The sequence below is a fragment of the Paramormyrops kingsleyae genome, chromosome 8 (genome assembly GCF_048594095.1).
Source record: "Paramormyrops kingsleyae isolate MSU_618 chromosome 8, PKINGS_0.4, whole genome shotgun sequence".
NCBI lineage: Eukaryota > Metazoa > Chordata > Actinopteri > Osteoglossiformes > Mormyridae > Paramormyrops > Paramormyrops kingsleyae.
The window spans coordinates 442,443-730,800 of NC_132804.1; the positions used below are offsets into that span (position 1 = coordinate 442,443).

Here is a 288,358-nt window from a genome sequence, read left to right on the forward strand (position 1 = left end):
TTGTGATTGGTGAGAACGACTGTCACAAAGGAAGAACGGTATGAGTTTGGAAAACTATTCTTAGAACAGTTTTAAACCCTGGGTCTGATGTGCTGTATAATGTATGTCCTAAATTGCAGTCTTTGCGATTTGCTAATCGCGTTGTCTCAAATCGCGATTTTGATTTGAAATCGATAAATCGTTCAGCCCTAGCATGCAGCCTGAGATGAGGAGCGAAGGAGGCTCCCGGGAATGCCCACTAGGCCAGCGGTGGCCAATCTTATCCAGAAAGAGCCAGTGTGTATGCATGTTTTTGGAATAACCTTTAGGTCAGTCGTTCAAACCCAGGTTTGAGGACTCTTCAGTCAATCAATCCTCTAAATAGTAATCTAATTAGGGAGTTGCAGTGAAAATCTGCATACACAGCGGCCCTTTCTGGATAAAACTGACCACTCCTGCACTAGGCAATAAGTGGAGTCCAGTCATTCTGTCGTAACGAAAAGTCCAAGGACCCAAGGGAAGGTACTGGGGGAATGAAAAGGCGTTTATATAAACAAAATGGGAGCAGGGAAACAAGCAAGCCTGCGAGGGGCCAAATGAGAAGGCTAGTATAGGAAAAGATATGGGCAGACAAGAGAAATGATGTCAATGACCAGACTGGGGAACACAGGACTGGGAAGCACATACATATGGGACTAACGAGGAGCTGAAACGATGTAGGTGAGGACAGTTAGCACAATATGGCTGGAGATCACAAGAAAGACACACCTCGGAAGTATCAGAAGGAATCCAGAGGACCAGTGCGACCCCTGCTGGTCATACTGGGGAATGGACCAGACAGGTTGTGATAGTTTGTCAGAAATTCCTTCTGAAAATGTACTAAAACAAATAAAATATGAATGACTAATTGAATTGCACCAACTTTTGTGCACCAAGGGCTATTTGCTGAGGGTCCACACAGGACCCCAATAGCTGTTACCTCCCAGTGATTCCAAGGACACAAATAGTTTCATTGTTTTTTTATTCTTTTCTGAGAATGTACGGCAAAGTCATTATCTTATCACATGACAAAACATGATGCACCAAATTTACCATAACTAATTACAGATATACACGGAAGCATACACAAAGTTTCACAATGAATACATGGAAGTTATGCCATTGCACTTACAACAGTGAATGTAACTTTTTAAACTGATTACATTTTTGTATTGATTTTTGTTTTTTCTCAGTATGCTATGGAAACTGGATGAACTCTTAAGAAGTTTTCATTATACAAACAGCAGTTATAGAAATTCTACAAATATCAATATTTTATTGACCACAAGCTCTTTTTTTTGTCAATGGTCAGTATGAACTGACCACTTACACAATACTTCTCTATAATTAGTTTCCTGTAGACACAAAAGCAGGAACTTGGCGGACAGACCTGATATACATTCATATATGTCCAATGATTCATGTGTTCATACTGCCTGGTACACAGAATCAGTATGTATACAAACCATCAAGGATACACTTGGTTTGTCTGACAGGCCATTAGATATGAATACCGCGCAGGTGGATGGCTATTTACAGTGGGGCGGGGGGGTGTCACCATGGTGGCCCAAATGGAACAGGGATCCTATTTGGTAGAAATGTTATACTAAATCGTTGGGCACAGAACACAATGCTTTTGGACAACATTGAGCCATCCTCTGACAATAAGCACCATATTGAGCACATCGGATGGAAACCTTCAGAGTTACATTCACACACCCTTACCAATGTCATTGTTGACATATACTGTTTAGGGCTTTGGAAACTGATCTCTTGAAATGAATAATGGAATTTATTTTTTTTCTTAAGAAATTCTTGTCCAGAGCAATGGTTACCATGTATTCAGATAATATATATTACACATCACTCTCTCTCTCTGTATACATATATATAGGGTGAATTTAGATAATATTGCACATATCCTCTTTATTCCTAAGCACAACCGCAAGCCTGCAGCAGTTTGCAGGAGGTGGGGGGGCACCTGGCTAGGTGAGTCTTCCACCGACAAGTTCATCTCCTGACCACATGTGCGCAAGAGGCAGGTTAAAGATGTTAGCACTGAGCCAGGGCGAGGGGCTAGACCAGCGAACCATGCACAGAACTATGAGCTGAAGAAGAATTGTACAAACTATATACTGATCCCTTTGGCAATGAGTCCCACAGGACTGCACTGGAGCATGCTACTAAAACTTAAAAAAAAATCGTAAATGCAAATCCATACATACAAGTAGTTCATATCAAATGTTCATATCCATTATTTTAATTCTTTAATAACATAAGTTGTATTTCCAAACATAATATTGACAATGGTATTAAACATTAACAGTTCTTTTTTTCCTTTTCTGTTTCAAAATGAATAATTGCATAGAACATTGGAAATTAAAACAGCTTTCTGCCAACCCTTCTCCATGTTGTGTTCAGTTGAGGGAGGAAGCACACGGAGGAGAGCGAGCCGGGCCACTACTGGATTCTGAAAGGGCATGCTGGGATAGCATTCTGGACTCACAGAGGACAAAACTCATACCTGTGTATGTTTTATGTATGCGTCTGTACATCTGTCTGTGCATGCATGTGTGTGCATGCCTGCGTCCATGCATGCATACATGCAAGTGCATGCGTGGGGCTGGGCTTCAGCAACAAAATAACTAATGCAGATGGACCTCAGTTTCCATGACAGGCAACAATACTGCAGCCTGGTTTGGAGATACGTTATTGTGAGTAAGGCAATGGGAAGGGCCAATGACTCGGAAACCTTGCTGTGCTAAAATAAGAGCAGGACTTTAACATCTAGGTGTGTGCCGTGTGAGTTATCCACATATGCAGTGCATGATGGCCGCTTTTCACTGGGCCAAATGGGTCATGGTTTCACTGAAACCCCTGACAGCTCCCAGCTGGTCGCCATTACAGCCTGGAATGCTGTGTGTCCATATGTCCCCAGTACGTTTGTAACCCAGTCTGACATACGTTCTTTACCTGTAAATGAGACTGGTCCCTAATGTGTTTTGGTCCAGTTAGCCTACCTTCGTGGGATACGAAGAGCAATGTCCGTATTCATGGTCCAGATGAAAACCATCATGCTCTTAATCTGCTTCCAGCAGACTATTGCTTTCAGACAATACCAAACAAAAGTAGCGTGATAATCACGACGCATGAAAAATACCAAACGATCAACCGACAAAGCAAAACAAAATTCCCAAAAATATAAATAAATCTTACAACTATAGGGAATTATATACAGCAATATACAGTTGTGCAAAGTAAATAATTGGAGTTTTAAAAAAAACTGCAGTATACACCCAGACACATACATACATATGAAATGGTTAAGGCTGCTTCTTTCCTTTACGGAAAATAAAATCAGGCAAACAATAAGTAACAAATGAAAAAGAGAGTGGTGAGCGTGGACAGCCCACAGATAGGTGGATTAATGACTTGGCAATGGACAAGGCCACACTATTCCTCCTGCCCCGCCCCCAGACTCAGGGGGAGTGAGACAGTCCTCAGCCATGTGACCAGATTTTCTTCTCCCCTGTCTTTCATCCAGCTGTATCTGTCAGAGTCTTATGGCCTCCAGGTCGGACATGTTGAACAGTGACTGGTCCAGGTCAGTACGTGCACTCCATGCAGGTGGGGTCCAACGTACGACTTCAGAAAGGACCATCAAACATTCAAAATGAAGCTAATTACCCTACTGGAATGTAAAGACTGTAAGACTTAGCAAACACCATACATTTTTTTCTTGCTGTTGTAATAAAAAAATCCCTTCGTATGCCATCTTGTGTTCTGATGAAAGAGGTCTTCAGCCCTAGAAAAACCTATGACTCACTGCCCTGCAGGACAGAGAGAGGAAGGAGGCAGGGGCAGAGCATTCAGGTGACAAACCTAGTCCAATGTTTGCTCGTGAGAACAGGACAATGACAGAGTTGTATTTTAATGTATATCACACTAGGGGGCACTGCAAAGCACTTCCAGAAGTGGGAGGCATTAATACACAAGTTCCACAGAGAGGCACTGAAGAGCGCTTTCGGCGGCTAACATTCTCCGACTCCCTGTCTTTCCAATTATGCAGAGAGTATACAGTCCAAGTACCAGAGCACAGAGGCAGTTTGCAGAGTGTGTATCCAGCTGTATGAACAGCTGGCAGCCCACTGGAAGTCCATGTCCTTGACTCTGTGGTCCTGAGCTCCTGAAAAGAAAATTAATCATCAGGTTAAGATTGAGGCATCATAAACAAGCTAACATCAGGCTTTGCAAATGAATAAAGACAGTCCTTGGCTCTCCCTTACTCTAATTCTTGCTACATGTATCCAACTTCATTCTTTTAGTCTGTATCTGTCTCTTTTCTCTATTTCCTCTCTTTTTATTGTATACTTATAGCATATTATTATCTCATATGAAGAATATGGAAGGCAAGGATACAGAAAAGTGGCAGCACCTCAGTCTTATGGTATTAATTTATCTAGCCTTTATCCAGCTGAAGCACCTGCCTGCCCAGACATCAGATAGACCTTCTGCATTTATAGCTGGACTATACACAATCTCAGTGAATTGAAACTGTGCTTGCATGAAAACATTATGTTGGTGTTAATGAAGAAGTATTTGTTTGTCATTGTTCTTTTGATTCTCTCATTCTCCTTTTGTGCAAAGATTTAAGAGATTTATTTGTCACATACAGTACAACATGTAGTGAAATGTATCTCTGAATCACCCTTATTTGGCTGTGCAAAAATAGAAGAGAAAAAAAAGAAAAAAGGTAAGAAGTAAAGTAGGAGTAAAAAAAGAGAAATTACAATATATAAATACCATCTATGGAACCAAGTATATAATCTAAAATATACAATGCAAATATACAATCTAAAATAGATTCACAAAATTAAAATACACTCACAAAGAGGGATATATTTACCCACACACCACAAAGAAGGACAGTATAGGCCTGATTATTGTCTGCTGACCATAAAAACAGGCCTCTAACTACTAGAGAACATTAACAGTGAACCACAAATCTTTCACTCTCACCTATAAAAAGGCTCATGGTTCGTTAGGTAACACTGAAGATTTTAGAACAGGCAGACCCAGCATGTTAAAAGTTCATTGGTTACTACTCATCAAGGGATGACTGATTAAAATTAGCATTCTGTTACATCCATACAAATACCATATTAAATAAAAAAAATAGAAGTATCAAGGGTTAGCCTGCTGTATCATGGGAATTCACTCATTCAGAATATAAAGCTTTTTTCCCAGTTTAGAAATATAACAGGATAAAATTTAGACAAAATATATGCCTCAAAATGAGATTTAGCCGACGCCCATTGGCTGTGGGTGTTAGCTAAATCCTCCCATGGAAAGAGTACTTTCTTCTAACAGAACTGGATCCTTCCACGAGGCTCTGCAGAGGATACCCCCCAGAGCTCCTTCTTCCCCATTTTTTACTCCCTCCTTAGCCCCCCGCCCCCAATAAAACAGCCCCTTTACTCCCCTAACTTGCCTCCCCCTCTTTGCCCATGAAAAGAAAATAATAATAATAATAATTAAATATATATATATATGTATATATATATATATGCATAAATGTTTTTTATTCACAGACACTAGGGGGCACAACGGGATTAAAAATCACAGTGGAAGTTATCTGTAGATTTACGAACATACGGGAGCACATGTCTCTTATTTTTAACATAAGACCTTTGTGAAGTTACCAAACTATACTAAAAATAGAGTCTTCTCATAACACTCCTCTGTTAACATCTTAAGGACAATTTGCAATTGTTATATAGTTGTGAATGTATGTGTGTTTACTGGACTATAAATCTAGCTACTATGAAGAGCAACAGGAAGTTCTCATTGACCTCTATCTTTCTGTTCCTCATTCTTCCGCTCTCTTCTTCCATTGTAATTTCTATGCTCACTAGCTGATAAGGGTGGGTGATATGACTCTCTTTGGGACACAGTCTGTTTGCTGCAGTACATCTTAAAGATTTGTTCTGATTCATTCACCAACTCATTCAGAGGCAAGTTATGTTTTGCATAAAATAGATCTGGAACACCTGTGTTCCGATATTTCACAAATAGCCTATTATTTAGGTTAGATAGTGCTAAAAAGTAAACTAAATTCCATTAATTAGTCATGTGAGAAAAATATTTGCTGTTGAATTATAGTCTAAGTCTTGCCATAATTATCTTAGCTACTCATGTTTGCTCATCACAGTCAGCTAATGAGACCAAACACTAACGAACCTTGGTTAAAATGGTTTTAAATTGTGAAAATGTCGCATCTCAAAAATTAATTGAAGCATACGGGAAGAACACAACCTCATGTCAATAACATCTGCCGTCGCATAATTACATAGCCTAGTGTAAGTGCACTCAAATTCTCTTAGGACAGCGGTAGTCTTTTGCTAGTTCCTTATGACTTTTCCTTCACACTTTTCCTTCCCTAGGACATACTAGTGTGCTGCAGCCCAAGTCTGGAGTATGTACTAAAAAAAGTGTTCCATAACTGCTTCCAAGTTCCAGCAGAGTGAACACAACAAAAGTTCCTGGTTCTGGAAAAAAGTTCCTGCGGTGTTAAACAATAATCATGAACTCAGATTCCTTTCCTCATGGCTACAGCCAACACTGAACTAGGGATGTATGCGTGAGCATCAAAACACAAGAAACAGCCTGAAGTATAAATAAAGAGTTAAAAAATGTTAAATATCATGTTAAAGGGGTCTGCTAAGCTAATCAAAAATGTGGTAAGTAATAGCCATTTTGAGGACATACAGTATTTATAAAATATTGCTGACATTGTTTCATTTCATGTGTGTCTTAAATAAAGTAAGTAACTTGACTTGGTCTTAAAAATGCAACAACCTTTGACCTGCTATATGTAATAAGCTGTTATATGTGATAAGGCACTTGGGTTCCAGCATCCAGCTTGAGTTCAGAAGAATTGCCAGTACCACCTCATTCACTGACAGGCCTATAGGGTACCTTAGTGACTTACCCGTATATGCGCAATCCATTTCATTATTTTCATACAGGAAATGACAGTACTGAATGTGTTAAACCAGAGCTCATCTGAGCACCTGGCCAGCCTCCATTAATCCCTTTAAAATAATCCATTTTCGACATATAGGTATTAAATTGGGGTCAGCCACTGCTGAATAGTGTGGTACAAGTATAGAAATCCAGCATTTCTCAGAGACTGATCTTCAAAGAAGACTGTCAGAAAAAGTTTTTAAAAATGAATATAATACCCTGTTACTAAAAATGTTAGACCCTGTTCTGGTGTTGTGCCTCACTTAGACACAATCTAACTTACACATAAAGATTTCTAAAATCACTAACCTAGAATTATCCATCCCCTGTATTTAATTAATGTTGATCCACTGAGGCGTGGCCTGAATCCAGGCTACACGCTGATTAATACACCAGATTCACATAACTTCAACACAGCAATGCTATCTGCTGAATGACTTTTGTCCGAGCCACCTAATAGTATTTTCTTAAATTAGTTACAGGTTCCCTCTTATAGTGCCATTTTCATCCTTGGACACTAGGTGGACCAAAGCCATTATAAATGCAAAGTCACATTGTTTTGGTGAAATTGCAAATACTTTGGCACAATCATGAAAATGATTATGTACAATCATCTGCTAATTCCTATATTTTCAATTGTTTATGACATGTTTGTCAAAATATATTCTACTGATACTCTGTTGAATAGTCTTACTCCCTCCATCTAGGCCAGGGTTATTCAACTCATGGTCCTCGAGGTCCAAGCACTGCTGGTTTTCCAGCCCTCCTTTACCTGTCAGTCAGGTGTGAAGCCTCTGACCAATCAGAATCAGTTATTATTAAACAACTACCTGGGAGAACTGAAAACACGGCCTGGATTTGGAATCGAGGTCCAGAGTTGAAGAACCCTGATCTAGGCATTAGTTCATTGTATAAGTCATTACATGCAAAATGGTTGGACCAGCTGTCATAATCGGTCAAGCATATTTTCTATACTAACTTGTACAGGAGCACAATAGAGAGCATTCTCTGCTATGGTGCTACAGTGTGGTACTCCAGCTGCACTGCAGAGAACCGGAGAGACTTGGGCCGGATAGTTAAGATTGCGGAGAGAATCGTGGGTACCAAGCTTTCAGATCTGAACAATGCTTATGCTAGCTGACTATGTAGGAAAGCTAGCAACATCATGAAGGACCCCACCCACCGGGTTACAAACTGTTTGTCCCCCTCCCATTGGGCAAAAGATTCAGGACCATCAAGTCACGAGACTGAGGAATAGCTTTTTCCCGAGAGCAGTGGCCTCCGTCACTCCGTCTGCACTAGGGAATATATATATATATATATATATATATATATATATATATATATATATATATAAAATATTGTATTTTACTAATAGCTATCTTAGGTTAATTTATATTTATACCACGTCTACGAGACTGTATTTTATATTAATGTGGTACATTAATATATACCTCTTTGCTGCTGAGCCGTGAGCTACCAAACAAATTTCGTTGTATTTCTGATACAATGACAATAAAGTCTCTTATCTAATCATTACAGTTTTTCTTTATACAGTGATCCCCCGCTATATCGCGGTTCAGCTATCGCTCCTCCAGTATTTCGCGGATTATTTCCCGACGCGTCACAGTTCTCGAAAGTCAGAAAGCGTTACGCGTATGTCGCTCGCCATTATTAAAATGTTATTTTTACATATTCCATTATGTATACAGAGAGAGAGATGTGCATATATATATACACACACATTACATATTATTATTATTATTTTTATGTTACTTATATCCTTAGCCCAACATCCACATATTATATGTGTTGTTTTAAGAAGTTTACATGTGTTTAAAGCGTGTGGGACTTTAAGGCTTAAACTATATAAAACAGTTTATTTATATGGTCTTTCTATATCGCTGATTTTCACCAGTCGCTGATGGGTCTGGAATGCATCTTCCGTGATAGGCGGGGGTTCACTGTATATATAAAAATTTGTCCTGATTTGATGAATTGCTTTCAGTTGAATCTTGACTTTCACTGATAGGGGAATGTTTAAAGTGTTAGATCGACCAATGATCAACCAGTTCTCTAAAATAGTTCAGAGGTGCATCTATTGGCAAACATATATTGATGTTACAGTTTGGCAATGGAAAACAACAAGGAAATGAACAGGGTCAAAAACCAATAAGAAGAAGAGGAGTAAGGCTGCGTGGTGGAGGGCAGGGAGGCAAAACAGAGGAAGAGGTAGAAAAGGCCAAGAACAGAGGCAACCTCCTGATGAAATAAAGGCCACAATTGTAGACCATGTCCTCAGTCATAGCTTAACAATGTCGGAGGCTGGTCGAAGGGTGCGGTTGAATGTTAGGGGAACAACTGTGTCCTCAATCATTCAAATGTTTCATGGACACAACAGGTATGTAATATGCATGGTACTGTAATACTATATACTTACTGCAATGCTTCATGTTACAGTATTATGCTTGCATTTTACAGTATACAGAAAAAGTACTTTATACAGTTACATACTGTGTGTATACTTACAGTGTGAACATATGTATACATATGTGTGTTTTGTTACAGAATATGTATAGTATGTGTAACTTTGTACTGTTGAAATTGATATGTCATACCTTAGCCACAGTTTATATCAGAAAATACTTACGAGTGCACTGTTCTATTGACAACGTGGCTACGAATTTTGACCATCTTGTTCGAATATTTACTTTTAAGGGATAAACTAAGGATTTTGAGGAAGTTATAGGCTTTTGCAGGTAATCAGTCCACCATGTGGTTCTGTTTGTACAAACTGTTTTGAGAAATGCACTTACTGTTTTGCAAATGTTAAGGATGATTCAAGAAATAAGAACATAAGAACATAAGAACTATACAAATGAGAGGAGGCCATTTGGCCCATCGAGCTCGCTTGGGGAGAACTTAACTAATAGCTCAGAGTTGTTAAAATCTTATCTAGCTCTGATTTAAAGGAACCCAAGGATTCAGCTTGCATTACTTTATCAGGAAGACTATTCCATACTCTGACTACACGCTGTGTAAAGAAGTGCTTCCTTAAATCCAGTTTGAAATGTTCTCCCGCTAATTTCCACCTATGGCCACGAGTTCTTGTATTTGAACTAATGCTGAAGTAACTATTCGGTTGAACAGCATCCAAACCTGTTAGAATCTTATAGACCTGGATCATGTCCCTCCTCAGACTCCTTTGCTTGAGGCTGAACAGATTAAGACAAATAACCTTTCCTCGTATAACATTCCTCTAAGACCAGGAATCATTCTTGTGGCCCTACGCTGCACCTTTTCTAAGGCCGCTATGTCCTTTTTAAGATATGGTGACCAAACCTGTACACAATATTCTAGGTGAGGTCTCACCAAGGAATTGTATAATCTTAGCATTACCTCCCTTGACTTAAACTCCACACACCTGGAGATATACCCCAACATCCTATTGGCCTTTTTTATTGCTTCCCCGCACTGGCGAGAATGAGACATGGAAGCATCAACATACACACCAAGGTCTTTCTCATAATCAGCTACCTTTATTTCAGTAGGTCCCATAAAATACCTGTACTTTATATTTCTGCTCCCTACATGGAGTACCTTACATTTGTCTATGTTAAATTTCATCTGCCAGGTGTCAGCCCAGTCACTAATTAAATTAAGATCCCACCAGCTGCTGAGCTTCTAGTTCAGTATCTGCTACACCACCCACCTTGGTGTCATCTGCAAATTTCACCAGTTTACTGTATATATTGGTGTCTATATTATTTATGTAAATTAGGAACAAAAGTGGTCCTAAAATTGAACCCTGCGGTACCCCACTATGAACGCAGGCCCACTGTGACATTGAGCCTCTTATAACTACTCGCTGCTTCCTATCCGTTAACCAGTTATCAATCCAGGTCGCTACTCGCAAATGTACAATAGTGACTGAGAAAAACTGTACAGTACACATTTATGGTGAAGAGAGATTGTAGTATATATTTTCAAAATGTTATTGTTGGTATGCAATTTAAACAGAATTTCTATTAGTTAACAGCACTGATTTAAATAATGTATCATCCATGCAAGACTCACACACCTTCTGGTCTGTATGCTGTTCATGTTGAACACTGTGATCCTCTCCCTAACTATGGTCTTCTTTTATACTGTTTTAAATATACAGCTTACAAGAGCCCAAGCTCATTTCCTTCACTCAATTACACAGGATTAGGGCCCGACTGGGGAATTGTGAAAGTGCTCATATCATACAGTATAGGGTGCATAATGGTAAGCTGGGACAATTTTTGAAATTTTACTTTCTCTTTCACTTTACAAATATGATGCTTATGATAAAAATCCATCCATCCATCTTTTTCTACTCATCTATGCCCAGGGGGGCTGGGCAGCCAGTTGAGAGTTTTTTTTTTCTTTACTTGGGAGTTTTTGGTTCCTCTCCTTCACTGTATTTTGGCTTTATTTATTTACTTTCTTTCTTTCCTTTTTCCATTCTGTATTTCTTTCTAATGATGTTTTATGTATCACAACACATCCATGTAAAGCGTTTTGGGATCGGAGCATGTGAGCGGAGTGGAGCGGAGCGTGAGAGAGGAGCGGAGCGGGAGGAATTTGGTCAGAGCTTTTTAATTAAGGCTGGAGTGGTCGGTGTATCTCGGTCCAATTTCGCTCAGATACCACTCACGCTACACTCTGAGGCGTGCCAAAATCTACCCAGAAGTCATCTGTACAATTTTCAAGAATGTTACACAAATTGACTGAGATGGAAAGTATTTCACAAAGGAAACTGATAGATCATACAAGTGTACTATTCTTATCAAATGTATAGATGACAATAATGAAGAGCAAGAACAACAATGTGGTGAAACTATTTCAATGAGTAAAGATTCACTTTGGAATCTAAAAAGATACTTTTCTCAGAAACATGAGAGTGTGCTACGCGAACAGGCGGAGGCCAGAGCAAAATTTGAGCAAGTTTTATATGGTTGTAGCATATCAAGTCTATAAAGTAAATAAAAGTATAAAAGCCTATAAAGTAAATATTGGTAATCAAATAAATTAGTTTTGTCATTCAAAGTAGGTCTAATAGGATTTTTTAATTTCACGTAACGCTGTCAGTGAAATTTTATTTTATAGAGAGACGCAGCAGCAGCATCAACAGAAAAAAATTGAGGAATTTAAAACGTGGATGCTTAGCCTATATATTCTTTAGGCTATTAAGTCCACAAGATTCCTTTATTTTAAGGCTATTTTTGTGTTGAATTCCATTGCCAAACCTGTCCATTGTTGCCTATATGTTGTTTAAAAATAAATATTTTCTGTTCTAAGTGGCAATGTTGCCGATCCTCATATTTCTTTATGATATAAGGCTTCGGTTTAAGGTGACATTTGTTAGGCATGCAGATTATTTGTCCCTCTTTTAAAATGGAGCGAGCGTGGAGCGATTTGACTGGAGCGGGAGGAAATTTTAGTGGAGCGAGGTGCGGTGTTGAAGGGAGCAGCTTAGTGCGAATTAGAGCGGAGGAGCAGGCGGAGCCAACAGCCTCGTGAGCGAGGAGCGGAAATTCTCATTGCTGCACTCCGCTCACATGCACTGTTTGGGACGACTCTGTTGTGAAAGGCGCTATATAAAAAAATAATTGAATTGAACTGAGCTGAATTGAATCAAATCATATCTAGGCCTGGGCTGTGGAGGATGCAGCTTGAACAGGGATACCCAGGCCTCCATCTCTCCAGCCACTTCCTCCAGCTCCTCGGGGGGAGGCCAGCTCTCTCTCAATCATGACAGACATTACTGCTGGCACTACCCCGATTTGCCTGTTGATCTCCCACTCCATTTTTCCCTCACTGGTGAACCAGACCCCGAGATAATTAAACTCATCTGCTTGAGGCAGTAACTCATCCCCAACCCAGAGGAGGCATTGTTGAGCTAGAAGCTAGAGTCTTTGATGAGGTAAGGGCTACAGGTTCCTCTGAAGTTAGGGCTAGCAGCCCAGGTGAGGTAGGGGGTAGAGTCCCCAGTGAGGGAGGGGCTAGAGTCCCCTGTGAACTACGGGATAGAATTCTCAGTGATATAGGGGCTAGAGCAGAGGTCACTAACAGGCGGACCGCGGTCCAGTTCCGGACCAGAAGCAGTCCCATACGGACCCGAACAGATAGCCAAAACAGAAAGTTGTGATTTAAAACCTGATGGGGCGCTTCTATTTTATCCGGCGCAGCTTTTGTAGTCTTTTCGGTAGTGGTTTAGCACTACAACCGCCGTTTCCCTCACCAATGAACGTCAAACGCCTTTGACCACCAAGCAAGACGTAGTTCGCCTCATGCAGCCCTTTGTTTGCGCTAATGTGCCATTAGTGTTAATAACAGCAGCTAAGCAAACACTCCCAACCAAAAAGCCGTAATATTCATGACAGAGTGGCTGCTCTTTGAATTTGGCAACCCAGCATTTTATTTGAAATGAAAAGTAAAATGCACTGTTGTTCCCTGAAACAGCTTGTCATTCCCAGGTGAGGTAGGTGCAGGAGCCCCCAGTGAGGTAGGAGCTAGAGGCCCTGGTGAGGTAGGGGTTAGAGGCCCAGGTGAGGTAGGGGCTAAAGACCCAGGTGAGGTAAGAGCTAGAGGCCCAGGTAAGGTAGGGGCTAGAGTCCCTGGTGAAGAAGGTACTCACTTCCCCATGCCAATGCTGTAATGTGATTGGAAGCCTGCCCCTCCCCCACACACCAAAGCTGCAGTATGATTGGACGCATGACCCTCCCCCACACCTATGCTGCAGTGTTATTGGAAGCCTGCCCCTCCCCCATACACCTATTCTGCAGTGAGATTGGAAGCCTGCCCCTCCTCCTCACACCAATGCTGCAGTGAGATTGGACGCATGACCCTCCCCCACAACTATGCTGCAGTGTTATTGGAAGCCTGCCCCTCCCCCATACACCTATTCTGCAGTGAGATTGGAAGCCTGCCCCTCCTCCTCACACCAATGCTGCAGTGAGATTGGACGCATGACCCTCCCCCATACACCTATTCTGCAGTGAGATTGGAAGCCTGCCCCTCCCCTACAAACCTCTACTGCATTGTGACTGAAAGCCTACCCATCCCCACACACCTATGCTGCATTATGACTGGAAACCTGCCCCCATTGCCGACTCACACAAAAACACCTAACTGGGGGTCGTGGTCATATTTAAACCTGAAAGGCTGGACTCTTTACTAATAAATATTTTTCAGTTATGAAATAAAGTATACAAGAAAATATCTAACTTTACTTATGATTATGTGTGATCATATGAGTCAGTATGTTACAATTTCTAGTACAAAAGTAAGATACATAAGGTACCAATATTTATTTATTGACTTTACCAAAAGTGGACTGGAGTTTGTTAAAGATGTCCTTCCTATTTTGGTTGCCCAGAAGAGATAATCACGATGACTCACATAAACCAAGAGCTTGTGAAATGAAAGGCTGAAGTGGCTTTTGTTGAATGGCAGAGCACCCATGTGAGCTGAGCTTGGTTCTGTGACATTATTCCAGAGGGAGAAGCTGCAGCTGAATGTGTGGCAGTGCAGCCTCTCACTGCTGGCTTGGCCTGGTAACACAGCCGATAAGGAAAATCAGTAAAATATAAGATGAGGCTGAATGATGGATCAGTGACTCGTATCCCACCTATAAGTGATCGTCTGTGATGCTTACATATTTGGGATGAATTTGGCTGATGGGAGAAGGCGCTGCCTCAAATTATAGGTACTGTAAGCAGCTAAACTGCAATGGAAGACTGAACTATCTTGTCTGTTTGACGACCACAACTTGAACAGGTGAATACTATATCTAACCCAAGTGAACAGTGATGATTCTGCTTTACTTCATTTCCTGCATTCTGAAATGCCACTTTAAAACCCACAACCTCATAAGAATACTCAACTTATCCAAAAAACATGAGAATTCTACCTCTGTGAGCCAACCAACTGGCACACAATCTCCAATCACCTCCACACTTGGCTGACTGGCCAGGTTTTCTGAGAGAATTTGTGAGACTGTGACTGAGAAAAATGACAGTGACTGTTATAAAGTCACAGTAAAGACACAAGCTAAAGAATTATGGCTAAGGGCTACTGCTGGTGGGATGCAGTACAGATTCCTGCATGTAGCTTACAAAGTGCAACAGCGGTGAGCAGTTCCTGAGAAAGTAAATTAACGACATGCTAGAAGGTTAGTGAAGTTTGATCCTGTTTACAGCCATCTGAGTGTAGGATAAATAATTATACACATACAGGATCATGTTAATTAAAAATATAAACCACAGCATAGCTACAGCTAGCAAAAGTCGGTTAAATGTTTCCTATATAATTACTCTTGTTAAAGACAGTACAAATTTTCCCAGTCCCAGAAAAAAAGAGAAATGGCTTCAGGGATTTCTTCCCTTATTATCGGAAAATAAACTTTTATATCAATTTGTGGAAAAGCAGAGAGTGAAGCTTTCGGCACTCACACTGCTTGGGAGTTGCTGCCCCCGCCTGCCTTTCTTGGATGGGGGGGCGGTGAAGGTGGGATCATAGGTTTTTCTAGTACGAAGCCTCGCGTCGCTCTCTCTCACCAGATCTGCAGGACACAAGGTGAAATCTCCGCTTAGCCACCTGTCAATTATAAACATATCACAAGTAAATAATACATTTGTTCAACTGATTTTTAAGAGACATGGTGACAGGTACAAATAGTAGTACAAAGAAAAGTGCATAAAACATAAAATTGTGCATAAAGGTGCATAAAAAGGTCACCCAAAGGTGAGATGAATTAGTAAGCTTACAAAGGTAAAGTGTAAACAAATATATAAAAAGCAAGCCAGGTGTGCTGCTGGGACTGTGTGTCTATATGTGTGTGTTCATTACATTATGGGATGTCAGCATACATGAAGCATACATGAAGCATGTGTCTGCGATTCCTCCAGCAGCATACCCACACAGTCACATATCCACACCCCCACTACCACATTAAGAATCTCACTTACTGCCTGTCCAGCCACCCAGGAACACATATCCAGACACACACAGACAAAAAAGCACAAGCCCCTAGCCAAGCCTGGCTTGTGTGATACACATTGATACTCACCCTTTCGAAGCTCACCAGAAAGAAGTGAATTTCTTGCCAATAGCTGACATGGCTGGCAAGGATGGACAGACAAAGATTATTTACAAAGAGGACCTCAGTCTGTCTACTTCAGACCAAAGTTCTTCTGTAATAATTATACTTATGTAACATGTAGTAATTTATTAGGCACCCATAAAACATAAAAAGGTTTTTACTGGATCTATCAGCCCGATAAAACGTAGTAATGAATATAGGTGTGCTTCTGGTTATAAGTACATGAAAGCATTTTATCAATAAGCAATTTTATTTATGTGTACTTTAATTTACCATTCACTGGTTTTACTATATGAACTATGCATGTGTACTGAAGCAGCTCAAATGGGCTGATTTGTAAATGGTCTGATTTCTGTGCTTTTATAATAATAATAATAATGACACTTTATTGATTTCTATGGGGAAATTCTGTTCTCGCCAACCTTATCTTGCTCTCTATGTGACACATATGTAGGTCAGAGCAAGCTTGGTAGCAAAGGCAGCCACCTGCAGTGACACCTCTAGAGCTAGGAGTTACGGGCCTCACTCGAGGGCCCACAAACTTGTGGCTATTCTGCCGAGGCCGGGCTCACACCAACAACCTTCCGATCACAGACACAGAGGCTTGTGTTGGTCTGCTGTGTCATACCATCACCCAGTTTGCCGGCTTGTTCAGCTGCACCTCCTGGCAGGATTTTGGAAAAGACGTTGTCGCCTTCAGCGGCTGGTTGTCCGGCAGCTGCAGCACTGGCTGGCCCCACAGCATTCGGTGCAGCTCTGGAACCTGGGGGGGGGAGCAGGGTGCTACTCAGCTCTCACAAATCACTGTGCTCACAACATGCGGTGGGCAAAACACAGAAAGAAGGCGGCTTCCCAGTGAGTGACTTGTGGCTCTTTATGGAAGGAGCGGTGGATGACTGATGGACGGACAGACAGACGGATAAACAGACAGAAAATTAAATAAATAATAAAAAAAAGAAATTAAATAAATTTCCTGTAGGAAGTTTTTCTTACACTGTGCTAGCAGGGATCACCAGAACACCTGCTTACCTATGCCCATGGACTGCATTGGCTGAGACACCTGCTTACCTATGCCCATGGACTGCATTGGCTGAGACACCTGCTTACCTATGCCAATGGACTGCATTGGCTGAGACACCTGCTTACCTATGCCCATGGACTGCATTGGCTGAGACACCTGCTTACCTATGCCAATGGACTGCATTGGCTGAGACACCTGCTTACCTATGCCAATGGACTGCATTGGCTGAGACACCTGCTTACCTATGCCCATGGACTGCATTGGCTGAGACACCTGCTTACCTATGCCAATGGACTGCATTGGCTGAGACACCTGCTTACCTATGCCAATAGACTGCATTGGCTGAGACACCTGCTTACCTATGCCCATGGACGGAACTGGCTGGAGCACCTGCTTACCTATGCCAATGGACTGCATTGGCTGAGACACCTGCTTACCTATGCCAATGGACTGCATTGGGTGAGACACCTGCTTACCTATGCCCATGGACAGCACTGGCTGGAGCACCTGCTTGCCTGTGCCCATGGACAGCACTGGCTGGAGCACCTGCTTGCCTGTGCCCATGGACTGCATTGGCTGAGACACCTGCTTACCTATGCCTGTGTACGGCACTGGCTAGAGCACCTGCTTACCTATGCCCGTGGACGGCACTGGCTGGAGCACCTGCTTACCTATGCCCGTGGACGGCACTGGCGGGAGCACCTGCTTACCTATGCCCGTGTACAGCACTGGCTAGAGCACCTGCTTACCTATGCCCGTGGACGGCACTGGCTGGAGCACCTGCTTACCTATGCCCGTGGACGGCACTGGCTGGAGCACCTGCTTACCTATGCCCGTGGACGGCACTGGCTGGAGCACCTGCTTACCTATGCCCGTGGACGGCACTGGCTGGAGCACCTGCTTACCTATGCCTGTGGACGGCACTGGCTGGGATTTGGCAGGCTGAGACCCTGTTGGCTTTATCCCCGGGTTAGAAGCATCAGGTGTAGGGTCTGTCTTTGCCTGGCAATAAAAGAACTCCCAGTTGATACTGACCCGGTGTGCTTACAGTAAAACAATCACTTAGAAATGTAAACTCATCTAACAAGAATGATATACTTTCTCAAATAATCATTACATAAAATTTAGTACTTCAGTACATAAAATTATTTACAAAACATGCAGAAAAATGAGTTTGTTAGACTGTTGTACATTATTCTTCAGCTTATAAAAGTGGCTTATAAGAGTTCTAACGTAACATATATCTATTTGTGTATTCTTTCGTACTAATACAGATGTGGCTATGAGAAAAAAAGTGTAGCAATAAACAAGAAACAGTTAAATCAAAAGACTGGTGGCATTGTACTAACCACTGGAGTACGTCTGGGGCTAGATTGTGGCTGCTGTGCTTGGCTTGGTGCTTGGGCCGAAGCTGGGGCTTGGGCCGGGGCTGGGGCGGGAGCCGAGACTGGGGCCAAGTCTGGGGTAGGGTCTGACTCTGGAGTCTGTGCTTGGGCTTGGGCTTGGGCCTGGGCTCCAGCTTCAGCCGGGGCCGGGTCTGAGGCAAGATCTGGGGCCTGAGCTGAAGCTGGGGCCTGGACCGGGGCCTGGATCGGGGCAGGGGCCTCGGTCTGGGCTTGGGCTGGGGCTGGAGCTTGGGCTGGGACCTGGGCCAGGGCCTGGGCTGGAGGCTGGCTAGGTGTGGACTGCTGGTGCTGTGCTGTCCCAGCACCAGCCCCAGCCTCGGCCTGAGCCTCGGCCCCAGCCTCAACTCCTGCCCCTGACCCTCTCCTGGACTGTGGCTTTTGCTGCCCATGCCCTTGTTGTCCTTCTTGCTGTTGAGAAGAGGGCTGTTGCCCACTGGAGGCCCGGTGCTTTGGACTGGAAGACTGTGACTTGGACTCTGTGGATGCCATGCGCTGCATTTCATGTCTTCTTGATGATGGCGAAGATGTCTGCTTTTGCCTCCTAGGTCCAGGCGAACCTTGGTGGTGGCTGGATGGATCCTGGGACTGATCAGAAGGGTGGTCCTGTGTGGACCTAGAGTCCGAAGTCCTACGCTTTGCTGTGGAAGGTGACCCCCGAGATTCTGGATGTACAGAGGGGTCATTAGTGTGTTCTCTGGAAGACCTGGAGGACCGCAGGTCATCACATGAGTGCCTGGAAGAGGTGGAATGCCTTCTTGAGCTACTTCCCTGTTGCCCGTGGTCCTGTGATGCAGATGAAGAAGAACGCGGCTGAGCATAGTCATCCTGCGGCAAGGGTTCCTTCTCAAGGGGTTCATCGTACTCATGCTGTGAGTGTCTCCTCCTGTGAGTTGAGGAACTGCCGCTATGATGTCTCGAGCGTTCAGAGCGGCTCTCCCGCGGCTTCTCAAACCAATCTGTCTCCTCCTGTCCCAAATGATACGCTTTGGAAACCGAACACAAATCACAGTCAATGTCTGCTGTTTTGTCCAAGAGAGGCGTGTGCGGTCTACTCAATCCATGCAATGACAGCAAAGCATGCACAGAAAAACATGCAAAAGAAAGTACTTTGGAAACATGCATAATTAAAACAAACAGATGAACAAATAAGTGCTAATAAAAAAAATCAACAGAACAGAATGAATACTTTACAGAGCATTTTTACACATCACAGAACACAATTAAAAACAATACAAATAATTCACAGATGATGCAACTCAAAACACACCAGAACATTTCTTGGCACGTTAATTGAACCCTGGGCATAGCATTCAACAGTCATTTCAAACTGACCAGCATGCTTCTGTCATGTGCATTACAGGAAAGTTTAGAGCTTGCTGAAACCCAAGCAGGATTTGTAATTTAGCACCAATTACCTTCACTATCAGATACAGCACAATTCATGTCATCTACCAGGTTAGGATCATCTTGTTTGTAAATGTGGCTTCTCGGCAAGTCCGTTGTGCGGTCCTGCACATCAGGCAAAGAGTGACTGGAGCCATATTGACTGTACCTATCACGTGACTCTGACCCAGTTGGGTCTTGTGCCTCATTCATTGGGCTCTCATCAAGATTCTGGGAACGCCTGTGACTTCCCCTGTGGGAACGTTCCTCAATGTTCATCTCATATGATTTGCTCCTATAGCTGCCATATTCTCGGGATGCAATCTTATCCATCCCATAGCCCGTTGACCTTGACCTTCCAGAACTATACATGCGATTGTCTTCTTCCAGGCCATCATGACTGGACTTGCCATAATATTTCTGCTGTTCATAAACATTCTTCTTTAGTCCATATGTAATATCATCCTGAAGCCTCCTGGCCCTAGATGCAATGTTGCTGCTGCCTCTTGATGTGGCCATGTTATACGAGGCCAGGTCAGATTCCACGTCCCTCGCTTCTTCAATCGGTGAGAACTTTGAGATCTGATCCATGCCCGGCTTCCTGTGCTTGTTACGTTTAGAAGACATGACAGCCGGAGTCATGTTCTTAGAATGCGTGTATGAAGATGACCTGTAGTCATCATAGTAATAGGAAGATCCATCCACATGTGAATTGTAGTCCCCCCTAACTCTACCCTGATGATCATACAGATCTTCAGGATTTTCACCAGCCCTTCCATAGTGGCTCATATTCCCATAACCACCATTTCTATCAGTTCTATACATATCTCTGCTCTCTTTGGTGAGCTCATTGATGTCATCTATCATTACATAATTTCGGGGGATGTTTTGCTCTAGGTTTGTATAGTGGCCTTCTGAGGAATAGGCAGGTGTAGGGTTAACAGGAGAATGGATTTCGGCAGAGAGACTCTGCTCTGGTGGCCTATATTGCCCATAAGTGTTAGATATAGTTGTGGATGAGTAAGCGGAATTGTAGATATCTTCTAGAGCTGTGGCAGCCACTGCCACAGTGGGAGTGCTAATGACTTCATAGTTAGTGGGCATCTTCTGTTCAAGGTCAGCTAATGAGGTCTGTCTAGGCTTCTGATGCTGGGTCTTTGGCTGTGGCTGCAGAGAAATACCCTGGCCTGTCTCCTCAGAATATGGATGTGTCTGTGATACATAAGATGCAGAACTAGGAGGTGGCTGGAACCCAGTATGGCTCTGCTGTAGTAATAGACTTGTTTGATAGGAAGCCTGGTTCTGGGAGAAGATGTGTGACTGGTGGAGTACAGCAGCAGAGGACTGGGGCTGAAATGTGCCAGGCTGAGGCTGACCTAGCGAGACAGTCTGGTACTGAGGGGGCTGGAAGCCTCTCTGCTGGTAGGCAGGGCAGTCTTGTGGAGGAGGTCCAGGTTGGCTCTGCTGGTAGTCATAGCTGAGGAAGGAGGAGCCAGGGGTCAGTTGATTAGCTGTAAACTGATTTAAAGAAGCTGTACTAAGTCTTGTGAGTGAGCCACTGTTGTCAAAGGGTGTCCCCCTCAAGTGCTGGGTAGTGAGCTCACTGTCTGGTGTGTAGTCCCTGGATTCACCCATGCAGCGGACATAGGCTAACTCTCGCCGCTCCCGCTCCTTTATCAGAGTTTCCTTGCGCTGGGTGATGCCGAGTTCCAAGCAACGCAGCTTGGCATCGATCTCCTTCTCTTCCTCTTCTAGTTCAGCCTGCTGTTTGCGAAGCTTGCTGGACTCCTGCTCCACTACCCTCAGATCAATCAGCAGCCCAGGCTTGGGGGCACTGAGTGCTGCTTGGGCCATATTCGTAGACGCAAACATAGAATTGTGGGTAGGGGTCACGATGGGAAGGGAGCTCTCCTCCGGAGGTGGACTAGGCAGGGTCCTTTTCACCTTCCTTGTCGGCAAGTTCTGCTGGAAGATGGAGGCTATGTCAGAGTGCAAACCAGCACTACAAATGCATCTACATCTCAGGAATTTGAATGACAAATGCAAAATGCTATTTCGTTAGTTTAATTGTAAACGTCAAATACATGCTATTTAATATCTGACTTTGCACAGCATGATCAAATGTACAGTTGTGACTGGAAAATATTCCAATTTTAAAAGTGTAACATATATTTACGTCCCCAACATTGCAAAGAAAATCGTATGTAATGAAGATTTACATAAACATCTACAGTGCATTTAGAAAGATACAATTAAAAAACAAAATACTATTTAACCACCAAAAAGCAGAGACAAAGAAAATGAAATTTCCTTTATTTACCTTTCTTTATGCATTGAAATACAATCCACCAAATGAAAAAGAAATATGCAGTGTTTTAAAGGGATTTTTTAAAAAATGAGTGGCTTCAGTAAGTGATTGAAAACTTGGTAGATGCAAGTTTTTCTTTAATTACTGCCACTCAGTATCATCGCGCAGTGTTTGAAAGGCTTGTGCACACATCTACTTTAAAAGTCAAGCGATATGCATGCCTCTACATGTCACGCCGCTCACAAGTAATGTCAACTTCCAGAAACCATTGGCGCTTTGACACTTTATTTTTGTTTTCGTATGAACAGTGAATCACATCATTTGCTTTAAGTTTAACAAACATTAGCTAAGCGTTTTGTAAACTTTTGTTTAAAAAAACGTGTATACATGTATCTTGTGTCCAGAGTGTACAATGAGAGTTAACTGTGCGGGTACCATACATACAAGTTTCCCCGGACATGAATTTTCGTTTAACAGGGTGGTTATGGATAACTCATTAATATTCATGAAAAGTGCTTCCTGATTGGCCGGTGAATGTGAAACTCATTAATATTCTGACCTATGGGCACATCCTCTTTTTTGTCTCACCAAATATGGTAACCCTAATAACACTCAAATATTGGAATCCTTTGCCCCTGAATAATGGTAACTCTTTGTTTCCTCTGTGATAAGGTTTTCTCATCCAGTTTGGTAATGACCCCAATTAGAAGCATCTTGGATGATGCAATATGCCTTCCAATTCATAATAGTGACATTGACTATATTCCAAGGGCTTTTTTGTACACACACCTTGTAAAAGAAGCATACAGGAGCAGCTTCCTTTATTCTGGAAATTATCAATTACAAGCATCGATATATGCTAATTAGCCTCTTGCCATATCAAAACTGACTAATAGTATGCATCATTGAGGGGTGTACCCTTATCCAAGCAAAGTTTCTTATGGTTATGTGCTGTAGGTAATGACCCAAAGGTCATAAAAGGGCTGCTGCTGATATGATTTTGCATGGGGGGGATACATTTCGCCAAGTTCCCCACAATTAATTTTGCCAATAGGCTAATGGACAGGTACTGATAAGGACTTTTACATTTATATTGGTGAGGAAAGTGTCCAAGGTTACCCTTCACTTTGATAATACTATATGGTGCTGCTTCAATTTTAATGCAAGGCGTCTCAAAATTTGATCAGTTCTAGATCCATCAAATATTTTTAGAGTTACTGCGTTCACAAGATCAAGTGTCTTCTCCAGCTACCACTTAGCTGCTGTCTAGCCCTTTTACTTAAATTTTGGGGCATTTTGTCTTACAATGAATTCAGATATATATTTTCATCCAAATAATGTTTTTGTGAAGTAGTAGTAAAATCCATCAAATACTTTTTGACTTACCACATTCACAAGGTTTGTAGTAGTGTTGTTTTCGTCAACAAAATTTTTGACGAAATATCTTCGTCAACGAACCTTTTTGACGTGATGGAGACGAGACACAACGTAAATGCTGGTCATGTGACGATAACTATAACGAAATATATCGTGTAATATTGTTGACGAATAAAAACGAGACTAAATTTGGTTTACAAAATAAAAACTATACTAAAATGTCTCTTCATTTTTGTTGACGAAAACGAGACGAGACGTTATTTCCTGTCGTTTAATCGCGTTATTATTATTATGCAGTATTTCTGTTTCCTGTGTCTCCCATTGGGGCGCACAGATGGTGGAGAAATGCGGGCACAAAATATCGGGAAAAAACACCACAAACTTTAAAACCTTAAAAGACATCTCAAGGCATTCCACAATGACATTGAGGTAAGTAAAGACATTAACGTAATGTTACTTTCTATTTTAGAAAGCTCATGCCAACTGTGGTTAACATGTTATCATTAGCAATAGATGTTATCCTGCTAGCTTCAGACGTTTTGGAGAAAATTATATTTCATAAGCATGGACACTTGGCGATCTGTACAAAACATCTTTCTGATAAGATGTTTGATAAGAACACGTGGGTAAAAGGAACACGTTGAAGCTATGTAGGCATTTTAGCAAGCTAAAGCTAAGTAGCAAACTGAGAACAACAGCTCAGCTGTCTTGAATCCTGGAGATCTAAACTTTCAAGCTTTCATTACTGCGTGACTAGATATATGTCGAAAGGGGTAGTGTTTGAAACATTGAATGAGCGTTTTTTGGAACATCGTGCATGGGTCTGGCTTGCCAGGCTAGTTACCATCCACGTAGAGGTAGGCTCTGGCTACAGCTCATGTAAATACCTGCTAATTGTGAAATAATGTTCTTGTGAAAAGGATGTTCGTGAATGATTCAGAGTATGATGCATTTAGATTGGCATCCCTTATGGTTTTGTGACGCCTATTTTTTCTGTTAAACAATTGTAGCAGAAAATAAACAGCCAAATTGCAACCAATAGTTTCAGTCATTGAGGGCAAAAGAGGCCTAATAGCAAGGATTTATGCTACTTAATATTTACAACAGTTAGATTTTCCAGAGGCTGCATCTGTCCTTACATTGTATCTATTCCTGTGCTAGATTCCAGAAACAGCTTCAGTGAAGCAAGTCCCGCGCAAGAAGATGGACCTTTTATTTATTTATTTTATTAAAATTTGTGTGTACTTCTAAGTTCAAACATGTTTGGTTGGCAAAATAAATGTTATAAATTCAAATCAGAGCATCTTCCGTGTCTGGAATGGATGTAGAGTATTCTTGAGTCTATAAGGTAACAATAATATAATAATAAGAACCTTGTTTTAATTGTGAAATGCATTTGACTAAAAGAAAATTTTGTTTTTGTATATTCTACTACGTACTTGTACTATATTGACTAGGTAAAATAGAATTGCATCACTAAAATAAAGAGACTAAAATACATTTTTCGTTGACTAAAACTAGACTAAAATGTCATCAGTTTTCGTTGACTAAAACTAGATTAAAATAGTCATGGATAATTCTGAATAAAATATGACTAAAATGCTCAGACTTTTAGTCGACTGAAACTTGACTAGACTAAAATGAGTATGGACGTGACTAAGACTAATAATAACTAAAATGACAGCTTGACGCAAAGACTAGACTACAACTAAAATTAAGACAGGCAGCCAAAAACAACTGCAGTCTGTAGTCCCCCTGCTGCTACTAAGCAGCATTGCTTCAGTTTTAGGGCAACCCATCTAACGCATTCCAATGTGTCTGGTTTGAAATGTTCGAAAAAGACCCTTCAAATATTTTTTTGTTATTGTGCTAATGAGATCAAATATCAAAACTGCCCTTTTCTTTGTTACCATTTTGTGGTGCTCTAAGACAATTTCATCAGTTCCAGATCTCATGTGTCTGCTGAGTTCATCCAGGGAATACAATAAAAAGCACATTAGGTGCTTAATAATGAAACTGTGGATAAAACTGATTATTTAAATTAACTACTACAATTCCCATATGTTTATTTCCCAGTTCCCTACCTGCTTGTTCAGGAGAGCTTGATGCTGGTAAATGGAGAACTTGGCCTGGGCAGGATCTTCTGATGTAGGGCTGATGGGTTTAGGATCTGACAAAGAACGCTGCATGCTCTTTATAGGATGGGGCAGAGGCTGGTGGTGTTCTGGAGAATCAACTGAAAAGTGCTTCTGTGGAGGAACGTGAGCTTTGTTGAGACGCTCACTGGAGGAGAAGGAATTCTCTAGTAGTCGATGTGGGGACAGAGGGGAAACAGGGGAGTATAAGACCTGGGGTGACTTAGGAGGCTGTCGAACCAGGCTGGAGACAGGTTCGTTCTGGAAACCTATTTCTAGGGGATCTGGCTTTCTGCGTTCAAATTTACTTGTTCCTGTTATTCGTAAGGAGAGGGGATCCACAGTGGAGGACACATTTACCTGGGGTACAACCACCCCTTGTGACTGGGACTCAGGCTCTGTCTGACAAGCAAGGCTTTCTCCCCGCCGGTTCCTCTCTGGGGCAGAAATGTAGTGCAAAAATTCAACCCTAGGCTCTGATGTTATATGAATTGAAGGAGAGATTCCTCTCAAAAGCTCTAGTTCAGTTTGACATGAAGAGTCATTTATAGTCTGAATGGCAACATTCAGGGAAGACACTTTAGATGTGTCAAGTTTGTTCTCTAAGCTTGACTCTAAGCTTGAGTGCTTGGAAAAGCGTGATCTTCTGCGCCGCACTGGTTGCTCCCATTCATCTTGGTCCTCCTCATCTGTCTGGACACTACTATCAACAATATGTCTAGTTCTTCTCCGTCGAGATATGATCGATCTCTCTTCCCCTTCCTCATCATCAGTCTGCACACAGCTGTCAGTAATCCTCTTCACAAGGAGCTGATTGTCTTCCCCTTCTGCGCTATCCCTCAAACGAGGCATTGAGTTTTGTTTCTTTATAGATTCCAAAAGCTCCTCATTATTCTTTAGAGACATTTCAGAAGTGGAACTAGGCAATGGTCTGGAAGCGATCAGTCCTTGCCCATCTGCATAAGGTTGCGTGAGATCTTTCTGAATTATATTGCCAGTTATGGGACAGATAACAGAGAATCCTTGAGCACTTGTAGCTGCAGCTGGAGTAATTGTATCAGCTGTCTTCTGTCTCTTCTGCTCTTCAAGATGTTGTTGGAGCTGTTGCTGCAGTGATTGGATCTGGTCCAGTTGCACTTTCTGTTGGGCTAACTGTTCCCTTTGCAAGACCAACTGAGTTTCTCTTTCAGCATGTTGCTGCTTTAGGACCTGTTGCTTGATACTCTGCAGCTCTTGAATCTCACGCTGAACTAACAATTGCTCTTTTTCTCTGTGTCGTTGTAACTCCATACGATCTCTTTCAAGTTCTTCTTGTAATCGCAAATGACGTAATTTCTCCAGCTCCACATGTTCTCGCTCTAACTGCAACAGCTGTTCCTGCTTTTGACGCAACTGCTCTTCCTCTTTCTCTTTTTCTGGGTTGCTAGTTTTGGTTGTTGTAACTTGTGCAGCCCGGGGGATGTTCTGGTGTGTTTGAGGCTGCATCTGAATTTGTGATTGTGTTTGAGTTTGGGGTTGCACTGGAATCTTTGGGGCAATTTGCATCGTAAAGTGAGATTGGGATTGCTGTTGTGTGGACACTATGATAGATGCGGGATGTGTCACCTGTTGGCTAGATTGAGCTGGTGGTAAGGATTCAGCTGTCTGCATAGTACTGGGCACTGTAGGTTTTATAGAAGGCTTTCCAAGATAAATTGGAATCTGGGGTGTTGCATTGGCAGCTGCACAGGGGCCTGAAGGGAAACGGCTGGGTGGAGGATAACGATAAGGTCCCTGTGCAGAAAGAGGCATTCTTGGAGTTACTTGAGGTAACCTGGTGAGGCTAGCTAAAGGTACTGAAGTCAGACTGCTAGGTGTGCAGGGTCTGTAAATTCCCTGTAGCGTGGGACATAGAACTGAGGCAGGCTGGGTTGTGATTGGCAATGTGGAAGCGATTGGGGTGTTTATAGTAGAATAAATCATGCCATCTGCAGATCTAACAGCTGAGGGATATCGTAGACTAGCTTGATTTGAATTGATTAAATTCGCATATACTTGACCTTGTGCCGGGTGCCCCCCATTATGACCATAAATTAGGCTAGCTCTCACTGATGTTAAACCTTGTTGTAAGCTGGGTCTGCCTAGAGGACCGCCTCCTGCTACAGAACCATACTGGAAAACTTCAGGATTATTTCCATATCTTCCACCAACCTGGTCCATTGATTTCAAAGCAGCACACATTCGACTGATTTCCCGGGCAGTGGTCGCACTATACTGAGCTAAACTGGATTCTGGGATAGTGGAATAACCATAGTCTGTGTTAATGCTGGACATGGATCCATACCTTCGCATAGGGAATGATTGACCTATGTTATTTTGTTGCCGTAGATCTGTGTAGGATCCATACTGTGCACCTACTCCAAGGTAACCTCCTACGTAATCTTTCTGTATGGTATTTAAATCTGTTCCAGGGTTAGTTTTAGAATGATCACCTTGGAGTCCAGCCTCAACAAAATCAGTATTTGATAAAGATGGTTGTGCGCATATAGATCCAGGTTGTGCAGATACAGATACAGGTGGTTCAGAACCAGGTTGTCCAGATACAGATACCGGTGGTCCAGATACCAGTTCAGGTTGTTCACATACAGATACAGGTGGTCCAGATACAGATTGTCCAGATATAGATGCAGGTTGGGATTTGTTGTCTTCATTTACATTTTGGTTGACTGAAGCATGTTCTTGATATTGGTGACTTTCTTGACGAGGCTCTGCCTGGAGGTTCCCACTGACCTCAAGAGCATGGGCTGAATAACTGGTTTGTGAGGCATCTGTAGCAGACATCTTCTCTTCTAGCATTACTTTCTGACTGAAGGGTCCCTTGCAACTTCCTCCAAAAGGCAAGTTGTAGACTACATCACAACATGCCAACTGGGTCTCTGCCTTTATCTGCCCAGTCAAGTCCAGGACATCCTGGTTAGGCAGTTCTGATGTTTTAACTAGCTGTGTAACTGTTTTCCCTTGAGAAGTGCTGTCCACCAGCTGCACCATCATAGCATGAGATTTGCCCATAGTCAGATTCACAGCAGTGGGTTTAGACTTCAGCTCCAGAGGGATGCCACAATAGATGTCATGTGATGTTGAAGAAACAGTTTGTGATGGAAGAGAAGATGTCCTGGATATTGCACACCTGCTAACAGGTGCCTGGGGATTGGTAGTCTGGCACACCAGAAGGTCTTTCTTCAAGAGCATGGGCTGGGCTTGATTAGCCAAGTTATACCTAGCAAAAGAAGCTGCCTGGAGTTGTTGTTCAAGCTTCTCCTTCTGTTTTTGTAATTTCTCTTGCTGCAACTGCAGCTGTTGTTGTTGTATACCTAAGTCTTCCAGACATGCATCTATCTTTGGAATGGAAGCGTAGTTTGGTGACACTTTGCTTTGAGTCAGGCACACTGCAGATCCTAACCCTTGACCAAGGTCCACTTTGTTCTGCAGAGGGTCACCATAAATCACAGGTTTTTTTGGCTGGGATATAAACTTAGAGGCTGCTACAGTGACATTGACTGTTGTTGGTGTTGAGGCAGCCACACGTGGATGTTCATGAGTGTTCAGATTCATGATAAGAGGCTGAACAGCTGTAGAATGTCGGCTATAACTCCCCTCACTGCCAATGGAGTACCTACGTATTTCTGTAGCTACAGACGTTAAATCCATGCCCTGCTCTGTCATAATGAGTGGGGCTGGCTTTATTGGTGCTCTGAGATCAACAATACTACTGCTTTGTTGAATCTTGCCTTGCTCAGCAACCCTGGATGTTCCAGGAACAGTTGAAAGTCTGCAGAGGGATATATTTTCCATTTCCTCTTCCATTCTTCCTGTGCTGTTAGGAAGTCTGTCTTTAGAAAAGCTGTGTTGAGGAGATTGATATAGAGATTGGCGCTGTGTGGAGGTTGGAGAACTAGATTCAGGTGTATAACTATGAATTGTTGACTGACGACTTAGTCTTGTTGGTGAGGAAAGTGGAGATGTGGAGGAGTTGATGGTCATCAGCTTACTAGGGCTGCCAGATTCTTGCAAGGACTGTTGTCTGGAAATGCTTCTGTTTGCTATTTGGGAAGGAGCATGAACATCAGGAAGAGAGATTGGGGCTGAAATTTGCGTAGGACTAGTCCCAGGGGTCAGAGGAGCTCTATTTTGCTCCAGTAATTTAGCAGCTGTTAACCTAGCATCTAATAGCTGTTTTTCAATTTCCTTAGAATTATTTAGCAGTTGCTCTCCTTGACTCTTCTGCAACGTCTCAGCCTTCCTTATCATTTCCTCATAGGCCACTTCTGCACTTTTTGGTGTTTTATCAGCAGAACAAGGTGATGTGCTAGTTAGTTTTTCAGTAGGGGAGTACAGTGACATAAAAGTTGGAAGATTATGTTCATTTGCAGTCTTGCGTGACTTTGACGTCATCATTTCAAACCCCTCAGCCTCGGAGTCAATAGATGGAGAATATTCTGAGCAAGATGACCGGTGAAGTTCCTCCATTTCCGCTGCCTGCCGGAGCTCCTCCGTAGGAGATGCATCCTCAATTGGGGACAGGTTACTGGGTGGTGTTTTTGACCTCTCCCTTCGTCTCTGAGCTCTCAACTCCTCTTTGTCCCTTTTTGTTTTTCTGGCAGTGCTTCGAATACCTTGCTGTTCCACTTCTCTCATCATTTCCTGTTCTCTGAGAAGTTCCTCCTCTTCTCTCAACTCATCTTCTTCAGAAGAGTCCTCAATAGTGGGCAAGAGTGGTCCGTGGGAGCGATGCCGAGCTTTACGCTGTTGTTTGGCATCCTCAAGCCTCTGTTTGCGACTGGGACTGCTGTCACTGTCTTCCTCCATAGATGAGACAGAAGTTGGAGAAATTGCAGAAGTGTAGCTGGATGTGGTTGCAGAGAGGGTTGATGAATATTCTCCCCTTGAACGTTCATCAGGAGAACCAGTCAGAGTCTCCATTTCAAGCTCTGGTTCTCTGTTGTTCCTGAGCTCTATATCACTATTGTAGGTATTTGTATTGTTCAGTTCAATAGTCTTGAATCGGCGCAGGCCTCCTTGTGAAGTCATCTGGTTGTCTTCCCTGTCCACACTCATTTCTGCAGTCTTGCTTCTCATAAACTCTTCATCTGTTGTGTCTTTCTGTGGTTTCTTATAATCCTCCTCCCTGACTCCATCTAGTTGCTCTTCATGTCCCTCGTTGCTGATAGATAAGGAACATGGGCGCTGCTTCTTATCATCATCTTCTTTAGCTTCACAATGGTGCGCGCTGGTCTCTGGCTTAGTGATCTCAGAAGCATTGGGGGGTTTATTCGCATCTTCTTGTATTAGCCCTGTGATCTCACTCTGTGAGCTGGACACACCGTCAGAGGAATATCCCGTATCACTTAGGCTCTGAGTGCTGGACTTTGTCTCCTAGATAAAAGAGAAAAAACATTTTATTCCATATGTCCCTAACATACGACCTATGTGACTTAGAACCACTTGTATACACAATTGTAATTTAATAAAATATATTAAGTAAATGTATGTAAAAAGAAAAAAAAACAGCTCAACATGGTTGAAATCCAGTCATTTTAATCTTTTCCTTTCATTGGTCCATCTCAGATATGGCTTTTTCTTTGAAACTCTGCCTAATACTGTAGTTCACTATCCCGGAATCACCTCTTCACTGTTAAAGATGTGACTGGTGTTTTGCAGATATCATTTAATAAAATTGCCAGCTTAGGACCTGTAAGGTGTCTGTTTCTCAAACTAGAGTTTTTATGCTTCCACACAGTTGTGTCTCACGGCTTCCCACTTTTCTTTCTGTCCCCCTCAGAGCCAGTTTGCACTGCTCTGTGAAGGGAGTAGTGCACACCTTTGCAAGATATCTTAAATTTCTTAGCAATTTCTCACATGGAATAGCATTAATTTCTCAAAACAACAATAGATTAATTAATTTTTGAAGTAAGTTTTCTTTTGAGACCACAACTGAGCCTACAAATGTTGATGCTCCAGATACCAGAGAAGGTGAGTTCTGTTGCTTCCTTAAACAGCACAATGATTCTCAGGTGTGCTAACATAATCATACAAGGGTTTTTCAATGATGAATTAACCTTTAAAAATGATAACTTAAGAACAGCTAACACAATGTGTCATTGGAGCACAGGAGTGATGGTTACTTAAAATTGGTCTTTGTACACCAATGTAGAAAATCAGCCATTTCTATCTATAATAGTCATTTACAAAATTAACAATATGTAGACTATATTTCTGACCAATTGAATCTTATTTTATGGAAACAGTGAATTTTGTTCACAAACTAGGAAAATTCTCAATGATTCCAAACTTTTTTCCAATCTAATCGGTTGTTTGTTACATATAAATAACAATAACTTTTTGAAGCCTGAGAACTATTTTTTCATGTCAGAAGGTGGTACACTATACTGTATACACCAATTCCAACATACATCCTTTTCAGGATATGACTTGCCTGTTGGGATGGAACCCAGTTGTAAGTCAGGGATAATCTGTAATGGTGTCTTCTGCATGCATGTTTTTTTTGTTCATGTCTTTAGCATATTCTGAAGTAGCATCTTACTTTAGTAACAGTAGTTCACAGGTATACTATGGAATATCAATCTTTGACAGGAGGACTAATGAGATTGATTAACCAAAGTAAGACATTGTATAACAATAAAATTGGGGATGAAGGACACAAAGAGAAAAACAGCCAGCAGAGTGTAAAAGTAATAGCAAAAATATATCCCAATAAAGGCAACAAAATTTGATAAACACTAATGAAATATTTGACCATAAAAGCAGTTGAAAGACAACAATGAAATATACAATACAAAATATTAAGAAATACAATCAGGAATTTGGTGTGGATAATAAATTAAAAAAGAAAACATTAAATAATATGTAAAATGGAACATGATAACGAGGATAAAAGTAAGCATTAATTTAACTGTGTTATAGATATAATACTCAGTCACATAATACGAAAAGGACTGTTCTGATCATGAAGGCAACTGGCGCTTTTCCACTGGCATAAAGGAACCAAGCCGTACCCAAGTCATACCATGAAATTAGTTACAGCACAGTTCCAGCTGACATCGGTTTTCCACTACATAAAGGTTGGCTTGGTAAGGGCAGTGAATTTGGTGAGCGACAGTGACGTAAAACAGAAGAGATACTTATTCACTGTTCACACGATCTACATCATGATTTACTATTTGCAATTAGTATTATTATTATTTTACCGTGTGCAAATTTCCTCAAGGGTGTCTGTGAGAATCGCTGTGTTATGCAAGTGTCAATTGCTAGCGGTCCTAGCAATCGCTTGTGTACATTTGTATTACAAGTCCATTTCATTTAGCTGTTGTGTAGTACTTTTTTAAGCAGGAGGTTGGAAATTTTCAAGTTCAGAGTTATTGGGAATGCATTAATATATGCGCGATGCTGCTAATAATACTGCTAATAATGAATAATATACAGAATATAGCATTTATTCCTTCATGTAATCCAGATCACTGCATGGTATCTCTGTGCATTTCAACTGTTCAGATGGTGGTGATGCAACCAGCTGGCTTTATGCTAGCAAGCAAAGCCATGTCGGTACGGGTGTGGGCTGGGTAAGACTCACATACTTTGCAATGGTTAACTGTCAGTTCACAGTACAGCTTGGGTATGGCTCAGTTACTGGTGGCAGGGGAAAACCGCCAAATGATGAAAGGGATAATGAGGTGGATTAAGACTAACCACTCACATTATCATTTTTCAGACTTTGAGCTTCTTCCTCTTTCTTGCCATCTGTTGTTCCAGTGGAGGTATCAGGCTTGGCTGGAGATGGTTGGATTTCAGGTTCCTTCTTAAGTTTGTCCGGCTGTCCGCTTGTTTCAGTCCCAGAAGGTTTCTGTTCTGACTTCTGGCTTGTAGGCTTTGGTTCAGACTGTTGACATGTCTCCTTCTGCTGCGATGCTTGCTGCTGATTGGCCGGTGGCTGGGGTTGCTGTGGAGACGGTTGAGGGACGGGAAGTGGTGCGTCTCCCAAGCCTCCAGACATCAACCTCTGAGTCTGACAATTTAAGCAGAGCCATTCTTTTTTCTGTGAAACATAAGCAAAAACATCAATCAGCAAACAATCATGATTTGTCAAGAATTCAGTCTAGCATCACAGGAATAAAAACAGTATATACATACTTTGTCAGTCTCAATACCAACACCTGTGTTCTGTTAATATATCACATTTCTTAAGCTATGATTTAACTTTAAAGGTGATAAAACCTACACTTTCTTCATTTCCCCTTCAAACCATTGCAAAATATCTAATATATACTTCCATAGGGGTTATAAAAAACTATGCATCTTCCAACAATTCCTCCAGCAGAGGCTAACAGAGATAGCCTGGACCCTGTCCCAGAAAGAAAAGAGCACAAAGCAGGGGAATACCTCTGACGGAATGTAAGCGTACTGCGACAAACACTTGCCAAACAGTAGCAATAGCCAAAATGACACTTCTGGGACTATTTTCTGACCTCAATAGATGGAGCTCTTTCAAAAAAGGGCTCAAAACATGCCCAAAAGGAAACCAAAAGCGCCATGTGGGCTCGAAAAATGGTTCATGATGCGTTGTTTTGGCCATCTCTACTAAACAGCATTTCACATTTCACAAGTCTGAGACAGAAGGTCAACAGGCTATTTTAGTCAGCGCCCAAAAAAAACGCTTCAGCTGGCATTCTTTCTATTGTTTCTTATTACACAGCTCTCTGGAATGCTTGATTCTGATTGGTCAGTTGAAACATTTGCAGGTTCGTTCTTTTCAAATAATAACCGCTCCAAAGTAATAACGCATAGCCGGTACTACTTGTATGTTTAAAATCCCTCCGCGCCAACAAAGATTACCGTTTAAAAATGTTAATTTAAAACAAATATGCCAATAAAATGTTTCAAATTCATATTCATGTCCAGTTTTTTTCCTTATGTGGCAAGTAGCCGTGTAATAAGCGGGATAATGTACAGGCAGCCGGTAGTTATCGCAGAAATAAGCCCCTTCAGTGTGATACAAGACCCTCCGCTTCGCGTCAGGTCCTGATCACACTGTCGGGGCTTATTTCTGTGATAACTTCCGGCTGCCTGTACATTATCCCTTACTTCATTCTCTGTGGATTATTATGATCGGGATTTCTCATGGACTGAATATTTACTGTGGACTTTCTTTCTGGATTTCGCTGGATTACCGGTATTGAACAGGTTGCTTTGGACTTATCTGCTCTCCCTGTAAGTTGCCCTGTTGTTTTGATGGTTTTGTCGGTTGTCTGCCTACCTGCCCTATTGCATTCTGTTATTTGTTCAATAAATCACAGTTGTGCGACAAGTAGTCACAGAGAAAGTGACATCATTTTGTGATGCAAAGCATGTTGCTGAAATTTAGGCATCCAGCACAAAAACACAATGATAGATACAATATTACACATATTAATAGAATAAAATACAAGGATTGTAGATGCAGAGAGTGTGTCTGTGAATGCAGTGCAATGGTCAATACCTTGAAGAAGCTGCTCAGGTAAAAGTGATTATGAGTGCACGGATAATAATTGCTACTATACATAATCTATATCAGTTGCCCCCAACCCCCGGGCTGCGGACCGGTACCAGGCCGTGGGTCATGTGGTACCGGTCCGCGGGCTGCACAGAAAAAATAAAAAACTTCGGTCACGTGATAGTTACCGCTAAAAATAGTCCCACAAGCTAGTAAGATGTATAAAAAGCAAATGTGTCTTGATCGTTTCTTTGGAAAGGGGAAAAGACCCAGTGAGGAGACAGAAGAGGAGCCTACTACGTCTAAGAGGAAAGCTAATTTTAACAGACAGTACCAGGAGTCCTATTTAAAATTTGGATTTATTGCAACCGGCGATTCCCATGCACCAAGCCCGCTCTGCGTAATATGTGGCAATCGGCTTTCAAATGAGGCGATGAAGCCCTCAAAACTACTTCGCCACGTGGAGACCAACCACCCAACATTAAAAGACAAGCCCTTGGATTATTTTGAAAGAAAAAACTGTGAGCTAGGACGACAAAAGGTATCACTGAGGGCCACCACATCAACAAATGTTAGTGCATTGAGAGCATCATACTTGGTGGTTTACCGTATTGCCAAGGGTAAAAAGCCATTCAGTATTGGTGAAGAATTAATCCTTCTCCTCAACGTGTGACTCAGGTTTTGGAACCAAAGTCCTGAACCGGGGCTAGACTCTATTCCACTCTGAAGTTTCCCTTGATCAGCGGCAGCGGGCAATTGTTGGTCTACTGATAGTTTCTTGGTTTGATACCTGTATGTTGAATGATGGTCGCCTCTCTTCAACTATGAGTTGTGGGATGGGCTCTGACTGTTGTCTGTGATATTGAGGTTGAATGGGCGATGTTCAGGGACTTAATTGCTGAGGCGCCTGTGGTGGGCTGTGGCCGTAAGGTGGTTAGTGCCTGTCACAGTGGCAATCCCCAAACCTGGCGGTGGACACCAGCAGTACAGGGAGCTGTCAGGCTAAACGTAGCCATCTCTCCAGTTTGACTTTCCTTGACGGCCCCAGGAGAATGGACTCCCCCTTTGAGTCTGGTCCCTCCCAAAGTTTCTTCCTTCTAGGGAGTTTTTCCTTGCCACTGTCGCCTCTGGCTTACTCACTGGGGGCTCTAGGCAGGGATGCTGCAAAGTGCTTTGAGACAATGTAATGTTGTGAAAAGCATTATACAAAAATAAATTTGTTTGTTTGCTTGTTAAAAAAGGAGGTTTTCTGAGCTTGGTTGCCTGGTGGGACTCCTGAAGCAGCTGACAGGTACGAGAGGCTAATCAGAATGTGGCTTTGGTAGTTGATTAAGCAAAAACTGGCATGCAGGAGGAGTTTAGTGAGGGCATGGAAAATTATTTTTGGTTGGTCTCGAAAAGATTCTGGCAATCCATCAGGCAACTCAGGACAGGGAAGCAGGGCTTTACCCATACTGTTTACAGCAGGGATGGAGAACTGTTAACTTCAAGTGGGAATTTTAGGAATTGTAGCAGCTTGGATCGAAAACTAGTTAACAGACAGGAAGCAGCGAGCAGTTTTTAGAGGCACAATGTTGCAGTGGGCCTGCGTTCATAGTCGGGTACCGCAGGGTTCAACTGTAGGACCATTATTGTTCCTAATTTACATTAATGATATTGACACCAATACATACAGTAAACTGGTTAAATTTGCAGACGACACCAAGGTGGGTTGTGTAGCAGATACTGATCTAGCAGCAGAGAGGCTACAATGGGATCTTGATTTAATTAGCGGCTGTGCTGATACCTGGCAGATTAAATTTAACGTAGATAAATGTAAGGTAATCTATGCAGGGAGCAGAAATATAAAGTACAGATATTTTATGGGTTCCACTGAAATAAAGGTAGCTGATTATGAGAAAGACCTCGGTGTGTATGTTGATGCTTCCATGTCCCCCTCTCGCCAGTGTGGGGAAGCAATAAAAAAGGCCAATAGGATGTATATATATAGGCCAATAGTTACATCTCTAGGTGTGTGGAGTTTAAGTCAAGGGAGGTGATGCACCGATTATACAATTCCTTGGTAAGACCCCACATAGAATATTGTGTGCAGGTTTGGTCACCATACCTTAAAAAGGACATTGCTGCCTTGGAAAAGGTTCAACGTTGGGCTACAAGAATGATTCCTGGTCTTAGAGGAATGTCTTATGAGGAGAGGTTAGCTGAGCTGAATCTGTTCAGCCTTGCGCAAAGGAGACTAAGGGGGGGGGGGGACATGATCCAGATATATAAGATTCTAACAGGTCTTGATGCTGTTCAGCCAAATGGCTACTTTAATATTAGTTTAAATACTAGAATTCGTAGCCATAGGTGGAAATTAGTGGGAGAACATTTTAAAATGAATTTGAGAAAACACTTCTTTACACAGCATGTAGTTAGAGTATGGAATAGTCTTCCTGCTAGTGTAGTGCAAGCTAAAACCTTGGGTTCCTTTAAATCAGACCTAGATAAGATTTTAACAACTCTGAGCTATTAGTTTCCCCAAGTTGTCCCCAAACAAGCTTGGTGGGCCAAATGGCCTCCTCTCCTTTGTAAATGTTCTTATGTAAGACAGACTCATTCCAAATGGGGTGTTGGACTTGCCAGGGCTCTCCTTTGTTACAAAATCTGTTCATAAGTTTTATGATCAGAATTTCTAGGCATAGCCAAGGAACGGAGGGGGTCCAGTTCAGTGGCCTCAGGATCACGTCATTGCGTTTTGCACTTGATGTGGTCCTCTTGGCATCGTCGAGCTATGACCTGAACCATGCATCCAGGCCACAGCTGAATGTGGCCTGGATGAGGATCAACACCTCCAAGTCTCTGGCCACATGTCTCAAAGGCACATGTCAAGTGACTCTCATACCAACATAATTATTGTAGGAGCCTGTAAGAGTTAACGAGAAAATAGTGGATTGCCATCTCCTGGTGGGAGAGGAGTTGCCTCAAGCAGAGTTTAAGTATCTCATGGTCTTGTTCACAAGTGAGGGAAGAAGGGAGTGGGAGATCGACAGGCAGATCATTGCAGCTTCGGCAGTAATGTGGATGCTGTATTGTTCTGTCTTTGTCAAGAGAGAGCTGAGCCGGAAAGCAAAGCTTTTGATTTACCAGTTGATCTACGTTCCTACCCTCATCAATGGTCACTAGCTTTAGGTACTGACTGAAAGAATGAGATTGTGGATACAAGTGGCAGAAATTATTTCCTTTGCAGGGTATCTAGGCTCAGCCTTAGAGATAGGGCAGGCCTGGGAAAGCCTTCGTATTCGTCAGAGGAGCTGGAAGAGGTGGCCATAGAGAGGAAGGTCTGGGCATCCCTGCTTAGACTGATGCCCCTGTGACCCGAACCCCGGTAAGTGGCAGACAATAGCTGGATCGACAGATGGATGGATATACTACTCTTTGTGAAAAGTCCAATAAACCTATCTGTTTTAACGCTTTATTTAGCCTAAAGACAGTTGACACAAACCCACTACCAGTACAGTATGCTGGAAATATCAGTAAGGGCCGGATCCTCACTTATCGACCAATTCACTTAACAATCTCCTGGAGCCGACACCTTATCGTGGTGGAGGGGTTTGCGTGTTCCAGTGATCCCAGGAGCTAAGTTGCCCGGGGCTTTATGCCCCTGGTAGGGTCACCCAAGGCAAACAGGTCCAGGGTGAGGAACCAGACGAAGTTCGGCTCAAAAGACCCCATATGATGAAGAAAATATTGGAAACACGTTTTCCCTTGCCCGGACGCGGGTCACCGGGGCCCCCCCCTGGAGCCAGGCCTGGGGGTGGGGCTCGATGGCGAGCGCCTGGTGGCCAGGCCTATACCCATGGGGCCTGGTCGAGCACAGCCCGAACAAGGCACGTGGGTCCCCCTTCCAATGGGCTCACCACCCGTAGGAGGGGCCATAGGGGTCGGGTGCATTGTGAGCTGGGCAGTGGTCGAAGGCGGGGACCTTGGCGGTCCGATCCTCGGCTGCAGAAGCTAGCTCTTGGGACATGGAATGTCACCTCTCTGATGGGGAAGGAGCCTGAGCTGGTGCGCGAGGTTGAGAAATTCCGGCTAGACATAGTCGGGCTCACCTCCACGCACGGCTTGGGCTCTGGAACCAGTCTCCTTGATGGTGGTTGGACCCTATTCCACTCTGGAGTTGCCTGCGGGGAGAGGCGCCGAGCGGGGGTGGCCATACTTATTGCCCCCTGGCTGGGCGCCTGTACATTGGGGTTTACCGCGGTGGACAAGAGGGTAGCCTCCCTTCGCCTTCGGGTGGGGGGACGGGTTCTGACTGTTGTTTGCGCATATGCGCCGAGCGGCAGTTCAGAGTACCCACCCTTTTTAGAGTATCTGGAAGGGGTGTTGGAGAGCATTCCTTCCGGGGACTCTCTTGTTCTACTGGGGGACTTCAATGCTCACGTGGGCAATGACAGTGAGACCTGGAGTGGCGTGATTGGGAGGAACGGCCCCCCCGATCTGAACCCGAGTGGTGTTCTGTTGTTGGACTTCTGTGCTCGCCACGGATTGTCTATAATGAACACCATGTTCAGGCATAAGGGTGTTCATATGTGCACTTGGCACCAGGACACCCTAGGTCGCAGTTCGATGATCGACTTTGTAGTCGTGTCGTCGGACTTGCGGCCGCATGTCTTGGCCACTCGGGTGAAGAGAGGGGCGGAGCTGTCAACTGATCACTACCTGGTGGTGGGTTGGCTCCGCTGGTGGGGGAGGAAGCCGGCCAGGCCTGGCAGGCCCAAACGTATAGTGAGGGTCTACTGGGAACGTCTGGCTGAATCCCCTGTCAGGAGGAGTTTCAACTCCTACCTCCGGCAGAACTTTTCCCATGTCCCGGGGGAGGCGGGGGACATTGAGTCCGAATGGGCCATGTTCCGCGCCTCCATTGTGGGGGCGGCTGACCGGAGCTGTGGCCGTAAGGTAGTCGGTGCCTGTCGTGGCGGCAATCCGCGAACCCGCTGGTGGACACCAGTGGTGAGGGATGCCGTCAAGCTGAAGAAGGAGTCCTATCGGGCCTATTTAGCCTGTGGGACTCCAGAGGCAGCTGACGGGTACCGGCAGGCCAAGCGGGATGCGGCTTCGGCGGTCACTGAGGCAAAAACTCGGGTTTGGGAGGAGTTTGGTGAGGCCATGGAAAACGACTTCCGGACGGCTTCGAGGCGTTTCTGGTCTACCATCCGGCGGCTCCGGGTGGGAAAGCGGTGCAACATCAACACTGTTTATGGTGGGGATGGGGTGCTGCTGACCTCAACCCGGGACGTTTTGGGTCGGTGGAGGGAGTACTTCGAAGACCTCCTCAATCCCACCAACACGCCTTCCGATGTGGAAGCAGAGTATGGGGACTTGGGTGTGGACTCCCCAATCTCGGGGGCGGAGGTCGCTGAGGTGGTTAAAAAGCTCCTCGGTGGTCGAGCCCCAGGGGTGGATGAGATCCACCCAGAGTTCCTGAAGGCTCTGGATGCTGTGGGGCTGTCTTGGTTAACACGCATCTGCAGCATCGCGTGGACATCGGGGGCAGTGCCTCTGGACTGGCAGACCGGGGTGGTGGTCCCCCTCTTCAAGAAAGGGGACCAGAGGGTGTGCTCCAACTATAGGGGGATCACACTCCTCAGCCTCCCTGGTAAGGTCTATTCGGGGGTTCTGGAGAGGAGGGTCCGCCGGATTGTCGAACCGCGGATTCAGGAGGAGCAGTGTGGTTTTCGCCCCGGCCGTGGAACAGTGGACCAGCTCTATACTCTCCGCAGGGTTCTGGAGGGTTCATGGGAGTTTGCCCAACCAGTCTACATGTGTTTTGTGGACTTGGAAAAGGCATTCGACCGTGTCCCTCGGGGAGTCCTGTGGGGGGTGCTCCGGGAGTATGGGGTACCGGGCTTCCTTTTAAGGGCTGTTCGGTCCCTGTATGACCGGTGCCAGAGTCTGGTCCGCATGAGCGGCAATAAGTCGGACTTGTTTCCGGTGAGGGTTGGACTCCGTCAGGCCTGTCCTTTGTCACCGATTCTGTTCATAACTTTTATGGACAGAATTTCTAGGTGCAGCCAGGGCGTTGAGGGTGTCCGGTTTGGTGACCTCAGGATTAGGTCTCTGCTTTTTGCAGATGATGTGGTCCTGTTGGCTTCATCAGACCGTGACCTTCGACTCTCGCTGGGACAGTTTGCAGCCGAGTGTGAAGCAGCTGGGATGAGAATCAGCACCTCCAAATCCGAGACCATGGTCCTCAGCCGGAAAAGGGTAGAATGCTCTCTCCGGGTCGGGGATGGGATCCTTCCGCAAGTGGAGGAGTTTAAGTATCTTGGGGTCTTGTTCACGAGTGGGGGGACGATGGAGCGGGAGGTCGACAGGCGGATCGGTGCGGCGTTCGCAGTGATGCAGGCGCTGCATCGGTCTGTCATGGTGAAGAAGGAGCTGAGCCAAAAGGCGAAGCTCTCGATTTACCAGTCGATCTACGTTCCTACCCTCACCTATGGTCACGAGCTATGGGTAGTGACCGAAAGAACGAGATCGCGAGTGCAAGCGGACGAAATGAGTTTCCTCCGCAGGGTGGCTGGGCTCTCCCTTAGAGATAGGGTGAGGAGCTCGGTCATTCGGGAGGGACTCAGAGTAGAGCCGCTGCTCCTCCGCATTGAGAGGAGTCAGATGAGGTGGCTCGGGCATCTGATTAGGATGCCTCCTGGACGCCTCCCTGGTGAGGTATTCCGGGCATGTCCCACTGGGAGGAGGCCCCGGGGAAGACCCAGGACACGCTGGAGGGACTGTGTCTCTCAGCTGGCCTGGGAACGCCTCGGGATTCCCCCAGAGGAGCTGGATGAAGTGGCCGGGGAGAGGGAAATCTGGGATTCCCTGCTGAGACTGCTGCCCCCGCGACCCGACCTCGGATAAGCGGGAGAAAATGGATGGATGGATGGATGGAATCTAGTCACGGGAATGGAACTTGGTTGTTAAGTGAGGAGTGTCTGTACTTGTTCGCTACAGCACTCCCCCCATATCCGCAAGTGATTCCTTTCAAGACCTACCCGAGAAAGCCAAAACTGCGGACCCCATATATAACATGACTTTTGAGTACTTACATTTGGTTACTGATAAATTACGCCCAGCGACACATTATAAACATTAAATATACCAATTATGAAGTACATTATACATTCGTATACAGTATTGTACTGTACTATACTGTACTCTCTTGAATGAAAAGGATTATGATGTTTTAGCATAATTCTGTGAAGTAAAGCCAAACACAGAGTATGCATATGATCAGCCTCTCCTTTCTGAAACAGTAACATATCCAATAATATGAAACAAGTAAGGGCATTATACTATAGAACATACTTTTAACTGGCAACCTGATAAATTCTGCTTTTTTAATTATCCCACATAATTTCTAACCATCTAAATATAAATGTGTGGAAGGTTTCGTGAGAAAACCATCTGTGCTGTTTTTCCATAGATAAAGATAAATGAATGCGATGTGCACTGCCTTCTGTTATTCCTTGTGATACAGGCCTGATTTAGGGGAAGATGCAATTTCCATAGTGAATGTCGGCTTCTCCTTCCTGTGTTGCTCTGACAGCCCAGCCCATGGCCCCAGGTGGACTTTTACTGGGAGCAAAAAAATGATGATTGCTGACACAATGAATTGGTTTTCCATTATTTCTTATGGGGAAAATTCGATCACAACTCGAACTTTTTAGGATTCGATCCGGAGTTCTGAACGGATTAAATTCGAGTTCTGAGGTACCACTGTATATTATAAGTGACAATGCTGCCAACATGCCGTTTACTTTATGCTTTCCTACTGAACAAATAGATGAAGTATATGATGAAGACCACTTTGATGACCCAGAACTCTGGAATGACCTAACCCAGGAAGATCGGGTAACAGTAGATGCTGCTATGGCAAAAAAATGGCGCTTGCAGTGTTTTGCGCACACTCTCCAGCTTGTGGTTGGAGACAGTTTGAAAGAAACAAAAGTGACAACTGTTTCTCTTTCTAAATTATCAAAACTCAGCTTACTTTTGCACACAAGCACAACATTTAAAGATGTATTTGATGCTGAATTTGGAGAACAAAGAGGCATTCCTGCTGTTGTCAATAAAAGATGTAACTCAACGCTAAGGCAAGTGAAGGCAGGTCTCCAGTATGACTATTTAAATCTCTGTCATGTTCTAGAAAAGGCTGGACACAAGGAGTTTCTGTTTACAGTACGGGAGTGGAATTTGTTGAAAGAGTTATTGGACATCCTTAAACCATTTGAAGAAGCAACAGATTTGACACAAGGTGAGAAGATGGTTACTATCAGTTTGGTGGTTCCCTCTGTCCTGTCCCTGAATCACCACCTTGAGAAGCTAAAGCCTCAAGTCCGATTCCTAAGCGGCCTGAACTGAAATCTCCAGGCATCCCTAAACAAAAGATTTCATGGAATATTCATCAATGTGAAGATGGCGAGGACACAAGATGGAATCACTGCCCCCTTTTCAGATCCAGTCTACCTGAAAGCAGCTGCCTTGGATCCTGCCTTTTCTCTGATGTGGGTGGGGCACCGAAGAAGAGTGTTGGTACCACTCCAGCACTACAGCTAAGTCACTACCTTGACATATCCAAGGTCAAAATGCCCTTTTATTCTGGGCAATGAACAAAAAGGCTCTTCCTTCACTGTTCCGAGTGGCCATAAGGGTCTTGGCAGTGCCTGCCTCCAGTGCTCCAGTGGAGCCAGTTTTCAGCTACAGTGGCATCATACTACGGCCCCATTGTGCACATTTGACTGACTTTTTTTCCAATTTGGTCTTTTGCAAATGCAATCCTTGAAAGGGCTCTAGGATAACAAAAAAAGCACAATCCTATAGATGATTAAAACTGTTCATGCATTTTTTTCTGTTTATGCAACTGTTGTGTTTTTACCTCTCGCTCTCTCTCTCACACACACACGCATACACATTTACATACAGCACACAGATTATTCCTCCATAAAGTAGGTAACTTTAGAACTATATTCTAGAAAGCATCTATTGTTTTTTACATTTTTATTTTTATTTAATTTACACATAACACATGCAGCTACATATAGTGTCACTTTAAATTAACAGTAGTCTTACAGAAAATGTATTTTATTTAATAAGCATTGGTTCCGTATGAGATGAGGTTGGCTATAGTAAAAAAGGACAGTAATAAAAATAATGCTGTTGTACTGGGTTAATATTTACTGTGAAATGCAACTCCGTTTTTTCTCTGATTAAGTTCAGTTGCACTTGCTGCTGTCAAATAAATACACCTTTTAAGAAGCATTTATCATTTCTGAAAATTATTATTACCTAGTAATAAAATAACATATTTGGTCAAATGACTTGTTTAGGACTCGAAATTCAAAGTTTAGGACTTTGGACTCGACTCGGGACTTGCATGTCTTGACTTGGGACTTAACTCGAGACTTGAGACTTACTTGTGACTTGCAAAACAATGACTTGGTCCCAACTCTGGAAAATACTACCAAGTTCGGATTTTTTCCCCATGTTCTACACAGAGAAATTTACATTCTGATAAAAAACCCTACTCCACAGGAATTGTTCAATATTTTGTTTTTTCTGTTGTAAATGTACCTATCACATGTAGTTGTTCAGGCAGAGAGGCATACAGTTAAACTGGCTGAAAGGAGGGATCTGATATTACTCACATGACTGAGTATAAACAATATGAGAAGAAGTCAAAACAGAAAGTTTTCTGACAGAAAGAATCAACTTAAAAACAAATCTGAGAGTTATGTAACATGTCATTGCAAGTGTGGAGGGATATTTATATTAAAAAAACTAATGCAGCTCCAGATCCCTTATGCAAAAGACAACAAACCAAGTCGCTCCAAAATATATCCATAAAATGCTCAAAAAAACAAGCTGATTAAAAATTCAATAAATAAATTAGGTGTGAAAACAGTGTTTAACGTTCAGCATATGCCTCATAGAAGTATTCACCAACTTAATCAATTCCAGAGAATACATGCAATCCTAGCAGACTGAGTATGCAGGGTGTGAATATTTGCAGGGATTATGAGAGAGGGATTTAGTCAACCACCTTTCTGACCCTGGAAGATGGTGGTAGGAGGATGCTGTGAGAGCAAATCTCAGCATCACACCATGAATTAATTCCTGCTGTCTGACACTTCAAATAACTAACATATGTTGTACCTGTCAAGAAGCTACTTTTGCTAAAACAGGAAAGCCCACCCATGACTTGACTGATATTTTAAGAAAACTGTATCAAGGGATAGAAGTACAGTGGTACCCTGTTTCTCGAACTCACTATAACTCGAATTTCTTGAAAGTTGAACAAAACAGTTTCACCTAGAACTCGATCTGAATATCAGAAGTCGAACCATGAACGCTGACCTAATATAAATTGTACGCGCCAGGAAATGAGTCATACTACAATGCAATTCTTACTTGAATGCCTTCTTCACAAACTGGACGATTAACCAAATAAAGCAGCACAACATTACAATAACTAACAATAAATAAACCACTAACTTACGTGTACTATTAGAGCATTTATGTAATTTATTTAAACTTTATTTTACCAGGTAAATTAACTAAAAACCAGTTCTCACTGCTTTTCTTGATATTTGGGAGAAACAACAGATTATGCATCGGAATTGCCTGGGATACAAACATCACTAAACTCTTCAGCCAATAAGGGCAAAGGCGCTGCCACATCCCAGAATGCAAAGCACACCTGGCTACAGGAGCCGTTTAGCTCAAACTTGCAGAGTACACCTGGAAGTTGGGTTGAATTGAGGTAGAATCACTTTCATTCTCCAAATGAACCGCTCAAGAGTTCCTTTGGGACTGGACCGAGACTACCTCTTCTCAAGGGTCTTGGTATGGTACAGTGTGATTACTGTGTTCACAGCTGCCCAAACGAATCGCACTAAGGGGGAAATCGAACCAGAGTCCTAAACTTTTAATAATAAATAATAATATATTTTCCAATCCAATCCCTTTAGGGGTTCCATAATATCACTCTCGTCTACTCGTAAATATTTTTAGCATGGTCTGAATTTCCTACAAAAGAGCTTTAACTGCCATGGGGAGACTAACTTTCCGGGGCTGTTTCTGGCCATATAAACAATTGATTATGTAATTTCAAATGAGTGAGCAGGTTTGATATATTTCAAGCAATATACCTGAGTTTGGTGTAACACAGCCTACAGACTGTCTTAGTTTTATCAGCTACTCCCTCTCCAGTATTGGTGTAATTTAGTGGTAAACCAAAATGTTCCCAAACTATTGAGTGTGATGGACAGTAGCCAGCATTAGCCGTAACCAACTCACAATGAAAATTAGTATCATGTTTTCCATGTTGAATGTCTGCTTGTGAATTTAGGTTCTGCTTCTGACAAGTAATGTATCCATTCTTTTCATTGTATGTACTGAACGGAAAATTATGTAACCAAATGGAACATGACGAATACGTGTACTGTTAAAGCCCTAACATATATACATGTACATAAGGAAGACAACACAGAAAATTTATAATTCTAGCGATTCATATGCACACACTGCCAGAGGATTTTTTTTCTGTTATATTGGAGTTTAAGCACAATCAGCTAATTGATTAGACTAAAGGATAATGTCTAAACTAACATCTAACCATAAATTAATGTGTCACAGACTCGAGCGGAGAAGGTACGGGGGCAAAGCATGGAGCAGGCAGGAACAGAATGTGGACGACCCACTGGCAACTCACAGGAACACGGGGGTTTATTAAACAAAATTGAACACACTACAAAATAAAAATGGACCATGAGGGGTCAAAACTAAAAGGGATAAACAAAGACTAATAACAAAATGGTCAGGGCAAGAGGTAGGCGGATAGGCAGAGTACAAATAACAGAACATTCAACATCAATGACTCCACCAGGAACAAAACAGGATCAGGAACTTAAATACAAAAGGTTAACAAGGATAATATAGGACAGGTGAAAACAATTAAGTAATCGGGGAGGGTGCAGGACAACGAGCAATCAGGCTAGAATACACAAGGGCAGGCACAAGAACAGGCAACAGTTGAAACTAATAATTAACTCATAGAACTCAGATATGAAACAGGGAAACTAAGAACTAACAAAGAAACAAGGAAACAGAAACTAAACACTGGGAAAATAATGGAGGCAGGTAAAACAGAACCAAGGCAGGGAAACCAGGCTGAAAAACAATCCACAGAATCACAGGTACAAATGAAACACAAGGGAACAAAATCTACAAAGATATAAAAACAGAGTTGGGATTTGAACACAAGACTGAGGGGTATATAAGTCACCACACGCTCAGCTGATTGAGCCATGCGGCCATCTAGGGAGCAGGGGGAAACACACTAAAGACTGATGGGGAAGACAGGATCGCCAGTGACACCTGTTGGCCAAACGGGGAGAAGACAAAAGACTCAGAAAAACAGAATGTTACATTTATATCACTTTTCAAGACACCCAAAGCATTTTACAGAACCAACAGGCTGCCACTTCAACCACTACTGTGCAGCATCCACCTGGATGATCCAACAGCAGCTATTCTGTGCCTGTATGCTCAACACGCAGTAGGTGGTGAAGGGGCAGGACAGAATTCACCAATTAGATAAATGGGATTATAAAGAGGCCATATTTAAAGGGGCTACAGAGGGCAACTTAGCCAAGGCATCAGGGTACCACCCCTGCTTTTTCGAAAGATGCTAAGGGATCTTTTATGACCTGTTTTACATCTCATCTGAAGGATCGCAACATATATACAGCACAGGGTCCCTGTCACTGCACTGGGGTACAGGGATCCATACTGACCACAGGACGTGCTAAGTTATACTTTTTATTTATATAGCACTTTAATTTATATAGAACTTTTCAAGATCTCAAAGACTAACCACTAAATAAAAACTAAAAAGTATTATGTTATTTCTATGAGAGTTCACTCCAATGCTGCTGAACAACTGCCCACGAATGACCCTCACCAGTCAGCTGTGTAGCCTTGACCTTTCTCTCCATTTCATTGTAATCCAGCTCAATAGACTGAAGCTCAGGTGACTGTGCAGGCCAGACCATCACTTTCAACTTTCTTTCATCTTCCTCCTTCTGCAAAGGGTTCTGACGGGTATTTTTGACAAGTGCACTGCTGGAAATTCGACCAAAACTGCTAAAATATACGGGGTCCTCCAAAACTTTCAACTGGCAGTGTATGTGCTTAGTATATTCCATAGACTCAATTAATAAGCGCAGTTTAATGAAGCAAGAAAACAGACAAGCATACTGGCGCCAAGTTTTATTTAGTTCAGGCTGCGGCCTGAACAACTTAGCAGAATAATGGCTTGTCGTGTGAATCAAGATACCATGTGTTGGTATTCGTCCTGTCTCAAGTAACTGGGATGTCATTTTCTGAATGGCTGCTCGCTGGTTCTGTCTCCTCCTGTTGGGATCATCTTAAAATACGTCAGTGCAAAGGAAATAGAAAAGCCCCTTTTCCTGCTTAGCTGCAAATGCTATCTCTGATGCGGAAAAAAAATAATGACTCATCCGTCTTTGGGATCCATTGTACAATGTTTTACGCCTGCAGATTTTAAAGCTAGATCTGGTCTTGGGATTATTCATATCAATGTTCGCAGTTTACTCTCTAAACTGGATATGACAAAGATTTGGATAGACTCATCAAATGCTGATATTGTAGTCTTATCTGAAACTTGGCTTAAACAAACTGTGTATGATAAAGATGTTTACATTAATGGTTATAATGTCTTTTGCACTGATTGACAAAGGAAGGGTGGTATATATATATATATATATTAAGCATAACTTTATTATATTAAGCATAAGGCCATATATATTAAGCATAACTTTAATGTTAAATTAGTGCTTTCTGAATCAGTAAGTAAAGAACTTGAAATGCTAGCGCTTGAAATTGAATTGCCTAGAAATCATCACATTATATTAGTGGGGTGTTATAGGCCTCCATCTGCCCCAAGTAAATAGCTCTATACGCTTGTGAAACTTATGTCACAATTGAAATATAATGAAATAGTGCTGGTTGGTGATTTGACCTGGGACTGGCTCACATCTGTGTCTGACTTATTGAAAGCACAATGTGAATCTTTAAATTTGACACAGTTAATTAACTCACCAACAAGACCTAATCTCAATTGTCCTCAAAAATCTACACTTATTGATTTAATTTTAACGAATATGCCTTTTAAATTTGTTGCATCAGGTGTCTTCCCTAATGATATCTGCTAGACCAGTGATCACTGTGTGATTGCAGTAGTGAGAGACACAAAAATCCCTAAAAGTAAGAATCGATGTGTTGAAAAACGTAATATGAAATTACTTAAGACTCAAACTTTTTTACATGATTTGTATTATTTTAATTGGGACAGAATTGCTCTTCTTGATAATGTTGAGTTGGTCTGGAAATATTTTCACAAAAACTTCCTGAGTATAGTAGACAAACATGCCCCTTTCCGTAAAGGTAGAATTAAAGGACGTGATAATCCATGGTTTACAACGGAACTATCTGATGTAATGCATGAAAGTAATACTGCATGGGCTAGGACACGTAAGTCAGGACTAGAGACAGATTGGTTGAATTTAGACAGTTAAGAAATAAATGTACCTCTTTCCTCTGTAAAGCAAAATCTAAATTTTATTTTTCAACAACAACAGAAAATCTCAAAAACCCAAAGAAGTTTTGGATGACCATCAAATCATTATCTGCTACATGTAATACAGCTAATTTCCCACCTAGTTTACTTGTTGATGGTCTTAGAGTGAGTGATAGAAAAGAAGTTCTAAATGGTGTTAATCATTATTTTATTTCTTCTGGCTTTATATATAATCCTGAAAATTCTACTAAAGTACCACTAAGTATTGAAAGAACCACTGAAAATACGCAGGTTTTTAACTTTACTCCTTTTACCACAATAGAGGTCATGAGGGCTCTAAAACAACTTAATTCTAAAAAACCAGCTGGCCCAGACAGTCTCGAAACGCTTTTCTTAAAGACGGCAGCTGAGATTATAGTTGTACCACTGTGTCATATTTTTAACCTTACCTTGACTTCAAATGAGCACTTATGTAAGTCGCTCTGGCTAAGGGCGTCTGCCAAATGCTGTAAATGTAAATGTAAATTAAATCCACTTGGATTGGAAATCTGCCCTCGTTACTCCTCTCCTAAAAAGAAGTGACCCTAGTATTCTAAACAATTACAGACCGATCTCTAAACTTTCAGTTCTGGCAATGGTGCTTGAATCTCTGGTCTGTGAACAGGTCAAAGAATTTTTGGCCACCAACTCTATTTTGTCTCCATTTCAGTCAGGTTTTCGCAAAAATCACAGTACTGTAACTGCTGCTATGAAGGTTATAAATGATATAACTGAAATACTTGATAAGAAGCAATGTAGTCTCTCCATCTTCATTGACTTCTCAAAGGCATTTGATACTGTTGATCATATTAATTTAACCAAATGTCTTTCAGCTATTGGTTTTTCTCAACAAGCAGTTGGGTGGGTTGCAAATTATCTCACAAGCAGTACACAGGCTGTTAAGATAGAGGGTTTCTTCCTCTGAGGTATTGCAAGTGAAAAAAGGTGTTCCTCAAGGTTCTGTACTGGGTCCATTATTATTCATTATTTATATAAATAATATTGGACATAATATTCCAAATTCAACTTTTCATTTTTATGCAGATGACATTATTATATACTGTGCAGCACCCACTTGGGCTGAGGCCTTTCAGTCTTTTCAATTGGCATTTGATAGAGTGGAAGATCACCTTTGTCATCTGCATCTTGTTTTAAAAGTAAAGAAAACAAAATGTATGTTGTTTGCTGCTTCAAAAATGGTGACATTTGCACTGAACGAGAAAATCTTAACTAGGAATAGACGACAAATAGAGTTGGTATCTACTTTTAAATATCTAGCATTTTTAATAGATGATCATTTGAATTTTAAGGAGCATATTCAGTATGTTGTAAAAAAGCTGAGACTTTTAGGATTTTACTATAAAAATATCCTTACCTGTGAAACAGAAATTGGTGGAAACAGCTTTTTTGCCTATTATGGACCATGGAGATGTATATGAACGCTTCGCCTCATTGTCTTCATATGCTGGATAGTGTACACCATAGGGCGCTTAGATTTATTACCAACTGTAGTCCCCTGACGCATCATTGTGTCCTCTATTCTACAATTAACTGGTCATCTTTATACACTCACCTAAAGGATTATTAGGAACACCTGTTCAATTTCTCATTAATGCAATTATCTAATCAACCAATCACATGGCAGTTGCTTCAATGCATTTAGGGGTATGGTCCTGGTCAAGACAATCTCCTGAACTCCAAACTGAATGTCAGAATGGGAAAGAAAGGTGATTTAAGCAATTTTGAGCATGGCATGGTTGTTGGTGCCAGACGGGCCGGTCTGAGTATTTCACAATCTGCTCAGTTACTGGGATTTTCACGCACAACCATTTCTAGGGTTTACCTGTACAAAGAATGGTGTGCAAAGGGAAAAACATCCAGTATGCGGCAGTCCTGTGGGCGAAAATGCCTTGTTGATGCTAGAGGTCAGAGGAGAATGGGCCGACTGATTCAAGCTGATAGAAGAGCAACTTTGACTGAAATAACCACTCGTTACAACCGAGGTATGCAGCAAAGCATTTGTGAAGCCACAACACGCACAACCTTGAGGCGGATGGGCTACAACAGCAAAAGACCCCACCGGGTACCACTCATCTCCACTACAAATAGGAAAAAGAGGCTACAATTTGCACGAGCTCACCAAAATTGGACAGTTGAAGACTGGAAAAATGTTGCCTGGTCTGATGAGTCTCGATTTCTGTTGAGACATTCAAATGGTAGAGTCAGAATTTGGCGTAAACAGAATGAGAACATGGATCCATCATGCCTTGTTACCACTGTGCAGGCTGGTGGTGGTGGTGTAATGGTGTGGGGGATGTTTTCTTGGCACACTTTAGGCCCCTTAGTGCCAATTGGGCATCGTTTAAATGCCACGGCCTACCTGAGCATTGTTTCTGACCATGTCCATCCCTTTCTGACCACCATGTACCCATCCTCTGATGGCTACTTCCAGCAGGATAATGCACCATGTCACAAAGCTCGAATCATTTCAAATTGGTTTCTTGAACATGACAATGAGTTCACTGTACTAAAATGGCCCCCACAGTCACCAGATCTCAACCCAATAGAGCATCTTTGGGATGTGGTGGAACGGGAGCTTCGTGCCCTGGATATGCATCCCACAAATCTCCATCAACTGCAAGATGCTATCCTATCAATATGGGCCAACATTTCTAAAGAATGCTTTCAGCACCTTGTTGAATCAATGCCACGTAGAATTAAGGCAGTTCTGAAGGCGAAAGGGGGTCAAACACCGTATTAGTATGGTGTTCCTAATAATCCTTTAGGTGAGTGTATATCAGACAGCTTAGTCACTGGTATGTGTTTATTTATAAAACTATTCTGGGCTACTCCTTATTATCTATCCTGTTTCTTAACAAGGAAACATGGAAGTTACAATCTTAAATCTATGGATGTTCTGCAGTTTGTTGTCCCTAAAGTACGAACGGAACTGGGCAAGAAAGCTTTTAGGTTTTCGGCACCTCATACCTGGAATGACTTGCAATTTAAGCTTCAACTTCAAGCCCTTGTTCCACTGAAGGATTTTAAAGGCATGGTGATGTTATTGCAATTTCCTTTATCTGCATGCAAGTGTTTTATGTGAGCAAATTTTAATGTGTTCATTAATGCGTTGTTTTGTTGTGGTTGTGTTGCTGCCTTCTTGGCCAGGTCTCCCTTGTAAAAGAGATCTATGATCTCAATGGGATTAACCTGGTTAAATAAAGGTTAAAAAAAAGCCTGCTCCTTCTCCTTCAAAAGCACGTCAGCAGTCCGCCTGCCGGGATAGGTCAGCACTGTGGGCGGGGCGTTAGTTAAGTCAGCAGCCCACCTGCCGGGATAGGTCAGCACTGTGGGCGGGGCGTTAGCTAAGTCAGCAGACCGCCTGCCGGGATAGGTCAGCACTGTGGGTGGGGCGTTAGCTAAGTCAGCAGTCCGTCTGCCGGGATAGGTCAGCACTGTGGGCAGGGCGTTAGCTAAGTCAGCAGTCTGTCTGCCGGGATAGGTCAGCACTGTGGGCGGGGCGTTAGCTAAGTCAGCAGCCCGCCTGCCGGGATAGGTCAGCACTGTGGGCGGGGCGTTAGCTAAGTCAGCAGACCGCCTGCTAGGATAGGTCAGCACTGTGGGAGGGGCGTTAGCTAAGTCAGCAGTCCGTCTGCCGGGATAGGTCAGCACTGTGGGCGGGGCGTTAGCTAAGTCAGCAGTCCGTCTGCCGGGATAGGTCAGCACTGTGGGCGGGGCGTTAGCTAAGTCAGCAGCCCGCCTGCCGGGATAGGTCAGCACTGTGGGCGGGACGTTAGCTAAGTCAGCAGACCGCCTGCCGGGATAGGTCAGCACTGTGGGCGGGACGTTAGCTAAGTCAGCAGCCCGCCTGCCGGGATAGGTCAGCACTGTGGGCGGGACGTTAGCTCAGTTAGCAGCCCGCCTGCTGAGAGAGGTCAGCACTGTGGGTGGGGCGTTAGCTCAGTTAGCAGCCCGCCTGCTGAAAGAGGTCAGCACTGTGGGCGGGGCGTTAGCTAAGTCAGCAGCCCGCTTGCTGAAAGAGGTCAGCACTGTGGGCGGGGCGTTAGCTAAGTCAGCAGTCCGCCTGCCGGGATAGGTCAGCACTGTGGGCGGGACGTTAGCTAAGTCAGCAGACCGCCTGCCGGGATAGGTCAGCACTGTGGGCGGGGCATTAGCTAAGTCAGCAGCCCGCCTGTCGAGAGAGGTCAGCACTGTGGGTAGGGCGTTAGCTAAGTCAGCAGACCGCCTGCCGGGATAGGTCAGCACTGTGGGCGGGGCATTAGCTAAGTCAACAGACCGCCTGCCGGGATAGGTCAGCACTGTGGGCGGGGCGTTAGCTCAGTTAGCAGCCCGCCTACTGAGAGAGGTCAGCACTGTGGGCGGGGCGTTAGCTCAGTTAGCAGCCCGCTTGCTGAGAGAGGTCAGCACTGTGGGCGGGGCGTTAGCTCAGTTAGCAGCCCGCTTGCTGAAAGAGGTCAGCACTGTGGGCGGGGCGTTAGCTAAGTCAGCAGACCGCCTGCCGGGATAGGTCAGCACTGTGGGCGGGGCGTTAGCTAAGTCAGCAGTCCGTCTGCCGGGATAGGTCAGCACTGTGGGCGGGGCGTTAGCTAAGTCAGCAGCCCGCCTGCCGGGATAGGTCAGCACTGTGGGCGGGACGTTAGCTAAGTCAGCAGACCGCCTGCCGGGAGAGGTCAGCACTGTGGGCGGGGCGTTAGCTAAGTCAGCAGCCCGCCTGTCGAGAGAGATCAGCACTGTGGGCGGGGCGTTAGCTCAGTTAGCAGCCCGCCTGCTGAGAGAGGTCAGCACTGTGGGCGGGACGTTAGCTCAGTTAGCAGCCCGCTTGCTGAGAGAGGTCAGCACTGTGGGCGGGGCGTTAGCTCAGTTAGCAGCCCGCCTGCCGAGAGAGGACAGCACTGTGGGCGGGGCGTTAGCTAAGTCAGCAGCCCGCCTGCTGAGAGAGGTCAGCACTGTGGGCGGGGAGTTAGCTCAGTTAGCAGCCCGCCTGCTGAGAGAGGTCAGCACTGTGGGCGGGGCGTTAGCTCAGTTAGCAGCCCGCTTGCTGAGAGAGGTCAGCACTGTGGGCGGGGCGTTAGCTCAGTAAACAGCCCGCTTGCTGAGAGAGGTCAGCACTGTGGGCGGGGCGTTAGCTCAGTCAGCAGCCCGCCTGTCGAGAGAGGTCAGCACTGTGGGCGGGGCGTTAGCTCAGTTAGCAGCGCGACTGCTGAGAGAGGTCAGCACTGTGGGCGGGGCGTTAGCTCAGTTAGCAGCCCGCTTGCTGAGAGAGGTCAGCACTGTGGGCGGGGCGTTAGCTCAGTTAGCAGCCCGACTGCTGAGAGAGGTCAGCACTGTGGGCGGGGCGTTAGCTCAGTTAGCAGCCCGCTTGCTGAGAGAGGTCAGCACTGTGGGCGGGGCGTTAGCTCAGTTAGCAGCCCGCTTGCTGAGAGAGGTCAGCACTGTGGGTGGGGCGTTAGCTCAGTTAGCAGCCCGCCTGCCGAGAGAGGTCAGCACTGTGGGCTTATATCTCTAGGTGTGTGTAGTTTAAGTCAAGGGAGGTGATGTTACACTTATATAATTCCTTGGTAAGACCCCACCTAGAATATTGTGTGCAGGTTTGGTCACCATACTTTAAGAAGGACATTGCTGCCTTAGAAAAGGTGCAACGGAGGGCTACAAGAATGATTCTTGGTCTTAGAGGAATGTCTTATGACGAGAGGTTAGCTGAGCTGAATCTGTTCAGCCTCGAGCAAAGGAGACTAAGGGGGGACATGATCCAGGTCTATAAGATTCTAACGGGTCTGGATTCTGTTCAGCCAAATGGCTATTTCAGTATTAGTTTAAATACTAGAACTCGTGGCCATAAGTGGAAATTAGCGGGAGAACATTTTAAAACAAATTTGAGGAAGCACTTCTTTACACAGCGTGTAATTAGAGTATGGAATAGTCTTCCTGCTAGTGTAGCGGAAGCTAAAACCCTGGGTTCCTTTAAATCAGAGCTAGATAAGATTTTAACAACTCTGAGCTATTAGTTAAGTTCTCCCCATACGAGCTTGATGGGCCGAATGGCCCCCTCTCGTTTGTAAATTTCTTATGTTCTTACGGTTTGGATTAACTGAATTGACTTTAATAACTGCTTAAAACTTCAATCACTTAGCAAATTAATGATTAAATGAGGAATGCTCTTAATGTTTCTCTAAATACAGTTTCTCTAATTACAGTTTCAAGGGCCTATAACTCATGGCACAGTTGATGACTGGGTCTAATTCCTGTCTGAGACAGTTGCAGGGCTGCATGTATGAGGGATGTTTGATAACAGCAGAGATTCTCTTGGTGATCATTAGCAAGAGCACATGGAGATGCCTGAACAAAAGCCAACCATGAAAAGTAGTTTATGCCCCCAACAGCTCAGGAAAACACATTTTTCCTGAGATAACAGGCCTAATACAGAGCCACATTTATCTCATCCAGTGACTCTGCTAGGGTTCCCTGCCATCACAGGGCACAGACTGACAGAAATGCTAGCTATCTGTGGATCATTTACAGACACCAATTCAACCAGCTCCATGTATTTCAACTGTAGGAGTAAACTGGGCTACCCACTGACCCATCAGGATTTATAACCACCTGCAAATTTAAATAACAATTAACTATAAAGAAACATAAATCACTAGGTGCAAGACTGCTGGGACAGAAATCAGATCTATATGACACAAGGACTAAAGGATGAATGGGAAGCTTATGGGCTGCCTTGAGACAGAACAGACTGGAGACTGAGCAAACATCCAAGGCATCTGTTCTAACAATGTCAAGTAAGCAATGAGAAACCATCAAGAATACTGAGAGCTGGAACATACTTTTCAACCTCTTTTCTCTTCTCACAAGGATGACTTTAATTTCTCACAAACATGCCACACGGTCTATGAGTGAGTCCAAGAGCAGGGACAGAAATGATTATGATTGTCTCAGAGTGCCTGCAGAGCTCACGGTCTATGAGTGAGTCCAAGAGCAGGGACAGAAATGATTATGATTGTCTCAGAGTGCCTGCAGAGCTCATGCAAAAGCAGTTGCGTGAACTTTTTTTTTTTTTTTTATACTTATGCTAGATAATTTCGAAAAGAAATCATCATTAAAATTGCAAAGCTTGCTAAGTTTTGTTTCCAGTGACTGAGTAAAAAAGTTTTTGTGCAACTTATTGATGTTTGAACCCAACAAACTATCACAGTCCTTGTAATGTGACAGTTGTATGTGCACAAAATGCCATATTGATATGAACTTTGCACATTGTGCAGGCCTGTCAGGGTGGCAGAATGGCAGGATGGTGTCGCCACACACTACCGCCTTGTGTGTGTGGAGTTTGCACAAGGGCTGCACTGTGAACCAAAACGGAAAAAACCTGCTACTGGAGCTTTTAAAGTGGTACAAGACCAGCATTTTGAAAAAAACTTCATCATCCAAATTGCTAATTGATCTGTCTAAAAGGAATCTGTCTCTTCAAGCTCAGTTTTGACATTGTTTACTTTGCACTGGTGATGTGTGTGACGTTGCATTAGTGGTGTGTGTGACATTGCTTTAGCGGTGTGTGTGATGTTTCTTTAGTGGTGTGTGTGACGTTGCTTTAGTGGTGTGTGTGACGTTTCTTTAGTGGTGTGTGTGACGTTGCTTTAGTGGTGTGTGTGACGTTTCTTTAGTGGTGTGTGTGACGTTGCATTAGTGTCGTGTGTGATGTTACTGTAGTGGTGTGTGTGAGACGTTGCATTCAAGATACAATTCATTCAAGATTCAAGAGATTTATTTGTCAGATACAGTACAACATGCAGTGAAATGTATCTCTGAATCACCCTTATTTGGCTGTGCAAAAATAGAAGAAAAAAGGTAGGAAGTAAAGTCGGAGTAAAAAAGAGAATTACAATATATAAATACCATCAGAACCAAGTATATAATCTAAAATATACAATGCAAATATACAAAATCTAAAAATATAGTGCAAAATCTGAAATATAGTGCAAATGTGCGGTATTTGTGCATTTCAGTGCAAACGTACATAGTGTACAGAAGGACGAGAGTTAGTCTGAATTGAGAAGCCTTATGGCCTGGGGGAAATAACTCTTCCTGAGTCTCTCTGTCCTGGACATCAGGCAACAGAACCATCTGCCTAAGTTCAGCCTGCAGAACAGGCAGTTTGCAGGGTGTAAGGAGTCCTTAATTATCTTGGTACCTCTGGACCTGCAGCGTTTATTGCAGTTGCCCAGCAGGGAGGGCAGAGTGTCATGTGTAACGTTGCTTTAGTGGTGTGTGTAACGTTGCTTTAGTGGTGTGTGTAACGTTGCTTTAGTGGTGTGTGTGACATTGCTTTAGTGGTGTGTGTGACATTGCTTTAGTGGTGTGTGTGACATTGCTTTAGTGGTGTGTGTGACGTTGCTTTAGTGGTGTGTGTAACGTTGCTTTAGTGGTGTGTGTGACATTGCTTTAGTGGTGTGTATGACGTTGCTTAGTGGTGTGTGTGACATTGCTTTAGTGGTGTGTATGACGTTGCTTAGTGGTGTGTGTGACATTGCTTTAGTGGTGTATATGACGTTGCTTAGTGGTGTGTGTGACATTGCTTTAGTGGTGTGTGTGACGTTGCTTTAGTGGTGTGTGTGACGTTGCTTTAGTGGTGTGTATGACATTGCTTTAGTGGTGTGTGTGATGTTGCTTTAGTGGTGTGTGTGACGTTGCTTAGTGGTGTGTGTGACGTTGCTTTAGTGGTGTGTGTGACGTTGCTTTAGTGGTGTGTGTGACATTGCTTTAGTGGTGTGTGTGACATTGCTTTAGTGGTGTGTGTGACGTTGCTTTAGTGGTGTGTGTGACATTGCTTTAGTGGTGTGTGTGACGTTGCTTAGTGGTGTGTGTGACATTGCTTTAGTGGTGTGTGTGACATTGCTTTAGTGGTGTGTGTGACGTTGCTTTAGTGGTGTGTGTGACGTTGCTTTAGTGGTGTGTGTGACGTTGCTTTAGTGGTGTGTGTGACGTTGCTTTAGTGGTGTGTGTGACGTTGCTTTAGTGGTGTGTGTGACGTTGCTTAGTGGTGTGTGTGACGTTGCTTTAGTGGTGTGTGTGACGTTGCTTTAGTGGTGTGTGTGACGTTGCTTTAGTGGTGTGTGTGACGTTGCTTTAGTGGTGTGTGTGACGTTGCTTTAGTGGTGTGTGTGACATTGCTTTAGTGGTGTGTGTGACATTGCTTTAGTGGTGTGTGTGACATTGCTTTAGTGGTGTGTATCATGTTACCTGTCAGGCAAAGAAAGCGATGCTCTTTCTCTCTTGGGTCAGACACTGATTGCAGCACCTTTAACAACACCTGAACACACTGACAAAGAGGGAGCCTGAAAGGAAATATGAAGGGATTTCGGCTATAAAGTGGATGAAAATTGCACGCTATTTTAAAGCGTATCTTGCAAAGAGAGGCAACACGTCAAACCTGGCCAGACATCTGTCAGACAAACATCTCCACCTTTTCATGGAACTCAAAGACCGACGGGTGACAGCTGACTAGTTCACTCCCCTGTTATGTCCCTTAAAAAATGAGAGCGATCAAAAAGCCTCTGTGCAGCAGTAATATACATATCCATACACGGCCTACAGTGAGGTGTAGGTCCATTTCACAAGTGATCCAAACTCGTCCATTAATTTAACTTGACTGTGACTCAAAGCACTAATATTAATATAGTCTATGTGCCTGACTTGCTTTTTTGACTAATATGCTTACATTTTATTTTAACTGACCTCCCCACATATGACTTGAATATCATTTAAAATATTTTTGTTTGAAATAAAACACAATAATGACATTTGAGAGTAAAAAAATAAAATACAGCCAGCAGCAATGCTCGAAAAAACATTACAGCCCAGTCACACCTTGGTGATCAAACTCCGTCCCTCTGAATGACGGTTACAAGCACAGACATAAAAATGTATTTATACCAACAATTGTGTCACATATCCAAACTACTTTTGTAGCTGCTGTATATTATAAAGGGGTCAGATCTAGGGGGCTCTTTGGGGAGAGGAAGACTAAACATAAATACAAAAATAACTGCAAAGATGTTTACAGATCTTATAAACCAACATACAGCAGAGGGTAGCCTGGTGTAATCAACTTATTACTCTGCAGTTGTAGGATTAAAACCTTTCAAGAAAAATGTCGTTTTGGCAAAACCACCTCCTAAGCATTGTAACAATGATGATAAACCATGCTGCTGGGCAAACTCCCAAAGCTGTCCTCTTGGACCTGATTAGAATTAATTAAGTCTTAGATGAATACGTTATAAACTGTAATCTTATTGCTCTGTGTACATCACACACAGCAGTATACTCTTATTAAGATGCTGCTGTTTCTCTGAGAACGCACTGCATGATTCCTTGCCCTTCTGGCTGCAGTTGGTGGTCATTTCAGCTAGAAGTGATATAGTAATGTTCATACTTTCTCTCATTTATTTTTATTTTCTGAATATCCCATGGGCATTCCATGAAAGAGAGAAGGGGTGGGACTGGACATCTACTGTGACAGTTAAATAGAGTGTGACTGATTGACTGCTTTGTTGATGGCTGGATGTTGTTGTTGAATATGACCTTGGGTCACTTAGGGATGGATGTTCAATGACAAAGGCCAAAGTATTCATAGGCAACATGGGGTCCAACTCCCCAACCCCATTATGTTTGTCAAGCTTCTGAGGATGCACAGAACAAGAAGATTCACCCTCGCCCCCACCCAACAACAGTCAACAGATTCCCACCTTCAGCTTCTTAATGATCTATTAAATAAAGCTCTCTCAAGAATATTTTTAGCATGTGACAATTTTAAATGTAACCTGCTTCCACAGGGAGTTCAGCAATTATCCAGTCTTTGTCAAATGCCACTGCCAATCAGCACAAGGCTAGGAAGAATAGTTGTTGTTGTAGTTGTAGTTATGGTGAGCAGCTGTATGAGGAGGGCCGGAGGTACCCGCATATCTAATTTTTAAACTGTCCAGACATTATACTGAGGTGTACAGTATTTTAAAAGCAGCACATTTTGAAATCTTGGTGATATATTTCACAGAGCGGGAATGGGCTGGGGAGGTCCAGGCTACTTTTGTCATACGGATTTCAAAAAACGGTGGCATGCCTTATTACCGTAATATCGCCAAAGCCTTGACTAATAACTTTAAAACTGTTCATAAAAGTTTACCCATTTGACTACACTGCTTGTATAGTCAAATGGGTATAGTCTAGTTCATCCACCTGAAGCAATGCAGGTTTGGGCCTGTGGTCTGTGTGGATCCCAATGCCCCAATGCAGTGATGGGAACACTGGGTACACTGTGCTGTAAAGATGATGCCATTCTTTGGATAAGATGTAAAACTGAGGTCATGACTCTATGAGGTCATAAATTATTTGATGAGAGAATCGTTTGAAAGAGTAGGGGTGGTACCCCAATATCCTGGCTAAAACTGCCCGCTGTGGCCCTTCCATTGGTAACGGGTGTAACGAAATATTTTGCCACAAAATTTTGCAATTCAATTACGTTTCATTACGCAAGGCAGTGTTTAAGCCATCTGGCACGAAGTCACCAATTGAGCCTTTTATTGTTTGTGTTTTAATTACCAATGACAGCTGTCATGCCAAATGTCTTCCCCCATCCGAATTCCTCCCCCTATGACCTATCGCTAAGCTGTTAGGCCAGAATCACAGAATCGCAATGATGCAGTTTCAAGGTACCTTGCCGTGGCTCCATGTGTGTGGAGTTTGCACATTCTCCCTGTGTCATCATGGGGTTTCCTCCAGGAGCTCCAGTCTTCTCCCATCCCCCCCCCCCCCCCAGTCCAAAAGCATACTAAGGGTAACTGGAGTTACAAAATTATCCATAGGCATGCAGGAGGTCCAGAGCCTATGGGTACAAGGCAGGGAACAACCCAGGATAGGGCACAAATCCACTGCAGGGCACAAGGCAGGGAACAACCCAGGATAGGGCACAAATCCACTGCAGGGCACAAGGCAGGGAACAACCCAGGATAGGGCACAAATCCACTGCAGGGCACAAGGCAGGGAACAACCCAGGATAGGGCACAAATCCACTGCAGGGCACAAGGCAGGGAACAACCCAGGATAGGGCACAAATCCACTGCAGGGCACAAGGCAGGGAACAACCCAGGACAGGGCACAAATCCACTGCAGGGCACAAGGCAGGGAACAACCCAAGATAGGGCACAAATCCACTGCAGGGCACAAGGCAGGGAACAACCCAGGATAGGGCACAAATCCACTGCAGGGCAAAAGGCAGGGAACAACCCAGGATAGGGCACAAATCCACTGCAGGGCAGAAGGCAGGGAACAACCCAGGATAGGGCACAAATCCACTGCAGGGCACATGGCAGGGAACAACCCAGGATAAGGCACAAATACACTGCAGGGCACAAGGCAGGGAACAACCCAGGATAGGGCACAAATCCACTGCAGGGCACAAGGCAGGGAACAACCCAGGATAGGGCACAAATCCACTGCAGGGCACAAGGCAGGGAACAACCCAGGATAGGGCACAAATAAACTACAGGGCACAGTCATACTCTGCACCATTCACTAAAGAGGAACCAAGGCCTCAACCTGTCACTGGAATGTGATGTAAGCATGTAATTACACGTCATCTGATTGTGCCTTTTGTACATTAGTCCTACTTTTCTTGCTTGATTTGCTGCACCCTATTAAATTTTCCCTGCATTTTTTACAGAGGGATCCTCAATGTAAACTAAAGCACCAAAGTTCTTTTAACTTTTCTTAATGTTCTTCCATTTTTACATTTTTTCCTTAGTTTTTTTTTCAATTTTTAGTGTTGTTTTGTGTATTAGCAGGCCGATGTGTATTATTAATGTAACTGATTTATAATAAATTATTTAATACTTTGCAGACTGACACTATTTGTGGCTACTTTCAAGCCATTAACTCAGTGAATTTATTACACTTGCTCTTTCAAGTTTGTAACACATCTAATGTATTATAAAACAATGTTTTTGTTATATATCCTTAAACTGATAATCTATTGGGTGTTGCCACAAGTAGAAAGTGTGTTATTTTTTCTTTCACACATCAGGACATTTTGGAAATTTTTCTTGAGTTGTAACTGACAAACACTTGGAATGAACATATTGGTGACACATCTTGAGTGGTTTCTAGGCTGAAGATAGTGTTTGTGTTATTAGACTAAAATTAGGTTTTATCATGGTTTCATTCATTAAATTAGTTTCTGAACAAATGTTTATTCTACTAAACATTATTAAACTAAAAAAATGTGAATCAGCCAGGATCAGTAAAAACTGGCAATTGGGATCAGCCAAGGAAAATGCAATGGGTGTATCCATAAGTACTACCTCTGTACACGTAACTCCGTACGTGATGAAACTGCTAGAGCGCTTGGACTCAGCTGCTCTTCCAGGAACAATTCCTAAACACATGATAGTGTGACCTGAACTCCCAGGTCTTCACTTGATTGACTTCTCAAACACAAACCACTGCAGACAAGAACATCTATTTTATTTCCATGTTTGACTGGAACAGCTAACGCGAAAGTTTTAAAATGTTTTATTCCAAAAGCAAAAATGAAAGAACCAACAAAGACCAATATAAAAGCACAAAACTACAAATCATTTGTTGAAGTGCAATCTTGAAAAAAAATTGTGTGCAACACTCCTCAACTTGGCTTCCAAAACTGCAAATTAAGATTTTCAAATGCTCAAAAAAATGTACCTAATGTTTGAAGGGAGAGGTGCACAGTACACTAACTGCTTCCAAACAAGCACAATTGCTGAGAGAAAAGAAGTGCGTGCCAAGTGAAAGAAGTGCGTGAGAGAAGGGTGTCCACATGGAGCATGTCTGACATGGAGCTAAAGACCATTAGAAAGCTGCAGACTGGAAGGCTGAAGACCTTTAGGAATGAATGACATTGGCAGGTACTCAGCTCTCTGTAAAACGGGGTATAAATTGAAAGCTCTGCCTTTTGCTGCATTTAATTAATTGTGCTGAGCATCACTTGTGGACAGCATCATTGGTTCTGGGCATTAACTCTTAACAGAATGAGCTACAGGATTCCACCAGTGTCATCGACATCTTACTGAGCTTCTCTATCCAAAGTGATTAAGCATGTCACACAGTTGGATATTTTACTGTACATCTTAGGAACCAACCTCAGGAGGTCCTTCTAGGATTTCTGATGACAAACTTCGAATCAGAAGCCCGTAGGCACAACCCATGAGCTGTTCTTCCCATTTAGTTAGGGTCTCTGCCTTGGACTAAGACAGCATGGGAGCAGAGGTTGAATGAAACATAAAGGATGAGTATAATCTTATGCTATAACAAAGTAGCGTACTGCGATTCTGAGCAACCACATATCTGGTCTTGGCTTGCATAGCCGAGCAGGCATAGAGATTAGGCAGGGCACCCTATAGGCAGTCCAACACACATGAATTACTCCACCCTGCAGGAAACTTTGAAGCAGCAGCTCACCTAAACAGACCCATGTGAGAGCCAGGAAGGTGTGTGCAGAGCCGGGGCTCACTGGATGTTTGCCAGTGGCACCTGCCGAGTGTAATGACAGTACGTCACCTACCACCCACCCGACTGCTAAACATTTCCCGTGTGACATGTATCCTTGCTACAGGCTGCAGTCTGATTTCAGCAGGGCTCAGGATTCATCGTCAGCTGGCTCTTAACCTCGACTTCGGGGAAGTTCACACGACAGGTCACTCGATTTGAAAATGGAGGAAACAAAGCTTTTGCTGTCATAAGAAAGGAATGTGACAAGCCTTAGGTGTGAGGAAGACAGAGGAATGCTGCAGAAAAACAGCCAGAGAAAGAATACAGCTGGTCTTGTCGTGTTCCCTGTGGTCCAGAAAGGGCAATAATGTTCTAGCTCACTGACCATATGGCAGTGGCCTTCAGATCCTGAGACACCAGGCTTTTTTTCACAAGCCTGGCCAAAATGACACATTAAGTCAACACTTGTGATCTCACCAGAGACATTCAAGGAACGCGGTATGCAAAGTAGTCTCTCGAATGACACTGGAAGGGGCAGACGGGCTGGTAGTGTGCGGGTGGGTGCAGCGTTCTGAGTGGGTATTGAAACACAAGCCAAGTGCATGAAAACAGCATGATGCAGCTTGCAGAGAGAGGGGAGAGGATGCTCAGTCATCGCGACAGTCCTGGAGCCAATACCACCACAGCAGATGGCAATTCCTGCAGGTCGTCCCTTCTCCCTTCCCACAATTCTCAGCCCCTTTCCCATAATTCTCAAGTTTCTTCTCACCACGTACAATCGGCTGCCATTTTCCCACAATATCATGCCAGGTTTTCTGCCCTCAATGAGTTTCTGCCCATTTGAACAGGGAGGACACACAAAAATAGACAGGATTAGTGCCTTGTCCAGTGAACGTAAGCCCAATGAGCAGCCTTTGCCGATCTTACGAAATGATCAGAGGGTTCGGAGTGCATTTGGAGAATTAGAGGAGGAAATAAAACACTCACACCTTCAGGAGCAAGCCAAAAAGCTGTTAGCTTACAGAATGCCCATCAGATACATCTAGGTTCAGTCATGGCGTGGGGTCAGCCAGGTCAGAATCGCTTACTTCATCCACACCTGAGCAGAACACTTTTCTAGATACTGCTGCAGCACTGGTGTGGTGCCATAATAATTTACTTTTACTGTTCCAAAAGGTAGATTACTTACATTATTTGACTTCTAGGACATTTTTATACAAAAGCAATTACAATAAACATTACTGACCATGTACACTGGTACACAATTTACTAGAAATCCTAATTAATTAAATAGGTTTAAGTGGTCTAAGAGCAACAAAGGTAGCAACCCTTCATTCAGTTCTCCAACATCTTCCTGTTATTTTTCTACAGATTCTTAAGCATGTTCCCTCCACCGTCCCAACACAAAATAGTCAGGAGGAAAAGGGACTTGACAAATCCATGACTCATATTTACTGAGAACACCAAAAACTCTGTCTTCCTGTCTGTATGAAGATATGTTTCTTTGGTATCTTGCTGTTATAGAAATGTCGACGCTGCATAGTTCATGCCGTTGTCCCATGAAACAAAAGCAGAAGCTAATTTAATATAGATACCCCGTTCTACTAAAACCAAGGCAAAACATAATCTGCCCTTTCAGAGTGGAATGCATTTTTTATCCACCAGTGTGGTTTACTGCTTGCATGAACTGCACAGACGTGTAGGAGAGGTTGTGGTTACCCACTTAAATTCATTAAAAACTATGAAAAAAGCACACGGATGCACTGCTTAGGAAGTCATGTCATTATCTTCACACACACACACATGCATGCGCACACACACACAACGAAGATGCCTGTTACCTTTACGATCCCTACAATGAAGGCAATGAAGTAGTTCGCAGTTGACCGGGTGACTGACGTGCTCACCGAATGGCTACCTAAGTCGCCTCCTAGCTCTTTTAGGAAAGAGCACCACCCTTCACTTGTCATTGGCTGGCAGCTAAATACGGCCAATAGTATCACATTAGACCATTGGCCAGAGATGCCAGACACCTACAGGATTCGTTCTACAGCTACACTCCAACAAATGTATTACATGCATATATTCACACCAAGAGAGATGCGCGCCATCCTATAGCTAGCCACCAACCCACCCACACATGCACATGCTCATACGTATCACAAACTTTTGATTCCTTCTTGAAAATTTGCTGCATATTGCCTAGTGACAGGTAGCCTGTTGTCAAATCAAATTTGACATTATCATTGACAGTCACCCATAAACTAATGCACTACTGCACAAATACAGATTCTTTGTGACTGAAGAGTTCATGTCACCTGATACTACCCACAATGCATTACTTCACAGTATAGTGAACCTCTCAGGTTCCCACATCCCTCCTATAAACGGCACCAAATGCTTTTTGCGCCACTTGGTTACCAAAACAATTTGTGTCACTGACCTTGGATAATGGTTTATTGTGTTCCAGCCTCCCACACCAGAGCAACCCTGTTGCAGTCAACACATCCGTTTATGTGGGCCATTAAAGCCATTAAAACCTCATGTTCACCATCCTTTACGAATGAGACGAAGACAGTACTGACTCTACATGATAGCATCATGCGTAGAGACACAAATGAGAAGGATAAAATCCTTCTGAATTTCGCCATTCCTACCGGTGCATCAAATCCAGGGAAATTCAGGAGACCATAGACATTGTTTAAGACATGAAATTGGCTACCCAAGGGTCTAAGATATTCCCTTCCTACTCTGTTCTTTCTGATCATTTCCCCAACATTCATATTTGTTTTTTAGAGGCAGGCATCTACAGCTAACTTCAGACATTAATCATGACTTTGCTCCACCCACCCCTTGGTAACGGGCGTGTCCTCTTACCTCAACCAAGTGAGGTGTGGGGTTGAAGCCACACATGTTACAAACTCGGGTGTGGCACTGTGTGCAGGTACTGTAGTTGGGCGGCTCCGAAAACTTGCTGACATTCAGCTCCGCTTTGCACAGAGGACAGTTTGGTTCGAGCTTCCCCAGCTCCTTTGGACGCTGGGCTGGCTGCTGCTGAGGGGGTGCATGAAGGCCCGGGGCAGGGGCAGGCCCAGAAGCAGGTCCAGAAACAGGCCCCTGGCGTGTCTTGGTGGGGGCTGGCGGAGGTTGCGAGGGCAGCAGAGGATCAACAGACATCAGAGTGCTGGCCTGGCTAAGGATGGATGCTCCAAAGCCAAACAGCTTGTCTAATGGCTGCTCCTGAGACTGCCTGGAGGGGGAGCTACCGGCACTCCGCGTATGATCCTGTTGGCCAGACTGGTTGGTGGATGAACGGGACAGGTCAGGTTGGGATGGAGCCTTAGCCAGACCCCCCAGCTGCTTGGATTGGGGGGTTGTCATATCCATTCCCAGGGCCCTCTGCATCTGACAGTTCAGGCATAGCCACTCCTGGACCTGCCGGGAAAATCAGATGGAGATATAGTGTCACCAAATTGCAACATCCATTTATCTTACATACAACCACTTATATTTCCAAGAAGAGTGCAGCAGTATCATTCTCGCTTGGTGTTTCTGCAGCTTGCCTTCTAGAAATGCTGCATCCTGGCTCTGCTCCACAAACTCAAAGCATCCATTTTGGCTAAATAACCTGGATAGCAAGGATAAAATAACCTGTTTGCTGCAATTCGATGGGCAGCCCTTAGCTCTCCATATTCCACATTATTGCCCCATGTATCAAAATATATGTTTAGACTACCTCCTACAAGGTTGCCTTCTTTGTTTGGTCCTGCCATGCCTCAGTTGTGCATTTCACGCTTCTTCATGGAGCGAAAGCTTCACTGAAAGGCAGATTTTTTCAGACAGTGCCAAATGTATAGACATATTCTTGAGCTGCCATGACATCATTGAATAACCCTAAGAGTTCCATCATTCAACTATGAAGGCCCTGGATATACACTACTGCTTTTAAGATGGAGGTGGTTTTTGCTGACAGTTTAGCCAACAATATATCAAGGGTTTGTCTGGAAAAAGCCAGCCCAATCACTTACATTTCTATGCACTCAATCATCAAATCCTTCATTCGACATGAACGGACAAGTGCACACAGTAAAACAGAGCTTAATAGTGATACTAGTTATCAGCCATTCATACAAGCATAAGTAGAAGTACAAAGGAGCTCTTTGGTTGCTGCACATCCCTTCTAGATCTCCATGAGACATACACATATAACAGTGATAGTAAAGCTTGGGGTCTGAGAACAGGGCTGGCCATTTGTCCAGCACCTCTGGAGTTTTCAGGGTTAATGGTTTTGGTCAGGGGCCTAGCTGCAATTTGATTACTCTGCCAGCCAAAGGATTCAAACCAGTGACCAGACATGGGCAAATTTTTCTACCCCCTTGAGGTCCACATTAGTCCAAGCACTGAAGCACAAACATTTAGCATGCAAGAATTTAGGCCAGGTGCTACACATGATCAAGAGAAATTTACCAAAACAACAAGAATTTCAAGGTTATTTTCTCAAATTACGGCATTCTACAAGGGACCTTAGTCACCTAATGAGTTGACTTGGTGCCTTGATTCTGCAAAGCATGCTCTGCACGGGTTCCTTTGGTGATTTCACACTGGGCCCTCCCTTAAATGAGTAATCCTGCTGAGCTTCTTGCTCACTAGCAATGTACAGGGGTGATGCACAGGACAGTGAAGACACATCCAAAAAAGGATTAATTCACCTAACAAATCATGATAATAATGAACAGAAGCACTGGCAAGCAGATGTGTCAGTCAGGAAAGCCCATGTATCAGTAACTCAGTAAGTCAACGAGTCAGTGTATCACTGTGTCAATGAGCGAGTTTGTCTGCATGTGTGCAAATCCACGCGTCAGTGAGTCAGTACGGCAGTCAGTTGGCCAAAGAGTATGTCTGACTTTTATTTCATCTGTGAGTCAGAGTGAGAGCTGCTCGGCATGCTTCCAAGTCACCATGTAAGCACCTGGATCGCAGGATGGATGTTCAGTGCTCTGAAACGCTGGAATAATTGATGGAAAGCACTTGCACTCCAGACCACAAAGATAACCAGCAGTTCAGCCAGTAAAAGAAAGACTTTATTAAGTGCTTCATTATTTTGTCCCTTTTCATGGAAACCACCAATAGGCTAGTAATTACCACCCCTCTTTCCCTTCAAATTTGAATCCCCATTCATTCGCCTGTTTGTTGGACAAATGTGAGATGCATATGCTGATGTACACACACCAAACAGCCCAAACATTACAACTACCTGCCTGATGAGCCGCCTTGACCGCTTCATCATGTTCTGCACACTGTTTCTGAACAGTTTGTCCAGTGTGGCATTGCACATTATCCCCTTGACTGTGATCTGGGTATACCACCATGAACAGGTGTACATGGTATACAATGATGTTGTGATAGGTGTCATGCATCAACACCCTCCACATGAATGGTCAGACCCAGTGTTTCCTAGCATCACACTCTCCCCACCAGCAAACAGGCAAACCAAAAAAGTCCTATAGCACTTTGAAAGACACCCAAATTGCTTTACAGAACCAATGGCAAGCCACTTCAACCACCACCACTGTGTAGCACTCATCTGGATGATGCAATGGCAGCCATTCTGCACCAGTACACTCACCACAAAGTAACTATGGTGGTGAAGGGGCATGAGAGAATTCACCAGTTAGATATAGGCCATGATTAGGAGGCCAGATTTGAAAGGGCTACAGTGGGCAATTTATCCAGGGCATCGGGGTACCACCCCTATTCTTTCGAACCTCAGTTTTACATCTCATCTGAAGGACGGCACCATTTTTACAGCACAGTGTTTCAGGTACCAGCAACCTTCCGGCATACATATTACAGGCATACAGGTGTAGCCCACTGAGCCACACGCTGCCACAGAGCACAAGATGGTCAAACCTGTTGGCCACACCAACACCTCATGACCAGGGGACCTTCTTCCACTCATCCAAGGTCGAGTCCTGCTGATTGTGTGTCCACTGCATGCACTTTTGCTACTGCAGAGGGCTAAGCATGGGCACTCTGTCCAGTCTGCAGATACCCAGGCCCATACGCAGCAGGGTGCAATGCAATGTGTGTTGTTACACAGTCATTTTGTGTGCAGCATTAAATTTTTTTCAGTTACCTTCCTGTTGCTCCATATGAGACAGGACCCCTTACCGGGAACACCCCACAAGCCTTACCATTTCAGTGATGCTCTGGCCCAGTCGTCTGACCATGTCAATTTTTCCATGGTCAAAGTCACTCAGATCTTTACACATTTCTACTGCATCAAGCACGTCACTTACGAAACCCAGGCGTTCACTTGCCATTCAATATATCCTAGATCCCAATCAGCACAGGTAATCAGCTTTATCCACATTGTCAATGAGTGGTCATAAAGTTTAAGCTCTTCTGTGGGCACACATTTAAAGCCTATGTACTAAGAATGGGTTATCATTAAAGTTCATGTGTGTGTAAAGGCAGGTGTCCCAATACTTTTGGCCATATAAAACTAAAGAAAAGACAGCTGCAAAACGACTTTGAACCAGAAAGAGAACCACAATTACAGATTAATTATCATATTCAATCAGGGAGTTCTTTTTCCCAATTGAAATTAAATAAGAACAATAGTACATAATGAGATTAGGCTTACTAGTGGAAACTATATTACATCAAACAACAACTCTATCTCCTTCATGACTCCTCCATGTGCTTATCCAATATGGACGAAAATGAATCTATTTATGCTATAAACAGAAATGGTACAGGGATACAAAATAATACAAAACTGTCACAATTTTTTGTAAAATCTCCAAAAATGAATTATTCTGTTGGTGTTGTTACTGTCGCAGTACTGCAGGTTTTCCTCAACTGCAGAATAATCTTTCATCCTCTTTCATGGGTTGTACTGGGGCAACTTCCTCTGAAACTTTTCAGTTGAGGCCATTATAAATCTCTCACCCACATATTACGCTTTAATGCATCCTAACAAGGAATGACTAACTTTTATCTCTGATGAACGTTAGATGTAAAACTTCACACAGTTTACTGTGCATGCATGCTTCCACAGTTAAGCACATTATATTTCCTGATCCTTGCTGGTGAAGGTCTATATGTTATGATGCCTTACAGGAAAGGGGGCATGTATGTTCTTCCGACCAAGGCTGATGGACTGTGAGAAGGGGTTCAGTGTTATGTCATGTTGGAGCCAGTGCAGTGTGAGATTGTAAGAATTTGAATGCTTCCCACTGTTAACAAGTGGGTTAATAAGGGCTGGTGACACCACATCATGCATAAGGAGGAGTGTCATTACCTCTTCTCACATTTGGGGCGAGATGAGGAATCATCCTTCTAAATAACCCTTCCTTCCATCATCCCATCTCAAACTTCCTCAGGAGAAGCTCAGAAGAGTATAAGGTTGTGGTTTCAATGGATATTTATTTATCTTTCAGGACATTACGATTAGACATGGCATCGATCCGCTATTTTCCATCAGAGATAGGTCTAGCCTAAATTTTTTTTTTAATTCTTGTGGCCTTAGTATGATATATCATAAACAGAAGTGAGGGTCACATGATGGCTAATTATTCAGTAACGCATGTGGGTCCATGCTGTAATACCGGATGAATGAAAATATGATTCATGCATTTGACATTCGTGCTTTTGGTTATCCACAAATTGGCTGTGGACAATTAAACGGGAATATTTTTGGAGCTTGCTAAAAGACCTCATAAACTCTCAGACAATGCGTAAGACAAAAACAGTACTGAAAATCATTTGCACCACATAAAATCATATAATATATAAATATTAGTAATAGTTCATATTTGTTAGTGTAAGGACTATATCTTTAATGTAAGAAGTCTTGGTTTGGGTACGCCACGCATCTTCGTCTCAGCAATCAGTTTCACCCATGTTTTATCTGTCTTTGTGACCGTGGAATCTTACATTGCAGTAACTTGTAAACTTGTCAGTGCCATTAGTTTTGCATTTTTAATAATGAGTCCAAAACGTTTTGCTCCCAGTGCATGCAGTAGTAACTTTGTATATACAAAGGCATAATTTAAATGGTGAGTATATAAGGTCTTAATAGGAAATGACAAAATAATTTGACATGCAAGTATACAGTACAGAACTGTTTGTTTAGATATTGGCAATAAACAGACATTTTATGTTATTGTTCAGGCAAGCAGACTATTATGGGGTGCCTATTATTTGCAAATTTTCACAGCTGCAGGGACCTTCTGCCCCTAACCCTCGCAAATGTGAAGAGGTAACTGTACGTTACACCGAAGGAAGAAAAAAGTAAAACTGCAGAGTCCAGTGTTTGTAAGACTACTGTCTGAACACAGTAACATTTACACAAACTAGATGTCGTCAGAATTGTATTCTTTCTAAAATGTGGTTAACTACTACTTAAAAGTTTTATATGTGCTCCATTGTCTATTTTGTATCAGCGACTTATGTGTACTATTTTATATTTGTTTTTTGTGAAAATTGTTACTGAATAAAACAAAGACGCAGACTTGTGTTGGCTGTGAATTTCCTCCTGTAGCATTGTGTACTTCTGTGATATGTTCCGTTATGATGTTGCATGATATACATATTATCAATCCTTGATGTTTTGTATATTATGACAGTAATGTGGTGTGATACCACTCAATTGGGGTGTGGTCTAGCGATGCCCAGATGATGTTTATAACATCTGGTGTAACTTCAATGGTCGTCCAGCAGGGATGTGCACACTGAGGAAGGCATTATGCTGAAACATGTCTGTGCGGTAATGTTCAATTTAATGAAATAATATTAAGCGAAGAGTGACCTGTTTTTGTTTTCCTGTAGCATAGTGACAGAGCTTTTGTGTGAGCAACTTGACCATTATATTTTACTATTCTTAGCAAACTCAAATAGTGTAGCTTGATACAAATATCTAATTTAATGCTTAGTAGTTGATAAACATCAGATTGGTATTGGTATCAATAGATGCTCAAAATCATTTTGGGTTCATACCCAAAAAATTCATCTCTAATTACAATTTGTGTCTTAATTTCTACTGGCCCAGGCTTACAGGAACATGACATCTAGCTGTCAGTACCTACTATACCTGAACATAATACCTTCTCAGAGTATTCCTAGGGTGACCAATAAATTACCTCGAAAGCTCACTGGCCAGGAAACGAGTCCCTGGGTTTTATTTATGGGTCCCTCTTAGATAAGTTGACAAATCGTGCTTGCTGACAGTGCAGGAGAAAATGTGGGGCGGGCAGAAACTGTTCTGCTCAAGTGAAAGCATCAAATTCAGCATCAGGCAACAGAAGGACTGTCTCCAAAAAGGCCAGCGCTCCTATCGCCTTTGTCTGTACTACATTTTTCATGTCTTCTATATTAAGCTGCTGTAAATGGCATGTCATTTACTTCTGCTTTCAGCATTTCAGCACTGAAAGTCAATATGTCTGTAACCGAAACAGATATATCACATACACACGGCCTCTACACCACAGTAAGCATCATGGTTAGTACTACAGAGTCATCTGATCGGTTCAGTATCACACTATACTACACAGACCCCAGATTCAGCTAATTTTTATACTTCCTAAAATGGGACTTAAAACAGCAGTAGTAACAGCAGTACAGGTATAAATGAATACAGATTAACCTTGTACTACTTTGCTGGGATTTAATGCAAAAATTCTTACATCTGTCACCCAATTATGCAGCTGGATATTTTACAGAGAAAATCCAGGTTAAATTTCTAACCCGGGGGCTTTACTGCAGATGGTTAAGCCCCTCCTGCGGCTTGAATCAGCAGCCCTCAGGTATCTAGCTCATGGCTTTAACCACCTACAGTACCTGCTGTCCCAAACTGCATTTAAATAGCAATAATCTGCATTAAGAAGAAACATATTTAGCAATATACCAACCAATGTATGAAACATGTTCTACTTTACAAAAATGACAAAGCTACAGAGAGGCACAAATGAATAGTTAAAACCTTGCACTGCTCTGATATGCACAGATAAAGGTTACAAAGGTCGCGGGTTCAAATCCCAGGGAGTACACATAACATGTAACGCTTTCCCACTTTAGAGAAAAGCATCAGATAAATGAATACATGTAAATTTAAATGAATCCTTCATTACAGAGTGCAGGGATCTAATGCTCACTGGGAAGATTTAATGGAAAAAAGACATTAGTGTTTGGGCTCTGTAGGATGTGGTCCGAAGGAGTCTCAGGAGACACAACGGACAAAAAAAAAAAAAAAGGATGTAAAATAATCCGACGTGCTTGCAGAGCAGAGTGGATGACCCAGTCTCTGGTCTGCTGCCCAGTGCCAAACCCCCATCATGGGATCAGCATCTGGGGCAGTGGCTCTGCTTCAGGGTGAAGATGCATCTCACTGGGGGACAGAGAACATGCATCTCACTCAGGGACGCAGAAGGTGCATCTCACTCAGGGACAGTCAGGTATTTTTATAGTGCAGTTTTTGGGGTTACGAGCCTTGGTCAAAGGTCCAGTAGTGACATAATCACTGTGCTGGACCCGGGATTCAATCTGGTAACCTTCTGGATATAAGAAGAGTCCTAACCCACATGGCCACACTTTGCCCCATTTAAAATGGTTCCTGGCTGTTATTGACACCTAAAAATCAGGGAATCATTACCGTCCTGTGGCAGGTGGGACTGGTGAAATTGTCTCAGGAAAAAGAGCACAAAGCGAAACTGGAGAAGAGAACAGTGAGATGACATTTATAAGCCTGACGGAGTACAAAGTCTCACTCTCGCATCTCCTTAGACTCACATAGCACATAATGTGACATTTTAACAGAGAATTAAAGACACAAAGAGATATACAGTAAACAGATAATTCAACACAAAACCAAGTTCTTAACAAACAGGAAAAAAGTCCAAACAACAAACTACATCTGGTGAGACCTCAGTGGTAATGAAATCTATGGCAGATGTGTTTGTGGTTTCTTATTTTGCTGCACATATTTAGTTTTCACTTGGTTTAACATAACTATAATATTAATAATAAAAAAAGCAATTTCCATCCATCCATATCCAGGACAAAGTCAAGGGGGAATCTGTTAGAAGGATCCAGGGGATTGATTTTATCAGTCGCCATCAACCTGTCTCTCAGCTGATCTTCGCAAGCTAACGTTTAGCTATTCGGAGGACACTACCACAGGTGATAACATCACCGACACCCAAAGTCTGCTTAAATCTGCATGTCAAAAATATGCTGTTTTTGTGCTTAGACCCCAAACTGACAAACTTAAAGTCTTCATCTCCATACATCAGAGTATACTGTATGTATACACAGAGCAGACCACAGAGAAAACACACAGAGTTTATGTGAAGACACTTGGGTTTTGATGTAAGACTGACAGCATATCCCAAATAGTTCAGCAAGAACACCCAGTTTGCTGGCAAAAGGCAAGACAGTTAAGAGTTGAGCAAGTATTAGTGCTTCTCTGTTATGAAGCAGACATAAACCTGGCCCCAGGAACCATCTCTGTGCTTCAGGACTGTTTTGAGCACACTGACTGGGACATGCTTAGGGAAGGTTTAGGGAAGCTGCGACCCATGGCCACTATAAAAGCCTGAAGGAGTACAAGGCGCTGGTGACTGGCTACATCAGCAAGTACATCAATGATGTTACTGTCCAAGACCATTATCACAAACCACAACCAGAAACCATGGATTACTGCATAGGTGAGAGCGCTGCTGAGAACTCAAGACACTGCCTTCTGGTCCAACAATAAGGCTGCCCTAAGAACAGCAAGGGCAACCTGTCCCAGGCCATCAGAGCGACAAAGTGTACACATGCTCAGAGAATCCACTGCCACTTCCAAGACACTGGGGACGTATGATGCATGAGGCAGGGCATCCGGGCCATCACCAGCTACAGAACATCTCCACCTGCTTGTGATGGTAACGATTACCACCCCATCTCACTCACACCCATCATCATGAAGTGCTTTAAAAGACTCGTCATGATGTACATGAAGTCACAGCTGCCCCCTTCACTTGAACTCTTGCACTGTGCGTATCATTCCAACTAGGGCCGTCACTTTTGAATTGATATTCAAACATTCGTTCATTCTTTATGGATACCCTGTATTTAAACACAAGGAGCATTAGAAACAAAATTCATAATTTATCTATTTAATTTAGGCTTTTATTTAATCAGACTCATGATATTATAGGAATAAAACAAATGTGGTTGAGTGACAATGATGGAGAATATATTACGAATAGTTACACATTCCGTAGGGACCGGATAGGCAAGAAGGGAGGTGGTGTTGCAGCATACATAAAAGAAAACATGCAGGCAAGAGAGCTCACTGATAAAAATAAAGCTAGATGCTAAAAAAGGCTCTTCCAATATTTTAAAACCAGATGCTACAACTGAAATGGCCTAACTGTTTGTGTTTGTTATAGAGGCACCTAATGTAGCTGCAGAGGAAAGCAGTACAACAATATCAGGATTAGGAGTAATAAAAAGTGTGTGGTAGTTATGGGTGATTTTAATTCACCTGTAATACAGTGGGACAAATGCTGAAAATGAACTTGAGATGGTGGAACTGGGACAGGATTGCTTTTTTTACTCAGTTTGATAAATCCCCTACCAGAGGAGAAGCCATTCTCAATCTTGTGTTCTCTAATAACCATGATAGGAATGGGAAATTTGGGGTTTTAGATCCACTTGGTGGTAGTGATCATAACATGGTTAAATTTGAGGTCAATCTTAGTGTCTGAGGGGAGCAAAAATATTAAATGGTAGGACTGCTAACTTTAATGATATGAGAATTAAACTAGAATCTGTAAACTGGATGGAATAACAAAATAACAAAACTGAGACATGGGAATTTTTTTTAAAACACATTATTCCAAGCAAAAGTGGATTTCATACATGTTCCCAAAAAAAAGGAACATCTAGGAAATTGCAACCAAGGTGGTTTACTACTGAAATTAAGAATAAAGTCAGGAGGAAAAGGGCTCTCTTTCACAAATGGGAAATAACTAATGATGTCGGAACAAAGCAAGGGGAATAATCTAAGTCAGGCTGGGTTAAAAAATAGTATTAGACTCGCTATGAGGAATGTTGAAAGGAAGATTGCATTGGAGGCTAAGGATGACATTAAAAGTTTCTTCCAATATTCTAACTCCAAAAGAGCTCTAAAAAATTAAATTACTAATCTGCAGGATAGTAAGGGTCTTATAATTGAAATTGAATCAATATAGTTAATGAATTTAATTATTGTTTTGCACGAGTATTCACTGTTCTTAGGCATAAACCAGACTGCTCCAGTCACTGAAAGACACAAGTAACATACCGACTCTTATTCCTAATCCAGCTTCATCTTTCACAAGTATATGTATGACTGAAGCTGATGTGCTACAAAGACTAGCTAAGATCAAAATAAATAAATCACAGGGCCTTGATGGCATCTTACCCATAGTTTTAAAAGAGACAAGGGATAGTATGTGCCGACCTTTAACTTTGCTATTTCATAAATCCTTATCTGCTGGTGTGGTACCTTCTGAGTGTAACCATGCTAATATAATACCCATATTCAAAAAAGGGGACAGAAGTAATCTGTCAGATTACAGGCCAATCAGTTTAACTTGCATAACTGGAAAGGTAATGGAAGTTATAATCCAAGTGAAAATGGTATATTGCCTGGGTTCAAATAACATTCTGAGGGATACCCAACATTTAGGAGAGGTAGATCCTGTTTAACTAATCTACTTGAGTTTTTTGAGAAAGCTACAAGAGAAATCGATCACAAAAAGGCTTAGGATATGATCTACTTTCCAGAAGGCCTTTGATGTTCCCCACAAACGGCTCTTGCTTAAGCCATAGGTGGAAATTAGCGGGAGAACATTTTAAACTGGATTTGAGAAAGCACTTCTTTACACAGCGTGTAGTTAGAGTATGGAAGAGTCTTCCTGTTAGTGTAGCGCAAGCAAAAACTTTGGGTTCCTTTAAATCTGAGCTAGATAAGATTATAATATTTATTACTTTAATTTATGCTGCTAAACAGTTTTTCACAGTTTTTGCAATAGTGACAATAAAGTCCAATCTTGTCTTGTCTTGTCTTGTCTTTCTTGTCTTGTCATAAATAGCTTTAAGCTATCAGTTGAATTTTCCCCAAACGAGCTTAATGGGCCGAATGGCCTCCACACGTTTCTACATTTTTTCTTATGTTCCTCTTTTGTTCTTGTTACAGCTTATTATAGCTAACTTTATTGCAGTTTTGGAGTTAATGTTTAAAACCTGCTTTCTGGAGTATTTCAGTATAGATCTGCATATCCCAACATACATCGTCAAGCGAGAATACCAGGGAAGGATATCCGAAAGTGCTTTCGGGTTTAATCCATAATTAACATACAGTTTTCGAGCTGTAATATCTTTCAACAAAACCAAGCAACACCCCTTACTTTTCCAGATTTCTTTAGGGGTGAATTTTAATTAATCTTTCCTAGTTTGTGTGCACACTTCACGTTCAACAGCCCGGCTGTCTTGTTTACAGTCACTGGTGGTGAATGGACACATTGCAATTATTAATAAATATGTATAAAAACACATATATGAAAGTTATGTGGTGTGCATTGTCCCCCATAGTTTAATGCTTAAAGCACACTTAACTGGACATGTCTGTATCGCTTGGGTTTATACTTATTAGTCCATTAATTCTATGTTTTGTACTTTAAATGGACACAGTACAGTCATTATTAGTAACGCAAAACTATCACGAGGGCACACAAAAGTATTGCATGTGAACGCAAAAGTTTTGTGAGGGGAAAAAATATATATATAGATAGAAAAAAATTCCCACCTGGACCTCTTAGGCGCTTTGTAGACATGTTACATTGTACAGACTTAATAAAATACTGAAAATAATGACTTCTGTATTACTTTTGTATTTTTTTTTTGGGGTGGGGAGTATTTTTTGGGGGTATTTTATGGGTGACTTCAATGCGACCACTGGCACTGACAGGCCTGGCTATGAGGATTGTGTCGGTCCCCATGGGTCTGGAGACTGGGCAAGAAAGTGGCTCCATGTTCCTTGACTTGGGAAAGATCAGGGGCTGTGGGTCGCTGGATCCTGGTTCCAACGCCCTGAGACACTTGGTACTCCAATACTGGTGGTGCAGCGAAGGAAAACGATCACATCCTCGTGGGCAGACGCTGGAGGCTCCTGCAGAACTCCACAGACCTGTTGTTGCTACTTTGAAGATTCAGCTTACATCCAGTAGGCTACCACCTACTAGGAGAATGAAGCTGGACTTAGCCAGACTCCAAGATCAAGCTGTTTCTGATGAGTTTGCACACAGTTTGTGTGAGGAACTTGCAGACTTGGTTGCAACTGCTGACTCTAATGTGATGTGGGAGACTTTCCGTGATAAGACCCTGAAGGTTGCCGAGGGCTGTGTTGGTGTTGCCAGTGTTCCCAGAAGGAGGTGTTTCATCTTGCAGGGCACCCTGGATATTATCGAGGAGAGGCAGCGCATGACTTGGTGTACCAGGGACCGAGAAGGACAGCTGTGAGGGCTCTGAGGGCAGATTAGGAGGCGTTTGTTAGATGAATTTGTGAGCAGATGACACATCATCTGTGGTCTAGTGACCCATGTCCTGCTTACAGAGGAATCGAAGCATTACACACATCTAAATCTGTTCCTCAGAGACTTGCAGTCAGGGCAGGTGATGGGACGGTCCTTACGGATCACAGTTGTGACTTGATGGGCCAGCTACTTTGAGCGGTTGTTTAAAGCTGACCCTCCAGCTAGGATGTTGGACACTACTGGGTCGATGGTTCTCGAAGCTGATCCTCCAATCAGCTGTGAACCATCCAATCTCACTGAGATTGAATGGGTGGTGAATCAGCTGGGGGCAGGTAAGGCCGCAGGGATCTGTGGTAAGCTGTCCTCCTGGCATTGCAGGCAATCTTTGGAAAATGGGATTGTAGTTCCTATCTGGAAAGGGAAGGGTGATTGCCTGGATTGCGGCAACTACAGGGGGATAACACTGCTTTCAGTGCCGGGTAAGGTCCTTGCTAGGGTCATCTTTAACAGGATCCGTGATCACTTGCTTGACTGTCAGCAACCGGAGCAGTCTGGTTTTACGCCTAAGAAGTCTACCATCTACTGTATCCTTTTACTGAGGGTTCTCATTAAGCGCAAGCATGAATACAGGCAGAGGCTATTCACAGCCTTTGTCGATTTTCATAAAGCGTTTGACTCAGTTGTTCGATTTGCCCTGTGGGACATTCTGAGATTTCGCGGGATCCCCCTGAAGTTACTGGACGTCATAGCCGGCCTGTACACTGGTACCTTGAGTGCTGTGCAAAGTGGAGGGAGAACCTCTGGATTCTTCCCAGTTGATTCTGGGGTTCGCCAGGGGCATGTTCTTGCTCCTACTTTGTTCAATGCTTGTATGGACTGGGTGTTGGGCAGGGTTGTGGGGCCCATGATCTTAGCGGAGTCAATGGAGGCTCTGATTGGGGCTCTCGAGAGACTGAGCGAGGAGTCTGAGTGTCTGGGATTGCGGGTGTCCTGGATAAAGACAAAGATCCAGGTATTTAATGACTTCTTAGGCACAGTCATCAGTAGTGTTGACCTTGTTGAGAGACATTCATGTCTCTGTTGACTTTTCCTATGAAGTCAGCAGATTGGAAGAGCATGGGGGGTCATGAGGTCGCTGGAAAGGGGTGTGTGGCACTCCCGAAGGTCCACGTCTTTAGAGTCCTGGTGCTCCCTGTCTTGCTCCCTTGTGAGACATGGACACTATCCAGTGAGCTGAGATGAAGACTGGACTCCTTTGGTACTGTGTCTCTTCAGAGAATCCTTGGGTACCGCTGGTTTGACTTTGTGTTGAATGAGCGGTTGCTAGAGGAGCCCCGAATGAGGCACATTACCTGCATTGTGAGGGAGCGTCAGTTATGGCACTATGGCCATGTGGCACGTTTCCCTGAGAATAATCCGGTTCACAGGATCTTCATTGCTGAGGACCCAAGTGGCTGGACCAGGCCAAGGGGAGGCCCATGTAACACCTAGATGCGGCAGATGGATGGCCATTTCCGGAGGGTGGGACTGGACCATGTATCTGCCTGAGAGATCGCTGTGTGGTGGGTGTAGCTATGTGCTGCATCAACGCATGCTCCCCAACCTGACCTAACCTGACCTAACCTGACCTGACCTGACCTGGGGGGGCAGGGAGGGGTAGGGTCACAGGTATCTGAATATATTTGAATGAATTTACATGTCACGTTGCATCCGCAAAGCCAGCATTTGACCCCACACCCCATCCCCATACTCTGTTTTCCCTCCTTCCGTCTAGCAGGTTCTGTTGTATCACTGCCAGGATGGGAAACAGTTTCTTGCCTCAGACCATCAGACTTCTGAATCAGAACTGAATCATAAACTGTAGCTGCCCCCCCCACACACACACACACACACACTGTATATACCCTTTATGTATTATATCCTGCACATTCTCTGTCATGCTGCTGCTATTGCACAATTATTTATTTATTGTAATCTACCTCAATCTTGCATTTTTCACACACTTCTACTGCCAGAATACAGTACCTGTCATAATACTGTACTCATTCACACTAGTACTGTTATTGTTTTTGTCGACTGCACTGCATGTTACCTTGTCCTGTAATACTGTATTGTTGCTTTTGTGTTTCTCTTGCATTCTCTCTTTGCTATCCTTGCACTCTGTATAGTTCTGTCCTTCCTGCACTTGTGTAGTCTGGTGCTGTTTCGGTTTTTGTTCTTTGTGTTGCATCTTGGTCCTGGAGTAACAATGATTTGTTTGACTGTGGCTGGAATGGCTAAATCTACTTGACTTGACTTATGATAGCATCACTGTATTCAGGTTAAAGTTGTGATAGGGTACACTAATTGTGCTTTGGTTAAAGTAATGTTGAAATACGGTTACTGTGTTCAGGTCATGATAGGGTGGGGTTGATGTCAAAGTGTTCAAAGTATTAAGTGTAGTGATGCAGCATGGTAACATCACACTGTTGAGATTAGAATTAGTGTTGAAGCAGGAATCCATTGCTAAAGGTTGGGTCAGTGTTGAAGCAAGAATCCTGTGTTCAGTAAGAGGTATCTTTACTTTGCCTCAAAATTCATGCACCACCCAAACTTTGCAACAAATACATAAGCAAAGCCACATTTCTGGCTGGTGACCAACCAAAGAAGCCACAGCCAAAGCACTTATGTTAATTATCTTTCAGACTGAAACCTCTGAAACCTCTGATGCCTTTGAAAGACCAGGAGCCGAGGCTTGGCTGGCGATGGATGTGGTGCGACTTTCGGACACTGCTAATGGTCTCTAGCCCATAATTAAACCAAGAATTGGCATTTGCTTAAAAACTTAACAACACCGTCTGCCCCTTTCCGGCACAATGGAGCCAAATGGCACCTGTTCCGCAGCCATGAAGACGCATGCCAGCAGACATGAAATGTGGGCCATGATGGGGCCTATGACGGGGCCCTAGAGTAAAGTGGCTCTCTGACAGACAGCTCTCCGTGGTCTCTCTGACAGACAGCTCTCCGTGGTCTCTCTGACAGACAGCTCTCCGTGGTCTCTCTGACAGACAGCTCTCCGTGGTCTCTCTGACAGACAGCTCTCCGTGGTCTCTCTGACAGACGGCTCGGTGAAGTCAGTAAAATTCAATAGCACTCCTGTTCTCAGGTTCCCAGGAGTCTCTTCTTCACCTTCCTCCAAAGAAGATGACAATGTGATGTCTCCATGACATAATGCCGCCGTGGAGCAGAGTTATGGGCTAAAATATTTAGGAAATTCCATGAAGCGAGCCTCGGCTTCATGCATTATTCCCAGCAGACACAGAGGAGAACATCGCACTGCGAAGACACACAATCCTCTTTCTGAGAGCTATTTAGTCAAGAGTGAAACCACACGGTCAAAAGGTCACTGCAAAAGGACCAATGAAATGCTGTCTATGTGGCCAGTTTCTCATTGTCCTCTAGCGCCCCCTGGGTCTGACTAGCTAGAGGCTGTAGTATATGACTTCAGATAGATCGCAAGGAAATAGCCACAATACACCACCAACTGGCTGTAAACTGAATCTGCAGCTGGATTTGATGTAGCCATAAGGATAGAAACACATACCAAATGGGAACCCAGACACCAGTTTTGGGGTCATGAAAGTCATTACCTCACACCCATGATGACCCATGACGTACAAGTTTCTGATATGTGGGTTGACACAGTTCCTTAAAACTGGACCATTTTTCAGAGAACCCACGATGACCCATGACGTACATGTTTCTGCTACATGGGCTGATAAAGTCTCTCAACACCGGACCACTTCTCAAAGAAACCACAGGCAGCCAACTGCAGAAGAAATTAACTACCATACCGGATTACAAAACATGTACTCTCCCAATCACACCATCAGTCCCCATTCACCCACTCTGCAGTCCTCTACAGAACAGTCCCTGTTTGCCCCTTCTGCAGGCCCCCACAGGACAGTCCCCATTTGCACCCTCTGCAATCCCCCTCAGGGCAGTCCCCATTTGCACCCTCTGCAATCCCCCACAGGACAGTCCCCATTTGCACCCTCTGCAATCCCCCTCAGGGCAGTCCCCGTTTGCCTCCTCTGCAGTCTCCCACAGTGCAGGTCTCATTTGCCCCCTCTGCAGTCCCCCACAGGACATTCCCTGTTTGCCTCCTCTGCAGTCCCCCACAGGACATTCCCGTTTGCCTCCTCTGCAGTCCTCCACAGGACAGTCCCCGTTTGCCTCCTCTGCAGTCCTCCACAGGACAGTCCCCGTTTGCCTCCTTTGCAGTCCTCCACAGGACAGTCCCCGTTTGCCACCTTTGCAGTCTCCCACAGTGCAGGTCTCATTTGCCCCCTCTGCAGTCCCCCACAGGACATTCCCTGTTTGCCACCTCTGCAGTCCTCCACAGGACATTCCCTGTTTGCCACCTCTGCAGTCCTCCACAGGACAGTCCCGTTTGCCTCCTCTGCAGTCTCCACAGGACATTCCCTGTTTGCCACCTCTGCAGTCCTCCACAGGACATTCCCGTTTGCCTCCTCTGCAGTCCCCCACAGGACATTCCCTGTTTGCCACCTCTGCAGTCTCCACAGGACAGTCCCGTTTGCCTCCTCTGCAGTCTCCACAGGACATTCCCTGTTTGCCACCTCTGCAGTCCTCCACAGGACATTCCCGTTTGCCTCCTCTGCAGTCCTCCACAGGACATTCCCGTTTGCCTCCTCTGCAGTCCCCCACAGGACAGTCCCCGTTTGCCTCCTTTGCAGTCTCCCACAGTGCAGGTCTCATTTGCACCCTCTGCAGTCCTCCACAGGACATTCCCGTTTGCCTCCTCTGCAGTCCCCCACAGGACAGTCCCCGTTTGCCTCCTCTGCAGTCCCCCACAGGACAGTCCCCGTTTGCCTCCTCTGCAGTCTCCCACAGTGCAGGTCTCATTTGCACCCTCTGCAGTCCTCTACAGGAAAGTCCACGTATGTCCCCTCTGTAGTCCCCCACAGGACAGTCTCTGTTTGCACCCTCTGCAGTCCTCTACAAGACAGTCCCCGTTCGCCCCCTCTACAGTCCCCCACAGGACAGTCCTCGTTTGCCTCCTCCACAGTCCTCCACAGGACAGTCCCCGTTTGCCAACTCTGCAAACCCCCAAAGGACAGTCCCGGTTTGCCCCCTCTGCAGTCCCCCATGGAATAATCCCTATCTGCCCCCTCTGCAGTCCTCCATGAGACAGCTGAAGGCACAGCTGGTTTACCGCATGCCTGCAGTCCCTGACACGCAGCCAAGCGAGGAGCTCACTAGGGGTACAGATAGCGAAGTGACCTTTGCTCATGATGACTTACTGCCAGTGGAGCTTCATATCACGCTTTCTCTCAAAATGGTGAACTAAATCTCCATCTATCTTGCATATTTATCAGTAAAATTTACTTTTAGACTAATATCCAGGGGAGATCTCTAGAGTGAAGACTCTGAAACACCTGGCAAAGTTAAGAAAGAACTTAATCTGACGTGGCAAGTGATGAACAGTAGCTAAAGGGACCGTAGGGTTTTCTGAATCAAATAGCACATAGTTTAAGACAACAGCAGACATCCACTGGCAGACAGTCAATTTCATTTAGTTTATGGCTGAACTAGTCCTTTACAAACCATCCAGATATTAAGGAGATTGTATTTTTATTTCAAGAAATCTCCAGACTTTACATTTCATCTTAGTCACAAAGGAATTATGCTCAGCTAATTAAGGATGAGGTGGTAACAGCTAACTTGCTAGCAGCAGACTGATGATCAAATTTCTTGATGTCAAGGTTACCAGTTGTCTTGTTTTTCTGTTTGTTTACATTAATGAATATAACATAACTTGCACATAGCAATAAAGGCTTATTTTAAAAAGTCAGAAGTCAGAGAGCCCACCATTTCAGTGACTGTCTTAGAAAACAGGGATGCACCGATTCGATGCTGATATCAGATATCCACCGATACTGACTCAAATAGCTGGATCGTGTATTATGACAACGGGGCCGATCTATGGGACTGATCTATTCAACTTAGTTCTCTGTTATTGTGTGTTTACATCCACGTCCAAGTACTACCTCATGCGTCAGCAGTGAGCTGGTAGACCCGTCCATTTTGCTAGAAGTACAGCTAGCATAGCATGGAGGGAGTTAAAAAATCAGCAGTTTGCCAGTATTTCATGCTTTATGTTGCTACACCAACAAGTTCTACAGCTATTTGCAGTATGTACAGTGTTTCAAGGGGTGGTGGTACCTCCCTAAACAATAACAGAACTAACTTAATCAGACACCTCTAGATGAAGAACACAATGAGTTCATCCGAACAAAGAAAAGGGGATGATTTGAAGAAACAGTGAACTTTCCCAGATGGATTGTAAAGATGCAAGAAATTTCTTGGTAACAGTGTGAAAGCACCAAAAATAACAGAAAAGGTTCTCAAATTCATTATTCTGGATGAGCGACCCCAGACAATGATGAAAATGAAAGCTTAAGAACATAAGGACATAAGAAATTTACAAACGAGAGGAGGCCATTCGGCCCATCAAGCTCGTTTGGGGAGAACTTAACTAATAGTTCAGAGTTGTTGCAATCTTATCTAGCTCTGACTTAAAGGAATCCAGGGTTTTAGCTTGCGCTAAACTAGCAGGAAGAATATTCCATATTCTAACTACACGTTGTGTAAAGAAGTGTTTTCTCAAATTCATTTTAAAATGTTCTCCCGCTAATTTCCACTTATGGCCATAGGTTCTAGTATTTAAACTAATATTGAAATAACCATTTGGATGAACAGCATCCTGACCTGTTAGAATCTTATATACCTGGATCATGTCCTCCCTTAGTCTCCTTTACTCGTGGCTAAACAGATTCAGCTCAGTTAACCTCTCCTCATAAGACATTCCTCTAAGATCAGGAATCATTCTTGTAGCCCAACGTTGAACCATTTCCAAGGCAGCAATGTCCTATTTAAGGTTTGGTGACCAAACCTAAACACAATTTTCTAGGTGGGGTCTTACCAAGGAATTGTATAATCGGTGCATCACCTCCCTTGACTTAAACTCCACACACCTAGAGATGTAACCTAACATCCTATTGGTGTTTTTTATTGCTTCCCCACACTGGGGAGCATGGGACATGGACGCATCAACATACACACTGAGGTCTTTCTCATAATCAACTACCTTTATTTCAGTGGAACCCATAAAATATCTGTACTTTATATTTCTACTCCCTGCATGGATTACCTTACATTTATCTATGTTAAATTTCATCTGCCAGGTATAAGCCCAGTCGCTAATTAAATCAAGATCCTATTGTAGCCTCTGCGCTGCTAGATCAGTATCTGCTACACCACCCACCTTGGTGTCATCTGTATGTATGTATGGTGTCAATATCATTAATGTAAATTAGGAACAATAATGGTCCTAAAATTGAACCCTGCGGTACCCCACTATGAATGCAGACCTACTGTGACACTGTGCCTCTAATAACTACCCACTGCTTCCTGTCTGTTAACCAGTTTTCGATCCAAGCTGCTACAGTTCCTAAAGTCACTGCAGTTTTGATCTTAAGCAAGAGCCGTTTGTGGGGGACAACATCAAAGGCCTTCTGGAAATCTAAGTAGATCATATCCTAGGCTTTTTTGTGATCAATTTCTCTTGTAGCTTCCTCAAAGAACTGAAGTAATTAGTTAAACAGGATCTACCTTTCCTAAATCCACATTGGCTATCTCTCAGAATGTTATGTGAATCCAGGTAATCTACCATTTTCAATTGGATTATAACTTCCATTACTTTTCCAGTTATGCAAGTTAAATTGATTAGCCTATAATTTTCTGGATTACTTCTATCCCCTTCCACCACCTGATAAAACAAATGGAGCTAAGGTACAGTTTACCATCACAGATATATTTTTCTGAGACCACTGTACCTGAAGAAAGTGTGCTAACACATCAGAATAGTTAAAAGATGTACCAACGATGAGCTTCACCAGAAATATCTGGAACTCCGACGTGTGCCCATTGTCACTTTTAAGCTTAACACTGGTTACCAAGTTAGTTGTTTATACTACTTGTTTGAATTGTGACTTAATTGATAAAGTTTGTTTCCACTAGTTTGTGACTTAATTGTGATTTAATATTAAATTTTTTCTCATTTGACGCAGTTGTATTGTTTTGCATTGGAATTTTAATTCCTGGCCAATTTATTTTTTAATTAAAAGGCTTACACTTGAATTGCAATTCCTGTTAATCTTGAAGATTTTTACCAAGCTGCTGGCATGATTATTTATTTTAATAATAAATAACAATTCAGTAAACTTAAATGTGTGTGTGTATGCATATATGTATGTGTGTGTTTATTTGTCACATTTGTTTTAGTTATGAATGCAGATCAAGCCTGATGTTGCCTTACACACCAAAGAATGATCCTAGTCTCTGCATGGAAGACACATGGAGCCATCCAATGTATTAATTACACAGCAGTATTGAATCAGTACTTGATATTGGCTTGTCCCCAAAGCCCAAGTACCATTATTGGTATCTGTACTGAAAAGTCAGATCGGTGCATCCATGTTAGAGAACTGTACTGAGGACTATTGTCCTATTTGTTCTTATCCCTTATATTTCTAATTCAACATTTTTTTCATATTTCCACCCCCAGACCATTTATAAAAGGAGTAATTAATGCCATAGTCAACAAGGGAAGCACGCAGTATTCATTATCTTCTCTTTTTTTGGAAATTTAGAGATTTATTTTTTACATTTAGTAATATAGCATATGTTTAGTAAAATAGTGAAGTCCTACAGGGCAAAGAGTTGCAACAGCAAACCTTACAACCTTACAAAAAGCTTACAAAAGCGGTGAAGGATTGCGGTCAGTGAGCAGTGGCCTGTACTAGGAAGCGAGGTTACTGGCTTATGGGGGTAACTTGTCGGATTTAAGGTACTAGAGTTTAAATGGACTTCATATTCGTTCACTTACATTTTGCCCAGGCTACCTTAAATCCGACAAGTTACCCCGATAAGTCAGTAACCCCGCTTCGTAGTACAGGCCCCAGGTCAGCCAGTATTCAGTGGCATGAAGGGCCTTGTTCAAGAGCCCGGCAGCAATACAATAACGATGCCAGCAAAGGACTGGAACCAACATATAGTCACAGATCCCCATCCCACCGCCCTTTGCCTACAAGCCTGCAAAGATATAGTAAGATTTAGGCACTCTTTGCTCCTGTGACACAGGACCGAAATCGGCTTAGGGTTAGCAGCTAGAGTTGTTACTTTGATATGTAATATAAGATTCTGGCCCTCTTTGCCAGGCCTACCTCAGTGAGGTGCGGGTTGGGATTGAAGCCGCACTGGCCGCACACCACCTGGCGACACTGGGTACAGGTGTTGCTGCTGTCTGCCTTCAGGTCCGCCGTCTTGCACACAGGGCACAGGTTGCTGCTGGGCATGGGAGCAATCTGCGGCACAGTGTACGGCGAGGCTGGCGCACTCCCGCCTCCATCGGGTGCTGAGGGAGTCTTCCCACCCTTATCAGCTTGGGTCGGGGGTGCACCCTGTTTCGCCGCAGGGGGCTGTTTGTCCAAGGCCTGCCTTCCTGCCCCCGCTCCTCCATCCCCTCCGCTGGGCTGGGGTTTCTTCGCAGGTACGCTGCAGTGGTGAGACACTTGGGTCAGACTATGCTGACAGCCTCCACACTTCCACTACCCATGCTGATCTACTGCACCTCCACTATCCAAGCTAAACCTCCATACCCACCACCCATGCTGAGCCTCCGCACCCCCTCTCTCCAAGCTAAGCCTCCATACCCACCACCCATGCTGAGCCTCCGCACCCCCTCTCTCCAAGCTAAGCCTCCATACCCACCACCCATGCTGAGCCTCTGCACCCCCTCTCTCCAAACTAAGCCTCCATACCCACCACCCATGCTGAGCCTCCGCACCCCCTCTCTCCAAGCTAAGCCTCCATACCCACCACCCATGCTGAGCCTCCGCACCCCCTCTCTCCAAGCTAAGCCTCCATACCCACCACCCATGCTGAGCCTCCGCACCCCCTCTCTCCAAGCTAAGCCTCCATACCCACCACCCATGCTGAGCCTCCGCACCCCCTCTCTCCAAGCTAAGCCTCCATACCCACCACCCATGCTGAGCCTCCGCACCCCCTCTCTCCAAGCTAAGCCTCCATACCCACCACCCATGCTGAGCCTCCGCACCCCCTCTCTCCAAGCTAAGCCTCCATACCCACCACCCATGCTGAGCCTCTGCACCCCCTCTCTCCAAGCTAAGCCTCCATACCCACCACCCATGCTGAGCCTCTGCACCCCCTCTCTCCAAGCTAAGCCTCCATACCCACCACCCATGCTGAGCCTCTGCACCCCCTCTCTCCAAGCTAAGCCTCCATACCCACCACCCATGCTGAGCCTCTGCACCCCCTCTCTCCAAGCTAAGCCTCCATACCCACCACCCATGCTGAGCCTCTGCACCCCCTCTCTCCAAGCTAAGCCTCCATACCCACCACCCATGCTGAGCTTCTGCACCTCCACCACCCATGCTAAACCTCCATACCCACCACCCATGCTGAGCCTCTGCACTCCCACTATCAATGCTGAGCCTCTGCACCCCGACTATGTCAAAACTCTGCTTCACCCATTACAGACAAAATAACAATAATGCTTTTCAGTTCGAAACATTCGATTAGCACCAATGTGCATGAGTCAGCATTTCATTATGTGTAAAATGAGGATAACTTTCTAGGAGAAATTACTCAAAATTGTTCAGCAAGTATAATTAGATTGGTACATTTTTAAAGCATTGTTACAAGTTACTCATAGTAATACACACTTCTAAAAATCAGATGAACTAAAATTAATTTAACAATTGAATCATTATAGTCTTTAAGGCTTTAACACTTTTGTGTTTTGCCTTACTCTGCATTCAAAGTAACAATATGAACAAATTATTCCCATTACTGTTTTATACACTGCCCGGCCAAAAAAAAGTCGCCATTTGAATTTATATAAGCAAATACTTATGAGGCAATGACTGGATTATTATTACAGCTCAGCAACGTTATGCAGCAATAAAGTAAAGTCAGCTGAGTACCTGAATCTACTGAATGGCCAGGTTACACCTCCATCCATCATCAATGTATTTTTTCTTCCCTGTTTTATTGCCATATTCCAGGACAAGAATGCCAAGATTCTTTGGGTTCAAATTGTCAAAGAGTGGTTCAGGAAGCATGAGAAATCATTTTCACGCATGACTTGGTCACCACAGTTGTGATCTTAACCTCATTGAAGGGCTTTGGGATGTGCTGAAGGAGGCTTTATGGAGTGGATCAACTCACTTGTCAATACAGGATCTCGGTGAGAAATGAATGCAAATCTGGATGAAAATAAAGGGTGAGATGTTGCATAAGCTTGTGGAATCAATGCCATGACAAATGTGCACCATAATCAAAGCTGAAGGCGGTCCAATGAAAAATTCAAATGGTGACTTTTTTTTGATCAAACTAGGTATTAAAAACACCACAAAGCACCAAAGTTGGCAGAGTTAATTCAGTCCAACAGGACTCAGACACTCTCAGCATTGCTGTTCTGGCTGACACGGGTCAGCAGGTGTACTAGTAAATTTCACACTGTATTTCCCAGCCTATTTCGCAGGCCTCTTTCTGTATAGTTCCTGATAATCATGCCCTGCCTCTCTGATAACCCAGTCAGATCAGCCGAAGAGCCCTATGCTGCATACACATATGCGGGGCTGCTGCTTTATCTGTCACGTCAGTTACCATGCATCCACCAAATCAAGCGCATGTGTGTGAGACAGGGGAGGCGGGGCTTCGGGGATAGAGAGTCATGTGACTGGGGTTTTTCCTGTCAATTCCTATCACATGTTCCTTGCTTATGTCTGATTTACTTGATGGGTTCTTTCCTTTTCAGAATACCTGTCCCAATCCTGATGCTCTGTTCCAATTTCTCCGCGGGATGTTTCAGGTTAACCTTATCTTAAATTCCTGATGCCTTAATTTAAGCCTAGTACTTGTGTGCTTTTTCATTTTATATTTTAACAAGTTGGAATTTTCTTTTTGGGTAAATTACTAGTATATTTTATTTAATTATTAGTAGTTCAGTCTATTTTTGTAAAAAATGTTTATTTAGTAATTAGCAATGACTATTTTTATGACATTACACATACATTCATTGAATTAATAGACACTTGTGTCCAAAGCAACAGACAAACTGTGGAAAGCAACAGCAATATGATAACTCTGCTACTCATGAGAATCAAACCCATGACCTTCCGGACTCTGGCACAGATACCTAAGCCGCTGAGCTACACACCGCCAGTATCTATGAAAAACAATCCTGTGCACGTATGTGCATGTATTACGGGATCTCCATTGTGACTCAACAGCTAGTCAGGCATAAGGGACTCTCCTGCTTGGACAATCCACACGTTTACTGCTACACTGTAACTGTAGAAAGGCTCAAGCAAACTGATAAATTTCTCCATTACAGGTTGAGATAAATAGCTATTGCTATCCTTTACTGGCTGCACAGCATATTTTGACAATGGCTCAGAAGCACCGTAGTTATAGTGATTATAATAAATGATCTACCCTCAGGAAAAATGCTGGAGCAGCCAGGAGAAACTGCACACAAATCTTTAACAATATTAAAGATAGTTAGTTCAAATCAAATAAATGCATTTTAATCACTGACTCTGTGTTCGAAAACTTATGCTTGACACAAACAGGTCAAACTTTGCACTTTCAATCAATGCTTGATTAAACCTTGTAGTAACCAATAAGGTAACCAATACAAACCGCACTAGCTATGATTAATGTAGCGTGATAAGTTTACCAATTGTTTTTTGAAGATTTATTTCTCTAACTACTATTAAAACATCTTCCTAAATGTTTAAACCTGGAATTAATGCATGAATGCTGCTAATCTCAAACGTCCAGCACGCTAACTCCACCAGGCCACAAAGATGCAAATCCCAGTGATCTAACCAGTAAACCACTCAGTTCTGGAGTCCAAAGCCTAAACAAAACGACTCATAATCAATGTAACATAGAACAATGTCAGGTTTTTAAGTTCATTTAAAAGTAAAATTATTCTGCGTTGCACATAGTGGTTTATACACTAGAAAATGTATTAAAACAATAGGGATCCAGCACTGCTGGAGCCTGGATCCCTAAAAAAGATTCAATGTAACAGATCAGCTTCCAGTATAAGCCATTTCTTTAGAAAATCTCAAACTCCTGACCACACCGACATGGCCTTTCATCAACATCTATACCACGAAAACCTTTCCTCCGTCTGATTTAGCATCTCTTCACTTGGTTTCCGTTCCATTCCGTTTAGAGCAGGCATATGAGACAGTTAAACATGCTTAGAGAAATTCCAGCGTAAATGGGGTAACTGGTAAGGAAATGGAGCACCCAGTGGTGCAGCTGGAGCCACAGAAGAGAACCTTCAGGACCACAAGACACTGCAATACTCCTAGAAAGCAATGCTGAGCACCGGGTTGGTTTTTGTGTTCTGATTCAGTTGATGCTAAATACCTTAATATGCATTACAGCAACAGGAGCTAAAATTAAAACAATGAAAATCACATAACTAGGGCTATTACTATCAATATTAAAAATCGTGTAATCTACCCATTAAGCTGACAATTCATCAATTGTTTATATATAATATAATATAATATAATATAATATAATATAATATAATATAATATAATATAATAATATAATATAATATAATATAATATATTGCAATTTGGGCAGGGCAGGAACCAACCACACACTGCAGGGTGCACACGCAGTCACACATGCAACAGATCCGCCACACACACACACAGGGTGAACATGCACACACACACACAGGGTGAACATGCACACACACAAAGCGGTGGTGTGCGGGACAGCGGTAGCAGGTGCGCCACTGTACTGCTAGGCTTGCACAATATGCAATGTTAAAATCAACATGGCATTTCATGCACATGCAGTTGTCACATTGTGATAGCCTGCGATAATCTGCTGGGTTCAAACAATAAACAAGTTGCGCTAAAACATTTTTACTGAGTCAAAGGAAACTAAACTTGCGCTTGGCAATTTTAACAATGGTTTTGTTTCAGCATTATCTAGTATAGGTTTAAAAATTGAGTATAAAGTTTACTTTTGCTGCTTTTACAAGAGCATTGCATGCGATCTCTGAGACATGTCATTTTCATCCTTGATGCTGGACTGACTCGTAGACTATGTGGCGTGTTTGTGAGAAATTAAACAAAAAATCAGTGAAGAGGAGTAAAGCAAACAAGAACTGGTCATAATCGTATTCCATTCTACAGAAATATTTTGTATTCCATAGTGACAGTATTGAGCAACAGCAAGTGATTTGTCGACACTGCTTTGTATCTGTTGGCACAACTCAGGACAACACCAATAACTTCTTTGACATACTATTAGTAGAGAAGTTCTACATTTGGCTATGTATAATTTCAACTTCTAAATATCACAATGTGATTTTTTTTCAAGTATCGTTCAGCCCTACTCAAAAAACACTATATGTTACCAAAAAATTATACATATTAATAGGTTATTATGTACCGTATTATGCAAAATGTGACCGGGCTAACCTTCATTTTAACTTCGTTTTTGTATGCATACCTTAACATCCTAACATCCCTTAACAGCTGTAATATACATTAATAACAAGCATTGTATAATAATAACAAACATTATAATTGTATAATCATGTAATGCTTGCTATTAATGTATAATGTATAGCTGTTAAAGGATTTTAGGATGTTAAGATGTAATTGCATGCTGCTTATGAATGTTCTATGAATGCATAATGAACGCATTATGAAGGTGCACTTAATGTAAAGTGTTACCAAATAGTTTGATTGATGATTTTAATAATCGAGTAATCAAGTTTAATCGAATAATCGTGACAGCTCTACACATAACATTTAGAGAATCACTAAAGGTGTGAGTGTCTGTTTTTAGAAGTCACAACCAGGTCAGAGGTGTGTAGGCCACTGAAAGTCTGTCTGCATTTCTCACCAGTGGTGATAAACAAGGATCAGCTCCATTTTACTTTGCTTGATACTGTAGCTTTGCTTCATAATAACTGTGCTGAAGTATTATTTCACTGCTTTGCTACGTCTCCATCCATCTGTGTTTCGAAGGGAGCTGATCATCACATGTGAGTGACAAAAAAGAACCACAGTGGCTTCTCTCTCCCATTCACGTTAAATTATGAGCAAATAATTAGCAGAAGCAATTAAATCCAACTGGGAACCTCTCCTGTCATAAAAGCAACGTCTGCTGTGTTATTCTCCAAGCAATCCCAGAGAGCGCTTCCCTGTAAAATGTGCGGCGCTTCAGGATACATTAAAACAGTGTGACTGTGAGTCACAGAACAGCATCTGTGCCGTTTTCTTCTTCAGTACAGAAAGAAATGCTTGAAAAAAGGACATATATACACAAGTTATTTCCGTACTTCCTTAAATACACTTTCAGTGGCATCTGTATAGCCACTTATTTCCGTACTTCCTTAAATACACTTTCAGTGGCATCTATATAGGCACTTATTTCCGTACTTCCTTAAATACACTTTCAGTGGCATCTATATAGGCACTTATTGCCGTACTTCCTTAAATACACTTTCAGTGGCATCTGTATGACCGTTTATTTCCGTACTTCCTTAAATACACTTTCAGTGGTATCTGTATAGCCACTTACACAGTGCCAAACCCAAATGGTTAAAAAAAAATACATGAATTGTTATCACATTTCTCAGAGAGATATACTAACACATAGATTTGTACTTGTTTAGTATAAACCTTTAAAATGAATATGGTACCTGCTGACATGGTTGTTCACATAAGGTAGTATCCAAACTGCTCTATATGAAACAGCTAGTAGCATTAGGTATTGCTTATACACCCTTTTCAAGAGTACTTGCGAGAAGAAAGCAGCAAATCCATAATGTTCTGGCTATTGGTCTGTAGTTCCAGCATGTGCTTGGCATCACTACCTGATCTTCTCAATACACCCCCTGAAAACAGCATCCAGAGTCTGCTTACCTGTTATGGCTGTTCACACTGTAAAGCTGCCTGGCACACATAAGCTATAGAGCGGCCTGGTTACAGGGCAGCTTCCAAAAGAAGCTCCACTAAAACCACAGCTTCACAGGGAGGCTGACATTTGCAGGGACATGGGTTCACATGCTGCCACACACATGCGTACACACACACACACACACACAGATACTGGGACTCAATGAGACAGTACCTCTCACACACACACACACACAGATACTGGGACTCAATGAGACAGTACCTCTCTCTCTCTCTCTCACACACACACACACACACACACAGATACTGGGACTCAATGAGACAGTACCTCTCACACACACACACACACACACACCGATACTGGGACTCAATGAGACAGTACCTCTCTCTCACACACACACACACACACACACACAAAGATACCGGGGCATCCTTGTACTCACTAAGTCAGAGCCATACACATACTCGCTCAAAGAGAACCATTTACCACCATATCTTGAAGACAAAAAAAAATTACTGAGGCATGTACATACATTCACCAAATAAACATACATATAAGAAACTCAAGTATATCATTTTATTAGCCTTTCATCTACTTTTCTAGAGAGGCTTAGCAGGTAGCCCTGTTGCCTTGCCCCTCTTGGATTTGGAGTTATGTTTTTTCACATTTCATTACATTGTATCAAATCACATTCATTCAGTCATTAATTTACTAAAGCTACATACAGTTGAGAAAGCAGGATTAGACAATCCCTAGAGCAGGGTTATTCAACTCACGGTCCTCGAAGTCCAAACATTGCTGGTTTTCCAGCCTTCCTTTACCTGTCAGTCAGGTGTGAAGCCTCTGACCAATCAGAATCAGTAATTATTAAACAACTACCTGGGGGAACTGAAAACACGGCCTGGATTTGGAATCGAGGTCCAGAGTTGAAGAACCCTGCCCTAGAGCAACCATGAATGAATGAATGAAAGTTACATTTCGTTATAGTGCTTTTACAAACACCCAAAGAATTTTACAGAACCAATGGGGAGCCACTTCAACGACTACCACTGTGTAGCACCCACTTGGAAATTGCAACACAGCCATTCTGCACCAGTACGCTCACCAGTTAGATACAGGGAAAGATTAGGAGACCAGATTTGATAAGGCCACAGTGGGAAAATTTAGCCAGGACATCTGTTAGCCCCAGTGTCCATGTCACTGCACTGTGGTATTGGGACCCACACAGACCACAGGATTGGCTAACCTGTTGGCCACAGTGTCCACGTCACTGCACTGGGGCATTGGGACCCACACAGACCACAGGATTGGCTAACCTGTTGGCCACAGTGTCCACGTCACTGCACTGTGGTATTGGGACCCACACAGACCACAGGATTGGCTAACCTGTTGGCCACAGTGTCCACATCACTCCACTGGGGCATTGGGATCCACGCAGACCACAGGATTGGCTAACCTGTTGGCCACAGTGTCCATGTCACTCCACTGGGGCATTGGGACCCACACAGACCACAGGATTGGCTAACCTGTTGGCCACAGTGTCCACATCACTCCACTGGGGCATTGGGATCCACGCAGACCGCTGGATGGGCTTCCCTGTTAGCCCCAGAGTCCATGTCACTGCACTGTGGTATCGGGACCCACACAGACCACAGGACTGGCTAACCTGTTGGCCACAGTGTACACATCACTGCACTGGGGCATTGGGATCCACACAGACCGCTGGATGGGCTTCCCTGTTAGCCCCAGAGTCCATATCACTGCATTGGGGTATTGGGACCCACACAGACCATAGGATGGGCTCCCCTGTTAGCCACAATGTCCACATCACTGCACTGTGGTATCGGGATCCACACAGACCACAGGACTGGCTAACCTGTTGGCCACAGTGTACACATCACTGCACTGGGGCATTGGGATCCACACAGACCGCTGGATGGGCTTCCCTGTTAGCCCCAGAGTCCATATCACTGCATTGGGGTATTGGGACCCACACAGACCATAGGATGGGCTCCCCTGTTAGCCACAATGTCCACATCACTGCACTGGGGCATTGGGATCCACACAGACCGCTGGATGGGCTTCCCTGTTAGCCCCAGAGTCCATGTCACTACATTGGGGCATTGGGACCCACACTGACCACAGGATTGGTTTCCCTGTTGGCCACACCAACACCTCTTCCAGCAGCAAACCAGTTTTCCTAGTTGGTCTCCCATCAAAGTACTGGCCAGGCCCAAACCTGCTTAGCTACAGGTAGATTATCTAGTCTGATCTGCAGGTGGTATGGCTGCTGGCAAACTATGGGTTAAGAGCATTGCTCAACACATGGTACATGAAAAGGAATAACGAATATACAGATGCAAGTTCTCAGCAAAAGAAGACACCTAATGGAAAAACACTATTTGCAGCTTACCGTAAACTGGTGGATATGTTATGTAAGCTATTCAAGTTTAATATTATGCACAATATAGCAGCAGGTCTCTCCCCTCAAACTTTCAGCTTTTAGCTCACTTTAAGTGCTGCACCCCCCTACTGCCTTATAAATTCAGCTGACCCTCCCTGACACCTGCCACGTCACTGCATTTCAGCTTGTGCACTCTCATGCATGTCTACAGAAACATTCCTTAGCTTCCTCACCGTCACACACACCGGCACTTATGCAGCGATCTACCCAACTGGTTGGCCTCATTCAGGGAGGATGGAGGGGCCATTGTGACATTTCGCTTTCTCAGCGGTGCCTGTGGATTCATTAATCATGGCGCGGATACAGATGCCAAGGCTTCTCCTCAGCGGATGCTGTGATCTTTTTTCAGAGAAGGCAACCGGGTGTGTGTGCTCCGGAACAGTTTACATATTGTCACTGGATTTTGATGACAGCCTAAAGGAATCTTCAAATGCCATCATTGTTTTCCCTAAGAAATACTGAATACCCCAAAGACCAAATGTAATATGTACTTCAGTGTTTAACTTAACATTGGCATAATTTTTGGGACCAAAAATTTTACTCTCAGGTAATTATTATGGATGAGTTTGCACTATCAAATATTCAAATATTCCACAACTAGTATAGAACCAAAAAAATTTTGACAGTATTGTAAGCAGTAGTGATTTATAAGTTCTAATAAGCAGTGGTTTATTTCTTCAGAAGCTCAGTGTGGCAAAAATAAATAAATGGCTGCCCAAAGCATAATAAACATTTTTGTGTGCTATATTGGACACTAGAGCTATCATTTCAGTTTAATTTCAGTTTTAAGACTATTTTTAATGTTGTAAATCATCCTTTTACAGCAAAGTGTGATGTCTCATTTTGTAACAGATGTGCAGTGTGAATATGAACACTGCATGTTATACACATGCAATTGTCACAGCAAGGACTGCAGCAGCTGGCTGGGTTGAGACCGTCAATAAGTTAAAAAGCTAAAACTGCAATTTTTCACTCTGCAATTTTAATCATTGTTCCTATTTATGATTATCTAGTACTGTAAATCTAGTATATGTTAGTCGGTCTAATGTTTGTGTGACCTCTGCATGAGCTATCTAAGCCAATCATAATCATTATTGACCTTTGTATTTGAGCGGTGCGTTGGTGAGAATTATAACAAAAATGAGTGAGAAGAAGTCTAGGAACACGAAACAAGAGCTCCTCACCCAAGACATCCCTCTCCCACTGTATGGAAATGTGCTGGATTCCACAGAAATGATATTCAGCAAAAACAAGCAATGTGTTGCCATTGCTGTGCGTCTGCTGGCTAAACTGGCAGCGACACCACCAACTTATGTGATCATTTATGTCTTACAATTCAGTTGTCAGAGTTAACCCAGAATGTGAGTGAACTACTTTTTTGCCTTTCCCGCTAAAGACAGACTCCAGCAGTAGATGATAACAAGTTCTATTTGGCTATAGCTTATTTTGGGTAAACAACTCCTTTATTTGTTTTAGAAATATTGCAATATTTATCACAAAAAAATCAAATATTGCAATTTTATTTTTTTCCCCAGTATCATTCAGTCCTATTTTCTATGGAATTAAATGAATGGAATCGCCTATAAGCAATGTTGAATTGTGACTGCCCGAGGCACAGGCTACTGGACATGACCGTATGCTACTGCACTTCAGCTGCCTCTTCAGTTTAATTTAATTTCAGTTTGTATTTAATTTATTCAAGCTACTCTTTAATATCTACATTATTATTTTGTAGTAATGAGTAATATCAAATTATGCAGAGAAAGAAAGAGACATTTTGATCCATGAATTAATTTCTCCGTGTTTAGTGGGGTGGGGACTTAATTAAATATTATTCAAAGAATTACTGGGATTTTGAAACAATTAATACATATTTTCCTCTACTGCCACAACTACTGTCTTCTAAACTCTTCTCACTGTAGACCAAATCTCTTCCTGGTGAGTTTCTTGTTAAGCCTAGTCTACAGTATTTTCAGTCTTTTGCTTGTAACTCACTTGCCACATGCAGCCTGTAAATTAGTCTAATAACTTTAAAACCGTGTCATTTCCAAGGGTGAATATCCCATTGACAAAAGCATGGGGATATTAATAGCACAAGCATCCATGCTTCAAAGAAATCCTTCCGGAATGCATTCTCACAGCCGTGAATCTTGAGGTAGTAGCTTTTACAAGCCGCTGGGTCATTTCTGCAGCTGCTTAGAGTAGCTCTCAGGAATGAGTCCAAATCCAGGGTCATCCTGACTGAGTGAAAAATAACAAGTATACTGTGATGATGACAATTTATTAGAATCAGGATTCTTTCTCAGTATATATTCTGTTAACATAAACTGCTTACCTGTGCTGATGATAGCAAACAGACTTACATTTACTCTATATATATTCTCAACAGCCTAGGACACTGTGCCTGTGACTGGAAGATTGCCAGTTCAAATTCTATAGTTGGCATAGTGATGTCACCACTGGACCCCTGAGTGTGGCCCTTAACCCCAGTCACTCCAGGAACTGGCTGACCCTGCTTTCTCAACTGTATATCATTTTAATAAAGGCGACTACTAAATAAATAAAAGTAATACCAATGCATTTGATTTATACAGTGCTTTTCAAAAACCTAAAGAAGCTTGAAATACATGAGGGAGAGACAAAGCACACAGAGCACAGTCAGGATGCAATAAACACTTGAAATGACGACAATAAAATGAGGTCAATGCAAAGCAAACAGATCAGCTGCTAGGAACACGCACTGTGGACAGTAGTGAACAGAGGGACTCAGAGAAACTGGAGGTGTTTAATTACCCCCCTTCTTTGTTAGAGACACCCCAACAAGAAGAAAAAGTGATGCCAGTGCTGTACTCTATACTGGGGAGTACTGCATACTGTCTTACATCTCAAGTGCTTCACTGCTTCAAAGACTGACAACTATGAGTTTTAAAGGGCAGGCAAACTAAGATAAGCTAGCCGATGTCATTTTTACTGGTCTCAAGCAAAGTTGATGTGATCCAGGCAAAAAGGACCAGAGGTCAAACTTGGAGATCATTTTAATCATGATAGTGTAATGATTAAAGAACACCAAGCCACATATGGAAACATCAGAGATGCAGGATATACTGGTTTATAAATCAAGATACTGGCATCAGTCTGATGTATTGAAATTGGTCGATACTGCTAGCTGATAGTATAAAAAATCAGAAATTTTATTTTTCGATTTTTAGAGAGTTTTATATGACCTACAACATGTTTTAATTCATGATTAAATCTGGCCCGTAGATCGATCTTTTTGGGATCTTTTATTTCCCACAAAATAAAAACAATGTTACATCATTCCGCTAGTCGGCGGCAGCAAGCTTGGTGTCGGAAACCCCCCCACCTGCTCGGCAAGTGACTCAGAGTTTAGACAGTTATCAATATTGGTGCTGGCAATATTACCCAGATATCGATCGATATTAGTGCTGGCAATATGAGCCAGATATCGATTATCAATATTAGTGCTGGCAATATTACCCAGATATCGATCGATATTGGTGCTGGCAATATGAGCCAGATATCGATTATCAATATTGGTGCTGGCAATATGAGCCAGATATCGATTATCAATATTAGTGCTGGCAATATGAGCCAGATATCGATTATCAATATTAGTGCTGGCAATATTACCCAGATATCGATCGATATTGGTGCTGGCAATATGAGCCAGATATCGATTATCAATATTGGTGCTGGCAATATTACCCAGATATCGATCGATATTAGTGCTGGCAATATGAGCCAGATATCGATTATCAATATTAGTGCTGGCAATATGAGCCAGATATCGATTATCAATATTAGTGCTGGCAATATGAGCCAGATATCGATTATCAATATTAGTGCTGGCAATATGAGCCAGATATCGATTATCAATATTAGTGCTGGCAATATTACCCAGATATCGATCGATATTGGTGCTGGCAATATGAGCCAGATATCGATTATCAATATTGGTGCTGGCAATATTAGCCAGATATCGGTTATCGATATTGGCCAAAATGTCCATAACGTGCACCTTTAGGAAACATATGAAATAGCTACAGACAATTACCAAAAGAAAGAACTTTGGTACACACCAAACGTTGAATAAGCTTGCTCATGGGTGAACAAAAGATGGATCCGAAATAAGCAAGTTCTGCAGAATGTACTTAATCCACAGCAGTACAGAAATGCACTGATGAGATGACATGTAAACAAGGGGAAGTTCCCCATCAGCAGCTCAGGCAGGGAATCCTGCTTTCAATGTTCAGGTGCAGGAAGACCAACCCGAGTGGAGCCTCCATGCAGCTTGTCATGAGATTCAGTAACACACTAAATACTGTATGTTTACCTAGAGATGCAGCTGTGCTGAGAGGGGACAGAGGATAAGCTACCTGTGCTGCAAGTTCAGTTTAGCCATTTCCCCTCCTGCACAGCTGGGTCAAGAACAGAGCGCAATCTGCTAGGGATGGCCAATCCACATTTTTTCAGTTTCAATCCGATTCTGGTACACAACTGGAAATAACAATACAGCTCTTTTTACTTCAATATTTCAATATAGTAAATATGTATATAAAATATATAAATATTTATACTTCATATATTATTAATATTATTAAGCAAGTAAATACAAATGAAAGAAATCTTTAATTAGGCTATTAGAAACATACTGTTCCACCTCATTTGTACGTCTTGATTTAAGTGTTTTTTCAGGCATTTGCAGTTCAGTTGGAATAACTGAGTTAATGCAAGTGGCAAATACTTGAAATGGCGCACAATTTTTCTCCCCCTGGCAATCGATTAACTTAGTTGCGATAGAAGCCCCTCCTGTACAACAAGCTGTTGCAAGTGCACATAACAGCCCCAGCTAGTGACTCCCAAATCATCCATGCTTTTTTCATATTACTCGTGTTGTCTTGCACAATTGCATGTGCTTTGTTTTGTGTTACGAGTTGTTGTTAATAGCATAAAATACTTCCAGATCATCACCATCTTATCTGATGTTCTTACGCTCCTCCTTCCGCCACAGCAGGCGGAAGTCACTGCGCTCACACCCACTGAATGGCAAAAACACTGTTCAGCAGGAATGCCACAAAAAGCCTTATCTAAAATGGGAAAGAGCTGTTGTGTGATTGTTCAAATCGATTGAACAAGATATAGGAGTTATCTTTTTGCAGACTGCTCGAAAGCTAAATAAGCAAGTATCGGACATGGATCGGTCACATATGGCCAATACCCAATAAATCTAATAGGTATGGATCAGTGTCAATATCAATCGGCAATTTCCACAATCTGCATGTTCAGTGAAGTGCTATAAGCACCACTCCTCCCTAATCCAGATCTGCAAAGACTCTCATACCATCCTACCATGATTTAAAAACCGTTATCCCACCTTTGCCTCTCAATTCTGCTACTTCACAAACCACACTGAGAAGCCTTAGGAAAGATTCCGGCATTATTGCATTGTGCTTCAGAGTAACTAATCTATCACACATATGAAGACAGCACAAAGCAAGGCTTATTTCTGGCTCCTCACTGAAAACCACCACACAGGGCTTCATCGCAGCAGTCACGTCCTTATCAGCAAGGGCTGCAAAGCTGCTGAAGGGAATGATTCAGGTTAGCAGGCAACAAAATCCTCAAGACAGAAATGGCATTAAGTCCAACTCTGAATGTAGGGAAATCTCACCTTGTCCAGCACATTTCAAAATGCCTTTTTCTGTATCTTTGAAAAATACCATGCTCTGGAAACAGCCGAGAACAATGTAATATACTTTGTTAAAAGATTTATAATATGCAAATGATAAAGTATTTTATTTCTAAAAACACTGCCAAGGCTATAAGTTTTTAAATGACGGGATCTTGGTTCTAGGCCTTATACTTTGTGGATTCTGTTTGATCAAAAACCTCCACAGCTTTTTACTTCTGAGCAGTATGTTAAGAACATAAGAACATAAGAAATTTACAAACGAGAGGAGGCCATTCGGCCCATCAAGCTCGTTTGGGGAGAACTTAGCTAATAGCTCAGAGTTGTTAAAATCTTATCTAGCTCTGATTTAAAGGAACCCATGGTTTTAGCTTCCACTACAATAGCAGGAAGACTATTCCATACTCTGACTACACGCTGTGTAAAGAAGTGCTTCCTCAAATTTGTTTTAAAATGTTCTCCCGCTAATTTCCACTTATGGCCACGAGTTCTAGTATTTAGACTAATATTGAAATAGTCATTTGGCTGAACAGCATCCAGACCCGTTAGAATCTTATAGACCTGAATCATATCCCCCCTTAGTCTCCTTTGCTCAAGGCTGAACAGATTCAGTTCCGCTAACCTCTCCTCGTAAGACATTCCTCTAAGACCAGGATGTGTTATCTCCACATTTCCCTACTGCACATCCCTACTGCAGCTGTGAACACCAGCTATCAGGGTTTGGAGGGTCACTAGACTCAACTGCAGCAGCACTGTGCACTCTACACCGTATCAGTAATTTTTATAGCTGTGGAGGGGTTTCAGGAAATCACATAAAAGGTAAAAAATGAAAGTATATTAATGGCACAGCATGTGCAGTTGAATCTGGGCCACTACTGACACCTGTAGAGCTCAGTTAGGCTGCTCTACTAACACTGGAAGTTATGGCTAAGCCATTGTACAAGACACCCTCCTGCCTTGGAAAAACCACCAAGCCACATTTGTTTAAGCATTAGTGTACTACCTGAATAACCATCCATCCATCTGCCGCCGCCTATCCAGGGTTGGGTCACAAGGGCAGCAGTCTAAGCAGGGATGCCCAGACCTCCCTCTCCCCAGCCACCTCCTCCAGCTCCACTGAGAGAATACCAAGGCATTCCCAGGCCAGCTTAGAGAAAGAATCTTTCCAGAGTCTCCTGGGTCTGTCCTGGGGTCACTTCCCAGTTGGACATACCCGAAAGATTCAATAACAACCGTAATAACACGTAAAACATGGATACTGGTAGTAGTTGCATTGCAATGCCAGTCATGGCGAATACCAGATGGCATAAAAATGTTGCATAAAACTGTGAAGCAAGCACATTATAACTTGGGAAAAGGTCGACCCGTATGTCCCGTGCATAAAATATAGGACCTGTTAGCTAAAAATGGAGCTGCTGCACTATCCGCACAGCCTTGTCAAACTAGGGTGTGCGTTTTCACTACAACACCACCAGCAGACATCGGCCGGCCTTATCCTTACGTCCCACCTGCGACAGTGCAAGCGTGCAGGCGAGCACATCCCTCAGAGTCTCAGCCATTTAGCATCCATCCAGAAATCCACACTCAAAACACCGCTAGGGGAAAGACTGTGCTCCAGTCACTCTTGGAGAAATAGATATTTTTATTGCTCTGCGACGTTGCTATTAATAGGTCATATACAACTACCATACATAAAGGTCTAGTTATCTGTGCTGGCAGCGGTAACGTGTCAAATATTTACTGTGACATCATACTCCTTTTTAAATTTTAATTAGTGTAGCCCAGCATTTGGAGCGCTTGTGCCATTCTCACAAAATACTGATATGCATTACATAACTAAAATATCCGCTACAATATTTTTCAGATAACAACTGATTCTTTTTGCATTAATTTACTGCATACATTATCCATCAGTCTAATACTAAAAATGAACTTTTTCCACGAAAACTGACATGATTAAGCCGGGTTGTTCTAATGTTTTTTATTATTATTGTTATCTTGCATTCGACTTTCTTTGTGAAGGATATGTTACATCCAGCAAAAAATGACCCCCGCCAATCCTATAACTCTACAAACGTCTGCAGATGGTGATACACACAGACTGGGAACAGTGGCGGTTTTACTGTGTGTCGGGCAGCGATCCAGGTACAAATCAGTTTTTTCACACCCCACCAGGCCAAGCAGAACAGCGACCATTTCAACTTCTTCAGTGAACCCCCTCGAGAAGCCATATCACAATTACAACTGCAAACCGCTCCAAAATGCAGACAGACAGCGTGCATGTCATCCTATACTGACAGGTTGTTTAGCAAACATCCAATGCAAATATGTAAGATCGCAATAAACTGTCACCGACCAATACCATAAATCAAATATTCTTCATCTTAAATAGTAGTTTTTAGAGATTATGCTATCAATATAACTAACTGAAAATAAACTGTACAAGCATCTTTTGCCACTGAAACTCAATCCATTGGGATCAAACAGTCTTATGCAATTGTCGAGGGGGGTTTACGATTATTGTAAGAGAAATGTAGAGAAATGTTTACATTGTTTATTTTGGTTTTTACCTTTTAACTCCCGGGCCGCCTCCTGCCGCTCTCACCCCGGTCGGCGCACCGTTACTCGGCTTCACTTGCTGTCCAGAGCCCGGTGGTGCTGAACCAGAAGCAGGAGCGCCCGTCCTGGTGGGTGTGGGAGCCGGCTGCCCGGGTTGACCGCCCCCCTCCTGGCTGGCTTCATTCCCCATGCTCACCGAAGAGCAAAGGGGCGAGTTAAACGATGCGTGTCAGCGATTTATCACCGTTAAATAAAAGCAGAGATAGTTCAGCGTCGCTCCTCTTCCGCCATCATCACCGACAATCCTGCTACCTGCACGGAGCACGCGCGGAGACGCCGAAGCAGGCCGAGCGCGCGCGTTGACGTGGCGCCGCGGAAGCGCGCACGTCGCCTGCCGGGCTCCGTTTCCCTCGGGCAGAGGGTATGGTCTCGAAACTTTCCCCAAAATTGTATTTATATGCACTTACCTTGTTGTGTTCTTTTTTAGGCCACGGGATGTATTGGGTGTCAGGTACACTTTAGGTAAACATTTAAGGTAAAGTTTTGAGAAAATAGGGCCTAGGTCGAAAAAGCTGGTGAAAAATAATAATTTTAGCTAAAGGATTATTAGGAACACCTGTTCAATTTCTCATTAATGCAATTATCTAATCAACCAATCACATGACAGTTGCTTCAATGCATTTAGGGGTGTGGTCCTGGTCAAGACAATCTCCTGAACTCCAAACTGAATGTCAGAATGGGAAAGAAAGGTGATTTAAGCAATTTTGAGCGTGGAATGGTTGTTGGTGCCAGACGGGCCGGTCTGAGTATTTCACAATCTGCTCAGTTACTGGGATTTTCACGCACAACCATTTCTAGGGTTTACAAAGAATGATGTGCAAAGGGAAAAACATCCAGTATGCGGCAGTCCTGTGGGCGAAAATGCCTTGTTGATGCTAGAGGTCAGAGGAGAATGGGCCGACTGATTCAAGCTGATAGAAGAGCAACTTTGACTGAAATAACCACTCGTTACAACCGAGGTATGCAGCAAAGCATTTGTGAAGCCACAACACGCACAACCTTGAGGCGGATGGGCTACAACAGCAGAAGACCCCACCGGGTACCACTCATCTCCACTACAAATAGGAAAAAGAGGCTACAATTTGCACAAGCTCACCAAAATTGGACAGTTGAAGACTGGAAAAATGTTGCCTGGCCTGATGAGTCTCAATTTCTCTTGAGACATTCAAATGGTAGAGTCAGAATTTGGCGTAAACAGAATGAGAACATGGATCCATCATGCCTTGTTACCACTGTGCAGGCTGGTGGTGGTGGTGTAATGGTATGGGGGATGTTTTCTTGGCACACTTTAGGCCCCTTAGTGCCAATTGGGCATCGTTTAAATGCCACGGCCTACCTGAGCATTGTTTCTGACCATGTCCATCCCTTTATGACCACCATGTACCCATCCTCTGATGGCTACTTCCAGCAGGATAATGCACCATGTCACAAAGCTCGAATCATTTCAAATTGGTTTCTTGAACATAACAATGAGTTCACTGTACTACAATGGCCCCAACAGTCACCAGATCTCAACCCAATAGAGCATCTTTGGGATGTGGTGGAACGGGAGCTTCGTGCCCTGGATGTACATCCCACAAATCTCCATCAACTGCAAGATGCTATCCTATCAATATGGGCCAACATTTCTAAAGAATGCTTTCAGCACCTTGTTGAATCAATGCCACGTAGAATTAAGGCAGTTCTGAAGGCGAAAGGGGGTCAAACACCGTATTAGTATGGTGTTCCTAATAATCCTTGAGGTGAGTGTATATACAAATCAGGTGAGAAATAAGGAGTTAAACAAGTACCAAAGCATCATGTATTATAAAGACAATTATAGGGTGATCCGGTTGCTGGAGGATCACCCTACTATGTGAGGGGTGGAATTTTTATAATTATAAAAAATGTATAATATTATATTAGATATCGTTTACAAAATTCCACTGATAGTCTGTGTATATATGCTGGTTTTCTTGCTATACATTTAATGAGGTCCTTAGAAAATTATAGGGTTGCCAACTCAAACACCTGGCGTGACACTTCCAGACTCACCCTCACGCAATAAATCTTAGTGCAAATGTATGTTATTACATTATAAACCTAAAATTAGCTACATCAAATCAGTGGGGTAGTTTGCAAACCCTACAGACTATTTGCTACAACTCTTACATACATGTAAATGTGCTTGCAGACAAATTGAAAATCTAACGGCAGTTGACCAAAGTTGTCATCCCTGAGATTACATTATTCTAGCATTTTATTAAAAGCTTGCACAGAATATGCTTTGTGGGAAAACTGATGTAAGAGATGAAGCTTAACATGAATGTGAAAAGTCATTTTTATGATCCCAGATTAGCCGATTCAACAAAGCACCAGTGCTGGGTTGGCCCCTTTCCACAGATGATACTCTGCCGTTATAGGGAAGCCCACAGCTGGGAGCATTTCAGAGATATCCAACAGCTACATGATAGCTGCACTTGTGGCAGTAGGGCATCGCTTTCAGTATTGAAAACTTGTTTGCACACAAATTCTACATGAAAGACTCCATCTTTCACATTCTCACTGTACCTGAATATGAAGATAAGCAGTATAGTTGTCATTTGATCCAGTATTTAACTACTTCCCACTAATACTATAAGGCTGATCCATCCAAACATCCATCTTCTAACAGCTTATCCTGGTCAGAATTGAGGGGCAGCAGAGGGCACAAGGTTTGGGTACCCCCTGGTCATGTGTGGCTTAATTCTTTCCCTGTTCCACCAAAAATCATTCAGCTCAAGAGCTGTGAGGTAATTAGCACAAGGAGTTGAATCTGTTGTGTTAAATGAAGGGAAACCCAAAAACATGCAGGGCTCCGGCCCCCCAGGACTGGAGTTTGAAACCCTGCTGTAAAAGGATCAGAATGATATAAGAAGGTGTGATGAGCCTAACCGGATGCTGCCCTACCTGTCGCGTGTATGGCTGAATGTGCACAAGGCAAGAAACTTTCTAATGGTGTATAATGTAATAAGCTGCAATATACTGTAATTTACACTCAAATTCTGTCAAGCCCCAGGTAAATTTCTTTGTTCCTGATGTTTTCGATAGCTAGAAACTGCCCTGGGTTTGTCTGCATTTTGCAATCTGGCAGTTCAGCCATTGATTATGTCAAATTACAGGAATTTCTGTAGATGGATGTGCAGTCGACCATTCTGCACCACAACTTTCTCCATTGTGGTTGGTATATTGTGTGGTTGGCATACAAAATTAAATGGGACTTTTGCAAAAACTGCAGATGACACATAAATATAAGTGCAGTGCTGGCTTGGAGGACGCCACGTGTGTTTAAGGCAGTCTTTCACGTGATATCTCGCATTTCTCATGTCTTTTCGCTCTGCTCGCCAAGGGGACCCAAAAAATATTTGTGTGGTTTTTCTAGATCGCAGCGGACTTACGTCCCTAACCTCCAGGATGTAGAAGGATCGACTGTATTTTTGCAGGACCAGAACTGAATGTGTGACAGGATTTGCCAAAGCGAAATATCAGGATATAAAAGTATTTCATGATAAAAAAAACAACCTTAACTTGGTGCTGTGACAGACAGAGAGAAGCCTTATTCATGAGCAGAGGTATATTGTTCAGGTCCACAAAGTAAAAACCCAGGCCATGATTTTATTTCACCCAATCAGCTGAGTACTCGGTGACTCTGACTCTTTATACTCAACTGATTGGTTGAAACAATAACTTGGATTTTTACTTTGGGGACCTGAACTATCCACCTCTGCTCATGAATCAGATCAGATGCTGACAGAAATCAGGGCCAGCTGTGGCCCAAGCAAAGGTAATAAAACCCTGTACTAGCAAAGCTTTGTACATTCCCAGAAAACAGTGAACAAGTCATCCTGAAAACATGACATGGCAGTATATTGAACTTCAAATCACTTGTCTCCCTCTAGTGGGAAAATCCAGCAAAATCAACTGGACCATAGCCACACCCAGCATAAATTCAGTTTGAAAAATTCAAGAACACTTCATTGCCAAATAAAAAATAGACTAATGATGAATTAAATAAAATATATTTGCCCTCAAAACTAGTTCTAGAGTCACTCAACTAAATATGAGATTACACTGCCTCAATCACTAGGTAAATTCTGAATTCTAACCTTTGTCTATTAACAGACTATAGAAATCAACATTCAGCTTGTTGAGATGCGTGTAAAATTCTCCAAAATGTACAATATCGTGGCTATAAAACAAATTTTTCTGATCTATAAAGACTTCACTTTAACAATTTAAGATGAGTAGAATCAGGAAAATGACTGGCTGAAAATCTTTTTGTACCAATTTATGAAACATGCTATAAATTGCAGGACAGTAAGGCCCTGACTGTTACATGTTAATAAGCAATGGTTTGCCACTGGACAGCCGCTAAATTATTTATATATAACATGAACTTTACCTGCAGTGGGACTATTGTATTACAACATGGATGCAGGCTAGCTGGACTAAAATGAATAGCATACACCTATAATAGTTGGTTGTAATTAAGGTTTCATCTAAGCAATATATTTAGAAACAATTTCTTGGTTAATGTTACAGGCCTTAGGTGACCGATGAAGTTTGGCCAGTTGAGATTAGGTACAAAGGTCTCAAGGGCAGTAGGGATAACTCGCTAAAACCCTCCCTAACCCCATAATGTCCAGGGCGTGAGAGTACGCACATATGCATTTGGTTTTAAAATCTGATCAGCTTCTTCTGTCCACTATACCCCTGATCTTCATTCAGAGAGCCATGTCTTCAATTAAGGTCATTTCAGGTAAGATTCTCATAATCATTGATTTTACCATCACAACGAGTTTTCTAGTCATCAATTAGAGAAACAGCTATACTGTTCTCTTATTAATGATGTTCAAGCGTCTTCCTTAAAAGTACAACAGCAAAGATTCTCCAATAGCGACAGTGACCAGTCTTCTAATTATGAACGTCTGTGAGCTTTGTGCTGGCTTTCAGATTGAGGAACACTGCTTATCATCTGTTATTTGCAAGGACCAAATCTCCAAGATAAGATTCCTTTAAAGACTTCAATTCTCTCAGATGGAGCATAAATATCTAAATCACAAAAAGAGGGAACTTGTCTCAACCATCTGAATGCAGTCTTTTCTACTACAAATACTTACTGAGTACACAGGCCAGAGGACAGGCCCAGGCAGAGCCTAGAGGGTGACACTACCTCAGACATACATAAAAGTCAATCTTTTCTGCTGCTGTTTGTTTGATTTCCATTTTTATTTTGACAAAAAAAACTCCTGCATTCCGCTACTGCATTAAATTACAGTGTCTTGTAAAAAAACTGAAATAACAGCTACAAGCTGGTACAGAAAAACAAACGTACAGAAAGAAATACAGCTCCATGCACACATCCCCGCCCCTTACAGACTGCAGCAAAAGAAAAGAGGCCACTTGCACACGGCCAAGGTGCAAGACACATCCCATAGGCCTTTAACCTCAACCTGGGTGATTTAATCTTTTATGCAATTTAAACTGCCCAGACTCCTAGTCTACACAATCACCTAGTAGACTGCGGTTATTTGTCTACCGGGAGCTTAACGGGAAGGCAGTCCTGAAGTGGCTGACAGGATCTACCCCATGACAAGGGCTAAGTCACCATTCGCCAGGCTCCGAACCCATTTAAAATCATACTGACCGTAAGATATTAAACAGTAATATTCAAAAATTGTAAAAGGTATTAAAAACACTTTCAGTCCAAACACAAATGAATAGTCTATCAGACTTTTTAATTACATTTGTTCACTAAATGTATCAGTGCATTGGCACCATTGGAAAGACATGATCATATCACATAAACCCACACAGACAAGAGGTCAAAATGAATCACCGAATACACTTATACATCTCAATGCATGATCCTTCTTGGTAACGTTTGGTTAGAAAAACAAAGGGAAAATTGAATTTCCTAGTTTCTCATGTTTGCGGCAGTGCTCACTTCCAGCTCATGTAATAAGGGGTGGGGGGGTTGGGGTCCATCCTGATTGGCTGGGCAAGGCGGGAAGAGGTGTGACGTAACTGCCAGTCAGTGCTGGGCGGTGGTGAGAAGAGCAGTGTCATGGCTGGATAGCCTTATGTGAGGCTGCCTAGCAGGCCCTGTGTGTATGTGTGTGTGTATGTGGGGGGGGGGGGGTCACTGGCGCTTGGCCTTGTATGGGCGTGAACGTTTCCGCCTATCCGGCTTCCTTTGTTTGTGCAGTCGTCCGATGCTCACGCCCTGGCGACGCCTCACTGAGATGTTCTGCTCCACCAGGCTGGCCAGCATGCCTGTCAGACAAAAGGCATGTCAAGGTGTGAGAGGCGGGCAGCTGGGACAGACGGCAGGAAAGCAGCATGGTGCTGGGACAGGCAGCGGGAGAGCGGGAGGGAACCGGGGGGCAACCAGGACAGGTGACAGGGGGCAGCCAGGGCAGGGAACGAGAGAGCGAGAGGATGCTGGGACAGGCGACAGGATGCGGAAGGGTGTTAAAGGGTAGCTGGGACAGGAAGTGGGAGAGCGAGAGGATGCTGGGACAGGGCGGCAGGAGAGCGGCAGGGCGCTGGGACAGGCAGCAGGAGAGCGGCAGGGCGCTGGGACAGGCGGCTAAGCGGGAGGACACCGGGACAGGTGGCGGGAGAGCAGGAGAACACTGGAACAGGCGGCGGGAGAGCGGCAGGGCCCTGGGACAGGCGGCAGGAGAGCGGCAGGGTGCAGGGACAGGAACCTAAGCGGGAAGACACCGGGACAGGCGGCGGGAGAGCGGCAGGGCGCTGGGACAGGCGGCAGGAGAGCGGCAGGGTGCAGGGACAGGAACCTAAGTGGGAAGACACCGGGACAGGCGGCGGGAGAGCAGGAGGACGCTGGAACAGGTGGCGGGAGAGCGGCAGGGTGCAGGGACAGGAACCTAAGTGGGAAGACACCGGGACAGACGGCGGGAGAGCAGGAGGACGCTGGAACAGGCGGCAGGAAAGTGGCAGGGTGCAGGGACAGGAACCTGAGCGGGAGGACACCGAGACAGGTGGCGGGAGAGCGGAAGGGTGTTGGGGGGTAGCCGGGAAAGGCAGCAGGAGAGCAGGAGGACGCCGGGACAGGCGGTGGGAGAGCAGGAGGACGCTGGGACAGGTGGCAGGAAAGTGGCAGGGTGCAGGGACAGGAACCTGAGCGGGAGGACACCGGGACAGGTGGCGGGAGAGCGGGAAGACGTAGGGGCAGGCGGCAGGAGAACTGGAGGGTGTTGGGGGGTAGCCGGGACAGGCAGCAGGAGAGCAGGAGGACGCCGGGACAGGCGGTGCGAGAGCGGCAGGATGCTGGGACAGGCGGCTGAGCGGAAGGACACCGGGACAGGTGGCAGGAGAGCGGAAGGGTGTTGGGGGGTAGCCCGGGAAAGGCAGCGGGAGAGCGGGAGGATGCTGGGACAGGCGTCGGGAGAGCGGTAGGGTGCTGGGACAGGTGACTAAGTGGGAGGACACCAGGACACGTGGAAGGAGAGCAGGAGGACGCTGGGACAGGTGGTGGGAGAGCGGCATGGTGCTGGGACAGGCAGCTAAGCAGGAGGACACCGGGATAGGTGGCGGGAGAGTGGGAAGATGCAGGGGCAGGTGGCAGGAGAGTGGGAGGGTGTTGGGGGGTACCCGGGAGAGGCAGCGGGAGAGCGGGAGGATGCTGTGACAGGCGGTGGGAGAGCAGGAGAACGCCAGGACAGGTGGTGGGAGAGCGGCAAGGTGCTGGGACAGGCGGCTGAGCGGGAGGATACCAGGACAGGTGGCGGGAGAGTGGGAAGACACAGGGGCAGGCGGCAGGAGAGCTGGAGGGTGTTGGGGGGTAGCTGGGACAGGCAGTGGGAGAGCGGGAGGATGCTGGGACAGGCAGCCAAGCAGGACGACACCGGAATAAGTGGCGGGAGAGTGGGAAGATGCAGGGGCAGGCAGCAGGAGAGTGGGAGGGTGTTGGGGTGTAGCTGGGACAGGCAGTGGGAGAGCGGGAGGATGCTGGGACAGGCAGCTAAGCAGGACGACACCGGGATAGGTGGCGGGAGAGTGGGAAGCCGCAGAGGCAGGCGGCAGGAGAGCTGGAGGATGTTGGGGGGTAGCCGGGACAGGCGGTGGGAGAGCAGGAGGATGCCGTGACAGGCAGTGGGAGAGCGGCAGGGTGCTGGGACAGGCGGCTGAGCGGGAGGACACCGTGACAGGCGGCGGGAGAGAGGGAAGACACAGGGGCAGGTGGCAGGAGAGCGGAAGGGTGTTGGGGGGTAGCCAGGACAGGCAGCGGGACAGCAGGAGGATGCTGGGACAGGCGCTGGGAGAGCGGCAGGGCGCTGGGACAGGCGGCTAAGCGGGAGGACACCGGGACAGGTGGCGGGAGAGCAAGAGACAGGCGGTGGGAGAGCAGGAGGATGACGGGACAGGCTGTGGGATAGCAGGAGGACGACGGGACAGGCCGTGGGAGAGCAGGAAGACAACGGGACAGGCGGTGGCAGAGCGGGAGGACGCAGGGATGGGCAGCAGGAGGATGCAGGGACAGGCGGCGGGAGAGCGGCAGAGCGCTGGGACAGGAGGCGGGAGATCGGGAACGCATGGCGGAGCAGCAGGGAGAGGTGGTGGGAGACCGTAAGGGCACTGGGGTGCAGCCAGGACAGGCAGGACAGGTAGTGGTAGGGTGAGGCGGGAGCTGTTACCTTCCTGAGCCAGCATGGAGATGAACGTGCAGATGAACTCGTCATAGTTATGGGTCCGCCTCTGGTCATCGATCTGGCGGGAAGGAGAAAGAGATCAATCAGAAAGGAGAAAAAGCAGAGGATGGAAAAATGAAATGGCAGCTACATTTAAAAATATATATATTTAAATACCAACAGAGGCCATTCATTTGAATAACAATTAAGGCGAGTGATGTTTCTTAAGCTTTTTAGAGTTTGGGCAGAACATCCAGGCAGGCACATTGTGAACTTCGCGTTAATCACTGATAATTATAATGAGAAATTAATTCTTCCCTATAATAAATAAAAGCCAGTTAATGATTTATTGAGGCTGGCAGCAGACCGACAGAAAGCCTGTTTTTTGTCAAGGACGTGCTACAGCAATCTGAACCAAAATACAAATGACAAGTGTAATATTCTTTTAACCAAATGCTTAATTTACCTTCATAGGTCACATTAGCACCCAGGTGCACTAATGTCAACCTACAAGGACTGGGAGCAAAGCACCTCTTAAGGTACTAAACGTGACCAATAAGGCTTAGAGAGCACACCTTGTACTTCTTCCGCTTCTCAACCTCCTCCTTGAGACACACTTCATAATTGGCAATGTCAGACTCCACGCATTTCAGCAGAGCCAGCAGCTCCTGGAAGACACGCAGCATTACATCCAATGGAAAAAAGCACCTCTACCCAGCTGATATTTCCAAATGCTACTGGGGGATGAGAGAGGTAGATGGACGATGGACACTGGGAACCTTGCGTGTCGGGTGTCTGATTACACTGGCCTTCACCCAGCACCATTTACTGACACGCAGTGAACATTAGTCTGGCCTGTGACAGCACACTGTAGGTAGCGGATGACAAGGCCAGACTCGCATTACCTTAGGGGAGTACTTCTCCCCAGCCGGCCTATAGGGGGTGCTGTTTTCAGGAGGCTCAATCCTTTCCTTATTGGGTTTCACTTCAGCACCGTCGTCTGTGTCTTCTGTCTTGATGCCCTCTACTGGTCTTGGAGCAGGGTTCTGCTTGATGCCGTCCACAGGAGTATCTCCTAAACAAAGGAGACGGACTTGACGTTTTGCAGTCCAATGGAGTCTATGGCTCAAGATTACATTTATGTGTATATGCCAAGACAGTAGGGGTGTAAATCATTTTCCCCAAGGTGATTCAATTAGATTACTTATTCAAACTTTTTTCACAGAAAAAAAAATCACAAATATGACCATTAATTAATTGTAACTACCATGTTGACCCGAATACAATGCGGGGATTTTTTCCCTCAAAATATGTCTGAAAAAGTGGTGTCATCTTATATTTGTGTTCTAGACAAAAAAGGGAATAGATAATGCCAAAAACGTTATTTTGTAATGAGTGTTTTAACTTACCGTAATACAGATTTGCCATAAAATTCCTTGCGTGAGTGAGAGAGTCTGTTGAGTATGAGGGTCACACCAAGATCTTTGAGAGTTGGCAACCCTGGTAATGCATGTGTTTAGGGTGTATCCCTGAGTGTTGTGTAAATTGCTGGCTTCCTTGGCTGTGTCGCTGATAGTATTAAACTGATAGTAGCTCTTAATAAATATAGTAACATTCATTTTAAAAGAGCTGTCATATCATTTATTAATATGGCTCAACCTTTCTCTGCAGTGCTTTTTTTTTGCCCCCTTCGTGTGGGTCTACTGCATTGAAAACATTCCGTGTCTTCAAGGGTTGTGGAGTTTGCAATATACATTATCTAACACCCCCCCAATAACACATTTCTTTTTTGTTTGTTGTCTAATACACTTATTGTACTGTGATTGTCTGTGGTTGCTTTATAAGCTGTGGTTGCTGGTTAACTTGTTATATGGTCTTGTCAAATAAAATAATTGTTCTATCTTTAGGTTTTGGTAATCCAAAAACTTTTTTGCTAACCAATATATCTTTGTCTGAGCTGCATTTGAAAATGAGAAGGTGGTGGTCCCCTAAGTGATGAATGAGCAGACTCAATCTCTCATCCTCCGCTACGGAAAACGGCTGATTGTCCAATGCCATCATCTCCATTATTTTAGTAGATGTGTCTTTAGCTCTGGCGCTGCTAACTTTGAATATTGATAAAGTTTAATATGTTTAATATTGGCCAGCAATATCGAACAAGATTCACGCATCGGACTGATGCACGTATCTTGATTTTTTATGAATATTGGCCAAAACCGATACGTTAACCAATATATTGTGCATCTCGAAGGCTAACATTACTTTTCACTTGGCTAGTTAGTTAGCTACCTCAGAGTATTGATTATAGGTACTGCAGCTAACAAAAAGAATGACTTTTTTGTGCTACAAAAAAGGAGCATTTCCCAAAAGCGTCGTAGTGCAAAGATCATGAGGTAGCAATTCCTTTATGAATATTGATGAGACTTTCCCTGCCATCGTACTCTTGGAAATTTGGGTGCTGGAGTTGCTACTTTGCAGCATGTGAGTGTGAGACCATGCAACCTAGAAGTAGGAGTATCTGTAAGTAGGATTTTGCCCCGAAAACTCACTTATAACTGACTGTGACATTGTTGATTTATGTAACTGAACCACCATCTTAATAATCGATTCATCATTATGCACTGATGCGTACAAGACAGCGATTCAAGCTCTAACACTCAGTGGAAAGTTTTTACACTTTACACGTGTTAGGTCTGTTACATGCAGTTTCAGAATGCAGACATACATCTATCATGTGGCAATACCTACTAAGAGCATCCAATGTGTAAGTCAGATCTAGTCAACAACAAAATCTTATCCTGCATTTCTAAACTTCATTCAAACCAACTGGCTGCTTAAGCGATGAAATCTGACCTGTAAGCCTCCCTTGGACACCTTACTGATAAGGTAGCCTGTTCAGCAGGATGTGAAACCATCATTCAAGGCACATCTGCCTAAGGCACAGCGGCTATAAATACGGGCTTTGGCATAGGAGAAGAAACAAACATTATAAACACAACTACTAGCAACTAACAGCAGGCGGCAGAACATCTGACAGTGAAACACTAAGGTCCAAAACAATGACAGGATCCCCATAAATAATACAGGGAGTAGCAGCTGGCTGGGTATCTGACTGAAAATGCCCATTTTACCTGTGGCGGCAAGGGTGCAGAGCACGCCGTCCTCCTGTAGGTGGAGTAGCGTCGAGCCGACAGCGCCCCCCAGCTCACGCACAGCACGGTTGTAGCGTAGGCAGTCAAGGCGGAGCAGACCGTCCTCCTCCCCAAATATCACCTTGGACAGGTGGGAAGTGACTGGGCTGGAGGGTCTGGTGGCAGCGGCAGAGCGCAGCGGTGAGCGGAGTGGCGAGTTGAAGGCACTGCCAATCTCCGACGCTGTGTCCGTGCTCTCGTTGCTGGGCGTGGGTGAGGGCTGCGAGGGCGCAGTGATGCAGATCCCCCCAGTGCGGCCCTCCGTCCGCACCGACAGTGGTGTTGACACGTCCTTCCTTTGGCATTCCTTCTTCAGCTTCTCTGCCAGCACGTTCAGAGCCAGCTGGCCCTCCAGGCCCCGGCCTCCTGGTCTCAGGCCCGTCTTCCTCCTGAACCTGTAGGGGGTGCCCAATAGCCACCGCTCACAACCGCTTACACCCAGCAGATCAGCCATCAGTTAGCCTCATTATTCATCATGATGATGTGTGAATGGGAAAGCAAGCAGGAAATTGGACATCTCATATATGTAACAAGCAAACTGAGAACTGGAAAGATGAGCTATCTAGGAAATATTGCTAGATAATAATAAGGTCACTGCTGCCCCTGCCTGACCTGCTGTGTGCATCGGTGTTGCTACAGTCTTCGTCTTCTTCATCCTCATAGTCATCTTCATCATCAGAGTAGGAGGGATTCGGCGGGCCAGGAGGCCGGGAGCGACTCACTCCTGCGGCCATGTCTTCCTCCTCCTGACAGTCACAGTCGAAAAACCAATCAGCGCCAATTTCTTTAAATTTACTGTGCATATAAGGTAAATTATGTATGTATATGTACAGTCTATTGTGTGTACCCAGCCGTGAATGTTTTTTTCCATCCAATTGTTTTTTTATTCCTTTGTAACGTAAATGGTTTCCACCGTCATCAGTCCCGGAAGATAGTGGGTGTGTCCGAAATCGCGCACTTGCGTCAGTGCACTGAGATGTAGTGCGTAGTGCACACTGCGCATTTCCTTCTGTAGTGCACACTACCATGGGTAAGTGCTGTCCTAAATGGAACACTAACGTTTTGCACTTACCGGAAGTGACGGACTAGCATTTGATCGCGATTCTCCAGCACGGCAAAATATCTGCCGTGTTTTGTTTACAATGAATTTCCTTGTGGTTTTATTTGCATGTATATAACCTATCTTTACCCCTTTTAGTTACAATTAAACAATTATTGGAGAACATGATGAACTCCACCCACTACCCTTAAGCCCACCCACTCCCTAGAACACCACCTGCTCCCCAGAACTCCACCCACTACCCTTAAGCCCACCCACTCCCTAGAACACCACCTGCTCCCCAGAACTCCACCCACTACCCTTAAGCCCACCCACTCCCTAGAACACCACCTGCTCCCCAGAACTCCACCCACTACCCTTAAGCCCACCCACTCCCTAGAACACCACCTGCTCCCCAGAACTCCACCCACTACCCTTAAGCCCACCTACTCCCTAGAACACCATCCACTCCCCTTAGGCTCGCCCACTCCCCAGGACCAAACCTACACCCCAGAATACCACCTACTCCCCAGAACCAAACCAACTCCCCAGAACATTACCCACTCCCCTTAAGCCCACCCACTTCCCAGAACCCCACCAAATGCCCAGAACCCCACTCAATCCATTTAAGCCCATCCAATCAACTTCAGCCCACCCAATCCACTTCAGCCCATCCACTCACCAGAACACCACCCATTCCCCTTAAGCCTCCCCAACCCCCAATACCCATAACCCCACACTGTGAAGCGCTGCATGACTGCCGTTTCTCAGCACAGATAACACTCAGCCCCCACTGGCCTGCATGGGAGACTTGGCGTAGTTATGGTTGTCCAGGAAAGCAGGCAGGCGCTGAACAATGGGATTGGGACTGTTGACGGGTGGCGCATTTCCAGTGGGCCCTGGCTGCTTGAGAGGGGCTTTGCCCCGACTCAGCGAGGCGTGGGCAGTCTGGGGCTGGCCACGGAGGCTCTGCTGATCTGCAGGATCTGAAAGTGGATATTAAATATGCAGTGCAAGGCAGGTTAGCACAGTATTGGAATACAATCAGCCACTGTCTAGCTGTTAGAAACACAGGTACAATAGGAACTCTAAAAATAAGAACTAGGGCAGATACATGTTTTAACGATGCTTCATATGGGAGTTCAGCCTCTGCTTTTGTGGGAGGGACCTGCTCTGTACTGAATAACTAGCAATTGTAGGAGGGGCCTGTTCTGTTCGGTATAACTAGCCATTGTGGGAGGAGCCTGCTCTGTACTGTATAGCCAGCCTTTGTGGGAGGGGCCTGCTCTGTACTGTATAACCAGCCATTGTGGGAGGGGCCGACCCTGTACTGTATAACCAGCCATATTCGGAGTAGCCTGACCTGTATTGTATAACCAGCCATTGTGGGAGGAGCCTGCTCTGTACTGTATAACCAGCCTTTGTCCGAGGAGCCTGCTCTGTACTGTATAACCAGCCATTGTGGGAGGAGCCTGCTCTGTACTGTATAACCAGCCATTGTGGGAGGGGCCTGCTCTGTACTGTATAACCAGCCATTGTGGCAGGGACCTGCTCTGTGCTATACACACTGCTTTATGGGGAAGGGGCCAGCTCAGTACTGGAGAAGTCTTATGTACAACAGACTGTGTCTTTGTGGGAGAGGCCTGTTATGTATTACAGACTGTGTCTTTGTGGGAGGGGCCTGTTATGTATTACAGACTGTGTCTTTGTGGGAGAGGCCTGTTATGTATTACAGACTGTGTCTTTGTGGGAGGGGCCTGTTATGTATTACAGACTGTGTCTTTGTGGGAGGGGCCTGTTATGTATTACAGACGGTGTCTTTGTGGGAGAGGCCTGTTATGTATTACAGACTGTGTCTTTGTGGGAGGGGCCTGTTATGTATTACAGACTGGGTCTTTGTAGGAGGGGCCTGTTATGTATTACAGACTGTCTTTGTGGGAGGGGCCTGTTATGTATTACAGACTGTTTCTTTGTGGGAGGGGCCTGTTATGTATTACAGACTGTTTCTTTGTGGGAGGGGCCTGTTATGTATTACAGACTGTCTTTGTGGGAGGGGCCTGTTATGTATTACAGACTGTGTCTTTGTGGGAGGGGCCTGCTGTATACCACCACACTGCTATAGCACAGAAAGCTGTTTTCATTTCATGCTGCTCCATTGGAGAAGCCTTGTCCAACATGCAGAGGCTAACCTGTGGGAGCAGCCATCTCAGCCGTGGCTGTGCTCTCAGTGTTGGCATCCAGCTCATGCTTCATAGCAGGGGGTGTGTCCTCAGGAAATGAAGCTTCCTGCTGCTTACGGTCCTGGACCAACTCAGGCTGAGTCATTCGGATGAGCTGCAAACACCAGAAAAATGTATAACTCCCCTGGAATCTGTGCCAGTGCCTGGAGCAACATGGGTCTGAATCCCATGCCCGGTGGGACACGGGTCCGAATCCCGTGCCCGGTGGGATGCGGGTCCGAATCCTGTACCTGGTGGGACGCGGGTCTGAATCCCGTACCCGGCAGGGTAATAACTGCATTGATGAGCCCTTCAGCAGGACCCTTCACCCCACTGCTCTAGCCAGATACTAGCTGATTCTGTCCTCTGACCACAAAACTGCTGCCACCTGTACATGTACATTGTATGTCTTTCATGGAGAGCAAAATTGTATATGTGAAAACAACTCAATTTCCCCAAGGGTACGAATAGAATGTCACTACTCTAATCAGCTTTTCTCTCTCAATGTTTAACTTAAACTTGATTTACAGAATAGAAAACAGCTAACCTTTGAGAAAAAAAGGCATGTTGATGTATTTTAAAAGCAGTAAAAGGCTAGACACTGAGAAAAGGTCAAAAAAAGGCACTGATGTAGGAGTGCATGTAGCAGGACAGCAGAGCACTTCATTTACTTATAGCACAGCACAAATTAATGTTGGGAGGGGAGTAGGTACAGTAAAGAGAGGGAACAGAGAGCACTGCTCTCATTCATACGAGTGTGTGTGTGGAATCTTTCTCTGATCCTTGTCTTTAGCATGTGTGTTAAGGTGGTCAGGTGCCTGAGCTACCTGCTATAGGCCCACAACAAGGTCAGAGCCATGGCGACCCCCGACCCATGAGTGCACGCTTTAGCATGTGTGTTAAGGCTGTCAGGTGCCTGAGCTACCTGCTATAGGCCCACAACAAGGTCAGAGCCATGGTGACCCCCGACCCATGAGTGCACGCTTTAGCATGTGTGTTAAGGCGGTCAGATGCCTGAGCTACCTGCTATAGGCCCACAACAAGGTCAGAGCCATGGTGACCCCCGACCCATGAGTGCACGCTTTAGCATGTGTGTTAAGGCTGTCAGGTGCCTGAGCTACCTGCTATAGGCCCACAACAAGGTCAGAGCCATGGTGACCCCCGACCCATGAGTGCACGCTTTAGCATGTGTGTTAATTCGGCCGGAAGCACGAGCTACCTGCTGTAGGCCCACAACAAGGTCAGAGCCATGGTGACCCCTGACCCATGAGTGCACGCTTTAGCATGTGTGTTAATTCGGCCGGAAGCACGAGCTACCTGCTGTAGGCCCTCCAGCACCGTCTGCCTGTTCTTCTTCAGGATCTCCAGTCTGGACTCATATTTCATCCTCCGGTCAGGAACCACAGCCATCAGGTTGAAGCGGATATCATGGTATGGCTCACTAAGATTGCAATGACAACAGAACAGTTTTATCATGGATGTTTCTATTACAAAGCACCAAAAGCTAAGTGCACATTATTCTGCGATGAATATCAGCCAGCAGGGGGCAGTGAAAGCAGCAGGGCTCACCCAGCTGTAGCCAGTCCTATCCGCTCCATGATGACACGGCGGGCTTTGTCTGTCCACTCCTCGTCTTCTGCCCACGGACCTAGAAAAGGGGAGGAGACCAAAACCAGATGGAACACAGTAAAACACAGCAATGCTGGCAAATGATGTGTTTAGCATCCATGAGAGAGGGAACCAGACAAAGCAAACAAGCAGCCTGGCAATCAGTCTACAACCAGCACGGACAGACCAGTAAGTTCAAAGCAATAATAATTTACAACTTAATAAATACAATTTCAGTGACATAAAACAAATACGAGCTCAAATCTGAATAACACCAATGCTGTATATGACATGGGCATATAGAATCACACAACATTAACAGCTCCAGAATTGTTATGAATATCTATAAACATTAAGCCTGTTTAAATTATAGGGTGGTGTTCAGTATAAACAGGTTATTCACTAAATAAATATGATATTAAAACAACTACAACAAGTAACCCAATAAATGAGCAGACAGCTTCAGTGAAGGAAGCGGGCACCGTACCGTGGTCAATGGGGTAGGCCTTGAGGCCGTCTAATTCAAACAGACGGTCCTTGACGGGAACGTAGCTGACGAAGTGGAAGGCCTCCATGGTCCGGACCGCGCTGATGCCATTCTGCTTCTCTGGCAGGTGCCTGGGCTCGGGCCTGCAACGCACACGTACATGACTGAGCCCAGGGTCTGGGAGGCAGCAAGCAGACGAGATGAAAAGCTGTGATCGTTAATTACGATAATAAATTATCCCACTTGGGAAGAGAAGACAAATGCTTATTTCTGGTATACAAGCCTGTTTCCTTCAGCATAAAATAAGCATACAGAGGATTGCTGTTTTCACAGTTGTAAATGGTCACCATATAAAAATCAGTTAGCGGAACTAATTATCAGTCCAGGGAAGACAAAGCCCCGAGGGGCACAAAGCAGAAGGTACAGCTTCCATGTAACGACACAGTCCAGAATTTAACTGCAAAAGGTCCTGCTCAGAATTTTGCATATAAAACAAAGAGGAAGCAATGAAGCCAAATGGCCTTCAGCTACACAATGAGCGTCGACAGAGGCGAAAGTGCTCACCTGGCATGACTGTTGTGTGCTTTGGCAAGTTCAGGAGCATTTCCGATTGCATATCCTTTACTCTTAAAGGAGCAGAACAGCAACAGCACAATATGATGACTTTATCATATCAGAAAACCTATGCTTTGCAGTGACTAGACACCAGTGAAAGTTAGCTTTGCATCCCAGACATTATAACGACTGTCCAGGGTCCACTCCCAATTACCTTTCCTAAGATCTTAAATTTAAATATTGTAAAATTTCTACCTTACGAGAGAAAATTCTAATCACAGAATCTCACAGTATGGCAGTTTTGTAATTCTTCTGTCGAGAAAGTGTTAAATAATAATAGGACTACTAGGACCAGCACAGACGCCTGTTAAGAGACCATACAGCATACTGAACATTCAGGCCCAAAATACCAGCCGAATGAACTGCTTTTGTTCATATGAGCAGGTGTTTTTCAACACTTATTTCTCATTTGGGCCTACCTCCATGCCATCCAGGAAATTACAACTAAGCAAAAACTGTTATACAAAGCACTAGACTTTCATTGGCAGCCTCTGAAGCTGTTTTTCTTCACCAAACTAGGTTTTCCCTGTTTTGCTCTCAGAGCTCATTTCGGAAAGGGCCCACTGAAATTTCACAACGAATAAATTATTTTGCCTTTAAACCCTTGAAAGGCGTAAATATATGTTTACAGCTAGGAAATGGTTGGTCCCTTGGTAAGAAGCTAAGAAATGCCACGGTCAACTTCTAAGAATTGATATGTAAAATAACAAAGACACATTAATCTCATTAAGAAGCAATGTGGGCTTCTTTCAATGCATCAGTGGAATACTCCTGCTGTAGACCCATCCCAGGCTGGGGTTTACCTCTGGACTGAAGCCTTTGGTGAATGCCTTCATCCGGCTGAGGGTGGGTCCCAGCTCCACGCCATTGCAGTTGAGGAGCACACTGAGCAGGGCGTGGGTGGCGCAGGAGTTGGGGATGAGCTGAACATGGCAGAGATAGAGCTCAGCACAGCCCCCTGAATGTCAGAACACTTCAGAAACTGGTCTGGAAATCATGAACTGCTTAGCTCAGTAATACATTTCATAGACTTGGATTTTCTGCTGCACATGAGAAGTACACTTGTAGTAGTTAGTCTTCAAATTTAACACTTGCTTACAATGAAAATATTTTGAATTATTTATTTATTTATTTTTATTTAGTGATCACTGGTCATTGTTGACACACCACAGCACACAGTGCACAAAAACGAAATGTGTCCTCTGCATTTAACCCATATGTGGCATCATGCCATAGCAGGGGGCAGCTAATTAAGCGCCCAGAAAGCAGTGCTTGGGGGCGCTACCCTGCTCAGGGTACCTCAGTGGTGCCTTGCTGGTCGGGGATTCGAACCTGCAATCTTTCAATTACAAGTGCGCTTCCCTAACCATTAAGCCAACACTGCCCAGTTTTAAACAAAAAAACAAACAAGAAAACAAAATATATGCAACATTCTTCAATGCTTTCTAACCACTCACAGCCAGATCAAGTTCACCAAGAGACAAACATGAACACAGGCAGGTCCCAGGTTACAAACAAAATCTGTTCCCTCAGTCTGTCTTTAAGTCGAATTTGTAGGTAAATCCAAAAAGAATGAATCAGCACATAACAATAATAATAACAATAATAATAATATACAAATGGTACTGAACTTCGGCTGTACACAACAAACTTCTGAAGCCACACCTTTTCAAGAGCATGTGCATTCATCATCAAAAACCATTGTATTTAACCAAAATTTTGAATATAGTAATATGTATGGCAGTCTGTTTATAAGTCAGAAGTTCTTAACCCAGGGTCTGGCTGTACCAGAATCATGGAGGATGATATTATGTACCATGTACTGAAACACATACCTGGTGAGCAAAGAACATGTCATTGACAATTTCTTCATCAATAACTGAGGTCTCATCTACCAGTGTGGACACCTTCCTTCTGGATCGGCGTTCCTCTATCCATTTGAAGAGGAAGATGAAGCCATACACCGGGCTGAAGAAAGTCAGAAGTCAGCATATAGCGTTTGCTGGCAAAACCATCTAACTGCATACAATAAGAAAACAAGTGATGCAAATACCTTTGGCATTTGCTCTGCAAATCATATATCTCCTCAACCTGAACACCTTTCACACCTAAAGAGACAATTTAGTTTTAATATTGCTGAACACGAGACAACGGCCACACATTATTTATAGGAACATGTGGGTTAACTCACCAAAATCCTCCACCAGGAGCGTGAAGAGTCCTGAGTCAAGACAAATAAATAATAATAATAATAATAATAATAACACATTACACATAATTGTCACATAAGTGACAGAGGGAATTACTCAAATACATTAACAACAATCGATTTAATGCAACAACCTGGTAGCCTGTTTATCCTAATAACTGCAGCGATACAAAATAATACATAATACATAATAATACATAAGCAATGTCTCCGGAAGAATACACAATAACACTACAATTAGCTCCTGGTAAATTCCTGATACGTAACGTAACGAATACACGCTCAGATGTTACAGAATCAAGCATTTACCCAAAAATGTAAAATGTTCAATTTATTAAGCGTCCTTACAACTCACTGTAAAGATTAGCTTGCAGTCTCGCTAGCCTGTGATTTCAATTGGAGCTAAGGTAATGACCCAACACTTTAAATGCTAAACTAGTTCCCTATATGACATTATTAAATCTCTCTGTAGTTGGACATTATTTAACGATTACAGTCTAGAATGTTCCATAACATTTTGAATATAGTCTATGTATGATTATTGAATATTAGCCAGCTAGCTAACTGACTACCCACCTGGGTCACTTTCGAGTTCCAGCCACCCTTTATTCATTTTTATGTATGCGGAGTCACGGGACCCCTAATTACCACGCCAGTCCACATGAACAAACAAACAAACAACAAATTATGTTAAATATATGGTACAAAAACAAAAGAACGACACCGCAGTAAACTTGTCGCTGTGTAATAAAACTGCGACAAAGAATACCACGTTGTCGAGGGAAATCTGCGTCACGATTTTTCGACGCAGTTGGCAGACATATTTGTACGGTCAAAGTAAAAAAGCCTTGTAGATATGTAAGAACCTCATAGTCAGTTTGAGTCAAGGGAATTCTTAACTAATGTTCGATCATTTCAAATATTTATAAATAATATTATAAATATTTATTTATTAATTATAAATAGCCATTCTAGTTCCGGTATTTGAAGGAATATTTATTTTCCCAACAGCAGTATAATATTTATGCAAGCGTGCAATCTGGAGCAATGTAAATCGTCGAAATGTAATGACGCCAATTACATTAATGTGAAATGAATTTATTATTGTGATGTAGACCTGCTGTAAATCAATAATATTTAAAATACGTTAAGAATTGACTAAAATAAGATCCAACCATAAACTCTCGGTGGCTGTAATTTAAGCGAACTGTCGAGCCTCTAAATAAAAGTGGTGGCGAAGGGAATTGCAAGAAAATAATTTTAAAATAGTCAAAAAGTGAGGGAACATGATTACAATAAAAATTAAAAATACTTTTGTTTTATTTCAAGCAAATAGCGTTCAGCTAATGATTTAATTTTATATTTTAATGCAATTACAATATTTTAATTTTCATTGCATTTATCAAGCACAAATATTTTTATTGATATATTAAATCATTTTATATTTAAAATTATTGTTTTTATTTAATATTTATTAATTTCACCTGTCATACACACCCGAGCTTTTGCTTCTGCAACTGCCACTGCCGCCCTCTGCATAGCAGGGCTAGTACCGGTCAGCTGCCTTCGGGGTCCCAAGCTGACCTAGACAGAGGTGGACATTTCAGGTCCAGAAAGTAAAAATCCAGACCAGGTTTTCATTTCAACCAACCGGATGAGAATAAAGATTCACAGCCATATAGTACTCAACTGGTTGGTTGAAACAAAATCCTGGTTTGGATTTTTACTTTCTGGACCTGAAATGTCCACCTCTGCTGACCTATCTAAGAAAGCCTCATTCTTCAGCCTAACATGGTTCCTTCCAGCTTAGCCCTCCATCTGCTTCAGTACAGTATACATAATCTGCATGCTAAAACACTGCTGCTCTTGTGTTATTGAAGGCAAATTTATACTTAAAGAAGTTAAAGAATTGTTGGTACATCTAAGTACATGGAAAATCAAAGATGTCTGACTACGAATATAAGGCGTCAGCTTTTGCCTGTTCAGTTGCACATAACACTTCATGCAAAGCTGATGACAATGCAAGTCTGACCATTCTGAAGGCATGGAAACCCAATCATTCCTGAGAAAAGCTAATAAAATGATTTATGCTGCAAGACCAGTGAGTGGTTGATTGTATTTTACAGAGAACATAAATTGTTTCAAGGCCAGAGTCATCCATTCAGGCTCATTCATTTTTATCTCAGCACATGGGTCACCAAGCATAAGAGAATAACTCAAGAGATTTTTATGCAGACAGTGTACAATGCACTAGCAATTTATTGTACTCAAAGGATTTCACACAAAACCTTTAACATAAAGAAATTTGTCATGTAATTATCAAAAAAGACATAATGAGTGCGACAGCATCAGTTTTACTGTAACTATATGTAACTCAGCAGGAAAATGCAAGGAAGGGGAGACTCACTTTTAAGAGAAGCACTGAAGAAGCATTACAATAATAAGAAATGGTTTACAATTCCTCATTCTCTTTTAGTTAGCTCCCTTTTGGCTCTTTAGTGTTTGCTTCATGGAGCAGCACCTACCTACAGTGCATCACACATCAAGATCTATGTTTCATCTTCATCCAGCATCACCTGGTGATTCCTTTACAGTTTACCATGTGGAAAGAAGTGTCACTCTAGAAGAAGCTACCCATCCAGTCAGCCGATCAGGTCAGCCGATTCCCTCATGAACTCAAGAGCTATTTAATCTACTTGACCCTCACATGCTGTCTGTCCATTGCTGCATTACTTTGGTCTCAATTTCCAATACCAGATGCTCTTTTATTTTGCAGTTGTGTAATAGGAACTGAGTCCTCACGGCATTTTGATTTGATTTTGACTAGCTTTTCTGATATAAGGTCTCCATTGCTAACTTGTGGTTAATTGTTACTGGTCACTCATTGGAAGCACAGCCAAGCAGCAGTTGTACCTAAATTGGCTCCTAGACAGCTGTATGCTTGTAATCTGTCTAACTTGTATGTCGCTTTAGACGAAAGCGCCTGCTAAATTAATACAATTAATTTAAATTATGAATAGGTTGCTACTAAAATGTGGAAGCAAATGCACAATTGTTGCAAAAGAATTAGCCTGCTTTTTATGAGTGGAATGTTTTACTAGATAGCAGCAGTCACTGTTTATTTTTTGCCTTTGAAAATTGTTCTATTTTCAGATCAAGCTTGGTAACCCATGTAGAGAGTCACAGTAGCTCAGTGGGTATCACAGTAGCTCAGTTTGTATCACAGTAGCCTCAAACCTTCAGGGATGTGATTGGGTTTGTACCCCAGCTCTGTGTGTTCTCACTGTGTTAGCATGGAACTGAAGTGTTTCCACCATTGTACTGACTCAACAGCCAGTAACTGATCATAATCAATAAGTATAAAGAGCACAGTGTATTGTTTCGAAATATCTGTTGAACATGTGTTGGTGAGGAGGAGTTCTGCTGAATTTACTGAATACTAGCTTGTTGTTTCCCTACATTTGGTCAGTGCCGTGTTGTACATTTCATTACAGAGTTCAACATTTCAGACACTAATTAATTGATTGTCCAAAATTCAGGATGGATGACTGCAGCTTAGGGCCCATGGCTTCCTCACTGCAGTGTACAAAAAAGTAACAAATAACCAAGACATGACTTTCTTATTCCACACTCTCAGTTTATTACACGTCAAACATCACAACATTTCATTGCTTGCTGGGAGGTCAATGCACAGTTGCCTTGGACAGAAGTGGTTATTTTAAAGGAGCTAAAGTTGGCGTAAACTCTGAGATTTGTTAGATTGGAAGTGTGAGCACTTTTTTTATACATCAAATGGCCAAGATCATAGGTGAAGGGAGTAACTGACCACAGAGAACATAAATGAACATAAATCAAGCCATGAAATGTGAAACTCAAGTTTGAATGAACTCAAGGTGCTGGCAATGAGCTTCCTGTAGCCAGTGAACATACATCCACCATGACTGTTTAATTTCAAAACTCAACGTCTTGCTTTTCACCTCACATTTATATATAAGGAAGTTGATACAGGTCAGGTATATCAGATCTACAGTATTGATAGAAATTCTTCCAGTAGCTGTGGATGTGTAACAGGTTTCATTCATATTTTTCCACTTTTTTATGGCCTAAATGCAAAGTCATACATATCACGTCACCTCCTTCGTTTCAACAACCTAAATGCCATTTGGTTCCCTCTGATGACAGTGTATGGGTTTGATTTCGGTTACAGTATGAAACAACAAAAATGTCTAAAGATCAAGTATGATCAAACATACACAGTATCGTTTAAAAAAGCAATTATTCACGTCTGTTAAAAAATGATGATGTGCACCAAAGGCACTTTAAAAATACCCCTTAGGAAAAAAATCTAAAAGGCAATAAATTATCAAAATACTACTGTAACATTAAATGTCAACACAGTATCTTTGATATCTGTCAATAAGCCATTTGCTTAGAATTTATTAACTCTGTGCTTTTTATTATATGTATGATCTTCAAATAAGCATTATAAGAATTTTGAAACATAAGAAAATGGGCTTAAATTTTCTATACTGTAGCTTGTAGAAAAAGTGCTTAGTATCTGAAATGACAGGCTGTTGATCAAAGCAAATGGACTGTTCATTGTGCATATCCTTCAAGAGAAAATGCGACAGATCTGTCTAATTAATGGCTTTACAAGGAATGGTAACCTACAGAATAAAAAAACTTCTCATTATGAGAGGAGCAATGCTAAAGTTGGCCACCAGAGGGTGGGCAATTGCATACCAAATTCTAATATTGCCTGCTCAGGCTTCTCATCCTTAGCTAGGGGTCAGCATACCAGATGATAGAATGGCAAGATTCCTGTGCCGTGTGTTCACTAAAATTAAAACCAGAACTGCATTGACCAATCACTGACTGACTACTGGCACTTCTCAACTATTGTATTGTCAAGTCAGAATGACTGGCAAAGTTTACTTACTTACTGGGAGTAATGGGAGGCAGTTATGTAGCGTATGCCTTCAGTGGCCATATTGTTGATGTCATATTCCATACTATCGTCTCAGCTACAATGGAAAGGAAAAGCTCAAACATATTATTTCTTTACACAGATAGAGGAATATGTCCTAAAATTCCTTGACTTTCTATGAGTCACAATACTGTTTCCTACCATCCAGATGAACTGCTGCAGGACCATTTCATCGGCCTTGTTCTAGTAAAAACACGGCACTGAAGTCTGCCCTTAGAAAACCCTTCAAAAGCTAATCCAAGAAAGAGTGTTACAAAGGAGAAACCCCTTCAAAAGCTAATCTGTGATATAGTGCTACAAAAGAGAAACCCTTCAAACACTAATCAGAGATATAGTTTTACAAAGGAAAAACCCCTTCAAATGCTAATCTGAGGTACAGTGTTATATAGGAAAACCCCACTCCAAATGCTAATCTGAGATATTGTCTTACAAAGGAGAAACCCCTTCAAATGTTAATCTGAGATACAGTGTTACAAAGGAGAAACTCTTTCAAATGCTAATATGAGATATAGTGTTACAAAGGAGAAACCCCTTCAAATGTTAATCTGAGATACAGTGTTACAAAGGAGAAACCCTTTCAAATGCTAATATGAGATATAGTGTTACAAAGGAGAAACCCATTCAAATGTTAATCTGAGATACAGTGTTACATAGGGGAAACCCTTAAACACTAATCCGAGATATAGTGTTACAAAGGAGAGACCACATGAAACACTAATCTGAGATGCAGTGTTACAAAGGAGGGCTGAAGGCTTCAAACACTCTGAATTTAATTTTTGGATCTCAGATCTATCTACATAACAGCATATGCACTATAACCAAATATTGTCAGGATTACAAGTATTGCTTCCTGAGGCTCTTGATGGTATATATTCTCTGTACCTTTCACTTACCCTCTTCTCAGCCGAAATAATCCAGAAGTTACACCTACAATGTTCACACCAGGTCTCTATAGGCATTCTCTGTTTCCCTTACCCCACAAAACTGAAGGCAAAGGCGTACATTGTGCATGTTAACAAGAAGGCACGACAAACAGTCTCTGTCAAACTGTCACATCAAGTGGGTTTTGAAAGAAGGTACAGAATAAACACTCAATGCTGCCACGTCTGACCTCCCCACCACACACAAGGGCAGAGACATGCAGACTCATGCTACCTCAAAAGATGCCAGCCCGCCACAATGCCACAGGGTCCCGCAACAGCACCAAACAAGGCAACTGCTGTGCTATTCACTCTTTTGACACCTGCTGATTGGAGGTTTGTTCACAAATCATCTCGCAAAATGGACAAAAGTGAGATGCATTCTGAGACAGAGAGGGGAAGGGTTTGAGAGACATAACTTCGGCAACATGGACAGAGCACGTTGGATGAAGGACTGAGGAGAAGGAATGATGGACTGCCAGATATTCCTTACACTGAGACATTTAACCACTTAAAGTGACATCAAGAATCTGTCAGATTCTGGGACATCATCACATTTGAATTAAAAACACAAATCTTGACAGTATTTTCCAGTAAATTTTTGCAGCAATGCAAGCAATTTATAGATCAGACTGGAACAGGCAAGAGGTTGTCCAGATATGACATTAAATCTGACTGAAGTAAACTCATTTAAGGTATTATGTTTTTCTGCTTTCACTGTGGGGCCAAAATGGCTGTATGTTACAAATCCACCTTAAGCCAAAACATACAAATTAGACATTGAGCTATAGAAGACTTCAACAAGTTCAAAGTTCAACCATTCAAAGGAAATACTGTTGGATGTTTCTCTTTTTGATGATGGTTTGTTTCAGTGTATGTGGTTAACATCTACACCAAAGAGAGTGCATTTTCGTTTCCTGTCTTAATCACCAAGCCTGTGCTTCACAGCTTGTCATTCCAAGTTTCATGTCATTTCCAGCAAGCATCTCAGCATCATCCAGTCATATTTTTCATACGACAGAATACACAAGAAACTAACAATTATAACCAGGAAAGTGTTGTGTGATTTTGTGTATTGTGTGTGTTTTAATGAAATAAATGAGAATATGAAACTATATGTTTAGTTTTAAACAGACTAATGTATTTCTGGGGGAGAGGGGTTAGAGTGATGATGTTATCATCATAAAAGTACTGATGTCCAGAAAATATTAAATTTTGCTGTCTACAAACTTTCAAAACAAAATGTAGCAGATATGTTACTTGACAACTGATGTTTTTCACAAAACCAAGGGAAAGTTTTCTGTTCAGCCATTTAATTTTCTTTTGGATACACAGGCAACCCCCAGTGGTTAAACAAGTTAATGCAACGTAGCTTTAAAAAGCAGGATGAACACTTTCAGCTGGGTACAGATTTCAGACTGACCAGTAGATAAAAAGAACATTTGAAAAACCAGCTAAATACATGAAAGTATCAGAAAGGCTCGAGTAACTGATCATACCAGACAGGAACTTATCTGCTTTGAAGGTATCAGAAGTCATGGAACATAATTAAGATTAATGTTATGTCTAAGATGTGACACATCTTTGAATATTTTATGCTTTGAATATTTTTTGTTTCTGTGCTGAATGGTTCATTTGCAGTATGACTTTAAAAATAATCAACCACACCACAGTAAGACTGGATAGACCAGGAACACCATGACACACCCAAAGAAACATCCACCCACCTGGAGGCTGTAACAATATACAGATCTGAACACAAACATGTTAAATGTTAAGGAACTACATTAAGGGGAGCATCAGATGCGTCTTTAGAGCCCGACCTGAATGCTGTGTGACTCCAAATGACGCTGTATCCAGCACCCTGTAGTAACAGAGTTTAAAAAGAACCAGCAGCCTCCTGGGGGTCACTGAGATTTGGGTGGGATTCTCAGGAATGGGCATCTAGCTTTGTTGTGGCAGGGTTGTAAGACCCATCTGCTTAGACAGGAAGAAGTGTGGACTGGACACAACTGCATTTGAAAGATAATCTGTGGAAACATACTGGTACCCCAGCCTTAAGTTCCATGCTGCCTGTGTCAGGCTCCAAGTCCCCTGCAACCCTGACATTTGGAAGTTGAATGGATGGATGCATCTCTGGAAAATATGTGCTGAAAAAGTTATAGAATTCAATAATTGTCTGGCTTGTGAAAGATCCTTTGAATGTGCAGTGGTGCCTCCTCAGTAGATCCTTACCCCAGGTTCCCAAGACCTGTACAGTCACTGTCAAAGTACTGTCATTACTGGATCCCTAAAGCCATTTTCAAACAGAGAAGATTAAGTCCTGTGATAATTCACAAAATATGAACAGATATGGAATGCAATAAAGAATGGAATGTGCATGAATGTAAAACAATGTAAACATCATATTTGTAAACTCCTATAAATGAAATGTGGCATTAGCACTATGTTGAATCATAAATATGTTAATGATTTGGAGTGGGAATTCACTGCAAATACACACCTTTTCAAAATATCACTGTCATCAACATCTCAGTGAAATTTTGTTTGCAACAAACAAGAAAAAAAAACAAAATTGAATGTGCACTCTTTTTGCACACAGATTTTAGTTTCCTTTGTGTGTGCTTTGTTTAGAAATAAACACCATTCTCTTCTGCCATCGTCTTGCCTGTTCCGTCTCAAACTGTACAATGTCACACATACAAAAAAATGTCTACTCAAGTTAATATACAGATTAAACTACATGTCATACACAGGTATGTTACGATTAGGTAGAATATTGGTTTTAGGTTTCTGCATCTCATATACTTGTACAAGTTCTCTATGTTGTTATTTTGATGAATATCCCTTGAACTACAAACAAAAGGAATACCACTTCAAGTAAGTACTTATATACAACCCACAGGCTGTTGGTCGAGGAGATCACAACCTTTGAGAGAAATTCTGATGAAGACGTTAGATCCAGTCTGGGAGACACAGGATATACCAGGTAATCTCTCAAAATCTGACCAGCCCTTTGAAGGCAAGAACTGTCAAATGTCAGGATGACCAGTGCAGGACAGAAATGCCAGGCCCCTCTCATACCTGCATCTTCTGCAGTCTCTGAAAGAGAAGCTGGGCAAGCAGGAAGAGATGTTCAACTTAAATTTAACTCTAAAGTCTTTCAATGTTCATTTTTTCTGAGGTAAAAATTAGAAATAAAAGTTCAAATACATTTCTGTGGCTACGGCATGTTTCTTGTTTTCCCTTAAGCTCATGATGCAGTGCAGTGATAAAAATGTTTACACTCCCTCTGAATTTTTCCACATGGCCCATCACCAAGGCTGCAAAGTAAACAGTCTAGAAGATTCTAGAAAGAAAAAGATTCAAACAAAAGTCTAAAGCGCACAAATGTCTAACATCTCCTTCGAACCGCAGGGAAGTCTGCTGTCAGGGCTACATGGTGCCGGACTTGTCGGATGACGAGGAGTTGTTAGGGAAGATCTTCTCGGTGGGGGTGACGGCAGGGCTGCCCACTCCAGAGGAGCTGGAGCTGCTGGAGCGGTGCTGGGCTGGGGCGGGTCTGGAGGGCCGCATGGGCGGCGGCCGCAGCTGGGCCCCAGCCAGCCGAGCTGACAGCGCCGGCTTGAAGGTGCTCAGCATCTCAGTGTTGGAGCTGCTGCTGCGCCGCAGGGCAGCGTCCGGGTCGCGGATCATGATAGTGTGCAGCGGGCTGCCCGGCTCTGAGCCTGCTGGATTCTTCATGGGCTCCAGCGTGTCCAGCACCACATCTGGGGCCTGCTTGGCTGTGTTCTGGCGCTCCAGCTCGCGTAGCTCGTGCAGGGCCGTGCTCATCGTCTTCTCTATGTCCTACATGAGACACAAATAAAGCACTGACTATGTAACACCATGTATTGCCCAATTGTCCCATCCGTTCTTCTGAGAATTCAAACTATTTGGACATTTTCCCTCAAGCAATTTGACTGTTTGAATGATAAAGACAAAACGATGACAAGTTCCTTAAATGGCAGAGGAAGTAAGAGCAGTTAATCACTAGCAAAGAACATTGGTAGGCTGAATCACACAGACCAAGACCACGACCTATTACCCAGCACTCCAGTCCAGAAGATCTAGAGGATGAGCGAAAGTGGACAGATAGTCAGCTCAGTCCAACGAGTGTTTGGTGCATCCTTAATCAGTATCTTCAGAATATCAGAGGGCAAGATATTACAGCAAAGCTGCTCTGCTTAAAGCATTAACACTCTGCAATGTCAGCACTAAACAATGGTGTAGCATCCAGAACAGGGCTTATATCATTGATTGAAGGATTGGATTTGAGGAGACTGGCGCAACAAAACAAAAGTGATATGTCACCATCCTGAGAAGTTCTTTAACTCCCAGGATGCACTTGGTGATTTAATCCTATGTTAATATCCATGAATGTATGAATTTTATCTACAAACTGTCTAATGGCATCAGGTATATTACTGAAACAGTGAAAAAAGATACTTAGACATTATCATACTACTAAACTTGATCAGTGTCTTTTCCAAAACCCTCACAAGAGCTCTGTTATTATAATTCCATTACCTCAAGTTCTGCTGACAATCAGGTGAAGCTTGCCTATAAAATAAATAAAAAATTTGTATCTTCTTATCTTCCGCATAATCAACTATACTATTCAACATGACACAGAGATTAACACAGTGCAAGTCTCTCCTCAATTCAGATGTATTTACTAATGCATCTTCTGTCCTTGCTTTGATTAGCCCTTTGAACCCTATCCATTTTTGAGCGTTCTTCTATCCCTTTGATTTTAAGCTCATAACATTGTATTTACATGAGCTACCCACATGTCTGACCCTATTGGCTCTCCAACGGTTTCCACTCGTCCGAGGCCCCCGAAGGCTTCCCCCCATCCCCTGCAAGGTGTGTGCAGCCTTCCTGTAGGTAGCTGCAGCAGAGCTACTCCCGCGGAGAGCAGAAGGGTGTAGTGCCTGTTTAATCGAGCAGTTTTGATTTGTTTTACGGTGGCTCAAGTGCCAAACCCGCCATCAACCCCCAAAGAAACTGTTTCCCTGAAAGTTCGAGAACCGCTTGCAGGGCCAGATGCATTTTAAAGTCATACCCAGGACACAGCAAATGCATGCTTTTATATATATATATATATATATATATATATATATATATATATATATATATATATATTTTTTTTTTTTTTATTATTTTTATTTATTACTTTATGACATCTGAAACAAATTGAAATAGAAAACCATTGTTTAGTTTATGATCCACTGAAGTGAAGAAATATTGAAACAAACACACAAAAGCAGAGCATACCAAATCCTAATATAAGTTCAAAACAAATATTTTAGGAGTAACATACATTCGTTTGGTTTATATTTACTGTTCTGCTGATAGTTGGTAGTGCGTGGATCATTGCGGAAATTAAAACGCGCTTTGTTATCTGGGGTGCTTTTTGGTGGAAAATGTTTAAAATATGTGCCTCATTGTGCACAGGATTACTCTGGAATAGTTTAGTGCAGAATTTGTGCAACTTGATCAAGTTCTCTCTATTCCAAAGATATGCGATTCTTGTCTGTTCGTTACACATATCGAGGCTGAGACTAATTACGAGCCTGAGATTAGTGGGTGTGAAAATCAACGCATTTTGCGTTTGTTGGGTTCTAAGGATTAAGGGGAGAGGAACATGCAAAGTGGGGCAGAGTATTAGGATTGTCTTTGATTTAATGCTGGAATCCGGGATGTGTTGGCTTGGACACTTATAATGACTGGGTGGCTTCTGGAACTGGTGTTCATCACGTAACCTGGAACTTCAAGCTAGTATCTCATGACTAAAACACCAGCTATGGGCATATACAGGCCCAGGCAGAGCGCCGGAAGGCCACAGGAGAGTCCCATCCCCTCGCACTCACTGATTCAAAACATATCATTGGCTAATGATAAGGTGGGCTCTCTGAATGAAACTGTATGATCCCTCTTACGCCCCCCACCTTAAAAAAATCCCAGAATCTCCTCTGTCATCAGTTATACCATTACCAAATGTGAAGCCATAGAGGGTAGTCTTGGCTACCTGGCAGTAAGTTCTTCCACTGCTGAAGAAACAGACTGCAAAGGCACTGGATAACTGAAGAAGCCGATTGGTACCTCGGCGAGGGCCTCCGCCTCCAAGGATTTGTGATCCCCCAGGCTGCTGTGGCGCGTGGCCCCTGGCACCGGCCTCAGCGGGTGGCCCTCTGGGTAGACCTTCCTGTCGGGGTAGTTGATGCTGCCCACGCTGCCGAACGTGCCCAGCCGTCGCTTCTCGGGGCTCTCTATACGCCCCCTGTTGATGGCTATCTTGTGGGGGCTGCTGGGGCAGGCGGCAGCCCGCGGGGGGGTGTCCACACCCCGAGGAGGGCTGTGGCCGTCGGCGCCACTGCGGCGACGGGGAATGGCAGCTCCGTCGGAACGTAAGCGCACTCTGGAGGCAGGTAGACAGGTACTGTGCTTAGCAGGTGAAACACAGAGTCCATTTGGGAAGGGACAGCATGCTGTTTATTTATTTTTATAATTTTTTTTTCTCCAATATTTGCCACATATGAATATTGCATATGCTGTATTGCTGGCTGGAGACCTGCTAAATGAGATTTCACTGCCCTGCGTCCTGCGTGATATAAATGTACAAAGTGTCTAGTGGACTTCTCCATGTACTCTGGGTTTCATCCAAAGACACGCTGTTCTTGTAAGCTGATCATGCTATCCATGTGAGGCTTCTGGCTCAGAACACAGTGTCATTAACTGGTTAAGTGTTATTGCGAAAAGCATTTAAAAATGTATTTTATTACTTTGGCGATTAGCAACCACAACACCCCGGAAACCACAGCATATTACAATTTATTTACCATCTCAAGTCGCAAAACAGGTGTGAGAAGGGGAAGTTTTCTGCTAATACAGGAAGAAATTCAAGCGAGAAGTTCCCCTTTGGAAACAATTTCCAAACTGAATCTCACCCAAAGGTTAATTACAGCCCAGAGTGGCTTAGAGAGGCATTAGAGAGCTAGCCTGGTATTTCACAGGGATCACAGTAAGCCTTAAGCAGCTTGTGTAAACGTGTAGACGTGTAAATGTGTGCGTGTGTATGTGCGACACACACAGAATCTTCCAGATATTATATCAGACCCATCTTCACTGCTCTTAATCATAAAATAAATACTCCCCATCTTCTGCATGGTGTGAATATTTTTATGGAGCTGAAAATCAGGAGGTGAAGATCTGGGTTTAAGCTGCTTGAGAGTCTCGGCGTGGCCGCACTTACCTTCCCATGACCCCCCCAAAGCCGTAGTCAGGCGAGGCCTCGCAGGGGGACGGCATGTCGTTTTTGGAGGAGGCCTTGTCGTCCAGGAGCGGCCCGCTGCTGGCCTCGCTATCAGCCTTCTGGCTCAGGCTGTCGGAAAAGGCGTCGTCCCTGAAGAGCCGTGAACAGAGAGAGCGCTTCAGGGACAGGGGCTAGTGCAGTCGGGGACACCCACTGCGGTCTGCTGCTATGGTGATCTCATTTCTTGCCCCATAAAAAATAATAAAATACAGGCATCCTGAAACATGATACCACTACCGCTGCTCCCCATGCACTTCTACTCTGTTACTCCTCAAGCGTAATGGTATCTGAGCTGGTGCCATTATGCAATAAGTGCAGAATGGAATAAAGAAAAGTACAGAACAAACACTGAGTGTTTCAAGCATCACTGCAAATACTCAGGAACAAGGTGAGTAACAGAGAGGTGACACAACAGAGAGAGTAACATGTCCAACAACAGGTATCACTGAGGACCATCCTTCCATCAAACAGTAAACCAGTTTACTGTTACGTTGTAAAAGTTGAATTTGGCTACAGAAATGCTCTCAATATTTACTTTATTGGTGCAGATGTTATTTAAAATCCTCCCAAGCCAAGAGCAGTATAGACCAAGCATAATATTTTTCTGTCTTTTGTAGTGTCATAAAAAATTAACTGGAAACACCATAGTCATTTATCATTATAATCAATATATGCCACCTAAAGTAATGAGAAAGTATCAAATCAGGCGTGCTTTCTGATTTCAAAATTATAAGTGAAATACATACTGTATGATGTGTAACAGGATGGAATTGTCTAACATTTTAAAGTTATTTAAAATCAGGTGTATTTTCTGATTTCAAAATCATAACAAATACTTTTGATGTGTAACAGGATGGAATTGTCTAACATTTTAATGTTATTTAAAATCAGGTGTACTTTCTGATTTCAAAATCATAACAAATATTTTTGATGTGTAACAGGATAGAATTGTCTAACATTTTAATGTTATTTAAAATCAAGTGTACTTTCTGATTTCAAAATCATAACAAATATTTTTGATGTGTAACAGGATGGAATTGTCTAACATTTTAATATTATTTAAAATCAGGTGTACTTTCTGATTTCAAAATCATAACAAATACTTTTGATGTGTAACAGGACGGAATTGTCTAACATTTTAATATTATTTAAATCAGCTGTACTTTCTGATTTCAAAATCATAACAAATATTTTTGATGTGTAACAGGACGGAATTGTCTAACATTTTAATACTATTTAAAATCAGCTGTACTTTCTGATTTCAAAATCATAACAAATACTTTTGATGTGTAACAGGACGGAATTGTCTAACATTTTAATATTATTTAAAATCAGGTGTACTTTCTGATTTCAAAATCATAACAAATACTTTTGATGTGTAACAGGACGGAATTGTCTAACATTTTAATACTATTTAAAATCAGCTGTACTTTCTGATTTCAAAATCATAACAAATACTTTTGATGTGTAACAGGACGGAATTGTCTAACATTTTAATATTATTTAAAATTAGCTGTACTTTCTGATTTCAAAATCATAACAAATACTTTTGATGCGTAACAGGATGGAAATGTCTAACATTTTAATATTATTTAAAATCAGCTGTACTTTCTGATTTCAAAATCATAACAAATACTTTTGATGCGTAACAGGATGGAAATGTCTGACATTTTAATATTATTTAAAATCAGCTGTACTTTCTGATTTCAATATCATAAGTGAAATACATATGATGTGTAACAGGATGGAACTGTCAAACACGTAAAAGTTATTTAAAAGCACGTTCCTTCTGAGTGAGGCGGTGCGTGGCTCTGTGGGTTTGGGCTCTCTGCCTGTGATCCGAAGGCTGTCACTTCAAAGCCCATGGTCAGCACAGTGATGTCACCATGGGCCCTTGTGAAAGACCCTTAACCCCAAACACTCCAGGGACCGGCTGACTCTGCCTTACTCAAAGGTACATCACTTTGAATAAAAGCATCTGCTATATAAATAAATGCAGTGACTGTGGTAATGCTTGCAGGTATTAATTTGTGCATGGACTGTAAAACTGCTGGGTGCAGTGATGCAGTCGGTGGCCTCACATGTCCTGCACCACGATGTACTGATGTGGAATGAGCCCATCGACACCGTTGTGCCGGCCCTCCCACCAGTCCTCAGAGGCACGGTGGTACAGCAGCAGGGACGCGCCCTTCTTGAAGGAGAGCTCCCGTGGGGAGCGGCCGGTATAGTCAAACTTGGCGATGGCTTCGATCTGCTCCACTTCTATAGAGAGCAACAGAAATATGCATTTGGTTACACTTCTGCCCCATGCGTGGCCTTCAGTTCAGGCACCGGGGTCTGTGCAGTCCTGTTGAGTAGAGCACTCTCTGTGTAACAAGAGCATGCAGCCAAAAACCACCTGCAGAAATAACCATCTCCCACCATCAGGCAGTATGTACTTCACAATACTTTAGTTCTTGCATATCCCATCTTGCTATACTTTGAGATATAGAAAAAATTCCAGGTGAGGACTGTGTGCCTGTGATCAGATGGTCGCTAATTAAAATCCCTCGACTGGCAGAGTGATTTCAATGTTGGGCCCTTGAGCAAGGCCCTCACCCCCCAATCATTCCAGGGACTAGCTGACCATATTTTCTCAATGATGCATCATTCTGGATGAAGGCATCAGATAAACAAACAGATGTAATATTTATGGTAATACCTTAAGCAGTCATCTGTGCATTGATTTTAAAGGTGCTGAATACAGATAAAACTCTGCCGACGTGTCCAATCTTGCTCTCCATTGTGACGTACACACACATTAACAAGTGAGAGTGAGGCTTGGGGTCCGAGTGCTTTTTTATGGCACCCCTGGAGCATTTTGGGGTGATAAGGGCTGGATGGATGGTTGGATGGATGGAAGAACAAAAACATTTAGTACTACTCCAGTCGAGGATGTAATTAAAAGCTGGAGGGAAAGACCCCGATGGAAGGGGATATGACAGAAAGGCCTGTGACCCCTGGTAGTGGGGGGGGGGTGGGGGTGGGGACTATCTGAGAACAAGTAGAAGACATGATTGCACATGAACTAGGGGGCATATTGGACATTTTCCAGCAGAGGTAGATCTAAGACCTAGTTAACTGAGAAGCTTTGAGTGGGCTTTCAATGCTAATGTGACCACCGGTTAAAATTCAGAGTTATCATGTATGGAAATATATTTAGGAAATTCTGAAATGAAGCTTTATTTGCCATTTATACACCAGAATGATTTAGTTTTTTTAGTTTTTTCTCATTTTGCTCTTGTTTAAGATACAAAAGCATACATATGAGAATAAAGCTTGTGCTCGGAGCATAAGGGCACACTGGAAAACTCTCCTGTGGAGGATTGGAACCAGTGACCATCTGAACCCAGGCACAGAGGCATAAGCAGCTGAGACAGCCCCCCCCCCCCCATTTTAGGTTTGGCACATTGTCAGTTAACTGCAAAAAAGAAAAAAAGGGTGGGGGCAGTGAGTAGCTCATCCTCATCTAATGCTTAGACTGGAAATGCTTTATGACTGTGGGAGCTTCCTGAGAGAAACAGCAAGCCTCAGCAGCCTCGAGTTAATCAGATGCCAGGGTCAGAGGTTAAGTAGATGCATTAAATAAACTGGCTATCAGCGGGAAATGTGCGACCTGGCCTGAAAGCAGGGTTTATTAATGCTTCCAAGAATTTCATACAAATCGCAGCCTCTGCGCCTCCCCTAGCCTAGCGAGGATGGACCCGTCCGAGGATTTCACACAAATCGCAGCCTCTGCGCCTCCCCTAGCCTAGCGAGGATGGACCCGTCCGAGGATTTCACACAAATCGCAGCCTCTGCGCCTCCCCTAGCCTAGCGAGGATGGACCCGTCCGAGGATTTCATACAAATCGCAGCGTCTGAGCCTCCCCTAGCCTAGCGAGGATGGACCCGTCCGAGGATTTCATACAAATCGCAGCCTCTGCGCCTCCCCTAGCCTAGCGAGGATGGACCCGTCCGAGGATTTCATACAAATCGCAGCCTCTGCGCCTCCCCAAGCCTAGCGAGGATGGACCAGTCCGAGGATTTCATACAAATCGCAGCCTCTGCGCCTCCCCAAGCCTAGCGAGGATGGACCAGTCCGAGGATTTCATACAAATCGCAGCGTCTGAGCCTCCCCTAGCCTAGCGAGGATGGACCCGCCCGAGGATTTCATACAAATCGCAGCCTCTGAGTCTCCCCTAGCCTAGCGAAGATGGACCCGTCCGAGGATTTCACACAAATCGCAGCCTCTGCGCCTCCCCAAGCCTAGCGAGGATGGACCAGTCCGAGGATTTCATACAAATCGCAGCGTCTGAGCCTCCCCAAGCCTAGCGAGGATGGACCCGTCCGAGGATTTCATACAAATCGCAGCGTCTGAGCCTCCCCTAGCCTAGCGAGGATGGACCCGTCCGAGGATTTCATACAAATCGCAGCGTCTGAGCCTCCCCTAGCCTAGCGAGGATGGACCCGTCCGAGGATTTCATACAAATCGCAGCGTCTGAGCCTCCCCAAGCCTAGCGAGGATGGACCCGTCCGAGGATTTCATACAAATCGCAGCGTCTGAGCCTCCCCAAGCCTAGCGAGGATGGACCCGTCCGAGGATTTCATACAAATCGCAGCGTCTGAGCCTCCCCTAGCCTAGCGAGGATGGACCCGTCCGAGGATTTCATACAAATCGCAGCGTCTGAGCCTCCCCTAGCCTAGCGAGGATGGACCCGTCCGAGGATTTCATACAGATCGCAGCCTCTGCGCCTCCCCAAGCCTAGCGAGGATGGACCAGTCCGAGGATTTCATACAGATCGCAGCCTCTGCGCCTCCCCAAGCCTAGCGAGGATGGACCCGTCCGAGGATTTCATACAAATCGCAGCCTCTGAGCCTCCCCAAGCCTAGCGAGGATGGACCATTCCGAGGATTTCATACAAATCGCAGCCTCTGCGCCTCCCCAAGCCTAGCGAGGATGGACCCGTCCGAGGATTTCAATGCAGACAGACTCTACAAAGTGATGTTTAAGAAAAAATAGGCTTAACCATTTCCTGGCCACAGATGGCAGACATTTTTATACATTCTTAACCCAACTGTCTACAATCTGATGCTGTCACCAAGACTATCCATACCCTGGGTTTCTGAGTCCGTTTACTGGCGTTTATCTGCAAAGGCAGGAGCCGGAAAACACAAAACAAAGGAAAAGCCTGTGGGATTTGTTTGCTGACCGTGAACAAAGTAAAAAAGGGTAATGGGTTGGGGCAAGGCAGCGAGCCAGGAGCGTCTGTTTGTGTGTCTGCCCGTGTGTGCGTGTATGAGGGGGCGGGGCAGCACTCACAAGCTGTCTCCATCCATGTTTGGGATTCCTATCATTTGCCCAAGAACCATCCAAAACATGAAAAAAAAAATAGTGTTTTTAACAGCTGCAGCACTCAAAGGAGGCTCCTTTCTCAGGAAGTGGATGTACATCCTGAAATATTCCAGGTCAATCCCATTATCTATGGGATGTTAACAAGCGAGCTCTAATGGGGACTCCTTTTAGTAATGAATAACACATAAGAAGAGGGCAGAGGACATTTCAAAAGAGAGCTTCACTGAGGGAAATATTACTCTGTCTGGAAACAAATGCCTGCTCCCACATCTGACTTTTATTATGAAGGTTCAGACTCTACAAAGCTTAAAAACACTACCACAGGGATTTACCAGAACCGAGAATGGGGACTCCAACCTAAAAGTACATGCAGTCTGGACTATTACTATCTGATTAAGTCCACTCACAGCTGGGCCACACATATCAGAATGAGAGAATCAGAATCAGAAATCACTTCATTGACCAGGTACAAGTGCATGTACTAGGAATGTGTTTTGGCAGTATTTGTGCTTATATTTACAGATAACATAGAAGAAGAACATAAATGAAGAAAAATACATAGAAAAATACATAGAAGTAGAAATAATACAATAATGGAATAAAATAGTGCAAGATGTGCAATATAAGTATAAGGACATTAAGGGGAAATGAGTTATTTGAATACTGGAATATAAAGGCAATATGATGTCTAACAGATGAAAAAAGATGCACAAAGATGCATGTACTGTAGATTGAGTGGGGGGGGGGGGGGTGACAGAGGTAGAGGGGGATGTCTGTGGGGTCAGATTTAAGGTGTGAAAACAATAACATTTTTGATTCAACTGATTGAGGAAACACCTCAGTAGATTTCATGGACCTTTTGTGTAATGTGTGAAAACACTGAAAACTGGAGCTGAAGCAGAGATGAAAATGATCAAAATGCTGCAATTGACAGAGCCAAGGCAGAGACTTGAACCCTGATCCCAGACCTGTGAGGTGACGGCGCTAACTACTGCACCACCATGCTGCCCCCCATCATAACTCAGAGCCAAAACTATTATGTCACATAGAACTTGATTATAAGACTCCTCCTTTTTAGCAACTGCAACTTTAGTTGTGACCTTAAAGCTTATTGTTACCCGAATGAGAGATTAAACATGGAGGGGATTAAGTGCAAAGATAAAATGTGCAAAGATCACTGTTATCTCTCAAAAACTGTCAAACCAGAACTCAAGTCTCTTTTGGAAGCAAGACATGAAAACGTCACCAATACGTTTTTGCTAATTTATGAATTGCTATAAAATGCATTGCACATAACATCAGTAAAAGTAACTCCATTTTTAATCAGGAATTCGTACTTGATCAACAAAGCCATTTCAATGTGAAATACATCTTTAGTACAGTATTTGTTATTTGAGTATGATTCATGTGTAGACATATTCCCTGTAAATACGATAGTTCTGTTTCTTTGCCACCATTTCCCATTTGGATTTTTTTAACTCTAATTGTTGTTATATCTGTACATGCTGTTCAGTTTGGTAAACCTTCATAAAGTGCTTTGTGATACATAAGCTTTTAAGTTTAAAGTCTCACCATCATCGCTAGTGTGTGGCTCTGTGCCATTGTCCACCTCATCAATGGTGCCCTGTTCACTGTGAGGGCTGTCACTGAGGAGAAATAAAGATGGCATCACAGAGAATGACATAACACTGTAATATCACTTCTGCTTCTGTAAGAGTTCCACATGAAAACCGCGTCCCATCCATTTTCTGCAACCGCTTATCCTAGTCAGGGTTACGGGGTACACAAAAGCACATTATTTAAAACAATAGCATATATTTTAGAAAGATATTGACAGAGGAGGACTGTGAGTTTCAGTGCAACAGTCATAGCCAAGGTATGAGTGTCCTACACTGAAATTTGCTGCTCAATGGGCATTTACCATACACGCAGCTATATTCCTATTCCATAAGTATAAAAGAGAAACCATGAAGCTCTACCCTGAGCAGTAGCCATGGATACACAGGACAAAGGTAACCCCCCCCCATTACGGTCCACAGACTCACTGACCAGTATTCCTCGCCTCCCGCCATGCACTTCTCATAGACAGGCCCGTCCAGCTCACGGTTGCTGGGGAAGATGATCTCGTTGTGGATTATGATGGTCTTGATGACCTCATTGACATGGGCCTGGCAGGCCACAGGGTCTTGCCCGTCAGGGATGGGCATCAGTGTGGGCCCGAAGCAGATGGCCAGGTTGTAGGGGTCCATCATGTTCTCGTCGCTGTACTGCGATAAGCTGGAGTGGCAGCCATTGAAATCATTCTGTCATTTCATGGTAACAACTGATTACGGGTTAAGTTTAAACATTAGCCTCTCACATGTTGTCCAGTGTTCTTGTCATCAGGCACAGCCATGATGATATTAATCACCTGTAAATGACACTGTAAGATCTGTAAGTGGCGTGACCATCTTGGGACAGGCTGGGGTTTGGTGGTCAACATGGCCATTCACTAAACCTGAGCCTTACCACCAGCCATGCAACTATGGATTCTGCTGACCTTCCCCCAGGGTCTCTAGACCTTTCTGTGACCCACCTCCCCTGTGGTCCCTCACCTGCTAAAATCAGGTCAGCTCTGTTTCATTTGTAGTCCTCCCACATTCATTCCCATCCCCAGATAAATTTCCTATTGCATCTAACTAAGATCTACCTATTGAGTCAGACCCCTCAGTGAGAATTGCTCTTACTGCCCCAGGTCTGTGGAAAGCCTTCACTAGAATGCCCCTTTGAGGGGACTTCCTGATCAGATTAGGCCTGTCTACACAATGAAGAAGGTTCATAAAAAAACAGCTGTTGGAAATGTTTCAAAGCTGGAAGTGAAAAAAAGAATACAACCCCAGATGTAAAATGAAAAATTTCACTCTGCTAAGGGCCAAGGTTTCATCAAGAACAGTGCACTGAAAAAGGACAGGAATATTACTTCTGTAAAGATTACGTTCCTGTTTTACAAATAACATAAAAGGAGAAGTGCGAAACCAATGGAAATGTGCCACTTGAAGTAACCTGTGAACAGATATGAAACACTTTTTCTTGACATTTCACAATTTGGCTGGCCTATTCCATGATTGCTCTTCACAAAAAATGAAAAAGCCATTTTCTGCAGCTTGTGAATGCAGTCAGCCACAAGCTTTACACTCACTGGTTAAGGAAGGCAAACAGGTATCTCATGACGATGATGACAGAGCGAGGAAGGGTGACGATGATCTGCTGGATATGGTGGGCCCTCTCAACAGACGATTCAAGTTCTAAAAGAACAAGATCACGAGTAGGCTTTTCATTTACATGCCAAGAAGAAACACAGTACTAAACAGCCAAAACTACTAAGCGAATCATCACTGAGAAACAATCAGAACTGGAATGTAATTCAGATACCAGAGAGAAGACAAATTTATATTACTAATTAAAAGACAATATAAAGTGAATGAACACATAGACGTTCTTCAAGTCAGCAAAATGTTAACTTCTGATAATGGGGTTCCAGAAAAGTTTTCACAAATCCGTATTTAACAGCAAATCCGAGGCGCCCCAGCCCTGCCTCCATCGCCCAATCGATTAAATTCCAGTCCAGCCACAGCCACAGAGCCAAAGCATTTCAATTGCTTCCATATGCTTGACTTGGTATCTCTGTGGAAAGTGGGCTCCGGTATCCCAGCAAGGAGACTGCGGGGGCGTTATATAATGGAGATTGGGCCAAGTCGGCGATCCCAGCACAGGCGATGGTCTTAGGGTGACAATTTCATGATGAAACAAGCAGAACAAGAACACAATGCGTGGCTATGCGGTCCATGGAAATCAGAACTGGGATTTTATTTCAATGGCCCAAGCTCTGAGCTCTGGCCAGAGGGAAGAACATACTGATAGTGGAGATCAGGTCCAAGAAGCGCTCCTTGGGGAAGAGGGGGTTCTCCAGGCCGCGGAAGTAGAGCTTCAGCACCCCTGCCACAGAGTTGATGTCATGGTCGTTCTGGTCATCAATCAGAGGATCTTCTCCTGGAGGAAAAGCACTCACCTGAGGACTTTAGCATCCTAGACACTACCGTCTCTCACAAAGGAATGTGTACGGCTGACCAACCACACAGTGAATATAAAGCAAAAATAAAACAACAGTGAACTTGTATGAAGTTTCTGGAAGTTTGTTTTTTTGCTTCAATGTTAGTCTTTAAGATTAATATTGCTGTCAAGATATTAATTAAAATATTGTAATGGCTATAGTAATTGCTTGGAGTTTTCTGAAATGGCATATATACACATCTAAATAGACACGCTATACTGTATACGTGTGTGATGTTAATTCACATGCTTACTGCTGCTGATTGATAACTCAACAAGGAAGCTGAATTGGAATTCAATGCCATCAGCAATAAAAGTTGTGCATTTCACATCTCACCTCTCTCGAATGAATTTTTAATATCGTTGACTTCGACCTGAGAGCCAGGAACTCTGAATATTCCCTGCTGCTGCAGACCTAAAGAAAGAGACATGCACAGCCAAGTCAAATGGCTGTTATCTTCAAACTGGAGAAGTCGCCACATGAAAGTAATCTGGGGACGTAATAGAGAACAGGAAATGTAATCTGGTCACAAACTGCCGTTTTTTCCAGGACTAGCCCCCACTAGCCTTCACCCAGGCTCAGAAAGCACATGGTTTTAGTTACAAACCTGCTTTCTGTGATTTCACTCTAACCCCAGGAAGGGGACCAGCTCTAACACACACCGCAAACAGAGTCACAAATGAAGACAGACAAGCAGTTCAAAGGATAAATGGGCCTCATATAAACCTCACTATGCATCACCCATGACTTAATTTCTTAATCAATTTACTTGACCCTCATCTCTGTGTGTGGTGGAGTTAAATCTTTAGGAAACTGCTTTGCCCACAAGAAGCATGCTTGCCTAACTTCATTCAAACTCCAAATCTAATTTTCAGACAAAAAATTTAAATGATTAAAATTATGAAGAAGCCGTTCTATCCAGCCCTAACACACTGAAGGCCAGGTCTCTCACAGACACACACTGACGGTTAGGTCTCACACAGATACGCATGGAAGGGCAGGTCTCTCATAAATACAATCAGAAGGCAAGGTCTCTCACAGATACACAAGGAAGGGTAGGTCTCTCGCAGATACACACTGAAGGCCAACTCTCTCACAAACACACACTGAAGGCTAGGTCTCTCACAGATACACATGGAAGGGCAGGTCTCATATATACACACAGAAGGCCAGGTCTCTCACAGATACACAATGAAGGCCAGGTCTCTCACAGATACACACAGAAGGCCAGTTCTCTCACAGATACATACTGAAGGCCATGTCTCTCACAGATATACACAGAAGGCCAGGTCTCTCACAGATACATACTGAAGGCCATGTCTCTCACAGATATACACAGAAGGCCAGGTCTCTCACAGATACACAATGAAGGCCAGGTCTCTCACAGATACACATGGAAGGCCAGTTCTCTCACAGAAACACACTGAAAGCCAGGTCTCTCACAGAAACACACATTTGATGCTGTCTATCTGAAACTATAAGTAACTTTAAGAGCCAAGTTGCCACATTAACCACAGTCTACTTACCATACAGATTGATGTAGCGAATACAGCTCTCCACCACGAGAGGAATAGCCTGACCTGAATCCTGAAATACAGGGCAAGCCTTGCTTAGCACCAGCTACTGACATCATCAATGATCAATCACTCCATTATATTTGTAATTCAGCTCTGTTAGGGCAAGTCTAATACCCTTTTTGGTCTCCTGTATAACGTATGATAACTTATAAAACTCAATGCAAAAAGTCAACACAAACACATTTTCACAATTCATCCAAATGACAAAAAAGCACGACACAACCTAGCATTCAGGCAAAAAACACTCTAAATACTTTAACACCCCTCCCTCCCTGACACTCACACACCTTATTTATCAAAAGGCGCTTTTCCACTGTCACCCAGGACCAATGTGTGCCTCGAAATGATGGTTATCTATTGCAAATTATGTAAACCACACCAGAGCCGTCACCGCACTGACATAGCCCTATTTAGCATGCCCAAGCCGAGCATCACCACCATCTGATTGGTTGAAATGCATGGAGGTACTGGTGTTCTGTACATGGACTATCTGAAGGAAAAAGTGTATATTCTGTATATTATTCATTATTAGTAGTATGGCACATCATGATGCATTGCCAAAAACTGGGAACTTGAAAATTTACAACCTCCTACTTAACAAAGTACTATTGAACGGATGAATGGAATGGATTCGTAATACAAATATACGCAAGCAAAGGCTAATTCCGCTAGTATTTGATGCTAACATAAGACGACAATTTTCACAGACGTGCTATCAGAAATGAGCAGATTAGTAAATCATGATGTAGATTGTGTGAATAATAAATAAGCTCTTGGGTTTTACGTCACTGTCACTCTCTGAACCCGACAACGTCTTTGCCGAGCCGACCCTTCTGCAGTGGAAAACCGAAGCGAGTTGGAACTGTGCTGTAACTAGTCCCTCTTCATGGTGCGGCTTGGGTGTGGCTCAGTTCTTGTATGGCTGTGGAAAAGCGCCAGATTACACCCAGTGTCAAAGCCAGGGGCCATATTACCCTCCCTCACAGTCCTGCAATGCACTTTGTGTCATTAGTATAACAGCAAACAAGAAGAGAAACAGGGCAGAATGCGATTAGTGGGCAAGCTGAGTGCAGTCCCCGTGCGGAACATCCCAGTAGAGTGTACCTGGTTGCGTGCCCGGGTATTCCTTCTTCCCCTTGGACAGAAAACAGCAGAGCAGCAAGCAGGAGAAGGGAAGCAAGAAGCACAACGGTTAGAGAAGCAGAGAGGGGTACGCTGAGGATGGCTGGAGAGGCAGGGGCACAGTGGGCTACAAGGGACGGGGCGCTCTGGGGGGGTGTGGCAGAGTGCAAATGTGGGGGGACACTCCAGCATACAGCAGGAGCAGGGAGCAGATACCACCAGGCCAGTCGTCCCGTACAGGAGTGTGTTCCTGCACCCTCGCTCTGCCAGCATCCCTCCTATCACCGTTTGCCAGCTGGGACTAAGGCTAACACTCCCACTTTACCTGCCTTTCAATGCCTTCGGCGGTGCTACTGTAAGCTGCATTATGAGAGCCATGGAAAGGAATTCAGCGGAGTCAAAGTGAGATTAATCAGCAATTATAGGATGAGGGAGAGCAATAGAAGAGGCCCCAAGCTGCCAGTCCATCCAGCCCACCAGGGGGCGCTCATACACACACCACAACCGGAGGGTACCTTGATGAAGGTCTCCATATTGCCATTAAACAGCTTATGGTTATACACGGAGCGGGGTCTAGGCTTCCGCATTTTCTGTGGCTTAGGGGGAAGTGTGGGGGGCCTGGGGAAATGATGAAGGGGAAAACACTAAATAGAGTGAAACCTGAGAACACAGGATATGCTTACAGTCAGGCTCACATGGCCTCTGATGCGCTAATCGCCTGTACTCCAGATTCCATAACGCATAGTGCAAGGTTCTTCAAATCTGGACCTCGATTCCAAGTCCAGGCTTTGTTTTCAGTTCTCCCAGGTAGTTAGTTTAATAATTACTGATTATGATTGGTCAGAGGCTTCACACCTGACTGACAGGTAAAGGAAGGCTGGAAAACCAGCAGTGCTCGGACCTCGAGGACCGTGATTTGAATAACTCTGGCATAGTGTCTCATTACAAATGTGTCCCCTAATTAAACCTTAATATCCTCTGCAGGAATGAAGTCTGCTCTTTCAACTGCTAACATTTCAACAAGCTATTAAAATCTGCTAATGTGCTAATGGGTTACCAAGGAGACCAACAAATTAAAGATATATATGTGATGTGTGTGTGTGTGTATACACACACACACACACATATATATAAACTGTTGTGGCAGGCAGATTATATATTTTTCTTTTAAAAAATTATTTTAGTGCCTTTAGAATTCCCACATTGTTTTTTTCTACTCTCGTTAAATGTTTTTGTGAAATACAAATATCGCAAGGTTGTGCTGCGAGGTGCCTGAGCAAGACCAGGACAAAAGCTTATTCTCCATTGACACTTAGAAACCACTTTGGGTCATGCTGTTTGCTTAAGATCCTGCCAAGTTCCGCCATGAAAAACACGAGCCACCTCCTTCATGTCTACCACCGTGACTCAGAGTCGCTTTTGGCTTCCAGCGAGAAACGACAGGCCTGTCCCACTCACAGATGGTCAGCTAACATGGCCCAGAAATAGGTGGAGGGCCCATTGTTTTGTCTTCAGCTCCTCCGATGGCCCAGCTTTATTCTGGGATTAATTTCTCATGGCCGGGGATCTGCACGCCCTGCGGCACCCTGGAGCCATTCCCGCTCCTGCTCAGTGACACGGTACCCCACAAGAGTCTGGCCAAGCTTTTACAAATGGTGGCTGGCTTCTCAAGCACATCAGAGAGTCAGCTGGGTCATTATATTAAAATCCACTGCTGCCACTCAATGTTTGGAGGCAATGTAGGTCAACACTGATACTTCTAACATATCTTATCAAAAGGCTTAAATACTGCAGCACTTGAATTTTTTAAGTGTAGCATTTGGGAGAGACAATTTTAAAAGATTTTTCTCAGCATCTACCAAGCTGTAAAAATGGGATTTGCTGTCCATCACTAGCCAAAATATTCACCTTCAAAAATGAACTGGTGTCTCTGTACTGGGATTTCCATCATGGGTTAATGCGCTGCAGTGGTTTTTGATTGCATGCTGTGCCCAGAAGCTAGTATAAAGTTCCATCTGCCCCGTAGATGGGGAGCAGACAGTGGCCTCCTGGGAACACTGGGAGGTCAGCCCACTAGTCTGTTTCTTGCCATATCCAGGGAACTGTGCACTGGCTCTGTTCAATATACAACCTCATGGCAGAGCTGAACCTTGCAGCAAGCCTCAGGGCAGTGCTGACCCTTTCAGCAGGCCTCAGGGCAGTGCTGACCCTTTCAGCAGGCCTCAGGGCAGTGCTGACCCTTTCAGCAGGACTCAGGGCAGTGCTGACCCTTTCAGCAGGCCTCAGGGCAGTGCTGACCCTTTCAGCAGGACTCAGGGCAGTGCTGACCTTTTCAGCAGGCCTCAGGGCAGTGCTGATACTTTCAGCAGGCTTCAGGGCAATGCTGAGCCTTTCCGCAGGCTTCAGGGCAATGCTCAGCCTTTCAGCAGGCCGCAGGGCAGTGCTGACCCTTTCAGCAGGCCTCAGGGCAGTGCTGACCCTTTCAGCAGGCCTCAGGGCAGTGCTGACCCTTTCAGCAGGACTCAGGGCAGTGCTGACCTTTTCAGCAGGCCTCAGGGCAGTGCTGATACTTTCAGCAGGCTTCAGGGCAATGCTGAGCCTTTCCGCAGGCTTCAGGGCAATGCTCAGCCTTTCAGCAGGCCGCAGGGCAGTGCTGACCCTTTCAGCAGGCCTCAGGGCAGTGCTGACCCTTTCAGCAGGCCTCAGGGCAGTGCTGACCCTTTCAACAGGACTCAGGGCAGTGCTGACCCTTTCAGCAGGCCTCAGGGCAGTGCTGATACTTTCAGCAGGCTTCAGGGCAGTGCTGATACTTTCAGCAGGCTTCAGGGCAATGCTGAGCCTTTCAGCACGCTTCAGGGCAATGCTGAGCCTTTCAGCAGGCCGCAGGGCAGTGCTGACCCTTTCAGCAGGCCTCAGGGCAGTGCTGATCCTTTCAGCAGGCCTCAGGGCAGTGCTGATCCTTCCAGCAGGCCACAGGGCAGTGCTGAGCCTTTCAGCAGGCAGGTCAGCATGCAGGAGCTGCCCCTCATTGTCTGTTTTTGTTTTGGGAGTTAATGATGATAGTTGACATTAAATATTCTTACCTGGTTGTTCCACATTCGGCCCTTTCCCCTGCAATCACAAAGAGAGAGAATTAAGGAATGAAAGCGGCAAGGGGGATAGGAGCACATGCACCATGGGATTGTTAAGCTTCCAGAGCGCCGAGTGGGAGGGTGTGAGCCAGAGGAAAAAGGGGGGCTTTTCAAGCCCAACTGAATGGCTCTCTGCAAACATAATTCCTGAGACAAAGACCCTGCACGGTTGCCGTAGAGACCTCAGAAGGGCCCATATAATAACAGGAAGAGGATCTCTGCCATTCAGCTGGCCTTACGGAGCACTTATCAAACTGGACTTCATACACATCTAGGCAGTGATGCTTCAGGGAGCTCCAGCTGCCCAGCACACAGTCGGGGAGTAGGGGGGGGGGGCTGGATTCTGAGAAAGATGCTTATCTAGGATGTTATTATCAAACCTCTCCAAGGCGCATGAATAGTCAAAAATCTGGTGTTTCGGGTAGACAACTTAGAAGATACAGCTGGCAGAAGCTATCCGTTATCATTCTTTTAAAAACTGTTCTTGTCTACTCAGCAGAAAATCACTCAAATCAACGTGCATTAAAATGAAGCATCACTATCACTACTTGTCAAACTGCAACCTCCTATAATAGAGGTAACAGAAATGTCCAGTTGTCGTTTTAATTCATGGCTGTAATCGTGCGGTTTCATCAAATATTCAAGAGACAGAGGTTTCATTGAGAAGGACCGATCAAGCACCTCAGTTACACTATGGAGGTCAGAAAGACCAGCCAGGCCTTTTTTACACGTAATAATAAATGAAGACCAAGAAGGTGCCATCGACCGTGACCCTGACAGGCTCCTAATAGACTCACGTGTGAGAGATGATGTGAGCAAAGAGCGATGGGCGATGGGATTAAGCTGTAATTGACCATATGGGGGGGGGGTGTCCTTTTGGGCGGGGGGTTTGCATTTGGGCAGCTGGACTCAGCTGGGCTGGGATGTCAGCTGCTCCCATTACATTAATACCTGGAATAGAGGCACCTGCCAAACAGTCTGTATGATGACATGCTGATTGATTGACTGTAACAGCCTATTTCATGGTGACGGACTCCCAGGGGAAGCCGATTCTCTCTATCAGAGCTTGGGAAGGGTGTATTAAACAAAAGCCCATTATCAGGATGAAGATGGGCTACTGACTGAATTTCCCCAAGATGGCCACATGGATTCGCCTACTACTGTGTGACCCATTGCTACACTTTGTGCTCCATAACTGCAGCACTTCCATTCAGAGCGAATGCCTTAACGTGGCTGCCACATGAGAGAAGCTGCACCCTAACCCTAACCCTAACCCCAACCCTAACCCTAACACTCTCACCTTCTCCCAGTGTCTGCTTCAGGAGGTCATGTTTCGCCTGCAGTTTAATGATGAGGTTGCTGCCGTTCAGGTATTCCTTGAATTTCTGTGAAAACACACAATGTACTGATCTAAGGGAACAGATCACACCACAGAAAAGGAGGCAACATTTTGTGACTGCGAACAACACAAGCCTAATACACTTCACTGATGTTAAGAATGGGACCTGGTGGCTCTTCCCTGCCCAAACAGCCAAAAGAAATCAATAAAATAATATGCCGTGCCCCAGCCCAGCACACTCCAGCTCACCGTGAAGTAGAAGATTTCAGTCTCCTGCTGATTGGCTCGGCGCTTTGCGACATTCATCTTGCTCATGTAGGTCTCAGAGGCAGCAGACTTTATGGACTCGGTGGAGCGGCTGTGCTGGAATGCGTCAGACACATCGAAGTCTTCCACCGTCAGCATGTCCTGCAGCGTTTGCATGGTGGCATCCAGCGTCTTCCTCACCTATGAAGGAAAACCCATAAAATACAGTCAGTAAAAAATAACGAGAGATAAATAGAGAGATAGACAGACAGACAGACAGACAAACATGCTACATTGACCCCAAAATAAATATTCTAGACCTCCCTCACAGTTTGCAGAACAGCCCCCTTCCTCACTGTAATACCAAGAATGATGACAGATTACTGAAAGCCAGTAACAAAATCATTATTGCTCCATCTACATGATAAATAGGGTCAAGCAATGACCAAAAACAAAAACTTTTGACTTCTGCTGTTGTTGAGCTGATTTTATATGCATAAGGAGACCCTAGTACTGCTCTATCCACTCCATAGGTAGCATTAAACTGAGAGAAATATGTGCATGAAAAATTCAGCATCCTGACTCTGTGCCCTAAAGGCCCTGCAGTGATGGCTCCTGGGCTGCAAACAGGCCTACCCTGAGGGGCCTGCAGTGATGGCTCCTGGGCTGCAAACAGGCTTACCCTGAGGGGCCTGCAGTGATGGCTCCTGGGCTGCAAACAGGCCTACCCTTGGAAGACACATTCCTCAGCCTAGCAGCTACAAATGGAGACCCCGAAGATTCGGGGTTACGATGGCTCTGGGCTCCTCATTGTTTCACAGAGATATTAATATATCACTTTTCTAAGATGCCACGGGTCATCCAATAGCAGCCAGATATAAGACAGAAAATTATCCCAACATCAATGTGGGCTGCAGAGGTATTACTTTTGTTACCAGCATCTGAATACATTTACCGTTAGGAAGGATATCAATGTGTGAAATGAAACCAAATCCCAACGGTCAGTAACAAACACACTCGAGGGGCAAAGGAGACCTCCTGCGCTACACACACTGGCTGCCTGGCCAGCTCAGGAATAGGCGTCACCTCCTCATTCTCAATCTTCAGCGTGGTGAGACGGGACTGCAGCTGGTGGTACCGCATCAGCAGCTCAGTCTGCACGGGCTGCTGGGCGCTGACCTGGCACACCTGCGGGCAAGGCACCAGAACCTGCATGAGGGTGCTGCCACTTTCTCACCATGTTTCGCATGCAGATACAAGGCACCAGAACCTGCATGAGGGTGCTGCCACCTTCTCACCATGTTTCGCATGCAGATACAAGGCACCAGAACCTGCATGAGGGTGCTGCCACCTTCTCACCATGTTTCGCATGCAGATACAAGGCACCAGAACCTGCATGAAGGTGCTGCCACCTTCTCACCATGTTTCGCATGCAGATACAAGGCACCAGAACCTGCATGAAGGTGCTGCCACCTTCTCACCATGTTTCGCATGCAGATACAAGGCACCAGAACCTGCATGAGGGTGCTGCCACCTTCTCACCATGTTTCGCATGCAGATACAAGGCACCAGAACCTGCATGAGGGTGCTGCCACCTTCTCACCATGTTTCGCATGCAGATACAAGGCACCAGAACCTGCATGAGGGTGCTGCCACCTTCTCACCATGTTTCGCATGCAGATACAAGGCACCAGAACCTGCATGAAGGTGCTGCCACCTTCTCACCATGTTTCGCATGCAGATACAAGGCCTCAGAACCTGCATGAAGGTGCTGCCACCTTCTCACCATGTTTCGCATGCAGATACAAGGCACCAGAACCTGCATGAAGGTGCTGCCACCTTCTCACCATGTTTCGCATGCAGATACAAGGCACCAGAACCTGCATGAAGGTGCTGCCACCTTCTCACCATGTTTCGCATGCAGATACAAGGCCTCAGAACCTGCATGAGGGTGCTGCCACCTTCTCACCATGTTTCGCATGCAGATACAAGGCCTCAGAACCTGCATGAGGGTGCTGCCACCTTCTCACCATGTTTCTCATGCAGATACAAGGCACCAGAACCTGCATGAGGGTGCTGCCACCTTCTCACCATGTTTCGCATGCAGATACAAGGCACCAGAACCTGCATGAAGGTGCTGCCACCTTCTCACCATGTTTCGCATGCAGATACAAGGCACCAGAACCTGCATGAAGGTGCTGCCACCTTCTCACCATGTTTCGCATGCAGATACAAGGCCTCAGAACCTGCATGAGGGTGCTGCCACCTTCTCACCATGTTTCGCATGCAGATACAAGGCCTCAGAACCTGCATGAGGGTGCTGCCACCTTCTCACCATGTTTCTCATGCAGATACAAGGCACCAGAACCTGCATGAGGGTGCTGCCACCTTCTCACCATGTTTCGCATGCAGATACAAGGCACCAGAACCTGCATGAAGGTGCTGCCACCTTCTCACCATGTTTCGCATGCAGATACAAGGCACCAGAACCTGCATGAGGGTGCTGCCACCTTCTCACCATGTTTCGCATGCAGATACAAGGCACCAGAACCTGCATGAAGGTGCTGCCACCTTCTCACCATGTTTCGCATGCAGATACAAGGCACCAGAACCTGCATGAAGGTGCTGCCACCTTCTCACCATGTTTCGCATGCAGATACAAGGCACCAGAACCTGCATGAGGGTGCTGCCACCTTCTCACCATGTTTCGCATGCAGATACAAGGCACCAGAACCTGCATGAGGGTGCTGCCACCTTCTCACCATGTTTCGCATGCAGATACAAGGCACCAGAACCTGCATGAGGGTGCTGCCACCTTCTCACCATGTTTCGCATGCAGATACAAGGCACCAGAACCTGCATGAAGGTGCTGCCACCTTCTCACCATGTTTCGCATGCAGATACAAGGCCTCAGAACCTGCATGAAGGTGCTGCCACCTTCTCACCATGTTTCGCATGCAGATACAAGGCACCAGAACCTGCATGAAGGTGCTGCCACCTTCTCACCATGTTTCGCATGCAGATACAAGGCACCAGAACCTGCATGAAGGTGCTGCCACCTTCTCACCATGTTTCGCATGCAGATACAAGGCCTCAGAACCTGCATGAGGGTGCTGCCACCTTCTCACCATGTTTCGCATGCAGATACAAGGCACCAGAACCTGCATGAAGGTGCTGCCACCTTCTCACCATGTTTCGCATGCAGATACAAGGCCTCAGAACCTGCATGAGGGTGCTGCCACCTTCTCACCATGTTTCGCATGCAGATACAAGGCCTCAGAACCTGCATGAGGGTGCTGCCACCTTCTCACCATGTTTCTCATGCAGATACAAGGCACCAGAACCTGCATGAGGGTGCTGCCACCTTCTCACCATGTTTCGCATGCAGATACAAGGCACCAGAACCTGCATGAAGGTGCTGCCACCTTCTCACCATGTTTCGCATGCAGATACAGAACAATAACATGTGCCCAGTGCCATTCAGAGTGTTTGTGCCAACTCATTATGCTTATGAAGTCAGGTACAGATGGTTTTCCGCCATTTAGATTTCTCCAAGACACTATTCATACAGTAAGAGTTCTACTCCAGCACTGCTATGACGATTCAGGCTACTGTACCTGGGGACGCTGACCCACTGGCCATGTTATATATGACTTGAAAGAGCTTAGGCTCACCTCATCACCCATGTGGGGCAGGTACTCAAAGCGCATGGGCGGGCAGAAGACCTGGTTGTAGATGTCCATGAGCTTGTGCTTGTCACTGCGAGCATCCAGGTTGTCCACAGCATTCTCAATGATATCCAGGCCCTCATGTCGTGAGGTTTCCAGGTTATACTCTGCTGACAGGAATGTCCTGAAGGCGCGGGCCAGACTGGCTTGGTACCCTAGGTCACAGCACTGCAAGGAGGAAGTAAAACTAAGGTTAAGATTGAGATTAACATTAAGATAATTTTTTTGATCCCAGGGGGAAATTCAGGCGCACCCAGCAGCAAGAACATAGTTTACAGACAACCATGTCTGTGTGTCACATCCTACACTTCCAGTGGAACTGTGTGTAATACAGACAGCAGTGGGATACATTTTAGGCCATATGTGCAACAGCTATAGTTTGTTATTTAAATCTATTAGATCTAAGGGAGAAAAAAGCAGCTTTACAAATGCGACATTCCCAGTTCAAAGGTATGATACTTCAGAACCTACAGAAGGGTAGTAAGTCTGAAGAGGACAGATTAATGCCTTATAATCAAACTGTCATATTATTTTATTAAAACCTTTTTGAGTGCCAAGGATATAGAATTCTTGTTAAGCGTCCTTAGTAATGTGGTCCTCCAGATTGCTAAACAGATTCAGTGAATTTATAGAGAACCATGTGCTTCTACGTTACAAACCCCATATACTGTGGGGATTAAACGGCGAGATGCTGACAAGCTATATCAACAGTTATCAGCACTTACATCTATCATGTCAGACACGTCATGGATGTAATATTTTGCCACAACGGCGTTTGTCGCTGCCAGGTTGAGCAGATAGTCATTCCGCGCCTTGGTGCATTTCAGCTTGTTTTCAAAGTACTTGGCTTGTCTCTGGTGGGGGGGGGGGGGGGAGTTGAGGAAGAGTTGCACATCAAAAGGAAAGTCGTCAGTAAACAAACACCACTCTCCCATTTCGTGACACATTATTTATCTGACAACGTCTCTGCACATGGAAGCACACCAACAACATCAGCACAGATGACAAATCATTGGTGGTAAAATCAACGGTAAAATCGTCGTAAGGGATGCCATCTACGCGTCTCCTGCCAATCTGTAGCGGCTTCAGACGATGTGGCTGGGCTAAATGCAAAGATGTTCACAGTAAAACTGCTGCTGTGGCTAATTCTCTTCAAGGAACACACCAGAACACAAGTCTACAGCAGCGTGCACCAACATTTTCAAGGAAGACAGAACATCATGGACAGAAAATGGGGCTGAAACATGCTGAAATTATGGGATCTCCTTTGAAAATTCATAAGTAGTTTTTAAGAAACAAAACTGTTCCTGGAATAGACAGTATCCTTCATAAACTACCCTGCATTAAAGCAAGGACATGCAGAAATCAGTTGGTACCCAAACATTCTAAATTATTTATCAATAGTTGATCAGATGTATGGTGCTTGTCAAACAAATGTGATTATTATGAACATGCTTCATTTGCCTGAATGTCAGAATGACAGCTATTCTTATTGGCTGTGTATCCTGTACAGTGGAGAGACTATAGTATGCCATCATTTTGCTACATTTCCTTCACTGTAACTCCTCATCACCATAGCCTGCCAGGTCACTCGGCAGATTTATAATGGATCAATCTGCTGAGGTTACAATCATTGTTCAGTCATTGACCTAGAAGCCCAAATCTTATTCTCCCATTAAAGATTTGGTTGAGCTGCACCTATTTAACATCTCTTAGCGAAGTGGGGTCCGCCATTCAAACTCCTGCCAGGGCATTTTTTGGACATGATTACGGTAAAAATGCATGTATCAATCAGCTACAGCAGTGCAAATATCATCAGCTAGTCACCTCAGAACGTGAGACCGATGCTCCAAGGGCATAAGAGCTCAAGAAAATCCAGACACCTACACATACTGTAGCAGCCAGTCAGGCACCACCACTCCACCTGCTGGCCTAACAGGGACTCTACATGCTAACCCTCATGCAAGCAGCAGCCACAGCCCAGCACTGCCCTAGAGGCCTCACCTTCTCCTTCATCTTCTCCATCTTCCGCACAGAGCTGCGCCTCTGGGGCCTGTCTTCATGGCGCAGCAGGTTGATATTGATGTCTCCTGACTTGCTGAATTGCTTCTCCTCCTGCTTCTCGGCCTCCTTCAGCTTGCTCTCTGCACTGAGGCTCTCTGTGTGGTACATGTGGTAGGTCTTCATCACCTGGAGAAGGAGGGTGGGATGGAGAGACAATGAAATCACAGGCAAGTCGTCACACTAGGGCGTATTCGGCATCGTTACTTATTTTGCACTCTAATGCTTTGCCCCATACTGGGGCATCATTCTGAAAGTGTACGGCACACTGATGACTGCTGGGCAGGTGAGGATCTTTCAGAAAGACCTTCTGTGTGTCAATATGCCAGACAAAGCTGCATGTTGCTTATACCAGCCTGGCAGAATACTGACATGGGGCCTGTGATCGGAAGGTTCCTGGTTCAAGCCCTATGGTTGCCAGAGTGATTTCAACATTGGGCCTATGAGCAAGGCCCTTATCCCCCACTTGCTCCAGGAACTTACTGACCCTGTTTTCTTAACGGTACATACCTTTGGAGAAAAGTTAAATAAATTTAAGCCAGGCAGAGTTATTATTGGCTCTCCTTGAGATTCCCGGTGACGTTACTTGATTTAGCTCAATGTGTGTCATAAAATGCAATATTTTCAACAGGGATGCCAGATGTAATAAGAGCCCGAAGCCTTGTTCTAGCCCCTTGGCTCTCCCCCAGGCCCTGCCCCCATCTCCAGCCCCCATCTCCAGCCCCCGATGAGCACTCAGGGAAGTTTCTGCTCTACTGCTCAGCCGTATCACGTCTCTCCACATGCTCAGCAAATGCTAGCTGGACGATGGCTGGAGAAAACGGGCCTGATACTGGGCCTCACAGAGCAGGGCTCCCCCACCCCCCCATTGTGTGCTGGGCCGAGAACACAAAGCCATTCTTCCTCTAATCCATTTCACACCATTAATCAGTCTTACTTTAAGGTGGGGTCCGTATTCACCCCCCATCAACTCATCCCCCGAATCACTACAGAAACACTGAGATCTCAGCACACAGGCTCCCACGCCTAAAATGTAGATGAAGGCCTTTTCTATGCACACCCCTCCCCCACTGTTATTAAGAGACTCTAAACCGCCCCCATCTCCCCCAGACTCCAATACCAGATGTCCCAGTGCAGAAACTGCAGCTTCCTGCTCCAATTAACATGTAGGTGTCCAGGGTGCATCCACCCACTAGACAGCCCAACCTACACCCATTCCTCCTACAGCAACCCTCTAATGCATACAGAGTCTGGGCTCATAACTCATAACCTGTACAGAGTCTGGGCTCATAACTCACCTACACAGGATCTGGACTCATAACTCATAAACTACACAGGGTCTGGGCTCATAACTCATAACCTGTACAGAGTCTGGGCTCATAACTCACCTACACAGGGTCTGTACCCTTAACTCATAACCTGTACTCATAACTCAAACCTGTACAGATTCTGGGCTCATAACTCATAACCTGTACAGAGTCTGGGCTCATAATTCATAACCTGTGCAATGTCTGGTCTCATAATTCATAACCTGTACAAAGTCTAGGCTCATAACTCACATACACAGGGGCTGGACTCATAACTCATAGCCTATACAGGGTCTGGGCTCATAACTCATAACCTGTACAGGGTCTGACTTCATAACTCATGAACTATGACCAATGAGGATGGTATTTCACCTCACTGTATGACTCCATGCATCATGTATCTGAAATTTTGGTTAATTTGACTATTTTGCCACTAAAAAAATCTATTAATCTGAACATGGGCCTTGTACTGTCTGTCTGTGCATGTTTCTGTATTTTGTGCTGCCAGCAGCCTTTAATGTACACATCATTCTCTGGGAAATACCTTGAGTCCTAGAGCTAACCCTAACATACCACCTGTAGTAAATACCATAGAGAAAGTCTGTATCATGATAACAACCACATTCCTAAATAAGCCAGTCATTGTTTAGACCAAGAGTCCAATGAAAATTGTAATTATGGTAATGCACCTGTTTTGTGTACTTGTATGGGAAAATTCAGAAGGGTAATGTCTATTAAGTATTTACAAATGATGATATATTACATTAAAGCAATAATACAATACAAATCTGAACTATATTTACTTAGGGCAAAAAAAATTTTTTAATTCCACCTAATTCCACTCTGCTCCAGTCTTACAGAGTAGAAATTGTGTTAAAAAAACTAGGTCAACGCAGCCATTTCATGAGCCGTCGTTCCCTTCCTCAGAAGGAACATAAAGGTCTCCTAGCAACTCTGATTCACTGTGCCAGCATTCTGGCATTTCTTGGGAAAACAGCATCAGGGTGTTCAATAGGTGGAAAGAAAATCAACCAAAAAGTAGACTATCCAAATACTTTTGAAAATGTTAAACTGTGATACCCATGTCACACAATCTACACTTGAAATTAAAATCTTCAGCATTTAGCCTCCATATTATCTGCAATTTGAGTTTGCAGACTGCAGCAGTGCCCTCTCCAAAGTCCTCTCATTGTAAATGTGTAGGTTTCTGGTGGGACAACTTGTCTCCCTTTCCTTCTATTGGACCACAGGTGTCTCCACCAGCAGTGACACCCTCATGGAGCCGTTACACCTGCTGTCAGATTTGGGGTCAAACACAAAATGGAGCAGAGATCTACATCACAAAAGACAGGGTGTCACACAAAACAGAAAGCAGCGAACCCAGAAGCACCTGTGTGAGATCTGGACCTTAAGCACCTCATTTCCATAACTTATCTGTGCTGAAAACACAAAGCGTGTTTGCAGAGAGAGGAGAGCACAGAGCCTAAATTCGGAGAGAGGAATGTGCTGTGAACTCCAATAAAAAGAGCAATAAAACCAAGAAGGCTGACATTTTTCTCTCGGAACTCCGACATTCCGAGGTAAGTGACATCACGTCCGACAAGCTCCCGTTCGAGCTACCACATCTCGGAACAAACATGGCTGCCTCCATGAACACGTTGCTGTGTATTGTTGCTTTATATTTTTAGCACATTTGGAGTGAGATTATTTTTTCCGAGAGACAAACAAACAAGAAACACAAACTAGTCAAACCACATTAAAAGCTTTATAAAATAATTTAGTACAGTCATAGCGATGTTCTTTTTTCGAGAGGCAAACAAACCAAAGACACTAACAAGTCTGTTAAAAATCTGATATTGCATGTTAGGATACTGTGTACGGTCATGATATGGTATTTCTTATATTGAACACGTGCAATTACATTTATAACTATAAGTACATTTAACAAAATAAACACTTTAAAAGATTTATAAAATAGAATTTCTGTTGAGTGTGTAAGCCGCCATGTTGAAATTACGTCACAGGGGAAACTCGGACAAGAAATGCTGCATTCCATGTGCCTCGGGATCCAATTTTTGGATTCTCTTGGAACTTGGAAATTCCGAGGTGAGTGACATCACGTCCGACAATCTCCCGTTTGAGCTCAGACAACAAAATTCTTCCTGCATTCGATTATTTCTCTCTGAGTCGGAACTCGGATGAAAATGTCATGAAACAGAGAGAAATAATCGAACGCAGAATCCGACTCGGAGAGAATAATCGAATGCAGGACAACGTGGAAAAGGAGGTGTGTTTCCAACGGGAAGTGACATTTTTCAGAGAGATAATCGAACGCAGGATTTGTTCTTTCAGTTGCTGATAATATTTCAGGTCTTCCCTGTCATGCTCTCTCATTCTTGCTATTTCCCAGCACATTCGCACTTTAGGTCTTTACAGTTACCATTATGAGGCCACAAGGGACAACAGAGGTGGGTGCTTTTTACTCTCTGAGTCACACCGCTGCTGCCCTTTCATATTTCTGCTATTCCCAACTCAAGTTTTCTAATTCTTACATCATCTACCTTGCGTTGCATTTTTTTCCTGTAACAATCCACGCTTTTGAAAATTACATATAAAACAAGCCACATCGTAGTAATTTATCAGAATTTCTGCTGCTGGCATTACAACAAAGAATTAAATTATAAATGTACTATCACTGTATTCAAATATCACATTTTATTTCTCAGATGGATGGCTTTATACCCTGATATTGCAATTATAATGTAACCCTGTATAATGCAAGCAATTCTAGCTAAACTGATGGAACAGACATGTAAGTGAGTTACAATGATATCAGAGCTAATTCCACAATGTTCAGTTAGTGAGGTATTGCTGGTGGCTTACAAGGAGGTGTGTGTGTGGAAGCAGTGTCAGTAACTAGGAGCCTAAGCATGGGAGACGCACTGGGTGATGCGTCACTCCTCCAGGCCTGGGGGTCTGAATCCAGCTCACATCGCCTGCGGTTTGCATGTTCTCCTTGTGCTTTGTGCATTTCCTCCTAGGATATGCCATTATACTAATCTTGTCCGTAATGAGTGTACGTACTTTGTGATTAGTGTACCAACAGCATTGTTGTATATCTGTTCTATTATGCATGATACTACTACTACTACTACTACTACTACTAATAATAATATAAAGTAACATCTATTTTTTAATATTGTTTATTTACCGCTTATGAAAATCTCTGAAAGGGATTACAGCATGAATACAATGGCTGCTACTGTACTTAATATTATTATGCTTTGACTGACAATAAAATGTGTAGGTTTTTTTTTTTTTTAGTTTTTGCAAAACATTATTGAGTTACATTATATACTGTGTTAAGTATAGGAAAAGGAATGGAATTTCAATACTTTCTTGGTATGATATGTAAGTTTGAAATGTTGGTACAGTGATAACACTCCCTGTGATGGGCACCCCACCCTTGTACTTGATGCTGCTGGAATAACCTGCAGGTCCCCCCACCTGCCAGACCAGGACAGGCGGTTAGACCATCAATTGCAAAACAGACATATGACATATGCCAACATCCATATGACACCACCTTAATTTGGTTGGTTGTGGTATTTGTGTTTTCAGTAATAATCCAGTTCTCTAAGCCTAACCCAAGGTCTGACTAGAAATGGCTACTCCCCTGAGTTCTGCTTTTGCATGACTTTGTAACACAAGTATTAATGTTGTACCTGTTTATTTGAAAAAAGTAAACTGTGATGTATAAATAGTTTAATAAAGCCATCATATTAAACAACAGGGAAATAACTAATATAACTAATTAATCAAAGTACAGCAGAGGATTTCAAACACTGTAGTGCTTGTCCTCCATCCATGACAGCATAGCGATTCAGTTTGAAGCATAAAGCATTCTCCCCCCTTTAGCGTAGGGTTTTACTGAAAAAGTAGACACAGGCAGCTTACTTTTTTTAAGCCAAAGTCTGTCCTTTGATTACTTGCATCCAATGAATAAGTAATCTCTCTTTTCTGCGACAGTGGGCTCTCTGAGAGGCAAAAGAACTGCTGATAGTGCTGGGAAGACATCCAGTAATGGGTACAGAGTCTCCTTCAATTAAGGATATTCAGAAAAAAGCCAGCATAATGTGCCCTTTCGTTTCTGCTGGGCAGACAGAGACCAGCCTTAGGCCTGTAATGCTGATTGGGCAGGTCCTGCTGCATGCTTAGCCTACTGCTGTAGCTGCACTGCTCTGAGTCTGTGAGAGATGGGTAGGGCTGCAGCCACACGTCCTTCGCGCAACGAGCGGCTGTTAGTTAACTGCAAGCTTGATCATGAGCCTTGTTGTTCATTTTGGCTTTCAGGGCTGTTTATTGGAGAGTAGGCCTTTAAACCACTGTGACAGGGAGGATAGGCTTTTAAACCACTGTGACAGGGAGGGTAGGCCTTCAAACCACTGTGACAGGGAGGGTAGGCCTTTAAACCACTGTGACAGGGAGGGTAGGTCTTTAAACCACTGTGACAGGCAGAGGAAAAGGAGCCCCTGTAAGCTCAAGAGAATAAAGGAGTGCCAGTACAGGAGCCAGGCATGCTACAACTGCGGCTCCAGGAGCTGCTGGGGCAGCAGAGGGGGCTGATTGGACCTGCACTGGGCCCACCAGGAAGCCATAGCTCAGTCTGCCATCACTGATGTGGTACCACAGCACTCCTCCATGCTTTCATACATCAAGGCACAAAAAGAAGGACAGATCTGTGACTAAGCGGAAAGACGGAGGGACAGATTCAGTCAGGAGTCAGGACTGGGAGGAGGAGGGACACATTTACTCACAGTGTAGAGCTCATTGGTCACTTTCACAAGCTCCTCATGCATTTGGATTCCGATGTCCTTGCTCTGGAAACCAAGGAGGAGAAGACAGTTCAGAGATGCATTAAGCCACAGTCAGATCTGACTACAGACAAACATATGGCATTTCCTCATGAATATCTGCATTTACATTTAACACATTTCGCAGACACATTTGTCCAAATCAACATGAAACTGAAGGAAATAGCACATTACAAACATACATGCTGTCGAGGAGTCAACCAGGCATAAAAGCAGCTAGGCTGAGCTTCTAATGAATACTGAGGTCCATGTGTAAACAGCATCGGAGCATGAGCTACACAACTACACAACAACCTCTAACCTAACAGGGAAAAAGAAAACATCAACATGATTTAGTCAAGTTAGAGAAAATACGATGAATGAAAAAAATTGGGGTAACTGTATGTCTTAACCAAAAAAGAGAATTTTTACAAAGTGAGTTTAGCATGACGCTTTAATTAGAAACATTTAGCCACATTGTTTTTAGAAGAAGAAAAATACGGTTATAAATATATATATATAGTGTAGAGGACTGTGGTTCGTAAACTAAGCAGCAAAGGTAAATATGATATTTTTGACTTCTCACTAAAAAAGAACTCAACCAGAATGGACTGAAAGCTGTGAGTCATACCTAAATGTCACACATCCACACATACAGCCCAATGCACATTTCACAGCAACTCAAATGTCAGAGCAACAAGAACCATACAAGAAAACAGGGAATGAGCCTAAAAAGAGAATGCACCGAGGGTGATTCAGCTGTTACCCAGGGGGCATTCTTTGGCAGGGAACCCTCGTCATGTGTTGTCCGTCACCAGGAAGAGTCAAGTGACTTATGTAGATATAAATGGATTTCCTTTGCCAGTGAGTTAAGTGTGGTTCCTTGACTTAAAAGTAGGATGGCACTGATCCAATACCTACTATCAGTATCCATACCAGTATACAGACTTCTACTTACAAACTTTCAATTTACGAACTTTCAGACATACAAACGAAAGGGACTGTAAGTTCAAATCGTGTTCCTCTTGTTTCCTGTCCGCAACATAAATGTTTTTTTCTGCGCAATAATTCTGGGTAGTACGACTTCTGACCGCTACTCCCACCGTGCAGCAGCATAGCGTGCGCATCCTAGTTCTTTGTACTTGCATATACCCTTAAAATAATGTTGAATAACGAACATTTCAAGTTATGAACGGCTGTTTGGAACGTAGCTCATTCATAAGTAGAGGAGCGTCTGTATTGGAAAAAAAATCCTGGATCACATATGAGGTGGCAGTGTAGTAAGAAACCGATATAATGTTCCATCGGAGTTAGGTCTAGCCCGAAAAATCATGGACATTCTTGCAGCCTTAGCGTGAAATACTGTGAACAGAAGAGGCTAGTTGTTCAGCGACGCAAGTATGTTGGAGCTGTGTTGTCGGCTGTTATTCGTGAGTTGGTTGTGAACAATCGAATGGGAATATTTTTGGAGCTTGCTGAAAGATTGTGGAATCTTGCATTTCTCGCAGTTATCTTTTAAACTTTTTGTTGATGTTAATTTTACCTTATTAGTAATGAGTCCAAAACATTTTGCTCCCAGTGCGTACAGTGGAAAACTTTGTATATACAAGGGCATAATTTAAATGGTGAGATTATAGTATAACAAGGACCTAATAGGAAATGACAAAGTAATTTGACATGCAAGTGTTTGTTTAGACATTGGCAATAAACAGACATTTTATGTTATTGTTCAGGCTAGCAGACTATTATGGGGTGCCTATTATTTGCAAATTTTCACAGCTGCAGGGACCTTCTGCCCCTAACCCTCGCAAATGTGAAGGGGTAACTGTATGTTACACCGAAGGAAGAAAAAAGTAAAACTGCAGAGTCCAGTGTTTGTAAGACTACTGTCTGAACACAGTAACATTTACACAAACTAGATGTCGTCAGAATTGTATTCTTTCTAAAATGTGGTTAACTACTACTTAAAAGTTTTATCTGTGCTCCACTGTCTATTTTGTATCAGAGACTTATGTGTGCTATTTTATGATTGATTTCTTTATGAAGATATTGTATTTCTGTTTTTTTCTGTGATAGTTGTTACTGAATAAAACAAAGAGGCAGACTTGTGTAGATCTTGTTGGCCGTGGATTTCTTCCTGAAGCATAGTGAGAAAGCTTTTGTTTGAGCAACATGATCATTATATTTTCCTATTCTTGCCGTACTCAAACCATGCAGCTACAACAAATGTCTAATTTAATGCTTACTAGTTGATAAAGGGGAAAAATATCAGCTTGATATTGGTATCAGCAGATACTCAAAATTTAAATATTGGGATCAAACCAGAAAAATGACCATTGTGCCAGCTCCAGCTAAAAGGCACCTTTGTTTCAAATGGCCACTAAAAATTACATCCTTATTTAATTATCTCCCCCAAGGTCCCTTCTCTTATTACAATTATTGAGTAATTTTAGAAGACAGTGCCTTTAAAGGTCAAAAAGCTATTGCCATGCAGTTCCCTCTATGTGGTCAAAAGCAACCAGCAAAAAGTCGCTGGATTAGATGATGACCAACAAACCCTAATTTTCCCTTGACACACTTTGTATAAGTACCTGAACAATCAATATTTATTTATATGGAAGGAAGTACATATAAATAACCTTTTTGAGTAAGAAAAACCTTGTAATTGTATTACAGTGAATGCTTGAGTTAACATTTTTCAGATATTAATAATAATAATAATACATTTATTTTATATAGTGCTTTTCTAAAATGCATACAATACAGAACATAGATGTAGCAAATATGGAATATGTGACATAAGGTCTAGATTGCTACATATCCTTGTGTTTTTTTAAAAAACAGGAAGTAAGCAACAAAAACAAGCCATGGCTTGTTTTCAGTGTATGATTTGCTTAGTATTTAAAAAAAAAAATGTCACTCTTGGTCATCATTTAAGGGGCATAATGATCCAGCCGTGGATCACAGCAGAGAGCTGGCGTTCGAGTGAGATGCCACCTTAGGGTGAAATGTTCAGCATTCTGCTGCCTCTTCGTTTCCCTGTTCGTTTCCTTTCAGTTCCTTTTGCCACCAACTAAAAAAAAACAATGTTAAAAAATCTCTCCTGCTAGTGTAAAAGAACCACTGCCAAATGTTAACACTTAAATCCTTATTGCGCATTAAGAGGCTTCAGTCGATCACAAAGAGCAATACATCAGTGCTTAGCAGATGCCGTGCACCAGGATACTTTGCTGTACCGCTCCTTTTGGCTCATAAATCATCTCTGACTGTAAAGCAAATCAATATATCATCAAGCTCAGCAGTCAAGGTGCTTTGTTTTATAACCAGCTATATTCTCAGGAGATACTAGACTGTCAAAGGCTGTCAAAGCCTTTCTGCTCCACTATGAGGACCTTCCCTCTCCTTTATCACACCACAATCCAGCTATTGAGTTGAGATTCTGAGCTTTTAAGGATAGGAACTAAGCCCTTCTGAGGGATTTAAGAAACCCTTCAAAATGACTCAGCAATTTGTGACATTTACATCCAGAGTATATTTGAAATGTCAGATATTTTAATATATGAAAAAGGCTATTTTGTCCATGAACCATAAAAACCAACTGTTTACCCTCCTGAGTTTACCCTCAATATAACTGTGCTGGTTGCTACACAGAATCCTCACAAAAGACAGGGACAAGATTGTCAGTAAGGAGAGGCAAGTTTTGTGGATGTTGTAGAAGGAGGAAACGTAATATGAGAGCCAGTCAGTTAGCAGCCCTTTGTAGTGGGGGCTCTTTGAAAGGAATAAACACATTAAAGAAGCTGAAAACTCATCGCAAAAACCCTCCTCCTTCATGATGTTCTCTCCTATTCTCCACCAGCCACTGTCTGGGCTATAGTCACTGACCAGGGAGGCACAAACACGCCTCTTCAAAGTAAGGAGGGTGAAAGTTCCACCCCTCATTATGCTCTCTTTTTACAGAGGCACTATTGAGAGTATCATCACTGGCTGTATCGCTGTGTGGTTCGGAAGCTGCTCTGCCTCCTGCCGTAAGGCTCTGCAATGGGTAGTGAATACAGCCAGCAAGATCATCGGCACCTCCCTGCCCCCCCTCATGGACACTTTCCATGCCCTCCTCACCCGCAGAGCCATCAGCATTGCTGGAGACTCCTCCCACCCCTTACACTCCCACCCCTTACACTCCCACTTCAGCCTCCTGCCTTCAGGGAGAAGGTACCGGACCCCCCGGGCTCCACAAGACTCTTAAACAGCTTTATCCACCAGGCTGTCATGAGGCTGAACTCTGCCCATTACCCCCCCCACTCTGCCTCCTGCCCCTGGACAGTAATTTATTCACTCACTACCTCAAGAACTGTTTATACTCATACCTTTCTGCTGCTAATTTGTATTTGTATTTGACTTGTATGATTGCTACCATTTGCACTGTATTGTTCCCCATTTGCATCACTACCTTATCTATGTTTACCATTTGCATAACTACCTTTATATTATTACCATTTGCCGGAACGGATTAAGTTCGAGAACCGAGGTACCACTGTGTGTGTGTGTGTGTGTGTTATACACACACACACACAGACAGTGGTACCTCGGTTCTCGAACTTAATCCATTCAGAACTCCGGATTGAATCCTAAAAAGTTCGAGTTCTGATCGAATTTTCCCCATAAGAAATAATGGAAAACCAATTAATTGGTTCCCAGCCCCCAAAAATTACACCTAAATGTGTTTTTTTAGCATTTAAACAGAAAATGAACCAGATAAAACAAGAAGAGCATTTACTGTACTAAACACATCTAAGGACATTTATCAAAACAGTAATTTTTAAAGTAAGAAAATAAATGTATCCAAAAAATGTGTCCTGCCCCGATAGTCCTCTCCTTCCATGTGCCACGCCCCCTTGTTAAACCCGTGTGGAATCCCCGTGTGATCAGCTGTTTCTGGTTGTTGTCATTAGCCCTCTGTATTTCATCAGAGTTTCAGTTTGTTTCCCCATCTGTGTTTTGCCTGCCTTACCTGTAATTAAACCCCGTATTCCCCGATACCCTGACGTCTGCGCCATTGTCTCCGTTCCGTCCCCGCTCGGCACGACAATATTATTATAATTAAATGTATTAATTGTTTATTATTAATATTAAAATAATTAATAATAATTCTTTATTTTAAAATCTATTTTATTATATAATAATAATCACTGTTACTGTCTATCATTGTCTAAATGTACATTTTTACTGTCTAAATATGTTTTCAGTTTGTGCAAACATGCACGATGCTATCACAGAGAATGTGAAGCTGAGACTGAAGCGTTATCCTTTGTTTCCGCTGAGAGACGTGCCGCGAGACTCATTTCCCCACACGTACAACTTATCTTAGGTCGGCGTTCACGGTTTGACTTCTGAGATTCAGATCGAGTTCTAGGTAATTTTTTTTCGAACTGTTTGGTTTGACTTTTAAGAAATTCGAGTTCTAATGAGTTCGAGTTTGTGTCTGGCAAAACCCTTCTTTGGTCAGCCTCATGCAAGCAAAGAAAAATTATTTCAGCAATATCTTTCCATTTTTGCTGATTCCTGAAGCCAACAAGAAAAAATTATCACCTCAGCCGAGGAAATAACACTCAGTCTTGTGCAAACCTGAGACATGCATCAATTTCAACTGGTATTTTCATTTTACAAATGTTTGGGTTTGTTTTGCAGGATTTTAAGAATGTGCATATTTTAAAAAGCAGAAGATTGGGCAATGGGGAGGTGAGGCCATTGGGATGGACTGCTTGAGGAAATAGAGGCAGAAGACTCGCCTACAGGAAGCTCCACCAGGTGTCAACATGTGTCGTGTTTGAGTGAGACCTCAGTCATTTCTAGAATGTGATGACCAAGCCATAATGCCTACAGAATCTGCACATGCATCACTAGAAAGGACAACAGTCTCAATGGAGACGTGACTAACCTTCTTGAAGAGCCTGATGACGTCCTCACTGATCTGCGACAAGCGCACGATGACATTGTTGATGTAGATGTCGTTTAGTGTGGCATGATCCCGGCTCTCACGTCTAGTCTGGTTCAAGACCAAATACCAGCAGTTCACAGGCGAAAGGAGGTGCTGGTCCTTCCTGCAGCAATGGAGACAAACGGGGAGAAGTTCATCACACCCGGCTTCATTTCACACTTTCTTTATTATTATACCTTGAAGATCACAATTTTGAAGTCATATCCAAAGAATTCCAACAGGGTAACAAAGGTATTCTCACAGCTATATGTATGTGTGGAGAGTAACACTAAATAAGGTTACACATTTGCAAACTGCAAACCATTGCAAACTGTACAGAAAACAAGACAGACAAAAGTATCCCATTCCGACATGGGCCAGTGTGGAGTAAAGTCAGTTCTGTTCTCACTGTAAATCTCAGCATTCATATTGACAGGGCGGCCTGACACTGTATCGATTACATGACTCCTTTACAACGAGATCCCCTATTGACCAAAGACAGCCATCTAAGCCGAACATAATCCGGCTTTCTTAGCTCTGTTCTAATCTCATCAAGATCATGAAAGGCTGCTCCTTGGCAAGGGGACCGTAGTAGTTCCTGTTACTCTTATTTGGTGTTAGTCATGATGTCTGCCAGTACACTTCTGATCATCTCATTCAAGCCAATCCTCCCTGATGCCCTACAAGAACAAAAAGGCTCATACTGGAAAATTAAACAGTCATAACCAATTCTGACCTTGAAAAAGAGTCAACCGATCATTGAATCACTGATCAGCATGGCATGTCTGATGGCCAGCCAATCAGAGCATCATTTGGAGTGCTGTTATTGGTACAGGCTGTTTGCATTGCTAGAGCAATGCCTTAATGATCTACACCTTGATTTTCTTTTACTATTTTTTTTATTGTTAATTTACTACAGTAATCACTGAAGCAACTAGATGGAAATATGGGTAAAGCTCCATAATTCTTGTTTCATAAAAGCACATAAAGCACATAATGTTATTTTCATACTAGAACTGTCTAATACTGCACCCCTTAGTGCAATATATTCTAATTTATTAGCCAATAATGACATCATTAGTGGATATTTTACTTTGAAATAATATATTTGGTGAGGAAGCCTGAAGGACCTGCAACTCTTGCCCTGAATACTCCTGTTAAGGGACTTAAGGGCCTATATCCAACAGCCAAGTTAACACTACTCTGGTGTTTTCTGTTTCTGTATCAGTACTCAGGGATTTAAAAGCCCCTGCACTGTCCTGCACCATACATAAGAGCCCGGTTACTACCAACACGGCTATTTATTGTTGAAATAAAGCTTTTTTAGCAGCACAGTGGCTCACACATTTATCTCACACTTCCAGGGTTTAGGCTTTGAATTCTGTCCCCACTCTGTCTGTCACTAACTGGCCAGTAACATCTGAATGTCTGCCAGTGTACACTGGCATCCCACCCAGGGTGCTGCCTGTAATAGGCATTGGGTCCCCAGAAACTCGAAGACGAATGATTCCTTTTTTTCTAATACTAATTTAAAAAGGCCTGGTTTTTTTCTATAATCAAACTTGTCACACCATGTCCTGAAGTTTTGACAGGTAAACATCCAAGCCCTATATGCCACTTTTCTTTTTTCATCCCCACTCATTAAAAATTTAGCAGAAGCAGAGTCCTAGCAACAGCTCGCTCAACCCTCACTACTTCCCGTGTTTTTGACAGAAATGCAGAAAGATGTACCTTGCCGTTGGCAGTGTTCAAAACACACAAACATGCAAAACGAAGTTGGGACACATTAGGGCATCAGGAGCCAAACTGCAATGCACATGTCCCTGTTTGAGATGTTGCTAAACACATCACCCGGTGGTATTTGAGCATGGAAAAAAGTCTCAAAAACATCATTGATTGGTCTTTCATTTTTTGGAAGGTTAGTTTTAATGACATGCTGTAGGCTGCTTTTTGTGTCGCACAGGAACCAAGTGCTGAAGGTCTAAGAAGGTCGACACCAACACAGCGAGCCACTGGAGGGGTCACATGCAGCTAAAGGCAATATTCACAGTTCCCGGGCCTCACTAATCAAAGTATCACATTGCGCCCTCTGAGCCACGGAAATCTGACAGGAGGACCACTTCCAAATGTGCCCTCATGGCTAGTACACTCTGGAGGTCCTGTGCCCATCTGCTGTTAGCCAGTGAGCAAATCATAAGCCCTACAAGAGGTTCAGTTCCTTATCATTACACAGGACAAGCTCTTCAAAAGTCATTAGAGGAGAGACAGTATTGAAAACATTTTTTCCCAGTTCAAGGGCATCACTGCTTCACTCCCTCATGACTAATTTTCCTGACCATTATCCATCCATCCATCCATCCATGTCCTATACCTGCTTAAATGTGTGAGATGTTTTGTGTGTTATGCTGTACAGTGTATTTGACCTCTTTCCTATAATGATCAAGATACGTCCAGAGTGACTTATGTTGTCAGTACTGGGATGAAACCTGGACGTATGTTGATGGATACCTATAATAGCAGTAGGAGTAGTGTTTAGGTAGCACAATTCAATACAATACAATTCAATGCAATTCAATTCAATTCGTATACTGCATTTCCACAACATTACATTGTCTGGAAGCGCTTCACGTCATCTGCACCCAAAGCCCCCAGTGAGCAGCCAAAGGTGACAGTGACAAGGACAAACGTCATAGAAAGAAGAAGCCTTGGGAGAAACTAGACTCAAAGGGGGAGTCCATCCTCCAGGGACCAGCAAAGGAAGTCAAATGGGCAAAGTCCAATTCATACTGTCCCAATTTTAACATTTCAGTCTCAAAACAGGGGACAGGCAGGTGATGGGAGGCAGGTGCTGGTGCTGCTTCAGATGGGAGGATGAACAGTGGTAATCTAAAGTGGACCTGCACATGTACGTCTTCACTAATTGACTAGGATGGATGGCTGGATTATTCAGCCCAATTGATAGTACAGCACCAGTTTTCCTAGTGGAGCATCCTGCTGAGCTACCTGACTTGGATCCATTGTTCCACCTGGGCCCACTGCCTGTCTGGAGCATCTACTGTAATTATAGGGCCACAGGAAAGCTGTATATTGATTATAAGGTCAGGTCATAAGAACGGAGAACATGCAAACTCCACACACATGGAGCCATGGTGGAGACTCAAACCCTGGGCTCAAAGGTGTAATAAATGATACTGATGATAAATTCTTTGTGCCATTTGCACAAGTACAGGTACATTGGAGTGCTTCTCTTCATCCACCCCATTTTGCTCTCCATAGCTTGGGGGTCACAGTGCAGGATCAGCCAATGTGTGGTGCCCCTGGTGCAAGGGGTTAAGGGGCTTGCTGAAGGGCCCCTGGGTATGTGACTGATCGGGCACAGCTGGTGCTTGAACTGATGATCTTCTGATCACGGGCAGAGAGACTCTGAGCCTGCTGCACCACTCACCGCCCCCAACAGTTATGAGGCAACAGTGCTGACCACTGTAGCACCGTGCCAACCCAGGAAAGAATCAGACCAAAGTCAGTTCTTTGAAATGTCTGATCCATTGCAAAAATGAATAGATAGACCAGAAATAATTAAGAAAAAAAAAACTGAAAAAGAATGCTGTCCGGAGTCAAAGTACAATAAATTGCTTTCTGCTTTGGTAACCAATGCAGTGAGTTCACAGATGTGTTTACAGAATCAGATGCTTTGTCCCTCTCCTGTGATTCGAGGATAAATCACACTTCACACAAAGACTCCACTCCTGAGAGAGGCTTTGATGCCACTCAAGCATGGCTGCTTATCGACAAGTAAAGGGAGTTGGAGGATGGGGGGGAATCAAAGGGAAATCAGAACCAGAGGACTGAGGGAGGGACCCATCAGCTTCACACTTTCGAGAGGTCTGCTTTCAGACATCTTGTAAGAATGTTCTCTGCTGCCCATGCTGCTGCAGCAAGGGGGCTGTGAGCATTTTCACAGAAGGAAGATTCCCACTGGTGCATTGCTCGGGCCTAGGAGCTGAAAAAGGCACATCAGAAAGCCAGGATGGCAAGTTACAAGCATAAATGGACGATGATGGTGGGCCTGTCACTTGCACGGTACCCAAAGGAACACAGGGCTGGTGTCTACACTGCATGAATACATGGTATAAAAATGTATACCACACAAAGGGAGGTGTGCAAGCTCACACGCTCACTCTTCAGGGAGCCCCCGAGTGCCACAGGGTCGGGATGGAGTCTACACTGCATGAATACATGGTATAAAAATGTTTACCACACAATGGGAAGTGAGAAAGCTGACACTCTCACTGTACAGAGTTGGGATGGAGTCTACACTGCATGAATACATGGTATAAAAATGTAGACAGTGGGCTATGACTCTGTGCCTGTAATCGAAAAGTTGCTGGTTAAAATCCTGTGACCAGCATCATTCCGACACTGGGTGACATTGAGCACTTGAGCAAGGCCCTTAACCACCAGGGGCCCCGGACACCTGACAACCCTCACGGTGACACCCAAGCTCACTCTCTCATCTATATGTGTCTGGAGACTAATGGAGAGCAAGATGAAGAAGTTGAACACAATTTCCACACAGGCTGAATGAGGGTGTCTCTACTAGCACATGAAGGCCAGAACGTGAAGAAGAAAGGCAGTGCTCTTCATCACGCGGCATTCAAGACCAAAACGGAGCTGAATAAGTGAAGATTTCAAAATGTCCCATATCTGTTCAGAGCCTCACCTGAACTGAACACTATTACACAGAGACTATGAAAACAGCTCCACCTGTTGTTGATCTTTCATTGCGTTATGGTGGGAAAGACTAATAAGGCATCTCATAGGCATTTAAAAATGCAAATAACTCATAAGATTTCCCATGACAGCTGACATATTTATGTATTATAAACAAAGATAGGACTCTTACACATTGTTTTCCTCTCTCAGAAACTTCATTTATGAAATAAATATTGCGTAAAGTTTTACATAAAATCAGTCACTCTTTATACAATTTAACATTTTTCAAACAGGGGATCTCTGAAATTATTTTAATCTGACTGAGGGTTATAACATTTGATTTGAATGCCAATTCATTTTAGTATATTTGAAATTGCAGAAATGGTCGCATAATGTACATTAGGTACTTTTTTATTCTTTGGAATCAAAGTCATGAAAAACAGTTGAACTTCAATTTTACCAAACAGTAATGAATTGTATAATGTTGTGTTTCTTAGGTCCAGCCATACTCCAGCCCAACTAATCAAGCCCTAGACAACAGATCACATTAACTACTGACATCTCATTAAGTATGAAGCCATCGTCAAGCTTTCATGCATAGTCTGGGTAAGATTTTTCACTGAACTCCCAGATTCCAAACAGTGATTTCAGACCGAACAGCACAGCAGAATCTCACTCCCAGTTCAGCAGGTGAGGATGGGCCTTTTCTATTACTCAGAGACACTGAGAAATCTTTAATGACTGCCACCCCCCTGCCCACATCAGATTAGTTGCTAATTACCATTTGTTAATGCAAACAATGGCTTATCTCTTTCAGACAGGTTGGTTCCCTGTTGTTATAGGCGAAACGGGAATAAAACCCACCGTGTTTAGACTGTGACCCTGCTTCAGGGTGTGGAACACAGAATGCAGCATAGAGAACACACTGCCTCACCCAAAGGTCAGTCTTTATCACTTTTATGAGACTCAACAACCTGTTCAATTACACTTAATTGCAGTATTCAGATGATGAGTCAATACTGCTCATCAGTCACCACTGATGGGTAAGATATGTTACGTAGTGTTACATAGTGTAATATGTGTTACATAGTGTTACATAGTGTAATATGTGTTACATAGTGTTACATAGTGTAATATGTGTTACGTAGTTGAAGACAGTGGTTGCATAGTATAAAATGTGTAGTGTAAATGTTATATAGCAATATGTAGTGTTATGTAGTAGCCCAGCTGACAGTTGCAAGACAGTGCAGCCCAATTGACCCATTGGGAAAAGCCCCCTTTCGAGATTTAATACAGTATGGGCTTCATTTTCCACAGCATCCCCGTGTGAAAGGGACAGCTTCCAAGCACCTTTCCTCCTCCGACCGCACAACAGCATCTGCAGAGCATCACGCCCTGGAGCAAGCGAATAAACACAAGTTGCCCATAGACCAGACGTCCGCAGAATGCTGCCAAGCCTTACACTAACTGGCATGACACATCAACTGTCTCGTTTAGTGTACGTTAATGGTACTTAGACATGGCTGGTATAAACAGTCAAAGCAGCCATCATAGCATTACACCTCATGGTCCAGTGGCAGCCTGCAAAGATGTGAAGCAGCAGCCAGGGCCCAAGGAACGCTCACCAGCATGAACGAGGGCCGTCAACAAGAAAGCAGAAGGCTGACTTTCCCACAGTAAAGCTGAATAAATGATGGAACAGGAGAGCTGGCTGGATTGAGGTTTCCTGGGGGGGGGGGGCGGGTTAAGAAAGAGTGTTATGACAGGGAAGAGGAGGTTCAGGATGACGGCCATCACCGGCTATGCTGGTGAGGTGAAGAAGGCCCTGCAGCCATCGTGTGTGTGTCGTGTGTATGTGTGTTATGGACTGAGGGGCCCACTCCCTCCCAGCTGTGTTCTATTAAAGAGGCATACCCCAGCTGGAAGAACAACCCCCCCCCCCCACCTACAAGCTGATCATGAACAGACTATGTGGATTTGCCTTTCTCAAAGTCCCAGGCAAATACCAGCTGGTTATGCTCTTTTTATTCACATAATTACTATTATCATTATTTTATATTGAAATAGCCGGCTTATCCAGTTTAATTTTGGTGTTTCATGTAAAAAGTTCCAGGGCACAATAGCACATTTCGGGCTAAATACAGGCAACTTTTTGAAACCATCTGAACGTTTCTCAAATGCAGTGCAATGAAAACTAAAACTGTGGTCAGCTGACCATCAAACTATATCTCAGACTTTAATCATTAAATCTCAGATGTCTCACTGGTATAGACAATATCACAAGTATAAATATATACAATATATTCTAATAGCACTCTCGATATTCTACTAGCGCTCTGGATATTCTGCTAGCACTCTGGATATTCTGCCAGCGCTCTGGATATTCTGTTAGCGCTCTAGATATTCTGCCAGCGCTCTGGATATTCTGCTAGCGCTCTGGATATTCTACTAGTGCTCTGGATATTCTGCTAGCCCTCTGGATATTCTGCCAGCGCTCTGGATATTCTGCTAGCGCTCTGAATATTCTGCCAGCGCTCTGGATATTCTGCTAGCGCTCTAGATATTCTGCCAGTGCTCTGGATATTCTGCTAGCACTCTCGATATTCTACTAGTGCTCTGGATATTCTGCTAGCGCCCTGGATATTCTACTAGTGCTCTCGATATGAAAATAGCGCTCTGGATATTCTGCTAGCGCTCTGGATATTCTACTAGCGCTCTGGATATTCTACTAGTGCTCTGGATATTAAAATAGCACTCTGGATATTCTGCTAGCGCTCTGGATATCCTACTAGTGCTCTGGATATTAAAATAGCGCTCTGGATATTCTGCTAGCGCTCTAGATATTCTACTAGTGCTCTGGATATTAAGATAGCGCTCTGGATATTCTGCTCGCACCCTGGATTTTCTGCTAGCGCTCTGGATATTCTGCTAGTACCCTGGATTTTCTGCTAGCACTCTGGATATTCTCCTATCACCCTGGATTTTCTGCTAGCGCTCTGGATATTCTACTAGTGCTCTGGATATTCTGCTATTGCTCTGGATATTCTACTAGTGCTCTGGATATTCTTCTAGTACTCTGGATATTCTACTAGTGCTCTGGATATTCTGCTAGCGCTCTGGATATTCTACTAGTGCTCTGGATATTCTGCCAGTGCTCTGGATTTTCTGCTAGTGCTCTGGATATTCTGCCAGCGCTCTGGATATTCTACTAGTGCTCTGGATTTTCTGCTAGTGCTCTGGATATTCTACTAGTGCTCTGGATATTCTGCCAGTGCTCTGGATTTTCTGCTAGTGCTCTGGATATTCTACTAGTGCTCTGGATTTTCTGCTAGCGCTCTGGATATTCTGCTAGCGCTTTGGATATTCTGCTAGCGCTCTCGATATTCTACTAGGGCAGCGATTCTCAGCTGGTTTAGCCTCAGGTCCCATAGTATTCCTCGGTAAGTAAATCATGACCCAAATCATAAAAGTTGTGGACCTGGGGGAGTAGGTGACAAATTTTACCATCATTACCCATACTTTGTAGAAGTAGTCCTCTGTAAATATTGTTGGAGTCCCCTGCCTTAGAATCTAAATCTTCTTTTATTTTTCACAGAGACCCCATTTCATTCTCAGTATTGGAAGTGCTTATTTCAAGGATTCTTTGCAAGGAAACGTCTACAACCCCCACTAAGCCACTGTTATTCGCAGTGTCAAAATGTGAGGAACTAACTATATTAACAGTTCTTGGAGCGCCCTTTGCTAAGTGAAAAGCAGGCTACTTTATAAGACTCCTTTCACCTGTTTCAGGCTACATTATTTCTCTGAAATAATGACCAAAAAGTAATGAGTCGAAATGTAAGTCAGAATATTCAGCAATAAAACTACTTTCTGCCATCTGGATTTGGCTATAAAAACAGAAGAGAAATGAGGAAATGCTCTCTCTCATCTCAGGCATTCCTGTATAAGGCTGCAAACTGCACACTGTGATCCAAAAGCCTTGAAAAGTAGCGTAAGGTGGCTACTGCTTACAAAAACAAAACCAATATTTGTCACAGGTTACGAGGCAACACAGAAATTGATCTAAGTCTGGCTCTCCATCCTGGTTTGACTCAGTCAAAAGCAGGCAGTAAAACTATAAGCTAGGTCAGGGGTCTCCAACTCCGGTCCTGGAGAGCTACCGTCCAGTAGGTTTTCTATCATACCCGGCTTCTGATGAGCCACACCTGTTCTCAGGTAAATACCAGGAGCAGGTGTGGCTCATCAGAAGCCGGGTAGGATAGAAAACCTACTGGATAGTAGCTCTCCAGGACCGGAGTTGGAGACCCCTGAGCTAGGTAAATCATTTTGGCAACCTGCCAAGCAAATAAATACTTTGAGACAATAATGTTAAGCAAATTACTCTGCTTTGGGGCTGTGTGACTTATAAACAGCAATGTGCATTAGGCGTGGTGTGCGAGCAGTTTGTTTTTGGAATGGGACTGTGGATTTCAGGGAAAGCTTGATCAATATGTTGAAACTACGCTCACTCCCTCAGCATTGTTCACCTAGCTGTTCTGATCTTCAAAGACGCAAGAAGCACTTCTGATGCCACTAATATTACACAGATGAAGCACGTCGATCCATAACAGCTACACTTTGGTGCTTTTTAAGTGCCAAAACTAACGGGTGGACAAGCACAGCCGAGCTGAAGAGGAGTCCAAGCAGACACAGACTGGATAACAAGTTTGGCCTAGTTGGGCTGGAGCGCTGTGCTTTGCAGCTGTGAGGCTTCTTCGCTTCCCTGAGTCCAGCCCCTGGCACCCCCTGCAGACCTGGTCACCTCAGACTCACTTGAATTGGTGGTGCTCCCGAGAGCTGCGGATCTTGGAGGAGAAGCGCTCAGCCAGCTTCTCCAGGCTGCGGGAATACTCCAGCTGGATCTCCGCCTTGCGGCGGAAGAACTCCTGCAGGTCTTGCAGCAGTTGAAGGCGTGACTCGGACTGCTGCTCCAGGCATTTGAACTGCTCCACCAGCTGGTTGCGAATCTCTGTCGGCCAAAGACAACCAAACATCATGACCACTGCTTGTAATTACAAACGACAGCGCAAAGTTGATTTTAATTATTCAAAATTAAATATAATCACAACTGCCAAACAGATAATTATTTGCAAAAGGTCTGCAACAAAAATTCTACATCATAAAATATAGTTTTATATATCCATGGTCATATACATAGCTCACTGCTTTGTAGAAACGGTCATTTCACTGATCAAAATCAACAACCTCACTGCAGTTCATTCCAAAATGCTAGTGGAGTTTCTATAACTGATGTTTCAATCATATCACTTTCTGTCTGCAAACCTGCAAATGCAGATAACTTTCAGCTGCCCTCCAGTCCATCCAGGTGGGACAGCCAAAGCTAGGATTGCAACAAAAGTCTCTGTTGCTAGTGCACCATCCCGCCAGGACAGGGTCAAAACAGGTGGAGCACACACCTAACGGAACCTCAACACATATGTCTGTGTGATAGTTTGAGAAAGAATATATAAATTTTCCCACAGGTATTCCGTGCTTTGTGGGCCATTTAACAAACAGGAATGTCAATAATGAACAACAACAGATCTAAGGCCTATTAAGGCCTTACTACTAAGAGACACTTAAATACAAAGGAGACAAGGAAACAGGAAACAGTTGGGGCAATTACTCTGAGGGACAGGAACAAGAGGTAAGGCAAACCCAGCCTGGGCATGGCCTGTTATGGCCACGCCAGGGAGGAATCGGGATTGGCAAGGCATCCACGATGGGGACGACGTGACAAGTACAGTTTAGCTGATGCTGCTGCTGCTTACGAACCTTTACTTATGCATAATTCTACTGGAGTCATAAGAGTGATTTTTTTTCAAGCGTGAAACAGGTTTAGATATATGATGAAAACTGATCAAAGTTTGGGAGTATCTTTAAAACCGGCAACTTCTTTGAGGGAAAATTTAAGCAACACTCTTTCTGTTCAGTTACACAAGACAAACAATTCATAGCAAAACACAATATCACTAAATTACACACACAATACAGTATCACCCAGAGTTTGCTTCCTTAAATGGCATATTCTCTGCTTCCGCTACTTATATTACAGCTACAGTGAAGGTCGGCCTGCCCTCTCACTGTGTGCAAACGCAGAGACTTGAGAAACAGACATATAATCATGAGCTCAGATGTCAATGAGTAGGTGCTACCCAGAGCAGAAACCAGAACAGCACAGGCCACTATTAAAGACACAGAACGCTGATTTTCCTGCTGCTAAAAGAAAATCGCATTCATGTGAACGGAACTAGATCCATCCAGTGTCTGTGGTTCCACAATACAAAGCAAGGCTGCCTTTATTTTAGAGAAATAATGTAGGCTGAAACAGGTGAAGGAATCATAGAAAGCAGCCTGCTTTTTACTCAACAAAGGGTGCTCCAAGAGCTGGTAATATAGTGGGTTTCTTAGTATAAAATGTCATATTTAGGTTGATGTCAGTCGTCAAAACATGCAGACCACTTCAAAATTATTCAAATGTCAAAACAAATTCAGTGTTCAGAACCATTTTGTAAATGTATAAAATCAAAGCTCTGCCAGATGTCATATCAAAGCCCCCGTATGGTTGTAGACAAGGCGCCGATCCCTCAGGTCCAAGGACTGCCTGAACCAAGGTTATCTGTGGGATAAAATAATGGAAACACAAGATGACAGCATGAACACTGCGAGCTCCTCAGCGGGACTGGCAGATTGCCTTTGCCAGTGGCACAGAAGCCCTCAGATGGCTCTTTACAGTTATCAGGTACATGAAAGATTAATCCTGAATTTCTTAGAAGAACATTTCTTCTCTGTAGCTCGTCCAGCCATGTTACTTTGAAGATTAAAGACATTCTTCAAAGAGATATTGTTTCAAGGGACAAAGGACGTTTTAGGCCCACACTAGGAACAAGGGCTTGATTGTAGGACAGCTCATGGATTCACGGAGTGGTGTGTGGGGTAGGAGGTTGTGTCTGGAAGGTCACTGGTTCACATCCCATGGCAGACAAAGTAACTAACCATAATCATATAACTGCTCCAGAGCACCAAATAAATGGCGAACCCTGTGTTTTGACCCCAAGGTTTGTTCACATCCATGTGTCTCACAGGAGAACAAGGAGGGATATGCAAAGGTTGAAATATAAATGAATGACTCCAGACCAATAGTGACATGCCATGATTTTGTCTGGAGTGTTTCATTTCTCAGCTCAGCACAGAGAAGCAATAAACCCAGATCCAGAACATCAAATGGACAATCAGAATAACTAATCATATCAGTTAAGCAACTTGACCATTGAGGGCTAGGAAAGTTCCCTCCACCTCCAAGCCAAGCTGCACACTCCTGTTTCTGGTTAACCACTCCACCCGAACCTTTCTCCCTGCCAATATCTGTGGCTTCACCCCTGCAACCCTGCGCGCAAATACCTCACATATCCCAGAGACCAAAACCATCTCCAGCAACCCAGGAGAAAACTAACTTCCTCCCAGTTCTCCAAAGTCCCCCATATGGGGCCTTTTCCAAATCTCCCCCTTTATCTTTTTCCCCCTTCCCCGGCATATATCAAATGACGGCACCCACACCTCCGAGGAACACTACAAAATTAGACGCTGAATTATAATTCCGGTGCTATATTAAGGGCTCCAGAAGATAATGTTGTGAAAATCTGACAGTGTAGCTGGAAAATGGGTCACATCAGCATCACAACAGCATCATATCAGCATTGTTTGCAGCTTTCTGAGATCCTACAAAAAAGGAAATATTTTGAATCCTTCCTGCAGTTTCCTTCAGTTTAAAACTTTCTTTTATTCACAGGCAAAGAGGGATGCTACAGGTTTTGGAAATTTTGCTAAGTACAGCTGGAATAATCCTGATATACTGATATTACATGTGAAATTCTACCCCTCAAAGGTTGGCATCAAATCAAATTATCCTAAATAATATTTCACATAAAATATTGTCATCAGCTGTGACGGAGAGGAAAATGGCACATTTCTGGGCAGAGTCTGCTTGGATGTGTAGCCATGCGGCTCCATCTACACGCATGCGGCTCCATCTACACGCATGCGGCTCCATCTACACGCATGCGGCTCCATCTACACGCATGCGGCTCCATCTACACGCATGCGGCTCCATCTACACGCATGTGTCACTCAGGAGGTGGCGACAACCTGGGCTCTGAAATTAAAGGGCAATATCTGACAGTACCCAGAATGTGACAGACAAAGTAGATGCGGATGACTCCTCCAGATACGTCTAAAAGCATAAATAAACCCCACTAAAGCTGCTGTTATAAACACAAACACAGCTACACCACAGGCATACTCTCTGAATTCTTAATTCTTCCACAAAATCAGGTAGTCGGCTGTTCTTTTGCATCTGGCTCATAGGTCGATTTGCCGAAGAGCCTATCCTAGCTTAAATCCATTTCCCTAAATCATTTCCTCTGTGAATTGTTTATAGTTAAGCATGCACCAGGCGTCGATCCTGACTGGGTAATAATAGCATGTTTCCAACGAGTGAAATTGAGCGTGCGGCAGAATTCCAATGTGGCGATCCCGGAATCTCTGGCCTTCCCTATTATCTATTTATCCGAGCAGACAGATGAGGCTTTGTGGGCTTTTCTGCACATATAAAAATGGACACGCTTGTCTGCTCCTGAATGGCTTGTCTGTATCGATGAATTATACATCAACAGTATGGCCGACAAGCAGGAACTTCCCCGTTTCAGCGTAGGGTGAGAACGTCTCTCTCATGGCGCGCCGGCCCTCATGGCTGCCAGGAAACAGAGAAGCACAGTGAGCAGGCTTTGGATGGAGTTCACTCTGCTTAGGTGTCGAAAGATCACATGACTAAAAGCTCGGAGCTGGCCTTTTACTCGTCCCCGCTGTAGATGGAGATACGAGGAATACAAAGCAAACACATCTGCTTTTTGATGGTAAGGCCAATGAATTCCATCACTTACTAGCAACTTTAATAATAATTAAAAGCTACAGCAACAGGATTAGCACTGCAGTTAGAAGTCAAAATGACCACAGGGGTTTGGGTTCAGCAGACACCTTTTGCTGAAAGCCAGGGTAAAGTTTTGGGATGAAACTAAGGCTAGCACACATCCCAAAAGCCAAAAGGCCTTGCTATCATGTGACATAATAACTTTGCCAGGAAACAGATTTAAACCAACAACCATCTGGACCCAAGCATAGACTCCTAACCCACTGAGGTACACACCAGTCACTCTTTAGCAGAGGTTACGAGTTTGTCAAAGCAGAAGCTCTTGTAATTAATTTTATAGGTTATTTAAATATGCAATATGCATAGTGCAGGGCAAGTACTATTGTAATTAACCAGATTTTCCTCAAAATATACAGCTGTCCAAATATGTAAAAGACCCTTTTAAATAGCAAATGAATAAGAGAAGCGCCAAAAGAAAACCCTGCTGCAAAACATATTTTTTATGAGAAAACTACTTGCTGGGGCCAGATGTAGAGTAACACAGTATTTCATTCCATGAACACCTGCCCTGCACATTAATTACACTGTGATGTCCTGAGAAAGAGGGCGTAGGGTGAACAGCCTTCCTGCTCAGAAACCCTGAAGATCCTTGGAGAACAATTGGTGGAAATAGGAGATCCCTGACCTTTGACCTCTGAACTATCACACAGCTGTACAGTGTTATGACATCTCAGTGGAAGGGGCTGCTAGAGCTGGCCAACCTGCGAGGGAGAATCAGACAATGGCCAGGTTTATGAGAAAAGCTAAGGCAGGAATCATTGTCTCTCTCTAAATGAATAAATCCCACATCTGTGTCTGCGTTTTGTTCTCTGGAGGACGAAATATAGCTGAAGGCTACATGTTACAGTCAGCTGCTTCTACAATACGGTTCTGTTTATTTCATCATGCAAAACGACCTCAGCCCTGCCCAGTTGCATTCATAAGCAAGTTCAACTTGCTAATGAGCCCCACAATTTGTACAGAATGTCTCTTTCTTGATGTGTTTTGTCCAGACAGTAACCAAAACAGTACAGTAATAAATCTCACTTTGAAAAAAAAATGTGCCACAAAATTCTAGTTCAACTTCCTACGCTGGGGCTCTTATTTACGCTGCAGGAAGTATTTCATATTATCATATAAGCAAAGCTAGAACAGATCATTTTTACTTAAAATGAGGATGAGTTTCCCAGTATGAAATCTTTCCTCACTCTGTTGAACAATGAAGACAGATTTATTGACAGTGAGGCCGAGTTCGGATACAATGCAGGGAGGACAAAACATCTGTTAGCCTGGACTCTGTGGTACCACACCTCCTCAGTGATTGTTGTCTGCATAACCTTTGACCTCAAAGGACATGTGATTTGGATATTCACACACGAACATCTTGGTCTTTTCTCACTAGATTTAACAAGGAAATGGTGATTCTCTGTGAAGTATTTGAAGGTGGTGCTGAGAGCTTATGTGAGCTATGTTTAGGATTCACTAATGGCTTTGTGATAAAAGGGAATTTAATTTGTTCATTTTGAATGATGTGTGGTTGTAGTGGTTTCACAGGCTATCTATAATGGACCACAATATTGAAAAATGACAGTCTTATCATGTGACATGATAAGGGTTATTACAGTACTTGCTTGCAGGTATGTCATTCTTAATCCCTAGCTGGTGGTTTAAAACAAACAGTTTGGCTCCTTCCCATTAAATGTCAGCTTCCCATCTGAGGGTACAACATCAGTGCCGGGGCCTATTAAATGACTGTACTCGTAAACAGACAAATAAGCAAAGTGCAATGAAGCTTCTGGGAATTTCTGCAGCAGCCGGCCCTGCAGATATAAAAATCACATCATCCACCACATCTCGATATGAAAACCTTCTGCTGCAAGAGCACAGGCAGGCAGAGCAAACAGATTCAGAGCTGATCAGGGAACCAGCAGAGATGTGAGTCAGGGAAAAGGCCACAATGGAGTGACTATCACAGACTGCTTCTACAGCACAAGAACAAACTGTCCAAATATACAGCCTTTACTTGCAGCAGAATTAAATCATATATGTATGTTACAGATCTGACTTACAGGAGCTTCTATCCAAAGTGATGGCAGCGGCTGATAGACAGCTCTTGTAGCTGTAGAGGGTTAAGGGCATTTCCTCAAGGGCCCAGCAGTAACACCACTCTGCCGAGTGTGGGATTCAAACCCGCAGCCTTCCGGTCACAGGCTGTAGGCAGTATTTCAGTGTGTACAGACAGGCAATCCACCTGATGCAGGCCCCGAAAGTTCCTTTTAATTAATGACCTCCATTAATTGAGCGTAAAAATAATAATAATAATAATAATAATAATAATAATATTATATTAATATATTAATAATATTAAATATAATAATAATGACAGATTATTGATCCCTGTGGCGAAATTCTCTTTTTGCCTACCCCAGAGATTCTCAACATTTTTTTACCCATGGGCCCCCTGTCTCCAGGAAAACACATCTGTGCCCCCTGCACAGGTTATGATGTTATTTCTCTTGCGTTTATTAATATGAACATAATTTGGTTACACTGCCAAAGAATGTAATTTCTTTTAAATATCTCAAACAAGGTTTCACTCCACTATGTCCACCAGCACTCTTTGTTTCTCAGTTTGTGACTCTGCTCTCAAAAGAGGAGGTGAATGTTTATGAGCAAAAAATGATCTAAGTGTAACATCAAAAGCCTGACAACCATTAAACGTGCTTAACAACTGAAAAGACCCTCATTTTAAGGTATTAGCCTGCAACAGAATAAAACTATTGCAAATGATGATATTAACAATGTATTAAAATGAACCTGATTCCCTGCCTTTCCCCTCCATCAATTACCCTGTGAGACGCTGCTATCAGAATGGTTTGATTTTAGCTGTAGATTCTGGGAGTCTGTGCAAAGTCGCGACCGAAGCACTCACACTGTTTACAACCAAGAAGGAATACTATTGGTTTCTATTAAAAATCTTTTATAAAGTCCTAATTTTAAAACACAATAAAAGTATATTGATACAGTATAAACGGTATTGTGTCATTCTATATATCGTTTTGAAAATGTATTAATAGCAAATTCATACTTTATTCTACGCTTTTGAAGTCAGCCATATGGTCTGCCCTCCGTCCCCCCTCCCTCTGCACTGAGAACCACTGGCCTGCCCCATCTTGCTCCCCACAACACACGTAGATGAGAGCAAACTTGGCAGCAAAGGGCAGCGGCACCCATGGTGCTGGAGGTTACAGGCCCGCGAACATGTGACTATTCTGCCAAGGTTGGACTTCAGTCAGCAACCTTTCAATCACAGACAGAGGCTCAGGCCACTGAGCCACTCACGACATTCATACTGCACTACGGCTGTGAGACCTTTCTCATTTCTTTTTTGCCAGACTGATTGTAGTTATCATGTTTGTATTGGTCTTGCTCATGTTGCATACAGTAAAATTAACGCCACAAGCCATGCATACATTGTGAATGTAAGTGTTTAATAAATATTAGTCAGGGTTTATGCTTGGAAGAAACCACTAAGCATTTTGTAAAGAAGGGTTTTCACCCATGGATCAGGCACTGGCAGAAATGTATTGTAAAGAGAAAATGTCAATATTAACATCTCATTTTAAAGGAGACCCTCACTCACAGTCTTAGCCTCTTACATTATCATGAATTGCTATGAAGGGCCCCCCAGCTGTCGTGTGCTCTCGTTTGGGTTCCATGAGAGAGTTAGCAAACTCCTGCGATAAATGCTGAGAAGAAATAGGGCAAAGCGGCTGCGTGGGAGCTCATAATGAGCCATGCTACAGCAAAGGCCTGAGGCATTGCAACACTGCAGGTCTTTAATGGCTGTGCTCTTTTACTGGCCGACGCTGGCCTGGTCTCCACCTCCAGGTACGAGTAGCTGACAATCTGCAGGTGTTTAATGGTTTTGCTCTTTCACTGGCCGACACTGGCCTGGTCTCCACCTCCAGGTAGCTGACAATCTGCAGGTGTTTAATGGTTGTGCTCTTTCACTGGCCGACGCTGGTCTGCTCACCACCTGCAGCTACGAGTAGCTGACTATCTGCAGGTGTTTAATGGCTGTGGTTTTTCACTGGCCGACGCTGGTCTGCTCACCACCTGCAGCTACGAGTAGCTGACTATCTGCAGGTGTTTAATGGCTGTGGTTTTTCACTGGCCGACGCTGGTCTGCTCACCACCTGCAGCTACGAGTAGCTGACTATCTGCAGGTGTTTAATGGCTGTGGTTTTTCACTGGCCGACGCTGGTCTGCTCACCACATGCAGCTACGAGTAGCTGATTATCTGCTTACCATTCAGCACTGTGACGCACCTCAGCATGGGGGAACTAAAAAAAACACTAATAATATTGGGTAATGCTTTACATTAACTTCACCATTGCAATACTTTTACAATGCATTCACAGAACATTCATAAGCAGCGTGTATGTATACATCCTAATATACCTTAACAGCTTTAATATACATAAAACAATGTATGATTATACGATTGTAACATTTATTATTAACATTTATACCACAACGTCGGTAAATACTATTACTATTACTATACTATTCTTACTGGTCTAGACATGTCTTATGAATGTTTATTATTTTCACATCAAGCCACATTGCCCTGTATCAACCCTGTATCAGTGCCCTGTATCAGTGCTCTGTATCAACCCTGTATCAGTGCCCTGTATCAGTGCTCTGTATCAGTGCTCTGTATCAGTGCCCTTTATCAGTGCCCTGTATCAACCCTGTATCAGTGCCCTGTATCAGTGTCCTTTATCAGTGCCCTGTATCAACCCTGTATCAGTGCCCTGTATCAGTGTCCTTTATCAGTTCTCTGTATCAGTGCCCTTTATCAGTGCCCTGTATCAGTGCTCTGTATCAGTGTCCTTTATCAGTGCCCTGTATCAACCCTGTATCAGTGCCCTGTATCAACCCTGTATAAGTGCCCTGTATCAGTGCCCTGTATCAACCCTGTATCAGTGCCCTGTATCAACCCTGTATCAGTGCCCTTTATCAGTACCTGTATAATTGCTCTGTATCAGTGCACTGTATCAACCCTGTATCAGTGCTCTGTATCAGTGCCCTGTATCAACCCTGTATCAGTGCCCTTTATCAGTGCCCTGTATCAACCCTGTATCAGTGCCCTGTATCAGTGCTCTGTATCAGTGCCCTGTATCAACCCTGTATCAGTGCCCTTTATCAGTGCCCTGTATCAACCCTGTATCAGTGCCCTGTATCAACCCTGTATCAGTGCCCTTTATCAGTACCTGTATAATTGCTCTGTATTAGTGCCCTGTATCAACCCTGTATCAGTGCCCTTTATCAGTACCTGTATAATTGCTCTGTATCAGTGCCCTTTATCAGTACCGGTATAATTGCTCTGTATTAGTGCCCTGTATCAGTGCCCTGTATCAACCCTGTATCAGTGCCCTTTATCAGTGCCCTGTATCAACCCTGTATCAGTGCCCTTTATCAGTGCCCTGTATCAACCCTGTATCAGTGCCCTGTATCAACCCTGTATCAGTGCCCTTTATCAGTGCCCTGTATCAACCCTGTATCAGTGCCCTTTATCAGTGCCCTGTATCAACCCTGTATCAGTGCCCTTTATCAGTGCCCTGTATCAACCCTTTATCAGTGCCCTGTATCAGTGCTCTGTATCAGTGTCCTTTATCAGTGCCCTGTATCAACCCTGTATCAGTGCCCTGTATCAGTGTCCTTTATCAGTTCTCTGTATCAGTGCCCTGTATCAGTGCTCTGCATCAGTGCCCTGTATCAGTGCCCTGTATCAGTGCCCTGTATCAGTGCTCTGTATCAGTGTCCTTTATCAGTGCCCTGTATCAACCCTGTATCAGTGCCCTGTATCAACCCTGTATCAGTGCCCTGTATCAGTGCCCTGTATCAACCCTGTATCAGTGCCCTGTATCAACCCTGTATCAGTGCCCTGTATCAGTGCCCTGTATCAACCCTGTATCAGTGCTCTGTATCAGTGCCCTGTATCAACCCTGTATCAGTGCCCTGTATCAGTGCCCTGTATCAACCCTGTATCAGTGCCCTGTATCAGTGCCCTGTATCAACCCTGTATCAGTGCTCTGTATCAGTGTCCTTTATCAGTGCCCTGTATCAACCCTGTATCAGTGCCCTGTATCAACCCTGTATCAGTGCCCTGTATCAACCCTGTATCAGTGCCCTGTATCAGTGCCCTGTATCAACCCTGTATCAGTGCTCTGTATCAGTGCCCTTTATCAGTGCCCTGTATCAACCCTGTATCAGTGCCCTGTATCAACCCTGTATCAGTGTCCTTTATCAGTGCCCTGTATCAACCCTGTATCAGTGCCCTGTATCAACCCTGTATCAGTGCCCTGTATCAACCCTGTATCAGTGCCCTGTATCAGTACCTGTATAATTGCTCTGTATCAGTGCCCTGTATCAGTGCCCTGTATCAGTACCTGTATAATTGCTCTGTATCAGTGCCCTGTATCAACCCTGTATCAGTGCCCTTTATCAGTACCTGTATAATTGCTCTGTATCAGTGCCCTGTATCAACCCTGTATCAGTGCCCTGTATCAACCCTGTATCAGTGCCCTGTATCAACCCTGTATCAGTGCCCTGTATCAGTGCCCTGTATCAACCCTGTATCAGTGCCCTTTATCAGTACCTGTATAATTGCTCTGTATCAGTGCCCTGTATCAACCCTGTATCAGTGCCCTGTATCAGTACCCTGTATCAGTGCCCTGTATCAACCCTGTATCAGTGCTCTGTATCAGTGTCCTTTATCAGTGCCCTGTATCAACCCTGTATCAGTGCCCTTTATCAGTACCTGTATAATTGCTCTGTATCAGTGCCCTGTATCAACCCTGTATCAGTGCTCTTTATCAGTGCCCTGTATCAACCCTGTATCAGTGCTCTGTATCAGTGCCCTGTATCAGTGCCCTGTATCAACCCTGTATCAGTGCTCTGTATCAGTGCCCTGTATCAGTGCCCTGTATCAGTGCTCTGTATCAGTGCCCTGTATCAACCCTGTATCAGTGCCCTTTATCAGTACCTGTATAATTGCTCTGTATTAGTGCCCTGTATCAGTGCCCTGTATCAACCCTGTATCAGTGCCCTTTATCAGTACCTGTATAATTGCTCTGTATTAGTGCCCTGTATCAGTGCCCTGTATCAGTGCCCTGTATCAACCCTGTATCAGTGCCCTTTATCAGTACCTGTATAATTGCTCTGTATTAGTGCCCTGTATCAGTGCCCTGTATCAGTGCCCTGTATCAACCCTGTATCAGTGCCCTTTATCAGTGCCCTGTATCAGTGCCCTGTATCAACCCTGTATCAGTGCCCTGTATCAACCCTGTATCAGTGCCCTTTATCAGTGCCCTGTATCAGTGCCCTGTATCAACCCTGTATCAGTGCCCTTTATCAGTGCCCTGTATCAGTGCCCTGTATCAACCCTGTATCAGTGCCCTGTATCAGTGCTCTGTATCAGTGCTCTGTATTAGTGCCCTGTATCAACCCTGTATCAGTGCCCTTTATCAGTACCTGTATAATTGCTCTGTGTTAGTGCCCTGTATCAACCCTGTATCAGTGCCCTTTATCAGTACCTGTATAATTGCTCTGTATCAGTGCCCTGTATCAGTGCCCTGTATCAACCCTGTATCAGTGCCCTTTATCAGTACCTGTATAATTGCTCTGTATTAGTGCCCTGTATCAACCCTGTATCAGTGCCCTTTATCAGTGCCCTGTATCAACCCTGTATCAGTGCCCTTTATCAGTGCCCTGTATCAACCCTGTATCAGTGCTCTGTATCAGTGCTCTGTATCAGTGCCCTTTATCAGTACCGGTATAATTGCTCTGTATTAGTGCCCTGTATCAACCCTGTATCAGTGCCCTTTATCAGTGCCCTGTATCAACCCTGTATCAGTGCCCTGTATCAGTGCTCTGTATCAGTGCTCTGTATTAGTGCCCTGTATCAACCCTGTATCAGTGCTCTTTATCAGTACCTGTATAATTGCTCTGTATTAGTGCCCTGTATCAACCCTGTATCAGTGCCCTTTATCAGTACCGGTATAATTGCTCTGTATTAGTGCCCTGTATCAACCCTGTATCAGTGCCCTGTATCAGTACCTGTATAATTGCTCTGTATTAGTGCCCTGTATCAACCCTGTATCAGTGCCCTTTATCAGTACCTGTATAATTGCTCTGTATTAGTGCCCTGTATCAACCCTGTATCAGTGCCCTTTATCAGTACCGGTATAATTGCTCTGTATTAGTGCCCTGTATCAACCCTGTATCAGTGCCCTTTATCAGTACCTGTATAATTGCTCTGTATTAGTGCCCTGTATCAACCCTGTATCAGTGCCCTTTATCAGTACCGGTATAATTGCTCTGTGTTAGTGCCCTGTATCAACCCTGTATCAGTGCCCTGTATCAGTACCTGTATAATTGCTCTGTATTAGTGCCCTGTATCAACCCTGTATCAGTGCCCTTTATCAGTACCTGTATAATTGCTCTGTATTAGTGCCCTGTATCAACCCTGTATCAGTGCCCTGTATCAACCCTGTATCAGTGCCCTTTATCAGTACCGGTATAATTGCTCTGTGTTAGTGCCCTGTATCAACCCTGTATCAGTGCCCTGTATCAGTGCTCTGTATCAGTGCTCTGTATTAGTGCCCTGTATCAACCCTGTATCAGTGCCCTGTATCAGTACCTGTATAATTGCTCTGTATTAGTGCCCTGTATCAACCCTGTATCAGTGCCCTGTATCAGTACCTGTATAATTGCTCTGTATTAGTGCCCTGTATCAACCCTGTATCAGTGCCCTGTATCAGTACCTGTATAATTGCTCTGTATTAGTGCCCTGTATCAACCCTGTATCAGTGCCCTTTATCAGTGCCCTGTATCAACCCTGTATCAGTGCCCTTTATCAGTGCCCTGTATCAACCCTGTATCAGTGCCCTGTATCAACCCTGTATCAGTGCCCTTTATCAGTACCGGTATAATTGCTCTGTGTTAGTGCCCTGTATCAACCCTGTATCAGTGCCCTTTATCAGTACCGGTATAATTGCTCTGTATTAGTGCCCTGTATCAACCCTGTATCAGTGCCCTTTATCAGTACCGGTATAATTGCTCTGTATTAGTGCCCTGTATCAACCCTGTATCAGTGCCCTTTATCAGTGCCCTGTATCAACCCTGTATCAGTGCCCTTTATCAACCCTGTATCAGTGTCCTTTATCAGTGCCCTGTATCAACCCTGTATCAGTGCCCTGTATCAGTGCCCTGTATCAGTGCCCTGTATCAACCCTGTATCAGTGCCCTTTATCAGTACCTGTATAATTGCTCTGTATTAGTGCCCTGTATCAACCCTGTATCAGTGCCCTGTATCAACCCTGTATCAGTGCCCTGTATCAACCCTGTATCAGTGCCCTGTATCAACCCTGTATCAGTGCCCTTTATCAGTACCTGTATAATTGCTCTGTATTAGTGCCCTGTATCAACCCTGTATCAGTGCCCTGTATCAACCCTGTATCAGTGCCCTTTATCAACCCTGTATCAGTGTCCTTTATCAGTGCCCTGTATCAACCCTGTATCAGTGCCCTTTATCAACCCTGTATCAGTGCCCTGTATCAACCCTGTATCAGTGCCCTTTATCAGTACCTGTATAATTGCTCTGTATTAGTGCCCTGTATCAACCCTGTATCAGTGCCCTTTATCAGTGCCCTGTATCAACCCTGTATCAGTGCCCTTTATCAGTGCCCTGTATCAACCCTGTATCAGTGCCCTTTATCAGTGCCCTGTATCAACCCTGTATCAGTGCCCTTTATCAACCCTGTATCAGTGTCCTTTATCAGTGCCCTGTATCAACCCTGTATCAGTGCCCTTTATCAACCCTGTATCAGTGCCCTGTATCAGTGCCCTGTATCAACCCTGTATCAGTGCCCTTTATCAGTACCTGTATAATTGCTCTGTATTAGTGCCCTGTATCAACCCTGTATCAGTGCCCTTTATCAGTGCCCTGTATCAACCCTGTATCAGTGCCCTTTATCAGTACCTGTATAATTGCTCTGTATTAGTGCCCTGTATCAGTGCCCTGTATCAACCCTGTATCAGTGCCCTTTATCAACCCTGTATCAGTGCTCTGTATCAGTGCCCTGTATCAGTGCCCTGTATCAACCCTGTATCAGTGCCCTTTATCAACCCTGTATCAGTGCCCTTTATCAGTGCCCTGTATCAACCCTGTATCAGTGTTCTGTAACTGGGCAAAATTACAACATCGTCGGTGATTGGCTGTTGTGCTGGCGTTCAGTAAACCTCTGCTCGAAAGGCCATCGAGTTGTCTGTCTCAGCGCATTCTCTAAAACAGAGCAAACTTAGTTGATTGAGTTTTATAGTGTGTGTGTATCATCGTGATCGTCCTCATTTTTTATCGATAAAAAATCGAGAACGTTTTATCGCCCAGCACTAATTAGTAATATAACCATTAACATAGTAATAACTTACAAAGCTCAGAGGATGCATGCCATTAATTGGTGCCGCATCCTTCCTTATATATATATATGACATGGGGTGGGTTTGGTGGTGCGGTGGGTAGCACTGTAACCTCACCCCTCTGGGATCAGGGTGGGTTTGGTGGCGCGGAAGGTCTGTTTTTTCAGAAAAATGTTACTGCCGTGGCCAAGGATACAGGTTTCAGTGACCTGCCCCCCCCTCCCCCCCCATCCTAGAGTGCCGGTGACAGATCATGTGCAGTGGCAGCTGCTAAAAGTCAGTGGAAAAATGCTGGGCAAGTATGGAATGGAAATGACATAAGTCATTATGTAGCATGATAACTTACACACACTATCAACCTGCAGGAAATTACTTTGAGATATTCCCAACTTGACCATATAGTGATTTGTTTCCCTGTTTTCATTCGGAGATCTGCTGCCAACTTATGCGTGAAATTATACTGAACCCATTTGACTGATAGCAAAAGAAAATATTTATTGCTATTATAGGTTTATGGTTTATACAGTAATATGTATCCATTTAAAGGAAATGATCCTATTGCAGCGGTACAAACTGCGGTTTTGGGGTCACAATTCGGTACAATTTCAGTACAGCAGGGAAAACTGAATTTGTTTTGAAATTTATTATTAAATATGCAAACCCAAAGACAATTAAGAACAGTTGTAAACCAAAGACATTACCTCTGATCAGTCTATAACAAACCTAACAGATGCTTATTTGCATACTGTAAACATAAATTTGTAAAATCAATTAATCAGAAATACAACTTCATAATCGAAATGAAATCGAAATGGTGTGCTTTGCATTCTGGAATCCGGCATAGCACGCAAACCAGCAGCATCACCTAGGCGGAGAAGGAGAAACAAACCAAAGTCTTACTTGGTCTAGCAGCAAGGTATGCTGCCTTCTTGAAAACTGGGCAGATGAGTACATCTGTCCTTCTACCTGTATTTACTTTCTTGCTCCTGCCACAGACACATCTGACCAATGAGCAGACTGAACGTTCTCACATGGTTTGTAGTGGTGTACTGTTGCTTGGCTTGGATTTTTCTCTGTGTGAAAGGAAAATAAACCAAGGGGAAAATGCTGCAAGTTTACAAACTCATCAGCTGATTCAGACCAGAGAAACCAAACTACAGGCGTGAAAATGCCCTTAGATGCCCCGGGGAGACTAACTTGCAGAGGCAGATTGGCCTTGTTGCATTCATACAGACACTCGGATAATGCAGTCTCAGTCAGAGTGTTTCAGGCAACAAAGCCAATAGACAATCTTGGTCTTATCAGCCACTCTCTCTGGTATGGCATTATATTTGTGCCTCATTCCTGAGAACGCATTGGGACTTTTGCAAGCAACCTATCTGCTCTGTCTGCTCCACTCGGCCTGCACGCTTGCTCACTCCACTCTGTGCATGCTCAACTTGGTTGGTATGCACACTCACTCCACTCTGTGCATGCTCAACTTGGTTGGTATGCTCAGTCAATTCACTCTGTGCATGCTGAACTCGGGCTATACATTCACCCAATTCGCTCTGTGCATTAGAAAAGATAAATTGTACCATACATGACAACGCAGAAATTATTGGACAATATAGCAAATGTGGAAATTATTTTACCTATTGGACAAAATAGAATGTCAAATAATATGGTGACATTTTAGTCCTGAAATGTTGTACTGAATTGCATATGACAAATATGGGGCTATATGGGCTATGTCTAGTGACTAATCTGCACTATTGATTTCTTCATCCCTGTGTGCAATTATTGCCCTTTCAACCTTTACCTGAGCCATGGTAGAGCAGATGCACCATTTCAAGCTAAAGTTGGTCAAATCTATGGAGGGAGAAATCAGCTAAACCATTGTATATCCAGGGGGCAGGGGGGGAAGAGAGAGAGAGAGATAGAGAGAGAGAGAGAGAGAGAGAGAAAGTTGGTCAAACCATAGCACACCTGTGGGGGGGGAGAACACCCGCCATGTCTGTGCATTTGGAGACTCATACACAGGTACGTATAATGTGCAGAGCTCACGTGGAGAGTGGACACACATTAACATGTATCAGTGTGGCCTGTTCATTCTCCCTGAACTCTGCTCACCCGGCCGACTATGACCTGCTGTTGAGAGCCCAGTAAGAGTCCCAGGATCTAAGCTGACCTTAGGCTGGACCGCAGCTATTCCTGTTTGCTGACTGCATGCCCAACCAGGAAAAATATACAGGGTTAAACATTTAATATCATCATTTAATATCATCATCCAGGATGACTTGGTGAAAACCACTGAAAGATACTGAAACCAGCAGATCTAGGCATCAAAGCAGCAAGAATAAGAGAAATGATGATGGGTTTAAAGAGTATGTGCTTTTTAATAGAAGCCCTTAAAAGGACCGAACACAGACATACAGCAGCAGCTCACTCACACCCTGTCCCTCAGGCTGGGCGTCTGGACCGCCCCAACAACACACGGTGGGTACTCACCCACACTATTTAAAACACATTATGTTAAAGACTATTCATGATACGATAATACAACATAACAGAGCAAAACAGACACTAACTGTACGCAACTATTTAAATTAAGAAGGGCGGCTTTCAAAAAGGTTTGTAGAGCATCCTGGGAAATGCAAATTGGCTATGGTATTCGGAGCCTTCTCGCTGGCAATGCAACACTACACTCACCTAAAGGATTATTAGGAGCACCATACTAATACGGTGTTTGACCCCCTTTCGCCTTCAGAACTGCCTTAATTCTATGTGGCATTGATTCAACAAGGTGCTGAAAGCATTCTTTAGAAATGTTGGCCCATATTGATAGGATAGCATCTTGCAGTTGATGGAGATTTGTGGGATGCACATCCAGGGCACGAAGCTCCCGTTCCACCACATCCCAAAGATGCTCTATTGGGTTGAGATCTGGTGACTGTTGGGGCCATTTTAGTACAGTGAACTCATTGTCATGTTCAAGAAACCAATTTGAAATGATTCGAGCTTTGTGACATGGTGCATTATCCTGCTGGAAGTAGCCATCAGAGGATGGGTACATGGTGGTCATAAAGGGATGGACATGGTCAGAAACAATGCTCAGGTAGGCCGTGGCATTTAAACGATGCCCAATTGGCACTAAGGGGCCTAAAGTGTGCCAAGAAAACATCCCCCACACCATTACACCACCACCACCAGCCTGCACAGTGGTAACAAGGCATGATGGATCCATGTTCTCATTCTGTTTACGCCAAATTCTGACTCTACCATTTGAATGTCTCAACAGAAATCGAGACTCATCAGACCAGGCAACATTTTTCCAGTCTTCAACTGTCCAATTTTGGTGAGCTCGTGCAAATTGTAGCCTCTTTTTCCTATTTGTAGTGGAGATGAGTGGTACCCGGTGGGGTCTTCTGCTGTTGTAGCCCATCCGCCTCAAGGTTGTGCGTGTTGTGGCTTCACAAATACTTTGCTGCATACCTCGGTTGTAACGAGTGGTTATTTCAGTCAAAGTTGCTCTTCTATCAGCTTGAATCAGTCGGCCCATACTCCTCTGACCTCTAGCATCAACAAGGCATTTTCGCCCACAGGACTGCCGCATACTGGATGTTTTTCCCTTTGCACACCATTCTTTGTAAACTCTAGAAATGGTTGTGCGTGAAAATCCCAGTAACTGAGCAGATTGTGAAATACTCAGACCGGCCCGTCTGGCACCAACAACCATGCCATCCATTCAGAAAGAACACTGTGTACTCAGGCATCCCTGGTGACCCACCCCCAAAATGAGCAGGGGCCCTGTTTGCCTTCGACAAAGAAAGATCATCTGCGCATGTGTAATTCATTATTAATAAGGGAGTGAGCAATGTATAGTGAGTAGGGGATAGTGAGCAGGGGACATTGAGCAGGGCAAAGTGAGCAGGGGACATTGAGCAGGGCAAAGTGAGCAGGGGACAGTAAGCAGTGCATAGTGAGCAGGGCAAAGTGAGCAGGGGACATTGAGGAGGGCATAGTGAGCAGGGGACAGTAAGCAGTGCATAGTGAGCGGGGGACAGTAAGCAGTGCATAGTGAGCAGGGGACTTTGAGCAGGAGACAGTAAGCAGTGCATAGTGAGCAGGGGATAGTAAGCAGGGGATAGTGAGTGGGGCAAAGTGAGCAGGGGACATTGAGGAGGGCATAGTGAGCAGGGGACAGTAAGCAGTGGATAGTGAGCGGGGGACAGTAAGCAGTGCATAGTGAGCAGGGGACTTTGAGCAGGGGACAGTAAGCAGTGCATAGTGAGCAGGGGATAGTGAGCGGGGGATAGTGAGTGGGGCAAAGTGTGCAGGGGACATTGAGGAGGGCATAGTGAGCAGGGGACAGTAAGCAGTGGATAGTGAGCGGGGGACAGTAAGCAGTGCATAGTGAGCAGGGGACTTTGAGCAGGAGACAGTAAGCAGTGCATAGTGAGCAGGGGATAGTAAGCAGGGGATAGTGAGTGGGGCAAAGTGAGCAGGGGACATTGAGGAGGGCATAGTGAGCAGGGGACAGTAAGCAGTGGATAGTGAGCGGGGGACAGTAAGCAGTGCATAGTGAGCAGGGGACTTTGAGCAGGGGACAGTAAGCAGTGCATAGTGAGCAGGGGATAGTGAGCGGGGGATAGTGAGTGGGGGAGAGTGAGCAGGGGACAGCAAGCAGCGCATAGTGAGCAGGGGACAGTAAGCAGTGCATAGTGAGCAGGGTATAGTGAGCGGGGGATAGTGAGTGGGGGAGAGTGAGCAGGGGACAGCAAGCAGCGCATAGTGAGCAGGGCAAAGTGAGCAGGGGACATTGGGCAGGGCATAGTGAGCAGGGGACAGTAAGCAGTGCATAGTGAGCAGGGGACTTTGAGCAGGGGACAGTAAGCAGTGCATAGTGAGCAGGGGACAGAAGCAGTGCATAGTGAGCAGGGGACAGTAAGCAGTGCATAGTGAGCAGGGGACAGTAAGCAGTGAATAGTGAGCAGGGCAAAGTGAGCAGGGGACATTGAGCAGGGCATAGTGAGCAGGGGACTTTGAGCAGGGGACAGTAAGCAGTGCATAGTGAGCAGGGGATAGTGAGCGGGGAATAGTGAGTGGGGGAGAGAGAGCAGGGGACAGTAAGCAGTGCATAGTGAGCAGGGGACAGTAAGCAGTGCATAGTGAGCAGGGCAAAGTGAGCAGGGGACATTGAGGAGGGCATAGTGAGCAGGGGACAGTAAGCAGTGCATAGTGAGCGGGGGACAGTAAGCAGTGCATAGTGAGCAGGGGACTTTGAGCAGGGGACAGTAAGCAGTGCATAGTGAGTAGGGGATAGTGAGCGGGGGATAGTGAGTGGGGGAGAGTGAGCAGGGGACAGCAAGCAGCGCATAGTGAGCAGGGGACAGTAAGCAGTGCATAGTGAGCAGGGCAAAGTGAGCAGGGGACATTGGGCAGGGCATAGTGAGCAGGGGACAGTAAGCAGTGCATAGTGAGCAGGGGACTTTGAGTAGGGGACAGTAAGCAGTGCATAGTGAGCAGGGGACAGAAGCAGTGCATAGTGAGCAGGGGACAGTAAGCAGTGCATAGTGAGCAGGGGACAGTAAGCAGTGAATAGTGAGCAGGGCAAAGTGAGCAGGGGACATTGAGCAGGGCATAGTGAGCAGGGGACAGTAAGCAGGGCATAGTGAGCAGGGGACTTTGAGCAGGGGCAGTAAGCAGTGCATAGTGAGCAGGGGACAGTAAGCAGGGTATAGTGAGCAGGGGACAGTAAGCAGTGCATAGTGAGCAGGGGACAGTAAGCGGTGCATAGTGAGCAGGGGACAGTAAGCAGCACATAGTGAGCAGGGGATAGTGAGTGGGGGAGAATGAGCAGGGGATAGAGCTAAGCTCTCCTAAAAGCTTTCATACGCAGTATTGGAGAAAACCACAGTACCACGGCCGGATCTAAAAGTGGGCAGGGGTGGGCAATACCCACCCGAATTTCTGCTCTGCAAACCCAATTGGTCAACTTTAGCCTGCGCAATCTGAATCTGACAATCATGTTTATTTCATTCATCCCACCAGATATTTTTCTGCGGAACATTTGTAGTCACCTGTGCAAGTAGAAGAGGAATGTTACCTTATTCTTATTAAAGCTCTTTCCTGTTAAAATGTATCTTTTGTTGCTATAGTTTGCTGTAATGTTGTGTTGCATAAGCATCTTTGCTAGTAGTGGTTTAGTTAACTCTTAAATAGTTAGCTAGCGAGATAACAGTACTGTTGGCTAGGAAGCTCACTAGGACAGTACAGTGGAACCCCCCATATTAGCCGATTTGCTAACTGTGGTCTCAGGGTAATTTATAAGTTAAACTTTATCATAGGTATGTAAGTACACTAAAACAAGTCATTTATAGTATTCGCTACTCTCCACGGTAGGAATGTATCCCCTCGGATACGGGTGCAGTACTGTTTTAACATTGTCAGTTTGCTAACATTGGTATCAGCGTATGGTTGCCAACTTTGGTCAGCTGGCTGGACTGAGATTCTCAGTTCAAGACAAGTCTGCATGCACATGCACACACATTTACATATATACAGGAGTTTTATTACCTTAATAAATAACAATAATAATAAGGGTAATATTAGGGTCTGCAAACTACCCCAAAAGCTTTTGATGCAGCGATTTTTAAGTTTTTAATGGAATAATATAGATTTGCCGTAAGACTTCTTGCGTGAGCAGTTGAAAGTGTGAGTTTCAGTATAAAGTTACCTGGTTAGATACATTACGTGCTATAATTCACTTAAATTAGTCATACACAACCATAAACAACGTGCAACAATTTTTAGTTCCCAAATCAAAGCTTGCTACCAGCATTTCAGTCACAGCTGCTCTCAGCTTGAATAATCAAGCTTCAGGACCGGTATCTTCAAACAAAGCAGACAGCTACTGTAGGCAGTTCAGACAGTGATGTTACACCTTCCCTGTGGGCAGTTACTGTGGACAGTTCAGACAGTGATGTTACACCTTCCCTGTGGGCAGTTACTGTGGACAGTTCAGACAGTGATGTTACACCGTCGCTGTGGGCACTTACTGTGGACAGTTCAGACAGTGATGTTACACCTTCCCTGTGGGCAGTTACTGTGGACAGTTCAGACAGTGATGTTACACCGTCGCTGTGGGCACTTACTGTGGACAGTTCAGACAGTGATGTTACACCTTCCCTGTGGGCAGTTACTGTGGACAGTTCAGACAGTGATGTTACACCTTCCCTGTGGGCAGTTACTGTAGACAGTTCAGATAGTGATGTTACACCTTCCCTGTGGGCAGTTACTGTGGACAGTTCAGACATTGATGTTACACCTTCCCTGTGGGCAGTTACTGTGGACACGATAAATTCACAGAGGCCCCTCCCCCTCCGGTCAGAATGATGTACAGAGGGCCCTGGGCCACCACATGATAAATTAACCGAGGCCCCTCCCCCTCAGTCAGAATGAGGTACAGAGGTCCCTGGGCCACCACATGATAAATTCACAGAAGCCCCTCCCCCTCCGGTCAGAATGATGTACAGTGGGCCCTGGGCCACCACACGATAAATTCACAGAGGCCCCCCCCCCCTCCGGTCAGAATGATGTACAGAGGGAACTGGGCCACCACACGATAAATTCACAGAGGCCCCTCCGGTCAGAATGAGGTACAGAGGGCCCTGGGCCACCACACGATAAATTCACAGAGGCCCCTCCCCCTCCGGTCAGAATGATGTACAGAGGGCCCTGGGCCACCACACGATAAATTCACAGAGGCCCCTCTCCCTCCGGTCAGAATGAGGTACAGAGGGCCCAGGGCCACCACACGATTAATTAACCGAGGTCCCTCCCCCTACGGTCAGAATGATGTACAGGGGGCCCTGGGCCACCACACGATAAATTCACAGAGGCCCCCCCCCTCCGGTCAGAATGATGTACAGAGGGCCCTGGGCCACCACACGATAAATTCACAGAGGCCCCTCCGGTCAGAATGAGGTACAGAGGGCCCTGGGCCACCACACGATAAATTCACAGAGGCCCCCCCCCCCTCCGGTCAAAATGATGTACAGAGGGCCCTGGGCCACCACACGATAAATTCACAGAGGCCCCTCTGGTCAGAATGAGGTACAGAGGGCCCTGGGCCACCACACGATAAATTCACAGAGGCCCCTCTCCCTCCGGTCAGAATGAGGTACAGAGGGCCCAGGGCCACCACACGATTAATTAACCGAGGCCGAGCTTGAGAAATACCATGTTACAATACCATGGAATGTGGCTTTTTGTGAAGAAAACAGCATTAATACCCCATTTTATATCAGCATGCCATTTCAGGTTTGAAAGCCTGTAACCACCTGCACATCTCACCCCAAGGCCTGGGCCCCCTCCACCTGCCTAGTGTAGAGCAGCGGTAGGATTGTGTTCAAAGACCTTGGCTCGTTACAAAAACAGTGTCCCCTTTCAGCCTAGCTGAACTTCCATCATTTAAATTCCAGGCGTCGTGACTCAGAGGCTACGTAAACGTGTCCCAGCACAGACTGCCACTTCCCCAGGGAGCACAACGCCCAACCCAAACTACCATTAAAATACCCCAGAGTATAATGATGTAAGACACCTTGTATAAAAGCCTCAGCTAAACAGCTAAACCTAGCTTCAGCTAAGCAGCTAGGCAGAGCTCAGTCTCCAAGGCTTGCCATGAAGTACACTTTGGACCACCCTCCAAATGTTTCTTCTACTAGGTTTTGAAGTCTCAAAAAGCTTAAAATATTTCATCGACCAGGGTGAAAGCTGAAAGGCGACGTGACCTTTACACTGAACTGCATTCAAGCCACAGGAGAATGAAGCCCTGAGTTTTCTGTCAATGACAGTGTTACTGTACTCTCTACGCAATTTTGCCCCCCATGCACCCACCCTTAAACATCACTATTTTAGCCAGCCAACCAAAAACAAACCATTGCTTAAAGGATCAAAGCAGGATACAGAGCAATAACAAGACCATTTTGAGCCAAAATTTGCTTAAATCAGTTTTCCATGTGCTCTAAAACAGTTCTTTTTAAAATGATGCCTCCCAAGTCACTTGTCATCATGGCAGCATTTCTGTCTCAATGCATAGAATATGTTCCATATTTACTCAATGCATATAAGATGTTTCCTATTTACTTACAACAGTAAATGCATACAATATGTTCCATCTTTACTTCCAATACTACAAGACTAAACCAAATATTTTACATTTATGCCGATGACTTACGCATGATTTGCCTTCAATCCTACGACAAGAGTGAAAGGAAGACAAACTGCCAAAGGCTTTTCTGTGCTACAGTAACTAGGAAACAACATTTCAATAAAAAAGCACAAAAATGTGCATATAACTAGCTTTCTGTTTGAACTTTTTTTTTACTGAAATGCTCGTTAAGGACAGAATCTCTCATAAAGGGGCACGTGAGAGGGGGCCAAAGCAGCTGGCTCTCCCTGAGCCCCCCCCCCCCCCCCCCAACATGGCCGAAACACAGGGAATGCAGCCAAAGGCCTAAGAAATGGTTTGGGCCTCCCTCCTCTTCCAGCAGGACGGCAGAGACTAGAAGAGCAGGCGCAAGGAAATTAATAGATACAAGCCGTCAGCAGGACGTCAATCAGTAGAGGCTTCCGGAAGGTTCCCTTGCTCCCAGTTAGCATGTTTTTGTGTAACCACCTGATGGCAGCCATTCGGCAGGCACAGCGCCCCCTACATGCACAAAGCGGAGGGCCATTGCCTGGGAGAGTAAGAATGGCTTCTCAGCAGGAAAAGGCCCCCCGAGTGCCTCTCCTTGCTTTCATTGCAGGCCATGTAGGGGGCTGCACCCGGTAAGAGTGACGGAGAGTGTTCGCCCACCACGGGGCACACCCACACCTCTGCTGTGTGGCACCCTTCCATTAAAATGCAAATGAATGCAATGCCAGGGCCTAACAGCCTAACAGCCTGGAGGCAGGTGAACGAGGCGGCCCCAGATTCCAAAAGGGCCTCGTCTCCACTTGGCATTCCTCCTCCGCCTCCCCCGAAACGACTTGCCTGAAAGACGCTGCTTATTATGCAGAGCACGGTCCCAACGCCCTTCTTCAATGAAGAGAATCAAATCGCCTATTCAGCCGGCTTTTAACTCCAAAACAAAGAATAAACAGAACTGAACGTAAAAGGGTTCCGAACTGACAACACGGCCCTTTTTTAGAGACATGAAAGGAAATGATGCTGTAATCCAGAGCGGACGCACCATCCTCCAGTGGCCACAACAATATTCTTTGCATTATTATTCATAGTGTCCACAAAGAACACAGACAGTTCAGACGGCTTCATTTACGAATCTCCATGGTCCATGTAAAACAGCAGCGTGGAGCTGAGTGATATCTATGTCCAAAGAATGACTGTGGTCCAAAAAAACATGCAATTTTTACCATATAATGAGGTCACATCACTACATACTGTAGCTCTGCACACAGTAAAGTAGGCTGTACTTTATATTTTACATAGTACAGCTGAAAAATGAGGGCAAAAAAGAGGAAACTGCAAAATCCATTTCACAGTCATACAATTTGTTGCACGCTAAACTCCCTACTTTTTCATAATTTATGCTTTTTACACTTCTTTCATTTAAGGTAACTAATGATTTTCACTCTCAGCACTATTCATTGACTCTAATTAGAAGCAACCAGAGAAGCAGGACTAGTTTGCTCAGACGATGTCACCATGTGAGGCACAGCCACCGGAATGGAGCGAAGGCCTCTGGCCCAACGACAGGAGCAGTTTCTGCGTGTCCCCAACATTCCAATATCATGACGTATGTCCGCACTCAGGGATGTGCTCCCAAAATGCCACCCTGCACTTACCACAGGAGCCAGAGAAAACACTGGTCACAGATGTTTCCTAATTGTCTGCTAATTCGAATCTGCCGGACCGTTGAAAAGAACCTTCAGCAAGGAGCAGAAAAATACTGACAATAGTAATAAGTCTGGTATTTCCAATTAATGTCACTCTTGAAAAGAATTACTTAGCTGTTCAGGTTTCTTGTTTCAAAATCTAACAGTAGTAGAATCTCCCAAGATGATTAAGTTACCACAGTGAGTAGGCTGAAACTGATTACCTTATATTAGTGTACAGATTACGCCTTCAGAAACTAGACTGTGCTGCCTCTAGGTCATACCAGTTTCAAACACTCCTTTGAAACACTGTTGGCATTATACTGCTGAAATGCACCAGAGATAACTGAGTAGTCAATAATGACTGTATCAGGATGTATATGTCATTTGGGTTGCAGGGGGTCCAGAGCTGATCCTGGAGGCTATGGGTACGAGGCAGGGAACAACCCATCAGAGGGCACAGTCGCACAACATTCATTCACACATGCACACTGTGGACAATTTGGTAACTCCAGTCAACCTTATCATGTTTTTGGACTGGGCCACGTGGGAACCAGTGTACCTGGAGGAAACCCTATAACGACATGGAGAGACCATGCAAACTCCACACACATGGAGCCGTGGAGGAGTCTCAAACCCTGGTCCCAGCGATAACCAGTGATGCCCCTGACCAAAAAACCAAATCACTAAAATTATGTATACACAAGAAATCACATTATTACCACTCATTAATTTATGCAGCTAAATGTTTTATTGATGTCTTTATTCCTTTATAAATAATTCCAACACAAGGATTCACATTATAAACACAGATTGCATCGACTAATTATATTCCAGAACTGAAATTTAAAATGGCTTATATGGATCAAAATGTTTGGAACACAATCATTCCTATACAAATACTGTTTAAATGACTTGCTTATAGTAATGAAGTAGTCTGCTTACAGTGTTCATTTTGGGTCTTTTTATACATTACAACATGCCTCTGCTTCTGGATAGCTACCTGAGGGTAATTCTGCATGCACAGAAAACCTGATGGGAAAAAAGGAAGGTATTTTCTCTCAATGACAAATATAGATTCATCAAAGCTCATGATAAACTGCCAAAAACTAGCCACCGAGATGCAACAACAAATCTACAAAAAGATTTTATGCACAATATTGTGCTGTATTGAAGCACAGAGTAGACATGGTGGCGACTGAAAACGAGGAGAACCGGACTGACACAGAGTTGTTCTTCATGTTGCTTCTTAAAGGGACCCCACAACAAGCAACAATGACACGAAAGCCATGAAAAACAGGGAAACACAGGGAAGTTACACTGAGGATGGTAAGGCGCACACGCGACTGGTAATTAATTTTATGTACAGTACAGTCCTGTATTACAGCATATTTGAATTATACATAGTTCAGTAATTTAATTTGTACAGTACTGTAATTTGAAAAGTGTTTGAAACAGCTGTCCTGTATTTTGAAAGAGTCAATAAAATTCTGGAAATAGTGATGTTGTCTGTTTTATTACCTTATATTCATGTAATAAATATACAAATGTCAATTAGATGGTAACCTGCCTGAGACATAAAGAAAAAAAAAAAATATCGGTTATAATGAACATCCACTTATAGTGATCTATTTCACCCAGACGGACATGATCACTATAAGCGGATTCCACTGTATCCACCTACTGGATTTTAGCATTTTAAGCATTTTAGCAATACTGCATCGTATGAGCAGTGATCCCACCCACTGTCCACAATCAAGTAGCTGACATAATGGGGTGCCTGCAGGGTTGGTCAGTGGATTAATGGGGCAGTTACCGGCATGCTTTGCACTGCATCGCACATATCTTTAAATGGCATATATAAAGATGCGTATTTGTGTGTTTATGTTAATTGTAAATGTCGTACCTGTGTAATGCGTGTGTTTTGTTAGCATGTAACCTTGTCATGTAAATTGTTGGCTTCCCTGTCTGTGCCACTGCTAGTACTAAACATATAGTGGCTATCAATAGAGTAACTTTCATTTTAAAGAGCTGTCATATCCTGTATTAAAAGGACTAAAACCACTTGCCGCAATACATTTCTTGCATTTTTTTTTGTCAGTGTGCTGCATCGAAAACATTCTGCACCGTCTAGGGTGGTGGAGTTTATACTAATTACTATCTATCCATTCCCCACTAAATAATACATTTTGTTTACTGGAATAATTGCTGTTTAATACTTTCATTGTAATGTGATTGCCCGTGGTTGTTGTTTAACAGTTAACGGTTAACTTCTTATATGTTCTTGTCAAATAAAATTATTTTTCTTCATAAAGGTAATATTTGGTATTCAGTAAAGTTGTTTCCAAAAACAGTTGCTTTAAAAGTGGGGGGAGATCATGGTATAATCAGCATCATCTTATATTTGGGACAAAATGGTAGTAAGGAGGCAAAAGTTGTTTCTTGCGCACCTATTTTACGTCATTCCATTGCCAGAGACCAGTTCCAATACTAAGAACAGAAGTACAGATATGGCAAAATGTTTTACCATGATATTTTTTTCATATTGGCTGATATCAATAATTATCATGATATAATTCATAAATCATTATTTGCAGTAAGAAATCCTTTATTCTGAGGCTCCACTTATGCTTAAAATTCCATTAGGATTCCCCTTAAACAGAATATGTAAAAGATGACTAACTGAATGGGTTGCAAACTGAAATGGAATAATTTTAATAAACCATATAATAATATCCTTTTTTTTGTAGGGTGTAACACTAGTTACGCATCCGGCTGTTATTCATCTGTCAATCCTGCATTGATCAGTTCTGTTATTTGTGTATCTGGCAGTCTGACAGTAAGAATTAAGAATGAAAATGCCCTACATTGGCTTTGATTGTAGGTAGACCTATGTAGTTCCAAGTCAGACCCCATTTATTTCCTGAATCACTTCAAAGGTCAATTAGTCTTGTGTTCTGAGATGCCCCCCTTTTGTGGCTTTCTTGTTAGCTTTAACTTCTCATGAAGTTCATTCAGCAACAGAAAAGGCCCTGACTGGAAACTTTTTGTTCATTACATGTACATCATTCTCTGGAAACTCTAGACCATAGGGGTGGGCAGTACGCTGGTATCATAGCTATTACCGGTGTGATTGTGCGCTCCGAAATGGATTTGCACTATACCATTAATACCGCGATAAGTCAACAGTCTAATTTTATTTTCTTCCAGCCTTCAGTTGTAATCTGAATATTTGTTCTTATATAGTATATGTAACCGGTTTACCTGCATTGTGTGAATTTACTGTGAAATATACCCAATGCCATGTCCGGATAGCACATTAACATACTCAAAAACAGATTTCAAACATATTTTGTGTAATTATAAACATTAAACAATAATAACCTGGTTACATACAGTATATCATTATAATAAAAACCTAAAATTAGTGACATCAAAAATTCTGGGGTAGTTTACAAACACTAGAGACCTTTTACAAGGTAATAAAACTTTTACATATATGTAAATGCAGGTGCAAATGTGTGCAGACTTGTTTCGAATTGAAAATCTCACTACAGCCAACTGACCAAAGTTGGCAACCCTGCATTTTATTTTAAATGAACTGTAAAATGCGCTGTTTTCGGCTGAAAAGGCTTATCTTTCATTTTGCGTTGTTACTCCGACAATTATGAAATGAATATGAGAAAACATCACTTATGTCAGTTTTGATATCTTTTTAAAGTAACACCAGCCATACCCAACTGTAATAGTGATTAAAGTGTATGCACAAAATATATTTTTAAGATTTACATAAAGGGACATGCTACAGAACCCCTAAGGTGACAAAGGAGCAGAAAAAAAAAACGGCAGAAGAGAAAAAAAAAAAGAAGTCATGTTTTGCGTTATAAGGTTTTGGCTTATAACGCAAAGGTTTTGGGTTATATCGCAAAAGTTTTGGGTTATAATGCAAAGGTTTTGGGTTATATCACAAAAGTTTTGGGTTATAATGCAAAACATGACTTTTTTTTTTCTTCTGCCGTTTTTTTCTGCTCCTTTGTCACGTTAGGGGCTCTGTAACATGCTACTCCCAAAAAGTAATACTATGATATAATATGTTCACCATCCAAAAAGTGAAAAATACCACGATAATAATTTTAGGTCATATCGCCTACCCCTACTCAAGCCACTGTTGTGTGTGAAAATCTCAGGAGAGTGACTGTATCTGAGAGGTCTGAACCACCACGTTTGACACTAATAATCACACCACATTCAAAATCAATAAAATCTGGTATCTTAACCATTCCACTGTTTAGTCAGTAAACGGCCATCTCACCCCTTGCAGGTTGTATGTATTCAGATGCAGCCACATGACTGATGTTTGTAGGGTCAGGCTGTTTGCGCTAACAAGCAGCTGTTCCTAATGAACTGGCCACTGAGTGCATGATTTCAAACAGCAATAAGTAAAAAAAAATGGCATGATCCAATTCCAACATGGAATCTCATCATCAGTGGACTTTACTGTTGCCCCAAGGGAATGAAAATGTCAGCGTTACTGTTAACCAGGCATCAGACAGAACGAGCCACAGCCCACAGCCCTCCCCCGGAAAATGGGGTGCTGCGGAACGCGAGTGTTTCTGCAACTGAAACGGGCAAATAAACCACATGTAAATCACCATCCTCTTCTCTGTTGCCCTACGTTACATCACAGGTAGCGAACAGCCAGTGATTAAGGCTGTAACAGGGCTAAGAGTGAATGGGGAGTACAGCTGCTGAGCAATGTGTGATGATTCAGAGGATCCACATACGCTCGTGATGCGTGGAACCTTCAATTAAAGCCCAAAATCTTCTAATGGACACTAATAAGTGACCCGGCTGTAAGAGGACGATCAGCAACACATATGCCTCACCATACTTGAGTTGAACCTGTAGCCTCATGTTGCAGGTGACTCCTTGCTTCGACATAGCTAAGCAGCTGCTCTGCCCCTGTTGTGTCCTAACATTGAGGTTCTGGGTGGCTCCAGCTGCCTATGAAGTTGGACTGAGACACCTGGAGTTGCAGAGGTACACTGAGTCACAAGCCGGGGTCAGCCAACATCGCTGACCGCGTCTACAGAGCTCCCTCAGTCATTAAATACGGATCCACATGCGACGTGAGGCTCACATTTAGCTGCCTTCTCTGCCTGCATGGCAGTCTCGCAGGAAGCAGTCACAGGAATTATTCTTTCACTGCACTTATTGCTGGGTACCGACCTACAGCAAACTTCCCATTCATCAGTGTCTCCAGTTATGGCTTTCCTCTGTCATCTGTTGGGGCCTCCTCAGTTATTGATCCTGCCTTCCCTCAGTCTCTTTATTCTTTATGGTTCACACTGACTGCCTACATTACACAAGGTTCGCTTTAAACCCACACTCAGGGATGTTCCTACAAAATATGGCTTGCCTCGAGAGCACAAATGAACATAAACATACCAGCAATTTTGTGCTGTTATTAAAAGAGAGTCACTAAGCATTTACAGTTTGCCTCAGAGGTCTGTCTTAATGGTTAATTTGTCATAACGAATCACGTCTGACAAATTATTTCATAAAAGTGTATGAACAAGGAAAAAAAGACACACTCTCAAGTGTGTGCTTAATGCAGATTTGCAGTTTGACCATGAGATTGAATCTGACTGATTAATAAATCTCAAGAACCCCCATTTTCACTTGCAATAGGCAATGAAAGTCAGAGCAAAATGAAACACTTCTTTAAATGCCTTATTCAAGATGAAGGGTGAGGCTTGAAGTGGAGGATTAAATTATCTTTCATAAAAAATGGATAATCAGAAATGGAATGCATACCAAAGGGCAGGGATGCCCGATCTTCTCCTGAAACAGACCGACCAACCCAAATCAGGTGCAAGTTCCCACCACCACCTGACTTGACCTGTCACACCTGCTTCCGTCAGCGAAGAAAGTCCCAGACACACAGGTCCAAGACAAATGAGGAAGTGAGAATGCTGCTGTGTTTTCAAGCTCTCAGGCTTTTAACATCCTTTAGGGTCAGATCCTGAATGGGTAAAGGCTGTTCTAGGGGGCAAAGGATGTGCAAGACGATACTGGAAAGGTGTTTAACACATCCTGTGTTTAATACACCCCACTGTGATGATTTTACCATCCATATGTGAATAAGCTGAAACAGCAATTTGGTACAGGCCCATTCTGAAGTCCTACAGCTGATCATAGAAAAGCCAAGCAATTCGTTCGTCTTGAATATATGTTTAATATATTGATGTAAATCCCATCATATAACGACCTGTAGCCACAGAATCTTCATTCTTGCTGCATATCCGGAGTTGGACGACGTCCTCCGTCATTGCAGGTAAGAACTCTGTTATTTGGCAGTTGGGGTTATAGCCTGGCAGAGTGTCCCCAGCATAAATACCTCCTTCAGGCCTGTCAGGTGCCCACGAGTTCCCCACTGGCAGCAGGCAGAGACTGAGCACCCCTCCCCCAAAGCACACATCCCCTGCCAGCCTCCCTTCCCTTTCAGTTTAGCACTCGCAGGCCTAAAGTCAGCCTTTCATTAAAGCCTCCACACAGCCAGCCTCGCTGCCTGATAGAACTGAGCACAACGCCTTTGTATTGAAAACGTCCCCAATCACCAGCCCCCTTCACAGACATAAAACCAAAAATCTTTTCTGGCTCTGTCTTAAATTTTTGTGTTTTTCATCCTTGTCACCCTATACTGGATAAATTGTTGTCAAAGGATGAATAAATTGATTTATATTTAGATTTAAAAACAATATTTTAGATTTTGTAATTCACATTTTTTTTTTAATCAGCAAAAATACAAAATAACAATACTAACAATAAAACAGCAGGACTGAGGGTGTTTCAAAGAATTACAGATCGTGAGTTTCTGGGAGGGGCTACTGGGGACCCGTGAGAAGCTGAATTTGACAAGAAAAATGCCAGGGATATTCAAAGAATGTTAATATTCCCACGATACTGATCAAAGACATTATGAATCTCAAAAACGTATGATCAGGATTTACTCGCTCCAGATTAAAATGTCCGAGCTTCCAATCCCCTAACTGACATTGGCGTGTAAATACACCATCCCTTACTGCCCTGGACCCTGGGCCTTGCTGACTCAGACAGCCCATTTGCAGAGGCAAAAACCATGCCCCCCCCCCTCTTCTTCACCCTCTTCAAGAGCATCCTAGATAAGGTGACTGTTTCTTTGCATAACTTTCACTTTATTAGCTGTACAAAATGTCAGAAACTTCCAGAAAAGCACACAGTAATAATTAGCAGTAACCAAGGTCACTAAGTGGATAGTATCAGCATAACAATGCGATCACTGGGAAGGGATCAGAAAGGAGTGGAGTATCAGTGCAGAAGCTGCACAGAGGTAATTATTTATTTCGCCCCCATGAATTTACTTCTGCCCCTAATGCCCCATTCAGGTTCTTCTCACCTGCCACCTGACTGTCACTTTCCTGCTTGATGTTTTCCGTCATACACCATCAGCTCCTGGGATAGTGGATTCCCTTCCTGACCTTCTCACAATGCTGGATGATGAATAGGTACAGAGTAACCGGTCAGCTTAAAACACTAATGCTTCTACCATAATTCAGCATGTAAGATGGTTTTAATGGAGGATCAGTGGCACTTACACATGCACAGCTATCATAAAAACATCTTAGTCTAATGCAGTGTGTGCATTTCAATTAACCATGATGGTCAAAGCAACCTAATGGACTAAATGTGATTTGCCCCCATGTCCCTTTTGCTCTGTGCTTGCTGCAGAGAATTTAGAAAAAAATACAAAAGCTTAATAACATTTTAAGGGAAAACCCCTTATCTACGGATTTCTGCTAGTACAACATCATTCATTTGTCATATGTTCTTTGCTGCTTTTTTGAAGACACGCAGCTCTAGGGACAGGACATCAAGGGTCATTTCTGAGTCTTTGCATCAGTTGATTTAACCTAAATAGTTATTCTCAGACATTTTATTAGCTCTGGGACTTGGTATGTTCTACACAGCATAATATGCAAATTTATAGCATGCGACTTCAATTTGAATTGAATAATGTATTAGATTATAAATCAATTATTAATGCATTCTATCATTATATTACAACCATCTTCACAAGAAACCTTTTAACAAAGAAGGCTGGTGATACTATTTAAAGTTCAAGCATATTTTGCACACGTTCACATCTTGTACGCAATTTATCATCATTGATAAAATATGGACCTCAAATAGATTAGCTGCTGGCTGTGCTGCCTGAATGTGTGATATTAGTAATATGAATGGTTTATTAATTTTCATGGTGTCCCTTCATACATGTCCATACATGTTAGAAAGAATGAAAGATTCACACCTTTTCCTGCAAGCAGGAAACTTGTCATTACTGAGACTTTCAGTTTCTGATCCAGCTTTTACGTGTGTTTACATGCTATGTGAAGCATCACACATTGTACTGCTTAAAGTGTACATTATGTGCATCATAAAAGACAACAGACTGATGAGGGAAGTGCGGTGTCACCTTGGAACCTGAATTACTTCAGCAAAATAGGCAGATATATAAATAATTAAACACATCAAATAATAGGGCTTCCTCATCACAGAGAGACAGCCAGACTATTTTATCCCCAGCAGGCAAAGTCATCTCAGAAATGCAGAAACGCAGAAAGAGCACTGCGGTGCGAACAGAAGCACATTCATCTTGATACCACACTAGGTGACTTGTGCTAGTAGCACAAAGACTGGATCATCATGCAAATATTGTCCTGTTCTTGGAAGACCTTCTTCCCTTGTCCTTTAGCACTAACAAATAAAACTTGATAACTGAAATGAACAATATAAATAATGAAGTATTTTAATAAACCTCACTTGAGAGTTGGTGTGAAAATGTAATTAGACTATTGATAGTCCCCAATGAAAGACTAAAATAAGTAAGCACAGAACCGCTTCAGAAAAGTAAAGAAAATCAATCTAGTCACCTGACCGCAAAGAAAGATTAAATCATACTGTAGTTTGGTCTTCCATGCTGGCATTTATGTCAGCAGACGGCACTATAATTCAAACAAAGCTCATGAGATATTCATGCAGTGCCATGAAATGCCAGGACCAAAAGAGCGACAGTCCAGCTCTACACAACTTCCAAGGCCATCAGCGCACCATTTAAACCAGCTTTTAAGGGAAATAACCGGATCAATTAGTCTGAAAGAAACTACAATCGCCGGGGTGCATACGAATCACACACCTAACGATCCGAAATGCGCACAGCTGCGGTTAAACAGTGACAAAGCTGCACTTGGCAGCGATGCAAGGCTGAGTGTCTGCATGGGGACCGGTATTAACGCCACACACGTCCTCAGCAAAGATAATATTTTGTTCTACAATTTCCCAAAATTGCACTTTTAAAGCCTGAAATGTACGGGAATTTCATTACAAATATTTTCCAATGGTTATTTCTTCTCAATAGGCTATATCTGGAAGCGTGAGTCCCTTTGAGTAAGTGCAAACAGCACTTTATTTATACTGTTCGAGAATTTTCCGCATCGGCTACCACTGAATCAGTCACCCCGTGGTATCGTAGTAGCATATGTTCCCTTTGGTACATTTGGTTCTTTGCAGGCTATTTAATTTTTCTGAAGCATTTCCGATCTTTTCAGAAGCGCTGTATGTTTCACAGATCGCGTCGAGACTTCCCAGTGAAAGACATCTGTCATCGGAAAACAGAAAAACAATTTATCACAAGACCAGATATGATTCTTGCACGTACGTTTAGACCTATTACTTTTCTATTTTATTTTGCATCGTTTAGAGTAACTATAAGTGCCCGCCGAATAAAAACAAAAGCAGACAATTAAGCTGATCACCCTCCAGATCCACCCTAATGTCTGGCATCAGAGCTCCGTATCCCAATGATCATGCCACACAGTAAGTGATCCTGCTTAACCATGCTTTGCTTAATAAAATACACCGACGACTGTCATCACAGTCGATTTCCGATAATCGATTAGGGGTAGTGACTCATCACAATAAAAACGACTCGTTTAGAGATCAGATCTATACAGAGACAGCACATATGCATCCACATTTTTGACTATTGCAGAAAGTACCTTGACACTGAACAATGCATCCAAACCTTCGTGTTGTCTGTTACGATGTTACGCAATGTCAGAGAATCCATGAATAAATCAAACCAGATAGAATATTAACAGCTCTCTTAAGATGCATTTTTCAGTTACGGGTGGCTCTAACCCAATGAGTGACTTGTAGCCAGGAGTGATGCAAAGACACTCTCCCTCAATTGGTAGGCTATAACATACAAATGTACCTGAGAAGACAAAACAGGGACTATGTGTACACACGCTTGCTGGTTCAGCTCTTTCTGGATATTCAGCAGCTTTTTTGATTACGCTTGCATATAGCTCAGATTTTTATACAAATATATTGCATGTAGCTTGCTACTATATCTGCACAAAACCAAAGGGCAAAATATCAAAACGCAAGACATGCACGTAAAACACCCACCTTTCACTTGAGTCTCGTACTCCCCAATTATCTCCTTATCCTTCTTGAATTTAGTTTGAGATGACATGTTTCCTGAGGTAGGGATTGTAGTAAGAAGTAAGATGCTCAATTGGTGTAGATCCAATGCTTTTTATATTTAGCTGGCGATTCGGTAATATTTTTCTTCCAAGCAAGATTGTCCCTGTGATTCCCTCCCTACACAAAACGTATTTTCTCGAAAACAACTAAAATTTCACATAGGCCAGACCCTGGTGGTTTAAAGTTAAACTTTTAAAGGCAATTTGATGTCCACCTGCATCAATGATTTTATTTCTCGATCCGTGCAAAGAAGTCATATGCTCTAGCGAGGAAAAGGGACTCCACCTTCATTGCGATAACATGCCTCCTAAAGCCTGAGCAGCGGTCGCAAAAAAAAGAATAGACCGTCTTTATCCAAAAAGCGAAACGGACTACGAAACATCAGACTTCAGGTTTCCTTCCATTCCCAGCGCATTACATTAATTTAGTTATAATTGATCATATATGTCCATAAACGTGCAGCTTGATAAGGATCGTTTTAAACACCGAGGTTTTTTTGCTGCAGGACTAGACGAAACGCACAGATCGTCACATTAGACTCCTCCCATTGTAGAGCTGCCCCCCTTCGCTTCTCTGTAATTACACGCTCATTGTGGACTTGCACGGCCCAGCATTGGGAGATGAATGGGAAGTTGTTTCGAAACTGCGCAGACAAAACGGTTTCAAATGGTGTCATAGATTTTTTCTTTATTTTTTTTAAAAAAGAAAAAACCCTTATGGTTGTTTTGATGCATTTGTAATGGAAATGTATAACAGACTATAATGCTCTTATTGATAGTATTGTTGTAGTATCCATTTCTGAGCTGTTAACATAATTATTGTCGAGGTCATTTCAATGTCTGGATGAAGAATTCAGAATAACGTTCGGCATCATTGAGGTTTCTTATAATGGCAGTAACGGGTCCACAATCGCCCCCATCCCCCATCCCTAAAGGTTGAATGATGACAGATGTGCGCCCATCATGACAGGCCGCAGATGCAGACATAGTACAAAGCCAGATCGCAACAATGGTGCCCCACCTAAGTGTTAATATGTAACCGGACGTATTAACTGGAGTTTGAGGCTGCGCGTGCTATACTCAGCAAAATCTGCTGAATTTTAGGAATTTACTAAATGTATGGATGAATTCCTGAATCTGGATTTATGATGAATGGATAGATGATGCCAAAATTTGTATGGCAAGCAGGACAGTATGTCAGAAATGTTAATGTACGCCCTGTAGTATGGCTATCGCCTATGGCTTACTCACTGGGGGCTTTGGGTGGGGATGCTGTAAAGCGCTTTGAGACGATGTAATGTTGTGATAATGCGCTATACAAAAATAGATTTGTTGTATTTGTTGTTGTCGTTGTTGTATCGTTTCGGTGAGTCTGGTATCACAAGTTTATTTAGCTCAGCCTTAAAATACATAATGGCTAAGCTATCAGAAAGCATAACAGCAAAGTTACAGGCCTACAATGTATATTGCCAACAATAAAATATCACTTAAAAATAGATTGGCAGATGAATGACTGGTTATCATCAGTGTAACTTCTCCATCAGAACAATGTATAGAGAATTTTTAATCATTATTGCTTTGCAGAACTTTTTAGCATAAAACCCTTTTTGCAAGGTGTGGTTTTGCCTGGTTCTGCGGGCAGTTGGCATCGGAAACAGTGAAAACCAAAGCAGGCTTTACTGACCTCTGCTTTCCGTTAGTAATATATCAACAAAAGCCAAAAATATTTATAGAGTTTTTATTTTTACTCCTTCTTGAAATCCATTTTAGTACCAGAGAGTTTAATTATATTATTCTGGCATTGTTTAAATTTCATGTTGTGTGTCAGAGAGCACAGGGATATTTGATACCACATAGTTATGTATACGTATGTGTGGTTGGTTAATCCAGTACTCTAAAGTTATATTCATCTAAATGTCCTTTGGTGAAATATTTCCCTCAAACATGAACAGAAGTATGAAACACAGATGTGCAAAATGAGAACAGACATGTTTTGCATATCACTACATGTGATCCACCAAATACTACTAATAAAAAAGCTGTATAAACGATATTTAAAGCAATTCCCTTCTATTGTAAACACCATTCCATAACTCGTGCTGTCTCATGTCTGTCTGGTGAAAGGGTGACTATGAGGAGGTGAAAGGTGCTCTGCTAACCCATGTATGGAGTGTCCACATCTCTCATCTTCATGACCTGCAGAATCCTGTCATGGCCATGTCCATGTTACCCATGTTCACTAATATAACAAAGAGGTTATAATGATTTTATTTAGTGGCCTTTGCATTTTTAATGCTGCAAAAAAAGTATTTAGTTTGAAAGTTGGAAAGATCACCACAGTTCAAGAGTAGAAGAGAGTAGATAGAAGGCTGAACTTCTTCAAGATTGCAGTGTGACTTGTAAATAATGTATGTACATGCAATACACATGGTCGAAATTTCTATTGCACAATTTATCAGCAAAATGTTTATATTTTACAGTTTTAACTACTAGAGAGCTTAGATTTATCTGGTCAGCCATAACTAAAGAATATAATTAAGACGTTTAAATTTGAAGTGCAACGAAATAATCAGTGCTTGTAATCCTTTATAGATAATATTCAGCTCTGAATGGTTTAAAGTAGATTGCATTTAGGCCTGGTGTTCATGCCTAGATAACACATTTTTACTTTAATCACAGAAAGATGAATTGCGTTTCTTTATGAGGCCGGCGTTCCCTTTTGTGCACAGCTCAAATGCACATCATCTAAATGCAAAATGGCAGTGTGTCACATATGTGTAGATCAGGTCGATGCCATTAAGAGCCGCATCAGAGATGCTCATTGGCTGTGATTCCAGAGGGTTTGGGACCAAAGACTTAACCTGATGGCTCCTGTCAGCAGGATTTCTGTTAGTTTGTTCGCCTGAGGGAAACTTCATGCCAGGAGTAACACAAGCTGATCCTGTGAGCAGCCAGAGGAAAAGCCAATCTGTGACCTGACAGGAAGCGAATCCAAACGAACCGCGCACTGGCTGATAGAATGAAGTGTGCATGACGTCCCCTGCTTTGCACCCTGTGTTTTCTGGGCCAGGCTCCAGGCTCACAATGACCCAGTACTGGATAAGTGCTTCTGGAAGATGGATGCATACTGCGAGAGACAAGAAATTTGTGCAGAGCCCGTTAGAGTCTCTTAGAGATGAGCTGCATAAAGAGAATGGGTAATGAAGGTGTTTGTAAATCCAGTTGCTTCTTCAGGCCTACTTCAAATATTCCAGTTTTATTTCTTTATTTAGGATTTTAGATCAAAGTCTTTTCTGCTATTATTTCTATTATTGTATTTTCTGATTTGTAATACATTTTTATGTGTATCTTCTCTGAATGTTTGGAATGTTTTGTAATGGGGAACTGTGTTAGGGCCTTAGTGCAGACACAAGGTGAACAAAATGATGTGGAAAAAATGTTAGAGGTCACCTGTGATATATCTGTTGTATAATCAAAACTGTGTTGTTAACAATAACAATGGACGATTATTAGCAGTAATCTGGAACAAACCCTTCCTGTGAGTAAATATAAATGGCTTCAACAGCTCCCTCCTAGCCTTCAGCTGTCTAAATACATTTTATGGGTGATGAAGCACCCCAGGAAAAGTTACATTGAGGTTTTGGTGGAAAACTAAACCGTATGGGATCTGAAATGGCTTTTGGTGCTGTTAAGGTGTTTTGCTTGCGCAATTCTTACCCCAGTGCCGGTCCGCACATGTCATGCACTGCTGCATTAATCACTACACCCACCCCCCAACTATGTACGTCGCTCTGAATTAACTACCTATCAAAAGCCCGTCTGACCTGTCCAAGCCCAAACCTTGTTTCAAGCTTTTGTGTTTATAGGGGCTTTTAACACAACAGATTTCCATGGAAAAGCACATGACTGCAACCCTTCAGCCTCAAAGGCTTTAAAAGGAAAGCTTGTATCATTTTCTCCAGCCTTCAAATAAAATATGAGCATGAGAGATTATGCAAATCCCCCCTCCCCCATTTTTGTGATTGGGTATATCGCTGCCTACATCTCTCTGAGCACAAGTGTGCTCTTTTCACACGGACGTTTAACTACGAGGGTCACCAGAGATTTAGGAAAATCTCCCGTGTTCCTTGCAACTCCACCTGTGACACCCAGCAGCTGTTACTGGCTCCAGGAGAAGCAGCCAAAGCCTCAGGGTGCCCTTTCTGACACTTGGAGGGATTCTTCTCCTTTTTTTTGTTTACAACAAAAGTGAGAGCAGGCCGCCTCCCTCCGCTCGCCACTCATTATTAGGCATCTCAGGGAGAAAGCCTGGGAAACTATGACTTCACTGTTTTTGAGGCACAAAGCTCCATTGTCTCGGGCCTTCACTATTTCATTCTGGAGGCCTGAGTGGGGGCTGCGTTCACATTCACCAAAGCGAGGAGCAACCGAAAACAATGTCCGACCCTGGGATTCTGTCTGGAGTACTGTGGCAAAAGGAATTAGAATAGCACTGAAGAAGAAGAGGAGGACTGGCTCAGTGCTGGGGGGTTTGGTATCTTAAAAATTCCCCCAATGAGGGAATGAGGTCAAACCCATGACTTTAGGGAAAAGGAATGCATAGTTCTTTCTTTTATACTTTTTTATTAGTTATCATAATATGGGACTGGCTTGTTATTATTATGATTGTTAAGTACCAGGAAAAAATATATTCATAAAATGTCTGTGAATTAAGTTTATATTTCATTTGGATGTACTGCTTTATTGGTAGAATAGCCTTTTTCACAATAATAAGCATTTATTAAAATGCCACATCTTTTTGTTTGTTTTGTCTTTCTTTGGCAAGATAAAGACACTAATTCATAAATTAGCCTCAAAACTACACTGTCGATACTGAGAAAAAAATATTAAATGTATAGAGACGTCAAGGGGATCTGAGAGAGGGACTAAGTAAATTGACCTCTGACCTCCAGTGACCTTCCCAAAGCCTTTAGAAGATTCGCGCCATCTTTCCTTTGTTGATGTTTTCGCTGGATGGAGGCGATCCTCACAAGCGTTATGGCTTGTCAGCTTTCAAATAATCCACGGAAAATCACCCAGGCCCCATAAAATGCTGAAGCTAAAGAGAATTATTTACAGACTGGCTGTGTAGACTGCGTTTCAGTGCCATTTGCCTGACAGTTTATATACACAGCTTGGCAAGCTGAGACATTTATCCAGCTTTTGCTGAACTTGTGAACATGTCTGTCATACCTCAAGCACATCGCATGAGAAGTGTGGAAAAAAATGAGCCATCTTTTTTTAAACCTGTGAATGCTTATTTTAAGATATTTAATAAGGTCTAAAACTTTTCAAATACAAAATATTACAGGTTTTTTTTAAATATAGTTCAGCTACATTTTCTCAAAGTCAAAATTGGTAGCTATGTCTAAACACTTCGGACATGTCAGACATGCACAACTGAACAAAATCTTGTAGTGGATTGCTGTCCAAAGTTCTAGGAATTGGACTTCTAGGACCTGAACTGATTCAGTTTTAGAAACCAAAACAAAAGAAACATGGGTTTAATAATTCTACTGGTGAAACACTTTAACCTTATGAACAAACAGTTTTGTTAATATGGTTTATGTTTAAAGTGTTAGCTGTGTGAATTATTTATGCATTTAGTTTCATTAATGAAAATGACTACAGTACATTTAAGGGTTACCACACACATACATAAACATGCAGACAGAATTTCATTATATTCACCTTGGTAGCCAAACCACACCTATGCATTTGAAGAATCTGAAATATTTCCTGTATTGCGCGGCTGTAAGGGTTCTCCTGTGGTTAACATCTGGCTCTCAGCTGGCTTTGGCTATCAATCATAGTTATGAGTTATGACTCACTCATTTCATTTTTGCAATTTGGTCAAAGGTCAAAGTGGATTTGAAGAATGTGAGGCCATGAACAAAATCCTACGTAAATGGCATCCTTTATTGGTTAGTAACAATTCTATAAAATAGTTTAACAATAACATTTTTAAGTATTGTGTGTTTTTGCTTACACGATCACACATATTTTTTCTGAGCCCTTTAGATTAAAATTAATTCAACATGGCTTACCACAGCAAATGTTGCCTTTGCCAGAATATGGCTGCATTTCATTCCAGAAACTGCTAAATAAAAGTTTTTTTGGTCATCTGTTCACTAGGACAAACATGTCAAAGGAAGTGTTACGTGCCGTAAGTTCGGGTTACGTGCCGTAAGTTCGGGTTACGTGCCGTAAGTTCGGGTTACGTGCCATAAGGGATATGTGCACAATGCTCCAGAGCCGCTCAGTCTATAAATGTGTGAGTTTTATTTGGAGAGGGAAACGGACAGCTGAGAAATATGGTTCCATTTTTTTCTTGTAGTCACAGGTCTTTCCTTTTGGTTGGGGCTGGTAATTATACAACAAAGTAACACTTTCTCCAGTTTGTAACTGAAATCAAAGATCAAAGTTCGCAGCAGAACGAGTCTGGACACGTGTTTAGTTCGGCCTTGATTTGAGCAGATGTTTATTAATGAGCTTCTTGTGAATCCCATCAAGCATCATTATTAACAATGGCTTTGAAATAGAGTAAATCCCTATTGACCAATGCATTTTTCACACACGATGCTCGCTTTGCAAGCCTGTGGATGAGGTCAGGTTGAAGGCACTACTTGTGAACCTCATGGGCAACAGTGATCACAGCGGAGATGGGCAGGGAGGGGGATGCTGAGGCCTTATAGGATTTCCACTCTACCTGCCACCCCCCCAAGTGCTTAGTCGGGTTATGGAGGCCTGACTGCGCTTCGACCGGTACCATTAGGCCGAGCAGCACAGAAATAGAAGGGTGGGTGATGCTTCCTTCATTTTCCTTAGAAAGCAGACACTGATTAATTTGTCTAAAGACAGTAGATTCAGGTACAGACAGTCCCTGGGTTACAACCTTCTGACTGACAAATGGACTTATTCTATTAAAAGTCATTTATATTAAAATTTCTGGTTAAATTCAATAATAAAGAACACATGCAACATTTTGTGATGCTCATGAAAATATTGCCCGGCTTCAGCAGTTGGTCGGCTCGAAGTACAGTACAACACTATTTGCCACCCATCCGTCCATCCATCCATCCATCCAGATCTCCCTCTCATCAGCTACCACCTTCAGCTCCACCGGGGATATAATCTCTCCAAAGTGTCCAGGGTCTCTTCCCAGTTGGACATGCCTGAAAGTTCTCCCCAGGGAGGTATCCAGAAGGCATCCTAGATAGGTGAGAGTAGGAACATATGTCGACTGGTAAATCGAAAGCTTTGCCTTCTAGCTCAGCTCTCTCTTCACTACGGCAGCACGAAACAGAGTCTACATTTTTGCAAATGCTACAATGATCAGCCTGTCGATCTCCCGCTCCCTTCTTCCCTTACCAGTGAAGAAGACCACTAGATACTTACTATCCTCCACTTGTATCAGCAACTCTTCCCCCACCAGGAGAGGGCAATCTACCCTTTTCTAGTTGAGAACCATGGCCTCAGACTTGGAGATGCTGATCATTATCCCAGCTGCCTCACACTCTGTGACTGCAGACTGCCCCAATTCATGCTGCAGGCCACAGCCTGATGACACCAAAAGGACCACATGATGTGCAAAAAGCAAAGACGCGATCCTGATGTCACCACACCGAACCTCCTACGCCTAGAAATTTTGTCCATAAATGTTATGAACAGAATAAGTGAAATAAAGCAGACAGACACACTACTGATGGCTATGCCTAAGAAGTCATTAAATACCTGGATCTTGGTCTTTATCCAGGACACCCTTAATCCCAGAGATTCAGACTCCTCTGAGCAAATGCCTGCAATGCTAGGAGGACAGCCTTACTATCAGCCTGGAGTTCACCCTGGATACCACAGATCCCTGTGGCCTTCCCTACCCCCAGCTGATTCACCACCCGTGCAATCTCAGTGAGACTGGGTGGTTCACAGCTGATCAGAGGATCAGCTTCAAGAACCATGGACCCAGAGATGTCCAACATCCTAGCTGGAGGGTTAGCTTTAAAAAACTGCTCAAAGTAGCTGGCCCAGTGGGTCATAACTGCAATGTCATCTGTAAGGACTGTTCCATCACCCGCCCTGATTGCAAGGAACAGATTCAGAGGTGTGAAATGCTTCGATTCCTCTGTAAGTAGGACGTGGGTCACTAGACCACAGATGGAGTGTCACCTGCTCACAGATTCATCTAACAAATGCTTTCTTATCTGCCCTCAGAGCCCTCACAACCAACCATCTCAGTTCCCAGTACAGACTGGAGTTGCCACCAAGTTGTGCACTGCAACTCCTCTTGATAATTTCCAGGGTGTCCTGCAAGATAAAACACCTCATTCTGGGAACACTGGCAATACCAACACAACCCTCAGGGGTCTTATCACATTAGGTCTTCCACATCACATTAGAGTCAGCAGTCGCACCCAAGTCTACAAGTTTCTCACACAAACTGTATGCAAACTCATCAGAAACAGCTTGATCTTGAAGTCTGGCTAAGTCCAGCTGTATTCTCCTAGTACTGGATCTAGGCTGAACCTTCAGAGTAGGAACAACAAGTCTGTGGTCAGAATTTACAAACTGGACACTTCTGTAGACCCTGAAATTCTGCAGGAGCCTCCAGTGTCTGCCCACAAAGATGTGATCGATCTCCTTTGACACACCACCAGTACTGGACTACCAAGTCCAACAATGTGGTTCAGGGCATTGGAACCAGGATCTAGCGACCTGCAGCCCCTGACCTTTCACAAAGTCAAGGAGCCACTTTCAACCCGGTCTCCTGACTCATGGGGACCAACACAATCCTCATAACCAGCCCTGTCAGTGCCGGTGGTCGCATTGAAGTCACCAATGACCACAGGAGTGTCACCTCCAGTGTGCGAAATACCCGTCAATATTCGGGGGGCTCCCCATCTCCAAATTGTTGCACAATACTGATCTTGAGACCCCCTTAAAATTTTTCTTTTGAGGCTTTCAGGGGGTCTCATGGGTTAATCTGGGGTGTCGGACCCCCCCTTTATTTTGCACACTGGTCACCTTGTGGGCACTCTTCAACCACCGATCAAAGAACATAAGAACAATACAAACGAGAGGAGGCCATTCGGCCCATCGAGCTCGCTTGGGGAGAACTTAACTAATAGCTCAGAGTTGTTAAAATCTTATCTAGCTCTGATTTAAAGGAACCCAAGGATTCAGCTTGCACTACGTTATCAGGAAGACTATTCCATACTCTGACTACACGCTGTGTAAAGAAGTGCTTCCTTAAATACAGTTTGAAATGTTCTCCCGCTAATTTCCACCTATGGTTCTTGTATTTGAACTAATGCTGAAGTAACTATTTGGTTGAACAGCATCCAAACCTGTTAGAATCTTATAGACCTGGATTTTCACCAGTTTACTGTATATATTGTTGTCTATATCATTTATGTAAATTAGGAACAATAGTGGTCCTAAAACTGAACCCTGTGGTACCACACTATGAACGCAGGCCCACTGTGACATTGTGCCTCTTATAACTACTCGCTGCTTCCTATCTGTTAACCAGTTATCAATCCAGGTCGGTACAGTTCCTAGAATACCTGTCGCTTTGAGTTTAAGTAAGAGCCTCTTGTGGGGGACAACATCAAAAGCCTTTTGGAAATCTAAGTAGATGACATCATAGACCTTCTTATCATCAACTTCCTGAGTAGCTTCCTCAAAAAACTCCAACAGATTTGTTAAACAGGGTCTACCTCTCCTAAATCCATGCTGGCTATCCCTCAAAATGTTATCTGAGTCCAGGTAATCTACCATTCTCTCTATGATTGAAGTTGTGAGTAAAATGTCTCCCTCAATGACACATTTCTCAATTGGAGCATACACTGAGACAACAGATAAGACACCCAAGGAGTTCCTTAGCCTGAGTCTCATAATACACTTGTGACATCAGAGACCATTGGGAGGAGCCAATCTGCTACAGCAACATCTACTCCCTGAGTATGGCAGCCATCAGATGGACCAGACCAAAAATAGGTTTACCTACCTACATAGATCTGGCCACTTCCTGGTCTGCGTACCTCAGAGAGTGCTGCCATGGAAACACAGAGTTTATGAAGCTCCCCCGACAGCAGAGGAAGATGGTCATCTTGCCGGAGGGACAAGACATTCCACATGCCTACCTGGATGAGCTGCGACAAACTGGGACCTAAGTGCCACCATGCAGCAGGCGATGCCTCAGCACCACACCAGCCCCGATCCCCAACAGGCCTGACCCAATTAGCTCTCCGATGGTTTGACTCATCCAGGGATGAGGCTTCCGAAGGCTTTCCCCAATCCCCTTTATGGTGTGTGCGACCTTCCTGCAGGTAGCTGCAGCAGAGCCACTCCCGCAGAGAGAAGAAGGGTATGGTGCCTGTCTAAATTGAGCACTTGTGAGTTGTTTTACGGTGGCTAGAGTGGCAATCCCACCACCATCCATCCATCCATCCATCCATCATCTGCCACTTGTCCGGGGTTCGGGTCGCGGGGGCAGCAGCTTCAGGAGAGGCACCCAGACCTCCTTCTCCCCAGCTACCTCTACCAGCTCCTCGTGGAGGACACCGAGGCGTTCCCAGGCTAGCCGAGAGATATAATCCCTCCAGCGAGTCCTGGGTCTGCCCCGGGGCCTCCTCCCTGTAGGACATGCACGGAAAACCTCTCCGGGTAGCCGCCCAGGAAGCATCCACACCAGATGTCCAAACCACCTCAGCTGGCTCCTTTCGACATGAAGAAGCAGCGGTTCTACTCTGAGACCCTCCCGGATATCCGAACTTCTCACCCTATCCCTAACGGAGAGCCCAGACAACCTGCGGAGAAACCTCATTTCGGCCGCCTGTATTCACGATCTCATTCTTTCGGTTATTACCCATAGCTCATGACCATAGGTGAGGGTAGGGATGAAGATGGACCAATAGATCGAGAGCTTTGCTTTTTGGTTCAGTTCTTTCTTAGCCACGACGGACCGGTTAAGCGCCTGCAAAACTGTAGACGCCGCTCCGATTCGTCTATCCAGCTCCCGATCTCGCCTACCCTCACTCGTGAACAAGACCCCGAGATACTTAAACTCCTCCACTTGAGGCAGTATGTCTTCCCCGACCCGAAGAGGGCAAACCACCCGTTTCCGGCTGAGAACCATGGTCTCGGACTTGGAGGTGCTAATCCTCATCCCTGCCGCTTCGCACTCGGCTGCGAACCGCCCCAGTGCATGTTGGAGATCCCCAGCAGATGAAGCCAACAGGACGACATCGTCTGCAAAAAGCAGCGAGGCAATCCTGAGGCCACCAAACTGGACACCCTCAACATCCTGGCTGCACCTAGAAATCCTGTCCATAAATATTATAAACAGGACCGATGACAAAGGGCAGCCCTGGTGGAGCCCAACCCGCACTGGGAACACGTCCGACTTATTACCGGCAATGCGGACCAAGCTTCTGCTCTGTTCGTACAGGGACCGAATCGCCCACAACAGCGGACCCCGGACCCCATACTCCCGAAGCACCCCCCACAGAGCACCTCGGGGAACCCGGTCGTAAGCCTTTTCCAAATCCACAAAACACATGTAGACTAGATAGGCAAAGTCCCAGGCCCCCTCCAGTACCCTTGCAAGGGTATAAAGCTGGTCCAGTGTTCCACAGCCAGGACGAAAACCGCATTGTTCCTCCTGAATCCGAGATTCGACTATCGATCTCACCCTCCTCTCCAGTACCCCGGAATAGACTTTCCCAGGGAGGCTGAGAAGTGTGATCCCCCTGTAGTTGGAACACACCCTCCTTTCTTAAACAAGGGGACCACCACCCCAGTCTGCCAATCCAGCGGCACCGTCCCTGACCTCCAAGCACTGTTGAGAAGGCGTGTCAGCCACGACAGCCCCACAACATCCAGAGCCTTCAGGTACTCCGTGCGGATCTCGTCCACCCCCGGGGCCCGGCCACCACGGAGCTCTTTAACCACCCTGGCCACCTCAGCCCCAGTGATGTGCAAGCCCCCCCCAGCACCCTCGGGCTCTGTGCCCTCAGATGTCTCAAAGGCAGTGTGCATACTGTAGATGTATCTGAGGCAGGGTTGAGGAGATCCTCAAAGTATTCCTTCCACCTCCGGGTGATGTCCCCAGGTGGGGTCAACAGCACCCCCCCCCCCCCACCACTATAAATAGCAGGAACCAGGAGCTGCTTCCCCCTCCTGATACTCCGGATGGTTTGCCAGAACCTTTTTGAGGCTGACTGAAAGTCACTTTCCATGGCCTCACCGAACTCCTCCCATGCCCGGGTTTTTGCTTCTGCAACTGCCTGAGCTGTGTTCCGCCTGGCCCGCTGGTACCCGTCAGCTGCCTCTGGAGACCCCCGGGCTAATAATTCCCAGTAAGCCTCCTTCTTCAGCTTCACGGCCCCCCTCACCTCTGGTGTCCACCATCGGGTACGGGGGTTACCGCCACGACTGGCACCAACCACCCTGCAGCCACAGCTCCGTACGGCCGCTTCCACAATGGAGGTCCGGAACAGTGTCCATTCAGACTCAATGTCCCTAACCTCCCCCGGCATGCAGTTGGAATTCTGCCGGAGGCACGAGTTAAAGCTCCAGAGAACAGGAGCCTCTGCCAGATGTTCCCAGCAGACCCTCATTATGCGCTTGGGCCTACCAGGTCTGACCGGCTTCCTCCCCCGCCACCTGAGCCAATTCATCACTAGGTGGTGATCAGTTGACAGCTCTGCCCCTCTCTTTACCCGAGTGTCCAAGACAGAAGGCCGCAGATCAGATGATGCGATTATGAAATCGATCATCGACCTGTATCGGCATGTTCGTACCATGTCCACTTATGGACACCCTTATGCTCGAACATGGTGTTCGTTATGGACAAACGATGCATTGCACAGAACAACAACAACAACAACAAATTTATTTTTGTATAGCGCATTATCACAACATTACATTGTCCCAAAGCGCTTTACAGCATCCCCACCCAAAGCCCCCAGTGAGTAAGCCATAGGCGACAGTGGCAAGGAAAAACTCCCTAGAAGGAAGAAACCTTGGGAGGGACCAGACTCAAAGGGGGGAGCCCATCCTCCAGGGGCCGGCAGGGAGAGTCAAATACAGTTAAATCTGAAACACAAACGGGGAGCTGGGGGGAGATGACAAGCCGGTGCCACCGCTCCCTGCAATCGCCAGGCAGCCAGAAGGCAGGGAGGGTTTCATACAAGGAAGATGACACAGGCAGAACGGCGAGCTGGATGCACGGACGTCATTGGTAGTGGCGACATCACATGTTGCAGGGTGTGCTGGACATATTGATAGATTGAGGTCTCCAGGCAGCTCCCCCCAGGAGAAGTAGGGGAAATAAATGCAATTAGTCAAAGTAGGGGAGACTATAGGCAGTACTATAAGGTAGTTGAGTGCAATATGAAGTGCAATGCTCCGGCAGATATGGCTATGGCAGCATAAGTAGGAGGGAGAGGCAGGTGGGAATGCAGGCATGGGGAGTCCCTGAAATGTCAGCACTCCAATCCCACAAGCAATTGTGAAGCTAGAGTGACAGCACTGTCAATTCAGTTTATCCAAAGCCAATGGCACCGATCCCCACCCAGCTCTACACCTCACACTATACTGTAGGTTTAACTGGGAGTGAAACAAGCTTGATGGGCTGAATGGTTTTTCTCGTTTGTAAATTTCTTATGTTCTTATGTCATGTCATCGGACTTGTGGCTGCATGTATTGGACATTTGGGTGAGGACAGGGGCGGAGCTGTCAACCGATCACCACCTGGTGGTGGGTTGGCTCCGCTGGTGGGGGAGGAAGTCAGCCAGGCCTGGCAGGCCCAAACATATAGTGAGGGTCTGTTGGGAACATCTGGCAGAATCCTCTGTCAGAAGGATCTTCAACTCTCCAGCGGAACTTCGCCCATGTCCCAGGGGAGGTCATGTTCTGCGCATCCATTGTGGAGGTGGCTGACTGGAGCTGTGGTCATAAGGTGGTCGGTGTCTGTTGTGGCGGCAATCCCAGAACCTGCTGGTGGACACTGGCAGTGAGGGATGCTGTCAAGCTGAAGAAGGAGTCCTATCGGGCATTTTTGGCCTGTGGGGCTCCAGAGGCAGCTGAGGAGTACCGGCAGGCCAAGCGGAATGCAGCTTTGGCGATTGCTGAGGCAAAAACTCGGGTGCGGGAGGAGTTAGACAACGACTTCCGGACGGCTTTGAGGAGATTCCACCATCTGGCAGCTCAGGGTGGGAAAGTGGCACAGCATCAACACTGTTTATGGTGGGGATGAAGTGCTGGTGACCTCAACTTAGGACGTTATGGGTAGGTGGAAGGAATACTTTGAAGACCTCCTCAATCCCACTGATATGCCTTCTAATGAGGAAGCAGAGTCTGGGGACTTGGGGGTGGACTCCCCTATCTCTGGGACAGAGGTCTCTGAGGTGGTTAAAAAGCTCCTCAGTGGCCGAGCCTTGGGGGTGGATGAGATCCGCCTAGAGTTTCAAGGCTCTGGATGTTGCAGGGGCGGTACCTCTGGATTAGCAGACAGGGTTGTTGGTCCCCCTCTTCAAGAAATGGGACAGGAGGGTGTGTTCCAACTATAGGGGGATCACACTCCTCAGCCTCCCAGGTAAGGGGTCTTGGAGAGCAGGGTCCGTCAGATTGTCAAACCTCGGATTCAGGAGGAGCAGTGTAGTTTTTGCCCTGGCTGTGGAACAGTGGACCAGCTGTATACTCTCGGCAGAGTCCTGGATGGTGCGTGGGAGTTCGCCCAATTAGTCCAGTGCTTTGTGGACTTGGAGAAGGCATTTGACCGTGTCCCTCGGAGAGTCCTGTGGGGAGTGCTCTGGGAAAATGGGCTGCCGGGCTTCCTTATAAAGGCTGTTTGGTACCTGTACGACTGGTGTCAGAGCTTGGTCTGCATTGTCGGCAGTAAGTTGGACTCATTTCCGGCGAGGGTTGGACTCCATCAGGGCTGCCCTTTGTCACCGATTCTGTTTATGTCTTTTATCTAGGCACAGCCAAGGGCTTTGAGGGTGTCCGGTTTGGTGACCTTAGGATTAGGTCTCTGTTTTTTGCAGATGATGTGGCTCTGTTGGCTTCATCGGACTGAGACCTTCGGCTCTCACTGGAGCAGTTCGCAGCCGAGTGTAAGGCAGCTGGGATGAAAATCAGCACCTCCAAATCCGAGACCATAGTCCTCAGCCGGAAAAGTGCTCTCTGCGGGTTTGAGAGGGGGTCCTTCCCCTAGCGAAGGAGTTTAAGTATCTCAGGGTCTTGTTCACGAGTGAGGGAAAGATGGAGTGGGAGATTGACAGGCGGATCGGTGTGGCATCAGCAGTGAGTGTCATGGTAAAGAAGGAGCTGAGCAAAATGGCAAAGCTCTCGATTTACCAGTCGATCTATGTTCCTACCCTCACCTATGGTCAAGAACTGTGCTCATGGTGGCTGGGCTCCCAATTAGAGAGAGGGTGAGAAGCTACGTCATTCGGGAGGGACTCAAAGTAGAGCCGCTGCTCCAACGCATCGAGAGGAGCCAGATGAGGTGGCTCGGGCATCTGGTCAGGATGCCTCCTGGATGCCTCCCTGGTGAGGTGTTCCGGGCATGTCCCACTGGGAGGAGGCCCCAGGGAAGACGCAGGATATGCTGTTGAGACTGTCTCTGGCCTGGGAACACCTCGGGATTCCCCGGAGGAGCTGGATGAAGTGGCCAGGGAGAGAGAAGTCTGGGTTTCCCTGCTTAGACTGCTGCCCCCGCAGCCCGACCTGGAAAAGCGGTAGAAGATGGATTGATGGATGCATAAATTGTCTAAATATGAGATGTGGCTGATGTCACAGGAATCATGAGTCAGACAGAATGACTGAATATGAGAAACAAATTACTGTTTTCTTTTTTGCTTTGTGCTCAAAATCCAGTGCTTGCCATACTCTCATTTACTTCTTTCACATAAAATAGAAAAACATGCATACAAACCTTTTCCATAATTCCATAATAATTTTTTGTTGATTTACGGCAAAATGATGCCCTCCTGTAAGAGCAGTTTTCTGGCAAACTTACTTGTGAAGATACACAGTGCACAGTGCTGTTCCATTCTACAAGGGCTAACTTTCCCTGGCAGACATCCATCCGTTTCCCTTAATTGCAAACATAATGTGGGCTATTAAAGCAAAGACTGCCTCACTAAGGAAACTCTGCCAAATCAATACTTTGTGGATGATAACCTTGCTCAGTCTCTTTTTTTTCCAGCTGTCCTTTTTCTAAATATTGGACAGAAAGTTATATTATGTATCCAGGATAAATAAAGCAATAGGCAGAACTGTGAGTGGTCAGTGTTACAAAAAGCCCTCCCACAGGCCCGGAACAACAAAACAATCCCATCTGGACCACAGAATGAGTCTTGTTGCTGTTTTTCTGTTCGTTTTTTTCAATCGACTTCAATCTTGATCTTATTTTTCCCTTCAACATACTCATCGATGAAGAAGTGCCAGAAGCAAATGTTTATGTCCAGTAACTAGAGAGCAAGAATATTAAACTTGTATTTAAAATAAAGTCCTTTAATTGGAGTTTGGAGTTGGAGTTTTACCCCGGTGTTCACTCATCTGGGGCATCTTCTGTAATTTTGCCAGATAGACCAATTGTTTTGGAAGTTGTTGGCCGCCTTTTATTTCCCTATTTTGACGTTTGAAAGAAAATGGACACTAGTCTGCAAAGCATTACAAACGCATTATTAAAAGTGTACTCAGCAGCAGTTGATATCAGATGCTGTGCCGTCCCAAAGCTGTTGCACCACAGCTGCACACACACAGAAAACAGACATATATTTCAGAGTCCAGCAGACATTACAAACAGCCTCATTTATTGTTACAAAATCAAGAAATAGCCTGAGGGTGGTAGTTTCATTTTGGCACTAAATGTAAAATCTTCAGATATGGAAACAGCATCATCTAAAGCTTCTAGATCAACCCAGTCCTCAGCGAACCCCAGCCAGTCCATGTTTTTGCTCCCTCCCAGCTCCCAGCCAATCAGGAACACCGAATAGCTGGTACAGGTGCTGAGAGGAAGCAAAAACGTGGACTGGCTGGGATTCGCTGAGGACTGGGTTGAGAAACACTGTTCTATATGCAATGCACGTCTAATTGAGAGCACACGGTTTCCACACATATCATATGCAATTGCAGTGTAATTTTGCTTGAATATGACAAAGTGGTAACTGACTTATAAGAGCAGAATATGATAGGTTATTATCATAAAATAAAACTTACAAATGCATACTCATAAAATGTATGCCCTGTCCACAAGTGATTAATTGTTTATTTTTTAAACAGTAACATACCAACTATTTAACAGTCATACTATTTTTTTTAGTTAAAATGTCAAATGTACCAGTGAGTTTATGTCACACCCTGCCTGTACCGCCCTCATGTGGACCACGCCGATCTCGTTAACCCCATGTGGAATCCTTCCGTTTACCTGTTGTGTTGCATTTCCTGCTTGTAGTCCTGTGTATATTAGTCCGCGTTCAAGTCTGTTTCCCCAGGGCTGTCATTAACGTTACGTGTTTCTCTCGAATAAACCCCGTTCTAGCGTATTTCCCGGCTCTCTCCTCTGACTCCCCGCTTGCCCGACACGCATCATAACAGAATGACAGACCTCAACAAGAAAGGATCCTCCCTAGCTGAGGACAAGTACCTCGGCTTGGTTGACAAGGCCCTTTACTGGCTGGCCCAGTCGGAGGTCCAAGAGGACCCTGTACCCCGGGCTTTAGCCAGTCACAGCCGGGACATCTTGGAGGAGATGTCCCTCGCTGAAGACGCACATTCCTCCGCGGAGGATGTGCGCGAAAATCTCCGGCAGCTGCGGGAGAGGCTAACCAGACAGGATGCCTGGCCGATCTGTGTCTCCGGAGAATCTCAGCCTCCACCGAAAGTCCAGACCCGGAGGAAGAAAAAGCGGAGAGGGGGTAAGAGGCACGAAGAGACGCCGGCGATCCCCTTACGGGCAGTAACCCTGTCGCTTTCCTCCCCCGCCGGGTGCTCGCCTGAGCCCCGTCCTATCCTGGACCCGGCGGTGTTTGAGACGGCTGAAGCGCGTGCAGAACCGGCTTTCACCAAACGCTATTTCACCCTCCAGGGGCTCTACTGGATGGTGATCGAGGACCCGGCCATACAGGAGTCCGCTGAAGCTGTCCAGCTTTCTGCACAGGTACATTCTGTTATTCGTGTTCTCGCCAACTTCTTCTCCAGGCGAGATGGAGAGGTTAGTGGACAGCCCAAGAAGGCTGCTCCATTTACGAAAGCGCAGCCGGCTGTTTTACCTGTTCAGCCCATCCCGCCTGTCTGGCCGGCGCCTGATCTGCCGGAGCCGGCGGCTACCCCGCCGCCCAACGAGGCTCGGGCTGTAGCTCCCCCTGCTGGTCCTGAGCTGGCGGTTCCTGCGGTGCCGCCTGAAGTGCCTGCTGCGGTCTCTGCGGCGCCCCCTGCTGGCCACAATTTGGCGGTTCTTGCTGCGCTGCCAAAGCTCCCGGCTCCGCCTGCAGCTGCTTCACCCGCTGCTTCACTTCCTGATCTGCCCGTCGTTCCTGATCTGCCCGTCGTTCCTGACCTGCCTGTTCCTGAACTGCCTGTGCCGGCTGCTGCGCCTCTTGCTGCCGCACACAAGGTCCCTGCTGCGGCGCCTCCTGCTGGCTGCGTGCTGGCGGTGCCTACAGTGGCGCCCTCTGCTGGCCGCACGCTCGAGGTGCCTGCTGAGGTGCCCCCTGCTGGCCGCACGGCCGAGGTGCCTGCTGAGGCGCCCCCTGCTGGCCGCATGCCCGAGGTGCTTGCCGATGCCGCCGCTCTGCCCGCGGCCCTGCCCGCGGCCCTGCCTGATGCCGCTGCTCTGCCCGTGGCCCTGCCCGATGCCGCCGCTCTGCCCGAGGCCCTGCCTGTCCAGCCCGGCTCACCCGTCCTGCCTGTCCAGCCCGGCTCGTCCGTAGCCCGCCTGCCTGCAGCTACGCTTGCTGTCCCAGCTCCGCCCGCAGCTACGCCTGCTGTCCCGGCTCCACCCTCGCCTGAAATCCCTACCCAGTCTCTACCTGTCCCGGTCCCTGCTCCAGTCCCCCCTACCCTGGTCCCAGTCCCCGAGGAGGTCCCAGACAGTCCAACCACCACTCCTTCCTCCTTGAAAGAGGAGGAGCTCGAGTGGGACCCCTTTCGATACCATGACACCATGCAAAACCATGAAAAAACGGGGTCTGCATGCAAGGAGTCCAGCCGGCGTGGAATGCTTCGTGAGGATAGGTTCATACAGTTAGACGTTGCTAAGCGATGTAGATGGCCGGCAACAGCCGATTCTGAATTGTGCACGCGCTCGGAAGATGAGGCTGTACGTTGTAACGAAGGTCAGTTTGCCTATTTTCCTCTGAAAATCATACGTTATATCAAAGTTTACGCTGTAAAGGTGTACGTTCTAAGCGATACTGGCAAATGGAATAATGCATTATGCGAATTCGGGACATTGAAATTTGAACGTTGTATTGATGTAAACATAAACGGGGTACGTTGTACCGAGGTTCGACTTTACTAGTTCACCTAGTGTAGTAAAAATTTTGTCCTGCTAAAGTAAACTATAGTTGTCCTTCTTTGTCCTGTGAGGAAATGCCCGTGTGGTGTTGAAGGCCCAAATAAATTAATACATCTGGCCAACGTCTGTATACAGCTATTTTTCTGCATTTCAACTGCATTTGCAAAATGTGTGAAGGGGAAACCCATATTTGTGTGAAAGTGCATGAAAAACAATTGACTATCAAAATGTGACAGGAAGCCTCTGCAAAATAAACCGCTGTATACTATTTTATACAGAATACAATTCCACTGCTTTAAAAAGAATGTCCGCCATACTGAACTGCATTAAGAAAGCCCTCACAATATGCGTACAGTGAGGAAATGCATAGGATGAGGAAATTAGGTCAATATCACATACCATTGAGCAGATATAGTGACAACTGCTCCTGAAACATGCAAATGATGTGCATTGTCCCAAAAATCTGTTCTGCTTGAGCAGTTTCAATATTATCATGCAATCTAGGCAGTATACTGTATGCAGGCCCGGATCATGGTCCTGTGAGGCCCCTGAGCCCCTGCCTTTTGAATGGCCCCCTGTCACGGAAGAGGGGGCGTGGGGTGGGGGCATACAGGTATAGTGCACATACTATGTAAAAGGTCTGGATTTTCACATCATATATGCCAGGAGGCTGGGGGCCGTGGCATTTAACTTGCTGCATGTGGAAAGGGTCCCAGGTCCCACGGTTAGCTTGCTCTCTAAATGCCAAAGGCCCTCATGGTTCACTTGTGTTGTATTGGCATCCCACCCAGGGTGTACCCCAGCCAGTCCCCCATGATGGACTGACATATGCCTCAGGTGTACCGCAGCCTCATGCCCTGTCATGGACTGGCATCCCACCCAGCGTGTATCCCAGCCCCGTGCCCTGTGATGGACTGGCATCCCATCTAGGGTGCACCCCAGCTCTGTGCACTGTGATGGACTGGTACCCACCCAGAGTGTATCCTAGCCTGTGCCCTGTAATGGACTGGCACTTCCTCTCACCCTCCAGGTCCCCCATGATAAAATTTTGCAGTGGGGGGTGGGGGGATTCTCCAGGATAAAGTTTGCCGAGTTGGGGGGGACTAAATGAATAAGAAAATATGGGACAAATCACTAAATTGTCTCAGAAAAAAAATTTCCCCGGGGACTGAGACAAAAACAGTGGGGCTGTACCCCCCCTCCACAAACACACACCCAGGGTCTAAAACCATCTATGGTTGCATGCACTTAAAAATGCTTTATGAGACATTAATGTAGTTTGCCTATAGGGGGAGCTAAAGGAGAACAAGAGAATACAGTGAAATTAAAGCTATTGTCATGCCCGACTCATCGAGAAGGGTCCAGCTGCAGACGCCTGTAGAGTGGAGCTTCACCGGAAATACGTCACCTCCACAGGAAACACGTGGCCTCAACTCTGTGTCACAGTGAATTAACCCTAACCTTAACCTTAACCCTAACCCTAACCGGAGCTCCACTTTACGTCCTTAAAGATCACGTGTTTCCTGTGAAGGTGACGTATTTCCGGTGGAGCTCCACTCTACAGGTGTCTCCATGTGTTTAGACCCTCTTGGGCTCATCCGATCCTCGTGTGTGCCACGCCTCCTCATTACCCAATTTACCCATATTTACGGCTCCATTCGTCTGCTTCCCGGCTTCCTGCTTGTTTGCTTGAGCATCGACGTGACAGAATGACAGATCTCATCAACGCACTTCCGCAGGTCGAGAAACAATGCCTCGATCTGCTCCGCAAGGTGCTTTATTGGCTGAAACTGCCAGAGGTCCGTGAGGACCCTAGCCTATGGGAACTAACCAGCAAGAGCGGGACCCTCCTTCAGGAGTGCACGTCATAGCCGACGTGCACGAAAACCTCCGGCAGCTGAGGGAAGGAGTGACAGAGAAGCAGCTCCAGCCGCTCGTTCTCTCCAGGGCAACCCTGTATCAACCAGCTAGAAAACACCGAGAACGAAGAAGAGCAGGGAGACCAAGACGGAGGAAGTCCCGACCGTATACCTGAGGGCTTGCTCTCTTCCTGCAGCCTCTCTCCCCGCTGAATATCGGGAAGAGCCCCTCCCGATACAGACGCCAGCGGGGATCACTGCAGCCGCACTGCCACCATCACCAGCAGCCTCCATATTCCAGGGTGGCCACCTGGGGTATGTGGGAATCCGGGCCGTTCTGGACGCTATTCCGCGGGTCCCGCGATCTCTTAAAGGGACAACGCATTACCGGGAAGCACCGACCCTGGATGCGCTGGCCGAGGTGCTTCCGACCTCCCGCCTGCTGCCGCCACTCTGCCCGCGACCTCACTGGCTGACGCCGCTACACCCGCGGCCCTCCTGCCTGCTGCCGGCGCTACACCCGCGGCACCACCCGAGCTCCGTGCTGCACCGCCCGAGCTCTCTGCTGCACCGCCCGAAACTCCTGCTGCGCCGCCTACAGACACGTCTATTGTCCCTGTGGTTCCATCCTCACCCGAAGTCCCGTGCGGGAGGAGGAGGAGCTTGAATGGGACCCCTCTACTTGATGGCCCCTAAGGACATTGATGATGGACTGACTCCTCCACCATCGCTTCCACGTGGTGGAGCCCGACCTGGTTCACGTCTGTCAGTTTCCCAGAAAGAGAGAGGTCACAGACGCAGGGACCGGGTCCCTCCCACCCTGGCTCGCCTGTGTGTCCCTTGGCTGTGGCTCGGTGGCTGCCTGCGGGTCTTGCGGCTCCGGCTCGACTGTCGCCTCCAGATCCCCCTCCGGTGCCTCGTCGCCCGCCTGCGGTACCTCCAGCGACGCCTCGTCGGCCGCCTCTGGGTCCCCTTGCTTCGGCTTGGCGTCGGACGGCGCCTTCCCTGGCTCCGGCTGTGCCATCGCCTGCTCCGGCTTCCCCCTCCTGCTTGCCTGCGCCAGTGTCTCCTCCTGCTCCCTCCTCTGTCGGTCCCTCCGTCTGTCTCCTCGTCCCCTGTGTGGTCCCCTCTGGCTCCGGCCTCCCATTCGCCTGTGGCCCCTGCGGCTGCCTTCCCTTGCCCGCCTGGGTTCCCTCGGTCTCCCCTTGTTCCTCCGTCCTTTCCCTTCCTGCCTCCTGGTCTGTTCCCTCCTGGTCCCTTTGTTCCTCCTGTTTCCATCCCTCGTCCCTCTGTGCTTCCTCTGTTCCCTCCTCGTCCTTCTGTTCCTCTGTTCCCTCCTCATCCTTCCCCCTGTGTCTTCTTTTCTGGTTTGTCTGTCTGTGTTTCCTGTCCTTTGTCAGATTCTGCCCCAGTGCTTGTTCTGTGTTTCTGTTCTGTTCCTTGTCCCTCATTGATGTTTGCTCTTGTTTTTCAGGTCCCGTGTCCCCGGTTCTCCGTGCGTCCAAATAAACCCAATTTACCTGTATTTACGGCTCCGTTCTTCTGCTTCCCTGCTTCCTGCTTGTTTACTTGCGCATCGACGTGACAGCTATAGCAAAGACTTTAGTCACTCTTATTAAATGTGCCATTGGTACGAAACATGTCAAATTCTTATTTTTTTATTTAAATGTAATGTATAAATATCCAAAACGTAATTATTTGGTCGTTTACGAAAGCACTTAAAATATAATGCAAGAAACAATTAGCTGTAAACAGGGTGCAATGTACAATCTCTCATTATTTATAAGGGATTCAATATTAGGCAATATATTTCAATGCTAATTAAAAATATATATATATTTAACGTTTTTACAGTGTTTTTTGATTCTACGTTCGTTAATTGTATTATGCTTAGTTATTGAATTTTTACATAAGTCCAATTTGACGCTTATGCTCAAGAAGAGCGGCTAACTTGCACCCCCTGGCGGTACAACGGTTTGCCTATTTCACAATACTTAGTTTCTACTGTGTATTACCGATATTACCGCATAAAATAATATATTAGATTCTGTTTACTAATACTGCTTTTATTAAAGCTTAACAGCAGTTTAATATATCATAAAACGGAACTAATAATAATTACAATATTCACTTACTAATATCTGCTTAAATAAAACACAAGAATTTTAGCGAGTCATTTAGTATTTTGTCAGCATTTTGACCACAGCAGAACAACATTAGTAATACTTTATATTTTAGGCAATTTTCAACAGACAGATTACTAGAATAATTTTAATTATCATCCAGTATTATTTCACTGGGTCTGCGTGCGTCCTACAACCCGGAAGTACATATCACTCCATGTGTTTAGTCGTAGGTGCAGAGTAGTACCATACATCAGCTGGATTGCAGTGTAAAACTACTTAAATTTAAAGGTAGGGACATATTGGCCATATTAATAATAACTAATCTCTTTTATAAGTCGATATCAGTTGCACATTTCCCAGGCTCTGGGTATTGTATTAGCCTTACATTTCCTGGGTTCGGTGTTTTTTCATAGCATTCGCTAAGCTGTGAAATCTAATGAGATTGTTATGTAGACATGGAAAAGAGGTTTCGGTGCAATGCTTAGCATAAAGAAATGTACGTGGTTTACTAGCAAGTTTTTTAATTAATATAAAGCTAACAAAATGTACGCTTATTTGAACGTTTCGACATTTCCTAAAACGCAAATAACAAATAGGTGTTTATTTCAAAGACTTAAATATGACCCTATTCTATCCCTTGCTAGTAATCAGTTTGGTTGATCGGCAGTAGATGTTGTTAAACCCTAACTGTGAATAGTTTCAGCAATGTCAGAAGATAAAGATCAGCATGAGGACGGAAAGGACAACATGAGCGACGCAGTTAGTGTCATCCTTGGGGCGACAGTCCCGACAGGGTTTGAATATACGGCTGCAGAAGAAGTGAAGGAGAAAACGGGTGCAGATGTTAAGATTAGTAAGGATCGTGGTAGAATATACTTCAGAATAACTACACAACACCTTCACTTGGTGAGAACCCACTCTGCAGTTCCAGCAATGCAGTCACGCAACTATTTCCGTCTTTTATTGATAATTTCTCTGTCGTTTTATTGCACTTTGGTTATACCTACATCTTCTGTATCTCTGTATTATTATTATTTTTTTTGCAGCATTACAGTTACAATGTAGCATTTTGCCTAATCCCATCACAGGACATTTAAGTCATCCCTGGCTCCATGTGAATCATAAATTGAACCTGGTCCAACTCTGGGGGGGGGGGGGGGTGTTTCACTGTAAGAGATTGGGAGACCCACCCTATTTCCCTTATAGTTAGTACCTTTTGGGTGTGTTTTGATTAACCTTTCCTCTTACGAAATAAAGCTCTGCTTTAAAGCAGAGAAATTTCTGTTGCTTTCACTTGATGAAAGTAAGTTCAAGTTGTAGCAGGAATTTTAACTAGAGATTGACCAGAAATGAAGGTGTAGGTTTCAAACCAAGTACAGGATAGAACAAGTTTTAGGAGAACAGCCCACTTTTCTTGTATGTAAATTTATTATCAGGGATATTTTCGATCTGTCAGGAACCAGAAGCAGATTATGTTTTGCTTGTTATGGTGTCTAACTGATAGATAGTCAAACATTGGCCTGAATCTAATAATGTAGCTATTAAAAGGAAAAAAATATCTGAAAAGCACGACTAATTTCCACATTACTGTGTTTGGAATTCAGAGCAGTAATATACTGTGCTGGTAACATCTGCTAACTGCTTAATCCTGGTCATAGTCATGGGAGGTCTGTGGCCATCATAGTAATGGGACTGACACTAATGATGTCATCTGTATAGTCTCAGTGGTTTTTCCACAATTGTTCAATGCTTCTTGTATCACTATCACGATAAATAAGCTACTTTATTAATAGTATACTAAGGTGCTCTGTTCACTTGCTTAGCAATCTGTTAGCCAATACCTGTTAGACTTATACCCGTTCAAGGATTTTTGGAGTAGCTTTAGTTAAGTACAAGGGTCCCTACGGGAATTTGGCCAAGGAGCTCGGGCAGTCCATGCCATTTACCAATGCAGTACCTTTTGAGTTTGAGGTTTGTATTATTTTATGCAATTTAATAATGACTGCTGCTGTAACTATATGTGTTTTTCTGTAGGTGCACAAGTTGAGGTCTGTTGACAACTTATTTGTTGTAGTAGCAGAATTTGTGGACTACGAGTTTAAAGACACAAAGGTGAGTGCGAGTACCTGAAACTCATTCAGCAATAAAGCTGTTGATAATTCATACTTGTTTTTTTCAGATTATTATATATAAAAAATATTTGTTTATTTTTAACAAAGAGGTTGGTATAAATATCTGTAACAGTTCTGACTAGGTGATGTAAGTTACATTTATACATCAGCTTTCCCAGTAGGGCTGTGCGATATATCGTTACAGCATCGTCATCACAATGTGCACATGTGCAATAATCATATCACATTTGTTGGTACTGCCTCGCGTCTGTCGATACAACTTGTGGCAACCAACTTAGTTTATTTAGTTTATTTTAGGTAATTTTATCTCCTTCTTTGTCTTTGTCCTTCACCTATCGCAAGACAATATCATGATGTGTGATGTGACATTTCCCAGACAGAACAGATCACGAAGCAATTGTGCTCCCTGGATGAGGTGCCAGTGCATCACAGGTCACACACAAAATCATATTCTCTGGGCAGTTTATAGACACCAGTGAGCATAACTTGGGTGTGATCTGAGCCCCCAACACTGGAGGTGTGAGGCACTGGTGTCACTCCCTAAGCCAGTGTGCATGCTTAAGAAACTACTCTATATGCCAGAGTATGACATACAACCATCATCATGCAGCTTGTGATTTCAAATTAACATTGATATTTATATTTATTGTTTTTAGTTTTCATGCATCAGTCTGATTTTTTTAAATTTATCTGAATGTAATGTGTGGTTCATGTGGCTTTTATTATTGTCTATTTTCGTTTAGTTTTCATTTCTTCTTTATTTTTGCTGTTAATAGATCAGTCCAATCGAATTATTGTAGCTGCATTCGTTAAGCATACACCAAACATATGGCAGCGGACACAGTGACAATGATCTGGACAGTGCTTTTACTATGCTATACTCTTATATTACTCTTTGTAATCCTTTCGAATCGCAAAAGTTGAGTACAATCACTGGGAAATTTCTTTTTCCTGTTATATGTTGATAATCTAATTTAACTGGAAGTAGGTTTGTAGTAGGTTGCTGGTTTTTTCTGAACAATACTGCTTTTTATGATAATACAAAAAAATTACAATATGACGAGTTTAGTTGATAGACTCGATCTAATGGCATTTTGTGGTATTCAAAACAGAGGATGTGCTAATCCATGTATTGTTGATTTAACACATGTAATTCATTATTTGCCATTTCATGCCAGACTATGCGATGGGTTCATATATAATTCTTTTGGTGAAACACAGGAGGAGACATTGAAAGATTTCCAGAAGCTAGCCTCTAAACTACCATGGACAGATCCACTGGAAGTATGGAAAATAAACAATTCCTTAAAGAAGAAGAAATGGCGACGAAAAGGAACAAACCTTCCCAAGGCATATAGCAGCAGTCAGGCTGGGAAAGAGGGTGACTTCGGTGAGTTGACCATGAATGCTGAGAAACTCAAACTGGAGTCTGAAATGCCTGGAGGAGGGCTGGAGGAAAACGGATCCCCAGTACAATCTGACAGCTTGGCCAGTCAGGGGAAGGATTCAGAAGAGGTGGCAGATGAGAGTTCAACAGAAGTGCTCAAGTTTCGAGTGACGTGCAACAGAGCTGGCGAGAAGCACAACTTCACCTCCAATGAGGCTGCCAGGGATTTCGGAGGCGCCGTCCAAGATTTCTTTCAGTGGAAACCAGATATGACCAAGTTTGACATAGAGGTAATGACAGTCACTCCTCAGGGAGTCAGTTTCCCACGGTTATGGATATGTTGTGTCTTGCTCAATATTTCAATGGTTATGAGTCACCAGCATTGTGTCTGTTCAGGTCCTCCTGAATATTCACAACAGCGAGGTCGTGGTTGGCATCGCACTGACTGAGGAGAGCCTTCATCGGAGGAATATCACTCACTTTGGGCCTACAACCTTGCGTTCCACGCTAGCCTATGGCATGCTGAGGTCAACCGTGAAGCTTCTCTGCTTTCTCCCAATCAGAGCTAGAAAGAACTGACACATTGTTTCAAGATATAATGTAAACTGCATATCTGCTAACTTTTGAATGTGTTTCATCATGTAGATCTTAAGAAAAAACATAAACACTTGTAGAATCAGGAGCAGGTGTTCTGTGAGAGCTGCAAAATCACTGTTTGGTATGCAATATGTAAAGATAATTTGGTTTCTTTTTATTATAGACTTTGCAAGCCTCAAATATCTGATGTTATAATCGACCCAATGTGTGGAACAGGAGCTATACCCCTTGAGGTATGTGGGTCACAGACATTTTCCTCCAGTAATGTTTCTCAGTAACATACTGTAACACACTGTAATTGCAGTTCAGAAGACCCCCCCTGTAGCATTATATTCTTTGAAAGGAGTGTACCTTTTTCATTTTTAAATTGAGGTTAATGCTGAGGTGTATTGATCCCACAGGGGGCCATTGAGTGGAAGAACTCCTACTACTTAGCGGGAGACAACAATGACCAGGCAGTGAAACGTACACTTAACAACATTAATCACATCCACAGGAAGAGGCAGGAAAATGACGAGTGAGTCTGACACTCTCCAGCCGGTCAGATAAACCCGATAGAATGTTTTGCCATTGACATTTTACTTTTAACTAAATTGGGCACTGGTGCCTCCTTATGTTTGAGTGTAGTGCACCGTGGGGTCTGCCTGTGGACACTCTGCAGTGGGACTTGTGTCACCTACCCGTGAGAACAGCATCGGTGGACATAATCATCACGGATATGCCCTTTGGGAAGAGGTGAGTAACACAGCTTCCAAGAAACACAGCTGTATGGTGACAGAGTGGTTATTAACTGTCCCAAAATAATACTGAATTTTTAGCACATTAATACTATAGAGTGCAAAATATCAAATTAATGACAAAACTCTAAAGTCACTGAGAAAAGGAAAGCCATTTAACAAAACATAATTAAAAAATCTCAGATGTTTGGGGGATGGCGGTATTAATTAAATAGCAGTAACATGCTCCATATTATTTTAAACAATTTGTATACAAAGCAGCTCTCGGAATTCTTAAATTCATAAAAATAACTTAGAATATCTGTGAATTAAAAAACTAACATTTTCTTTTTTTCAGTTGAAGAATGTAATGATATAAATGATATTTTGTGTGTTTTCCGGAACCCACGTGTCCATCTACAAAGAATGGGTTCAAAGAAGAAAAACTGGGATTTGTATCCATCCTGTTTGAGGGAAATGGCCCGAGTTTGCCGACCAGGAACAGGGAAGGCGGTGCTTCTGACCCAGGATAAAAAGTGCTTTGCCAAGGTAGAGCATGTTGTCTGTGTCCTCCGTTTTTGTCTACCAGCCTAACATTAAGACATAATGTAGAGAATTGGCAGCAAAACTTGCTGATCCTCTTAACTAGCTGAGCGTATTATTCCTTATTTGACCTGAGGTGTACGCTTCGTATTAAGACAATGGAACCTTTGTGTTTCCCAACAGGAAGCTGAAAGTCTCTTCCTGAACGCAATGGCTTACTTTAGATAGTATGTAATTGGATGAATGATTTAGGATTTGCCTTGTAATTCTGTAGGTTTGTACACATGTAAATGAATAATTAAATTTTCATATTGGGGAAGGAAAGTCTCCTGTCTGCTTTCTCTCCCTGTACCTGAGAATGACTATATGCAAATTCAAAGTATAACAGTTAGTCATAGTTGACCATTGTGTTAGGGGAGAAATATCTTTCCCTAAATTAATTTCCTGGTCGAGGTGGTTTTGGTGTTGTAGCTTAATTGTATATTTCTATTTATCCGAACAAAGCAGTATTTGTAATTAACGGAAGGCAAATTACCCATTCTTCATCTTGTGTTTGTTTTAAGAACGATGGTTCTAGTTTTGTACTTGTAATATTACTAGTCTCTGTAAGTAAAAAATGTGTTTAAAATTAATTTCAGGCTTTGTCAAGGATGGGGGGACTTTGGCGCAAGTCTCACACGGTATGGGTGAACATCGGAGGGCTCCATGCCGGCGTGTTTCTCCTCAAACGGGTAGCATCGGTTTTTGGGGAGACTCCTGAAGACCTTGGTCAGAGGCCTGGCCCAGGAGGAAGTGCGGCGAGAGCTCAGAAAGAAAATGAAGGGGACTGACACACTGTTTGGCTTTCTTTCTGTGCTCTGGGTTAGTGTGTGCACAGGTGAATGCAAAGACGGCAGTTAACGCCTTAAAGAAATTATTTACATTTAGTTTAAAAATGTTTAAAAAATAAATTCTTCCATAAAAGTCATTTGTGCCAAGTCTTCATTTTATCTTTGATTCTTAATGTCTACTTGTGAGAAACACACGTATGAAAATAATAAGCATTACAATCAAATCTAATTAAGTTTATTGCTTAATAGTTTAATATTCTCTTATATTCTGCAAAATACATTATTATACACATGTAATTTAATACACGTTTTCCTGGACGGTTTCAGCGTTGTTTATATGTGAAGAAGTCACCCACTAAGATATAATTTTTGAACCAGCCAGCTGTTTTACGTGGGTAAAGTTTCTGTCAAACTAATAACACATTTGAGTTGGCTTTTTTTACTGAATGGAGGACTAAAATGTTTTCATTTCCGAATTCATTTACAAAAGCTAAACGTCATTCTAATGTATGGATTGTAAAACATGATCATAAACATCAGATTCTCTCCATTACTGTCACGTATTGCCTCGTACAATATAACGTACCAATGTGTTTCCGCACGTAATCATCTACGAAATACATGATTAATTCGACGCAAACAGCGTAACTATGGTTTACGCCATAAATAAACAAACCTCGGGATAGCTATTTACGTAGTCAGTCTTAAAAACGTTAGTGGGGCGGGAGCTATTCCATGGCTGATGGATTTGATAATAGGTTGCATGCATTGCATGTTGAAGCCAACATTTTCCCAGCCCACAAGTTAAGTCGTCTAAGTTAAACATTAAACGTAATGGCTGGAGATCAACACCCCTTTTACGCCCCTTAACAACGTGGTTTGGAGTTATAAAAACATTACGACTGGTAATACCCTCGCCATCCCGGGCAGGCAGCGGACACAGTGACAATGATCTGGACAGTGCTTTTACTATGCTATACTCTTATATTACTCTTTGTAATCCTTTCGAATCGCAAAAGGTGAGTACAGTCACTGGGATATTTCTTTTTCCTGTGATATGTTGATAATCTAATTTAACTGGAAGTAGGTTTGTAGTAGGCTGCTTTTTTCTATACTGTACTGTTTTATATGATGATATTTAAAAATGATATATTTCTTATATCATATATATTTTATATATATGATATAAGTATATATAAGTTTACGGAAAAGTATGTAATCAGTCGTATGTGTGACGCAATTTAGTGACAGTTACACTATTCGCATCTTCAACACTTTTGTATTCAGTGTATAAACCTGTATGCAAGGAAAAAGCGTTCCTAATATTTATATTTAAAATGGTATCTATTATCCACCCAAAGCACCGATCACGGGTCGACTGTATTCTGAAGGTGAAAAGAGTTTTGCTGATGAATCTCTTACTTATATCTGTATGAGTTAAATATAGATTGAATATGATATGAACAGGGCTGTAGCAGAAAGTCTGCGGTTATATCTCAAAATCTGTACAGGTATGTAGTCATCTGGATAGCTAAACGTTTTTTTCTAAAAGCAACAGGAAAGTATGCTGGCAGTTAATTATTTTTCTGACAAAACATTGTAACTGAAATGCAGTGTTTGGGAAGTTACTTATGACTAAAAGGAGCTAAGCTTCAGACAGGCTACTGTTTAATAACTACAAGCTACAGAGAAAAAGTAGCCAACTACATTGAAGCTATTTCATCGAGTAATACTTAATGTTTGTGCTGTACTCTTAAGGCAAGTTAATTAAAAGTGTGAAACATGATGTTAAAAGTAATTTGAAAATCTATTTTTAACGGTGTCAGATCACAATAAGGTTTCAAAAGAGTTTGTTGTGAACCAAGCGTACTTCACAATTGCTGTGTGAAAATTAGAAGGGATACAACAAAAAAGAGAGAGATTTTGATAATCTGTCCAAGAACCATAGATGTAAAAAATAGTCGCTTGAAAAGCTCCAGCGTTTAAAAAGTAGATTCACTAGTAATAAGCGACTGAAAAGTTAAGTTACTTGCGTCGGTAATTGTAGATAGCTGCTCCCCAATACTGCTGAAATGATAAGGGCAGCAATCCAGATTACACTGTCATGTGTAACTAATAACAATTTAGTAACATTGAGATGTTGTACTAAAGAACAATGTCCATAAGTAATAGCTTCATGAGCAGAGTGTATAAACCAGGCATTTTGATTCGAGAATCTGGTAATCTGATTTATACTAGTGGCTGTGCTGTAGCTGCAAATCATATAACATGAAATAATCTTAAATTAGGGATAGGATGAATCGGTGAATACCTAGACATTATGGGGCCCGTGACACAATGTCACTTTGGCCCCCCTCCACCCAATTTTACATGTCATTTTACATATTCAATGTCCCCTGTGAAGTGCTGGCCCCTCTGAATCTGCCAGGGTATCTATGCCCCCCCCCCAGCACCCCTGGAAAGAATATAGTACACTTCTGAAGAGGTGGGGGCCTTATAAAATGGGCCCCATGCTTAGGGATACAAATTAACACAAAGTCTAGCCTTTATTTAGTTGTGATGACTGTAGAAAGTGGCTGTTCTTATTAGTCTGATTTACTGTTTTTTAGTACATACATTTAAAATGGTTCTGTGCCCTTCTTTTGTGGCACTGATTGTGCTTAAATTGCAGTTAAACCTAAGAAACTCAATTGGATGAGTGAAACAAACTGCTGGGTGTTTCACTTGCAAAATGCAAACTTCTCTTTCTGATACCATTTGGATAAAAATATTTGTGAATATAAATTAAAAATGAACTTGTATTTTAAACACAGAACCAAGAGAGAACCACCTTTGGACAAAGGCGTTATTCCGTGGCTTGGACATGCCCTCGAGTTTGGAAAGGATGCGGCGAAGTTTTTAGCTCAGATGAAAGAGAAACATGGAGACATTTTCACGGTAAGAGTTTTTCTGTTATGCTGATATGGCTTAAACAACTTTTAAACATCCGTCATATGGTTGTGAAATGCTGTAAATAAATTCATACATTGATTCTTATGTTTAATTAAATAATAGGATAGGAATTAATTAATGTTTAACCATTTGGTTTTGTTACATATAGTTATCCATGATACATTCCATTTAATGTATTTCAGTTTCATAGAAGATGAGGATTCTAGGAGGTTCTCAGAAGTAGAAATGAGTGTCATTGCCTAAGGTGAAAGAGATTCGCAGACTAATGCGTCATTATCCTCAGGTGCGTGTAGCAGGGCGCTACGTGACTGTGCTCCTGGATCCAAACTCTTATGACGCCGTCCTGCAGAACTCAGCATCACTGGACTTCAGCCGTTATGCCAAGGTTCTGATGGAGAGGATTTTCCTCTTGCGTCTGCCCCAGTACGATCCCGTTACTGAGAGGGCTGCTATGAATCAGTAAGCGACTTGATATACTTCAACCTGCTTCAGGAGAATCCAATGAGAATGCATTGACTAGGAAAATATGTGTTGTTGTTATATCCTGAACGATCGACATTAGAAAATTTGTTGTCATGTGTTCTATTCAGTGACATTTCTTTCTTTGTACGCGACTTCTTTTTTTTGTTGTTGTAATGTTTTCACTTTCATCCTGCATCTTGTCATGTGACCAAACATTTTATTAAAGCTGCTAATCCCTCAGACGCAAGGACAGACTGTTGGTCAATAGCTCTGGTCATTTAAAGCTGATTTTGTCAGCAAGATGGTGCTGGGTAAAAATCAAGTAAATGAATGAATCAGCAGCGTGAATTATGACGTTGAACTCAAATGCCTAATGGTTGACCTATGACCTCATCACCATCTGCCACAGGCACTTCCATGGAGAGAACCTGACATACTTAAATGCCACCATGCAGAGGAACCTCCAGACCCTTCTGACATCAGACATTCTTCAGAACAGGATGGACTGGAAACAAGATGGGCTGTTTCGCCTTTGCTACAGCCTGCTATTCAGGTCTGTCTCCGGTGACATTCGCCCTAGATAAACAATTTACAAAGTCGTGTACGTCGGGCCCCATATTTGTAAGCAAAAGAACGTGTGTAATGTGAACCTACACATAGTTTGTGGTCCGAAGAAGAAAATATTACTGTGTCCTTATTAAACCACCCACACGGACCTCTTTGGTCCATGGACAAGAACAGGAAATAAACAGTTTATTAACATCATAACACTGTAAGTCATTGTAATTACACAATTAAACCTTCCTATTTTTGTTTTTTAGGGCTGGATACCTTACACTCTTTGGTGCAGGACAAAACAGCAGCCCGGACACTGTCTATGATGAGTTCAGGAGATTTGACGGACTCCTGACAAAAATGGCCCGGACCACTCTTAAGCCAGGTACTGAGTGGAGGAATGCAGGAGGCGAAACAATATAATTACTAAGCACCTAATGTTAAAACATGTCAATTCTGAGGGACTTCTCTGTTTGATAGCTGCACACCTACAGTTTCCCTCTTAACTTCCAGTGAGAGCTGACCCCTGGAAGCTTATCTGCAGATTTGCATCATTTTTTGGGGTCACAGTTTCTTACCAATGCCATTTGACTACATTTCATTGTCATCATAGCTGATCATCCCTCTGCCTCTCCAGACCTCTCACGCCTGTGTCACCTCAATCCCTTTGCCTCATACCTGGATTTGTGCTGCCCCTTCCAGTCTTATCTGACCTGTCAATCCTCAGCCTTCCCTGACACATTCAGGGAAGTCCCTGCTATTTATCTTCATATCTTACTAACCCTACCCTTGGCCCTTTGTCGGCTACAGAGGAGAAACGTGAAGCCCAACTGGTGCGTGAACGGCTATGGAACTTTCTCACATTCATGGGGCCAGACCAGAGGGAGGGGCCTAGTCCCTGGCTGCAGAGCTACCTGAAACGTCTGCAGGAAGAGGGTGTGGACCGGGACACACAGAGGCGGGCCTTGCTGATGCAGCTTTGGGCCACTCAGGTGAGCCGTGAAGTTTCGTACCGCTAGAGAATGTGCCACCAGCGGTACACAGAGTGCCAGATCATTATGAGCTATTCCCAGAGGCTTTCATTGCGTCAGTGAATCGCTTTCTTTGATTATCCGCCTTTCACACGCTGGAACTTAAAATTTTATTTGCAAGCCCCACGGCAAAACTTGGCCAGTTGTCCCAACATTAGTTATGGGTCACGTATTGTTAATTAAATCAAAGCAGTTGAAGACGTCAACTCTGTTCCTGTCGCTCACCCACTGACCCCATGCAGACAGTGCATTCAGTAAGCTGAGGTGGCAGGGCCTTATAAGTATTGGCCTGTTTGTTGCTGTGCCTTCTGGTCTCCTACTCAATGCACCAGCCTCTACTGGAGGTGACAGTCTTCTGTATTTTCAGAGGAAATCTAGCTGCATCCCTTGTGGCAAAAAGAAACACACGCAGCATAACTTGAGTGCAATACCTCAACTTGCCACCTGAGTACAATGTTGGCTTATGAGTTCACTTGGTAATTGTTATTTTAATATGGACTCACTAAGACATTACAGAAAATCAGTTTTTTGAAGGATAGGAAGTCTTTATAGACTACAAATGCAAGGTGGGGTTTCGTATTTGTTCCTCTTCCTCCAGTGAATTTGAAAATCACCTGTCTGCAGCCTGTAATGAGAGTTTCTACTCAGCTTCCCCTCTGTATGATGGACAGTGGGATAGTGTGCTACAATTCACCTATTTGAACTCCTTTCCTAATCCCTTTAAGGGTTTATTGAAAGATCCAGGACCAGTGGGAATGTAAATAATCTAAAGATGTACTCAAGAAATTGAAAATGGCTTCCACCTTCATCATCTTCCTGTGTATTCCCATACCAATGAATACCACAAGGAATGGTCATGAAGACTATATAACATATGGTTTATATTTAACTGCAAATATACTGAGCCACACACAGTGAGGTACACACAATTACAATATACAGTTACAGCTCTGGGTCTTATGATGTGCATCTGGGTCTCTCTCTGTTGCCAGGGTAATACAGGTCCGGCTACATTCTGGCTCCTTGGATACCTGCTGACCTTTCCGGAGGCCATGGAGGCTGTGAAGAGAGAGTTTGAGGGCCTCATGCCTGCAGAAGGGGCATCTGAGGAGGCCTTCCTTGAAAATCTGCAGAACACACCTGTGTTTGGTGAGCTTCACTCGCACACCATTAGCAATTATGGGCTCCTACAGGATCCGGCAGCATTACATCTGAAAAAAGATGAGCTTTGGCATTTAAAAGGAATGTTTCTATTCTGGATAAGGATCATTATTCCCCTTAATTTTAGAATGAAACCATAGCTTGAATGAATGAATGAAACCATCTTTTTGTCATAAACTGTTGATTTACTATAGTTTTTTTCTTCTTATAAAGTGTACTTCCAGAAAAGGAAAAAGGGTTTAGGTAGCTCCTTCAGTGTATCTTTAAATTGTTTACATCCACTCAGCCCTAGATCTTTCAATTCATAAAATATATTAATCAATTAACAGAAAATAAATTAATCAATAACTTAAATTAGTCAATAACCTAAGATTATTTACATTTCCTCCGGTCCTACTTTTTCATCTTTCCAACACGCAATACCTTCTATTCTTCAGTTATAAATAATTGTACAATATATAAACATGCAATATAAAACATCATCACCAGGTAGCATGTATTATAATATATGGATCCATTTGCCCCAAAGGCCTGAACCTGATGGGTAGATACTAAAGAAATGTCCTGTAGACAGTAGGACCTTAGACCTAATTTACTGCCACACTCTTCTCCCTTCTTCCATTTGGTTGTAGTACCACTGGCCCACCTGCTGTCAGTACCATAAAGTGTGCCTGCAGTGCTGACATGAGCCTCTGCTCTGCATCAGGCTAACTGGACCTAACTACATGGCGATGTGCATGGAGACGCACTGCAGCACTGCATCTTATGCGGCTTTGTTTTTTAATATTCTCAGACAGTGCCCTCAGCGAGGCCCTCAGGCTCACCGCGGCTCCTTTCATCACCCGAGAAGTTCTGGTGAACACCACGCTTCACATGGCAGACGGGCAAGAGTACGACCTCAGGCAGGGAGACAGAGTCTGCCTCTTCCCTTACCTGAGTCCTCAGATGGACCCTGAGATCCACCAGGAACCAGAGGTACAACTGACCCTTAGCTCACACTGCACTGCTCTACTTGCCTAAAGCCTGCAGTAACCTTTAGCTCTGATGTCAGCCCCTGCTTACTGCATCTCAGTGTTATTTCAGTCTGTCCACTTCACTATGAAAGCAGATTTTGTGCTTACATGATAAAGCAATTAAGAGGTGCTTCACAGATTAGACTCTGCCGTAGTAGAAACAAAGGTTAGAGGTATGTCATGGGTGATTTTATCAGCCTATAATAGTGATGACTGTATGATAGTGACAATAGTGATGACTTTATCCATGAGAGAGCATGGGTCCTACTCCATATGTAATAAAGCGGGAAGCGTCATTCATCACTTGTCACTAACCTCATCTAATTGTCATCCCTAACGTGGCTCTGTGTCTTTCTGTTCTTTTTCCTCTTTTGGTTTCTTCCCTGTTTTCTGGGTAGAAATTCAAGTATGACAGGTTTCTGAACACAGACGGCACGGAGAGGAAGGACTTTTTCAAAGGTGGACGAAAGATGAAGTACTACACCATGCCGTGGGGAGCGGGGAAGAATGTGTGTGTGGGCAGACATTTCGCCATCAGCGGCATTAAGCAGTGAGTGTCCTTGTGAGGGGGGAGACCTCTGGTCACCTAGTTGGTCTATAGTCATTGATTAGCCGGGGGGGAATCCGTCCAGAGCCCGGAGAAATCCGTTTGTCAATGGCATACAGAGGTTATGCTGATCTCCTAATGTAGCATCCATAATTTAATGTTACCTTCGTGCCACATCATGGTCCAACCAACAGCTACAGAACTGTGTTGTCAATGGCATACAGAGGTTATGCTGATCTCCTAATGTAGCATCCATAATTTAATGTTACCTTCGTGCCACATCATGGTCCAACCAACAGCTACAGAACTGTGTTATTGTGATAATAGTAATGATGATGATAATGATAATCATAGTAATGTGCAGTATGTTTGTGCCTGATAAATAGTAGCTAAATCAAGTCATAACCTACTTGAAATGCCAGCTTGTTTGGATGATGCGTTAAAGACATAAACCCACACATGAGCTTAACTATTGGCTATTGTACCGAGCATGACCTAACCAGCTTTCCCTCTGGATTGGACAGGTTTTTGTTCATGGTACTCACTCGCTTGGACTTGGAACTGTGTGATCCAGACTCAGAAATGCCAGTGGCAGATGCCAGCCGTTATGGATTTGGCATGCTGCAGCCAGCAGGAGACCTGCAGATCCGGTACAGGCTTAAAGACCCGTCATAGGATACAGGAAGACAGAGGCTGACAGAGGACCATTTCAGCTCAGTCTTTAAAACCTGCAACAGTGTTACAATGTTTCTTTCATTAAGTGTTACATTTTTATTTGCCATGTAATTATTTTGTATTTCTCAGCATATTTTAAGTTATAACATTAAACATTTTAAAGTTTATTATTATTATTATTATTATTATTATTATTATTATTATTGTTGTTGTTGTAAATAAAGGGGTTAATGAAGTGTCACAGTATTGTGCTATATAAACAGAACCTCTTAATGTACATACAATACAATACTTTTATTGACTGCATCTGTGTCTGTATTATTATTATTATTAGTAGTAGTAGTAGTAGAAGTAGTAGTAGTAGTAGGAGTAGCAGCAACAGAAGAAGTAGCAGTATTATTTCGCATTTTGTCTTGGAATAGCATTAATCAACTACTTTAGCAGTGTAGTAATATGCACTAGATTCTCCAGCTTTCATGCTAAATTACAGTTTTGCACTCGTGTTTGAGGCAGGGACTTTTAAATAATGAGGCGGCTGCTGGTAGTTTAAACATTTACTGACTGCTCATTAATTATGCTGACCCGATGTTTTCGGCGACTGTTAAACAATCTCCCCTCCTGTTCAGCCCTTGTGGAACATGACTGGAAAGTTAAGATTGATGCCCAGTTACGCAAAAACGTAAAGCTGTTTTGACGTCGAGCATTTACTTTTAAGATTTAAAATTAAAATAAAAATGTTTTTCTTTTGAAGAAACCAACTTCTTTGCCATCAAAACTTGTGCGCGCTTATTTGTCCTGTTGTGGCAGATAGCGATGGTTTTCCTTTGGATCTAAGAAACGGGGTTGTGGGCGTGCTTGCGGTAAGTGGGTTTTCACCTTTGTCAGTCAATTGTGTACTGTAATTAAAATATGCCTACAGTTTTATAATATAATTTATTATCTTTGCTTGGAGTCCTTGCTTGCAAGATCTTTGCTTGGAGTCTTAAACGCCACTTACAATAGCAAACGCGATTGGATCTGCAGTTATTCTTTTCTACGAAGACAACATATTAAAATTCTGGAAAGATAAACTATTTAAATTAATCACTCGTTCTGTTGAATATGTGTATTCTTTAGTAGTAGTGCGGTAAAGACATTGCATGGCTCCACGGACGAGATCTATGCACCCACGACATGCTACGCCCTGTCGTTTTATGTGTTACCAGCGTCAGGTCTTACTCAGATGGTCCAGCAACTTTACATATCCTGGAGAGCAACGGATAAGACGGCACATGTAAAACATAAACATTTATTAATAAGCTGATAATTTAGCTGACAATATTTATACATATTTCTAGCATTTCTCATCTGTTCACCCGCTGCCATCTGAATTCTCTTCGTATTAACAAACTGCTATCTAAATTAGGCTGCTACTTCCTCTCCTTCTTGTAGCCAAAGTAAACAGAGTCTCCTGGAAGAAACAGTTCCGAAGAAACAGCCCGTTACAATATTAATCTCGAAAGAAAACGTTGCAATCGGCTAAATGCTCATAAAATTTAGAACGGTTCCATGTCTTAGGCCTATATGCTGTACTAATATATATATATATATATATATATATATATATATATATATATATATATATATATATATATATATATACACTGTATATCAGACCTTTTCAAATTTCCTTCTCAACATTTATTCTTGTTGTGATAAATCATCCCTTAACTCTCAGCCTGCATAGTCTGAATGTAATAGGCCTACATTACCTAAGGCATGGTATGTTAGTACGACGAATATGTATAGTATTGAAATGCTACACGCCTGTCATTACTACACCCAAGTATGCGTCAGTAATAAGTGACGCAAAAGACGAGCGTTAGCCATATTATGTTGACATGATGTGTTTGTCACCGTGAATGTTACTGTATGCAGTGCACTGTGGTTCATTGTCATGAAGTAAAATTCTGCTAGTCAGATATAGTTAAGGCTACATTATTCATATATATATATATGCCTACATACAATTTCACCGTTTCATCGGCTTGTATAAAGACAACACACCTATTAAACTATTCCATAATTAATCAATTTATCCCCTTAATTGGGTTATAAATATGCTCCTTTTTGTAGCCTATATATCGTGCTTCGTTTTCGTGTCTTTGTTTATTGGTTATTGGATAGTCTAGGACAAGAATCAAACATGTGGCTTTTTTTAGTACACATAAGGGCTGTGCTGATTTTGAAGCAAGGGGATATGCCACGATTTGCTTAGCCAAACCGGGAGGGTGTAGATCCGTGCGCAGCCCCGCACGTACGAACCGCAAGAGTTAAATATGCCGGTGGTGGTGCTGGAGCCCGTCGGCGGACTCACCACGAGTCTCCCCTCTCCTCCCCTCCCCTCTCATCCTCTATTCATCCCTCCCTACTTCCACTCCCCCTCCCCCAGCAGAACCCCTCCGGTTTGTCACCCTCCATGCAGCGACTCCACGATCCGGTATAGAAAATCATATGGATTCCCGACATACTTGTTGATCTTTATTGTTGCACAGAGAGGAAATGTGACTGTACGAGATGCAGCCTTTTTAAAACCCCTTTTCCAAAATGACTGAGACAGCACATGGAATACGCGTGATAAAGCATTGACGATTTTCCACATTTATCTCCATTGGAGTGGTTTTATGCTTTCTTCCAGGTCGCAATAAAGGTACGTAATTATGTCATTTCAGAAGATGGTTTTCGGTCGGAAATAATCTGTACAAGCGAGGTAATTTGCTTGACTTCTCTTTGCCGAAATAATAGAACAAACTGTACAATCCTGTGAGGTGTGCGGACTTGCTTCCCATCAAAACATTTGTCGTCCCTGTCACAATCTCTGGAAAGCAACAAATTAGAGCATTCTAACTAATACAGCTTCCCATGTAATTTAAGCAATGCAAATAACGCGTACAGGTTATTCTCCTCATTAACGAGGACGTTGGATCGTTTATATATTAATTAAATGTACATTTACCTACCACTTTTTACACTGACCATCGGCTGTATGCGTGTCACTTTTATTACTCTATATTAACATATTGTAGTTTAAGGCGAGACACGAATATTTGTTTTGCTTAGTAATTCGTTTTTAACGTTCAGGTTAATGAAACATTTGAGAGTATTTTAATAAAAATATCTATACAAACAATAAGACTGGCATATAACCATCTCAATAGGGTTGTGTGTTAAACTTGAAAGTCACTTATGACTGAAGGATTTTCTGCACGCATTGGCTGGTTAAATACATAAATTCTGTTCACAGTGGATTGTTTCAACTGTCCATTAGCCTATTCTCATTTTTAACTGAGTATCGTTGGCTTTAAACGCTACAGTACAATAGCCAATTATTTATCGTTAGCTGTTTTTTTTTTTTTGTCAATATCTCCAGTTTCGGACTGGTTACCACCTCCATGATCACCTTCAATTTACTGTAACTTTCTGAATAAATAAAAATATATATGCTGAGCGACTTATATTTAATTAAAGGTCGTAATTGATTTCAAACCTGAGAATTTACAACTGTGTATAAATGTTATCGTTTCTGAGAGTGACAGCGGCGATTTCAGCACTGCTTCCTTGGACAGCGCTCCAAACTAGAGAGTCATCCTTTCCCAAGAACTTTGTACAGCAGACCTTCTGTGTGACTTAGACTCGATTGAATTATCTATTCCTTTCTCTGATTAGTACGTATGTTCTTTTCCAGTGTTCATATGGGGTTTGTCACCATTTTAGACTTGATGTCTTTTGTTTAACCTCCCAGGCGCAAGAATGGAGGAGAGAGAAATCAAATGTAGACGGTAAATCCCTCCCGGATAGAGTCTTCAGGACTGCATGAACTTTTCCAGCCTTGTGGAAAATACTTTTTCAGGGAGGATGAATAAATCCGGGTCAAGATCGATTTCTTCTCTGCCCCCAGAGCCGGTGGAAATTCTGCGACGCAAGGCGGGTACTAGGAGAGTCAAACTTAATGTTGGAGGACTTCTGCACGAAGTTCTGTGGAGAACGCTGGACAGGTTACCCCGCACGAGACTAGGAAAGCTACGAGATTGCAACACCCATGACTCATTAATCGAAATATGTGATGATTACTGTCTGGAAGACAATGAGTATTTTTTTGACAGGCACCCCGGCGCATTCACTTCCATCCTAAATTTTTATCGCACGGGTAAGTTGCATATGATGGAAGAAATGTGTGCCTTGTCCTTTAGTCAAGAGCTGGACTACTGGGGCATTGACGAGATATACCTGGAGTCGTGCTGTCAGGCTCGGTACCATCAGAAGAAGGAGCAGATGAACGAGGAGCTGAAACGAGAGGCGGAAACTCTGAGGGAAAGGGAGGGGGAAGAGTTTGACAACACGTGCTGTGCAGACAAACGAAAGAAACTCTGGGATCTTCTCGAAAAGCCAAGTTCATCGCTTGCAGCAAAGGTAGGAGGGCAGTATGTCATTTTGGTTTGGGGGGGTGACTTCATAATTGAAATACATACAAAGGGCTGTTTTTTGGGAGGGGTGTTACGGAAAATTCAGTTCCCACAGTTCCTATGCTCTTGGTCATTTCTATATAGGCCTATGTATCAGTTGTCATCCAATCAACGTAAGTTGTGCAGTTGAAACCACAACAAATGTTCTCAACGGGGATTTATTAACCAAAATGTCTCCAATGACAATTGTGGCCCCATGTTTAGAGAATGCAATTTCAAAGTTTTTAGTGCCGAACAGATCTCTCTGTAACTTTTTGGGCTGCATGACCCACATCAGTATGTTATATTCACCTGGGAACTATTGCGCAAACAAAAAGAATAATCACTTAAACTTTTAAAAGGTTAAACCGTCTGAAGGTCCACTAAAGCGATAGTTATTCTTGCGCGGGAAGATGATTCACCACACGTCACGTGGCTGTATAACAGGCACATTTTTGCTTTCCAGATGACTGTCATTTATATTTCATTACATTGCAGTTTGTTTATATTAAGTACTGTTTATTCATTTAATGGTGTGTAGGGAGAAGGGAGGAACTTGCATGTGACGGGCATTTTACAGGCAATAATAATCAGGTGCATATATACAAAATGGCAATAAGAATAGAAGAGTTATATAGATAGTTTAGCCATATATATGCTGTATGTGTGTGCTGAAGATGCATAGGCATGGCACGTTTATTGGAAGATGAAAATGATTCGTAACACTACTGGGTGATGCTGAATGCTGAAGTCCTTTATAATATAAATTATGTTGAATAATTAGTATTAATATCATTACCAATATCAATATTATTATTGAGCCTCAAAATTGACACCTGCTGGCTTAATTTGAATTTATTTGGGCACATGTCAGTATGTGTGTGTCAAATCTTCAACATATCTAGTTTGCTATTTACAGAAGCCTGTGACGAATGAGGTTGTCTTGGCAACCTTCAAGACATTGTCTCCATCCTGACTGGAAAGTTATGACGTATATACTGAAACAGAGGGAGACATATATTGTTGAAAGGTTAATTTTTTATATTGATTCCTTGGTTTATTTTGGCGAATAACATTCGACTCAAAGGATTTTTCAAGTGTCAAATGAATTTTCCACTAGATTCACCAGAATTACTGGTTCAGTTATGATTGTATTATTCTGTACTTAATATTTTTAGTTGCTTATTATTTATCGTTGTTTGTGTTATGTATGTGCACAGCGTTAATTTGCTGGTATCGGTGCACCACAAGATCATCAGCAGTCCAATATCAAGGTGTTTGCGCAGTGATAGAAACTGTGTATAATCTGAAAAAAATGGAGCACATTTTCTATTATGAGTCTAAAAAGGACAATAATCAAGTGGCAGGCAGTTGTGATCAGAGGGGTTGTTTGAGGGATTGTTTTAGTTGAGAGAGAATTGTGTGGATACAGAGATGTTTGGGATTGGTGAAAATGTTTTTCTTTTTGTCTGTCAAGCAGGGGCTTTATATCGCCAGAACGCAGCAGGTATTATAAAACTAGCTAATCCTCTGCAAAGATTCAGCTTTCATGGTAGGGGGTGGGGGCATTTTTAGATATTTGTACAAAGTAATGATTTTTCTGCTGAAGTGAACAGCTGCACATGTGACACAATGAGTGAGAATAGAGGAGCAGAAATGCACAAGGATGAGCTGTGCTGCAATGTGGGAACTGTGGGAGATGTGGAAACTGTGGGAGCTGTGGGAACTGTGGAAGTTGTGGAAACTGTGGGAGCTGTGCTGCAGTGTGGGAGCTGTGGGAATTGTGGGAACTGCGGGAGTTGTGGAAACTGTGGGAGCTGTGGGAATTGTGGGAGCTGTGGAAACTGTGGGAAAAGGTAAAGGTGCTCAGGAAGGAGAGAGCAGTCTGAACACTGTAAAGTAGGGGGTGCTAATACCCTGAAGAATTCTCAGTTTGTTAGAGTGGCTGGAGAGACCAGCAGTGCACATCTCAGACAGTCCTAGGATATACAGAGAGTGTCCTAGAATATATATGTCATTCTGCAGATTGACAGCATGATGTGTTTCATCATAAGTCGCATATTCAGAAACAGACTATTATTCAGGATGGAGAAAATGGCTAAGAGGAGACAGTGTGACAGCAGAGGGTGCCACACCTGACACTCTACCCTCAGCTACACGTGGCCTCATTACTGATTTGAGATACTTTTACTTTAAGCCTATCCTTCTGTACAGCCTCCTGACCAAAACTCAATCTGCCCAGGATTCCCAATATGCCAGCACTGTACATCAATTCGCAAGTGGTCATCTTCGGCAGACATCCAGCTGACAGAACTGGGACAATTTTTCATCCTCTGGGCCACAGACATTAAACATAGCGCAGCTGCATTTGAAACTGAATTCTTGGGTGTGTGTTGATTTGATCTGTGCGTCCCTGGGCAGGAGCATGGACTGCTAGGTTGGTTTATCTGAATGTCTTTGCTGGTTTGTCTGAATGTCTGTTGTAGGAACAGGGGAGCAGCTAGACATTCTGGGCCTCCTGATAAAATGTTACCTTGGGCCCCCCTGTCCCCCTTACATTGTATAATTTTATGTAGTCAAGGGTCCCTGTAAAGTGTTGGACCCCCTGAATCTGCCCGGGTATCCATGCCCCCCCCCCCCTTCACCCCTAGGTAGGAATAATTTGCTGGTCCACTCAGCCCCTTGACACACAATAACAACGAGCTACAGCAACTCTGCCAAACCACTGTCTTACTGATGTGAATTACAGCTTGTTTTATGTCATTTCATCAACAGTAGCACTTACGAGAACTATATTTAGGCATATATTTTAGATCAATAGAGGCACCCTCTTTTTGTGCTTCTAGAGTTCCGTCTGTCTGCTGTAAATTACTGTTAATCACCTAGCGCTCAAGAACGGCTCAGATCTTCCTTGTATTATTCACAAAAACCTTTCCAAAATTTCTTACATTTCCATCGTACGCTTACTTTACAATGGTGTGCTACTTTTTTGTTTGTTCATATCTGTCCTGCAATAAATCATGTTCTTTTTTGCACAGGCAAATATATCGATAAACGATTCCTCAAAAGCAATACATAAAAAATCTTAAGATAAATCTTAAGGTAACTACTAACTATATTATGGATTGTTAATTCATAAGAGAAGCAGATGTTTTGATAGAGAAATAGAGCTTGAAACCTATGGCTTGTCAGTAGCAATAGTGAAACTGCAATCTGTAATAATGGTCTTTTTAGAATGAGCTCCGTTTGCTAATTACTCTTCTTTGGGAATTACCACTGCACAGTGAGAGAGCATGTGGAAAATGTGTTTGTCCTCTCTGTTTGACTGAGGCTGACTCTGTTTGAAGAGGTATGGGAGCAGATGGGGGCTTTGATACCACAGCTGGAAATGCGAGTGAAAGACCTGGTTACTTGGCAACGTCACTACGCATTAGGAAATAAAGACGGCTGCATAGAGAATGTCTGACTTGAAACAAAACGAAATGGCATTAATGAACCTCTTAGGGGTGGAGACTGAACATGGTGCACAACCTTTCCGTTCCCTGAAAGTTCTTTCTATTCTAGAAACAGTACTTCAGGTCGAGGGGAAGTTGTCACTATAGGTGGCCTAATCTCTGCCTGATCCACGTCTATGTTTGTCTCCAGCCTGCTCAACTCTAATTGCTTCAGTGCCCAGACTGTACCCCAAACCATCAGCTAAATGTCAGGAAGACGTCACAACCAATATTTGTCACGTCTCGCCTTGTTTTTCGCACTTCTGAAAGTGTGCTTTCTAACATGTCACTGTTAAGAGAATAACTACTGTGCACAGAAGCAATAAAAACCACTGCAGCGATATTCAGGTGTAAATAAAGACAATCTAGAGCCCTTACAATTCTTGTTTAAATATTTCCATTGATATCACGGTATATATCTTTGATATTTGCATTTATATAATTAAATATATATAATAGAATTTCATTGTATTGGTCCGCCTGCCTCTCTGCAGCAGTCATGGGCTTATGAGTTGCTTGTTGGTGTCAGAGTGTTTGTGAACACCCACATTCCTGTGTGCCTCAGCTGATAAACTTTTTTAGTGAAAGAAAGCATTCTGATCTGGAAGAGAATAAACTCTAATTCTTGTAACTGCAGGCATTTCTATTCCGCTGTAAATAAGAGAAGCTTTTTCCGGTTTTGCTTCTGTTTTCTGCGCTGCGTGGCTACTAGCTTCCATGAAACTTCACGTGCACAATGCGTGACACGAGGACATTGAGATTTCATTTTGTGAATTGGGGGCGGGGGGGTTAGTCCAGGCAAGCACGTAGATAGGTTTCAAAGTGTACTTTCCCATGCTTAATCAAAGGGCAGAATCCCTAAAACAGCCTGTTCCTCGGCACAGATTCCATTTCATTAATTTTACAGCAGCAGGTAAATTTTTCATTGTATGTTAATAAAGCTTGAGTTCACTCAGAAGGGGAAGTAGACTAAGGAGTGTCTGTGGTCCCTGATGTCAGTATCCATCCAGGTATAACCCCCAGACATAACATTCACAAGGTGGGGGGGGGGGGGATATGCACAATCAACACATTCTGTTACATCTATATATTTAGCATATGTCTTTATCCTAACTGACATACAACTAAGAAACCATGGCTGCAGTTAAGCAGCATTCTCAAGGGCCCAGTGGTGAAATCACAGTGCTGCCCATGAGCTTGGAACCGGTGACCTTCCCGTCATGGTCTCAGAATCCTAACCCACAGAGCTGCACACTGCCCATCATAACTACATTAATATCATTTCATCTACAGTTGTACTTGATTAATTATGGATGTCTTGTTTGCGCAAATGTATGTATAACAAGCACAAGGCTTTCTGGAGAGTGCACAAAAAGAAATTGCTGTGTGTTTTATCTTAATGTGTTTTAAATAAGGCAAGTCCAGAAGAGTATCCAGGGACTGGGCAGAAATATCGCCAACTTCGTAACCTTCTACTTATTCTCAGGGGAAATGAGTCATTTCACGGAAGCAACCAGCTTATCTGAAATATTGCGATGGTTGTGCATGCATAAAATCCACAGCATACTCCGGTTTCACAGTGCTGCTTCCTGGCTCTTATTTAAGGGATATTCCAGCCTCATAACAGAGGTACAGGTTTTAAACAGCAGAAATTTTAAAACTGAAAGGGATTTCTCCATCTAGTCAGGTCAGCCAGCATAGATGCTAGTTTTGTGTTTTAGGTCTTCAGCAACGAATTCAAAAGAGCAGGCTCCACTTTGGTGTGAAAAGATGAAAGGTATGTAGATGTAATGAACACCAGGTCACCTGAGGCTTCAGGACAGCTGACAGCATCACAGCAAGAAATATGACGGAAGATTTTGCAGAAATTACCGCAAAGAAATTGGAAGAAAAATGCTATCATGTGAGCAGTATATGGTTGTAGAAAATGGCCATTTTAAAGCATCCTACACATTCATCTATCTCCATTTTCCAACTGGAGCAGGGTTGTGGGGTCGAGGAGCACATCCCAGGCAGCACAGGGCGGCAGAGCCGTGGGGTCCTGCGTCACATCCCAGGCAGCACAGGGCCGTAGGGTCCTGGAGCACATCCAAGTCAACAGAGGGCGGCAGGGCCGTGGGGTCCTGGGTCACATCCCAGGCAGCACAGGGAGGCAGAGCCGTGGGGTCCTGGGTCACATCCCAGGCAGCACAGGGAGGCAGACTCGTGGGGTCCTGAGTCACATCCCAGGCAGCACAGGGTGGCAGAGCCGTGGGATCCTGGGTCACATCCCAGGCAGCACAGGGTGGCAGGGCCGTGGGGTCCAGGAGCACATCCCAGGCAGCAGAGGGCGGCAGGGCCGTGTGGTCCGGGAGCACATCCCAGGCAGCACAAGGAGGCAGGGCCGTGGAGTCCTGGAGTACATCCCAGGCAGCACAGGGAGGCAGGGCCGTGGGGTCCAGGAGCACATCCCAGGCAGTAGAGGGCGGCAGGGCCGTGGGGTCCTGAGTCACATCCCAGGCAGCACAGGGCGGCAGGGCCATGGGGTCCTGAGTCACATCCTAGGCAGCACAGGGAGGAAGGGCCGTGGGGTCCTGAGTCACATCCCAGGCGGCACAGGGCGGCAGGGCCGTGGGGTCCTGAGTCATATCACAGGCAGCACAAGGCAGCAGGGCCGTGTGGTCCGGGAGCACATCCCAGGCAGCACAAGGAGGCAGGGCCGTGGGGTCCTGGAGTACATCCCAGGCAGCACAGGGAGGCAGGGCCGTGGGGTCCAGGAGCACATCCCAGGCAGCACAGGGCAGCAGGGCCGTGGGGTCCTGGAGCACATCCCAGGCAGCACAGGGAGGAAGGGCCATGGGGTCCTGAGTCACATCCCAGGCTGCACAGGGCGGCAGGGCCTTGGGGTCCTAAGTCACATCCCAGGCAGCACAGGGCAGCAGGCAGGCACACCTGAATGGGGTGCCAGAGGACACGCCCACTCACATACTACAGCCACCTTAGAGCTGCCAATTTGCCAAACTTTCTTTACTCTTTAGACTTTGGGCGGAAACCAGAGTGCCGAGAGGAAACCTGCACCGCACAAGGAAGACATGCAAAGTCCACAGGCACAGAGAAAGGGTAACATTCAAAGCCCAAGTGCAGGGGTGAGAGGGACTGTGCTGGTCAGTCCACATCTGTAGTACCCAGTGTTCTGTGCGTTCAGAACTGAGGAACATTGATTCTAATCCAGCTGCTGTTGTGGTGTCAGAATATTACACTTTATGAGCACCAAGGGTAACCGCTGTAGTTACCTGATGCTGCCTTATTTAGTCAGGGTTGAGGCTTTTGAGAGAGTACATATTTACCGACAGAGGGTGGGGGGTGTTTTGGAGTGGGGTGAATTTCCAGGACAAGCCTATTACCTGTAAGCATTTAATGCCTAATTGACAAATAATTAGTTAATGGTTAAATCTAATGCTAGCCAATAAACATTTAGGATGCTTGAATAGTATTAAACAGGCTCTGGGTGATTGTTATAGAAAGTTGTCTTGGTGTGTTCGGGGCTCTTCCTTCTAATAAAAACCTCATTATGTCCTTTTATCAACCATCTCATGTGGAACTGTTTTCCGTCCTTATGGGAGGAATTCAAAGCAAGTTAAACAGAGTCATTATTAGTCTTTATTGTCAGGGGTGCTGAAAAGGGGGGGGGGAGTGAGGATGATTTCAAGGCCCCCTGATTAACAGGGGCCCCAGAAAATGAGCAGCATAATTGGATTGGTCCAGGCTGGGGGCCCAAATTCTCTATTGGCACGCCTATCTATGGTTTAATGCAAAACAATCTTCTGGTGTGCAGGAGCTGCGCAGTATGTCAGGGTGTACTCACACTAGCCAGTACATACTGCCAGGGTGTACACACACTAGCCAGTACATACTGCCAGGGTGTACTCACACTAGCCAGTACATACTGCCAGGGTATACTCACACTAGCCAGTACATACTGCCAGGGTGTACACACACTAGCCAGTACATACTGTCAGGGTGTGCTCACACTAGCCAGTACATACTGCCAGGGTGTGCTCACACTAGCCAGTACATACTGCCAGGGTGTACTCACACTAGCCAGTACATACTGCCAGGGTGTACACACACTAGCCAGTACATACTGTCAGGGTGTACTCACACTAGCCAGTACATACTGTCAGGGTGTACTCACACTAGCCAGTACATACTGCCAGGGTATACTCACACTAGTCAGTACATACTGCCAGGGTGTACTCACACTAGCCAGTACATACTGCCAGGGTATACTCACACTAGTCAGTACATACTGCCAGGGTGTACTCACACTAGCCAGTACATACTGCCAGGGTATACTCACACTAGCCAGTACATACTGCCAGGGTATACTCACACTAGCCAGTACATACTGCCAGGGTATACTCACACTAGTCAGTACATACTGCCAGGGTGTACACACACTAGCCAGTACATACTGCCAGGGTGTACTCACACTAGCCAGTACATACTGCCAGGGTATACTCACACTAGTCAGTACATACTGCCAGGGTGTACTCACACTAGCCAGTACATACTGCCAGGGTATACTCACACTAGCCAGTACATACTGCCAGGGTGTGCTCGCACTAGCCAGTACATACTGCCAGGGTGTACTCACACTAGCCAGTACATACTGCCAGGGTGTGCTCACACTAGCCAGTACATACTGCCAGGGTGTGCTCACACTAGCCAGTACATACTGTCAGGGTGTGCTCGCACTAGCCAGTACATACTGCCAGGGTGTGCTCGCACTAGCCAGTACATACTGTCAGGGTGTGCTCGCACTAGCCAGTACATACTGCCAGGGTGTGCTCACACTAGCCAGTACATACTGCCAGGGTGTGCTCACACTAGCCAGTACATACTGTCAGGGTGTGCTCGCATTAGCCAGTACATACTGCCAGGGTGTGCTCGCACTAGCCAGTACATACTGTCAGGGTGTGCTCGCACTAGCCAGTACATACTGCCAGGGTGTGCTCGCACTAGCCAGTACATACTGCCAGGGTGTACACAAACTAGCCAGTACATACTGCCAGGGTGTACTCACACTAGCCAGTACATACTGCCAGGGTATACTCACACTAGTCAGTACATACTGCCAGGGTGTACTCACACTAGCCAGTACATACTGCCAGGGTATACTCACACTAGCCAGTACATACTGCCAGGGTGTGCTCACACTAGCCAGTACATACTGCCAGGGTGTGCTCACACTAGCCAGTACATACTGTCAGGGTGTGCTCGCACTAGCCAGTACATACTGCCAGGGTGTGCTCGCACTAGCCAGTACATACTGCCAGGGTGTGCTCACACTAGCCAGTACATACTGCCAGGGTATACTCACACTAGCCAGTACATACTGCCAGGGTGTGCTCACACTAGCCAGTACATACTGTCAGGGTGTACTCACACTAGCCAGTACATACTGCCAGGGTGTACTCGCACTAGCCAGTACATACTGCCAGGGTGTGCTCGCACTAGCCAGTACATACTGCCAGGGTGTGCTCGCACTAGCCAGTACATACTGCCAGGGTATACTCACACTAGCCTGAGCACATTGCACCACCAAAGTCTAGTTCATTTGACTAGTATGATTACTATGTACCTGCCTGAAGGGGCTGGGCCAGGGCACGGTTCAGTTGGACTTGGACGCGATGTCAATGACGCGGCTGGCACATGCATGCGCATATGCAGACTATAGATCAGGAAGGCTGTACAGATCAGGTAGAGACAAATATTTAACAAACATGGCAAAAAAGTGATTGCTTTGGTCTACGGCAGAGGTGCAGTGTTTGCTGGAAACTTGGGTTGCAAGAGTATCCAGGAACTGGATGCAACATACAAGAAGTCAAAGATATTTGGTAAAATGCAGAACTATATTCTTATATATGCAGCACAATTAAATAAAAATCAGTCCGTTGCATACTTGGTAAATCTACAAAAGATCTATGGGTTATTGTGCCCAAAATGACTCCAAATAAGTCACAAAACAAGGACATTAATCATAAACTCCATTTTGCTGTGTGAAAAGTCACACAGTAATGACGAAAGCATGCTCAGGCCTGGAATGTTAAGTGCAAAGTGGGTGCTGATCAGTCGGGGAGGGGGGGGGGGCGGGGAAACTTGCTTGGTCACACTACCGGGCCAAGTGTGAGTAAACCCTAAGTTGAAGCTAATGTGATGCTCATGCTATCGAGCTGCGAGCTAAACGTGGACAGTAGTTAAACTATATTGAATCTCAACATGTGGCATTTTGAAGGTTTGGGGATTCCCTCTGAATGTAAAAAGTCTCTGTAGATGCACTACAACTGTACAAATGTGGCAGCTTCCTGGAGATAGATTTGCCCCAGAATAGCCTGCATGGACATTGTCTCTTTAGCTTCTACTTCAATTGATATGCGAACCTCTTACAGACATTTTGAGTACCATTTAGGGAAGAGCTGGATGTCTGGGGCCAGTTTATTGCTTTGACTCTCCATGCGTGTGTGTGTCTGAGGTAGCGTGTGCTGACGTAGCTTAGCCAAGTGGGAGACACTCCATGAGCAGCTGTAAATCTACAACAGCCCCCCCCCACTAACTCACCGGCTCACAATAATTTTCCTGCTGTGTAAGAGTCTTACTAATATAGATGGGGGCAGTGTGCTGTTCTCTCTCACACTCACTATTCCAGTTCTCCTTTTCCACGATGACCAGAAGAACCCTTCTAACCTTTAATATCTCATATTTTTAGTAATTCAGTGTAAGCTATGTATTCTAACTTAGACCACAAGAATCTCTTACAATATTAAGGCTACTATAACAATAACACAACTTTTAATCCCAATGTCCAGTGTAATAATTATGGTTTTGAAAATGGGACTGAATTTTCTGTTAGGCGTTCATTAGTTGACATTAGTTATAATCAGATAAACAGATTGAGGAAATCTCATAATTATGAGGCCTTTGAAATAAGAGCCTGGAAAATGTGAGCAGATTCTGAAATAGGTGGTTCTTCTGTATTTGCTTCCATTCCATTTTCCACCTTCCATTTTCCAGTCCAGTCCAGGGTGCATATCGTAGGATGAGGTAAACTATGGCCAGAATACCAGCTCATCATTGGGCATAATCAGTCGCACACTATGACCTATTTAAAGAGTTCAATTCACCAAGACTTTGGACTGCAGGAGAACGTTAGAGTGCATAAAGGAAAGCCCACACAACCTGTGGAGAGCATGCAAATTCTAGAAAGAGAGGGGAAGGGGTTCAAAGACCCAATCCTGGAGGCGTGAGGCTACAATGCTGCCCACCGAACCACCATGGTGCATCTTCAGAATGAGCTAAATCAAATGTAGCTTTAAATGAGACTGAATTTTGATTCCAATCTCTGAGCCAAGGAGGTGGAGTAACATCGTTATATCATGTTTCCAGGGTGATGGGCTTCATTTAGCCTGATCTGCTGTGGTGTTAGTGTTTCACTGTGTGAAAACCTTGCACTGTCATCCTGTCAATTTTATGGATTTCTCAATCATCACAGTGCCAGTGCATAAATGGTTATTAATAATGGATGGATTTCTTGCTTATTCAGTCAAACTATTTTTATCTTCACAGAATCTCAGCTAAGAATAACCTTGTAGTCTGGTTACAAGAAGCTTTTTAAAGAAATTTTGGAGTCAATCCATATTTACATAAGGGCACATTTTAAAAGATCAAATGGCTGCTTTCTAATGAAGATATGTTGTACTAAGGTTTACTCAATGTCTAAGAGACGTCATGGATTAACTGGGTTCCCATTAGTCTATTTAAATGGCAGATGACCTGCATTTGCTGAATTGTATTCTGTTTATATGGTTTTGTCCCACAACTTGGAGAGGACAGACCGACTGTGCTGACTTCCCACAACTTCTGTTTTCCCCAAACTTGATGCTCCTTCCCATTAAATACTGTGCCCTAGTTCAGCATCAACCCATAGCAGGTGTTCAAAGAAAAACGAAACATCAGTGAGGCTAAATGTGCCGGCATAGATGAGGCATATAATGAAGTTTCACAGCAGATGTGGTAAATCTGACAGGCAGTAAATGGGATAAAAAATATAACCAGGAGGTCATTAAAATTTGTAACTGGAAGCCTGATGCAGCATTAAAACTCACATGTGTTTTGTAAACAATCATTTCAGCTAAAGGAGCTAAAAAACTGAAAGAGTTTTGTTATTGGTGAGAGATTTGTAGCAATATTTTTGTGAGATCATGAACAGTGAATTGAATTTTATTATTTGTACCACTTTATAAAAGGTACATGTGCTCATGAAAGAATTCCACGGAAAAAATAAGGCTCATTCTAGATATTTAATAGAGTAGGGGGAGCTGGTGGACTATTAAGAAAGAATTGGCCCTTCCTGAAAAAGTGCATGTTTCTACACTACCCAGATGGGAAAAACTCAAAAAGTGTTTGACAGATCTTCTCCAATCTTTGCAGACACATTATGTGAGTGGGGATAAGGAATCTGATCTAATTTTGAGACAGACTAAACCAAACTGAAGCAGCAGTACATACTGATAGCAAAGACAAGGGCAGATTTGACACATGGTTTTGTCAGCATTATAACCCAAAAAGTATTTTAAGCAACGGCATAAGAGACAGTTTGAAAGTGCGGGAGGACACAACTTAATAATTTAAATAAAAAGATCTGTTTGTTGAAGAAAGAAACCAAATGAAACACTGTCCCCCACGATTTCCCCGATTGTAAGAATTTTTTTTCAACTGACGGAATGTATGGGTGAAGACCTGGAAGTGATCTAATTTTCAGATAAACTGCACCAAAATAAAGAAAAGCTGCTTTATGGCAGCAAAGGCAATGGTGACTGCAGAAAATATGTCACCTTGTGAAGATGATAGCTCAAAAAGTATTTAATGGATCTCATTGCCTCTTCACAAGAATATTATAAGGATAAAATTTTATACCTGATTCCATTTTGAGAATGTGTGTAGTTACACCATCACATACAATGGCACACGCCCCCCTGACAGCCCCACCCTGTGTGTAGTTACACCATCACAGACAATGGCACACGCCCCCCTGACAGCCCCGCCCTGTGTGTAGTTACACCATCACAGACAATGGCACACGCCCCCCTGACAGCCCCGCCCTGTGTGTAGTTACACCATCACAGACAATGGTACACGCCCCCCCTGACAGCCCCGCCCTGTGTGTAGTTACACCATCACAGACAATGGCACACGCCCCCCTGACAGCCCCGCCCTGTGTGTAGTTACACCATCACAGACAATGGCACACGCCCCCCTGACAGCCCCGCCCTGTGTGCAGTTACACCATCACAGACAATGGCACACGCCCCCCTGACAGCCCCGCCCTGTGTGCAGTTACCCAATCACAGATAATGGCACACGGCGCCCTGACAGCCCCGCCCTGTGTGTCGTTACCCAATCACAGATAATGGCACACGCCCCCCTGACAGCCCCGCCCTGTGTGTAGTTACCCAATCACAGATAATGGCACACGCCCCCCTGACAGCCCCGCCCTGTGTGTAGTTACCCAATCACAGATAATGGCACACGCCCCCCTGACAGCCCCGCCCTGTGTGTAGTTACCCAATCACAGATAATGGCACACGCCCCCCTGACAGCCCCGCCCTGTGTGTAGTTACCCAATCACAGATAATGGCACACGGCGCCCTGACAGCCCCGCCCTGTGTGTCGTTACCCAATCACAGATAATGGCACACGGCACCCTGACAGCCCCGCCCTGTGTGTAGTTACCCAATCACAGATAATGGCACACGGCGCCCTGACAGCCCCGCCCTGTGTGTAGTTTATGACTTTTAACAGTTTAAACTGTGCGACCTGATTGCTACTGTTGAACAAGCCCACGGGAGCCGTGGATGACGTCTGCTGTCTTTAATTGCTAGCTAAGTTTAACATTATTCTATTAGCTTACTGCAGTTTTGTAATGTGTAGCCAGTATAAGCACAAGGTTTTTCATTATAGCACATGGTGTATACATTTTCATTTAATCAACTTAATTTATAATCAAGAATAATACTTACATAATGTAATAAGTAGCTCTGTATCCTGGTTGGAAATGTTAATATTAGTATACATAGGCAAAAATAATAGTTACAACTGTGACATCAGAATTAGTGAACAGTAAATTTATTGCTGATGACAGGACACAATTGATCAAAAATATCATGCCTGAAATAGCCAGCTGGAATGTGAAAGTGTCATGAGATCTGCAATCTTTCTAACCTGTAAATGACATGGATATAAATTCAGGCAGAATTTCAGCTTGTTCTTACCAGAATTTACTGAGCTTCCAAAATGTTTTAAAAACTGCATGATAAAGAGGACAGTTCAGAAAATGTTAAAGTAGAATGTCAACATATAATTTTCCTAATGCAAGAATATTTGTTGTTGGGTGAGCTACCTAAAGGAAAGGATATTTTCTCAGTGGTTTAGCCGCTTAAAGATAAAGATAATCTTTATTGTCATTGTCACTTGAACTTAGAAGTTATGCTTGACTGCTGCTTTTTTCACTGATAATAGTTCATTCTAATTTATGTTTCCTACATGCCATTTGTAAAACTACAAGAAGACATATGTACTGTCACTTCATAATGCACTATAATGGCCAGTATAAGATTTAATAAAGCATTACAGCATCTTCTATCAGCATTCTTCAATCCAACAAGTTATCCAGCTAAGCAAGAAATCCAACTTCGTGATAGAGGTTGCTGTTCTCCACTTAGTTCAGGGTACCTCAGTTTAAATGGACTTTATCTTTGTTCATTTACATTTAGCCTAGACTACCTTCAATCTGAGAAGTTACTGCTTAATCACATCTTGTGTTTACACATAGTCGCCAACAGCATGCCAGATTGCACATGTTCACAAATATGTATAATTTTATGCTTTACAAATGTTTTTGACTTAAACTCTATTCACTTTAACTGCAAAAAAAAATGTTAGCAGATGTACAGTTAGTGATTCGCTAACAGTTTTCAAAGTTAGCACAAATGCTAATCTGCTATCAAAAATATTAGCTTAGCTAATTAGTGGAATTAGTGGAACTCTGCTCACTACTGTGTAAATGGAACCGAGTGACACTAATGGACTCTGAGGTTCTGTGTGGTTGTTCTCACACTACTTTGTCGATAACTGCAAAACGAAAAGACTGGTCTGGTTGTTGAAATTCAGTGTAGCTAAAGTTGTGCAGCATGGGAGATGATCTTCAGCTTCATGGGTATCGCCTATCTGGGTCCTCCCCACTCATGCTTGCCTCCCCAGTGGCTCTGCACCTGACACCCCCCGTACACCGCTGTGTATGGTGCACCCACATGACAGGGCTGAGCTCAGCTGCGTTACGTGGGCTGCATGGCCTCCAGGCTCTAGACAGCAAACACCATCTCCAGGTCTTGTTCCAAGAAAAAAGGTACATATTTTTCCCCTGTATACAAAACTCAGTTAACTCAACCATGCTGCAGCACTGAAGAACTACTGGCTGCACTGGGCAAACTGTCATCGGTAATTCCCTAAAATGAATACACAGTAGGGGTTTAGCTAAAAATAAAACACAGCTCCTTTCTTAGCATTGCAAAAAAACCTGTTTACTTATTCAGCCATCAAAGAAAAAGGTAAAAGTTGACTGGCATGTGAGATTGTGCTACCTTCTGTAAATTATAGTTGAACTACTCAAGGCAGAATTTGATGTAAGGGAGACCAAAAAAAAATGGTTGGACAGGATCCGTTGCTCAAAGGGACACAGTAATCTTCCTGCATAACTTAAATTCCCCAAAACACCACTGATGTTTAGCAAGTTTGTAAAACTTTACTTTTTTTCTGTTGTGTAATTTTTCTGCATTTTATTGTTGAAGATTTTATAAAAATCTTCAACAGGTGGCTGAGTGCATAAAGCAAAGGTCAGCTACAAAAATGATCTCCACATCGTAAATTAGTGCTGATAAGATGATGTAGGTGTCCTGTAATATATGTTTGCATGCCTCCCCATGGCAACAGCAAAGTATTACAAGGAAACCAAACATGACCATGCTCATTGTTATCATAGTCAAGCATCATCTAATGTATTTACAAGGATTGCGATCTCTTTCACAAGCTAGTTCTTTTTAAGGGGACACCATAGCACCATAATCCAGATCCTTAATTCACTTCCACGGAGAGCTCTCTGTACCCAGGTAGGAGACAACACCAGGTATCTGTTCACCTGATCCACTGGACTCCCATTCATCTAGCTGGGTTGAGTGGCAGTGGTTGCCATGGAGATGAATGCATAGCTCCACCGCTTACTGGGAAACAGCACTTTGAGGGTCCTTCACCAGATTTCTGAATCAATGCTGTCTCCTAACAGTGCCCCCAAATGGCACTTTTGGGGATCTTCTTTACAGGAAAGCTTGTGGAGATGTACAGCACAAGGAAGAGAATCAGCAGTGGCGTGAGAAGAATCTAAGGATTTTATATGCAAAGTAAAAAATGGAAAAATTACCCAGATTAGGTCTTGGCAATAACCCATATTCAGTGCTAATAAAGCATTCAAAAAGTCAGGTGGGGATGGGCTGTGGGGTCATTTATGATCACCTGTCTATAAGTACAAATCCCTTCACTGCAAGTTGTACCTGCACAAGAGTGTACCTGCTGTGTAGAGACGGTCCCAAAGCGACAGGAACAGCCATGGAAATTCACAAGAACATAAAACTCAAATCATTTCTAATGCTGAAGTACTTGATCATACTCTTGTTAGAAGCTTTGCCCTCCCCTGATTTCCCAAAGATGCAGAACCAGGTTATACTAAACTGCAGAAAAATCTAGGCAGTATTTCTACTGAAGTTGTAGGATTTGAGCTTTTCTGGCACCAAAGAACAGAGGAGGCACAAATTCCTGCATAGAGTGTCTGGACGGTGATTTCTAAACTTTTGTTGGTACTTAGTTTACTTAGGCTCATAAGTATGTCTCTCCAGACTATTTGGACTGTGAAATAGTCCATAATTATTGTATTATCACAAAATGTGCTATGACATTGAATGTCAGGAGGGATACAGTATCTGATGGAACAGTGTATTGAGGCTGGTCATTGAAATTCTTCTGACACTGTTTTATAATGTATAAAAAGGAGCCTTAATTGTAAAACCATAAAATAAATGGATGGGTGTGGATGGGAGTTTATCGTGTCAGGGATGTAAGTTTAGGTGAGAAACACCTTATTTGGTTGAGCAGACTTTCACTAGAGACTGACAGGAGGAGCCAAAATGGTGCTACATGACAACAGGAGATGAGGGACTTGGGGCAGAGAAAAGAAGAACAATGTACAGAAAAACAAGAAATGTAGGACGTGCTGAGGTACAGAGAAAGGAAGAGCAAAGTGTTGAGGAAAACAGGAGGCGTGGGATGTGCAGAGGTACAGAGAAGGGAGGAGCAGAGTGTACAGTAAAACAGGAGAGGAGGGACATGTGGAGGTACAGAGAAAGGGGGTGCAGAGTGTACAGGTAAACAAGAAATGAAGGATGTGCAGAGGTACAAAGAAAGGGGGTGCAGAGTGTACAGGAAAACAGGAGATGTGGGACGTGCAAAGGTACAGAGAAAGGGGGTGCAGAGTGTACAGGAAAACAGGAGAGGAGGGACGTGCAGAGGTACAGAGAAAGGGGGTGCAGAGTGTACAGGAAAACAGGAGAGGAGGGACGTGCAGAGGTACAGAGAAAGGGGGTGCAGAGTGTACAGTAAAACAGGAGAGGAGGTACATGTGGAGGTACAGAGAAAGGGGGTGCAGAGTGTACAGGTAAACAAGAAATGAAGGATGTGCAGAGGTACAGAGAAAGGGGGTGCAGAGTGTAAAGGAAAACAGCAGAGGAGGGACATGCAGAGGTACAGAGAAAGGAGGAGCAGAGTGTACAGAAAAACAGGAGAGGAGGGACATGCAGAGGTACAGAGAAAGGGGGTGCAGAGTGTACAGGAAAACAGGAGAGGAGGGACGTGCAGAGGCACAGAGAAAGGGGGTGCAGAGTGTACAGGAAAACAGGAGAGGAGGGACGTGCAGAGGCACAGAGAAAGGGGGTGCAGAGTGTACAGGAAAACAGGAGAGGAGGGACGTGCAGAGGCACAGAGAAAGGGGGTGCAGAGTGTACAGGAAAACAGGAGAGGAGGGACGTGCAGAGGTACAGAGAAAGGGGGTGCAGAGTGTACAGGAAAACAGGAGAGGAGGGACATGCAGAGGTACAGAGAAAGGGGCTGCAGAGTGTACAGGAAAACAGGAGATGTGGGACGTGCAGAGGCACAGAGAAAGGGGGTGCAGAGTGTACAGGAAAACAGGAGAGGAGGGACGTGCAGAGGTACAGAGAAAGGGGGTGCAGAGTGTACAGGAAAACAGGAGAGGAGGGACGTGCAGAGGTACAGAGAAAGGGGGTGCAGAGTGTACAGGAAAACAGGAGAGGAGGGACGTGCAGAGGTACAGAGAAAGGGGGTGCAGAGTGTACAGGAAAACAGGATATGTGGGACGTGCAGATGTACAGAGAAAGGGGGTGCGGAGTGTACAGGAAAACAGGAGAGGAGGGACGTGCAGAGGTACAGAGAAAGGGGGTGCAGAGTGTACAGGAAAACAGGAGAGGAGGGACGTGCAGAGGTACAGAGAAAGGGGGTGCGGAGTGTACAGGAAAACAGGAGAGGAGGGACGTGCAGAGGTACAGAGAAAGGGGCTGCGGAGTGTACAGGAAAACAGGAGAGGAGGGACGTGCAGAGGTACAGAGAAAGGGGGTGCGGAGTGTACAGGAAAACAGGAGATGTGGGACGTGCAGAGGTACAGAGAAAGGGGGTGCGGAGTGTACAGGAAAACAGGAGAGGAGGGACGTGCAGAGGTACAGAGAAAGGGGGTGCGGAGTGTAAAGGGAAACAGGAGATGTGGGACGTGCAGAGGTACAGAGAAAGGGGGTGCAGAGTGTACAGTAAAACAGGAGAGGAGGGACATGCAGAGGTACAGAGAAAGGGGGTGCAGATTGTACAGGAAAACAGGAGATGTGGGACGTGCAGAGGTACAGAGAAAGGGGGTGCAGAGTGTACAGGAAAACAGGAGATGTGGGACGTGCAGAGGTACAGAGAAAGGGGGTGCAGAGTGTACAGTAAAACAGGAGAGGAGGGACATGTGGAGGTACAGAGAAAGGGGGTGCAGAGTGTACAGGTAAACAAAAAATGAAGGATGTGCAGAGGTACAGAGAAAGGGGGTGCAGAGTGTATAGGAAAACAGGAGATGTGGGACGTGCAGAGGTACAGAGAAAGGGGGTGCAGAGTGTACAGGAAAACAGGAGAGGAGGGACGTGCAGAGGTACAGAGAAAGGGGGTGCAGAGTGTAAAGGAAAACAGGAGATGTGGGACGTGCAGAGGTACAGAGAAAGGGGGTGCAGAGTGTACAGGAAAACAGGAGATGTGGGACGTGCAGAGGTACAGAGAAAGGGGGTGCAGAGTGTACAGGAAAACAGGAGATGTGGGACGTGCAGAGGTACAGAGAAAGGGGGTGCAGAGTGTACAGGAAAACAGGAGATGTGGGACGTGCAGAGGTACAGAGAAAGGGGGTGCAGAGTGTTCAGTAAAACAGGAGAGGAGGGACGTGAGGAGGTACAGAGAAAGGAGGAGCAGAGTGGACAGGAAAACAGGAGAGGAGGGACATGCAGAGGTACAGAGAAAGGGGGTGCAGAGTGTACAGGAAAACAGGAGATGTGGGACGTGCAGAGATACAGAGAAAGGGGGTGCAGAGTGTACAGGAAAACAGGAGATGTGGGACGTGCAGAGGTACAGAGAAAGGGGGTGCAGAGTGTACAGGTAAACAAGAAATGAAGGATGTGCAGAGGTACAGAGAAAGGGGGTGCGGAGTGTACAGGAAAACAGGAGAGGAGGGACGTGCAGAGGTACAGAGAAATGGGGTGCGGAGTGTACAGGAAAACAGGACATGTGGGACGTGCAGAGGTACAGAGAAAGGGGGTGCAGAGTGTACAGGTAAACAAGAAATGAAGGATGTGCAGAGGTACAGAGAAAGCGGGTGCAGAGTGTATAGGAAAACAGGAGATGTGGGATGTGCAGAGGTACAGAGAAAGGGGGTGCAGAGTGTACAGGAAAACAGGAGAGGAGGGACATGCAGAGGTACAGAGAAAGGGGGTGCAGATTGTACAGGAAAACAGGAGATGTGGGACGTGCAGAGGTACAGAGAAAGGGGGTGCAGAGTGTACAGGAAAACAGGAGATGTGGGACGTGCAGAGGTACAGAGAAAGGGGGTGCAGAGTGTACAGTAAAACAGGAGAGGAGGGACATGTGGAGGTACAGAGAAAGGGGGTGCAGAGTGTACAGGTAAACAAGAAATGAAGGATGTGCAGAGGTACAGAGAAGGGGGGTGCAGAGTGTATAGGAAAACAGGAGATGTGGGATGTGCAGAGGTACAGAGAAAGGGGGTGCAGAGTGTACAGGAAAACAGGAGAGGAGGGACATGCAGAGGTACAGAGAAAGGGGATGCAGAGTGTAAAGGAAAACAGGAGATGTGGGACGTGCAGAGGTACAGAGAAAGGGGGTGCAGAGTGTACAGGAAAACAGGAGATGTGGGACGTGCAGAGGTACAGAGAAAGGGGGTGCAGAGTGTACAGGAAAACAGGAGATGTGGGACGTGCAGAGGTACAGAGAAAGGGGGTGCAGAGTGTACAGGAAAACAGGAGATGTGGGACGTGCAGAGGTACAGAGAAAGGGGGTGCGGAGTGTTCAGTAAAACAGGAGAGGAGGGACGTGAGGAGGTACAGAGAAACGGGGTGTAGAGTGTACAAGAAAACAGGAGATGTGGGACGTGCAGAGGTACAGAGAAAGGGGGTGCAGAGTGTACAGGAAAACAGGAGAGGAGGGACGTGCAGAGGTACAGAGAAAGGGGGTGCAGAGTGTACAGGAAAACAGGAGAGGAGGGACATGCAGAGGTACAGAGAAAGGGGATTCAGAGTGTACAGGAAAACAGGAGAGGAGGGACATGCAGAGGTACAGAGAAAGGAGGAGCAGAGTGGACAGGAAAACAGGAGAGGAGGGACATGCAGAGGTACAGAGAAAGGGGGTGCAGAGTGTACAGGAAAACAGGAGATGTGGGACGTGCAGAGATACAGAGAAAGGGGGTGCAGAGTGTACAGGAAAACAGGAGATGTGGGACGTGCAGAGGTACAGAGAAAGGGGGTGCAGAGTGTACAGTAAAACAGGAGAGGAGGGACATGTGGAGGTACAGAGAAAGGGGGTGCAGAGTGTACAGGTAAACAAGAAATGAAGGATGTGCAGAGGTACAGAGAAAGGGGGTGCAGAGTGTAAAGGAAAACAGCAGAGGAGGGACATGCAGAGGTACAGAGAAAGGAGGAGCAGAGTGTACAGAAAAACCGGAGAGGAGGGACATGCAGAGGTACAGAGAAAGGGGGTGCAGAATGTACTGGAAAACAGGAGATTTGGGACGTGCAGAGGTACAGAGAAAGGGGGTGCAGAGTGTACAGGAAAACAGGAGAGGAGGGACGTGCAGAGGTACAGAGAAAGGGGGTGCAGAGTGTACAGGAAAACAGGAGAGGAGGGACATGCAGAGATACAGAGAAAGGGGGTGCAGAGTGTACAGGAAAACAGGAGAGGAGGGACATGCAGAGGTACAGAGAAAGGAGGAGCAGAGTGTACAGGAAAACGGAGAGGAGGGACATGCAGAAGTACAGAGAAAGGGGGTGCAGAGTGTACAGGAAAACAGGAGATGTGGGACGTGCAGAGGTACAGAGAAAGGGGGTGCAGAGTGTACAGGAAAACAGGAGATGTGGGACGTGCAGAGGTACAGAGAAAGGGGATGCAGAGTGTACAGGTAAACAAGAAATGAAGGACGTGCAGAGGTACAGAGAAAGGGGGTGCAGAGTGTACAGGAAAACAGGAGAGGAGGGACGTGCAGAGGTACAGAGAAAGGAGGAGCAGAGTGTACAGGAAAACAGGAGAGGAGGGACATGCAGAGGTACAGAGAAAGGAGGAGCAGAGTGTACAGGAAAACAGGAGAGGAGGGACATGCAGAGGTACAGAGAAAGGAGGAGCAGAGTGTACAGGAAAACAAAAAGGCACCAACATAAACAAAAGTCCCTGAATACAAGCAATAATGTAAAAGATGGATCTAACAATGCAATGTTTAAAGAGGGTGTTTATGCATGGTGTGTCTGCTGGACTATGTATAATGAAAGAAGAGCAAGAGAGGCACCAAGCGTGTCTTTTCTAGGTCAGTACAGGAAAGCAGCGCTGTATCTGGTTCAGCTGCTATTTAAAACTAGCTATGGAAAAATATGTCTGTCTATTTTTATGTTTCAGAACAGTGCAATAGTATTAGAATAATTTTGCGGTGAAAAGACCTAATACTTCCCTTTTAGCTTTCCAATTTTAAAAGTGGCACGTTATTAGAGTAAATACTAGGTATTTTTCATTCAAAAATGTCTTCAGCTGTATGGACGAGCCAAGACAGGAACTGGCTAGCATCTGATTCATTTAATTAACTCAAAAATATAATGTATGAATGGAGCATGGAACGTAGAATAATGGTTCAGGATTGAGTGAATTGATTTTTTGATCTGGCTTGGTGGGCTTTGCTGTTGCTGTTTATTAATATAAATATATATATAAACATAGAAAAACAATGGCCTAGCTTTACAAGTTTCAAAGCCACATGTGAGATGTCACGAACACTTTTATTAAAACAGTGTGTTTAAAATAAAATGCAAATACAGGGTCTCCTTGCTTGTTTTCAAATATACAACTATAATTATTCAGTATAGACATTTTCCATTGCTATTAACGGAAGTCTCAATCGCATGGGTCCAATATAACAACTTCAACATAAAACCCTTTCACTCCACTGTGTCTAACAACAGTTGATGACATCGCTTTCTAAACAAAAGGTGAATGTTCATGAACAAAAAAACTAAAATCTAAAACCTCTTTTGGCAAATGGCTGACAGCCACAGATAGTGCTCTTAATAGGTGGAAAGACCCTCATATTAAGCTATTACTCTTCAACAAAATAAAACAAATATGGCAAATTACAATATTGTTAACCCATGAACTGTTTGTCAATGATTTAAAATGAAATGAACAAAGTAACAAATTGGTCTTGTTTTAGCTGTGGATTCTGGGAGTCTGTGCAATGTCACGACTGAAGGTCCTGTTTACCTCCAGGAGGGAATACTGTTGGTTTCTATAAAAAAATTTTAGCCTTAATTTTAACACACAATAAAATATATTGATATAATGGGTACTGTATTATAATGTATCTCTGTTTAAATATATATCGATATACCACACAAATTTGATATACCACCCAGCACTAGATGAAGGTAAAAGTTGTTGTTGGTGCTGCTGTAGCGTTGAATAAGCAAATGATTCGCATCGCATCATGAACCGAATAGTTGTAACGGCAAATAAGTGGGTTAGACTTACTCTTTATATAAAACCTGGACCGCTGTGATTGGACACGCTGTCGTTCATTAGGTCTCCTTGTTTGAACTTTCATATTCACTTTCATTTGTCCACATGGTCCATTGCAGATACTCCTTGATGACATCTGGCCATATCCCCTGGTGTCCACATGGTCCATTGCAGATACTCCTTAATGACATCTGGCCATGTCCCCTGGTGTCCACATGGTCCATTGCAGATACTCCTTGATGACATCTGGCCATATCCCCTGGTGTCCACATGGTCCATTGCAGATACTCCCTGATGAGATCTGGCCATATCCCCTGGTGTCCACATGGTCCATTGCAGATACTCCTTAATGACATCTGGCCATGTCCCCTGGTGTCCACATGGTCCATTGCAGATACTCCTTAATGACATCTGGCCATGTCCCCTGGTGTCAACATGGTCCATTGCAGATACTTTTTATGACATCCGGCCATGTCCCCTGGTGTCCACATGGTCCATTGCAGATACTCCTTAATGACATCAGGCCATGTCCCCTGGTGTCCACATGGTCCATTGCAGATACTCCTTAATGACATCTGGACATGTCCCCTGGTGTCCACATGGTCCATTGCAGATACTCCTTGATGACATCTGGCCATATCCCCTGGTGTCCACATGGTCCATTGCAGATACTCCCTGATGAGATCTGGCCATATCCCCTGGTGTCCACATGGTCCATTGCAGATACTCCTTAATGACATCTGGCCATGTCCCCTGGTGTCCACATGGTCCATTGCAGATACTCCTTGATGACATCTGGCCATATCCCCTGGTGTCCACATGGTCCATTGCAGATACTCCTTGATGACATCTGGCCATATCCCCTGGTGTCCACATGGTCCATTGCAGATACTCCTTGATGACATCTGGCCATATCCCCTGGTGTCCACATGGTCCATTGCAGATACTCCTTGATGACATCTGGCCATATCCCCTGGTGTCCACATGGTCCATTGCAGATACTCCTTGATGACATCTGGCCATGTCCCCTGGTGTCCACATGGTCCATTGCAGATACTCCTTCATGACATCTGGCCATGTCCCCTGGTGTCCATATGGTCCATTGCAAATACTCCTTAATGACATCTGGCCATGTCCCCTGGAGTCCACATGGTCCATTGCAGATACTCCTTAATGACATCTGGCCATGTCCCCTGGTGTCAACATGGTCCATTGCAGATACTTTTTATCTGTCCACATGGTCCATTGCAGATACTCCTTGATGACATCTGGCCATGTCCCCTGGTGTCCACATGGTCCATTGCAGATACTCCTTCGTGACATCTGGCCATATCCCCTGGTGTCCACATGGTCCATTGCAGATACTCCTTGATGACATCTGGCCATGTCCCCTGGTGTCCAAATGGTCCATTGCAGATACTCCTTAATGACATCTGGCCATGTCCCCTGGTGTCCATATGGTCCATTGCAGATACTCCTTGATGATATCTGGCCATATCCCCTGGTGTCCACATGGTCCATTGCAGATACTCCTTGATGACATCTGGCCATGTCCCCTGGTGTCCACATGGTCTATTGCAGATACTCCTTGATGACATCTGGCCATGTCCCCTGGAGTCCACATGGTCCATTGCACTGATGAGATTCAGCCATACCACATACCACAACAGGTGATCCACAGGAAGGAAATGTTTGTTCTTCCTTGGAGTCTTCCTCTATGCCCCCCTCCCCCGCCCAGCCCCTGCCCCCAGAGGGACGCACTAAGTGGGCCAATATTGGACACACAGGTTTGGCAGCCCTCATGGTCCTTGCATGCCCCATTTAAACAGGGAAAGAGCAAACAGTTTATGCAGCTTTGGCGGATCATTTCCACACCTATGCATAACTGAAGCCTCCTCCTCACTGTGTCACCTTCATCTCTTCCTGTTCCACACACTATTTCACCCTTTCATTGCCCCCATCTTTCCATCCTTTCTCTCTCTATTCCCTGCACCACTGACCTATATAGACTGTCTTATTTTTTTGTAGATAAAAATATAGCTTGATGCTG

General features: G+C 43.9%; 7 protein-coding genes across 12 annotated transcripts in view; 3 read left to right on the forward strand and 4 right to left on the reverse strand.

Annotated features, from left to right (window-relative positions):
- Positions 1–986: 986 nt before the first annotated feature.
- LOC111852529 (protein bassoon-like) lies at positions 987–107,197 on the reverse strand. Of its 3 annotated transcripts, none has more exons than XM_072714950.1 (12): positions 106,909–107,197; positions 89,390–89,720; positions 67,414–67,971; positions 33,555–33,893; positions 25,754–31,216; positions 20,017–21,946; positions 18,545–19,584; positions 18,101–18,197; positions 16,803–16,937; positions 16,142–16,193; positions 15,525–15,634; positions 987–4,204 (listed from the first exon to the last, which is right to left on the reverse strand). In XM_072714950.1, exons 1-10 carry the CDS (start codon positions 107,085–107,087, stop codon positions 16,153–16,155), a joined length of 10,113 nt encoding a protein of 3,370 aa, XP_072571051.1. In that variant the 5' UTR covers positions 107,088–107,197; the 3' UTR covers positions 987–4,204; positions 15,525–15,634; positions 16,142–16,152. The 3 variants fall into 3 exon arrangements, with proteins under 3 accessions (XP_072571051.1, XP_072571049.1, XP_072571050.1); XM_072714948.1 differs by having other exon boundaries at positions 20,017–21,949; XM_072714949.1 differs by having other exon boundaries at positions 15,525–15,669; positions 20,017–21,949.
- A 4,988-nt stretch (positions 107,198–112,185) lies between these two features.
- Positions 112,186–127,763, reverse strand: bap1 (BRCA1 associated deubiquitinase 1). Its single transcript, XM_023791035.2, has 17 exons — positions 127,577–127,763; positions 126,983–127,012; positions 126,845–126,899; positions 126,627–126,759; positions 125,595–125,714; positions 124,741–124,802; positions 124,177–124,319; positions 123,651–123,729; positions 123,399–123,522; positions 122,052–122,196; positions 120,661–120,848; positions 119,436–119,569; positions 118,764–119,218; positions 116,538–116,707; positions 116,208–116,300; positions 115,639–115,711; positions 112,186–113,251 (listed from the first exon to the last, which is right to left on the reverse strand). Exons 1-17 carry the CDS (start codon positions 127,611–127,613, stop codon positions 113,118–113,120), a joined length of 2,175 nt encoding a protein of 724 aa, XP_023646803.2. The 5' UTR covers positions 127,614–127,763; the 3' UTR covers positions 112,186–113,117.
- Positions 113,865–115,623, reverse strand: LOC140592170 (uncharacterized; the record flags this gene model as incomplete). The annotated part of the gene is made up of 1 exon (XM_072714894.1): positions 113,865–115,623. A coding segment is annotated over one exon (1,116 nt), but the record flags the coding sequence as incomplete, so codon positions are not given.
- A 2,853-nt stretch (positions 127,764–130,616) lies between the features above and the next one.
- LOC111833093 (SLIT-ROBO Rho GTPase-activating protein 3) lies at positions 130,617–221,276 on the reverse strand. 2 transcript variants are annotated; one of them, XM_072714952.1, is made up of 22 exons: positions 220,646–221,276; positions 184,594–184,789; positions 175,030–175,192; positions 169,056–169,118; positions 162,875–163,060; positions 161,596–161,724; positions 160,817–161,038; positions 158,229–158,330; positions 157,146–157,343; positions 156,858–156,942; positions 155,510–155,537; positions 152,409–152,439; positions 151,254–151,314; positions 150,064–150,141; positions 149,532–149,666; positions 148,816–148,921; positions 147,687–147,914; positions 147,210–147,283; positions 142,346–142,526; positions 140,205–140,354; positions 139,055–139,370; positions 130,617–136,756 (listed from the first exon to the last, which is right to left on the reverse strand). In XM_072714952.1, the coding sequence occupies exons 1-22, from the start codon at positions 220,710–220,712 to the stop codon at positions 136,343–136,345; spliced, it is 3,213 nt and encodes a 1,070-aa protein (XP_072571053.1). In that variant the 5' UTR covers positions 220,713–221,276; the 3' UTR covers positions 130,617–136,342. The 2 variants fall into 2 exon arrangements, with proteins under 2 accessions (XP_072571053.1, XP_072571052.1); XM_072714951.1 differs by lacking the exon at positions 152,409–152,439 and adding an exon at positions 152,942–153,044.
- A 23,186-nt stretch (positions 221,277–244,462) lies between these two features.
- On the forward strand, positions 244,463–250,619 carry thumpd3 (THUMP domain containing 3). 2 transcript variants are annotated; one of them, XM_023791025.2, is made up of 10 exons: positions 244,463–244,565; positions 244,975–245,183; positions 246,312–246,389; positions 247,631–248,086; positions 248,193–248,323; positions 248,557–248,626; positions 248,795–248,910; positions 249,021–249,128; positions 249,535–249,658; positions 250,291–250,619. In XM_023791025.2, the coding sequence occupies exons 2-10, from the start codon at positions 244,983–244,985 to the stop codon at positions 250,480–250,482; spliced, it is 1,476 nt and encodes a 491-aa protein (XP_023646793.1). In that variant the 5' UTR covers positions 244,463–244,565; positions 244,975–244,982; the 3' UTR covers positions 250,483–250,619. The 2 variants fall into 2 exon arrangements, with proteins under 2 accessions (XP_023646793.1, XP_023646794.1); XM_023791026.2 differs by having other exon boundaries at positions 244,478–244,565; positions 244,981–245,183.
- Positions 250,620–251,216: 597 nt separating this feature from the next.
- Positions 251,217–259,182, forward strand: LOC111833099 (prostacyclin synthase-like). Its single transcript, XM_023791038.2, has 10 exons — positions 251,217–251,501; positions 253,296–253,419; positions 253,718–253,893; positions 254,306–254,449; positions 254,718–254,836; positions 255,262–255,443; positions 256,475–256,631; positions 257,437–257,618; positions 258,055–258,206; positions 258,728–259,182. The coding sequence occupies exons 1-10, from the start codon at positions 251,431–251,433 to the stop codon at positions 258,876–258,878; spliced, it is 1,458 nt and encodes a 485-aa protein (XP_023646806.1). The 5' UTR covers positions 251,217–251,430; the 3' UTR covers positions 258,879–259,182.
- A 127-nt stretch (positions 259,183–259,309) lies between these two features.
- The window catches only part of LOC111833098 (potassium voltage-gated channel subfamily B member 1-like), a 64,272-nt gene continuing 35,223 nt past the window's right edge, over positions 259,310–288,358 (forward strand). Inside the window, exons 1-2 of one of the 2 annotated variants that reach the window (XM_023791037.2) lie at positions 259,310–259,738; positions 262,660–263,327. In XM_023791037.2, the coding sequence (XP_023646805.2) occupies positions 262,731–263,327 (597 nt within the window). In that variant the 5' untranslated portion in view covers positions 259,310–259,738; positions 262,660–262,730. Of the gene's footprint in view, positions 259,739–261,327; positions 261,568–262,659; positions 263,328–288,358 lie in introns of those variants that run through there. The other variant, XM_023791036.2, reaches the window with a different exon arrangement.

Coding starts and splice junctions, on each gene's coding strand:
- thumpd3 (XM_023791025.2), top strand. CDS start 244,983: ATGTCAGAAGATAAAGATCAGCATGAGGACGGAAAGGACAACATGAGC. Junction 248,911..249,020: donor AAGAGGCAGGAAAATGACGA/GTGAGTCTGACA, acceptor GTTTGAGTGTAG/TGCACCGTGGGGTCTGCCTG. Junction 249,129..249,534: donor GATATGCCCTTTGGGAAGAG/GTGAGTAACACA, acceptor CCATCTACAAAG/AATGGGTTCAAAGAAGAAAA.
- LOC111852529 (XM_072714948.1), bottom strand. CDS start 107,087: ATGGGGAATGAAGCCAGCCAGGAGGGGGGCGGTCAACCCGGGCAGCCG. Junction 31,217..33,554: donor AAAGTCTGAAAAATGATAAT/GTGAGTGGTTAG, acceptor TCTTTTATCTAG/GAGACAAAGTCCAGCACTCA. Junction 19,585..20,016: donor TGCTGTATCTGATAGTGAAG/GTAATTGGTGCT, acceptor CGGTTTCCAAAG/CGTATCATTTGGGACAGGAG.
- LOC111833093 (XM_072714951.1), bottom strand. CDS start 220,712: ATGTCATCTCAAACTAAATTCAAGAAGGATAAGGAGATAATTGGGGAG. Junction 184,790..220,645: donor GTACGAGACTCAAGTGAAAG/GTGGGTGTTTTA, acceptor TTTGGCCGACAG/AGATTCGCAACCAGCTGGTG. Junction 156,943..157,145: donor CTGAAATCTTCTACTTCACG/GTGAGCTGGAGT, acceptor GTGTTTTCACAG/AAATTCAAGGAATACCTGAA.
- bap1 (XM_023791035.2), bottom strand. CDS start 127,613: ATGAATAAAGGGTGGCTGGAACTCGAAAGTGACCCAG. Junction 127,013..127,576: donor GGAACTCGAAAGTGACCCAG/GTGGGTAGTCAG, acceptor GTCTTGACTCAG/GACTCTTCACGCTCCTGGTG. Junction 126,900..126,982: donor GCTCCTGGTGGAGGATTTTG/GTGAGTTAACCC, acceptor TTGTCTCTTTAG/GTGTGAAAGGTGTTCAGGTT.
- LOC111833099 (XM_023791038.2), top strand. CDS start 251,431: ATGATCTGGACAGTGCTTTTACTATGCTATACTCTTATATTACTCTTT. Junction 253,894..254,305: donor GAGAGGGCTGCTATGAATCA/GTAAGCGACTTG, acceptor CATCTGCCACAG/GCACTTCCATGGAGAGAACC. Junction 256,632..257,436: donor GCAGAACACACCTGTGTTTG/GTGAGCTTCACT, acceptor TAATATTCTCAG/ACAGTGCCCTCAGCGAGGCC.